The sequence below is a fragment of the Microtus oregoni genome, unplaced genomic scaffold, assembly GCF_018167655.1.
Source record: "Microtus oregoni isolate MIOR12 unplaced genomic scaffold, Mior012 000042F_ref0000377, whole genome shotgun sequence".
NCBI lineage: Eukaryota > Metazoa > Chordata > Mammalia > Rodentia > Cricetidae > Microtus > Microtus oregoni.
Window position 1 is genome coordinate 13651157 of NW_024543209.1, and position 288358 is coordinate 13939514.

General features: G+C 42.5%; 4 protein-coding genes, 1 non-coding gene and 1 pseudogene across 7 annotated transcripts; 4 read left to right on the forward strand and 2 right to left on the reverse strand.

The window, feature by feature from the left end:
- The first annotated feature begins 16603 nt into the window (after positions 1–16603).
- On the forward strand, positions 16604–28103 carry LOC121434043 (serpin B9-like). Its single transcript, XM_041632805.1, has 7 exons — positions 16604–16797; positions 19242–19419; positions 20557–20694; positions 21155–21272; positions 23261–23403; positions 24318–24473; positions 25910–28103. The coding sequence occupies exons 2-7, from the start codon at positions 19252–19254 to the stop codon at positions 26312–26314; spliced, it is 1128 nt and encodes a 375-aa protein (XP_041488739.1). The 5' UTR covers positions 16604–16797; positions 19242–19251; the 3' UTR covers positions 26315–28103.
- Positions 28104–59868: 31765 nt separating this feature from the next.
- Serpinb1 (serpin family B member 1) lies at positions 59869–68090 on the forward strand. Its single transcript, XM_041632804.1, has 7 exons — positions 59869–60002; positions 60958–61133; positions 62711–62848; positions 63739–63856; positions 65445–65587; positions 65773–65940; positions 67578–68090. The coding sequence occupies exons 2-7, from the start codon at positions 60966–60968 to the stop codon at positions 67980–67982; spliced, it is 1140 nt and encodes a 379-aa protein (XP_041488738.1). The 5' UTR covers positions 59869–60002; positions 60958–60965; the 3' UTR covers positions 67983–68090.
- A 20741-nt stretch (positions 68091–88831) lies between these two features.
- Positions 88832–108573, reverse strand: Wrnip1 (WRN helicase interacting protein 1). The gene is made up of 7 exons (XM_041632688.1): positions 107551–108573; positions 105411–105602; positions 103914–104155; positions 94767–94996; positions 91044–91199; positions 90326–90405; positions 88832–89566 (listed from the first exon to the last, which is right to left on the reverse strand). The coding sequence occupies exons 1-7, from the start codon at positions 108355–108357 to the stop codon at positions 89291–89293; spliced, it is 1983 nt and encodes a 660-aa protein (XP_041488622.1). The 5' UTR covers positions 108358–108573; the 3' UTR covers positions 88832–89290.
- On the forward strand, positions 104133–211576 carry Mylk4 (myosin light chain kinase family member 4). 3 transcript variants are annotated; one of them, XM_041632684.1, is made up of 15 exons: positions 104133–104217; positions 133101–133371; positions 186447–186525; positions 186863–187301; positions 188487–188779; positions 190594–190699; positions 192232–192325; positions 192405–192514; positions 193508–193649; positions 196485–196555; positions 197344–197472; positions 198155–198307; positions 200537–200612; positions 204142–204205; positions 207459–211576. In XM_041632684.1, exons 1-14 carry the CDS (start codon positions 104162–104164, stop codon positions 204178–204180), a joined length of 2058 nt encoding a protein of 685 aa, XP_041488618.1. In that variant the 5' UTR covers positions 104133–104161; the 3' UTR covers positions 204181–204205; positions 207459–211576. The 3 variants fall into 3 exon arrangements, with proteins under 3 accessions (XP_041488618.1, XP_041488617.1, XP_041488619.1); XM_041632683.1 differs by having other exon boundaries at positions 104134–104217; positions 204139–204205; XM_041632685.1 differs by lacking the exons at positions 104133–104217; positions 133101–133371 and adding an exon at positions 138804–139198 and having other exon boundaries at positions 204139–204205.
- LOC121433940 lies at positions 108414–121153 on the forward strand (annotated as a pseudogene).
- LOC121434187 lies at positions 157660–157765 on the reverse strand. The gene has a single exon (XR_005972402.1). It is a non-coding gene; the product is annotated as a U6 spliceosomal RNA (small nuclear RNA).
- Positions 211577–288358: the final 76782 nt, after the last annotated feature.

Genomic DNA, 288358 nt, shown 5'->3' on the forward strand with positions numbered 1-288358 from the left:
AATACTGAATTCGCCACCAAGAATGAGCTCGTGCTCCTTTAGAATTGGAGACGTAAATAGTAATGGCAAAGTCCAAGGGCGTGCTTCTCAATGATGCTATACAAAATAGGGGAGGAGCCCAGAAGACAACTCCTAAGAGCAAGACTAGAACTCCAGGAACACTAACCTTGAAGTGTTTACCAACCTGTTTTCGTTCCCAGTCATGTTTGAACTGTTGGGGAAAACAGACAGATGGGATTCAGGTGATGGAGCTGCTGCATGCAGGTAGAGAGCTGACGACACTCACTTACCTGTTATGGACCCCAGGCAAAGGGACAGAAAGTCTGTGGGTCCCAGCTGGGGCGACTCAAGAGCACATCAAGAATCCCCAAACTTAGGGTGATCACCAGGAGAGACGGAAGATTTCTTAGCTGAAATTATTGATCCCAGAAGGGTTGTGTGTTGTTGGTTGTTTTTATCTTTGTTCTTTGGAGCGGGGGCCTTGCCACCCAGCCCTCAAATAAATTACACATAGAGGTTTATTCTTTCTTAGAAATGCCCAGTCTTAGCTTGACATCCTATCTACCTTTTGCTTCTGGGCTTTTACCTTTCTTTATTTCTGTATAGCTTTTCTTTCCTTCTTATTTATCATCTGGCTGGCTGGCTGTGTGGTAGGCCCCTGAAGTCTTCCTCTCCTCCATTTCTCGTTCCTTGATCTCTTTTCTCTCTTTTTCTCCTTCTGTTTTTCTCTCTGCCTGCCAGCCCCACCTATCCTTTTTCCTACCTTGCTATTGGCCATTCAACTCTCTTGTTAGACCAATCAAAGTAACACAGCTTCATAGAGTTAAACAAATGCAACATAAAAGAATGCGATATGGCCCCATGGTGGTGTGCATTCAGAAGGCAAAGGCAGGTAGTTCTTTGTGAGTTCAGGGCCAGCCTGGTCTACAAGACCTAGTTCCAGGACAGGCACCAAAGCAACACAGAGAAACCCTGCCTCAAACAACAACAATGACAAAAACAAAAAAGAATGCAATACATCTTTGCATCATTAAACAAATGTTTCACAGCATAAACAAATGTAACACATCTTCAAATACTATTCCACAAGATGCGGCTTCTAGTTTTTTTTTGAGATGTTGGAATATTTGCATATATCAAATGCAAATGAAACAAATCAAATGAAAATGAAATAAAATCAAATACAAATGAATATTTGCATATATCAAATGTTCAGACCTTGGGGTCTGAATATGAAATTAATTTATGTTTCACATACATCCTGTGCCCAGAGCTGGTGGCAATATTGTGTGGTGTTTTAAATGATTTTGTAAAACAAATATGAGTTGGACATGAGAGGTTTTGTCTTTCAGAGAAGGAATGCTTATCCTTTGGTGCTAGATGAACACTATCAAGTATCTCTGGTGAGCACGGGTAGGCATGGCCATTGATTACCTTAGTGTAGAACTGTCAGTGAGGACCAGTGTTGATGCTTACAAGAAAAGAGTTCCACAAATACACAAATACCATTCTACATTCTGAAGGGAGGGACAAGTTGGGTGCTCATAATTATTGGACATTATCATGTATTTGAATCACCATGAGCTCAGTTATGTCCCTTCATATTCATATTTCAAAGGCCAAATTCTTGGTAACTCAAGAAGAGAATGCTGCATTTGGAGATAGTCTTGGTGGAAGTGGTTAAGTTAAAAAAAAAAAAAAAAGAAGGCAGGATGGAGGAGTCTCACCCAGCATAAGTAGTGAATTTACAAGATCTTTGACTCCTATGGTACTCCAGAGTTTTAGAATCAGTAGCAATTCCTGGTAGGACCTGCCTCCAGCACATCACAGTGCAGGACACGGATTCCTGGTTTCTGTTGTTAGTTCACAGGCTTTTGCCGTTAAGCTAAGTTATGAGATCTGCCATGGTTACTTGAAAGAATTAGCAGAGGCCAGCAGAGCTGATGTGCAGGGGGGCTATGTGCTGGTGAGGCAGAAGTCAGGCTGAGTCTCACAACAGGGCCTTTAAAAGCACAATGGCTTGGCGGAAATGTTGCCACAGGAGTCAACCTAAAAGTTATGCCTTAAACCAAACTTCTCTATTTCCATGGTGGATAGGCGCTACAGTCCCTGGACTCTGCTATCTTGTGGATGATAGGCTGACTAGTTTTGTGTCAACCTGACACAATGCTCTCACTGGGTTTGTCTGGGAGCAAACTTGTAATGCATTTCCTAAGTTAGGGATGGATGGAGGAACACCTGGGCCGTTTGATTGAAGAAACACTTGCTCCTGTTTGTGTGTGTGCTTCTTTCCTCATGGTCATGGAACAAAAGGCCAGAGAAAAGAGAACTCCGTAATACTGGTGTGTGCAGACAGACCAGAGTCTGAGAAGGGAGAGAGATAGTTGAAATCCCTTCTCTGTCCTTTCTTTTCCCCTTAGAGCTATTAAATAGAAAGGAGGATGGTTCACAGAGGACTGAAGCTAACTCCAGGAAGTCAGGCAACATGGCTCTGGAGGATAGAGAAAGATCCTGGAGGCTGTCCCCACTCTGAATCCCTCAACTGTGATCTTCCCTCCATTCCTCTTCCAAAGATGTAGTAATAGGAGCGGCGGGGCTGTGTCCCGCCGCCCAGCTAGCTTTATACCCGAGATAATTACACAGAAATTGTATTCTTTTAAACACTGCCTGGCCCATTAGTTCCAGCCTCTTATTGGCTAGCTCTTACATATTGATCTAACCCATTTCTAATAATCTGTGTAGCCCACAAGGTGGCTTACCAGGGAAGATCTTAACCTGCGTCTGTCTAGAGTGGGAGAATCATGGCGACTGCTTGACTTGGCTTCTTTCTCCCAGCATTCTGTTCTGTCTACTCCGCCTACCTAATTTTCTGTCCTATCAGGCTAAGCAGTTTTCTTTATTAGTTAACCAAGGAAAGCAACAGATAAGATACAAGACCCACCTCCATCACAAAGATTTATGATGCTTTCATCCTACTTGTAGCACTTACAGTTCTGAGCCATGACTTTGCTTTTTTCATATCATATTATGTAGAGTGATGTACTGTTGCGGGAGGTCCTCCCTCCTCCAGCCTATAGCCACTGGGATACCAGTCCATTGGGGCGTGGTCTCTCTCTCTTTAAAAAAGCGGCCCTCTCCTCTCTCTCTTCACTTCCTGCTCCACTGGTGATTAGACTCCCTTCCTGGTTGCGCAGAGGGCTGACGGTGATCTGTAAGTTTTTTCCCCTTTAAATAAATACCACCCTATTAATCATAATTCCAAACTGGTGTGGCATTGTTTATGACTTATGCCTTCAATTGGTACCCAACATTTGGTTTTAGAACCTCTCCTTTCCCCGCTCGGCTGCTGGCCACGAGTTTGGCTTGGCGGGAGCCCTCCCTTCCTCAGCCGCCGCCTGTGCCTTGCAGCGGCAGCCTTGGCCTCCCCACGTGGATTTAAACTCCACAGACCCGCGTAGTCTCTGCCCGCGTGGTTTGCTCTTTTCTGAGTCATTTTTAAATCTCCCTTGCAAGCACAGCTCTTAAGTGGTGCGAACCAGAGCACGCGGTTGCTGAAAGCTGCAACCCCTCAGGGTGACTCTGTCACATGGAGGCATAAGCGGCTTCCAGGTTGCTCTTCTCTACCCCTGGATTCTGGGTTTCTGGTTCCGTCTCTGGAATTGATTTAATTACATTTACTTTGTTGAGCAACTTACATTTTCCAGTTTTTAACAAATACTAGGCAGACTCTGAAACAGGACCCTGTTTTCGTCACGACTTGGCAACAGCGCCACCTGCTGGATAATAGGTAATATGGCAGTTTTCGTTTCCAATACGAATTTTACTGTTCTGGTTACCAATACAATGGGTTATATCATGCAAGGTTTATATGACTATGGGGATAACTTAATTTACTGGTTACTAGGGTTCAGTATTCTTTTGCATATTCTATCATTTAGGAAGATCATGGCACTCCTAAGAACCATACAATCTTTACTAGAAACTCATGCAGGTCAGGAGATTCAGGATTCAAAAGAGACAATAATAAAGAAAATAATAAAAAGACTTGAAATGATTGAAGAAATGATTGGAGCTGGTGAACAGAGTAATAAGGCACAAGGACAGGATACAATGCCAGCACCAGCTATTAGAACTGGCTTACCCAAGGTTTTAGCGGCATACCCTATACTTAATTCTGACAAAGTGTCAACTTCTAAAGGCTCAAAGGGAGTCAGAGAAGCTAGATGGACGCCAATAGCAATGAATGATCTAAAAGAAATTAAGCAAGCTATTGTTAATTTTGGCTTGCACTCTGCATACGTAAAGGAAATGATAAGGACTTGGGCTTCCAATGCTAGAGCTACCCCCCATGATTTCCATCAGTTAGTGTCTGCAGTTTTAGATAATGGACCTTCCTTGATGTTTGGAATTTATTTCAGAGAAGAATCCAAACATATGGAACAGCAAGGAAGAGCAAAAGGTATTGAGGTTTCCCAAGATCAAATTCTTGGTGCAGGAGAATATGCTGATCCACAGGTCCAAGCTCTTTATAACGACGAAGTACTGTGTCTATGTCACCAAGCAGCTTTAAATGCTTGGAATAGGATACAAGATCCAGCAAAAAGGGTTGAATCATATGCCAGAATTAGGCAGGGACCGAGAGAACCCTTTATTGACTTTTTGCAAAGATTAATTAAGGCTCTGGACATAGGGGTAACAGACCCAGAAGCTAGACGAATACTTCTTGAATCTCTAGCTTTTGAGAATGCAAACATAGAATGCAAAAAGGTAATTGGGCCTTTAAAGTCTAGATCAGCACCTATGGATGAATGGATTCAGCATACGATGAATGTTGAGACGTTTAGCTATAATGATGGAATCTTTGGTAGGAGAAGCAATTTCCACAGCAATGAGGAGACATCAAACTGCCAGGTGTTTTAATTGTGGTAAATTAGGACATCTGAAAAGGGATTGCAGGCACAGAATTTCTAGGAATAATATCTCCTCTGGGAATGACAAAAATAGGAGACCTAGGCCTTCAGGTATATGTAGGAGATGCGGCAAAGGCTGACATTGGTCCAACGAATGCAGGTCAACAACAGACAAACAAGGCAACCCGATACCGTCAGGGGCCTCTCGCAGGCCCCCAAGCCAACAGTGGCCCAGTCATTCCCAGTCACAGTGGAGAACATGCCTCACCAAGAAAATTAAAAGCTCCAATTTCTGCTGTAAAAAGTAATACTGGTCTAAATGATGAAATACGTGTGGAGGATGAGTCAAAAAACCCAGTAGGACAGAGTAAACGTATATTTTGGCAGACTTCTATTAATGATCAAAGACCAAAGCTAAGAGTCTGTATAAATGGCACTTTTTTTGAAGGCTTATTAGACACAGGTGCGGATGTAAGTATCATTACCCCAGAATCTTGGCATCCGAATTGGCCTCTTCAAGAGGTAGATGTTCAGTTCCTGGGAATTGGAACCCTATCTCGTGTAAAACAAAGCACAAGATGGGTTGAATGCATAGGGCCCGGAGGGCAAATAGGAAGACTAAGGCCATATATAGCCAATATTGCCATAAATTTATGGGGCCATGACCTGCTACAGCAATGGAATACCCAGATTAACATTCCTGTAGTTCCAGGAACTCATAATTCTTGGCAGGATATGATGAGGTATTATGGAAAAAGGTCACCAGCCGTTCAGGCTGTACAAGAACATACAGCAAATACCAAACCTTTAGAGGTACCAACAGCCCTACCTTTAAAATGGCTGAGAAGCCAATATGGACCAAACAGTGGCCTCTAGCTGAAGATAAACTACAGGCATTGGAACAGCTGGTGCAAGAGCAACTAGATGCTCACCACATTGAAGAATCAACCAGCCCTTGGAATTCTCCTGTGTTTGTTGTAAAAAAGAAATCTGGCAAATGGAGAATGGTGACAGATCTAAGAGCTGTCAACAAAGTAATTCAACCTATGGGCCCACTACAATCTGGAATTCCTTTGCCTTCTCTGTTACCAAAAGGATGGCCTCTTATAGTTATTGATTTGAAAGATTGTTTTTTCACTATACCATTACAAGAAAAGGATAGAGAAAAATTTGCCTTCACAGTGCCTACTTATAATAATTCTCAGCCTAATAGGAGATATCAATGGACTATCCTCCCACAGGGTATGCTCAATAGTCCTACATTGTGCCAATATTTTGTAAGTAAGCCATTGGAAATAATTCGTAAACAATTCCCCAAGTCCATAATTTATCATTACATGGATGACATCTTGTTATCTGATTCAAATAAAGATACTTTAGAAAGGATGTTTGAAGAAGTAAAGAAAGTCTTGCCTAGGTGGGGATTACAAATTGCCACTGAAAAGATTCAAAGAGGAAATCCTATTAATTACCTAGGTTACAGAATAGGGTTAGAGAAAATTAAAACGCAAAAGGCACAAATTAGGAGAGACCGGTTAAAGACTCTTAATGACTTCCAAAGATTGTTAGGAGACATTTCCAGTCTACGACCAGCTGTTGGGATAACACCTGATCTAATAGTTCATTTAAACAAAACCTTAGATGGTGATAAAGATTTGAATAGTCCAAGAAAACTGACAGCTGAAGCAGAAAAGGAACTGACAATGATTGAGGAAAAATTACAGGAGGCACATGTGGATAGGGTGAACCCAAATCTTAGCTGCATCCTAGTCATATTGCCTTCCAGAATTTCTCCTACAGGGATTCTAATGCAGAGGGAAGATATTATTTTAGAGTGGATATTTATACCTAATAAACCAAGTAAAAAATTAAAAACTTATGTGGAAAAAGTCTCTGAATTAATTATAAAAGGTAAGCTGAGACTTCGTCAACTAGCAGGTATAGACCCAGCAGAAATTACAGTGCCTTTTACTACTGAAGAAATAAAAAAGTTATGAGAAGACAATGAACCGTGGCAAAGAGCTTGTGCTAATTTTTTGGGAGAAATTAATAGCAACTATCCCAAAAGTGGTAGACTTAACCTCATAAAAAGAACTTCTTGGATTCTTCCTAGAATTGTACGTGATGCTCCAATTACTGGAGCCCATACGTTCTATACTGATGCAAATAAATCAGGGAAAGCAGGTTACAAGTCAGATGAATTGAGTAAGGTGGAACAAAGCCCTTATAATTCTGTCCAGAAGGCAGAATTATATGCCATTCTTATGGTACCAAGGGATTTTAAAGAACCTCTTAATATAGTTACAGATTCACAATATGCAGAAATAGATATCTTGCATATTGAAACCGCTGAATTTATACCAGATGACACAGAGTTGACTTCATTGTTTATCCAGGTACAGGACATAATCAGGAACAGGCTTTGTCCGATATACATAACACACATCCGGTCCCATACAGGTCTGCCTGGTCCTCTAGCCCAAGGCAACGCAGAGATTGATCGATTATTGATTGGAAGTGTGTTGCAGGCCTCAGAATTTCATAAGAAGCATCATGTCAATAGTAAAGGCCTAAAGAAAGAATTTTTCATTACTTGGCAACAAGCTAAGGACATTATAAAGAGATGTCCTACTTGTTCTTTCTATAATCAAACACCGTTGCCTGCAGGGAGTAACCCAAAGGGCACTAAGAGAAATGAAATCTGGCAGATGGATGTGTTCCACTTAATGGAATTTGGTAAATTAAAATATGTACACCACACCATAGACACGTATTCAGGTTTTCAATTAGCTGTTGCCCTGAGCTCAGAAAAGGCTGATTCAGTAATCACACATTTATTGGAAGTTATGGCCATCATGGGTATACCTGCACAAATAAAGACAGATAATGGTCCAGCATATGTATCTAAGAAAATGAAATGCTATTTTCATTATTATAATATAAAACACATTACAGGTATACCAAACAATCCTACAGGTCAGGAAGTTATAGAAAGATCAAATCGTACTATAAAGGATATGCTGAACAAACAGAAAGGGACCGAAAATATCCCCAGAAATAGATTACATAATGCTTTATTAACCTTGAATTTTCTTAACGCTAATGAGAAAGGAACGACAGCAGCAGAAAGACATTGGATAATGGAAAAGTCTGCTGAACTAAATCAACCGATTTATTTCAAAGATGTGCTGACCTCTCAGTGGAAGCCAGGAGATGTGCTACGTTGGGGAAGGGGTTTTGCTCTTGTTTCCACAGGAGAAGAAAAATTATGGATACCATCAAAATTAATAAAGTTTCGATTTGAAGAGGAGAAACCTCTTGGAAAGGAGAAATGACAACTCATCCACAATGATGATATTCATACAGGTGGTAAGAAAAACATATAGAATGGGGGCAGGGTTCTGTTCTTATCTCCACAGGAAAACACTCATCTTTGAGAAATTAAAGGGACCCTGGATGTTTGGATACTGACAGATGGAAAAATACCTGCCCAATAGGAAATATCAAGAAAACTGAATGGGTTGTGTAAGTAATATTAAACCATATTTCTAAATTTATATAGCTGGTTTTGAAGTTGGACTCTGGCTCAGTCCCTCTCCAATTCCAAGCCTGTTAGTAAGAGAAAAACCCAGAGTTTCTGGAGTTTCTGTCTCATATCAAGAGCCATAATATGGGACAGAAAGAAATATGAGTTTAGAAAACATCTTTGCTTTTCTTCATATCTATCATACTTTTCATTGAATATATCTATCATGCCTTTCAGTGAATATATATATATATATATATTTCCATATATGTCTATATGATTAATGTTTAAGTTTTTCACAATGAACAATGAGTTTTTCCTGAAGTGACATTTGAAGGTTCCAGGAAGAAGATGGGGCCCCATAACAACAACTCCACCTGGTTGATATGACGTCATGATACTGATAGCGCTAATATAAGACCTGCTTTGAGTACCAGCTGCACAAGACAGTTCCAACTTGGTTAGCTGAAATGGTGCACATCTTATACAACATTTTGGCCAGACCTGCACAAAATATTCAGAGACTATTGGCAATTTTAAAAGACATTGATCTTGAAATTTAACCATCATTTTACTTTCACAGGATCCCCCAGAAAGAACGTCGCCCCCATGACAGCTGGAAGTAATTCTAGAGGACGATGTCCCCTCTCCCAGTAAAGTTTGCCCTTGGGTTTAGGGACATCATTTAGGTGTTGATTATAATTAGTATACGACTGAGGGTTGGGGGAGGAATTTTATAAGCTCAGGGATCATTTTGAAAAAAAAAAGGAGGGATGATGGGATAATAGATTTGTAGTTGTGAGTTACTGTTTTTAGACAAATATATTGGTATAGATTCTTGTATATTGATACAAAGTTAAATTATATCGACTATTGTATGCGTGCATGTTTCTACCTCTGTTTAAAATATTTTTTTATGTATTGACATATATTGTATTGATACATATATTGTATATATTTACCATATTGCAGTGTACATTTCTACTTCTGATTAAGATACTTATATAATGTTTGTGTATTGATATATATTTACCTACTGCAATGTATATTTGTACATTGTTTATATTTGGAGGTCATTGTCCTCATTTGTTTCACAGTCGTTTATTTTCTTAGTCTTTAAGTTAGATAGATATTGAGAATTATATAGATTAATAGTCATCTAAGTTTGTCATTTATAATTAGACTAATCAGGTTCTTTAGATATATAGAGATTATACTCAGTATAGATAGATAATCTTCAACTTCTTCAAAGAGCTGTAGAAAATGGCCTTTAATCTAACTCAGAGTTTTGTGGTAGTGAGACACAATTGCTTCTGGCAACACAGCTCTATTCCCGAGAGAATGTTGAGCACCAAAGACACTCCACCTGGAGCCTTTCTTTTTGGCAGAACTGGCCTTTGGGCAAAGAAATGCCCATACCTCAACCACTGACAGAGATACAGAGCATGCATCAATGGATAAAACAGGACTGTCATATCCTGCCAAGACAGAGTAAGATAGTTTTGAAAAGTTGCTTGCCTTTGAAAATGGTATGTCAGTTATGTTAGGCCTTAGCCAAAGTTGGTTGCTTCAACGCTGCTTACGTGACTTTGGATGATTGCCCAGGTAACTAGTTGTCTCTGTGATTTGTTACATGTTTTGGAAGTTGTTTTACTGAACTTCCTAATTACCCAGGTAACATTATTTCCCTTCTCAGATCTTCGATGGGGTTGAAGACTATATAGATGTAGTTACTTTTCTCTCATGACTTGGCCAAGTTATTTATTATACAATACCTAAGCTAGTCAGAATGGGATATTTGTACTTATTGTATATAATTTCATAGTAGGTTTAGAACTCTCTTATTTAAACAAAAGGGGGAGGTGTTGCGGAAGATCCTCCCTCCTCCAGCCTATAGCCACTGAGATACCAGCCCATTGGGGCGTGGTCTCTCTCCCTTTAAAAAAGCGGCCACTTCCCTCTCCTCTCTCTCTTCACTTCCTGCTCAGCTGGCGACTAGACTCCTTCCTGGTTGCGCAGAGGGCTGACGGTGATCTGTAAGTTTTTTCCCCTTTAAATAAATACCACCCTATTAAACATAATTCCAAACTGGTGTGACATTGTTTATGACTTACGCCTTCAATGTACAATGCATAAATATAAATTTGACCAGTTAGTCATATGAAAACAATAATTAGGTACCCGATTTGGTGACCCAGGTCTTTGATCCCAGTACTGAGGAGGCATAATGTTTCACTATGTAGCCCTGGCAAAGTGAATTCCAGGCTGCCAGGGCTACATAGTGAAACATTATTTCCAAACAAACAAGCAATATACATACAAATATATATCTGCATTTAAAAAAGAAAAGTAGGGCAGAAAATACTTTTTAACCATATCTGTATTAGCTATTTTCCAGCTCCTTTACTATGGTGCCAATAAAACAGAAGAGAAAATGAAACTTAAGGTACATTTATACCAAAAACATCTACAGACTGCCTTGAGCCAGAATTCACTATCTATTACATGGGCATCTGATTCAGCAAGGGAGGGGTGTTGCGGACACATGATGTCATCTGGATTTTAAGATTTGACTCTGCTTTTACATAAAGAAAAATTACTAACAAATGAGAAGCTTAGACCCTGGTAAATATAGGAGAGATAACAAAATGAAGTTTCCTTTCCATTTAGAGGTTAAACTTGAGAAAAACTAATATGGATGATCTTGTAACTCTGATCTTTCCAGCCTCTTCTTTCCTAGTGCTGGGATTGTAGGCCTGTACCACCATACAGCTTAGGGAGCTCTGGGGGTAGAATTCCGAGACTCTGCATATGCTAGGTTACTGTTTGACCAACTCAACAGCATCTCCAGCTTGGAGGGTTTTTTTTTTTTTTTTGTTCATTAATATTGAATGCCGGTCATTCTGAGGAACCTAGACAGCATTTCTGGAATGCAGACTGGGACCCATGTTCATCACCATGATTATGCAGAGGTGCTTTTCAAAGCCTGTGAGAACAGAGAGCTATGGAAATGGACAGAATGCCCAGAGGCAGGAGAATAGAGTAGGGTTTGGTAAGATCACCTTTCCTCCACTTGGAAACTAACTTCTGAGCAAACCGGCAGCATCTTCTCCTGTGGTAGGTTCTCTTTTCCATCAAAAGGTGAGGGCATTCATGGGTGTCCTGCTCCCTCACTTCCTGTCAGAGCCCATGGATGTGGATCTGTTTCACCTTGACCAAAGGTCAGAGAGTTCAGGCCTATTATTGCTTCTTCAAGGTTATGACAGGAGGTTTGACCCAGGCAGTAGCTGCCTCTAGGATGCTTAGCCTAAGGTGTGGCCACTGAATGTCCTGCCGAAACAACAGGATACTTAACTCAAGAAACAGCCACTCAATGTTTCAAGTATTGAAGAGGTAATTACTTTGCTTGTCCGTTGTTTGTATCATGGTAAATAAGTCTTGCCTCTCCCCCCCCCCCGCCCGCTTTGTGATTGGGGTATATAAAACATATGGAAAATAAACACGGGTGAATTCAGTATTCACTGGGTTGCCCTCCTGACTCTATTCTGTGTTTCTGTCCTTTTCTTTTGTATCTCTGTTAGTTCTGCCTAACATTTCTAATCCATACGCCCCTATCCTGGAACGTAGGAGCCCAACAACTTCCTTTGTTTCAACCTTGTACAACCAACTTTTTGTAGTTTGAATGGTCTAATGAGTGTGTCCATTGTGTGGTTTGTTAGTAGCTGTACCAGCATCAGAGCCTTGGAGAATAATAGAGGCTCATATGGCTGAAGTTTCAGAGTAAGGACATTTGCAGCAGCCTTGAAGGGCTCTGCCTTTATCTGTACACCCTGACTGTAGACACATTTGTATGCATTCTTGCAAGCTTTCTAGACTGCTGCTCTATATGCTACTAGGCACAGCAAAAATCTCTTGATTTTGCTCTCAGGGTGTCTGGGGTCGCCACTAGAGTCGTCTGTCTACCTCCTCTTGCTTACTGTGGAGTACCTGTTTTCTCTGAATTAAAATACCTTCCTTTGGGAAGGTTCATAAGGATTAAAAATTATAAATAAAAGTTAAATATTAAAATTGTTAATTGTTCTTCTTTTCATTATCCAATGTTCTTTATTTTGATTTAATAATTTACAGTTTGTTGGTTGTTTTGAGCAAAGCAGAAGACAGTCTTAAAACATGGAAATGGCTGTGATCCCATCTTCTCTTTAGCCCCAGTCCTTTTAGGGAAATGTTTTCTAGTAACTGGAAATGGGATCAGTTACAGTGCATAGTGTGATGTGTTCTAGGAAAAGAAAAGCAAAAGCTTTCTATACACCCCAGCTCCCTGTGGCTTTCTCTGTGCTCCATGCTCTTCACGTTGACCATTCTTCCCTAAGGCTGGGTGACGTTTTCAGGACTTTGGCCTTTCAATGGTTTGGAAATTTTGCTGAATTTGTGCGGTAACCTATGTTCTCATCATTGTGTGTGTGCGTGCTTTAGGAGAATTCAGTCGCGGTTATAATAATGATCCTTTGTGTTTTCAATTTGTCGTTATTTAAAAAACAATTTCTAAAATTGTGATAAAAGAAAACAATAGATTTTTCTTTAAAGTTATTTTAAAATAATTATAGGATAAAAATGTAGGAGCCAGCGAGAGAACTAACAGAGTTTGGTCTCTGACCACGGTAGAACTCCAGCCCTTAGGAAACTGAAGCAGGTGACTCATAAGTTTGAGGCTAGTCTAAGCTTCAGGGTGATACCTGCCTCAAACCAACAGGAAAGTGTTGTTTAGGCAAGCTCTTGCCCAAAGTGACTAAAATCAAGAGGCTTCCTGACACTAACTGGATGTGTTCTAGTCTTGGTCTCTACTTTTATTCTTTTTTATGACTTTTGTTTCAGACAGAGACCTATTTTTTTTTCTAAGGTTGGGGTGTTAGAACCAAGAGGAAAATTATAACTGGCCCGCCTGCCGAAGTTCATAAATAAAGTTTAGATTATTCTAAAGAGACCTTTGTGTTTCACTTCGGCTAACAACTATTTAAACATCGTTCCCCAAAGAACTTCCGTTTTTGCAGGAACATCCTGCTGGTGGAAGCAAAAATCCCAGAGCCTTCCAGAGGACAATTCAGCTCCAAAGTGAGAGCATTTTCAGCCTTTGGAACCAGTCAATCCTGAGAGAGATTTTTCAGAGTCCCAATCACGTCTCTGATAATTAAGTCTCGTTAAAGGAGCTCAAGTGGGAGGTATGATGGCATGGGAGGAAGTTTTCTCAACAGAGGCCATACGGGTTCTAGGCAGGGCAGACAAAGGTTCTCACTAGGGATAGGAAAATGTTTCCATTAATCACTTGTCACGGAGATGGCAGAGTCACCTGACATGTGCCATAGGGAGGATTTAGAATTTACCATAGAGATGAAGACAGAATTACATATTTGGTGTCGTGCTCTTTAGTGGCAATGATGATTATGGTAACCATCTAAATAAAAACAGGAAAAAGGAATTTACATAGACATTCTTGTAGAAGAAGCACATGAACTTATGACTGACATCAGGGAAATAAAACTCAACACCATGAGTAACCACTTCACACCCATTGGCTAAAATAAGAAGCGACAAACCACACAGTGAGAAACTAAAACTCATACCTTGGTGGTGGGAGTGTGAAATTGCGTAGAAGCTTTTAAACTCATTAGGTAGTTCTTCAAAATGTTAAATGTAGAATTGCCATATGACCCAGAAATTCCATTCCTTGGGCTATATTCGGGGTTATTCCAAGAAATCGTATGTCTATCCATAAATGTTCATTGTAAACTTAAGAGTAGATAAAAGGTAAAAACAATCTAATGCTGGCCAATGGAATAAAATTTATTATAGACAATATTGTTAATAATATCTTTAGCGAGGAAAAGAAATGAATGGCTGACAAGTGATGCATTGACATAGCACAGAAAACCCAAGAAAGTTAGGGAGACTCAGGAAAGAAAAGAAGTCCTTCACCCCAAGTCTGATTGAAGGTCTTATCAGCACAGATAACACTTCCTGTGAAGGTTGGCAGGATACACACAGTACTCCTTCTATACAGAGATAGTTCAAATGAGAATGTTAAAACAGCCATCATGTTTTAATCTAAGCATGCATGGTCTTCCTCCTCTTCTAGGTATAAACCTGCAGTATCCTAGGAATCTTTCAAGAAACCTTATTTGTCTAACAGCTTTGTAATCCATGCTTTTATCGTCCCATAATACGGTTCTCTTGTAAGGCATCCCTAAAGTCAGGCTCAGGTATGAAAACAAGGTAGGTAGATCTTTAGTGTGGGGGTAGAGGGAATTTGCTATAGTCTTGCGGGTTACAAGCCCCAAAGAGAAACAATATGGTAGATTTTGCCTTCAAATGATTCTCCAGGTGGGAGAAGAATGAGAACCATGTGCCACCAAGCAGAAAGCACAGTGAAAATGATGTCAATGATTTGCTTAAGAAAGACGAAGTAGATGGCAAAGATCTGTGGGGTCTGTGCTCATAAGAGTGAGCATTGTGTTATGGGCAAGCAAGCCCATCTTCTGACAGACTACACATGGAAAATGAAAGAAAATAAAAAGGCCAGAGCGTTCCAGCCAGGAAGAAAAAACAACATGGCTTCTTGTTAGAAGATGTAGAGAAAGATGGCAGGGAAGACTCTGGAGGGAGTAGGGGTGAGGAAGAAGAACAGAGCAGGAAGAAGACACTGTGTCAGGGGATACAAGGACAAAGAGGGACAATAGCTATGAGCCAGCTGCATCAGTGATATAGGACCAAAGTGAAAAGTGTCCCCAGGAACACAAGACAGGATGTGATCAGAAGTTGTGTCAGAGCAGAGGAACTAGAGAAACCCTAGGGACAAGGAAGGTTGAAAGCCCCTTTGGTTGGAGAACACAGGGTGACTGAGGAAGCAGATGCTGCACTGCACGTAAATGACCTAACCCTTCCCTCAAGCTAGATGAGAAAGAAAGCCTCAAGTTGACATACCTTCAGCTGCTGTCACTTCCTGCTGGGTCAGGGGTTAGAAGACAAGAGGTGCGAGCAGCCTCTGTGGAAACATGGAGCCAAGCCACAGAAAATGAGTGTCCTGGAGAAGCCAATGGCACCAGGAACCTTCTGAGAAGAAGAGATTGGTGGAAAGCTGGTCATCCATAAGCCAGGAAGGAGAGCATGTGGAGAGGAAGGCTTTCTAGGCCGAGTGTGCCACAGGGAGTGGGGAATTGAGTGAGCTCTTGGGCTCAGCAAATAAAACCTTGAATCTTAAGGAGAACTAGATTGTGCTCCTGTAGATGGTGTGAGCTAATCATGTTTGTGTCTGTCAAGTCTTTAGTGGTCCTGTTTCCCAGCAAGGCATCTTCCTATGGTGAAGTTCTCCTTATGTGTCTTGGTCTCAGCTTCATTCATTGTAGTACTAATATCTTCTCCTTAAATAAATAAATAAATAAATAATTGAACCTCTATTAAATAAAAATGGAAAAGTGGGGGGGGGGTCCTAGCAGTTTTGTAAGATCTAACTTTTGAGAGCCACCAAAGCCACGTGCTCTCCCTTGAGACACTTGCATGCTTAGGTGTGTCTCATCTTACTAGGCCTCCTTTTGCGTGTTACTTATGTTTAAATATATAGGTGGTTGCTTCTTAATAAATCCAGCTCTACTTCATACTAGCTCGTCCTGAAGTCCCTTTTTGCGGCAGAGTCAAAAATTGTAGGTTCACCTGAGTTGAGGTCTCTGAAAAGAACTCAGTCCCTGCAGGAGGCCTTGTGTAGCACGAATGTGGCCTGTGCCCCAGTCCTGGATGCCTTGAACCCTTATGCTAAGCCTTGGAAAAATCAGGCTCATAAGAGGACCTCACAGAACCTCACATTTCATTCACAAGAAATGCTTGTGCCTGGGAAATATAGGCAGAAAAAGGACAGCTGTTTTTCCTCCAGAAAAGAAGGGTGGGGGTGGGAAATGAATATCGATAATAGGCACCCCGCTCCCCGCTCCCTGCTCCTCGCCCCCCTCCCCTGCGCGTGCCCCCTGCCCCAGGGAGCTGTTAAAATCCTGGTAAACCTCCTCCCCTTCCTCCTCCCCCAATCCCTCCCCTATCCCCTCCCTCCTCCTCCCCCTCCCCTCTCCCTTCTTCTCCTCTCCCACAAATACTTTCATTTTCATTTGCCTATCCTCTTCCCTGCAGAGGCCAGAGAAAGCAGCTGTTAGTCTCCCAGCCCTCCCTCAGAGAGCTCGAACAAGAAATCCCAGGCAGTGTGGAGTCGGCCAGGCTGCTCATCTAAACCAGCAGGACATTCAGGCTGCAAAAGCTGCATTGAGAGGCCTCTAAGGTGCTAAGTGAAGGCTCCTGTCTCAGGCTGGGACCCTGGGAACCACAGAGGTGAGCGAGGTTTACAAGGTCCAGATTGAGTTCAGGAGGGAAGCCCAGGATTGCAGAGTTAGGAAAAGAGTAAGCAGGTGGTGTTTGTTACTCCCAAATCCGCTAAGTCCCCCCAAAAGCCAACAAGGAGACCGAGTCCCCATATGTAAAAACAAAGAGCCTTTATTTTATGCAAGTTTGCAAACTCGGTCTCTCTGCGTGTCCGACGTATTGGAATAAACAGAGAGCCCCGATCTCATTTAGAGTTGGGTTTTTTTTTTTTTGTTTTTTTTTTTTTTTTTTTTTTGTTTTTTTCGAGACAGGGTTTCTCTGTGGCTTTGGAGCCTGTCCTGGAACTAGCTCTGTAGACCAGGCTGGTCTCGAACTCACAGAGATCCGCCTACCTCTGCCTCCCGAGTGCTGGGATTAAAGGGTTTTTATAGTAGTAAAGGTGGGGAAGAGGGTTTCTGAGGTTCAGGACCCCTGATTGGCTGACATTTGTCTAGGGGTGTCCTGGTGAGTGTGTGCTGGCTGGTGATCCTATCTACAGCAGTTGGAACGTTAGGCATTTCCTTTGGATGGTCTGTTCTTGAGTGGTGCTCAGGTAATCTAGTTTATGGTCCTTCCTGAAACCATGTATTGCTTCAGGGTGAACTACTGAGACTCGGGCCTCTATTAAACTTATTGATGGCTGAGTCCTACACTGGCAGGTGATAATGATTGGAAGTAAAGAACTTCCTTTGGGTGATCTGTTCATATTTAGCTTATCATGGCTGGCTCCTACAGCATTGATGGACATTTAAAAGGTGATCTTTAGAAAACCCGAGCTGGCCAATGGCAGCGAGGCTGGTCCTAGGGCTGGTGTCCTAGAGCTGCCTTTGCCTCTCCTCAACCATGGCTTCAGGGGTCAGCAGCATCCTTCTTTACCTGCCTCTTTCCTGCTTCCTTTCAGGTTCTACTTCCCTAGACATTTGACTGCTGCTGCTCTCTCCTGGCGGATCTAAAACATGTGTCTGTCCTACTTCTGGGTCCTTTAAAATGAGCAGTCTCTAGAGGAAGTTGAGCACTCCTCATTTCCACTTATAAAATAATTTACTCCGTGTTGATAAAGCCCCCTTTATCCAGAGCCCCCAATATCCAGAGCCCCCGTTATCCAGAGCATGCTTCCAGGTGCTTAAAATCAGGGTGCCAAACATCTCTCCGGCCTTCAGAGAGCTCTGGGTGTGGTGGAGACCACAGTCAGGAAGAGACAGAGTGCACTTGAGAGGGGTGAAAGGACTGGGCGGGAGCAGCTGCCCTATCTTAGTAGAGCAGAGGTCCTGAGGTTGTCCTGTCCCAGTGAGGGAGGGAAGGGGTGAGTAGTTTGAACTCAGTGACAGTTGCCGGGAAGATGACCTTCTAGATGGAATAAACAGTTCTTCAAGACTAGAAACAACTTTAAAAGACATCAGGATGGGCAGGCGTCTAGTGGTCACAAGCAGATTTAGATGAGAGAACCCTCCAGAAGGGAAGTCATTGAAATAAAGCAGCCCCACCTTTCCTGAAGGGAGTTAAGGGGAGGAGTCACAGGATCTAGGCACAGTCCCAGGATGCTGTGTCCTTCTGTCTGGGGAGTAGGAAGAAGTATGGGTTGTGCTGTTCTGAGACTCCCTGTGCTATTTGATCTGCATTTAAGCACAATAGAAAAAAAATGCTGGAACTCACTAAGGTCATATGACAGCGAGAGCACAGCCATTGGATGTACAGGGACTCAGATTGGGGTTATTGTGCCTGGGGCAGTCAGATAGTTTGAGCCAAACTGTGTATTCACCTGGGAGAGAGGCAAGCTTTACAGAGAAACAGCCTAGGAGCCACCCCCTGATCTAAGGCCACCCGAGCAGGCACTGCAGGTGGACACCTCCTGCTGCACAGCAGAGCTAATGACACCAGCCTGTCTTAGTGTGTTGTTCAGCCTCTCGGTGTCTTTCCTGGAGCAACTGTAAATGCAGAGGCACTGTCTGGTGCACACCCGGACATCTCAGAGTCTTCGCAGGCAGACACAGAACGCAGCTTTGCTGAAGTCAGGCTAGAAGACCTGGATGCTCATGGCTGTCTTCTTCTTCCCTTCCACTACTCTTCCTCCTCCTCTTTAGCCTCAACTCCACCATCTTCAGAGAGAGGATCTGGACTGTATGGAAGGAGACTAGAGTCCCTCTCTCTCAGCTGTGTCCTGTGTGTGCCGTCCTGAAGATCTGACCTTCTACCTACACATATGGGACAGATGCTAGTTTGGTCTGCTGCTGTGACCACACCTAGATAATAACCTTAATATTGGAAGGACTGTGACTGAGAAAGAATTTGTAAAATCCAATTTTAAGTACTTAGGAGCTTTGAAATGAGAACCAAGAGTAGAGTCCCAGATTGCCCCTGGCCAGATCAGGGAACCTCCAGCGCTGCACTGAGTACCATTTCTCCTTTGCCTCCAGATTCTGCATCATGAACACTCTGTCTGAAGCAAACGGCACCTTTGCCATCCACGTTTTAAAGATCCTTTGTCAAAACAACCCTTCGAAAAATGTATGTTACTCTCCTGTGAGCATCTCCTCTGCTCTAGCTATGGTCCTCTTGGGGGCGAAGGGAGACACTGCAGTCCAGATATCTCAGGTAAGTTCCCTGTCACCTGACACCTGTTTCACTTGCCTAAGAGTTGCTGAGAAGGGAGGGTCAGCCTATGCACACCCTGTTTCATGGGGCAGGGGCTAAAGAGGATGGGACAATGAGTTTCCCTCAGTAATAACTTAAAGAAACTCTCAAAATTTTGTCCAGACTTCACTTAGAAAATGGGGTGTAAATAATTTCACGCTAGACCTGGTGGCCTTTAATTCTAACTACTAAGGAGACTGAAACAGGAGGATGCAAGTTCAAGACTAGCGTGGGCAACTTAGTTTCAAATAAGAAAGAGTTTTTTAAAAAGTGGGGGCAGCCCCAAGTACAGCGATGGGAAAAAAGGAGGAGATTATTTGAAACATAGGTTGCTAAGATCTATTTTTAGAGCAGCAGACTTTGTAATTATTCATTGGCCAATAAAGGTTAATTCCTCTCTTAACTGTGTCCAACCTGCCTTGCATCAGCTGAGATACTGACTGGGCAAATGTGTGTGGCTGGTCCTCATCCTGACCAGGCACTGCGTTGGTCGCTTTATGAAGCATCCTATAAGCATTGCAGGTGATGAAGGATGGGTCTCTGACCTCAGGGGTTCCAGGGCAGGCAGGAGGTATTGGCCTGAGGAAAAGCCCTCTGCTTGACTGTCACAGCGGGAAGCAGTCACTGTTGCTCTGAGGTTTGCCAGAATTTTCTTTCCCATGAAGAGCCTTTCAGGTATAACTGCTCATTTTTATCATTTCCAAATGTAGTGAGGGCATGAGAACATGAATACGATAATGTAGAGGGGTCTTCTTCATAATTATTCTCTCTAGTCTTTTAACAAACACAGAGAGATTGTGCATGCACATAGCAGGTATACGTGTGCAAGTGTGTGTACGCACGTGTGTGTATGTGTGTTTACATGCCCATGTGTGCTTCTTTAGGCAGAGGACAGGAGTAAATGCAGGTGTCTTCTTACCCCAGCGCTGGGATTACAGCCATACACTATGGAACCCATCTTTTTATGTGCATAGTGAGATCCAGCTCAGAGCCTCATGTACTTCGCCCCCTGAGCCATCCCTTCAGCTTGCAAGCTCCTCTTTGCTACCAAAACGTTTCACCACTGCGCTCATAATGTTTCATTCTTTTCCTTCGCAGGCACTTGGTTTAAACACAGAGAAAGACATTCATCAAGGCTTCCAGGAGCTTCTCAGTAATCTGAACGAGCCCAGCAGAAAGTACTTGCTTAGAACGGCCAATAGGCTCTTTGCAGAGAATACCTGTAAAATCCTCCCAGTAAGTTCTGTCAGTAGAAGGATATCAATTGTATTTAAAATACTTGTTGATGTAGATCCCAGGAGAAGGAACCTAGAGAACTTGAGAAAATTAAGGATCAAGTTCTAGTCAGTGTGATGACCCACATCTAAATACCTGAGACAGGAGGATCACAAGTTTTAGGCCAGCCTTGGCCAAATAGTGAAACTCAACTACTCGACTCCTTAAACTTCCCCCCAAAGACCACAGTTCTATAATGATACTTTGAAGTATTTCAAATTTGACTACTTGTTATTTTTATTCAATTATGTCTGGTTATTGCCATGTACGAAGACTTAGATATTTGCTGCTTAAAGTGACATCTATACTCACTTTAGTTTTTTCTTGTTTTGTTTTGTTTTTGACATATTATCAGAGGGTTTGGAAGCTTGCAGACACTTTATTTTCCAATGTTAATTTTCTGAACATTTTCTCTCCAAAGTCCTATAAGGAGTCCTGTCTCCAGTTCTATCACTCGGAGCTGGAGCAGCTGTCCTTTGCCAAAGATCCAGAGGAGTCCAGGAAGCACATAAACACATGGGTCTCCAAACAGACTGAAGGTCAGAATTTCAAGTTATTTCACACCCCACAATTTTCTCCTTTCCATCCACCCCTTCCTCTTCTTCCTTCCCTGTTCTTTCTCTTAACTTCCCTTCTCCCCCATGGACTAATTGCATGTTATTTCACGGAGTCAAAGGGATGCAGACTAACATCTTTATATGTGGTATAATTCATGGAGGTTTTATTCAGAAACTTAGATTTGAACAATAGAGTTATTTGTATATTTCTTCAAGACAGGGCAATGATACAAATGTCACGAGAACTCATGGGCCTGATTTCCAGTCTAACAGCTTAGATTAGAAGACGGGGTGGTCTGCAGTGTTGGCAGGTCAGATGACTCCACCGTGGAGATTCATGTGGAGGCCATCCTCATAATTCTTCCATGGGCTCCTTCTTCCTACGGTCTGTGTTGCCCTGGCCCCCACTATCATTATGTAGAAGAGGATTTCTGTTTCTGATTCCACCCTTCCTGCCTCAGATCCCTCGCTTACATTTGGTAAAACTAAACTTGATTTCCTCTCAGGGCCGCTCCGTTCCATTGATTGGCCTACAAGAACCTCCCATTTGAGGTTGAACCCTATTTGTTTTTTTTTTTCAGAGATGATATGTTCCAGCATTAGTCTTTGAAATCATTGAAATCACTGTCTGATAGTTGAACCCATCAGATGCCTATGTACCACTGGATACATTCCTATTTCTACTAACAGAAAGTATAAAATGAGATTTTTTTTTCTTTGATTTTCAAGACAGGGTTTCTCAGTAGCTTTTTGGTTCCTGTCCTGGAACTAGCTCTACTAGACCAGGCTGGCTTCAAACTCACAGAGAACCACCTGCCTCTTCCGCCCGAGTGCTGGGATTAAAGGCATGCGCCACCACCGCCCAGCTAGATTTTTTTAAAATAAAAACTCAGCAATTATTTGACAATTCTTGTTGTAGTCTTTACCTCTTGTGCACTCTTGACAATGTAAGTTAGCGAGGATTTTCTTCTCTACTGAAAGGATGCTCCTTAAGACAGAAGAAGGGAATCTGTCCTCTGACCTGCATCATCTCCCCTAGGATGGAGGGCACTCCAAAGTATATGAACAATACCTCCTCCACAAACTACCTTTTGTCCTTGAGTCTCTGACGTGTCGTGCTATGGCATGACCATGGAGCATTCGATGAGATACTGTATCTAACATTAGTCAGATTATTCTAGGGGAATAGAATGAATACATATTACTAAGGGGATTTAGTAGATTGGCATATACAATACAGACTGTATAGTCTAACAATGGCCATCTGCATGTAGAGGCCGAGAATCTGGTAGCTGCTCAGTCTATGGGATTGGAGACCTCAGCAGCCTCAGTTTGGAATGGAAAGCCTAGAGGATTCCAGAGAGGCACTAGTCTTGGTCCACATGAAGACCAAAGCTACTATTAGCTGAAAATGGCAGGTGCAGAGGTGTGAACAGTGCAGACGCACTCACCAGCGAGGGCTGAAGGCAGGCAGGCAAAAGCAGTGCTGCTTCTCCCTCAGTTCTTTAGTCGGGGCAGCACAGGAAGGCATTGCCCACTCCATTACTTACTCTTTCTGGGAGATGTCCTTGTCGACCTGCCCAGAGACATGTCTCTTAGTTGACTCCAGACCCAATCAAGTCGTCAGCTGACATTGGCACCCAGGGGGAGCCCTGGTCCCCTGCAATCCCTTCCACATCTCCTGCTTCTTTGTTCTCCACCCTGAAGTGCCTTTCTCTGCTTTTCCCAAACCTGCTTTCCTTGAGGGACTTGGAAGTCCTTCAGCACCCTCACCTGGGTCATGTGACTCCCATGGCCATGACGTCAAGTCAAACATGGGTGTTGATATGTTGTTTTGGCTTTTTTTTTCATGCTCATCCACATTCAGCAAATTTGAAAGCATGATGCTCGAATCTGCCCAGATGTCACATCAGCTTATTTCTCACACGTATATAAAATGAACCTGAATGAAGTCTCTGCTTTCTCAAAAGGGAAAATTCCAGAGTTGCTGTCAGGAGGCTCAGTTGATTCAATGACCAGGCTGGTTCTTGTCAACGCATTATACTTCAAAGGAAAGTGGGATCAAAAGTTTAACAAAGAAGACACAATAGAAGTGCCCTTTAAAATTAACAAGGTAAGGAGCAGGATAAAAATTCATGCCACTGTGACGAAGAACCTGCATGGTAATGTGTAACTGTGAATGTGTAGCTCTGGGACTCAGTGGCAGAGACTGCATGTCCTGTGGGCTGCTGGGCTCGATCCTCAGTCCAGAAAGAAAGAGCATAGGAAAGCACAGAAAATGTTTGAAACTGAAAGAAATGCTAGCTCCATTGAAAAATGATAAGAATAAAGAATATTTAATACTTGTGTTATTTTACATTGTTTCTGGCTCTTACGTATTCTGATAAATCCTCATAAAATCATTGCTTCTAACTCACTCTAGAAACTAAATTTTCCTGTAAGTTCAAGAAAACAGAAACTTATGTGTTAAGGTACAATAATGCATGTATGGATCGTGAGGTAGAGTAGAAAGGAATATACAAACATTTATGTAATAGAGTAATTTTTAATTAAAATAATCGTTTTAAATTATTGGTCAATTTATCATTATTTAACACTATAGCATTTTAATATTGAAATTGAGTGATTAAGATCTCCATTTTAATTAGAGTATAATTTGAATTAAAGTAGATATTAGAATACTTTTCCCAATCCCTATAAAATATAATTTAATGCCGTTTGAAGTGTTATGAATGTTAACCTGAGAGCTGTAAGAGCAAAATGAACCCTTTCTTCCTTGTGTTGTTTTGGTCAAGGTGTTTTATCACCACTGTAGAATCCTATCTACAATAGTCCCCTATCTGCTTACACTCGATTTCTTAAATGAAACCAGGAAGAGGCTGGCAGACATTGACTAAGTGTTCACTGGACTATGAATAGTGTTTTCATTGTGGTGCTGAGAACACTGCTGACATTAACTTCAGCTCATCTGGAAACCTTCTGACCTCTCTCAACAACATCTTTTATGCTTTGGATTCTTCTGTACAGAATGAGGAAAGACCAGTGCAGATGATGTATCAGGAAGACACATTTAACCACGCCTACGTGAAGGAAGTACAGGCACAGGTGCTGGAGATACCCTATGAGGGCCTGGAGCTGAGCTTGTTGGTCCTGCTCCCGGATGATGGTGTGGACCTCAGCCAGGTGAGGCAGGAGAGTCCTTAGCAGTCACCACTCTAAATGTCTCCTAGAAGAATCCAGGACCGCCATTATCCTTCCTTATTAGAACAGAACTCATTGTTTTTACCTTTCCAACTGCCATTTGAGCAAGTGGTATTCCCAGACTGAGCCTCAAGCTCTGTGCAGTTTCTATGTTTGGGGACCGCCCCCCATTGTGGGCAGTGTGACCTTGTCATATGACATAACTTCATCACTAGAACAGAAGATGGTACCTGATAGGATGAAATGGGGGCAACTCGAGCAAGAAACTTAACACAGTGCTTAGAAAATAGTCCCTCTCTGTAAATAGAATGGCATGGTGGTCTTTGCCAGTGTTTTAATGTCTGAGAACATAAAACAGACAGAAAAAGTATTGCAGTTCACCTGAAGATAGAGGACGAGGAGAGGTGCCAGCTGGGCAGGACAGAGTCAGGCACACCATAATGGCGCATCTTGGTCTTCCTTGCAGCAGGGTACCCCACAGTCTGTCATCCATCCTCTGAAAGGAGGGCAGGGCAGTGTGCATGACCCAAGGAGTCTATGTAAGCAGAACAGCTCCCTTGGCTCTTCTCATCCAGCTCCCTAGCTGTGGCATCGCTTCTCTGGTGTTAGTTTTTCATCACTGACAAAAATGCCTGACATGAATAACCTAGGAGAGGAAGCATTTATTCAGGCTCACGGATTCAGAGGACCATTTTAAGTTACCTGGCACATTCTTGGTTTCCACGGTAACAGGTGCATGTGGCAGAGATTTCAGACCTTTTAGTGAACAGGAAGTGGAGAAAGGAGAAGAGATATGGACTGAGGACCAAGGATGACCTTCATGGGCACACTTCCAGTAACTACTTCCTTCAGTCAGCTAGAGCCCTCATGCATACATTATAGAATCCTCCGAAAATGTTGTTACCAGCTTCAGAATAAGAATTCACTATGTGAGCCTTTAGATGGAATATCTCATTAAAGCCGTAACAGTTCACAAAATACATAGCATCTCAACCTGGATAGACCTTCCTTCTGGTGTGGCTCACACCAAAAGTCTTTTTCAAGTTTTATTTTATTATTTTTGTTTTAGCATCTGTGGTTTATTGCCTTCACAACTAGGTCTAGATCAAGAGAACAAAAGCAAATACAACTTAAACCATAAACACCTGGACACAGACGCCTGTCAGAATAAAAGATATCTTGGAAGGGATTTAGGAGAGGATAGCCAAGTCTACCTACCTCTGGGCTGTTGGCCTCCATGCCCACCAGGGAAGTCACATGCAAGCTAGCTAGATAGTTGGACACTCACACTGTCTGGCCCTGTGAATAGGCAGTGCCCCAAGTAGGATGACAGAGGGTTCTGTGAGCAAGAAGTTATTATGAACCTCTGGGTAAGACCTCAACTGTGAATCTGACAGTCTCTAATTCTATTTTATCAGGTGGAAAACGGTCTCACTTTTGAGAAGTTAATGGCCTGGACCAAACCAGGCTTTATGAAAAGCACTGATATTGAGGTTTTCCTTCCAAAATTTAAACTGCAAGAGGATTATGACATGGAGTCTGTGTGTCAGCACCTGGGAATGGTGGATGTCTTCCAAGGCAGCAAGGCTGATTTATCAGGAATGTCTCCAGAGAGAGACCTGTGTGTGTCCAAGTGTGTTCACAAGTGTGTTATGGAGGTCAATGAAGAAGGCACCGAGGCTGCAGCAGCTTCTTCAATGATAGTTCAAGCTTGCTGCGCCGCCATTGTTCCAACGTTCCGTGCAGACCACCCCTTCCTTTTCTTCATCAGGCACAACAAAACCAATAGCCTCCTGTTCTGCGGCAGGTTCTCCTCTCCATAGAGGCCCAGGTACCATGTGGGGAACAATTATCTCTTCAGTATCTCCGCCGCTCGTACAGCTCTGTGAGGATGATGTCTGAGGGACACCAAGTCCCAAGCTGAGGGCACTTTCCTCCCCTGCCCGTCTCATCTTACAATGACAGCTTTAGTCCCCCCTCTCCCGACTTTCATCTGTGCCCTTTGGTTTTTGTTATGGGAACAACAAAGAAGGCAAACTAATCCCACAAGATAGCCTATCAAGTTCTCTAAGGTGACCCTAAACAAACACCGCCACTTTCTGCAAGACAAGCCATGCCAACTATATAAGCTGTGCTTTCCTGGCTCCTCACCTCTTGCCATCGCTTGCCTTAACCTGCTTGCATCCTAGTAAATGCTTCTGTGGATGATGACGGCTACTGCAGTTTTCCTAGTGAGTGGTCCTTAATGCACATTGTAACTTTAGTTGCTTTGCTGTTTGCTGCTCACCAGGTCTATGCCCACCACTGTGTTAGGCTTGGGGGTGTGTGCGGACAGTGTGGTCCTCAATTGATAACCTTGAATATCTGCTTTCAACTTATCTATCTAGCTGTCATGACAGCTAGCTTGAACTACTACATGTTCCCTTGCAGAAGTCATGCTTCTGTAGACTATTGTCTTTCTCCCTCACTATCTATTATAGTTAAATTCTATGAAATCCTTAAATGCTATTTCAAAATAAATTTATTTTTCTCACCAACCATGTATGCATTTTGAACATTAATTGGACCACTTAGAGTTTTTGCTTTATCTGTTAGCTTTCTGCATCTTAGAAAACCTCCCAGCTAGAAGCTATGGTCACCAAGGGCCAGGATTATCTCTTACTCTGCTGTATAGCCACTTACAGGCAGTTATAAGTGATTTCACTGTGTGTAATAATGCCATGTGGGACTGGAGAGCTGACTCAGATGTTTTGGCTTCTACTGGCTCCTGTATGCATATAGTGTATGTATCCTTACTCAGACTCCTGGATCCTATATACATATAGTACAGATTCCTGGATCCTGTATACATGTAGTACATGATCTTCAGTCAGACTCCTGGAACCTCTATGCATATAGTGCATGTATCTTCACTCAGACTCTTGAATCCTGTATACATATAGTGCATGTATCCTTACTCAGACTCCTGGATCCTGTATATATATATAGTGCAGACCCCTGGATCCTGTATACATATAGTGTATATAACTTCACTCAGACTCCTGGGTCCTGTATGCATATAGTGCATTTATCCTCACTCAGACTCATACACAGGCAAGTAAATTTAAAAATAAAGAAAATTTTTAAACAAGAGTACCATAAGTTTTATTAATGGTTGGATAATATCTACTAATATGACTCTTTATGTTTATTGCAGTTATTCTTGTAACAAAATCAGCACTTTATGGGTAAGCATCCATGTCTGTCAGTGACATTCTATTATCATATTGTCATCCCCTTTCAAACACACTGTGTCACCATCAAGAAATTCCTTTCCATTCTTCCTTCTTCTGTCTGTGTAACCATCAAAGTCCCCGAGTCTGTAGGTTTACTGACTCTGAAATTTTATATAGATTGTGTCTTTGTTTTCTTCATAGTGCTCTGGATGCCCACAGATTTCTTTTTTCAGTGAAGTTCCACTCATTTCCTATTGTTTTTATCACTCAGTCTCTCTGTGCCTCAGCTAAGAATCCCACAGCCAAACTCAAGGTTTCAAAGACCTGCCCCTGTTTCCCTCCAAGGCTTTCATGGCTTGTGCTTTTATATTTAGATCACTGATCCAGTTTGAATTAAATTTTATAAAGGTTGTGAAGTAAGAGCCCAATGTGATTCTTTTGTATATGAACATCCAGTTGTCCCAGGACTTGTGATTGTTTTTGAGTTGAAGAAAAAGTATTGATGACCAAGGAAAAGAAAAAGTAATGCTTCAACTCATGGGGTAGGGTAGAAGTTACTCATTTACTTATATTGAACAACACTGTAAGACTGAAAAAAATAACGGAAATCAGTAGGACATGAACAGGGACAGATAAAAATTTCTGCAAGTTGACTCAGTAGCTGAAGGTGCTTGCTGCCATGCCTGACTGTTGAGTGATTGCTGGAATGCTCATGGAGACATAAGAGAACTGATTCCAGCAGGCTGACCTCTAACCTCACTGTGAGCACCACAGCTTGCACACACACACACACACACACACACACACACACACACACACAAATAATTACGGTAAGTCAGATAAAATGAATCAGTAAGATCATAATCAGAAAAATACACATAAAGCACCATCAGTTTCCTGTCATGAAGTTAATCTTACCAGAAGCCGGAAAGTAGGGTTCTAGAGGCCCATGGGATCATGAAAGTGGTAAGGCTAACCCACGACATACTCTGGCACTATCCTCAGTCAGCAAGTGTCATGGGTTCCAGAAGATTCACTCTAGGACGTATCCCAGTGATGTCTCACACAAGTCCATGAAAGGACAGTGAGTTGGATGCTCTCTGTTACCACATTTGTAGCAGCAAAGAATGGACCCATGTGTGCAACAAACACAGTCAATACAGAAAGATGTATACTAAATACTGAATAGGTGCCGGAAAATTGTTCCGATTGAATCACTGCTGAGTTCTTCCGGACCCTCAAAGAACTGGAACACCAATGTTCCTCAAACTATTATGTAAATAAAAAAAAGGAAGGAACTCTACCAAGCTTTTACTCAGCGCTAGCATTATCTTGATACCAAAATGAGATCAAGAGAGAAAACAGATATAAAAAAGAAAATTATGGACAAATCTCCCTTTACATAGGTGAACGCAGATGCAAAGAAAAACAAAACAAAAAACAAACAAAACAACAAAAACCTGAACAAAATCCTTGCAATCAGGAAATATCAAGAAGACCATTTATAGGGATTAGCAGGTTTGTTCCAGAGATTGGTGATGGTATTCTGCTTAGTTTGCTTCAACTTGACAGAAACCAGAATCACCCAGGAAGAGGGACCCTCAGTTGAAGAATTACCCCCATCAGATAGGCCTGTGAGCTTCTCTGTTGGACATTTCCCCTTTTTAAAATCGTTTCTATTGAGTTATTGAGCTGTATATATTTCTGTCCACTCCCCTCAGTGTCTACCCTCTCCCATGATCCCCACAATCCCAATTCACTCAGGAGATCTTGTCTTTTTCTACCCTCACGTATATTAGATCCATGTATGTCTCTCTTAGGGTCCTCTTTGTTGTCTAGGTTCTCTGGGATTGTGAATTGTGGGATGGTTTTTCTTTGCTTTCTGTCTGAAAGTCACTTATGAGTGAGTACATATGTTATTTGTCTTTCTGGGTCTGGGTTACCTCACTCAATATGATGCTTTCTAGATATATCCATTTGCCCGCAAATTTCAAGATGTCATTTTTTTTCTACTATGTAGTACTCCAATGTGTAAATGTACCACATTTTCCTTATCCATTCTTCAGTTGAGGGGCACTTAAGTTGTTTCCAGGCTCTGGCTATGACAAATAATGCTGCTATGAATATAGTTGAGCACATGTCCTTGTGGTATGATTGAGCATCCTTTGGGTATATACCCAAAAGTGGTATTGCTGGGTTTTGAGGTGGGTTGTTTCCCGATTTTCTGAGAAATTGCCATAGTTATATCTGAAGTGGTTGTACCAGTTTTCACTCCCACCAGCAATGGAGGAGTGTTCCTTTTACCTCTACGGGACATTTTCTTAATTAAAAATTGATGTGGGAAAGCCCAGAGCACTAGGGGACATGCTACCCCTGACAATGTGGTCCTGGATTGTATAAGAAAGCAGGCTTAGTCAGCTATGGGTAGCAAGCCAGTGAGAAGCTTGGCCAGTCATGGGGAACCAGCCAGTGAACAGTGTCCCCCATTGTTTCTGCTTCAGTTCCTGTCAGAAGAAACTGCTTTGAGCTTCAGTCCTGGCTTCTCTTATGATGTAACCATGTAACCTATGAACTTAAATAAGTTCTTTCCCCCAAATTGCTTGTGGTCAGTGCTTTATCAAAGCGACAGAGAGCAAGCTAGAGCAGGTAGTTCAATACATTCAAATCAACAGCTATAATCCATGACATAAATGGACTCAGGGACACAATCATGTGATCATCCGGATAAATACAGAAAAGGCTCTTGACAAAAACCTATATCCCTTCATGATAAAAGTCCTGAAGAAGCACGAAATAAAGGAAACATATCAGAATATAATAAAGCCTATATCTGCTGGACATGTAGCTAGTATTATGCTTGAGAATCTTAATAATAGTATAGGAAAAAGTATTTATACTCAAATCAGGAAAATGATGAAGGTGTCCACTTGCTGCATCATGCCAATGCAGTGTTGACAATACTAATAAAGCAATAAAAGACAATCAAATAGAAAGGCCATAAATATGAAAGAAAGAAGTCAAAGTATTATTATTTGCAGATGAAATGATTCTGTGTGAAAGAGATCCTATAGAATCCACTAGAATGTTCTTTTTTAAACTTGTTCATTGTTTGTAGGTGCATGAGTGTTTTACCTGCATGTATGTCTTTGCACCAAGTATATGCCTGGTAGATTCCCTGGGACTGCAGTTACAGACAGTTATGAGCTACCATGTGGGTGATAGAAATCAAACCTGGGTCCTCTAGAAGAGTATCCGGCATTCTTAATCATTGAGCAATCTCTTCGGCCCCCAAATAATTCCTAGAGCCTGTGCATACTTTCAACAAAGTGGCAGATTAAGAAATTCGCATAGAAAATCAGCATCGTAACAAACATGCTGAGGGAAAAACCAAGCCAAGGATCCCATTCAAAACTGCCTAAGAAAATGACTCTGAATAAGCCCAACGGAAGACGTCAACAACCTCTCTAACGAAACCTTTAAAATACTCCAACGGGAAACTGAAGGAGACACTAAAGATGTCTAGTACTCTTTCAGGCTCTTTGGGAGCGTCTACAGTGTGGAATGTTCATCTCCTCTAGGATTTATTATGTCCAGATAGGTTTCTTTTATTTTGTGTTTCTTCGGGACTTCTTCATGTAGAAAGGAGACAGCGGATCCTTTTCTTTGACCTTACACAAAAATTAACTTCAAATAGGCCTTAGTGTAAGACCTAATTCTCTGAAACTTATGAAAAAGAAAGTGAAGAATGCCTTAAGAATGGGAGGCAGAGCATTAATACCCAGAATAAAGAACTCAAAAGCTAAACAAGAAAAGAATTCTTTAAAAAATGAACTAAAGGGCTGAACATGAGTTTTCAAGAAAGTGAGATGAGCAGTCAGTGAATACATCTAGAGGTTTTAAACATACTTGGATAGCAGGGAAATGCAGCTAAAACTACTTTGAAATTTCTTATCAGTATGATCGCCATGAATAAAACCAATGCCAACAAGTACTGGTGAGGATGGGGAAAGAAGAGCCCATATGCTCTCACTGTTTGTGTGATTAGAGCAGCCACTAAAAAAATCAGCACAGAGCTTCCTCAAAGAGCTAAACAGAGCGACCATGCAACTCCTGGGCCTATTCCTACAGGACTCTACGTATTCATAATATCAAGGAAATGGAATCGGCCTGGATGACCATTGAGAGATAGGTTGCCAGAACTATGAAATTCCCAGTTCCTCTTGTGTCACTTTCGACGGCAGTGCTCTGGTACAGAGGCCACACTACCACTGACATAGAAGTTGAGAGTCACAATCATTCCCCTAGGGTTTTCGGTGTAAACAAATAGCCAAACACCAGAGCCTGGCTTCCCTTTGGTGGTGTGTGAAAATCCTGAATCAAGTTCATGTTTCAGTGAGTTGAACTTTCTACCTCCTCCTTCTTGTTTTCAGTGACACCTGCTTCCTTTTTATTTTTTTCATGGTATGTCTTCTTTTAACATGCAGTTTTTCTTTCATCTTTAATAAATGGTAAATTTTTAGTCTTTCTTTTCATTTTTAATTGTTTTCTTTTTTTATTGTGCTATATATTTTTCTCTGCTCCCCTCCCTTCCTCCCTGTCCCCCTCTACCCTGTCCTATTCTTCCTTTTAAATGAGCACTCCAACCCAGATCACTTGTCAAGGGGCTCAGGTTTCAGGTCCCGACACAGGAGACTTCCTTGGCACTGGGCCCATGTATCCCCCTGGAAAACGCTGCCTTCTCGCCACTTGCTCATGAAGATTAGGAGTAATTTGCTTTAAAACGGAAACAATAAACCACAAAGCACATTAAAATTTTAGGGAGCATATTTGAACCTTCATGAACTGGGTTCACTTGGAGAGACTGATGGGAAATATAGAAAGTGTCTGCAGAATCCAAATTTTTTTTAAAAAAAATTAGTTTCCCGGGGTTAGAGTGGAAAGTTCTACTTAGAGGTTAATTAACAACTAATAAAATTCCAGGTTGTTGCTTATTGGGGAGGAGTGAGTTCTCGGTCTAGGCCCTAACTACCTTCACCTGAATGGCCTGGGTCCTGGAACCGAGATTGGGGACTGCAAGGGAATGAAGAAAGGACAGAAATACAGACACATGTTCATAAAAGCTGGTGTCCAGTAGGGTATGGGTACTCTGATGGAACCATACCAGCTACCATGGCAACCCAGAACCTCAGCATCTTTATCATGTACAGCACAGGGAGAGGGTTGGCTAGTGTAGGTATGAGATCTCTGCAGGCAAGCAGTCTCAGGCTGCAATTCCCTGGCAGGAAGAAGCTGCCATTGTTTGTTTTTGTACACAGTGGTCTTATGTCACACACAAGCCCAGGAGGAAAGCTTTGCCGTTCCTCTAAGCCTCATCCAGGTAAAGCTTTTCCCCTATCATGGGACTGAGACATTGGGATCCTTGACACCTAGCCATGCCTATGTCAACAATACTCATTCATTCGGGGCTCTACTAACACAAGACTTCCTCTAGTCCCCATCCTAACAGAGCAGATGAAAAATCTAGATGGAGTCTGTCACAGTAATCAAAGCTACCAAGCCAAATCTAAGTTGCCTTGTGACCTTCAGACAAGGCAGGAGAGAAAGATAACAGCCAAGTTTCCCAAATCTGCACAGCCATGAAGTCCCTCTGCTTTGACTCTTACAAAAGAAAGTCAACTTTCTCTGCTGTGACAGAATCAACGATTAAAACAAAAACAATCAACAAAACTACCACTGTACTTGAAGGCCAGGCTCACTGTGAATCGCAATTTCAGAGGTCCGGATCTGTGATTTCAGTAGTTTGGAGGCCCGCAGTACAGGAGAGCATCATGGCAGAGGTGCAGGGTGTAGGAAGCTGTGCCTTCACAGTGGCTATGAAACATGAGAGGAAGAAGCCCCAGATCTAACAGTTCTTCCAGCATACCCCCAATGACCTTCAGATTTTTTCCTCTAAAGGTTCTGTCACCACTCCGTTGTGCCACAAGCCGGCGACTAAGCCTTTGGGGTAGAATTCAGGCCCAAACCCTAGCACTGGGGTCAGTTAGTTTTCTACTTTTCTGTCTCCTTGTCCCTGGCTTATCAGGAAAATAATCTGCTTTTAGTTCTATGTTTATTCATTTTTTATCTTGTTCTTTGCCCAGGAACCCAGCCTCCTCTGCTCAGCTTTCCAAAATTCACGTGACTCCTAGGAATGAGGAATGCTGGACAACGTGGAGATAATTAGAACATGTGTCACTCTTCAAAGGAGTATGTTGTGTATTTCAAAAGGAAAACATACCTGGCTATAATACGAGCTGTGGCACAGTAAGGCTGTGTGTAGAGCATGTCTACAGCCGGAAGTGAAGATCTCTGAGGACAATAGTCGGGCTCAGCTCAGATGTTCTTCACCCCAGGACTCAGGTACTGGACAAGCAACTGTCACCAAGTCAGCCTGGACAGTTGATGTGAGTGTGTTATCTGCTGCTTGTGATGACTAAGAATGAACACACACACACACACACACACACACACACACACACACACACCCTGGCAAACTTACTTGTACAAGTAACTAAAGGAAAATAGAGGAACTCTCTGCAGTGGGAGGGCTTCCAAACTGAGGGAAGCACTGAATTACCTGTGTGGGAAAATCTTTAAAGGGCTTACGGCAGGAACCAGTCACAGACTGGGATAATTCCTATTGAGGTTAGTTAGTTCACTAATCAACTAGCTCATGGGTGGAGCTAATGGGGGCCAACAGACTCTGTGCATATTCCTCTGGCCCAGGCAGGGAGATGAACAAGTGTTGTTTATACACTGCTCATTCAACAGTGATCACACAGTTAAGCCCCAGTCTGACTGTCTCTGGATTGCTCTGCCAGCTGCTATTTTGGCTCTCTGTTGGCTCCTATCCTTGGCCAACATTGCCAGTCACTGCCTTGCAGTTCTGGCTGGTCTTTGACATTGGCTGCTGTCTTGCTGATCTTTAATTGAACTAGGCTTTCTTTGCACCCACTTGTGCTCTTACTGTGGGCCTTTTCTTTACTCCCATGGGGACAGTGATTCCTGCCCCAATGGACACCAAAGTGCATGCCTGTCTGTTGTAATGATCTCTTCTGTCTCTTTAAGAAACAAGCCATGCCCACTCCCTCCCCCATCTGCTGAGACAGGCTGATCTTCAGCTTCCAGTCTGAGTTCCCTCTTTTTTCCATATCTCCCTCTCGAAGAGGCAGCTTCTGCCTCTCCCCACTTCTCCTCTTCCCCTTCTGTCTCTCCCTTCTCTCTCTCCCCTCTTCTCCCCTTCTCCCTTCCCCCCCATAACCCACTGAATAAATATCCAACCTCACTCTGCATGGCGTGCCTATCCATGTCTCTGTCTCTTGCCCGCTGCCACGTGTCTCCCTGCCCTGGACCAGCCACCACTCGGGGACCTGCAGCTGTCCCTACCTGGGACTGGCTGCTCTCAGGGCCCACTGCCTGCCACCACATGACCCACTCCCTGCTGATGCCAGGGATCCTGCAGCATTTTTAATTTTTCCATTACACCTATCACCACAAACTCCAGAAGACAGAGAGCAGAGAATGCTTATTCTGCATTATGGATTGAAATGTTGCCTGATTCTAGCTTAAAAATAAAATGAGTCAAGATTTTTTGAAGTAAATTTGCTGAAAGTTTGCTTTTGAGATCAGCTTTTGTTTGGTGAGGTTTCCAATTTCCACTTGTTGCTGTTGGGCTTTGGTTTGCTCACATAGAGACATAAAGTGTCTATTGGACTCTAATAGCTACTCAATTAGATTCTTTTCAACAGTTTCAAACTTCTATATAACTTTTAATTCACAGTGTTTGATTTTCTGATTCAACTTAGCATACTACCTTCTGGATCCCATCCATGGTGTTAAAACATGCAGGATTTCTTTCTCTTTAAGGCTGAGCAAGGTTAGATTGTTCCTCGGCATACACATTATGCTCTATTTTCCTGCATGCCACCATGCTCTTCATCATGATGATAATGGACTGATCCTCTGACACTAACTATAAGCAAGCCACCCCAATTTAATATTTTCTTTATAAGAGTTTCTATGGTCATGGCATCTCTTCACCAAAATAAAAACCTTAAGAAAATATGGTAGCTCTACTTTCAATTTTTGGAGCCTACTCCATATTGTTTTCTGTAATATCTGTACAGATATATGTTCACACATGTAAAGGTTTTATATGTAGTAAAGGTTTTCTTTTCTTCTCATCCCTATAAAAACATATTATCTCTATCATTTGGGTTTTATTTTTCATTTATGTATAAATTTTAAAATTTTTATTGTACATAGTACTGTACCAGACAAGGACACTTTCGCACAGTATATATTGTATATTGTGCACATTCTCCCTTCTCCTTGTCTTTATACCAACTTGAAACCACAAAGGCAGGATTCATAACTTCTTTTTTTGTATGTGAGGAACTGAGCAGGGAAAGGAGTAACTTGTCTAGAATCATATGGATTGTAGGCAAAGGTTGGGATGTAAGTTTAGGCATTTGATACAAAAGATACGGCGAGAAGACAGAAGAAGGAAGTCAAACTCCAAACTCATGGAAAGGACTAATTGTTCCAGAGAGGAGCCGGCTGCACCCAGGGTCAGCAGGAAGACTCAGGGGGAGTTGGCAGGCGCCACACAGGCTGTGCTTACACCGAATTTCCTGTGCCATCAGGGTCACCACACAGCCTCTCTGAAAACTGGAACAGTACTCCCCAATTCCAGGACCCAGCTGGTTTCCTGGCATGTCCACTGAAGTATTTAATAAGTAAACAATCCACATGCTGACTCACAGAGGGAAGAGACTGGAGGGCAACTGGGAAGCAGAGGTGAGGGTGTAGGAAAGGGAAACCGATAGAAAATGAGGTGTCCCACCTACTCAGCGGGATCACAGTGGATTGACAGAGAAGTCACATGCAGTCAGTTAGTGAAACAGAAGTCACAAGCAGTCAATTAGTGAAACAGAAGTCACATGAGTCAATTAGTGAAACTAAGTGAGCTTTTGTAGGCCTTGAAGTGGAACTGATTCTTTTTCTAGTTGTCTGATAAAGGAAGAAAATAGAGAAAGCAGAAAGGAGCGAAGAACAACAAGGGGGGGGTGGACAGAAACTTTTTCCAATTTCCCTTTAGTCTTGCCTTTTTGGTCATAAACACACCTGAATCTTCAGGAACATTGCCCCCTCCCCCATACTTCTTCAGGGGTAGTCTCTCCTGATTATGAAACTGAAGTTTGTTCTGTTTCAGTTTCTCTTGCCCAGAGAAAATGGGAAAATCCTTCACAAACCCTTGGCTATGTCTGCTGTCTGATATCTTGAGTTTCCTTTCCTGAGGAAGGCTACAACACTCTGCCTGTCCTAGGCTCTTGACCATGTATCTTCTTAGCCCTGAGTCCCCATTCATACACATTGCACTCTTTCTGTTCTCTTTCTGATGTGTGAAGCCCTACTAACTGAAAGCATATTCCATGGCAGCAAACCTAGGGCCCACTCCTGATGATGCTGCAGAGGCCATCTTCTTGACATACTGGCTTCACTGACTTTGGCTGTGTACCTAAGGGTGGGACTGCTTGATCACATCATAGCGCTATTTTTAGTTTTTGAAGAATCCTCTGTATTGTTTTCGGTAATGTCTCCATTGATTATATTATCTGCCCAAATACACAGGAGATTCTTTATGTTGTGTCTTTCCTATTTTTTTTAGCCAAATCATCCAATATTTCAAAAACTGCAGACCATCACCTTGTCTTCTTATGTAGAAAAATGTCTTCCCATCCGTAAGTACCTACCCCGGCAGCAGACCTCAAAATTCCCTGTGGCAAGAGGTACAGAAGGCTGTCCTTAGTGAGAGGGTGTGGTGGTTTAAAAGAGAAATGTCCCAGAGCTCATGTATTTAACATTTGGTTCTCAGTTCTAAGTTGGTGGCTCTGTTTGGGGATGGAATGGAATCTTTAGGAGGTGGAGCCTTGCTAGAGGAAGTGCTTCACTGAGGGCAGACTTCTAAGGTTTATAGCCTTACTTCTCTTCCTATTTCTCTCTACTTCCTGGGTTTGGGTCATGTGGTCTGTCACCTTCCTGTTGCTGCCACCATGCTGCAATCTATGTCCTCCCCATCATTCTAGACACTATACATTCCTCTAGAACAATGGTTCTCAACCTGTATGTTGTGACTCACAGTGCTTATGTCAGTTGGCACCTACTTGTGGTTATAAAGTTAAAAAGCAATAGACAGGCAGCGAACTCAGCAGGAACAGGACTGACCCAGCGACCTGGGCCCGAGCGGGCATGGGACAGTGAACTCCATGGGAGCAGGAGTGAATCCAGACCAGGGACACTTGTGGGAGCAAGACTGGGCCAGAGACATCTGCCGGAGCAGGCCTGAGACCACAAGCTCCACAGGAGTGGGAGCAGATTCAGACCAGGGACATTTGCAGAGGCAGGACTGAGCCAGTGACCTGGGCTGGAGCAGACCTGAGACAGCAAACTCCACAGGAGCAAGTACAGGGAAGCAACCTCTGAGGGAGTGGACCAGAGCCAGAGACCTCTGTGGATTCAGGCATGAGTCTGGGACCTCCAAGAAACTAGACCTAAGCCAGGACCTTTGTGGGTCATGGCATGAGTCTGGAACCTCTGAGGGAGTAGGCAGGAACCAGAGACTTCTACAGATCCAGGCATGAGTCAGGAACCTCTGAGGAAACAGGCCTGAGCCAGGTCCTCTGTGGGTCTGGGTGCACCTGAGTCTGGGACCTCAAAGGGAGAAGATCAGAGCCAGAGACCTTTACAGGAACAACCCAAGCCAGGGACCTCTGCAGGAGCAGATCCAGACCAGCGACATTTATAGAAATAGGTCTGAACAGGCAACCTAGGCCAGAACAGGCCTGAGACAGTGAACTCCACAGGAGTGGAGGAAAACCCAGGGGCATTGAGTGACCTCCAAGAACACAGAGTGACCAACAGATAATTCTTTCATGTCTGCAAAATATATTTTTATATAGTTCCCTTTTCTACAAGAGGGTCCCATGTCTAATCTCTCTGTAAAAGGCAGGCCTTGATAAAACACTCCCTTCCCATCTCACTATATCACACTATTTCTACCAATATAAGTTCCTGTGTATGGTAAAAATGGATCTCTCCATCCTTTATTTCACATTCTAGTTTTTCCTCTTGGAATATACTAGATCCTACCAATGATTCAATGCTTGGAATTCAGAGAATTTGCTCTCAACAGTTGGCACTATGTGTATTCTTGAGACTTTCCTATTCCTTGTATGTATGCCCTGCTCTCCTTTCCAGAGCTGTGAGTCATGGTTAATCTTTCAAGTCTTGTTCTATATACCTAACTATCTCTGTTGAGTCAGAAAAGTTTCCAGGGTTGAGAGCTGTAGTTAGTAATTCGAGATAAGAGATTTAAGAAACATTATTACCCCCCTGATGAATCTTAGGGGAATATATTTGAAAAGGAACAGAATTTCCAGGGAAAATTACAGTTGTCGCATGTGTGACTGACAAAGTAAAAGTAAAAACTGCCCAAAGAATCACCAATAAAATGAGAGAGAAAAGAGACTGCAAGTGGCATGGATTTTGCAAATTCCCATACTGTCCCGTGGACTACTCGTTCTTGCCAAGTGAGAGTCCTTTCCCGAGTGTCTTGCCCTGAGGAAACCTGTTGGACAGGTAGTCATATGCTGATCCTAGACTAGGTTGCACAGCTCCCAACACAGACCTGAAGCAGCAGAATTTCCACAACACAGGGAAACAGCAGGATACCCAAGAGGAGTTCCCGTGGGAGCCAGCATTGAGAGTACAACAGAAACCAGAGGCCTCAAACCAGAACATTGACTCTTTGCAATGAGCACTTGCAAGTAAAAATATATGGAGATATATGGATAAAAGTGTTTATTAAATGACTCACTGTGTCCTACTACAGCTTCCATAATGAGACTGATTTTTATTTCCCTTTTTTCCCTATTTTTTTCCTTCTTTTTTTTCCCTTAAATTTTATTTTATTGCGGGGGAGGTTGCAGTGGCAGAGGGCGGGTACAGAGGGATGGGGAAATGAATAGGATGGAGATGCATGATATGATAAACACAAAGAAGAAATAAAAAAAGTAAAAAATAGAGAATTCCCCTTAAAAAAAAACACTTCATAGCAATGTTTTCTAAATCTTATCTTTGGAGATAGCACAATGTTAAGTAATGAATATAAAATTTTAAAATTATGCCACATGGTTGGCATTTCTTATTAAGTCAGCTGTTTTTAAAATAATGGCCTTGGGAGCTGGAGAGATGGCTCAGTGGGTAAGAGTACTTGCTTCACAAACATGTGTAAGAAGTCTCTGGCTCTCCATGGGATGCACGTTCAGAAGATGGCATATAGTTCAACCTGAGATTGGTGTTTCTAACCCTCTGAGAATCTACATGGGCCCAAGTGAGAAGCTGATGGGTTTGTCAGAAGTAGCCCTGTGTTCATGAAAAGTATCCTAGGTGTTATCCTTGTGAGTCACAGACCACCCGTGCTATCTACAGTGAAGGTAACGGGAGGCTAATGGCATATAACTCAGCTGTACACATTTTAAAGCCAACTAAAAGGTGCAATGAATTAAGCCTTGAAGGCTCTCTACAGGCTTTCTCTGGATTTTCCTTAGGTCTCTGGATAAAGATCTTCAACTGAGATGTCCAACCCCTCTAACTATGTCTCAATCATATTGCCAACAGAAAGAAAACAGGTGAAAGAGAAGACAAACAAAAGAAAAATGGAAGAAATTAATAAATCCCCCAAAGAAACCCAAGAAAACCAAGAAAAAAAAATCGAACAGATGAAGCAAACAGTTTAAGACTTAAAGACTGAAATAGAGGTAATAAAAATAAAAAACAAAAACCAAGGGATTTCTGGATATGGAAAATCTGGGTAAACAAATAGGAACTACAGAGACAAGTATAACCAACAGAATACAAGAGACAGAAGAAAGAATCTCAGGTGCTGAAGATACTATAGAGGAAATAGACCCATTGGTCAATGCTGAGGGACCTAAGAGGTAAGTGACACCCTACTTGCTAGGACCTCCCCAGTAGGACAAAACCCTAGGCCCCTTCCCAAACTCCCTTGGCTTTTCTAGCGAATTTTTTTCTTTAAGGTTCATTTCCTCGTGTTTTAGCCATCCCATCACTCAGAGAACACCACAGCCACGGTGCGCATTGGCCTTACTCCCACTACTGCTGGCTGGCTTCATACATGTGAGCTGTCTCTGTACAGCTGCTCTCTTGGTCTTCTCTCCTGGTTTGCTCTCTTGGTCCTCTCTCTTAATCCCCTCAGTGTAGAAGCATGCTCTTGGTCCCTTCAGTATTATAGCCAGCTCTCAGTTCTTAGGTGGGATGTGGTTAGTAGTTTTGGGGGTTCAGTGGATGGGTTTGGGTTTGTGGGAGCCTAGATGCTGGAAACTTCCTGCTGGCTGGCTAGAAAAGCTGTGAGAGTTGGGTAAGAGCCCCTGAGTTTTGTCCCACTGGGGAGGTCCTAGAGGGTGATGGGGTTGTGTAGGCTTCTACTGAGATTTCAAAAGAAATTTTTGGAGGCCAGTGTGTGGAAGGATCAGTGCCCCTTCAAGAAACCAGTGAAACATGGAAGAGTGACGCTGGCGTTCCATACTCCTCCAACTCCCTGGTGCCTCCGCCGCCTAGCAAAGCTGTAGACAAAGAGTAGATTCAGCCTCAGAGAGCAAGAACAGGTGGACTGAGGCCAGCCAGGCCGCAGGAATGTGGCTGCCCAGGCCTTTCAGCGCTTGTGTTGTCCAGCACATACTCTGGATGCCAGACAGAGCTAAAGGATTTAACCTTTACCATACTGGGTTTTGTGCTCATTCTAGTCTGAGTCCTCCTTACTGTTTCTCATCCCTTCTTTTTTTGGAAAGGAGTGTGCACTTGCCACTGTACATTGGACGCATGTGCAATGTTCTTCGTGCTTTTCCACAGCTTCACCACTAAGTGTGCCTTGGGTCTCAAAGGAGACTATGTACTTAGACATTTCCACTGTGTTGGAACTGTGGGGGATTCTTAGCGATAGATTGAACAGCACTCAGGGACCAGGGATAGATTACCATTTAGTATTTTAAATGTTGCCCCCAATTTTCTAGGCTGAAGTTTGCCTTTCAGCAGACAGCGATGTTTTGGAAGGCAGCGGGACCTTTAGGAGGCAGGGCCTTGCAGGAAGGAGTAAATGAGGTATATCTGCCACCCAGACTTTGCCATTCTGCATCTTCTCCTCTGGTCTCCACAGCATGAGAAGTGTTCCCACTAAGCACCCACAGTCATGACGTTCTGTCTCGTGACAGCACCCAAGGGAAATGAAAGAGTAGCCACAGACTGAACTTCCGAGGTCACAAGCCCAAATGAGCCTTCCTCTTTCAAGTTGCTATTGCAACCACTTTGTCCTGGTGCTAGAAGTGTGACAGATACAGAAACAGCCCTCCCCGCCCCCCAGAGTATGCATGCTGTATGTAGTTCACTGCTGAAGCGGGGGCAGGGGGAAGCAGGCAGTGTTCTGCTTGAATTGGTAGCGATTTCCGGTTCCTTGAAAGGCAGAGGATGTTCACACAGAACTTGCTTGAGAATAAAGAACAGAAGAAGTCAGGCCTTTGGTCCACCTTCACAAAGTACAACAGACTGTTTCTTATAAGAAGAAATCGCAGGGCTGGAGAGATGGCTCTGAGGTTAAACACACTGGCTGCTGCCCCAGGCTTTCTTTTGGGCCACCAAACTAGCTCCCAAATCAAGACACAGAGACTTCGTATTAGTTAGGAATGCCCAACCTTATCTTAGCTCTTATTTTAATATGTTTCTCTCTATCTATGTTTTGTCTTAGGACTTTTTACCTTTCTTTATTTCTGTATGTCTGACTTCCCTGCTTCTTGTATCTGTCTGTCTGGCAGAAACTTGGCTTATGACCACGGTGGCTCCCTCTTTATTCCTCCGTCTCCTTCTTCCTCTTTCTCTACCCTAGATTTCGCCTTCGATTTATTCTCTTTGCCCATCAGCCCAGCCTATTCCTTTCCAACCTAGCCACTGGCCATTTAACTTTTTATTAGACCAATCAGGTGCCTTAGGCAGGCAAGATAAAACAAATGCAACACATCTTTGCATAATTAAGCAAATACAGCACAAACAATATAACACACCTTCACATAGTTAAAGTAATATCCTTCAGCATAAACAAATGTAGCACATGTTTGCCTGGTTAAATAATATTCCACAACAGGCTGCTCTTCTAGAGGACCCAAGTTCAATTTCCAGGATCTACATTTTGCCTCATAACCGTGTGTAACTCTGATACCAGGGAATCAGATGCATTCTTCTGGCCTTCTTAGACCAGGCATACATATGGGACACATACCACATGTCAACAATATACACCAAAGCAAAAAATAATTAAGTTTCTTAAAAGAAGACATTGCAACAGTAAAGGTTATTTTATGTAGAGCTGATATCTCTTTATGGTTTTGGTTTGCATTCCCAAATGGTTATTTGAAAATTTTATATTTTTTGTCTATTGTAATTTCTTATTTTTCATTTTTATTTTATTGAAGGTAATTCTTTTTCATAAAATATATTCTTATTATGGTTTCTCCTCCTCCAACTTCTCCCAGAGCTTCCCCACATCCCCACCTATCTAAATCCATACCCTTTGTTTCTCTTTCTCATTAGAAAAGAAATAAGCACTTAAAAGGCAATAATAAAATAACAAATAAGATAAAACAAAAAACTGGAATAGGACAAAACAAACTGACCAAAGAAAAAGCCAAGAAACACAGACTCAGAGACACACACAGAAAACCTATAAAAGCACAAAATTGGAAATCATAATATATGTACTTACAATGAGGTTTAAAAACTAAAACTAAAAACGCCCAGACAAATCACTATGAAACAAAGAACCTCCAAAAATGCCATTGAGCTTCTTTGGTGTTTCCCCTTCTACTGCTTGACATGGGTCCTGCCCTTAAAAGTAGTCATATCCCCACTGAGACTCTGCTGAAGAAAAATCATTTTTCCTTTTCAAGCAGGTACCAGTTGGAGATGGTTCCTAGCACATGAATGCTGTGGGATATGTTGTGTGATGGTTCCTAGCACATGAATGCTGTGGGATGTTTTGATTGCATTCTGACGCTCCTGAGACTGCCAATAAAATTCGTTTTGAGTCAGACGGCGGAGCTAGCTATTAGCTGACCAAAATTGACCATAGACGTTTTGGAGAACTGAGGACAGAGAGACACAGGAAGTAGTAGGGCAGAACTTAGTGTCTTAGCCGTTTTGGGTCAAAAAATTGAGAGAAAGAGAGAGAGAAATCAAATGCATTTTGTCTGTTTGTTTTGTCCTTTTCTCCTTTGAGAGAGAGAGAGAGAGAGAGAGAGAGAGAGAGAGAGAGAGAGGAGGTCGTCACTGGTTGTTTTTCTGCCACTTCTCTGATCGTTCAGGTTCTTACCCCAATGTTTGACTCATGAGTTTTTATTGATAAAGAATATTAGATAAATACTTCGTATGGACAGGTGCTTGTGTCCACATTCCCTCCCAGCACTGGGACCCCATCTGGTCCAGACCCACTCAGGCCCTGTGCTTGCCTCCACAGACTCTGTTAGTTTATATGTGCATCAGTCCTGCTGTGTTTACAAGGCCTTGTTTCCTCAGTGTCCTTCATCCTTTCCAACTCATACAATCTCCCTCCTCTTCTGCAGAGTTCCCTGAACCCTGAGGGGAAGAATTTGATGGAGACATCCAGTTAGGACTGAGTGTTCCATGGTCTCTTACTTTCTGCATATTGTCCCTTACTTGGAAATTACACCTAGCTCTCCTTCATATATGTGTATATATTTTGGGACACTATATTAGGTTTCCATACAACTCCTCAAATTTTCCTTAGTTTTATCTGACCCTCTCCATACTCCCTACCTCAACCCCATGCCCATTGGGTCCTCTTGTTTCAACCACCATCCCTGCCCCCCCATCCATAATTATCTATCCTATTTCCCTTCCCTAGGGAGTTCCAGCCTCAAGTGCTTAAGTGCTTCTTAACTGTTCATGTTTCCTCTTTTGAGAAAGATCTGTTCTCGGTTTTTAATTGAGTCATTTGTTTTCTCAATGTCCAAGTGTTTTTAGTTCTACTATATTTTCAATGTTATCCCTCTACTAAATATATACTTGATAAAAAAAAAATTCCCATTCTGTAGCCTGCCGCTTTGTCTGGATGACAGGGTCCTTTGTCACATAGAAGCTTTTCAGTTTTATGAGGTTCATTTACTAATTGTTGAACTTGGTGCCTGTGCCAATGGTGTTTTGTTCAGCAAGTCTTTTCCTGTGCCTATGAATTCAAGGCTATTCCCCATCTTCTATTCTATCAGACTCATTGTATCTGGCCTTCTACTGAGGTCTTTGATCTACTTGGAGTTGAGTTTTACACAGGATAAGTTTGGATCTATTTGCTTTCTTTATCTTTAGCTATCCAGTTTGACCAGCACCATTGTTGAAGATGCTGGTTTTTTCCATTGTGTATTCTGACTTCTTTGTCAAAAAGTAGATGTCCATAGATGTGTGGATTTATGTCTGGGTCTTCAATTTGATTCAGTTTGTCAATGTGTCTGTTTTTATGCCGACATCATACTGTTTTTATTATTATAGCTCTGTAGTGCCATTTAAGATTGGGGAAAATGCGACCTTCAGTAATTCTTCTATTATTCAGGATTGATTTAGTTATGCTGGGTTTTCTGTGCTTCCATGTGAAACTGAAATTTGTCCTTTCCATTTCTGTGAAGAATTGTGTTGGAGTTTTGAATGGGATTACATTGAATACGTAGATTGCTTTGGTATGATAGCTGTTTTTAATACTAATCCTACAGACCCATGAACATGGGAGAACTTTCCATCTTTAGATATTTTTTTTCAGTTTCTTTCTTCAGTGTCTTAAAGTTTTTATTATACAAGTCTTTCACTTGCTTGGTTAGTTTTCCCAAGATATTTTTTGAGGCTATTGTGAAAGATATTGTTTCCTTGATTTCTTTCTCAGTACATTCTTCATTTGTATATAAGAAAACTATTGGTTTTTGTGAGTTACTGAGTTTTGTATCCTGTACTTTGTTGAAAGTGTTTATCAGATGTAAGGGTTTTCTGGTGGAAATTTAAAGGTCACTTTAGTATGCTATCATATCACCTGTAAATAAACATACTTTGACTTCTTTCCTTCCAACTTGTATCCACTTAGTCCTCTTCAGTTATCTTATTGCTCTAGCTAAGAATGCAAGTATTATATTGGATAAGTATGGAGAAGTATATAGCCTGCCTTGCTCCTGATTTTAGTGGATTGCTTTGAGTTTCTCTCCCATTTAGGTTAATATTAGCTATTGCCTGGTTGTAAAGTGTCATTATCATTTTTTTTTTCCGGTACTTTTATCATGGCAGGGTTTGGATTTTTGTCAAAGGCCTTTTCTGTATCTAATGAGATGAACATATGTTTTTTTGTCTTTCAGTCTGTTTATATGGTGTATTACATTTATTGATTTATATATGTTGAACCATCTCTGCATCTTGGGATGAAGCCTACTTGATCATGGTAGATGATCTCTTTGATGTGTTCTAGGATTCAGTTTACAAGTATTTTATGGAGAATTTTGGTCTATAATTCTCTTTCTTTGTTGCATCTTTATATGATTTAGGTATTGGGACAATTGTGGGTTCATAAAAGGAATTGGGCAGTATTCCTTCTGCTTCTATTTTATAGAATAATTTATGGAGTATTGATATTAATTCTTCTTTGAAATTCTGGCAGAATTCTGCCCTAAAACCATATGGCTCTGGTTTTGTTTTTGATGCTTTTTTTGAGTGGGAGAATTTTATTTACTCCTATGTAATTTATTTTATTTCACTATGGGTTAGATTTCTGTTTAAATTGCTTATCTAAACTTGATTTGACTTAGGTAAGTGGTATATATTGAGAAAGTTATCGATTTGTTTCAGATTTCCCAATTTGGTGGAGTACAAGTTTTCAAAATACGTTCTTATGATTCTCTGGATTTCCTTGATGGCTGTTATATCCCTCCCTTTCTTCTCTAATGTTGTTAATTTGGATCTTCTCTCTCCATCTTTATTTTGGTTAAGGGTTTGTCAAGCTTATTAATTTTCTTAAAGAACCAATTCTTTGTTTCATTGATTTTTTGTACTTTTTTGTTTGTTTGTCTCTATTTTACTAATCTCCACTACAAGTTTTATTACTTCTTGCAAACAGCTTCTTTTGGGTGTAATCTCTTCTTTTTATACAAGAGCTTTCAGATTTACCATTAAGTTATTAGTATAAGATTTTGTTGTTGTTGTTTTGCTTTGTTTTTCTGTTTGTTTGGTTTTTGAGATAGGGTTTCTCTGTGTAACAGCCCTGGAAGTCCTGAAACTTGCTTTGTAGAGCAGGCTGGCCTCGAAATCATAGAGATCTGCCTACCTCTGCTTCCTGGGTGCTAGGATTAAAAGCACATACCACCATGCCTGGCTCATTTTTTTCTTTTTCCTTTCCTTTCCTTTTCTTTTCTCTCTCTTTTTTTATTGCAAGCACTTAGTACTGTAAATTTTGCTTCTTAGAATTGTTTTCATTATGTTCCATAAATTTGAGTATGTTGTGTTTTTATTTTAATTCAATTCTAAAAAGTTCTTAATTTCTTTCCCAATTTCTATCTTAATTCATTTTTCATTCAGTAGTGAGTTGTTGAGCTTCCATGAATTTATAAACTTTCTATTATTTCTGTTGTTGTTGACATCCAGCCTTTTTCCGTAGTGGTCTGGAAGGATGCAGAGTGTTATTTCAATTTTCTTGTATCTGTTGAGACTTTCCTTGTGTCCACATATGTGGCTAATTTTGAAGAAAGTTCTGTGAGGCACTGAGAAGGTATATTCTTTTGTGTTTGGGTAAAATGTTTTACAAATATCTGCTAGGTCCATTTGATTTACAATGTCACTTAGCACTAGCATTTCTCTGTTTAGTTTTTGTCTGGATGTTTTGTTTATAGGCAATAGTGGGGTACTAAAGTTATTCACTATCACCCTGTGAGGGTCAATATGTGATTTTAATTGTAGTAGTACTTCTTTTACGAATTCGGGTGCCTTTGTGTTTGGTGCATAAATGTTTAGAATTGCAATATCCTCTTGGTGGATTTTTTCTTTGATGAGTATGTAGTACCCTCTATCACCATGGACTCTGGTTATAAGTTTATTTTACCTGATGTTAAAATGGCTACACCTGCTTGCTCCTTGTGTCCATTTGCTTGAAGTTTTTTTTCCCTTCCTTTTACTCTAAGATGATAATTCTCCTTTGCTGCTCACTGCATGCCCCCGTCTGAGCTCTATGTGCTAGAATTCAGTTTGCGAGCTTTGGGCAAAGGGCTGGAGGTTGAAATACACAAACACATACAGAGACAGACAGAGCCACAAACCTCTAATCACTGGTAAGGAGCCCTTTTTTCAATAGCACCATGGAGGCTTATATACCCAACAGTCAAGTGGGCCAACAGGTGAAAACCTTATCCTCTGATCCTCAAGGCACAGCTTTTAGTAACTCAAATCAGAAGGCTCTAGCAGGGAAGAGCAGATGAAGGCCAGGACTCCCAATGGTCCCAACACTCCTTGATGTTAAAATATGTTTCTTGGATGCAGCAAAAGGATGAATCCTGTTTTCATGTCCATCTACTTGTCTGTGTCTTTATGTGGGGGAATTGAGACCCCAATATTGGGATATTGGGAGCTATCAATTAGCAGTGTTTATTGATCCCTGTTAATTTTTGTTGTTGTTGTTGTTGTTGCTATTATGGTGGTGGTGGTATGGGTTTCCCTCTCTTTTAATTTTCTGATCTGGAATTATTTATTGTGTTTCTTGAGTATGGTTCTCAATAAAATACTGGCAAACCGAATCCAAGAACACATAAGAAAAATTATCCATTATGATCAAGTAGGCTTCATCCCAGAGATGCAGGGCTGGTTCAACATACGCAAATCTATCAATGTAATCCACCATATAAATAAACTGAAAGAAAAAAACCATATGATCATTTCATTAGATGCTGAAAAAGCATTCGACAAAATTCAACACCCCTTTATGATAAAGGTCTTGGAGAGAATAGGGATACAAGGGTCCTACCTAAATATAATAAAAGCTATTTACAGCAAGCCAACAGCTAACATTAAATTAAACGGAGAAAAACTCAAAGCCATCCCACTAAAATCAGGAACACGACAACGATGTCCACTCTCTCCATACCTCTTCAATATAGTGCTTGAAATTCTAGCAATAGCAATAAGACAACATAAGGAGATCAAGGGGATTCGTATTGGAAAGGAAGAAGTTAAGCTTTCGTTATTTGCAGATGATATGATAGTGTACATAAGCGACCCCAAAAATTCTACCAAAGAACTCCTACAGCTGATAAACACCTTTAGTAATGTGGCAGGATACAAGATCAACTCCAAAAAATCAGTTGCCTTCCTATACACTAAGGATAAGGAAGCAGAGAGGGAAATCAGAGAAGCATCACCTTTCACAATAGCCACAAATAGCATAAAATATCTTGGGGTAACCCTGACCAAAGAAGTGAAAGATCTACTTGACAAGAACTATAAGTCTTTGAAGAAAGAAATTGAAGAAGACACCAGAAAATGGAAAGACCTCCCTTGCTCTTGGATTGGGAGGATCAACATAGTAAAAATGGCAATTCTACCAAAAGCAATCTATAGATTCAATGCAATCCCCATCAAAATCCCATCAAAATTCTTCACAGATCTGGAGAAGACAATAATCAACTTTATATGGAAAAACAAAAAACCCAGGATAGCCAAAACAATCTTATACAATAAAGGATTGTCTGGAGGCATTACCATCCCTGACTTCAAACTCTATTACAGAGCTACAGTATTGAAAACAGCTTGGTATTGGCATAAAAACAGAGAAGTCGACCAATGGAATCGAATAGAAGACCCTGACATTAACCCACAAACCTATGAACACCTGATTTTCGATAAAGGAGCTAAAAGTATACAATGGAAAAAAGAGAGCATCTTCAACAAATTGTGCTGGCAAAACTGGATGTCAATCTGTAGAAGAATGAAAATAGATCCATATCTATCACCATGCACAAAACTCAAGTCCAAATGGATTAAAGACCTCAATATCAGTCCGAACACACTGAACCTGATAGAAGAGAAAGTGGGAAGTACTCTACAGCACATGGGCACAGGAGACCACTTCCTACGTATAACCCCAGCAGCACAGACACTAAGGGCATCATGGAATAAATGGGACTTCCTGAGGCTGAGAAGCTTCTGTAAAGCAAAGGACACTGTCACTAAGACAAAAAGACAACCCACTGACTGGGAGAAGATCTTCACCAACCCTGCAACTGACAAAGGTTTGATCTCCAAAATATATAAAGAACTCAAGAAACTAGACCGCAAAAGGCTAATCAACCCAATTATAAAATGGGGCACTGATCTGAACAGAGAATTCTCAACAGAAGAACTTCAAATGGCCAAAAGACACTTAAGGTCATGCTCAACTTCCTTAGCGATCAGGGGAATGCAAATCAAGACAACTTTAAGATACCACCTTACACCTGTCAGAATGGCTAAAATAAAAAACACCAATGATAGCCTTTGCTGGAGAGGTTGTGGAGAAAGGGGTACACTCACCCATTGCTGGTGGGAATGCAAACTTGTGCAACCACTCTGGAAAGCAGTGTTTCGGTTTCTCAGGAAATTCGGGATCAACCTACCCCTGGATCCAGCAATACCACTCTTGGGAATATACCCAAGAGAGGCCCTATCATACAACAAAAGTATATGCTCAACTATGTTCATGGCAGCATTGTTTGTAATAGCCAGAACCTGGAAACAACCTAGATGCCCTTCAATGGAAGAATGGATGAAGAAAGTATGGAATATATACATATTAGAGTATTACTCAGCAGTAAAAAACAAGGACTTCTTGAATTTTGCATACAAATGGATGGAAATAGAAAACACTATCCTGAGTGAGGTAAGCCAGACCCAAAAAGATGAACATGGGATGTACTCACTCATATTTGGTTTCTAGCCATAAATAAAGGACATTGAGCTTATAATTCATGTTCCTAGAGAAGCTAAATAAGAAGGTGAATCCAAACACAAACACATAGGCATCCTCATGAATATTAACCTTCATCAGGCGATGAAAGGAGACAGAGACAGAGACCCACATGGGAGCACCGGACAGAAATCTCAAGGTCCAAATCAGGAGCAGAAGGAGACGGAGCACGAGCAAGGAACTCAGGACCACGAGGGGTGCTCCCACACACTAAGACAATGGGGATGATCTATTGGGATCTCACCAAGGCCAGCTGGCCTAGGTCTGAAAAAGCATGGGATAAATCCGGACTAGCTGAACATAGCGGACAATGAGGAATACTGAGAATTCAAGAACAATTGCAGTGGGTTTTTGATCCTACTGCACGTACTGGCTTTGTGGGAGCCTAGGCAGTTTGGATGCTCACCTTACGAGACCTGGATAGAGGTGGGCAGTCCTTGGGCTTCCCACAGGTCAGGGAACCCTGATTGCTCTTCGAGCAGATGAGGGAGGGGGACTTGATCGGGGGAGGGGGAGGGAAATGGGAAGCGGTTGTGGGGACGAGGCAGAAATCCTTAATAAATAAATAAATTTAAATAAAAAAAAATGAAGTAAGACCCAAAAGCCATTTCTCTGTTAGGCCATTTTAGGCTTCGATAACAGAGTAACATTGAAAAATTATCCTAATGAACAAAAATATTGAAAGATTATCCTAATGAACAGAAACATTGAAAGATTATCCTAATGAACAAAAACCCGTTTGGTACATGCTTCTGAAGGCTGTGAAGTATGGATCTAGAAGCTGTGTCAGGTCATAGCCTTCTAGAATCATTTCATGGTGGAAGATGGGAGGGTAGAAGATGGCTACAGAAAGCAAGAGGTCATATTTAATCCATTTGTGAGGGCAGAGTCCTCATGACCTGCCAGCTCTCTTCAGGACCCAATACTGTTGGATTGGGGGCCAACTTCCCATCCCATGCCATCAGGGTGTCTACCCAAACCATAGCAACTTCACTATTGAAGATTTCACAATACTGTGTGCTATAATGAGTATACTGGGCAAGGCTGTGGAACCATGACCCACCTCAGAGAGAGTTGACGTGCTGGCTTGGTATCCTAGCCCAGGGCTTTTGAAATTCCCTGTTCAAAGTGTATCTGTCAGGTATAGTAGCTAACCCAGAGGATGGGTAGGAACTCTGACATCCCCAAATGTCAATCTGTCTCTTGAGTGATTCATTTCTCTGAGCAAGTGACCAGTCTGCCCCTGCTGATATGGGGCCATGGCTTACTATCTTCATACAGAAACTTTAAGTACTGCTGGGGTTTCCAGCATGATGGGATTCTCTCTAGTTTTTCATTATCAAGGCCTCTGGCCATATCTGTGTGTTTGTTAATGGAGGTGAATCACGACAGACAAACAGGGAGTTTCTAGGCCTGAGGTTGACTGTCCCAAGTAGACTAAGTTCAAAACTTGAGAAAAATGATTGAGGTTCCTTTTTGTAAGGATCAAAGCAGAAGAACTTTGTCTTATGCTGATTAAAAGAGGACATCCTAGGATGTCTACTTGTGATCTTTCTCTTTCACTTCTTTTTTAAAATGGAAAGTCAGAAAACACCTTAGGTTCAGTTTGGTAATGTGAATTTTAACATGAAGGACTCCATTTTGAATTTTAGCCTGGTATATCGGGCCTAGTTAAGGAACTTAGTCCAAACCAATGGCCACTTGAAATGCATGCTTGACAAGAACTAATGGTTTAGCGAACCATCACAGAGCCCAGAGAGTCCACAGAATCTCTGCATTCCCCTCCCAGATATTTGCCCAGTGCATCCCCCTCCACCGATAATAAAATTGACTCTAACTATACAGCATTTCTAAGTTCTCTTGGTCAAACAAGAAGCAATTTTGGCCTAAAGTAGAAACCCAGAGGCCAGACAAGAAGCACTGAGCAGAGACCAGGAATAAAAGGAGTTAGTTGTGCAAGCAGAGGCAGAAGCAGGCAAAACAAAAAATCCCACTGCTCTTAACTTGAGACAGTTGAAAGAAAGTTCAGGGACAAGAAAGGAGGATAATCTCAACTGGCTTTTCCATGTTTATTTTCCAGGCATTATTTAGTTGTGAATTTCTAGCTGCCTGGGTGAGCAGAAACAGCTGGCTGGAAAGGGAAAAGCCATGTGACTGTCAGGCATCTGGCTTCCCAGAAGTCAGCCATGTTTGTTGGGTCGTGGTGCATGGCTGCCACCTGGAGGCAGAAGTTGTGCAGTGCAGCCACAGGAGTAATGTGTGTTCTGGTCTGTAGAAGAAACCCTGAGAGGTTGGTGTTCCTGTTCTTGTGGCTTTGGTTACTCGGGCCACCTGATTTACTCACAGAGACTTTTCTAGGATTGCCTTGTTACCTACAACTGAAGTCCAGGGCCCACAATTACTCAGTGTCACCCAGCATCCTCATACCACTATAGAAAAACTTGATCAGTCTGGTGATTTTGAGTTATTGTAACCAGTTAAAAATAAGTTATTAGAAACAACCCTGACCTGTAGCTCAGTGGCAGTTCATGGATGAGATCCTGGCTACCAGGTACAGTACCACAAAACAAACAAGGAAAAGAAAAAAAAGAGAATTCAATACTTATTTGAACAAATATTAAGGTGATGTTCATATTTCTCTTTAACATATAAATATAGACTATGACATACAAAATTCGCTTTTAAGTTTAAATGTTTCACATTACTCGAAGTGCTTATGGATTATTGTGAACTGTGTTTAGTCTTTGAGGTATTTTGTCTAAAATAAAATATATTAGGGGGCAGCGAGATGGCTCAGTGGGTAAAAGTGCCTGTCACCAAGGTTGGCGACCTGGGTTCGATCCCCTGGACCCATATGGCATATGGTGGAAGGAGAGATTCTATTTCTGCGAGGTCTATGGCCTCCCTTTGTTCACTGCACGTGGTGAACACGCTGGGGCTGCCCACTTACCTGCACACCCACATACAATTTGTTAAAACATAATAAAATTAAAAATTGTTATCCAGAGAGTAAAGTCATGGAAATAATTTGCCTTTGCAGTCACTTTCCTATGGTATGTATGTGCAATGCTGTTTACTTAGCTGTAAAGAAGAATAAAATTCTGTCTTTTGCAGGACAAGTGAATGGAACTGGAGATCAATGTGTTATGTGAAACAAACTAGTCTCTGAAAGACAAATACGGCATCTTCCTTCAGTGTGGAACCAAGATTATTTTTAAGACATAAAAGTAGAGTGGTTATTGGGATGGAGGATCCATGTTCCCACCAAGGGGGTCAAGGAAAGCAGGAATCAATCTGAGCAAAGTATGGTGATATATACGTATGAAAATGTAATAATGAAAACCATTATTTTGCATACTATAGGCTAAGTTGAAGAGCTAGTTCCAGGACAGGAACCAAAAAGCTACGGAGAAACCCTGTCTCGAAAAAATCCAAAAAAAAAAAACTTTTAAAAAGGGGAATCATGTTTCACTATTTAGTAAAACTCTATTGCAAGACTCATAATTCCTCATCAATGTAAAGTGTCCCGAGTCTCCTTAGGATAGTTTCTCAACTGAATAAGAGGAGACCAAACTAACTCAAAATGCTTTCAAAGAGCAAAAGAACGGCTTTCAAGGTGTCTGTGAGAACCCAGAGTAACGGTGGTCTGCCCATAGGAAGAGCAGGGTGGGGCTAAGGGCAAATCACCTCTCCTCAGAGCTGGGAGGCAACAACTGAGCACAGCAGTCTGCTTCCCATGTCAGTCCCATGGCAAACCATGCTCCAAAAACACAAAACGGCCAAGTCCAGACCCCATAGGGAATACGCTCTGTGCTGCTTTGAGTATCGGGATGGAAGTTTACACCATCTCATTACCTTCCCCAGGGTGCATTTGTTTCCTGGTCAAGGGTCACCATGCTGTGGACATTACTCATATCTCGGCTGTTTGCTCACCATCTTGGTTACCAGGTCCACTACCGTAATCTTTTGGTGTTTGTAGTTTGAGACATCCTCTGGGAGGGAGGGGATGTCAGAATTTATCCCTCAAGTAAGAGGAAATCACTGCAGTTGAAGGCAGGGGATACTCCCAGAGAGCTGGGATTTTTCTGTGCTACTGGAGAACAGGATAGGCCAGGAAGACTGGCAGGGTGGGGCACATGGCAACGCCCACAAGTTTCTCCCAGATAGCAGGGCTATAGATGAAGTTGTCTTGTCGGGAAGACCTCCAGCAGGCTCAATGTCAAGGAAGCTTCTCATAGTCGCTTTACATGGGAGAAAAGGCAGAATAGGATGGAAGCTGTGTTCCCACATGGCATAGAAAATGTACTTTGTTCAGAAATCATCCCCTCAAAATTCCTATGCTGATATTTTGCCGCCAATGTGATACTACTAAGAGTTGGGGTTCTTAGGGACCCGTGCAATGGAGGAGGGAGTTCTCACATGTGGAACCAGGGCCCTTTTAGAGGGTGTTTCTCGGTTTATGTTTTGTCAGTGTGATATAAGAGGAGTCAGTTGGGGAAAGGGAATGTTGATTGAGAAAATACCCCACCCCATCAGATTGGCCTGTGGGCAATCCTGTGAGGTTGTTTTCTTGATTAGTAATTGATATGGGTGAATCCCCCTCAGGAACACTCAGCAAGCAGGCACTCTCTCAGAAGTACAGAAAACTTCACCAAACAGAGCATCCCAGCACCTCAAGCTTTCAGCCTCTAGAAGTGAGGGAAACAATTTCTAATTGGTTTATCTTTTAATTTATTTTTACATTTGTTTAAAAAATAAATTTATTATTAATTTATTTTTTTCACATCATGTATGTATCTTGATCTCATTCATTTCCATCCCTTTGTACCCTCCCAAGAAAAAAAATATTTAAGAGCAAAAAAAAAGAAGAAAATAAATTGAGAAAATAAAAAAAAAGGAACGAATTATAAATCTTGTCATGGAAGCTGCAGTGCAACCCAACAAGTAACACTTTATTCCTCTTTGTCCTTACATCTCTACTTGCAAGTGTTCATTACAAAGAGGCATTGGTCTGGTTCGAGACCCCTGGTCTCCACCACAAGATGGTCACTAGGACCCTTCCTGGACATCCCCATGCTGCCCTGTGCTGTGGAGATCCTGCAGCTTTTGATCTGTGGGTCACTTCGTTTCATGCAGATCATAGGTGGGATGGATGTTGGGTAGGCCAAGTCATAACCCTGGGTCCAGATGGGAAATGGGGACAGTTCTCCCTTGGTCAGTTTTGGGGCTGGCTCTCTCACACCTGTGCTGCCCTAAAGAGGGGCAGGGCCTTAGAGGAACATTTAAAAAAAAAAAACTACTCCATTTCACTATTTAGTTATAATACCACAAACTAAGATATTAGTATTATGTTTGTGCTTTGGCTACAGTAACCACTCCCAAACATGGCAACGGCTTTGGCTGTGAGTGGTGACAGACTGGAAGAGTTTGAGGTACACAACAGAAGGCCTCTAGATTTCTACTGATGGAACATTAAGGATGACAATGGCGGCAGCTCAGAAGTGGGGAGCTGCAGGGAGGACCCAGCCCTTCTGAGAGATGTCTTCAATGGCTCTGATGCAAATGTTGGCAAAAGCATGGACGGTAATGACAATCCTGAGTGCATCTGAGATGGAAATGAGGAACAAGGTGTGGGGAACCCAAGGAAAGACTGGCCTCTCAAGGTGACAGTGAACTTGGCAGTATTATTCTCGTGACCCGATATGCTGTGGGCGAAAGACTGCAAAAGCGATGAGCTAGGATATTTGGTGGAAATGTAAACAACACAAAACGTCTGAGGAAATTGTTAAGAGTATTTGATTGCTTAATGTACAATAAAAGAAGGCAATAAGTTAAAGACAGAATTTACAATCAAAAGAGAAGCCAGGTGGGTTGGCACATAAGCAAGACTGTCACCCCAGCTACTTGAGAGGCTGAGACAGGAGGATGACCACTTAGAGGTCAGTTTGAGCAACTTAGCACTTTCCTCAGGGTAAAACCAGGTGCGCTATGGAACTTGGGATACCTCAGCTGCACCTACATTCCTATGTGGCCCTCCTTGGTTCTACTGTCCTTCAAGGTGTCCGGTCAGCCAATTGTGAAGTGGGGCAGTGTGACACGTTCTTCTGGATTTCAAGGGATGCCTTCAAGAGGCGGGTCCTGGGCAGAGAGTGGCGGCAGAAGAGGAGCCACAACAGAGTAATGTCTATTGGAGCCAGGAGTTGTGCCACTGTAGAGTCCCCACAAGGAAAAGGTTTCGCAGAGCTAGAGGCGGGGCCTCTTCCAGGTTTCGGGAGGAGCTCGCTTTGTAACATACAACTGCAACCTCAGAAAGCCAGAAAACGCTTGACTCGGTCTGTAAAAGCTGCTGCGTGAGCGCCACCTAGTGGTCAAGGGAGTGGGCTCCTCCAGAGCCCTAGACTCCTAAGTACCCTGCCCTGAGTGCCTGGACGAGGGAACCAGGGAGCTCTGATGTGGTTATTCTAAAGTCTCATAGCACTTGTAACTCTGGGCTTTGGACGTTTGTGTTGACTTCAACTTCTTTCTCACTGTCACTGATATTATAAGAAAAGGAATGTCTGTCCTAAGCTGGTCTTACCTTAGTTCGAAAGAAATTAGCTTGTTTGATTTCAAAGTCTCATTAAAAGTAATATTTGAATTTCATATCTTATTTTGGTAATACTAGAATTAAATTGGGGGACTTGGAATGAATGTATTTTGTATGTGAAAAGGACGGGGTCCATTTATGTTGCTATAATAAAACATCTGAGGCTGGATAGCTCTGAATTCTCAAGGTTCAAGACTGGGCATCTGACAGTAGCCTTCCTCTGGGCAAAATCCCACATCACAGGATAAGAGTCCAAGATTTCAGAGCTGTGGAACTAATTGCTAAGGAAAGTCACAAGCACTGGACTCATATAGCGCGTAAGAGCTGAGGCGTGGGCGCCACCTAATGGTCATGAGAGTAGTAGCTAGTATTTAATGAGGGAATCACCCTGACAACCTTGATGTAATTTTTTAAATTAGATTTTTAAAATATATCAATCCAAGTTCCCACACCCTCCCCTCCTCCTATTCCCTCCCCACACCCTCCTTCCCCACCCCCATCCAATCCTCAGAGAGGGTAAGGCACATTGCTTTGGGGAAGATCCAAGGCCCTCCCTACTATATCTAGGCTGAGCAAGGAGGTATCTATCCAAAGAGAATAGGTTCCCAAAAAGCCAGTCCATGGAGTAGGGATAAATCCTGGTGTCATTGACAGTGGCCCCTCAATCTGTCCCAGCCATGCTAACCACATTCAGAGGAACTAGTTTGGTCCTATGCTTGATCCTTCCCAGTCCAGCTGGAGTTGGTGAGCTCCCATTAGCTCAGGTAAACTGTTTCAGTGGGTGTCCCCATCATGGTCTTGACCTCTTTGCTCATATTCTCACTCCTCCCACTCTTCAAATGGAGTTTGGGAGCTCAGTTCAGTGCTCTGATGCGGGTCTCTGCCTCTGTTTCTATCAGTTGCTGGATAAAGGTTCTATGGTGATATTTAAGATATTCATCAGTCTGACTACAGGGCAAATCAAGATTGGGCCCCCTCTCCTCTATTGCTTAGGGTCTTAGCTGGGATCATCCTTGTGGATTCCTGGGAATTTCTCTAGAGCCAGGTTTCTGCTAACCCTCCAGTGGCTCCCTCAATCAAGATATCTCTTTCCTTGCTCTCATCTCTGTCCTTCCTCTATCTTGACTATCCCATTCCCTCAAGTTCTCCTCAACCCTCCTGCCTACTCTCCTGTAACCTCTATGGATCTCTGAAACACAGCTTGCTCTAATACTGAGGGGACTTAAGAGCTACTAACCACACCCTGCCTAAGAGCTAAGAGCTTGGTACAATACTGAGGGGACCAAGAACATGCTACAACAGACGGGCATGGTTGAGCATGCTTTAGAGGTCAGAGGACAACTTTCTGGAATCAGTTCTTTTTCTACACTGTGGGTTCCAAGCTTCAAACTCGGGTCATCGGGCTTAGTGGCAAACACCTTGACCCACTGAACCATCTCACCATCTTCAGGAGATACCACATTGAAAGCAGACAGCAAACCTGCTGGCAACCTGACCAACTTGGACTCCCTAGCTTGCAGAGCTATCAGACAAATTTTTGTGGTTTTATAATCTTCCAGTCTTGGGTATTTCGATCTGCAACACAATTGGGTTAAAAAAAGACAGGCACAACAGAATTTTATGGTTTATTGGAAATGGTATATTAAAGGTTGGGTCCAGATGAAATACCAAGGGATCAGCTGACTCTACAAGCTAACTTATTAGCAGGGACCGAGTGGCCTATACTGTCTGGCTCCTTCTGTGGCTTAAGGTCCAGGTCTCAGGGGTGTGCCCACTGATGACTCTGTAAAACTGCAATCGCATGGGTATACTGGGCGTGGCTGCCATCCGGTCACTCTGTGGCACTCTTCTGACCTAGATTGGGCATAGTTAGGACCATGCGGACCACCCCTGCCACCACGTCAGGCTACGTCTTTACTGTCTCCTCTGCCATTGCCGACAGCCTAGTCAGTGTGGCGACTGAATGAATGGACAATCCAAGGATCCCTGTGTGCAGACAAGGACCCACTGAACAACTGAAACCAACAGCTGAACCAACAACAACTGAAAGGTTCTGTTGACATTACAGGTCCAGACACTAGCCGTGGGACCCGAAAGGCAGAGCAGTCAAGGATGTTGCTCAGAACTAGCTGCGTTATCCAAGAGGATCTTTCCCCACAAGCGGCCATGATGTGTTTCTCCACCCCATCCCTCTACAAACACACAAACGATCCTGATCCCTAGAGTTTTCCCACTGTTTCAGTGGAACTCAACAGGGAATCCTTTCGCCTGTGAGAGGTCACATTTATCCTTTCGGCTGTTCACAGCTCAGGAAGAAATAGTTTATTAGGTCTCTTCTTAGAGAAACAGAGAAAGACCTAGAACTGAGAAAAGTACGAGTCCCTGCTGGTCGCTCAAACTTCCGCTTTCCTTTTGCTGTCCAGCAAACTCAGTTGTAAGCAGTCACCAAGGAAGGAACCTCCCTACCCAGGCTGGGCCTGCCAGGACGACACTCCCCTTCCGCATACTATAAGGGCTGCAGCTGGCCCTGGGCGCTTCCTAGAACTGCAGCAGCTGGTACTGCTACGCTACAGGTAAGGCCGGCGGGTGGCATCGTAGGAAGGTGATTGGCAGGAGGACACAAGACTTCGTGCTCCCTGCGCAGAACGCTCACCCAAGCTGATTCGGGAATGCTTCCTGGATCCCCAGCGCCACCTCACGCCCGCCCGGACTAGAGGGAGGACGATCCCAGTCAGAATTTTCTTTTCCCCCCAGCTCCCTTTTTTAGATCTTAAGCTAAGGGACAGTGGCCAGCAGCCGCGCCGGGTCAATCCGGTCTGCAGGGAGGCTCGGAGGGGAATCCTAGATCCTCAATAATAAGAACTGGATTTGGCCCTGGTTGCTAAGTAGCCACGGCGCCTGTGATTGGCCCGAACTTGAACAAACAAGCTTTGAGTGGAGAGACCCAGGTTAGCAGCAGATGGCCCCCCACGCAGCGCTTACCCACTGTAGGCATCAAAAGGTGACTCCAGAGAGTCCTCTTCCCTGTCGCCCACGGTGTGACTCTGGGAGAGAGGGTTTCTCAGACCTGCATATTTCACTCGAACCGAGATTGCAGACTGGAACTCAGGCATGGAGCCTTGAATCCCTAAAATGACAACATTGTCATCTTTACCAGAATCTGCTTCTGTGCAGAGTAAGTCGATGTGGTTTTCTGGATTCATTGTCCAGATGAACAAGGCCTTGACTAACACAGGGAGAGAGAGCTCCAGACAGAAGGCTGTGTAATGGGGGGTGTTAGAGTCATAAGACACCCTAGGCTCCGGGTCTATGTCACAGTTGAAGTCTAGCCCCCATTTTGTGTGCCTGGGAGAGTATTCTTGTCCTCTTGAGAAAGATAAGACTGGACAGGTTCGGACTGGGTGGGATGGGGAGCCTGGGAGGTCCTAAATTGCAGGGTCTTAGGGGTGGTTGGCAAAGTTAAGGGAGCTGGTCTTGCTGGCGCAGTAGCTGGGGAATGCTGATCTCGGCTCCGGCTCCGTGTTGCAGCCCTCACCATGGAGCAGTTGAGCACAGCCAACACCCTCTTTGCCTTGGAGCTGTTTCGCACCCTGACGGAAAACAACTCCACGGGGAACATCTTCATCTCACCCTTCAGCATTTCCTCTGCCTTGGCCATGGTCTTTCTGGGGACCAAAGGTGACACTGCAGCCCAGCTCTCTAAGGTGAGCAGAAGCAACACTGACCAGCTCTCTCTCTCTCACTCCCTGCGAACAGCCGTGCCTCTGAGCTCTCCTGGTGTTTTCTAAACCATGTCGAACTGGGTTCAGTAGCTGCTCGGGGTGCAGTCAGAGTTTCTGAAAAGCCCCTCCGAGAACAAGATCAGTTGTTCATTCTCTATCAGCCTTAACTACGCGTAGAGCGCTGTTTCTGCTCAGTTGGTGAGATAGCATGAACAAAGACAATACCTGCAGGCTTGGTGCTCCTATTCCCAGGAGTGAGTCTGACAGCTTTCCCGTAAGCCCCTCACCTCCTCAGAGCAGGCTTCGTCCCATCTTCATTTTGCATGGAACACCAATGCTCATTTATCGTGCCTGTAATACAGTATAACCTGCAGCGTGAGAGATATAAGAACATGCTCCAGAAGGCAGGATGGTGGTGGTGCCTGTTTGCAGAGACAAGGTAAAAAATAGCCAGCCACCTGTCGGTGTTCCCAGGGTTTACCCTGTGCCTCTCTTCAGCTTCCTTTGACTGACTGGTTCTGTGGAAGGAGGGATTGGAGAGTCCTTGTGGCCTGGCGAAAGGGATCAACACTCTCCCACCATGCAGACGTACACACACACACACACAGGAGACAGCAGGTCACCTTTGTCTCCCTTTCCGGAGCTTCCTAGTCTTCCTTAATGTGTGTTGAGGGGACTTCTGCTCTTGTTGTTAACTCTGAGAGGGAATTCTGCCACCTTTGGAAGCCTAGACAGGGATGGGGAAGGAGTTTCCTAACTAAACCTGCCTGGTTACTCCGCACTTGCGGCCAGGTGCCTCTCACAGGATGCATCCACTTCAATGTTGCGGGCTTCACAGGGCTGACAACTTCAGGAACAAATAGTCTCCAGGCTTCTTCGTCCACATTTCATTCCAGTAGGTGCATCCTCGTAGCAAGCACTGCATACCTCAGTGAGTAGCATGAACTGTGGACCCTGTGTGTCTTTTGTCCTTTGTGCCATAGAGGGAGTAACCAGCCCAGGCCTCATAAAACCATAAAGGGCCCATTGATTGGCCCCTAATAGATGAAGAATTACACTCTCGCCAGAATAAACTTAAGGAAGTTGTTTTTCAAGGGAGTGAGTTGTGGACTCTAATAAGATAACAAAAGAAAAAGGCCCCAGCCAGCCTTACCTTTGCATCTCACTTATTTTCACTATTTCTGAGATTTTTTTTAAAGCAGAATTATATATGCCCCATAATATATAAATGATCATACCATTTAATCTTTTTGGGGAAAAATCAGATATAAATATTTAGTGTGTTAAGCATTCACATGTGTGAAACTATTAAAAATTATTTAGAAGCCAAGTTTAATGTAACTATTAGGCCTCACTGGGCCGTATATTTCTGGTTCAGTTTTGTTTGCTCTCCAGATGACATATTAATAAAACACTAGGTTGGAGCTAAACAGCATTAAGAAAAAATAATAATTTGATGGAAGCAGGCATTAAGGAATCATTTTATAACTTCAAAATCAGTGGTTGTATAAAGAAGTTTGTTTGTTTGTGTTTTTGTTTTTTTTTTTTTTTTACTTTAGGCCTTTCATTTTGATGCTGTTGAGGATGTTCATTCAGGATTTCAAAGCCTGAATGCTGAAGTGAGCAAGCGTGGGGCTTCCCACACTCTGAAACTTGCTAACAGACTGTATGGAGAGAAAACCTACGATTTCCTTCCCGTAAGTACAGAGAACTTCACGTTCTGAAACTGCCTAAAGGGATACGGACTTTTCCCATCACAGCCATGTTGCAGGTCATTCATAAAAACAACCGAGAATACAGGTGGAGCTTGCATCTCACAGTCTTTCTAACAAAAAGTTCCTCCTTGATGCTTTATTAAAACAAGGGCAGTACTGAAGTGACTCAGTGGGTAAGAGAGCTTCCCGTGCAAGCTTGCGAACCTGAGTTTTGATCCCGGTACCCATAAAAGATGCCAGACATAGCCTCATACTCTCCTGCCATCCCAGAACTGTGGGAAATGAAACTAGGTGGATCATGGGCTTGGGACCACCACCCCAGCCAGGCTCAGGAAGAGACCTTGTTTCAAAGGAATAAGGCAGAGCGTAAGACCAGGACACCTGATAACTTCTCTTGCCTCCACAAATGCACAGGAAATCACGCCCATATACACTCATATACACACACATACACTCCACAGATGCACAGGTATGCACACCACACACACACATGTACACACACACACACACACACACACACACCACATGCATACACACACAAAACAAAAGCAGATCTGAAAAGCCACTAGAAGTATAATCAACACTTGCTGGCTTATGAAGCATTGATATAAGATTCAAAAAGAATTAGTAACCTTTGTATTAACATCAAAAACGTTAAATAAAGAGCTATATTTACCACTACTCCACCATAACCTTAAAAAATTGGTTAGGACAGTAAATTTAGTGTTATGCATTTTTGAACACAACAAAAAAGTACAAAGTTTAGATTTTAATGAAACTTTTTAATTTTTGTGACTTTTTTCTTTTCACAATTTTAGAAAACTTCTTTAGGGAAGAGAAGTTATTCATAGCCCTTTCTTTTTAAAAAATAGGAGTTCTTGGCTTCAACTCAGAAAATGTATGGTGCTGACCTGGCCCCGGTGGATTTTCAGCATGCCTCTGACGATGCAAGGAAGGCCATAAACAAGTGGGTCAAAGATCAAACTGAAGGTAAGAGACTGAACTGCGCTGGCTGTTAGTCAGCTTCCTCTTGCTGTTGCTCATACCTGTCACAATCAGCTACAGAGAAAAAAAGACTGATTTGGACTCACAGTTTGGGTGGTTTCCGTCTATAACCAATTGACCCTATTGATTTGGTCCTATGAAAATACAGTGCCTTGGGGAACTGTGCAACATGACAGAGGAGGCCCGTTCACCTCACTGGTGACTAAAAAGGAAGAGGGAGAGACCAGTGTCTTACCATTATTTTCAATAGCAGCATCCCTCCCCTAGAATGGGTTTGATGATGAAGACCTACAATCCCAGCACTTAGAAGGCTGAGGCAAGAGGATTGCTTTGAGTATATATGGCAAGACCCTCTCTCAAAATAAAAAAAAAAAACAAAAAGAAAATGCATTCCCCGGTGACATAAAGACCCTTGACTAGGTCCCACATCTTAAAGGTTCTGCTGCCTTTCAATGCTGTATGGATCAGGGACCAAACCTTTAAGACAAGGGCATTTGGGGAGCTCTTCTGAACCATAGCAGAGCCATTGTGCACAGATTCTTACTCCCCCTTCCACTCTCTCACTTGCATCTCCTTCTTTCTCCATTCTTCAACTTCCCAACTCCTGACTTATGGGCACTGGCATGCTCCCTAGTATAAGGGAGAACTTCAGATGTTAGAAATTTATCAGTGAAGAGGTTTAATGGAAGCAGTTGAGTACCTATGGGTTCCCCCAAGCTACAATGTAAAGTTAAAATCAACATTGAAATGCAGAATAAAATTAATAAAAAATGCCTCTCCCAAAGTGTTTCATGCAGGTATTGAAAGAAATGGGTTGTGAAACCTCACGGAACATATGAAATCAGTATTTAGAAACCGTTGAATTCGTAATAGTTTCAGGCAGCATCTTGTCCTACAGTAACTCCAGGTAGTGAGTCGGGAGTGACTCACTCTCTGGGCCCAATTCAGCTTGGTAATGGATCTCTCTTCAGTCTTGCTACTGTGAGTCAGCACCCAGGGGAGGGAGCCCGTCCCTTCCCACCCAGCAGCGTGCCAGGCTGTGGGGAGAATGGCTTCTGTTTCAATAGACTTACTCACTGGCTGAGTCTCATCTCTTAGAGATTTGTTAAAAAAAATCCTTTTCATGAGAACAGGCTTCTACTTAGCAGATTTGAAGACATCATTTGTCAGTGACTACAAACATTTTCACTCCTTAGTGGAATTCCTTGTTTGTTTTCTGTAAAGAAGCAATCATTCACAAAATAAGGGTTATTGTCTCCACCCAGGAAAGAAGAATGTTCTGATTGTAAACCTTTGAAGACATTTGACTTATTTTAGTGATTTTATTTTTCTGGTTCAAGGGATGGAACCTTAGGACATGCTAGACACAAGCTCTTTCAGTGAGACTTGTGGGTCTTACAAATTGGCTTATTTCAAATAAAAATGGGACAAAATTCCTAACTTAACACTGAGTTAAAGCAAAAATAAAGTTCAAATTCTAGGTCTGAATCACATTTTCAAGCCAATAGATTATCGGTTCCAGTTTGGAATTCCAATGTGGAGCTTTAAAAAAAGGCTGACTTTATCTTTTCAGGGAAAATTCCAGAACTGTTAGCTGCGGGTGTGGTTGACAGTATGACCAAACTTGTGCTGGTGAATGCCATCTACTTCAAGGGAATGTGGAAGGATAAATTCAGGAAGCAGGACACAGCCGATGCTCCATTCCGACTGAATAAGGTCAGGTGACATTATCATCTTGGACGGTTCTTGTTTGTACATGTGTGAGTGCCAGGGATATACCACAGGGCCTCCCCACTAAGCCAGGCTGTTACCACTGAGAACTCCTCCCCAAGGCCCCAAACCCCTCTCTTTGAAAGACAAGAGGGAATAATTGGGGTGATTTTCTTTTTATAACCATCCAGAAAGACACAAAAACAGTGAAGATGATGTATCAAAAGAAAAAACTTCCACTCGGGTACATTCAGGATCTGAACTGCAAGGTGCTGGAGCTGCCATACCAGGGGGAAGAACTTAGCATGGTCATTCTGTTGCCTGAAGACATCGAGGATGAGTTCACTGGTCTTAAGAAGGTACCTGGTGTTGGCATCACGATTCATGGCTCCTTTCACTGTGCTGCGCTTATACATTCCCTACGCTTGCTGTTCATCCATAGACTTTACAGGAAATCCCTTCCAGTTCACCACCGTTTTTGTTAATATAGTCCATCGGAGCTTGCTCCTCTGAGGCCTCATGTTTATACTGTTATCATCATCATCATTATTATTACTACTTATTATTTGAAGTACACCAAGTACCTTGTGCTAAGTAAGCGGTCTGTTGCTGAGCCACATTCTCAACCGAGAAGCCTGCAGTTTAAATGTTCAGAATATCTGCGGCTTCCCATGAGCCATTGTGACAGAGGAACATCTAAGGATTTAAAGGAAAATGGAACAGTGATGAGTGGTCCCTCACAGAAAGCCTCTTGAAGTAACTTGAAAGCAACTATAGTAAGAAGTGATTTCCATCCTTGGGGATTGGCTGTCTCCTGACAGGGTTAGAGGTAGACACAATTGTGAAGATTACAGTTTTCCCTCAGAAATCCTAGGCCACTGTGTGTCTTAGCTCTTGTTCCTTTCCAGCCTACTCTGGCAATCAGGAAGGACCTGGGGTCATTTCTCAAGTACAGAGTAGGTACTGACTACTGACACTATGAATGGGGTCCTTTTGTCAGTTGCATTTTCTTTCTGATATTTTATTTTATTATAAAATAAGGCTTTAATCTCAATAAAAAAATCTTCACTATCCATAAGGTAAGTGGTTCTGTTCTAGTCCAACAGAGGCACAACAATACATGATATTTATATGGTACTTACTCTGTGTCAAACCCTTTAAATACATCAATTTATTCAATAGTCACAACAATGCTACAAAGTTGGTGCCATTAGTATCCTTATTCTTTTCTATCTATCTATTCTTTCCACTCCACTCTCCTCTATTCTGTTCTGCTCTACTTGACTCGACTCTACTCCCCTCCATGGACAAGGTCTTGCTGTGCAGTCTAGGGTGGCCTTCACCTCACAACCTTTCGTCAGTGGCTCACAGATGCTGGGATTGCATCTGTGTGCCCTATGCAAGCTTCTTTCCTTGTTTGAAATGAACCAAGTCCCATCCATTGTGTTCCTTTTTTAATTTTTATCTGAAAGTTATTAGAGACTACTTCAGCTACAGTGGAGTTTACAGATCACTGCAACTTTAGGGTGGTTCAGAATAAATAGAAGAAACTTTTAAATTTTCCCTTGTACCATTCAAGCAAGTACAATAATAAAAAGCTGTGGTGGCTTATAAAAGAGATTCATTGTGATAGAGGTTTAGAAATCCTGAATGGATGGAGAAATGGATAGATGATGGACTGAATGAAGAATCCAATGGGTGGAAGGAGAGAGATGGGTAGATGATGGATAGAGAGAAGGATGGATGGGCAGATGAGCAGGAGGGTGGGAGAATGGCTAACAGACTTAGTGTTGAATGTGTTTGTACTTGGACCCTCAAGAACCTAGAAAACAGTTCTGCTATATTCCATCAACTGACAGACAAAAATGAAATCTTTTAAATAGAATCTGTTGGGGCAGAAAGCATGAAGAAAACCGTATGAGCAGTGCCAATTGTGAATCCATTCATTTGAATAGTACCTTATCACAGTAATAATTCTGCCTTACATTAATTCTAGATTGAGGAGCAATTGACTTTGGAAAAGCTTCATGAGTGGACCAAGCGTGAGAACTTGGAAAACATTGATGTCCATGTCAAATTGCCCAGATTCAAGCTGGAAGAGAGCTACACACTCAACTCCAACCTCAGCAGCCTGGGAGTGCAGGATCTCTTTAGCCGTGGCAAGGCTGATCTGTCTGGCATGTCAGGATCCAAAGATCTTTTCATATCAAAAATCATCCATAAGTCCTTCGTGGAAGTGAATGAGGAGGGAACAGAGGCAGCAGCCGCCACAGCAGGCATCGCTACGTTCGCCATGCTGTTGCCTGAGGAAGAATTCACAGTGGATCACCCATTCCTCTTCTTCATTCGGCACAATCCCACAGCTAACGTGCTCTTCCTCGGCAGAGTTTGTTCCCCATAGAAGAGACTTTAGAGGTACAAGGCAGAGCTTAGAGTTTTATTCCCTGAGATTTCAATGAAGATAATTTCCATTTGCCCTTGCCAATTAAATGTCTACCCAGAAACTAATCTTTAGTTTCCTTTGTATGTTTAATCCTGTTGGCTTTTTATATGCATGACTTTAGGCATGGGTGTCTATTTTGTTTTTTAACATCAAAAATAATCCAATGGTTGCTGTTGAGTGCAACAAATTCAGTTATTCTTTTCAATAAATCAGGTGCATAATTCTTGACCATAAGGTAACCTGTGGCATTGACATGTGCTCCTGACAGGCATGAGAAGGTATGGCTCTTTTCAAAGACAGTTGCTTCTCGTTTTAGAATTAGAGTAAGGCAAAAAAGAAAGAGAGATAAAACCAACGCAATAATGCATTAATTAAATTAATGAATCCCAAATAACAATTACTATCTAATTTCTCTTATACTTTGTGAAATGAAACCATGTTGTTTCTTTTATAGCTAGAGTTTTGGAAGCCACCATCAAAGGCATTCTTGGTTGTTGAAGGGAGGGTTAAAGACAGACACACTATGGGAACAAAGACCACCAAAGGACCCCCTCCTTATGAAAACACATTTGCCTCCTATGATTCCATGCTGTAGGAATTGATAATGACCTTATCAATCAACTTTTCTGTGTTTTGACAGGCTGCTATAGTGATAGGATGGCTTTGTATAGTGGTGAAGGAAGCTGAACTGGGGACTCTTGGATTGGTATGACCCTTCGTCAGATGCACTCCTTTGGATGGAGCTTGAGATTCTACATTTTGTTCTTCCATAAGACTGTTGATTCATTAGCCTCAGTAAGACAGGTGGTGCCCATCCTCTTTTCTCTCCCTGGTCTCAGGCAAGCTAAGGCTACATTCACAAGTGCAATTGATGGATGAGGACAATTAGTAGTGATGGCTCCATAAGTTAGAATCCAAACTGTAGCAAATCACCAGGAAGCTTTTTTCTTCTCCTGCTGTTGGATAATGCTTTTGTACACTGTAATGATTTGTCATTTGTATTGGTTTAATAAAATGCTGATTGGCTAGTAGCCAGGCAGGAAATACAGGCGGGGCAACAGACTAAGAGAATTCTGAGGAAAGGGAGAGAGAGTCAGTCACCAGCGAGATGCAGAGGAAGCAAGATGAGAATACCTCATTGAGAAAAGGTACCAGGCCATGTGTGGCTACACATATACAAGAATTATGGGTGAATTTAAGTGGAAGAGCTAGTTAGTAATAATTCTGAGCATTAGACCAAACATTTTATAATTAATATAAGCCTCTATGTATTTATTTGGGACCAAATGGTTGCAGGACTGGGTGGGACAGAAACTTTCATCTACATTTTCCCCACTCCCCCAGTCAGATACTACCACCTACATATCCAGGCTCTCCTAGATATAGGAGAAAAGCAGTGGACACTGCCTCTGGCTCTTCCTTTGGGCTCTTCCTTTAGTTTGGGATCTGGAATGTTTCCCCAAAGACCATGTATTAATAGCTTTCTCCTCAATGTAGTGTTCCTGGGAGATGGTGAAACCTTAAGAGGTGGGATGCTTAGGGAAAGTCTTCAGATCATTGTGGGCTGTGTATCTGGAGGGGATTATAGCTCCAGTCTCCTCTTTCATCTACTCTGTCTCCATGTGAGCATTTTGGGCGTACTTCCTGCTCCAAGTCATTGTCATGTGGCTTTCCACCAAGACCATGTGATCATGGACAAGAGTTTGAGACTGAGACCAAATCACCCTTTGCTCTTTATAGACTGATTAACTAAGGTACTTTTTATGGTAATGGGAAGCTAAAACATTCCTCCAGCAAAACCCAATGTTTTCATTCTAAGTAGTGTTGATTATACAAAAACAAAATTCCAAGAGTCTAAGAGACTCTGCTCAAATCCTTTTTACCTATGGGGTAACCACAAGGAAGCTGTCAAAAGCCAAACATACTTTTAAGTCCCAGATCACAGAATAGACTCTGATTCACAATTTGCGTGAGAGACACATTTCATTCATGTCATAATAAACCAGTTAGTGCAGCCCTTAACTAAAACTTCAACCAAATAATATAGTCATCAACATGTTGCTAACAGAATGGAAGGAATTACTGCAAGAGCCAAGAGAAAACTGCAAACCCAGGGGCAAATTTGGCCACCTGTGCCTCAGCAGCACTAATCAGTGTGGAAGAGGTAATGAGAACCTAATGGTAGATTGTGTCGCTGTTAAGGCGAAGGAAAACAGAGTTTGGCCTTCCAAGTGTGGGGCCCTGTTTTCCTCCTCTGCTGTTGCATGACCCTCAGAGTGTGCATGAGAAGCTCACAGTGCAGCTGTGCTGCAGCTACCAGACAACCCCAATTTCCATCCGAGATCTGGAACTGCTGCCTGTGGTACATGCAGATGCAAACTACAGTCACCTCTGTGGGGGCAGCAGAGCTAGCCCTAAGCCTCAAATCATCATTACAATCTACTTGCCAAATACCGTATCCATAGTATAATCAAAGATAACCATTTGGGTGGGGAGCCATGGTAACATAGACCAAAGCAGCCTAAAAAGAGAGAGAGAGAGAGAGAGAGAGAGAGAGAGAGAGAGAATGGAAATAGTGGAAGACTCCAAACGTTGCAACCTCCCCAACAAGCTAGAGAACGACAGTTTTCAAAGATTAAAGTCTATGAAAGCCAAGGTCAAACATTTTAGCAGGCAATTGCCAGTTTGCAAAAGACAAGCAAGTCTGATTGAAAAGGGACTGGAAACCACAGAGCTTAAAATATAATAATAAATTACATCCATAGAAAAAATTAGGTAACAAGAGAAAGAATTTGTAGATTTTAAAATCTGATGAAGCAATCCGTTAAAGTTTTTAAGGGATTAACTGATTTTAGTTTCTTCTAGAAAGTCAAATATAGTCAAAAAACCCCCCAAATCAAAAGCAAGTATGGGAAAGACAGAAGGAATCATAAGCATCTCCAAGAGTTAGGATGAAGATGCTTGGAGAGGGGGAGGGGCACAGAGCAGACTAGTACATACAAAAGCAACATTTGGGCCAGGGAGATGGCTCAGTTGGTAAAAGCTCACCCACACCCACATAAAAACCCTGCATGGAGGGATGTGTCTGTAACTTCAGCACTCTGCCGAGGGAGGAGAGACAGTAGATCCCTGAAGACAATTGGCTAACCAACCTAGCCAGTCAGTAGGGCCCAAGTGCAGTGAGAGATAATGTTCAAAACACAAGTCAGAGAGTGATGAGCTGTGGTCCCCAGTGTGTGTACACTGTAGATGTATTGTACCTTGCTTCACCAACTCACAGATAATGACACAGAGACTTCTTATTAATTGTGAAAACCTGGCCTTAGCTTAGGCTTGTTTTGGACTAGCTCTTATAACTTAAATTAGCCCATATCTATAAGTTAATTATAACTTAAATTAACTTAGTCCATATCTGATAAAAATATCCTTCGAGATACATCCAGTTCTACCATGTTCTGCTCTTCCTGTTTCTTCTGTGTCTCTGTCATGTGCTAGATTCCTCCCTCTACTTCCTCTCTCTGCCTGGAAATCTCGTTTATACCTCCTGCCTAGCTATTGACTGTTTAGCTTTTTCTTACACTGATCACAGCATTAGACCTTCACACAGTGTACAAATATCCCACGACAATACACAAGCACATGCACATACGCACACATGTGTAGACAATCCACACCCACACAGGTGTACACCCACACCAACACATACATATGTTCCCCGTACATATACACAAAAGAGCAAAAGCTAACATTCAAAGTGCTTGTTCCAAACTAGATGAAAGGCATCAGTGCATACTCTGAGCCCTACCAGGGGAAACAAAACAAGTCTGTATCCAATGCTAGGAAAACTGCAGGAGTCCTAAGACAAAGGTCATAAAAAACGATCCAAAAGGAGGGTCTAGAGACAGGGAAGCCACACTGACAACACACAGCCACAGGAACTGGGAAAGCCAGGCCAAAGAGAGTTCTTCTAATTTGCTAGGGAAACCAAACTCAAAATCGTACCAGTTTTGACTTAGTCAATATTTGAGAAAAATATCCTTCAAGACACACACAGATAAACAAAAACTAACAGCATTGATTAAGCAGATTTTGCCTTTAAACCACTCTGAGGAACATTATTTAAGCACAAGGAATGTTGGAGTTGAAAGAAGAAAAGAAAGAACAAGGAAACTGTATATATGGTAAATTTAAACAAACATGAACGACATAGAACAATAGCAATAGTGTCTAAAGAGTTTTCAATGTATGTAGAATTAAAATAAATGATAATCCAGGTTTGGAGGCTTATAACTTTAGTTCTAGGTACCCAGGATGCTGGTATAAGAGGATTATTTGAACTCGTGTTTGAGGCTAGCTGATAGAACATCACAACATTATTTAAACTATAATTCTAAATAAATAAAAGTAAATAACAATGTAGAAGTCATAGGGTGGGGGATGGCGTTTAATGCTCCATGATCCTTCAGCTAGAGGTATAGTTCAGTCTCTAGCATCTCCTTCCCTTAGAGAGAAGTTTCCAAGGTCGTTGCATTGTCTGGGAAGATAAGCCAGGGATGCATGCTGAAATGCCCAAAGTCTGGAAGAACATTAAGATGATTTGACAGCTTCTAAATTAAACCAAAGAGAAATAAAGAATGCACAATCAATCCAAAGAAGGCAAGAAAGAGGGAAGAAATTAAGATACAACAGACATGAGAAATAACAAGATGGGGTGTAAAACTAGGTATTTAAGTAATTACTCAATGCACTGTAAATGACTTAATGTTTTAGTTAAGAGACAAAGGTGGTCAGTCTGGCTTGAAAACATATAATGTTTAAAGGAAACATGATCTGGAAGAACAAAGAATTTTTTTTATATAGGTTTGAGTGGGAAAGGTCCTTTGCAGGCTCATGCATTAAACATGTCTGTTGGCTCTATTTAGGGAAGTTTTGGAAACTTTAGAAGTGAGGACGAGCAGGAGTAAATAGATCACTGGGCGCAGTTGTGAAGGGACCTTATCTAGGTCCCTCTCTGTCTCTCTCTGCTTTCTCGTTTGTTCAGAAGTAAAGCGAAGTCTCAACCATGTTCCATCCACCCCACAGCCATGATGTAGTACCAGGCTCCTGGGCTAAGCAACCAGGAAGTGAAACCTCTGAAGTCATCAGCTCACCCATCTTTCTGCCATTAAGTTGCCTCTTAGGTTTAGCTGTGACAATGAGAAAACTAACTTCTGACGGGAACTGGGCCGTCTTGTAAAGCTCCCCCACTTTGGTTGAACTGTGGCAGTTCCAGTAACTGCAATTATTTGGTTTCTGGAGTCCCTTTTTCTGTAGGTTCTTGCCTTCCTGCCCCATGGGCCCCAAGTTATGATCAACCAGAAAAAAATGTTTACCAATTACGGCATACTCTCTATATATATCCCTAAGAGGGCCAACCTTGGGTCAAAAGCAGAAACACTTCAATCTCCCCCCTTTAGTTAAGGACCCTTACTCCTTTACTCAGAGGAATCTGTGCTCAGTGCCCAGCTATGCTGCTGTCTGTCTTGTCCATCTAAGATGATAATAACTCTTCCAATGTCAATGCAAAGAGCAATCTTCCTCTGCCCTGCCCCTTAAACTCCAAACTGGAAACATTTCACTGATGAACACGCCATGCAAACACTAACCATAGAGACAGATGTAGCTATATTAGTACTAAGCAAAAAATAACTTTTTCCTATCCTAGAAATAGATATTTTATAAGAAAAAGATTCAGTGCCCTAGAAAAATATAAAGCTTTTAAATTTGGATTCACTCAGTAACATTCCCTCAAAATGAAAGAGCAAAAGTAGAAAGAAATTAAAGGAGAAACGTGTATGCAAAATGGGAAAAGGATGCACTTTTAGTAATTAATAATTAATAAAGATAATTATAATTGATAATCTAGTAAATTAATATGCTCCAGCTAATACAGTAACCAAAATTATAGAATTCTTTTAGAAAAGAAGAAGAAACTTCGTAATTTGGCTGCTATAGTGCTCATTCCAGGGAGGAGTTTGGAAGAGAATGGGAGCAAGTGTTTCCAAGCTCTGAGGTGCAGAAACCAACCTGACTCCACATCTGGAACCCCTGAACTTGCATATAGAACTGAGTTCATGAAGAGGAGTAGGTTCTGCGCTATCCTAGGAGGTTTTCACACTGCACCATCAATGCCCTTTCACTTGCTGCCAATTGAAACATTGGTAATTTTACAATCTCCAATAACTTGCACTCAACAAGGCAGCTGAGGTTGATGGAAAGGCAGAAGGTAGGTGGCATTCCAGTAGAACCTGTGGAATTGCCATCTTTCCGTGATACAATTCAGCAGTCTGCCTCCTTCCAATATCTCTAGCAAAGCCCCAAATCTCTACAAAGAGTCAACAAAAACAACAGCAACAACAAACGACTGTTCATCTGGCATTAGGTATAAAGCTCGGCGCTGGAGTCTGAACTTAGCATGCCCAGGCCCTGGATTAACCCTCCAGCACGAACACAGAGGCATGTGGAGAGAGGGAGTGTCATGCAGGGAATGGTCCCAACAGTCACCTTCAGTGTGCGATCTTACACACTTGAGTAGATGAACTGCAGGAGAGGGTGCAGGAGAGCACGAGCTGCAAGAGCAATCGGATGTTACTGAACGAGGTTTTCAAAGTATGCTTGCGCCAGCCCTTCCTTCATTTTGTAGACTGTTACGCCGGATCCTATTGAGACTTCCTTGCAACAGGAAAGATGACTTCCCTGTATTATTTCAAAATTGTAAATATTTTAACATTGCACAATATTTTTAAGAGTCAGATTTAAAGGAATGAAGATGTGCCACAAATTTCAGTTTTCTGTGTAGAATATCATGTTAGTTTCAAATATTTAAGAAATTAAGTAAGATTCCCCTCCCCCACTTTCAATAAACCTGTCTCTTTCTTTGTCCTTCTCTTGGTGTTTGAGACAGAGTCTTGCTATACATCCCAGACTAACCTTAAACTTAACAGTTCTCCTCCTCCAACCTTCCATGTGTTTATATTTCATGCTTATGCCACTAGGTCAGCTATCTACATGTTTTCTATTAAGATAATACAGGAAATACTAGTAATAGTTACCCTATCATTCTAATATACAAAATATTACAAAATTTTGCAATTCATTAAGTGTGTGTGTGTACTTTTGATAGGTGTACAGGGGCTCATGTGTGTTTGGATGTGTATGTATACAGTATACATATGTGGGTGGAGGCAGGGGACAAACTTGGGTATCATTCTCCAGGAACCAGCCTCCTTTTTAAAGATAGTGTCTTTCACTGGCCTGGAACTTGCCAAGTAAGTTAAGCTAATAGGGTCAGCAAGCCCCAAGGATCCGCCAGTCTCCACCTCCTAAGAGGTGATTACAGGTGCCAACCACCATGCCTGGGATTTTTAATTCCATTTAATTTTTAATGGGTTCTGGGCATCAAACTCAGGTCCTTGTGGGGCAAGGAAATTCTTTACCAACTAAACCGTGTTCCCAGGCACCACCAATTGCCTCTGTGTTTAGATACTAAAACAGCTCTCTGGTAACTAATTTGGCTATCCGGTTGTATTAGCTCACAGCAACTCTAATGTGGGGAACAGTGCTTTTAAATCTTCTGCATTGAGTGCCAACATTCTAGGAAGCTTAACCCCCTACATAATCTAGCAAACGTGCAGTCTAAATGTCATCGTGTATTTCCTTCTGCTATCGCAAAATACTTGCGTCTAGGTACTGGCTCACTGTTCTGGAGGCTGGATTCAAAAGCCATTCTGTCAATCTCTGTTCTAGGTGAGGTCCCTAACACGCGGCGCAGCCTGCAGCAGAGACACCATTCTCCCCAGATTAACCCATAATTCTATTGTTATCTCCGATCAGAATCCCAATTCACCAAGCCAACGCTTTGGTTTCTCTGAAGGGCAAACAAGTAATCGAGGAAAGGGGAGTGGCTCGCCCTACAGACCTCAAACAGTCAGAAATGAGAAAAATGACAAGCCGATAGAGGAGGCCTGCCTCCAGCGGCAAGTCCAGGAGAGAACGTGGGAGTTTGGTGTATGACTGAGGTGGTACCTAGAATCTGGGAAAACAGCAAGACCTAGTAGATGTTTGTAAATTATCTGTTCTCTGGGGGATAAACTGGTCTCACTTCACAGCCTGAAAAAATTTAAACTGATTAGGAGTTAAATCTAAAAACCAAACTTCTACGTGCAAAAGTACTAGAATAAATATCAATGTGCTGGCCTCCTGGTAGAGGGAACCTCAACTGAGCAAATGTTCCCATGAGATTGGCCTAGAAGCAAGTCTGTGGGGCATTTTCTTGATTACTGATTGATGTGGGAGAACCCATCCCACTCTGGCCGGTGCCATCCTGAGCAGGCGGTCTTTGGTAGTATAAGAAAACAGACTGAGCAAGCCAAGGATAAGAAGCTGGTTATCAGAGTTCCTCTGTGGTCTCTGCTTCAGTTCTTGCTCAAGGTCCCTGCCTTGACTTCCCCCAGTGAAGGACTGTGATCAGGACCTGTAAGCCAAGATTCTATTGGTCATGGTCTTTATCAGAGCAAATAGGAAGTAACTGAGACAATTAGAGAATGTATTTAATACCCTGGAAGACTCTGAAACATTACAAAAGATGCAGGAAGTCAAATTTTAAGACATAGGTAGAAGTTTACTTGCCTGATTCTTTAAAAATTTCTGCCAACATAACAAAACTTGTATACGCATGAGTAGAATCCGTAAGACATGTGACCGGGAGAGATGCTCACCATGGCCATCCATCAGGGGTAAAAAGTTGATTAGATTGCCTCTCAGCCACAGCACTCTGGAAAGTCCTCTGTCCAGCTACCATTCAACAGACGGAAGAGAACCTAATACAAATCCCTTCTTGCCATGTGTAGCTCCTAAGGATTAAACTATCAATTAGACACAGTGAATTCTTGGCAAGAAGGCGATTTGGGAAGACAGACCCTACCATCAATTATTGTGCTAAGAACACAGTGCAGAACAGGGTCCCAAGAGATCAGTCTTGGAACTGACCTCCACCTGTTACGCTATAGTTCTCTTTGATAATGCTTCTTTTGATCAATCATTTCAAGCAGCTATTTTATGCAATCAAATATCCACTAATTTAGACAAGAATTTTGATCTTGTTTTGTTTTTCCAGCCCTAGTCTTCCCTTTTCTCTTGGATGTTAAGAAACACTTGCCCTGGCTACTGGCAATCTTGTTTCCAGTTACACAGGAAACCATTGTCTTCCTGAGCAGTTCAACCACAGCTCTGTTGTGATGGCAAGTCAAACCCTTGGAAGCCCTCTTTGTTAGCCAAATTTTCAGAAGAAAAAAAAAAAACCTGAAATCAGCATCGTGTGACAAGTCCTGAGGAAACAAAAGCAAAAAACAACAACAACAAAAAAACTGTTTAGTTTATACTGCTAAAAATCCCACCAGTCCAGAAATCAACTTGTTTGTATGAGAAAAGCAGACACCTGTCTCGAACCCCCATCCCCCACCACTCCTGTCCTTGCACTTGACCTTCGGTTTTGAGAACAGAACTTCCTAGTCCTCTGGTGGAGATTCTTTATCTTGATTAAAAATATTGCCAAAGATTCTAAAAGGAAGTAATATCTCATATGACATAGTACCTATGTACCAGATTTTTTCAAAGCTTCATAGAAGTTTGTTTAATCCTCTCATCCAGCTAATGAGTTGGATAGAACGTGTCCTCATTGTGTAGATGGTGAAATCAGTGAGCAGATGTTACACAAGTTGTCAACGGTCCCATAAACCAGCATTCATCCTAGAGAGCCTGCTCCGACATCTGTGAGCTGACCCTGCCTCGTGCGCAGCCTCGCACAGCAAAGGGAGGGTGGGACCTTTCCAGAGGTGTCAGGGAGACTCTAGGTGACTAAGATTGGCTGCAGGTCTTGGAGGTCATTGTTCAGATTCATCTGCCAATGCTTCTGTATCTTGGAAACTGCTGGCAGTTGGAGATAGAGATGGGTGGAGTATTTTAACAAGGAAAAGACAGGATGCGGGCTCGAAGCATCAAAACCAGGCTCTGTGAAACACGGATTCAAAGGGACAAAGGAGATGGTGGGTCATAGAGAAAATCCCACAGCCGTGGACATAAAGACCGTGGCCCAATATATTGCAATGTTTCTTCAAATAAAACAGCCTACAGACTGGGCCTGTGAACACATGGGACTCACTGGTCAAATGTTGGTGATCTAACTAGTGCCAGGATGATAAAATAATTTCGCATAATTTGGTGTAGGGAAGAAGGGAGGCTTGAGTGAGTGAATGCATATCGTGACAAGGACCAGGCTTTGTTGAGGACACCCAAGGCCTCTCAGACACATGGGAAATCAGAAAAGCTGTTACTTATACGGTCCAGGCTCAAGAGAAAGTGCAAGGCATTTCCCCGGGAGTTCTGGAATGAGTGTTTACGAAGACTGATCAGTGTGTACAAAGACTAGCAACTGTATCTTCCTCCTCCCCAGATGTTTATGGCCTGACACTGCTCACTCACAGAGACCTCCTACTCTGGAATTAGCTATGCCCTCCCCCTGTATGGACCTAATCAACATGCTGTGGTTTCCAGCTGCCACCGCAGAGGCTAGAGGAACCCCTCCCCACCAGATCCTAGTTTTGCTGACCATGTCTCTGTGTATCTGTCTTCATTCCTATGTGACTGTTAGCTGGGGTTCTGGGACCCAAGTCAGTAGGGTGGCTGCCATCTGGGTTCATTGTCCTAAGAAAACATACTACAGTCACAATACAATTCTAACAGCACAAGAGGCACAACATTCGGGCTAGTGAAAATGGATGCGCAGTCCTCAGAGAAGCAGAGGTTATGTTTACAGATGGGGAGGGTGAGCTAGAGGCTTTGGTTCTTTGGAAAAGTGTCCACCCTGATCAGTCATCGCACAGTCATTTCTAGCTCAAAGATTTATGGGCTAATATAGAAGTTTGCCAAGGGCTTATTACTGAAGGCTATCTCTTTAACAACCTACCATGTTGCCTGGCAACAATTTCCTTGTTGATTTCATATCTCTTCTTATCATGGTTTCTGTAACGTCTGCAAATCTATCCCTATTTTGTTCCGTCCCACATGAAATAAAGTTCTTTTATATTCTGGGATTGCCAGGCAGCAGGAGAAAATGATGGATTTATCCAACTCCATTGTGACCTGAAAAGCTGCATCCTTGGCTATTATTGCAGCCTCAACTTCAGTTTGAGCTTAAAGCATTTCCCCAAATGCCCATGGACGATTAAAGCACCACCTGCGAAGCCCGTAACAGCAATTGCAGTCGGGATGGAAGAAAGCAGGATGTGAAATTTCAGGGCTCAGGTTCATACGCTGGGTGGATTTGGCCAGAACTAGAACTACAGAGCAGGGGAGGTCTGATCTCCGAATAACACAAAGCAGAAAGGCACAGCAGTCGAAATGCTGGAAGAGTCTTACATAGATCAGAGAAATCTGAGATGTGTATTGTGACAAAGGTTAGGTTCATTTAAGAGAAATGTATGTTCGTGGTCTGAGTGCATGTATGTATATATGGGTACATATGAGGTGTGTGTGCAGGTACATGTATGTGGAGGCCCAAGGCATCTTTCTTGATGGCTCTACCTTATATATCAAGGCAGAGTCTCTCACTGAACCAGCAGCATGCCACTTCAGCTGGTCTAGCTAGCCAGTTTGCTCCCAGAATCACCAGCTAGGATTACCAGTAGTTGCCATGCCTACCCAGCTTCTCCATGGGTTCTTGAGCTCTGGAACACCAGCCTCACACTTGTGTGGCAAGGACATTACCCTCTGGGCTTTTCCCTATGCCTCCAAAAGAAGTCTGGACAATTATTCCTGGTGGGTCTCAGCTCCTATGCTCAGAGGTCTCCGACTAATGCCTGAAATTCTGTAGCTAAGCTGTATCTGTTACCTTGAAATTTCATATACTTGTAATTTGAAGATGAAACGTTTTGAACATTTGTCCCCAGTTAAGGGTGCCATGTTGGCATGTTGTAGAGTCTTTACAAAATATGTCCTAGCGGTAGAAGTCAGTCACTAGGGGTGAGCAAATGAATGCTAAATTCTGTGGAACTCTCTGTTTCATGGTCTTCTGTGGCAAGAACAATCTCCATCACATGTCCTTGCTATGCTGTAAGCTGCTCCGCCATGCCTTCCCTATCATGATGACCCCAAACTATTTTCTCCCTTAAAATAATTTGGCCATAGCAAAACAAAAGTAACCAAATACAGACCTCTTTAGGATAAAAATGCTTGCATGAAAATAATCTTTAGTTGTCATTTACATCTTAGTGACAATCAGTCACTTCTATTTTTGTGGGGAAGAAGAACGCAAGGCCAATATTTGACAAAAGAGAAATGCTGAGGGCTCTGGGCTCAGGAGAAAATGACAAAACAATGCCCGACTTGACATCCTTGCCGTATGACTTTTATAACACCAAACCCACGGATAATAATTACAGACATATCTTGGTTTCTCCTTCCGCATCAGCATTACTACCTTCATCAACAAAAGATCTGTAATTATAGATCCTCATCAGGGACTTATTAAAATCTATGCACATAACAAAGATTCAAAATACACTGAGACAAGACTAACAAAAATGAAAGAAGTTGGCAAGTCCACGATTATAGTTAGAGATCATGGCACATGTGGCTAGGGAGACAGGACTTTTGAAATGGACTAGCTTTGCAGGGAGGATGCCTGAGTTGGGTAGTGAACTACAGGACAGTTCTGCAGGGGACCGTGGACCAATCTAGTCCCTTATCTACCTCTCACTCTCAAAAACATGCATTCCCAAGGATGTCAGGAATACAATAGCATGAGAAAGAGGATTCTTTTCTAGAAGTCAGCTGTCTTTCTGTGCTTCAGTTCAGTTTGTCCATTGGCCCTGGGAAAACAAAGCCCAGGAGATCAAAGCCCAGGATAGCTGGCCTCTCTCAGTGGCGGTAAAACGAAGGCTTTTATGGTAGAAAATCCAGCTGCTCAAGCATTCTTGAGCCTCAATTCCAAGGGCACCCTAGGTTTCCACTGTCTCATGCTGCCGGCCTGCAACTCACTGCCTGTGAATGTGTTTATCTTACCAGACACAGGGAAGATAACCAGTGCACAGTAAGATGCACTTACCTCATCAAACCTTCTGGACTTGTTTCCAGCAAAGATGCAGAAACTGAGGGAACTAGACTGAAGGTCATAGGAGTTGGATCTAGTATATAGAGTTAAGGAGCCATCTTGGCAACTCCGATGCTTATGAAAATGTTCTGTCTCATTACAGTCTCTGTATCCAACAATTCACTGTTTAAAAATGTGCTAATTTTGTGCTTGCAGACAGTATCAAGTAGTTAATCAGTGAAGATCTGGTGTTCCTAAGCCTGCATAATTGGAAGAAGTTATGATCAAATGCATCATCTGTCAAACTGCAATTCTGATCTTATCTCCACCACAGTAAAGTTGCTGTCACACTACAGGAATTCGATTAAGTGACTCAGATGTTCCTTTCCTGTCCTATGACGATATATCCTGCGCCTGAACCAGAGATTGTCATCAGCTTTAAAACACACACAAAGAGCAATCCTCAGAAGGACATCACAAAATGAACGTTTAACACGCCTGGCTCTGCAGATGCCAGAACACCTGCACAGGTCCTGGCACCGCAGGGCAAGGCCAGTCACTTCTATAAGTACTCAGAACCAAAGAAAGTAGGACACAGGGGACAGTGCATGTCACATATGATGGTGGTGGCAGGGATTGTAATGGAGGTCCCACATTCCCACGGCTTGGCTCCATCCTGCACCCCGCCTCACTTCTGTCTGTGGTGTGGGTACAGGCAAGAAGCACACTGCACAGCCTGGAATACAGAATACACAGCTTGCTTAGTGACGGGACACGTTTGTTTGGAGACAGGGTCTCACATATTAAAGGAGTCGATTCCCAGATTCTCAGACAACAGCAAAGAGTATATAGTATCAGCAACGTGGTAGGTTTTTAAAGTCATTACCAGATATAATACGGACAGATATGATGACACACACCGCTAATTAAACGTCTCAAAATGTTGAAGGAAAATGCTCAGCACCCCAACCAGGTGAGACCCTGTAAATTTCATTCTTCAGTGATGAGGTCCCACTGCAATTAAGTTCTGCAGATAAAGAAAGTGAAAAATAAGAATGATAATCTTGACCATGAAATGGCTCAGCTAGGATTTGAATTCCAGCAGACTCACACCTGGCCCATGGTTCGTCACTGTTCACAGATGGCTGGGCTGCAGACAGAACCCTGGGTGTGGGGGCAGAGGGCAAGGCTGGGCACAGGGAGTATGCAAAGGTCTCTGTTCCTCTTACAAAGTCCAGTTTGTAGGCTGTCTGTCTTGTCAAGACTATGTGAGTGACACAGCTGGAAGTGTGCAGAACATGATCCGTGTGCCCCCTGGTGGCTCTGACTGCAGCCATCAAAAGCCGTGTGAAGACTGCTATAGGTTGTGGAAAGTCATGAGATGAAATAAGAAAAATCAAGCCATGAAACAGGTGATGTAGGTCCTCAACTTCCACATGCACACATACATTTGGAAAGTACCCAAAGGACATATACTGGACCATTCATAATAGTTACCACTGAGGCATATTGTTTTGCCCCCCTTTTTTGTATAATTTTTGCAGTGATTAAATATTGCTTTTGTAATGAGAGAAATAGGCTCTATCGAAAGATGTTACTTTATCTATCATGTTGATCACAAACACTGAAACAATCCTGGCCTCCACTGGTCACTGGCAGGTGGACTAGGCTGAGGTGCAGCTTCAGGAAGAGTTTGCTCCAGTCTCAGCCTCACTCCTGCTGGAGAGCAGCTTTGAGGACTGCATTCACATAGACCCCAGGGAAACATTATCCATTCGTTTTTATTATTTAGCAATTGTGTACCTTCATATTCTATACACCAAACATGATAGAAATGCAAAAGTCAATTAAAGGCAGGACCCGTTCAGGAACCACACAAGTTTTCTCTTTCCTCCTATCTTCCTTAGCTACAAATTCAGTTTTGGCTGCCGTTGAGGGTGTGACGTCTCTTTTGAGTGTATTTGTATCTTGTAACAACTAGCAGTCAAGAAGCTAACAGCTTGCATGTGTGGTTGACATCTGGCTATTTTACTGTTCAGGCATCTTCTCTAGTCCCTAAGGCGTGCAGGAAATCTTCCCTAAGAGAGTAGTTGTATTCCTCATGTCTCCCTTCAGCCCCCCTCCCGTGTAGGTGATGTGTATGAACGCATGCGGTGCGGCACGTATACACAAGCATGTAAGTGCATGGGGGGACCTAAAGTTGATATCAGATATCTTCCGTGGCTACTCTCTACTTTATGAGGCAGGGTCTCTCAACCGAACCCAGAAGTTGCCAGTTCTGGTCAAGATAGCCAGCTTGTCCATGGGGTCCCATCTCTGTTTCTTAAATGCTTGAATTGTAGGTGCCCATCACACCTGCCAGGTGTGGCTCTTGCACTGGCTTCTGGGGATCTGAAATGTAGTCATGTTTGTCAGAGAGCAACGTTGTGGAGTTGATTCTCTCCTTCCACCTTCACATGGTATGGGAATTTGAGTGAGAATGGTTCCCATGGGCCATTTGAACACCTGGTCCCCAGTGGGTGGCACTGTTTGGTATATTTAGGAGGCATGGCCTTCTTAAAGGAAGTATGTAGCTACAGAGGGGCTTTGAGAATTTATTATTTGAATTTCTTTTTCCTTTCTTCATGTGAATGAATGTTTTGCCTGCATGTATGTCTATGCATTGTGTGCATACAGGAACCACGGAGGCTAGAAGGCTTCAAATCTCCCTGGAACTGCAGTTACAGACCGTTGTGAACCACCATGTCGGTGCTAGAAATCAAACGTGAGGCTCCTGCAAGAGCAGCCAGTGCCTTTAACTCCTGGGGTCATGCCATTTCCAGTTGCTTTCTCTACTCCTGCTTGTGTTGGGAAGATGTGAACTTTCAGCTTCTTGCTCCAGAAGCCATGCTCTGCCTCTGCAATCATGGACTCTCATCGCTCCGTGAGCTAAAATAAACTCCTTCTTCCTTAAGTTGTCTTGGCCACAGTGTTATCATACCAGAAAAGGAACATAAATTCTGGGGATTGAATTCAGTTTTTCAGTAATATATTATTTGTGTTTTAATAAATAAAGCTTGCCTGAAGGTCAGAGGGCAAAGCAGTCATACTAGTCAGCCATACAGTCCAGGGGGTGGTGGCACACACTTTTAATTCCAGGAGACAGAGGCAGACAGATCTCCGTGGCTACCCTGGGCTACACAAGATCCAGAAACAGATCCAGGTGATGGTGGTGTACATCTTTAAGCCCAGTGTTTGGGAGTCACACATTTTTGTTTTGTTTTGTCTTTGAGACAGGGTTTCCCTGTAGCTTTGGAGCCTGTTCTGGAACTAGCTCTTACAGACCAGGCTGGCCTTGAACTCACAGAGATTGCCTGCTTCTACGTCCTGAGTGAGGGGATTAAAGGCGTGCACAGAAAGTGTGTGCTAGGAGTCACACACTTTAGATCCCAGCACTAGGGAGATAGAGACAGGAGCAATATGGCTGGGCAGAGAGAGGAGGATAAAAGGGAAGAGACAGGATCTTGCTCCTCCAGTAGGAAGATTTGGTAGAGGTAAAAGGTCTCTCTAATGGCTGGCTGCTTTGCTTTTCTGATCTGCAGGTTGAACCCCAATACCTGTCTCTGGGTTTTTACTATTTGTGCTACACAGGTTTGGATGGAGCCTTTTTCCGCTGAGCCATCCCACTCACTACCCCTACCCAGAACACTGTACTTTCTAATGCAGTATTAATAAAAGCTGGATTCTCATTTAGAATTGATAAAATGTCCTTGTTTAAAGATGTTTATCTTGAAAAGATGAGTGATTATTTTTCTTACAGCAACTGGAGAGAGTCTCTGCAAGTCATTTACATAACATCATTGAATTTTATTGTGCTATGCCAGGGTAAACAAAACCTAACACCTGGAAGGTAAGGAATGAACTGGTGCTTCGCACTGCAGTTTTAGAACCTCTCAGCATGACATTAATACATGGCAACACAGAATAGCTACCTCCAGTTGGCTAGTGTCCTGACTCCCTTGTCCACTGTGTCTCACTGATTTTCCCTTTGTATGGGCTACCCTCTCATATTCAAGTGTGCTGTAGTATATACTGTTTGAGATAGTGAAGAACTGCCTTTAAATAAACGTGCTTTAAAAAAAAAAAAGATTCGTTCAATCAACCAAAAAGTACTCCTGACTTCTACATTACTTCACAAATGAGGGCAGGCACCACACCTGTTTTACACACCATGATGTCCTAGGCTGGTATGTCTTAGATGATTCTATGGCCTCTTAACTAGAAGGGCAGTGTTCAAGGATCTCAGTGATACGTCCTCACTCCGTCCCCAAGAAAATATATCCAAGGGAATGGAAGACTCATTTTGAATGGGACCACTTCTAGGTTCCATGATGTGTTCTTAGCTCCGAGTGACTTCATTTCCATGTTTAGTGAATGCAAATCAATGAAAACCTGATTAGTGAATCCTAGTGAGATATCAGTAAAGCTGACGGATTAGTCTCACATGAATTTGTGTTTTCCTAAGCTTCTTAAAACTTATAGTGAAGCAATCTTTAAAATTTTGCATCCTTCTCTAGAAAAATGGGGTAAAGGCCAAGCGTGGAGGCACGTGCCTTTAAACCTAGCAGTTGGGAAGCAGAGGCAGGTGGATGTCTTGAGTTCAAGGCCAATCTGATAAACGGAGTGAGTTCCAGGATAGCGAGAATTACACAGCGAATCCTTGTCTTGAAAAACAAAAACAAACAAAAAAATTAGGGAAAGAAATATGAGATAAATAAGGGAGTTAGTGCTACATGATGTTAAGGTCAGAAAGATGATGAAAAAAATCCAATAAGGAAAGCCAGAAACCTGCTTTTTCTCTAAAGAAGTTGTCTCAAAGTCTTGAGGTTATTCACAAGGAGTTGGGCCAGGAGGCCACCGTAGGACATCTAAACTGGAAAACTCCAAACACAGCTGACAGTTTGGGTCCCATTTAGTCACCAGAGGACACACCCAACTGATACTGTCTCCCTGTTTGACACTCAGCATGCAGGGAGCTTGAAAGACCCCCGTCCAGCTTGCTAAGCAGCTTAGCACCAGATGAAAGACCCCCCGCCCGGCTTGTTAAACGACTTAGCACCTGTACCGCCATTTTACAAACCTTGTACTGAATATTCAGGGTTTGAACAAAGGGCAGTTTAAAAGCTGCCAAAACGAGCTAGAAACACCTGTGGCTGGAGGAGGAACGGGAATACCGAGACTGTGACTAGGCACTGTCTGTCCCAGGCGGGGAGGAACGGTAAAGTCTGCCCTAGATAAGAGCCAAGGCAGCCCATATCTGAACTCTCGGGAGCTAGAGACCTTGTCCTGACCTGAACTCGGCCACATTCAAACTGACCAATGAAAACCCTGTAACTATGCTTCTCGCTTCTGTACCATGCTTTTTGCTCCCCAAAAACATATATAAACCCATTACACCGACCTAAAGGTGCACAAGTCCTCCGAGAGACTTTGTCGCCCCAGGTACCTGTGTATCTAAATAAACCTCTTGCTGTTTGCATCCGTACAAGTGGTCTCGCTGTTCCTTGGGAAGGGTCTCCCCAGAGGAAAGACACTCTTGGAGGGTCTTTCAAGCTGAACCTTCACCCACAGGCAGATAACAGAGAGGGTCCCCACTATCCAACTGGAAAGCCCTAAGAACTGACTTCCAGGGTTTTCAACAGTCTGAAAAGGAACAAAACCAATACACTGCCCTTCCATCCAAGTTCAAAGCTTTCAATTTCATGAAACTGAAAGCCTGACATGAGGAGAGAATAAAGACCAAAACAAAGAAAAAAAAATAGAAAAACTAAAAAGTTAGCATGCTCAGGGAGTTAAGCTGCCATCAAACAAGTTCTACAATAAATACAGGCTTCTGGGGGAGGAATAGAGGACAGAAGGAAATTTAAGAAGGATGGCAGCAATGAAAAAGTAAAAAGTAAAGGTGAAGAAATTTCTCAGAAACTACAGTAAGAAAGAAAATTAAACAGGGGTAGGATTAGAGCAGAGAGAAGGCAGCAGGACATCCCCCCCCCCCAGTGAAGTCTCCACTAGTGCTCCAGGTAAATCTACTCACACCTCCTCACCCTGGTCATCTCACTCCTGATTCAGTTTCCTATGTAGTGCAATGCTAATGTTTCACTCAATAAATGCAAGAGAATCTCTTTCATTCGCTGGTGTTTCCATGATCAGTAAGATTTCTTAGTGTGAAAAAGGTTATATTTAATGAATTACATGGGGGGGGGGTCCCCTAAAAGTGAAGGCAGGAATTTCCATCTAGAAAGGTCCTACCAAATTCACACAAAAACGACTGAAAATTTTCTATACACCAGAAGCAGAAGATTCTAGAAGTTTGTAGTGTTTACAAACCAGAGATGCCAGACCAGAATGTCCTCAAACTTCTAAGTAACAAGATGGGAAAGTAGAAGACAATGGACAAATAATTCCTCACCTAGAATGTATTCCCAGTCAAACCCTCAGACAAGCCTAAATGTAGAGTGTGAGCATCACTTGCAGTCTTTAGGGGTCTACACTAGCTCTTTGCAGAACCCTTCAGTGATAAAGCTCAGGTAGTGATAAAGCTACCTGAGCAAGAATGAAGTCTCTGCCGAAGTTGCCTGTCTAGGCGGATAAAACCAGATATCCCAGCAGTGGGATATCATGTGCAGGAAACAGGTATTCTCACCAGGAAGGCAGAGGCACTCCCAGGATGACAGCTGACATCAACTCTTGATTGACTAAGGACTCTCTGAGAGGGGTAAGAAGGAACCCACTAACTCCTGTGGAAATGTGTACAAAGGGGCTCTCAAAATGAATTTGAGAATTAGCATCCAGTCCAAGCCTAGTGGTAGTGACATAACTCCAGGAAACACAAAAGGTAAACTGTCTTTACAAACAGCTACATGTAAATAAGTAGTAAACTTGGGGGAGGAATGTGCTAGGGAATCTTTGTGGCAGAATTTGTTTGAAAGATGTGTTGCATTTGTTTATGTTGCGGGACATTTGTTTAACTATGTGAAGATGTGCTGCATCTGTTTAATTATGTAAAGATGTGTTGTGTCGGTTTCCCTGCCTGCCTAAGGCACCTGATTGGTCTAGTAAAAAGTTGAACAGCCAATAGTGTGGGAGGAAATATGGGCAGGTCTTCCAGAGAGGGAGAGTAAGTAGAAAGAGGGATTTAGGGTCAGGAGAGAAAGAAAAGGAGACAACAGTGAGACGCCAGGGGCTAGACAGACAGAGAGCCCCAAGGCAAACGTAGATGAACAGAAACAGGTTAAATTAACTTAAAAAAGATAGTGGGACAAGCCTAAGCTGAGGCTGAGCATTCATAATTAGTAAGTTTTCGTGTCTTTATTTGGGAGCTGGCTGGCGACCCAAAGAAAAATTCCAACTGCAAGTACTGCAGTCTTTCACAGGCCACTTAGAATTATACAGGTACAGTCCTTAAAGAGAGAAAAGAAAAAAAAAAAACAATAAAACAAAACCCTGTATAATCCCAGCACCAGAGGCAGCCTGGGCAACACAGTGAAACCCTGAATAAAAAACAAACAAAAAACTAATTTTCAGAAAAATTCCCTGCCTTCCCAATCTTCTGTTGTTTTCTCATTCACAGTACCAGTTCTTGAAATGTGATGGGGGCAGACATTGGTGCCACGAACCAAGGAGGAGAAGGAACACTGAAGAATTGAAGAGTACTTTGAAATAGTTTTATTGGTTCATAAGACCTTTGCATATAAAAAAAATACCCAAATCACTATGCAGTATTAAATCACAATTACATTTTCTTTTACCAATTGGAACTACCCAGAATATACATTTTTTAAAAGAAAAAGAAAAAGCCTACTGAACAGAATTTTGAAATGACATTATGACTTAAATACTATGACAAAATAGATAATTCCTTATAACATTAAGTAATTGCACAAAGCTGCCAGGTATCTTCATAAGCATAATCATTGCACAGAGTGCAAATAACACAATTTCAATGGTACACATTTAGCTGAAGTAACCACCTCCACCTATGGAACTCTTAATATCTGGCACAAAATGTTGGTCTGTTTTAACTTTTCCCAGCCAATCATCTCCAGGACCCAGCGACTTCTGGCCTTCCTCAGGTACAAGCATCCTACTCATGGCCTAAAAGTCAACACCGCCTCTGCTTGAAGAAGTCAATTCCTCTTAGCTCCTCAGGCAAGTAGTCCTGGTCCACAGGCTCACTGTACATGGGGTTGTACTTGTAGCCTTTGCCATAGCCCAAATCCTTCATCAGCCTGGTGGGTGCATTCCTCAGGTGCAGGGGTACGGGAGGCAGGGGCCCCTGATGATTCCGCAGACAGGCTTTCACATTGTTGTAGGCACTGTACACCTCAATGGATTTGGGGGCTCTGGCAAAATACACCACACACTGGGCCAGAAGCACCTAGGACACAGAAGGGAATGTCACCAGGAAGATGCCACAAAGTTTGTTTGGCATAGTAGTTTATGATCTCTACTAGTTAATTCTTAGACGATTCCCATGTTTGTTTTTAAATTAATTTTTATACTTCCACATCTTTTCACTTATTCTGGACAATTAATTTACAAATGTAGAAAAAGTCCTACGAGGTGAGAGGAAAGCTAGACCAGTGGTTCTCATTTAACCTAAGAACTTCTTACTAAATCAAATATTTCTTAGGTACTAATCCATAAAACAATAGAGGTGAACCTGCAATTCCCTGTCCCCAGAAAGTCTGAACACTTCTGAGCCTCAGGACTCTTGAGGACAGTTTGAAAACATGACCTTGTTTCTGGTGATAGTCCTATAATCTCAGTCACTCAGGAGGCTAGAGGAAGGAAGGGCTCAGGTTCAAGGGCTAGAGAATGGGCTCAGAACAATTTTGAGCAACTCATAAGACCCTGTTTCAAAAAGTTAAAACAGATACAACACAGTGGTAGAGCATTCGACTGGTACATATGTTCTGTACAAACACAATGTTATAAAAACAAAGTCAAACCACAACCTCACTGATAGGGAAGTTCTCATTTCTCTAGGAAGTTAATATTCTATGAAGTCCAAAAGCTAAGGAGCTTGCTCAGTGGGCCTAACATACCAGTGATGAAGGCAGGAATTACATTCAGATCCACAAAGGACAGGACACAAAACAAAACAGATTTGCAAAGAACTCAGCTGGTATCTTACCTCACATTCGGGCATGCCTATAAAGTGACAGCCTTGGTAGGCAGCAACTGCTTGTGCTAATGCTGATGGATCTGCCAAGCCTGTCACACATAAAGAGACAAGGTAAAGAAGGTTAAGTCACAGCACTGTCAGTGTGCAACCAGCAACCGCTACTGCATGCAGACTTAGGAACAGAACACCCAACAATTACACCAATTTACCTCTGATATCCAACCACATTAAGCAAGAACTATTTAGAGTTACTGTTGTTGTCAAAAATGGTCTCTTGTGAAAAAACACATTCTAGTAAGAAAACAAAGATTACATATGACAAGCAGAAGGTGCAAAGTCATAAAGTCATCCACAGGATTTTATGTAAATATAAACTCTAGAAGATTAAGAAGAGGAAAATGTTTCTGATCTTTGTCTTGAATGGTATTTAGAATCTTCCATTTCTATCACAAGAACTATCCAACGAAAACCTTAACATTTGTCTGCAAAGCTAACCAGAAATTATCTTGCATTTGGATATTCTGAAAGATCTTGAAAGACCATTCCCAAATGAGAAACAGAAACGGTAACTCTCTGAACAGTCAAAGCACATGCTCATGAAGAAACAGACCACTGGGCTCATGACAAGTCTTTCCTTTTCTGCCTACTCTGCATGATTCCATGACATTCTTGGTCCAAGAGTAACATATACCAGTCTCACAACCCCCACAGACTCTCCTCCACTCACCAATGTCTTCGCTGGCAAACCTCACAAGTCTCCTGGCCACGTAGAGTGGGTCCTCTCCTCCCTCAAGCATCCGTGCCAGCCAGTACAGGGAGGCATTCTGGTCAGAGCCACGCATAGCCTTGTGTAGGGCAGAGATGCAGTTGTAATGTTCTTCTCCTGTACACCAGAGAGAACACTGTCACACGGCTGCCTTGTGTGCCCATCTGACATACAAAGCAGCACTGAACAGGCCCCACGTATGTTGGGGAAGGCAGGCATGACAGCTGCCCTAGAGGTGGATTAGCCCCAAAGAAGCTCCCTCAGGGCCCCATGACTGTTTCATAGCACAGTCTTGTTCAGAGGAGAAACACACTGACAGCACCGAAACATAGCTGGCATAGGGAAGGGAGAGACATAGAGGACTGTCAGAGACGAGAGAGGTGGGACAGTCTCATGTCCTGGTTCCATCTTCTGCCCCCACAGAATATTTGAGTAAAACTGACTGAGCCTGGTCAGAGGCATCAGAATGGAGGCAAAGTAGCAGGGACAGCTGTTAAAGCCCATTTGTTCCTCAGTGTCATTGCCGGCTGACATCCTGGTATCTGAAGCCCATGGTCATTAAACCGCGGCCTGTGAGGACACTTGTGAGGAGCCTGGCAGATGACCTAACGGTTCTTATCCTGAAAGTACTGTAGCTCCAGCCTCACCACTGGCCTCAGTCCATCCTTAATCCTCGATTCACAGATAAATCAGCAAAATGTACTTTAGAAAAACCATTTAAGCACAGGAAATTAAAGCTAACAGTAGTCAAAAATAAGCAGTGCTCTGTAGACATGTTCCATGTCTCCCTGACCATCCTTTCACGTACTTTAAGTACACGACACCTGAGAAGGCAGAGCACACTGGTCCTAAGTCCTTACAGAGAAGCACCTGCTTTGTGGTCATCATGAGCTACAATAATGTGAACAAATCCCAGCAGCTGCTAAGATGACATTTGGTCTTCAAATAGAATGACAAGAAACTGGTCTACCAAAGAGAAAATAGCTGCTAGGCTGATTGCAGGGCCCCAAAACTCCAATTCCTAAGGAAACCCACGCTAGATCAATGGCATGAGCCCGGTTACTAAATGTTTATGAGTAAGTAGTGCCCCTCACCGGGGGCTTTTCCAGTTAAGGGAGCCATGAACCTTGCCTGGATGGAAGTGTCCTGAATGGAAGTGATCTACATGGCTTTGGTCCCTTTTCGGCCTCTTTTCTACAGGGCAGGGCCTAACATTGGGAAGGGACAGGCAGTCACCTCTAGCCTACTACCTATCTTTCAATCCCATACTCTCTCAGGTGACTCATCTTTACTGGGTTAACACAGGATATACCAACTGGTACAGTGAACTAAAGAACAGCCTCTGGCCTAAGGTAATTTGGACTTGAACCTCAAACACACTATCAGTGCAGACTCTGGAAAATTTTCTATGCTTCAGGACTCTCACTGGGTAAAATGGGGCTCTTTTAAAGACACAGGCTGTGTACAGAGCAAGAAATACAGAAGAACTAACTATAACTGCTAGCATTAATCACTAGCTCACACTAAAAATAATTCCATTTTTGCTTTTATGATATACTGCCTGATAGTTGGAAATTTCATATTATTTTTATTTTTTATTTTTTTTGTTTTTCGAGACAGGGTTTCTCTGTGGTTTTGGAGCCTGTCCTGGAACTAGCTCTTGTAGACCAGGCTGGCCTGGAAATTTCATACTATTAATCTAAAAGCACAAGTTCAATACAGGGCAGACCATTTGTTATCACTCAGAAATGTTTTCACTCTGGTGTAGAAACATCTGAACTACTTACTAGATCCTACTAATGGACAACTGTTTTGTTTGTGACATTAAAAGAAATAATAATAATAAAAACCCTCTAATGGTAAGGTTTTGTTTTGTTTGTTTTGTCTCATCAGTTATAAAAAGCCCCAAGAGTCTAAGCTAACACATTTCCAGGGCAATGGTTCTACAGTTCTTATTTATAGAGCAATCAGTAAAAGCACATTTCTTGAGAACAGACACGCTGGCATGGGTGGGCAGTGTGAGCACACTGGTATGAGAAGGGCACGATGCATGGGGTCCTCAAGGCTGTGCTCTCACAGTTTCCACTGCCTTCAGCTCCTCCTGGGACAGGGAAGAGCTAGAAGGATGATCCCTTATATACAGCTCCCTAAGGCTGAACACCCCCAAGAGCAACTCTTCTCAGTAACATGGTCTAGGTACAGTGACCTCAGAGTCTCCACCGTGAGGTGGCAGACGCATATGCAGGCAGTGAGAAAGCACATTTTGGGAAGTAGATAGAACTGGATTTGAGGATCAGTTTTTAGCACATGCTTTTGAACTGAGAATTTTATGGGAAGTAGGGATAATATTAATAAAAACCTTCGAAGGTAGTTTTGGAAATCTAAAAAAGGAAAAAGCCATAAAGCACTCAATGATTATTCATAAACATTCTATGGATTTTAACCTGGTAAGTTAGGGGCCTGGTAAGTGTAAAAGATGGTCCAGTCACAGCAAAGGGTCTTCTGGGACACTCACAAGGGGGAGATGAAGGCCACTGCTACTGAGCCTCCAGAAGGCATGAGATCCGTTCACTTCTGAAAAACGTTTGGTTTCTTCTCATTCCATGCTAGTATTTGGCTGAAAGAAAAGTATGGAGCTATGCCTAGATGTTTTACTTCTCAGGCTTCTCAAGGACTGCCAAGACATCCAATGGAGAGCAAGTGAAAAGGCCCCTGGCTGAGGCCACACCCAGCACCACACAGGTGGGACCGGGGTGTTCAATGTGTTCTTAGCACTGTTTTCAGCACACAACACTATCAGGTAGGGCTGCTTTGGTCACTCAGGATGTGCAGCCAGCTCACTCATTCATGAGAAGCAGTGGCCAGGACCAGAATCATTACCCAGTCCCTCCCAATTCTCTAGTCAGTAAGAAGAACTCTCATCATCAGGAAATACCAGAATGGAGACATAGTCAACGAGACCTGGAAGGTTCAGTTACCAACCTCTGTTTCTGGCAGGACTTTTAAAGACATGGACATAGTTATACAACACGATACTACTCAGAGTCGACAAATGTTCTACGATAGAGTTCTGCCTGATCTACAGTAAGTCATCTTCACTTCTGTTTTATAAAAGCTGTAAATATGCTGTGCTTATGATATTTAATAAGTCCACAGATTTAGTAAGAATTGGGATATTTGCTATCTATAAGCATGTTTATATAAAAATACTTAGTGCAGACTGCAAAATTAACCATTTTGAGGCTACTAGTAAATTTACCTTTTAGACAAAAAAATGGAGGATTTCAACTCTCAAATAAACCAGTAAGTCTTGATTTACTTACTGTCTTTGTCTTTGTAAATGATCACAAGAATCACTGTCAACTGAATTCATATGCTTTCGAACTGCTATGTTCTACCAGGTGCTACCAGACAGCAAGGGGAAGTCTGTATCTAACAACCTTACAAGATGAAGCCTCCAATTTCAAACTCCCAAGCTCTTCTTGATTCTTAATCAAGGCATCTTGCTTTATGCTTATTTTCAGAAAGGTAAGCCCTGTGTGTGAGGCTTACTTCTATTACGATATACAGATCAAATTAAGAATCTGGGGTATGCTTTGGGCTGGCATAAGATTACAGGCTGCAAATGAGCCGCAGGCATACACTTGTTCCCGCAGTAATAGGTTCCCTATCTTAATTCCTCACCTGCGCGGTCATATAAAATGTGGGACCGCTGGAGGCCTTCCTTCACATCATTCTCAGTGATTAGAACCCGGCTCGGGGAATAGGTTTGACCACTCTTCTTACAGAACATCTTCCTAGAGCTCAATCTGGCCAGCACTGCCAGTTGTAGTCCATTCAAGCCAGTCCGTGCGTCACCATCACTGAGGTAAGCCAGAGTGTCCACTGCTTTATCTTCAATGAAGACAGAGGGCCTGCAACAGAAACCAGGGTTCATTACCAGCACATTCAAGTCACACCTCGTTTTACAGCACATGTTAATTAAACTTTAGCTTCAGTAAGCACTCTAGTTCAAAGGTTTTACTACTTACTCTGAATTCATATTAACCTAGATACCTAAGCATTTTTTAGACTAAGAACTGACCAGATTTCCTAAGTCCTGGGAGTATGCCGGTATACTTTACCAGTCAGGAGCTACAGGGTAGCTCACTCTATCTCACAGGTGGAGGCAATCACATTCTATCTTATGAGCCACAGAAGACCACACTGAACAAGTTCCTTTACACACACAAGCTTGTACAAGATAGGATAAAAATGTTATGCAAAGTCAATGTGACAAGTGGGCTATATGTTTTTAACCTACACAACAGTGAAAACTACTAGACATGCTAGTATGTCATTGTGGTGATATTTTGTTTGTGTCCTAACAAAGCTTGCCTGAAAATCAGAGGGTGGAGCTAGCCACTAGTTAACCATAGAGGCCAGGCAGTGATAGCACACACTTTTAATCCCAGCAGTTGGGAGGAAGCAGGAAGATCAGGAGTTCAAAGCCACACTGGGCTACACGAGACTTGACCAGTCAAAAAGAAACAGTGCTCACACCTTTGATCCCAGCACTAGGTAGGCAGAGACAGGAAGTAAAATGGCTGGGCAGAGAGGAATATAAAACAGGAGGAGACAGGAGTTCAGCCTCTTTCAGGGTAAGGATTTGGGGAGGTAAGGCTGTGGCTTGCTCCTTTGTCTCTCTGATCTTTCAGCATTTACCCCTATATTTGACTCTGGGTTTTTATTACTAAGACCAATTAGAATTTGTGCTACACCTCATGATAGTGTATGGAAAGCCTATTTCAAGGGTCATCCACATTTGATGACATAGGATACTCAGATCACCTTCAGACAGGGTAAAATCAGCATCACACTTTGGAAGTAGACACAGGTGGATCAAGTGAGTTTGAGGCCAGCCTGGTCTACAAAGCAAGTTCTAGGACAGCCAAGACTGTTACACAGAGAAACCCTGTCTCAGAAACAAAAACAAATCAAAGATATTCTTTTCTTCACCACAGGTATCCCAGATTTCTAGCTATTCATTATGTGTCTTAGGGTCTCTATTGCTGGGATTAAACACATGACCAAATATACCTTGAAGAAGAAAGGGTTTATTTCATCTTATACTTCTAAGTAATAGTCCATCACTAAGGAAGATAAGGACAGGAACTCAAGGCAGGAATTGAAACAGAGGTCATGGACGAATACTGCTTACTGGCTTGGTCCCCATGGTTTCCTCAGCCTGTTTTCTTATACAACTGCACTGTCTCCCATGGGCTGGGTCCTCTCATATCTATCATTAATCAAAAAAATCCATACAGTTGCCTAGAGGCAGGCAGTCTCTCCATCCCTTTCCCAAATGACTCTAGTGTGTTAAGCTGACCAAACAGCAAGGGCACTACAGTTCTCCTCATGCAGCTTCCTAGCACTGCATCCTTCTCATCCTCTTAAGGACCACCTGAGCCCCACAGCCCTAGTGACTGGCCTTCTCCCTCTCTAAAGGCAGCTCCAACCAGCAGACACATCGCTAGAAGTCAACACACATCTAGACTACACCATTAGATCATACCGTATAGTTTTATATTCTTCAAATAAATAGCTGTTCAGATGGCATTTCTAAAATAATACATATTACATTAAATCTACAAAAGTCAAAGGGATAGAAACCACATATTGCTGGACAACGTTAAAATTAGCACTGTGACACATAACCCTACCAAGAGTATGTCCTTTACTGTTTCAGAGATTTATTGTTTTTTTTTTTTGTTTTTTTGTTTTTTCGAGACAGGGTTTCTCTGTGGCTTTGGAGCCTGTCCTGGAACTAGCTCTCTAGACCAGGCTGGTCTCGAACTCACAGAGATCCGCCTACCTCTGCCTCCCGAGTGCTGGGATTAAAGGCGTGCGCCACCATCGCCCGGCTTGTTTCAGAGATTTATAAACAGCATGCTGACTAGGACTTCAAGAGTGGACATGGGAATTTTTCTCTTGGAAAAATCAGGACCCTACTTTAGACATTTAAACTCTCAACCAAAGTGTATGTGTGTGGACACATGTGCTGGTGCATATGGAAGCCTGAAGTCGATACCTAGTCTATTCTTCACCTTATATATTGAGCCCAGAGCTTGCCTGTGGGGCTAATCATTACAGGCAAGAGCACCACACCAGGTTCTAAAGCATAGGTCATTTTGCTCTTACAGTTTGGAGTCAAAAGAGTCACCACTCCTTCAACCCTTTAGATATGATTCATATTTGTAACGTCACTTTCTGTCCAGAGTGTTTTAAAAACAGAATAAATCTGTCAGCAACTCTGTGAAAATAATAAAAAGGAGGTTGTGCTGATAGCACTCAATGGTCATAAGCAAACGACAAAATGAAAATCTCTTCTGAAGAATACTGTGCAAGAAGTTCTCAAATTCTACCCACCACTCAGCTATGTCCTGAACTACTGCTTTTAAAACTTTAAAGAGTTTTATTATTCAAAACATAATCTTTATTATTCAAAACAAGAAAGATTATGTTTTGAATAATAACAAAGTATATTAAAATACCCTGGGAGCAGTGAGGTAGCTCAGCAGGTAAAGGTGGATAGTGTGTGCAAGCCTGGAGAACTGAGAACCTACATAAAGGAGCAGTTCTATGTACACATGCACTCGTACACACACCCACACTCCCTCCCTCCACTCCCACCCCTCTCACACAAATAATTAATAAAAAATTTAGGGGCTAGAGAGATAGTTCAGTGGCCAAGAACATATAATACTCTTGCAGAGTTCCTAGAACCAATATGGTGCAGCCTGAAGCTCCTTTAAGTCTTTAATTCCTGCTCTAAGGGGATCCGACGCCTGGTTCTGGCCTCTTACAGCACCTGCATACACACACTGCACAAGCCCACACAGCAACACATTAATAATAACAATAATAATAAAAACTTTTAAAAATTAAAAATAAAATACCCTGTGATTGAATGAGACAAGGAGACAATTTATACTAAGAATGATAAAACAGAAGCCAGGGAAATGCATTAGTGGGCAAACGGGCTTGCTGCCAAGCCACATGGTCTGAGAGTTCAATTCCTGGCACCCACATGGAGAGAACAAACTCTCAGAGCTGCACTTTGTTCTTCACTCACACACACAAACACACACGGGGGAGGGGTGGGGAGACTGCTTTCAGTGTAGAAAGAAATTTCAAAAGTTAGAGAATTGAGGGTAAAATCTACTTTGGGCAAACAAAGGCTGACCAAAATTTCACAGCCTCCTGGAATAAAATAATAAATAGTAAGTTACACCGTTATGAAGTAATAAACTGGAGCTAGTAGGATGCCTTAGTGTGTAAAGGTGTTTGCTGCTTCAGCCTAAGTTCAACTCCCAGAACCCACATGGTGAAAGGAGAGATGATGTAAGTTGTCCTTTGACCTACACATACACTTCATGGCATGCATGCACTAAACCCCACACACAAAATAAAAAAATGTAAGACAAAATAATTAAAAATAAATAATATGGCCAGGTGTGGTAGCCCATGACTAATTCCAGTACCCAGGAGGCAGGTAGCTCTGAGTCTGAGGTCAGCCTGGCCTACACAGCGACTTGTCTTAAAAAACAAAACAAAACAAAAAAACCCCAACACAACAACAAAAGATATTAAAAGCTTCTATAATAAGAAAAAATTGGCTGAAACAAATGCACTAGAAAATAATTCTTGGATAACAAAATGTAGTGGTAAAACAGAATTAGCCAAGCTCCTCCAACTGAAGAACAAGTTTCGATCTTAACAGAGAAACAGAAAAAACTCCCTCCTCTTTTCCAAAGGCCTGAACTCCTTTGCACATTAATTTTTTGCTCTTTGGGTTTTTATTTTATATTTTTTTTATTTTTCATGACAGATGATACTGGAAAGTGAAATTCCTTGTGACTTCATGGGAGAACCAAATGACAGCCTGGTTCATGTAATAAAAATAAGTCAGAGCTGAAATAGCTGCAAAGGTACAGGAAGTGGCACTCACATGCTGGTGTAACCAGCAGCTGTAGTTGGACTTAAAGCCCACTCAACAGGAGGGAAATCATTCCTGGCACTAGAAACCTAGCCACCATCCTGGGGCTAGTGATGCCATAGACCTTAGAGGATAATCTACTACTTCACTTTGCAAAAACAGCATATCTCACTACATTTAAATCCTATCCTTATACCTACAAACAAGGGAGCTCTCCCGCCTTGTCAAAGAAGCTTCTCTTTACAGCAGCAGATGAAAGCATCACAGAAAACCATACTGGACACAATGCAGAGATCAACAATCACTGGGAGCCCAGGCCCATTGGCTACATCTAAGCACAGTTCCTGCATCTAGGCTCAGGGAACAACATATTGGGCAGGGAGGTTTGTTGCAAGGACCAAAACACCAGTCAATCTGCTGTGAAACAATGTCTCCTAGAAATGGCTACATAAACAAGACCTGGACAAAGGTACTATCCATAGACATGCTAACCTGGAAGGGAGAAAATTCCACAGGGTCCCACCCCTAGACCAAAAACTATACACAACTAAATACTGCTAGAGAGGGGAGAGGGAGAATTAGCCTCTGGGAGGGAGGGGCTGCAGGGAGGAAAGAGAAGGGGGAAAGTAATGAAATTCTAATAATTAAAAATGTATTAAAAAGAGAAGATACAATGTTTTCTATACTCATAATTTACTCTAGTTGGTATCTTCTACTGCAGTGTTTGACTACCTTTTTTTTTTTTTTTTTTTTTTTTTGCTATTTGGTGGTAGAAAACATGCCAGAGAGAAAATAACAAAAAAAAAAAAAAAAAAAAAAAAGAAAAAAAAGAAAGAAAACTGCTGGGACAGAGTGGCAGAGCAGGAGGTCCTGTTAGCAGGCATGGACATTATGAGTTCAAGACCAGCCTGGTCTAAAAGAGCTAGTTCCAAAGCTACAGAAAAACCTTGCCTCAAAAAAAAAAAAAAAAGCAGGATGGAGGGTGACCAAAATGTCTTGTGTAGGCTGCTATGTCTAAATCATGGCTCTTCTCTATAATCCAGGAATTCCAAGCAAGATAGCCTCATGGCCCCCAAGCAAGAGTAAATGCTGTTTACTCTCCTCTCACGTAGAGATCCACCCGCCTCGCCTCCCGAGTGCTGGGAATGTGCCTCCACCACCCAGCATGATCTGCAGTTTTATCAGCAGCAGGTAATTTAGAGTAACAACAGTAGTTTATACTCTGATTCTCAACAGTACAAGATCACTGACCACAGCCATTCAGTCCTTGCCTCCTTCCAAAATTAACCAAGCACACAGACAGCACACTTTATTTTCTGTGTCATGTAACCAAGATGTATTTGCTATCTAACACACTGTATCCAGAATGTGTTTGTAATTGCAGCATTGGGAAGTAGAAATCACACAGATCAAGTTCAAGGCTAACCTGGCCACAGGGTCCTGTCTCGTAAAACCAAAATTTAGATAGATGGATGGATGGATGAGACAAACAGACAGACAGACAAACAAAACTTCCCTTTTTGAGATGAGGTCAAATGTAACACAAGCTAGACTTGAATTAGACAGGCTAAGATGACTTTGAACCTCACACTGTCCTGCCTCCATCCCAAGTGCTGGATTATAGATTTAAATCATTATGCCATTTTTGCAGTGTTAGGGACCAAACCTAGGACCTCAAGCATGCAAGGAAAGCACTCTACCAATTAAGCTATATCTCCAGTCTCAAGACAGTGACTTAATATTTTTCTATGGACATTACTCAGCATGTAAGTTTCAATTATTGTATCCTTTGCATTGCTTTAGACAAACAAGTACATTCATCTCATTATTAGCAATCAAGTTTTCATCTTTAGTGAAAAAAATTATATATACACTAAACAACTGTTTGAAAATAATTTTAGCTGGGTGTAGTGCACTGCAGAGGTGGGTGAATCTCTAATTTCAAGGCTAGCCTAGTCTACAGAGTGAGTTCCAGGACAACCAGGGATATACAGAAAAACCCTGTTGAGAAAAACAAAAACAATAAAATGAAAAAAAAGTTTAAAAATTTAACGAATTACCACCAAAGTTTGATTTGCATACCTGTCTTATATACTCGGGATCATATAAGCTGGATGAAAAGGAAACTAGTATACAAAGTTTAAGGTACTCTCTTGTGCACATGACCACAGCAGAGCACCAACAGCCCTTTGCTCCTTTGGCTCTTGTCACCCTACATGCTCTCTACAGGCACAGGAATGTACTTTTCAGCACTCAGCAATATCTAGCATATGCAGGACTTTCAATGCCTCAGGAATGCTGGGATTAACGGCCTAAGAATATTTTTTAAAGAGCACTCAGGCTGGGGTGGAGATGGGTGGAGCTTAGTAACTAAGCTTGTAAAGACTTGGGTGTGAACCCCAGCAGGAAAGCCAAGCAAGAAACTGAATACTTCTGTCCTACTGTAATGTCAGCAATAAAATACTCTCTGGCAAAGTAGGGGAAAAATTTTTCTTGGCAATTGAGGAGTCAGCTACTTCTTTGAGGAAGTCATCTAAAATGTGTTTCTTCTGTGGCCTTTGACACCTCCTAACATCTTGTCAGAAATGCTAGCAAATTGACCAATTAATGAAGCTAAGACTAATACTTATTTTACTGTGCTTGCAACAGATAAGAAGGAATATTTCTATTAAAGAAAAAGGTCTCACACCTGGACAATTATGTCCCATGAAGGACGATACTAAGGAATAAACTATGTCTCTCATATTAAAAGCTAGAATTGATTTATGCCCTAAGCAATCACCAAGGATGCAAAACACACTTAACAGGTGCCGGGGATATAAACAAGGACAGCCTCCTGTTTTCTTAGCATTCCCAAGAAGGTGGAAGACAGAAACAAGCAAGAATGAAAGAAGCCATCACCGGATCAATGACAGAGAAAAACTTAAGACATGTTGGATACTGGAGGTTTGCATTGACTGCAATACAATTTTAGCAGGTTAACGGTGACTGATTTATTCAGTATGTGACTACTAGTTTAGTAACATATAATATCTGAATTCTTCCGCTGGATCTGCTCACACTTCCTTCATGTGCCTGCAGGTCACCTAGAACTCTCTTAAAGCACAGAAGCCTCCTCATGAGGACGGGCTCCACAGTTCTATGACCGCATTTCAGTCATGGCTAAGCAGTGAGTGGGAGACCTGGGGAACTTGGATAATCCAGTCCCATGAAATGACATGAAATAAAAAGGACCCTGAATCAACAGGACATAAAATTGCATACACATTACAACATCCAGAACATGGGATAATAATAGTTCCCTACAGCTTGGGAATTTTCTTTCCTTTTTCCTTTTCAGTTTGTCTTTAGTACATGGTGGAATGAGTTTACAGTTGGTCCACGGATTCTCTGCATCTTCAAATTCAATCAATCTTTGACTGAAAAGTTTTATTTAATGCATGTTTACAAACGTGTAAATCTTTTCCTCTTTGTCACTAGTCCCTACACAATAGCGAACAAGAGCTAGTCATATAGCATTATAATCTAGGGAGGGTGGAAGCGTAGCAGTTGTATAGCATTTGTCTGTCATGAGCAGGATATTGAGTTGACTGCAATTTTTTTTAAACTACAAACAATCTAATCAGAATTTAAAGTATGTGGGAGTGGGAGAATGTGTGTAGATTTAATGCCAACACTGTATCTGCATGTTTATTTGTGAAGGGTCAGGGACTGAGAGAAGATTATACTAGATACAATGACCTGAGACCTACACAAGCCCAGCCCACAGGGCTCCTGCTATGAGCACAATGGACAGATAACAGCAGGCCACATTTTTTTTCTGGCCACAGTCCTAATGGCCATTCAATCACAAATGTACTCTATAATAAAGCAACCTCGTTCTGCCCTGGGGTCCTTAGCCAAATACTTCAAGGTTTTCAATGTGGCATTCTTCCACATTGTAAGACAAGAGCAAATGGGAGAATCCAGACACAGGGAGAACTGTTGAAACCCAAAACCTGAGTGCTTTAATCCTCACTGAAAAGAGACCCCAGAACTTGGCCTTGGAGCAGCACATGCAGCTGTCTGGTCCATGGCCTGAGGAGGAGGGCAACAGCCCCTCTGCAGACCACACTATGTTCACTGTGTTATTTCAGCCACCACATGAACAAACGACTTCAGAAGAACATTTCCAACAATAAAGGAGAACCTCTGACCCAAGAAATCAAATGGATTCACCATCCAAACACTACAGGGTAGTCATGATGCAGAGCTGAGGAGCAAAAGGAATGAGACAGCCTCTTATTTGTCACTTTCAACTAACTTCTTTACTTCCAGGGGAATGAGTTTTGGAGTATGCAAAATGTTTTAAGTCACTGTATGATTAGAGTTACAGCAATGTCTCCCCAACACTTTGAAAAAACACACTGTGGGACAAAAGAAATCACAATCTAATACAAATCTCCAAAGATGTGTAAATTAATTCTAGAAATATATATCTATTTCCTCTTTTTAAAAAGCAGCTTGAAGCCTTTCAAATAAGGCTTCCTATAGTCTTTCTAAACCTTTAAAACAAGTGATTGAGGGAAAAGCATGAAGCATAACTGCAAATGCCCAGTAACTACAGTAACAGCAACATTAAAGCTCAAAAAGACATAGACACACCTATGAGGAGCCACAGAATGCACTTAAGGGACCCCGAAGGAGGTCTTGAGGGCAGGATTAAACACTTCTTGTTTATTATCCTTACAGCCAGATGGACAATTCTTCTCTGCCACCAACCATCCACTGGCTGAGGCCCAGCCCTCTTTGGTCCTCTGCCAAGAGATTCTCAGGGAGGTGTGGGCGTCCAGGAGTGCGCACAATCTACTTACTCAGAGCTGCAGTTGCTGCTGTGGCTCAGAGGGTCAGTAGGACGGCTAGAGTCTAGGACATGGATTCCCAGTGAGTTGATAGCTCTCATTAAAATAGTCACCATTGCCTCTACTGGAAGCTTCTCAAGAACAATCACCCGACATCGGCTCAGAAGAGCGGCATTGACCTGGAAGGAAGGGTTCTCCGTGGTTGCACCAATCAGTGTGATCGTCCCACATTCCACGTGAGGAAGGAAAGTGTCCTAATCATGGGAGGAAAAGAGAAGACAGTGATTCTACTCAACAGTCATGGGCAGAACCCTATGTAAGTTGTCTATCTACTCTTTCATTTTCCTAATTTTACCTTTTCAGAACACTCATCAGATAGAGCAGATCAACTTCAGGAGTATCCCTCTTGATTAACATGTATAAAGCTCAACTTTTGGGTACAGTGTCTAAGCCTGGTCTCTTATTGAAAAAGTATGGTAAATTACCACCTACCTATAACAGTAATTCCAACAACTTCAACATAAACTACTTCTTTGCTTAGAAAAGTACCTTCTCCCTATTGCTGAACTAGTACACAGTGTGTATAACTGCATGCCAGCTTTTTATAGAAGAACACAGTGTTAGAATTTCTAAAATATTCTTCCCCTACAAGTACTCAAACAACTTGTTACTGTTCTTAACACTGGTGAATATACAACCTCCAGATACTGTCTAAAGGGGAAAGGAAATGTCAGGTCAACGGTCCCATGTGAAACCATGAAGCCAGTGTCAGGCAGAATTCTAAAATGTTGTTTTACTCAAAAAGATTCACCTTAGGAGAAAAAAGGTTTATTAGTTTTGTGAAATATTTCTACCTGCAGTTAAAAAGCTGCAACAATGTAAATCAAAGAGAAAAGAATGCCTGAAAAACAGCTATTTTTCTATTTAGGTAATTCAAAATGAAGCTTTATATAAAATCAAATTGTATCATTTTATGTCTAAAGGCCTTAAAATAAACATTTAGAACATTATCTTTTAATATTTTTCTTGACAAGAGCTAAAAGGCACAAAAAACAGAAAATAATTTGGAACATACATATACTGGGCAGAAATAAAACCACGAATTTGGGGGAGAGGGATAAGAGCTAGAATCCAGGGTTTTAATAAGCTAGATAAGTGCTTTATACCCTAACCTTAAAAAGATCTTTAGATCAAGTGCAACTGGTCACAATGTCTTTTTAGATTAAAAGGCTCTAAAAGTTGGAAACTGGATCAAAAGATCCTTTTCTTACATGGAAAGCCAGAGATAGAGCAATCATTCCATTTATCAGAGGGAGAAAGCATTCTCGTTTCATCGAAAAATACAAAAAAGAAAAAAAAATGGAGAAATAAGTTTGAAGATGGGTGGCAACCTAAGTGTCTTGAGGACAGTTAACATCTGTTGCATTTGTATACTGCTTTGTGATCTTACATTCTGTGTGTCCTAGTTTATGCACATAATATCTGAAAAATAGTAAAAAATTAATATACCTGCTGAGATTTATTGAACCGATGAATCTCATCAATAAAGAGGATGGTTTTCCTTTTGAAGAAGCTCTTTTCATTCTGGGCCTGCTTTATGACATCTCGCACATCATTTGTCTTGGCGTTTGTTGCAGACAGCGTCACAAACCTTATGCTGTGCTTCTTGCTGTTGTTGGCTATGATGTGAGCTAAGGTGGTCTAGAAAAAGATGATAAACAGAGTTAGAAAAACTCACCAGACAGACTGGGCAGCATACATGGGTACCATAAATAGCACCGTAACTATTTAACCAAGTACACTGAACATGATGGAATGCTGAAGCAGAGAGACTATGGAGTTGTAAAAAAACAACAACAAAATAATTACAATTAAGATGGGAAGATAGTTAATTCTGACCACTCCCCTCCTCTTAACTCCTTTTGATTCTTTTTTGGTGGACTCTTTAAGATCTTATGAATCCTAATAAAGAATAGCAGTCCTGATTTAGCAAAGCTGGGGTAACAGCTGTGACCTCTCACCAAAGAGAAATTCTTTCTCCTTTGGCCAAGAGTATAATGTTGAAGGCCCCTGGATAAGAGTTGATCCCAGAACCAAGCTCAAATGGGAAGCCAGCAGATTAGCTGAGAAAAGCAAAATGAATGGCTTCTGAGGGCAGTGACAGCAGCTAGCATGTGAAGTGGCTACATGCCACTTCTGAATGTCCACTCTAGAAGAAAATTAAAAGCAAGAATTTGATCTTATTAGTACTTACCAGAAAACAAAGGAAAGACTGAAAATAACTCTTAATTCAGTACCTGGCATTTAATGGGTGCTCAATAAATATGTATTTGCCATTACTGATAGTACTGTTAGCAATTCAGTATTAAAAATGGAAATAAAGAAAAAGTGAAGGTTGCTTACTGAATGGCAAACTGTTGAGCACTTTATTTTCTGGGAGTTGTACAGTTGAGTGTCATCAGACACTGGCTGCTTGGTAACGAATCCCAGCTTACCTGTGCCTTTTGGAATTAGGCTCCCGTGTCATATGGGCTTGTGACTACCACCAACTGTCTCACTGAGCAGACTTGGCCCAAAAATCTCTCACATTCAACCCTCCGTGACTCACCACTCAGCTCCCTGCAGACCTTCGCAGAGCCTACAAGCATCAATGTGCACTCTAATGGTGTTACACAGATGTCAGGAATACTGCCAAGGCTACTGAGCAAACCCCTAAAGAGAGGAACCACCAAATCCGGGAGGGGCGCGAAAGATGTCAACAACTAAACAATTAGCATGTTATTTTGGAGGCTGGACTGTTATCTGGGGTACATTTGATTTATGCTTGATCAGAGAGAACATGAATACAAGAAGGCACAAAAGGAATGATGCAGTCCAAAAAATAAAGAGGTGTAGCTGAGATGAGCTGCAAAGAAAAACAGGATTAACATCACAAATGTGTTTGAAGCAGCCTGAACCTCAATCAAGAAGCGTTCTTTACATTCCAATCCCGGGCTCATTCTTTATTGTCCTCTGGACGGGCAGGAACAGGATTGTCAATTTATCACATTCTCTCAAGTACTCTTCCAGTGGCCTGTTCTCTAAACCCATGATATTCTAGCCAATCTACTCTGGCTGTGGTAAGGTGACACACAGAACAGGACACTAAAGCATGAATGCTTTTCTTAAGCGGAAGGCAATATGAGAAAGTTATGGGAATGCCTGTTGAAACGCTGCACAGAAGGGAGATTTCAATTAGTTCCAAAAACCAGTTAGAATAAACCAACTAGTGGGAAGGAAAAGAAGTAGAACAGAAAAAAATTTAATTACTTTTCCACAACAAATGGAGCTTACAAAATGTTTCTTCCCAGATTTTTGCAGCATGCTCTTTGCTTGGAATTAGGTCACTAAAAATCAAGAATGTGGGGGTACGTAGGAACACAAAGATGGCTCGAATCAGTACACACCTTCGCATAACCAAGAAATTCAGGCATTTTTCTTTGGAAAACGCCCAACAAGGATGTCTTGGGAAACTGGGGAAATGACATACTTGCTTCCTCATTGCAAACTCGGCTCACGCACGGGGACCGCGCCCCCAGGCCTCCCTCTCCCGGGAAGGGGTCGGAAATTTTGAGGACCGCACCTGACCCTCGGCAAGAGTGACACTCACCTTGCCGCAGCCTGGCGGGCCCCACAGGATGAGCGAGGGGATCTCGTTGGTCTCCAGCAACGAGCGGAGCAGAGTCTCCTGCCCCACGGCCCTACTCTGCCCGACGTAGTCCTGCAGCGTATCGGGACGCATCTTGTCTGCCAGCGGCTTGCCCTCCAGCATCTGTCGGATCTCCTCGGCTGCCAGCGCCCGGGGATGAGAGCGGCCCGCGCTGACTCCGAACGATGCATCGGCGGCGTCCGCGTCCCAGTGCCCGGGGTCTTCCTCGCCGTCCACGTCCGCGTCGCCATCGCCGTCCACCCCTGCCTCCTCCTCCTCCTGAGCCTCCGCCTCGTCCCAGCTGCGCGGAGATGCATTGCCCGCCGCGGCGGCGGCCGCCGGCCTCTTGCCCAAGCCCTTCCTAGCGGGGCTGCTAGACCGGGCTACCGGGAAGTCAGGGATGAGGCGCGCGCCGCTGGGCGTGGGCGGTGCGTCGTAGCTCTCACGGCTCTCGGTCTCGCCGCCGTCGTCACCCTCCTCGCCCTCGCCCTCGCTGCTCTCGGCCGCCGTCGGGGTGGCGGGCTGCTTCAGCGCCGAGCTCTCCGACAGCCGACGCCGCTTGGCGCCCGGTGGCGAGGGCCCCTTGGACCGTTCCCCCGCGCGATGCGACCCTGCCGCGGGCTCCGCGTGCCCCGCGGGGTGCAGCAGCAGGCAGCGGTCCAGATGCGAGTTGATGTGCGCGGCGGGCATCATCTGCTGGCACACGGGGCACTGCACCTGATGCAGCTGCGACAGGAAGGGGTCGTCTTCCGGCCCGCTCACCTCCATGGTGGCTGCTGCCCTCCCCGGCGCCCGCGCCGCTGCACCTGCCCCTAGGAACGCCGATGCCCGCCGCTAGGCCCCGTGCCGCGCGACCCTCGAGCTCCGGGGAGGTAGCAGGACGCACACAGGCCGAGGGAAGGCGCCGATCATGCCTCACGTCCCCAGCTCCCGCGTCAACCCGCCCTCGGCCCGCAGCTGGCAACGCCTCGCACGTCGTGTCGGGAAGTGTAGTCCAAAGCGGGTAGACTAGCGCGCAACCATTTGCCCCAATCGCCGCCGGCAATTTCTGGCATTGCACTTTGGGAAATGTAGTTCGCTGTCTCTAACCGGGTCTCTCGTCTGGTTCCGTCCCGGGGAACCGAGGCGTTTCTGAGGTGTTGCTTGGGTAGGCTGGTGCGCGTGCGCACGGCCGCTCAATGCCAGAAAGGGCAGCCTTACGCCCTTCGAGTGGTGCGAAAGCGGAAAGGAACTTGGGAACTTGGCTTTCTAGGATTTTGGCCTTCTGGGTTCGGAGAGAGATGGTGTGGACAGGGAGAAATATTTGTAATAAAACAGAACGAAGCGGAAATACACAAGACGTGCCTAGAAAACTGGAGAAAGGACCCCCACTGGAAAAACACAAGCAGCTACACAATTCAACTCAGAAGGCAGCTCAAGGAAATTCAAATGAAAGCGTTTCTCTCCCTTGCCCCCTTTATTTTTACCTAAGCCGTGTCACCCAAAGTACTTGCTTAAGAGTTATCTCATAGCTGAAGTAAAAGCTGTAAACTGGACAGCAAGCATTTTATTCTCATAAAATTATAGGAATCCCTTAAAGGTGAGTTGCAGCGGACAGAAACAGGAAAGGAGTACCACAGACATTTTAAAAGTACTCGCTGAGTGTGGTGGGGATACCTTTAATACCAGTACAAAGGAGGCACAGACGGGTGAGTCTCCGCTTCTGAAGCTAGCCTGGTCTGCATATGGAGTTCCAAGCCAGCGAGGGCTATATAATGAGGCCCTATCTCAAAATATTTTTACTTTTGTTTAAAAGAAATTGTAAATGTGATAGTCTATATCTTTGTATTACTACTTATGATTTTATTATGCTTTTCTATAAGTCACCTCTTTAAAAAATGCAAAAGGAGCTGGAGAAGTGTTTTAGTAGTGAAGAGCCCCTGCTGCTCTTGCTGAGTACCCTTTTTAAGTTTGCAGTACTCACGTGGTGGCTCACAGAGGATCTGATTCCTTGTGGTCTCTAGGGGCACAGCACCTGGGTGGTGCACAACCATATGTGCAGGTGAAACACTCATACATACAAAAGTATTAAACCTTTAAAAGATATAAATACAGGTTGTGAGGAGTGAGTTTTGATTAGTCGCTGAAGCTGGAGTTCTCAACCTCTCAAATACCCGGGGCACTGAAGTATCAAACTTTCATTATTTTATTGTTGATAATCAGACATTAAATGTATTAAAGGAAATTGGACACTTTTATGAACTTTGACAAAAATTTTTATTTGATCTACTACCCAACAATATACCATTGATAGGTCTATAGAATCTGTTTACTGTTTTTCCACTGAAGGTTTGATTATCATAGTCCATGAAATAGACTGGCAATAGCTAATGTGAAATGAAATGACAATTGCTATTACATATCAAAAATGTAATAATATTAAACTCAAAGAGGAACAAAATGGCTGGGTCCTATTGGAAGAAGTATGCTGTGGAATAATCCTCTGTATCCCATAAAGATTTATCATTCAAACTGATTTAATAAAATGCTGATTGGCCAGTAGCCAGGCAGGAAGTATAGGTGGGGCAACCAACCTAAGGATGATTGGAAGAAGGGCAGAGTCAGGAGACACTGGCCAGACATGGAGAGAACAAGATGGGAAAGCTGTACTGAGAAAAGGTACTGCCATGTGACAGAGCACAAATAAGGAATATTGGTTAACTTTAAATGTAAAAGCTAGTTAATAATAAGCCTGAGCTATTGATTGAGTGTTTATAAGTAATGGTAAGCCTCTATATGGTAATTTGGGAAGTGGCTGCTAGCTGTTTGGGTCTGAACCCAAAACATTCAGCAAGAATTTCCACATAAAGCCTGAAAAAACTTTAAAAAGAATTATAAACACACAAAACTGGAGTCAAACTCGGCTTCTCGGTAACCATTTTTTCTTGGAGAGTCTCTGTTTGCTGGTGTCAAGCTACTTTAAAAGAGGGTTTCCTGACTCAGCATTAGCAGCAAAAACCCTGTGGCTCCTATAAGAGATCCTACCACCAAATACTTGAATGGGATTTATGAACAGTGGGTGGCACACTACTCAGTGACAGGACTTAGAAAATTCCTAGAGTTGGGATGGTAAATATGGTCCCAACTGGTACTGCCACCATGAAGCTAGGCACTCAGGAAACTAAGGAGTGGATTGAAACCAGCTGCCAAAGCTGCCTTTTTTGGTCCTAGTCAAACCAGTTAGCAGTTTAAAGACTCATGTTGGGGAAGGGGCTGGAGAGGTAGCTCAGTGGTTAAGAGTACTGCCTGCTCTTCCAAAGGTCCTGAGTTCAATTCCCAGCAACCACATCGTGGCTTACAGCCATCTGTAATGAGATCTGGTGCCCTCTTCTGGCCTGCAGGCATGCATACAGGCAGAACACTATATACTTAATAAATAAATAAATAAATCTTTAAAAAAAGACTCATGTGGTCAGAAAAAGATAGAGATATGCAGTAAAGATAGATCCAGAACAAAGAAAGAAAGAAAGAAACTTATAAATAGATTACAATGTGTTTAAAAATATATATGTAGGCTTGGGAGAGAAAAGAAGGGTAAAATAAAGTCTTTAAGAAAGAAATAAGAGTAATAAAAATATGATAAGCCACATAAAGATGGAAAATACACAGAGAATCTGGATTATATATATTATTGTGTTGTCTTTAGATTTTTGATGGTTAATGAGTGAATAACTGCTGAGAAACATTTGATTATGAAAGCTGTTAGATTAAACCTTCCTACATATTTTAAAAATATCTTGACTTCAAAATTTAAGTCAAAAGGTATGTTACTTTGGGAAAGAGATTCTGCTTTTGTTTCTACTGGAAATGAGAGGCTGTGGATTCATTATGGGTTAAGAAAAATCAGGTTTGATCAAGGAAGACCCCCTGGAAAATCTCTGATAGGAGCTGATATCTCCAACGATTCAGTGTCTCAGAGGAGCAGTTTTTTTCTGAGTTCTACATCCAGAACAGCTTCAAGATGACTGGCTGAGGTGATTCAACCATACAGAATACTCCAGTCAGGACTTGACCATAATCCTAAATTTTCTCAGAGTCCCCCAAAGATTACCAGTGCCCCCAATCAGCAGGAAGTAACCTATAAAACTACACCCACGTCCCCCCCAAAAAATATATTATGAATATTTGTCATTGTTTAGTAGTCTTGGCTACAAACTGTTATTGGTCATAGTAAAAAAAAAAAGCTAAACAAAAGAGTTAAATTCAAAGATTTCTTTCTAAAATAAAAGGAATAGGATATAGAAATGATAGGATAAAAAGATAGATTATTAAATCTACTTTAATTCAAATATTTTACATTGGTATGGATTTTAGTTTATAAATACAAATTTAAGGTTAATTTTGTTATACTGTATGAATATTTCTACTCTTATTTAGGGTATGATGCTTATGCAACTCATTTAAAATGTAATATATAATTAAGAAATACAAATTAACAGACATCTATAATAGCAAACTTAGGTATATTTTCAATATACATACAGAGATCTATTTCATACAAAGATCTATTTCAGATAGGTAAGAAATCTTCAAACACTTCAGAGACTTACACAATATGGCATTTAAAATGTTTTAATAACTTAGACTTTTCTTGGCAGTGAGACATGTGTACTTCTGGCAGCACTAATTACTTCAAAGAGGATGATGGGCATTGAAGAAACTCCATATGGAGTTTGTTTCCTTTATGGCAAAAGCTAGCCATGCGGGCAAAGAAACTACCCTTGCCTCAATTGCTGACAGTTACTTCCCAAACTAGACCAGCAGGACATAAGAAAAGCAACTGTTGAACTTTGCCAATACAAAGTAACACAGTCCTTTAAGATACCCTGCTTCAGAGGAAAGTCTGTCAGATATACTAGGCCTGTAGGCCAGAGCTTGATGTCCCAATGTTACAGAGGAACTTTCGGTGACTGTCCAGGTAACTTGTGGTTCTTGTCATTATGTAACAGTTCACCCTTCTGAATTTTTTGATGGAGTTGAAGACTAGGTAGTTACAGTTTTCCTTATTTATGATAAAAGGTAAATTAGATAAGAAACTTTGGACTCACAAAGGTAAGATAGATGATAAAATATTTTCTTTTATTTTGCCAAATACAAACAGACTGGATATTGTAACTGTAAGTGTTTCTTGGTAACTGTTTTTGTTGTATATAATCTTAATGTGAAAGTTAAAACCTTCCTTTCTAGTTAGACAAATGGGGAAATGCTGTGGAAAAATCCTCTTGTACACTATAAAGATTTGTCTCTCGGGTTGGTTTAATAAAATGATCATTGCCCAGTAGTCAGGCAGGAAGTATAGGCAGGATGACCAAACTAAGAATGACGGGAAGGAGACGAGTGGAGTCAGAGGAGAAACTGACCAAGAGAGAGCAGGAAGTAACCTATAAAACTACACCCACGTTCTCCCAAAAAAACTGTACTGAGAAAAGGTACCTCCATGTGGCAGAGCATAAGTAAATAAGGGATATGGGTTAGCTTTTAATGTAAAAACTAGTTAATGATAAGCCTGAGCTATTGCTCGAGCATTTCTAAGTAATATGAAGCCTTTGTGTGGTGATTTGGGAAGCAGCTCCCGGGTATTTGGGACCGAGCAGCTCTGAAACAGGAAACTTCCGCCAACAGAAATATCATTTCTGTGAGGAAGGAAGGTGGCTCAGTCTCTGAGAGGCCCCATTTTCTAATTTCATTGTTGTTCTTTTGTGGTGGAGATTGAAGCCAAGGCCTTGTGCATACTAGCCATGTGTTCTACCCTATCTTCATGCTATTCCTTTTGCACATGCCATTTGCTCACATATAGAAATAAGGAAATTCTCCACATCATTTATCTATCTATCTATCTATCTATCTATCTATCTATCTATCTAATTTACTCCCGAAGACAAGAATAAAATTGAGCCATATGAATGTAGCATGAGGTAACAGTGTACTAGATTTAATTTCAAGTTATCTGGAACTGAATGAGTCATAGTTTGGCCCTGGGCAAAGCTACTTGACTTCTGGTCTGTTTCCAAATATTAAGGAAGGATAAGAACCTCACCCTCAATTGTGAGACCTGAATGAAAGTAAAATAGTATAATGGCCCTACATTTCTTCTCAAACCTTAGCTCTTTGAAGTTCAAGGTTTTCTCCACTAGTTGGTGATGGTAGGAAAAATAACCATACCAGCAAGCACTTTTTAAAAAAAAATCACTATTTAGTATTGCTTAGTCAAACTTAGTTTGTTTTTGAATCAGCTTAAACTCAAATACATGTAAACTCTGTTGTAAAATTACAAGAAATGAAATCTTTTCGAACCAAAAACCTAGAATTAGATGTTCTTCTCTAGGATATCCCTGATGGCTTTCATCTGTCCTTGAGTGCTTACTTTGAGCTGTGTAAACTGCCTTCTCTCTCCTGTCTCAGAGTTGAGTGAGAGCTATGCAGTCCTCAGAGGCTGGAATAAGACCTTCTAACCCAGAAGTTCAGTGAACACAACCATAGTGTTACCCAGACTCAGTGTTTGAACACGGGTGTACTGAGAGCCTCTTCGGGCTGCTGGACCTCTGAGCATTGTCTCTCATCCTCATGTCCATATTCGAATCTAGTTCATTCCATGCAGCAAGATTCTCAGCCATCTTATGCCACCTTCATCAAAGCTAGCCCTGTGACCATTTGCTGCTATTACTCCATGGTTCTCCTACCCTCCTCAAAGCTTATGTTTCTCTTTTCTACAATCTCTTGCTAATTAGTTTATTCTATTACATGATGGATTTTTTGGTACTACAAAGAGGACTTTTAAATTCTCTTTCCTTACCTTTATTGATAAAAAAGTATATGTATTTTTAAAAATTAATTTCTTCCATACTTGTGACGTCCTGGTAGTTGTAAGGGCTCTTGGTTGACATGGGTACTACCAGCTCACTGTCTCACGCACATATAAGCCAGGGTTCTGGCATCAGATTTTCTTAAACAGAAAGGGCTTCTGTTGACACTGACACAGGAAATGTGTTCAGATTTATCGTGTCATCTGTGGGCATTGATCTGGTTTATAGGAAAAGGGGAGGAACTACTTACCAGTAGGATGGTAAGAAGTATACTGTCCTGTGCCTTATACTCAGGAAAAGACAGTCATGTCTTGGCCCAGGTCACATGTTTTACATGCTCCTTTCAGTGAGAAATATCTTGTTTTGTATGAATGGTGAATTTGTAACAGCAGAGGACATCAGCTGAGTGAGCAGGCTTCTTCTGTACACGTTCAACTAGAGGTGGCTAGCTCATGTTTTGCTGGTTTCTGGCAGGTTCTAGAAGTCCCTACAAAACAACTTCAAAGGGCTTTGTGTTTGCATACTTTATACCCAGTCTCTAGCCAGTTTCATTTGTAGCACAGAAAAAAAAATGTATCTGATCGTTTTCCAGCTGGCACAGATCTTCCCTAACTGGGGTTTTCCTGAGTGAAAAGGTGCCTGTGTTATGCAAATAGGGCAATGCCCAGGGTTACCTGGGTTTGGAACTTGAACAGTGATTTAATCAATTTTGTCTGTAGGATGATCCTCCGATTAAAAAAAATAGCAGTAGATTCCTGGTGGTGAATACACTGAAGTGAGAGAGGGTAGCATGCCTTTATAAGCAGAAACAAGAGCATGGAACACTCTGCCTGAACCCCTGGCCATACTGCTGTAGTTTGGAACTGAGGAGTCTCCCAAAGGCTCATGCACTGAAGCCGTATTTGCCAACCTGTGGCGCTATTGGGAGATGGCAGACCTTTCTGAAAGGAGTAATAGGTCATTGGAAAGGTGTCTGGAGTCCTAGCCCCTTCCTCTTTCCTTTCTTGCTTTCTGGCTGTCACGAGGCAACTTTCTTCCCTTCGTTTTTCTACCCTGATGTTCTATTGCCTCACCACAGGCCCAAAGACAATGGAATCAACTTATTCTGATCGAACTTCCAAAATTGTGATTCCAGATAGCCTTTTCTTCTTTAAAGTTGTTTCAAGCCTTTAGTTAGAGCAATAGAAAGCTGACTACACACCCTGAGTAGCTGTGGGGATGGAATGAAGAAATGACAGACACACATCCAGTATGGCCGGGATAAGGTGGGAGTTTCTTTTAACTCTATATCCTGCCACTGACATCTCAGTATGTTTATTATGTACATCCCAGAATCGGGTGGTAAGGCAGGAGGTATTAGTTAGCCTGGGTAGGAGGTCTCTGAAGGCCAGCAGTCTCAGGCCATAAATACCGGGGAAGAGGAAGATGAGGTTGCTAGTCCTTGCACATGCTGACCAATTATTATTAAACACTGGTACTTAGACTTCTGAGGAAAGCTTTGCCATCCATGTTGAGCCTGGCCCACATGGGGAATCACCTTTGTCAGCATCCCATGGGTCCAAGACTTTGGAGGGCTTCATAGGGTTGTGCCAACTGTCAACAATACGCAAGATTTCATTCAATCAGGGCTTGCCCCCCTCCCTACACACACTTTCCATTTGAGTCTCCTTTATAATGAAACTTTCATCACTTAAGTATAGTTTTTCTTTTCATTTTGAGTTCTGCTAAGCTTTTCTACTTAACTTGTTGGCATACAAAAGAGTTCTACAATAGCCCAGAGTGGAGTATAACAAAAATTTATTTATTTGGGGATAAACTCACAGAAAGAGTAGCAATCCACAGTCCTCTGTGTGCACTGGGAACTGGAACTGAATTCAGCAGCCAAGAGACCCATGCACACTTTTTGTCTGCATTTAGAGTACATGAGACCATGCCCAAAGTGGGCTGATATCTTAAAAACTATTGGCTGAAGGAGTTCCCACATCACAAACCGCTTTTGTCTAAATAGGAGAGTTCTAAATCTAACACAAACTATATACAACAAGAACAAGTATCAAGTATTGTCCAGGAAAAAGTAGAGGCAAAACTGTGCATAAAAATTAGAATTACAACCAGTATGAACATCAAACTAGAATCATATGCTAAATGTTTCAATAGTTATCCTATTTAAAAATAACTTGACTAAGTCATGAGAGGAAAGTAACTATGACTATCTTCAACCCTATCAAAGACCTGAGAAGGGTATAATATTGTCTGAGTAAACAGGAAGTTCATTGTAAGAAACTTCCAAACCTCTAGAATTGACAGAGACATCTTGCTGCCTGGACAGTCACCCAAAATTCTTCTGTAATGTTGGGGCATCCATCTTCAGCCTATAGACTCTTAGTATCTAGCAGACTTGTAGATGAAACAGAAAATTTGTTTCACCTATATTGGCAGTTTGTCAGTTACTTTCTTCTGTGCCCTGAAGAATTCCTGGTAGTTTCTTCTGTGAAGTAGAAACTCTGAAGGAATATTACATCTTTTGGAAAGTTCAGCAGTCACTTTTCTGTGAGTCCTGCATACCCAGTTCATACAGCATGCCATCAAGCAATCCAGGCAAGAGCAGTTTCTTGCCCAAATGGCTAGCCTTGTCACACTAAATACAAATTTCATAATAAGTTTCTTCAGTGCCCATCAACCTCTGTAAAGTAATTGGTGCTGCCAGAAGCAGACATGTCTCACTGTTGAGAAAAGTCCAAGTTCTTAAAACATTTTAAATGCCATATTCTGTAGGACTTTGAAAGATTTAAAGAATAGCTATTCATCTGAAATATGTCTCTGTACATCTAGAAAACTTAACTAACATGACTATAGTTTGACTATTATAGATGATTATCTATTAAGCCATATGTAATTATATATTACATTTTTTAAATGAGTTGCATAAACATAATACCTTAAACAAAAGTAGAAATATACAGATAATAAAATTGACCTTATGTGTATCAATAAACCAAACCCCATGCCTATGTAAAGTATTCATTTCTATATCATATCCCTCTTTAAATGAAAACAAACATTCATAAACAGTCATTTAGGGAATTTGGGCATTGCTTTCCTCAAAATGCTTCCTGTTGTTTGATGGGTAAAGTATTTTCAGAGTTCACGGAGATCTTTCAGAGAGTCTTATTTCATCAAACTCCATAAACCTGGAAGGAATCCACAGTTTCCAATCCTCTGTAGAAACAAAAGCAGAGCCTCTTTTCCAAAGTAACATGTCCTTAGACTCCAAATTTAAAGTTAAGACACCTTTAAAATATATATGTTGGTTTAGTTTAACAGCTCATACGATGAAATGCTTCTCTGTACTTAGCTCATTCACAGTCAAAATATTAAAAGAATGCACAATAATATATATAATCCAGACTCTCTGTATATTTTTCATCTTTATGTGGCTTCTTTTTTTACTTTTCAATATTTATTTTTACTGTCTTTACTCCTTTAATCTATGACTGCCAGTCTTTTTATAACTGTCTATACTTTTGTTCCTTTCTCTCCCAAGCTTATGTACATTTTTTAAATCACACTGTGACCTGTTCAGAGGTTTATTTTTGTCTGAATCTGTCTTTATTGCATATCTGCAATCATTTTCTTACCAGGAGCACCATTTTATTTAAATGTTAAGCAGGTGTGGCTAGGACCAACTCTACAGCCCTGCTTGTTAGCTCTGCCCAGTCCAACATGGTGGAGATATGTTCACTGCCTCTGCCAACCATGCTAACCACCCCAGCTCTAGATGCAGCGGGTCTTTGCTGCCATTAAACAACTAGTAGCACATTGCTCACAAACCCCATTTAAACGCAGAACCTCACAAAAGAGCCAGCATGGACCAGGAAGCCACCATTTCTTAACAAAGACATGTAGTTTTTGCTGCTAATGCTGAGTCAGGAAGCCTTTTCTTAAAGGAATCATGCCTCTGCTTGCCACCAGCACAAAGAGTCTATCTGAAAAAATGCTGCTGTCAAGAAGCTCCAATTGACTCCCATTTTTGTGAGTGTAAAAGCCCATTTTTAAATCTTTCTTAGGCTTTTTGTACATTGCCAAATGCTGGGCATCATTTTGTAAAGTGGAGACTGCTCATTCGTTCCCAACCACCCAGATTCGAATAATCACACAAAAACTATATTAATTACAACACTGTCTGGCAAATGGCTTAAGCATATTCATAGCTAGCTCTTATATCTTAAATTAACCCATTTCTATTCATCTGTGTATCACCACAAGGCTATGGCTTACTGAATAAGATTCTGGTATTTGTCTCCTTCAGCAGCTACATGGCCTCTCTTTGACTCCACCTACTGTTTCTATATATCTTTTTTTCAGATTTCCTGCCTAGCTGTACTCTGTTAAGCCATTGGCCAAAACAGGTTCATTCATCAACCAAGAAAAGCAACATATATACAGAAGGACATCCACATCTTAACTACACTACATTTGTACCTTACAGTTAGAAGTGAAGGTAGTATTTAGGATTTCAGTTTAGTGGGAGGCATTATGTAGATAACATTGCTCTTAACCAGTGAAGGGTATACCAACGAGCAATTTAGGCTCAGTACTGAATTGCAGAATACACAACTGGTATCAGGATAATACTTTTTGATTTTTCCATTCCAATACTGAATATTCTCATGTTATTAGAGAAAGCATGTCTCTTTATCTTATGAACATTTGACAACATTCTGTATTAAACCTGACTTACAAGCAGCAAAGCTTTATTCAAGACACTTTTTTAACTTTATGACTTTTCTGCTTCAACAAGCACTGTTGTGATGTTTAATGATCAGGAACACTCAAGGTGGCTTTTATGTTCACATCCAGCTCCCCACCCTTGCACGCCATGCCTCCTTTCACAGAGTACTTTCCTAGCCTTCCACTAGGCTTGGACCCCTGTTACCTCCCTGATAGAGGTGCTATTGTTAGCATCTCCCTGGCCCCAGGCCGTTTTGCTGCTCTTTGCCATATGCTTATTTGACCCTGGCTGTCCCTCATAGCAATTACCTGGCAGTATCCCAACTGCAAGTTTCTATGTCTGTTTCCACTTCTCCTGCCAACCTCCACCAGAGGGTAAAGTTCTTCCCCTTGCCAGCTCAGGGCCTCACATGCTGTGGGCTGTGCTGGAACAGAATTAGTGGGTGAAAGCAATTGGGCAGGCCTAATGTGTAAGCTTAACTCATTTTGCTCAAGGCTAATGTTTGGAACATTCTGTTTCTTCTGGGAAAACCACCTGACTGGGGCTTTTAAACATGTAAAAGTCGGATGAAGACTTATTGCTGGTTTAGATATTTAGAGAACCCTTACAAAGAAAAGAGAAAGCATTTTTAGATGGGAGAGTGAAATAGTCATCTAGGAAGAAAAAAAGAAGCAAATCTAGAAAGGAAAAACTGGTTTTTCTCTAGCACTAGGATTGACAAAAGAGATGTGATGGATATGTCACACATTCTTTTTCCTCCTCCTGTACTGAACTGGATTAGAAGTCCAATTGCAAGAGAGCTGAAAGTCAGAGATGAGAAAAACTTTCAGATAAACAGGTTTTCTCCAAGATCGGGGAGGCCCAAAGCTCCCATGTTCTCAGCTTTCCTCTGGCCTTCAAGGAAGGCTCAAGGAACACCTGCTCAAAGCACCTTTGTAGGTGGGCATCCTCGGCAAAGCCACTAGTAAGGCCTTCAGCAGTGGCCTCACTGATTGACAGCTGTGAACACAGTTGAGTCTTTGGGGAACTTCTGGAAATATGTAAGGGATCCATGGGGCTTTGCTGAGTGCCATCTGGGTAGAATGGTAAGAAAAAGGGGGAAATTTAAGACATACTCCTTTAAAAAGTATTTAGAATTTTTTGGAGATTGGTAATTGGTGCCACCAATATTTAATTATCCAAAAGAGAGAAAAAGGGAGAGAGAAAAGAAAAGAAATGAACGTTGGCTTTTACCTTATTCCATATGAAAAGCGATGAATTCAAAATAGATCACTGATGTCAATAGTGAATTAATTCTGTAACGCATACACAGCTCTTTATGACTTTGTGTAGATGGTTTTTTAGGGAGGACACAAGTAGTGTTGATCATGAAAAAAAGTGAAATTTGACTTTATCAAAATTTAAATGCATTTGTTGAAAAGACATTTTTGGATGCTAGGCATAGTGACTTGTTCCTGTAACCCATGCAATTGAGAGGCAGAGACCAAACAATCTCTATAAATAACTGTAAGGTCAGCTTGAGGTACAATTTTTTTTTTTAATTAAAAAAGAAAACTTTAGACCAAGGGCTAAAGCTGAGAGATTGAAAAATGTAGACCACCAAGGCACTCCAGTTCTGATCCGCTTCTGTACCAGGGGTTGAATCAGGCCTGTGTCTGTTTCCCTCTTGAGTAGACTGGAGGCCCCATCTACACAGCCTTGCTGCAGCAGCTCCCCTCTCCAGGTAGCCAGATGGGAATTCCAGACCAGTGTTGTTTCCCTGGACATTGACACAGCTGCCAAGTTTATTGGTGCTGGGGCTGCCACTGTTGGTGTGGCTGGCTCCAGGGCTGGCATTGGAACAGTGTTTGGTAGCTTGATTATTGGCAATGCCAGAAACTTGTCTCTCAAGCAACAGCTCTTCTCCTATCCCATTCTGGGCTTTGCCCTGTCTGAGGCCATGGGGCTCTTCTGTTTGATGGTTGCCTTCCTAGTCCTCTTCGCCTTGTGAGGCTCCATGGGGTCACCCAGCCGTCCCTGCTGCTTCGACTCCATGCCGGTCCTGGTGCTGGAGGGCACTAAGCTTCACCATTAAACAACAACATTTGAGAGAGAGAGAGAGAGAGAGAGAGAGAGAGAGAGAGAGAGGAGAGAACTTTAGGAAAATGAAACTACACTCTTTTTGGGAAGAAATAGAGGAAATAGATTTGTGTTCTGAATAAGGAAAGAGACCTCACTACAATAGTAAAACAAAATAACTCCATTGTAAATGAGTAAAAGTTCCACAATAGGGTATTTGAATAACCAAACAGAGATATAAAATTAAACTCAAATTAAAACCACAACAGATGTCACGCCATCCCAAACGGAATGGCAGAAACAAAAAACGCTGATGATATTACATTTCACCTAAGACGATTTAAATAATAAATGTCAAACTATTTCTTTTTTTTTTTTTTTTTTTTTTTTTTTGGTTTTTCGAGACAGGGTTTCCCTGTGGTTTTGGAGCCTGTCCTGGAACTAGCTCTTGTAGACCAGGCTGGTCTCGAACTCACAGAGATCCGCCTGCCTCTGCCTCCCGAGTGCTGGGATTAAAGGCGTGCGCCACCACCGCCCGGCTATGTCAAACTATTTCTACTCCATGTTTTACTAGAAGTGCCATGATGTAAGAAAAAGACTATGGAATAAGAGGATAGGGAACTGTAACAAAAGAGAGACATCTTTATTTGTGGGTTGTATACATCAAAAGAATTATGTATAGAAAAATTATTTTGAGTGATAGCAGTTTAATAAGTTATCTGCTTAAAGTAGTCAATATTGTAAATAGGCACAGGTAGAAAGAAGCCTGAAAACAAAGCATGTAGCATCACAAATATGAATTACCTAAGAATAAATCTGTTGGAAGATATGTAGAGGGGTTTTATTTTTCCTTCAGAGGAGGTAAGTTGTAGAATATCCTTGAAAGAAAGTATAAAGGAGTATGACAAATTAAGTAATATTCCATATTTGCAGTTCCTAACACCCTTTAGTATAAGATGTAAATTATTGCCAAACTCATTTATAGATTCAATTCCATCCCAGTCTATACGCCACAGGTGTGTGTAAACTAACAAGCAGATGCTAAAATACTTTAAATGTGCTTACAGTAGCTAGGACATCCTCAGTGGGTGGGGGAGCCTGTCAAAAGACAGCCCCCAAACATTCGGCTATTACCACAGGAAGGAGATGGTCTTAAATCTTAGTAAAAAAAATAGGCTTTTCCATAAGAGATGATGAACGAACATATGAAAATAGTGAGCCTACTCTAATTCATAAAAAAGTTCTATTTGGGAAGTTTAAATTATGAAGTACCTAGAAAATAAAATACAATAATATCAAGCACAATACAAATTTAGTTATAAATGTTATAAACAAAATGTAATATATCAAACATAATATTTAAGACATATTTGAAAATTTCTAAATAGTGATACGAGATTAAAATCCTTACATGTGCATTTAATTGACGTAAAACATTGCATATATATATATGTATATATAATATAGGTACAACCTTAGTAATTAGAGACACAATTTAAATGTCTAATTATTACATGGTCACTTAATTTGCAAAAAGTGTTAAAAGCATCACTTGGGCACTAGTGTCAATATATTGGTACTTATATTTATATGCACTGTAGTGTTTGTAGAAGCCTTAAACTAAAAACATCTACAAATCAATCAATAGTATAAAACATAAAGCATAAATTATATAGTTTTACAATGGAATGTTACATAAGTAAAACTAGCAACATAACAATATAATAAACCAGAGAAAGATGATTTGATTGAAAAAAGATACAAAAGAATTCAAACAATATGGGTCCATTTACACACAAATCCTAACCTGTCATAAAGTTACATGTTTACAATACACAGGGAAGTAACTATAATGAAAACACAACAATCATCTAAAAACATGGAAGTTAGTTGGAGAGGAAGTAAAACAATGGGGTTTAGGGCTGTGTGGCCTGGTGGTGGCTTGAGGAACGGTCATTCTCCTTAAGCTATGCATACAGTTCTTTTGTATTGTGTAACAGTCCAGTGAAAGGAAAAAAAATATTTTATGGGTGCACTGTGGAATAATGAATTAAAATACTCAGAAATATTTTGCCTTCTAAAATCTAGATTAAATTTTTAGCTGGTATCTTTTGTTTGGGGGATTTAGTAATATTAATAGCAATAATAGTACCAATAATAATCGCAAAAGTTACCATCTGTCAAGTCCCTCTGAAACATTAACCACTTTCACCTCATTTCTTACCCCTCATCTCTGTGAGGTACATGGTACTACTCTCATTTAATAGATGAGAAGAACCAAAGCTTAGGATGGCCACGTAGCCACTCTGAATTTACACAGTAAGTGAATCTCAACTTCAAACCTCAGCTCACTCCCTGTAATGCCATGGGTTCCCACTAGGCTAATCTCTTTATTGTGGCAAGTTTGTTTTATTTTAATGGAATTTCATTTATGTTAAAAAGAAAACAAATGCTTGCAGACCAGTGAGTAACTTTAGAAAAGCAGATAGGTCATATTTGTTGCGACAATCTTGTCTGACATTTTTTTATTATTTTTCTCTATATATTATTCTTTACTTAATATTTATTGACAGTGTATCTTTTTATCCATAAAAATTCAAAATGTATTTGGTCACAATTGTCCCAGCACTAGGGAGGCAGAGGCAGGTGGGATCTTTATGAGTTTGAGGCCAGCCTGGTCAACATAGAGAGTTCCAGGACAGCCAGAGCTACATAATGAGACCTGTCTCAAACAAAACAAAACAAACAAAAAAATCGGAACCTACCACAAATACTGTTCTAGATTCTTTCATTTTTCTCCCAACTTGACCACTACATTTATTCTTGTATTGTTAAATATGGCTAATGAAATGGTGGTACTTTTTCTCTTGAAGATACTATCCTATTTAAACAACTCTCATATTCACATTTGATTTTAATGTTTTATTGCAATGTATTATTATTATCATTATTATTGGTAGTGCTGGAGATTGAATACCAGAGGCAGATACTCTTTCCCATGAGCTACATCTTTACTCCATAATTAATTTTTAAATATAAAAAAGACGCTATGATACTATCAAGAATATTATCTGCTCCTTTGAAATAAAACTCTGACATGTTCCAAGGCTGTACTCAAAGTGCCTTTAATAATGTTTAGCTGAGTTTTCATTTCCTACCAAGTGAGTGAGAGTAGCAGCACCCACCACTGGTCCAGCTCCTTCACAGTGAGCATTTGTTCTGGGTGAGAACTGGCTTGGCAGTGCCTTTCAGTCTCCTACTGGCTACAATGTATCCTTTCAGACCACCAAAAAATGTGTACTCAAATTCTTCAATACTTTTGAACATAAACCATAAACACTAGCAACTTAATCGGAACTATTCTGTAGTTGCCCCGTTTTCTTTTACCTTTCAGAGAAACAACATACCCCAGTGGTAGGTGAGGTTTTCACAGGTCTCCCGATCAGCCGTTACTGTGCCCCCTACTTCAGGGTTTTTCCTTGTGGAAAATTTCTCCCCTGAGCCTTGCCCACTGGGAGAAGCCCGCCAGCTTTGGTGAGGGAGCATGACTTGAGGCTTGCGCTTCTGTAATTTCATGCCTCGTTGCTATCATAAGCTGCTTCTAGCTCCTGAAATCCTCTTCCAATTTAGAAGGTAGAAAAGCATTTCTAAGCCTGCTAATATAAATATGCTCTTCTCCCAATTCCTAAAGCTAGCAAGCGATGATTCATGCCACAGAATGGGGGTTTCATAAGTGGGCAGCAGCCTCCTAGATGCCCTCCGCTTGTTTAGAATGGATAGTCTCGCAGTGGTGTGAATTTTACCTTGTAGCAAGTATCTTGCTTTCTTCTTTCCTTTTTAGACTTAAAGAACCAACAGAAGGGAAATACATATGAGGGATGTGGAATGAGGCAGAAGGAAACCTACGGCATTGGAATGGAATTATAAATACGTGTGAATTAGCACATAACATAGAACACAATCATTTTCATTGTCATGACCAGAAGCAATGACACCACAGTAGCAAAGAGCATCCCTATGCCCAGCGCTTCGTGGTTTTTTTAGAACATCTTCATGCACTGGTTTTGATTTTTGAAAGGTCGTTCTTCTTTAAAAAGAACCACCATTCCTTGAAGGAGTGGAAAATTCCAGAAATAGAATAAAAATGTAGAGGAAGTAGAGAGTAATCAAGACATTATTGGTGTGTCAAAAGTACAGCTTTTGCAACAGCTTGAGCATCAAAATGAAGAATGTAAGGTGTTTCTTTTTTTTTTCTTTTTCCTTTTCTCTCCTTGTGTGTGTGTGTTTGGTTTGGTTTGGGCTGACTTTATACTGACACTTAAAAGGGAAAGATGTGGTTTGGGATGGAAGCATTGTGATGTAAGAGAACATCAGTTAGTGAGTGTGGAAGAAATGGTAGGCTCAGAAACCCACTGTTCCCTAAGCACCATTGTAATCCATCCAATCAAGAATAGATACTAAAGACCTGGGCATGAACTGGTAGAACACGGGATACCCACGGAGTTCCTTAATTTACATATCATTTAGACATTGAAAATATATTTATAGTAGAGAAATCTGGTGGATACTGCCATAATCAGACCATCAATTTACCTTTGCTAACTAATGATAGCATAGGTTAACACTGTGTGCCACCTGTTGGGATATCCTGAGAAAATTATAATATTTCTTTGACTTTCTTGCCATGTGTCTAACTTGGTTCCATGAGGCACAGTCAGGTAATATAAGCTGTGATCATTTATGAAGCTGTATTTGTCAGGAGTTTTCAAAAATAATAATTTCATGTGGAATAAAAGGAAAAAGAATGGAGCGACTGCTTCCTAAATAGAGAAAAGAGGATTTTTAAAAAGACTGCAGAAAATGCACTATGGGATCATTGATGGGCCCTGTTATGTGAGAAAGGTCTTCTTTCTGAGGAGACATGCTTCTGCAGGTAGGAACGAAGTCCCATAAAAACCGCAGCTGCAGAAATGGAGACAGAAACAGCAGACGTAGAAAACACTGACACTCGGTGACAATAAGAAAATCGTATACAGCTATGTACTGTACTCTTCTTGTATTGCCTCTTCAGGTTTGAACTTTAAAATATTTTAAACTCATTCATTTTTTTTTACTGCAGTGGGAACCAAACCCAGGACCTCATGCATCCTAGAGCATTTTCCTACTGAGCTGCATCCTTAGCATCCAGGCTTTTCTTTGTTTGTTTTTGTTTTTAGGTTAGGAAGCAAAGATATATAACAAAATGGTGTAAAAGTCATATAAACTTTGGGAACTTATTCGCCAATTTATTTATGAATAGTGTTGCATGATGTACTTTGTTTCTAAGGAAATATCATGTGCTGTTTTCTAAACAACGTATCCAGTCAGTGCTAGGTATTTGAATTCCGCAATAAATAAATAAAATGGCACATAATTAAAAGAACAACTAACCCAACCTCTATAGGAACAATTCACTAAAACAGTTTTAATCTGTTTAAAATAAATTAACTTTATATGATCCCATTTATATTTTATGTAGTTCTGCTCTTTTGCTTTCACATTTTAAAAAGAAAAAGGAGCACACACAGATAATTTATTACATACCTAAGAAACATGAGTTTGTTTCTTTGTTTCCGTGGCAGGGTGTTATATATGCTGGCAAGAACTCTACTAGTGAACCATGCCCACAGCCTGCCTGGGAGTTTCAGACTCCTTGGTTTTTGTTACAAAATATTTAGCTACTTACTCACTGTCACTTGGAAAATTTAAAGGTCTAATATCAAATGGACTGTAAACAAGTCTGGACATTTGGTAACATCATTACCCTCTTGGCTGAAAGTATCCTATCTCCGGGGAGATAATAAGTGGCAGAAGCTAACTTCATATAGCACTCATTTTTTATTAATCACAAAATCTCATGTCACATGGCATTTTGTACTAGAGGAAAACTACCAGACTCTAACTCTCTCCCACGCATCCTTTTCCTTTCTTCAGCCCCAGGTGACCCAGTACTGAGGGTTTAATTTATGCCTTCCTGGATCTCAGCCTTGGTTACTTGGAACCATCAGCTCCAAGCTGCCCAGTAGCACTTCTCCCCACCCCATCCCCACTTCTTTTCACAAGATTACTTTATGAATCATATTAAAACTGAGTTTTCTTTGCAAAATTAGAGTTTGCAGATCATAGAATTCACATAAACAGTTCAACAGTGTTTTAAAACATTGGGTAAGTTGTGTAATCATTACTATCAAGCACCATCCAGTGAAATCCTATTTACAGCTAAATCCTGCAGACTGGTTTTGTGTGTGTGTGTGTGTGTGTGTGACCATATATATAAACATGAACCCTTAGTATGTGGCCTTTGTCTCTGACTTTTTTCATTTAGCACCATGTTTTAGTACATTCGTGTTGTAGCAAGCATGCATGTTTTGCTTCCGACTAGTATTCCATTTGCATGGACATACCACTTTGTAGTCTCCCCTCACCAAAACTTTGGTTTGTTTCTAATTGTGGCTATTGTGTGCACTGCACCTGACAGTGTTTATGTGCAAGAGTTGCATGTTCTTGTGTTTTCATTGCTCTTCCCTATGTAACCAGTAGTACTAGACTTAGGGGAAGCAGCTTAAACTGATATTCCACTTTCAAAAGCATCTGGGCCATTTTCCATTCCTATCTTCTGTCTGATGAGAGCTTCTCTTTCTCCCCATCCTAGCTATGTTTGTTTCTCCATCTCTTTAAAATTAACACTTTCCTAGTGGATGCAATGTTATTTTTTTGTAATTTGAATTTTCATTTTCCTGATAACTGATTCTTGATGTTCGCATATTTATTTTCTGCCTGTCTTTTCAAATCCTTTGTCCACTTTTAAAATTGGGATGTATTCTATTAGTGAGTTGTAACAATCTGTTGTATGTTCTGGATGAAAGCCCTTTAGCAAATCTTCTGTCCTTTTTTTTTTTTTTTTTTTTTTTTTTTTTTTTTTTTTTTTTTGGAGAGAGGGTTTCTCTGTAAGTTTGGAGCTAGCTTTTGTAGACCAGGTTGGTCTCAAACTCACAGAGATCGGCCTTCCTCTGTCTCCTGAGTGCTCGGATTAAAGGCGTGTGCCACCACCTCCCGGCTTCAATTTCTGTTTTTATGGTCATATTCTCTAGTGCTTTATGATAGGTGTAAAAGTAATTGCTAGGCAGGCAATTAGAACGAAGCAGCTTTTGTCATCTGCATCTTAATGTCCACGACAATTGCTCCACTTTTGTGTGTAGAAGCCTTGCTGTTCTGGAGACATTCAGCTGTGTATAAACAGAAACAATCGGCATTTCCTGGTCTGCTTTAAATGCCAAGCAGAAGGAGAGCTGCCAGTGATGCCAGTTCATGTGGCTCTTCAGATTTCAATCTCTTCCTTGGGTAGTGCAAATGTTGCCTTAAAAGAAAAAAAACCAAGAAATTCTGTCCTTCTTCATTCTGGAGAATTTCATATATTTCCATATTCTTCCCTGTCCTCCTCCCAACTTCCTTTCCCCCTAAAAAGAATGGTTTTCCCTCCCCCAGCAGCCATCACCTCCTAGCAAGGCGTGAGGCACAGGGAACCCTTTTGCCTGGTTCGTTCATGTGTCTGTCTTGTGCGGGTAACGGCAGCTGCAATGAATTCATAAGTGTGAAGCCGTGTGATGTCCAGAAGACAGCAGATCACAGCACTCCCCTGGGTCCTCCAGCTCTTACGATGCCTCCTCTTTAGTGATGTTCCCTGGTACTTGGCAGTGACATAGAGGGGGAAGTGGTGGTGTGAATAAAGACATTCTATTTAGTGCTGAGTTCTCAGTTATTATAACCAAGGGTTTCTTGGCTCTGTGAAAGGCTATTTTGCTTCTGTTTTTATTTTTTAAAAGTCATGTAAGTCCAAAATGTCAAGGAAATACTGAAGTCTTTTTAGGCATAACGAGCATCTTTAAGCTTTCAGAGTATGTAGTGGTTATGGACTTCAGGTCCTGAGGCCGGATAAAGGACTATGAGGATGCACATAACACCTAGACTTTTGTGGTCAACTATTGTACCATGTGGCTTGTCTTCCAAGTCATCAAGCTCGAACAGCATGACTTATCCGAACTTACGGTGAACATTGTCACCAAGTTTATAAGACAGACAACATGAATTCTTTCATTTAACTAAAAAAGTATTTAGAGTATGTAGATACAATCAAAATCATTCTCTCTAGTGATTAAGTAGTCAATACTGCTGCAGAAATTACTTTACCTATGTAAATATGTATCAAATGTGTTTCACCTTGCCTGCCTAAGGCACCGAATTGTTCTAATAAAAAGCTGAACAGCCAATAGCTAGGCAGGAGAGGGATAGGCAGGGCTGGCAGGTAGGAGAAGGAGGGAGGAAAAGAGAGACATGCCTGTGGCCAGAAGCCAGACAGCTGACAATCAACCAGACACAAGAAGCAGGAAAGTAGGGCATAACATAGATAAAGAGAAACAGATTAAAATCAGAGATAAAACCAAGCATTCAAAACTAATAATAAGTCTCTGTGTCATGATTTGGGAGCCAGCTGGTGTCCCAAAAGAAAGCTTGCTATAAAATACTGAGCTCCAGATTCCCCCTCACATTTGCACCTCCCAGGGCCATCTCATTTCACATCACCTTTGTCCTTCGAGTGTACAGAAGAAATCATCCCATCTACTGTCTTTCCTTATACCCTGTGTCTAATCCATCATAAATCCTGTTGACTTCAAATGAAATACGGAAGTATGTGTGAGATTCTAGACCCTCTCAAAAAACATTTTAGGGAACAAAGGAAGAAAATTAACTTTTGGATTTTGATAATAGTAGTGTATCTGCTGGCCCTGGTTCTCTAATGCTTATGGCTAGAAGCCAAGGACATAGATATTCTGACTTCATTTTTATGGCTTAACTGGAGGATGTGGCTACATACATCTTCCTTATCTGAGAAGGATTTGCCTTTGTCAGCAGTTCAATCACACCTACGAAAGTTGGTAACCTGAAATCGGTTCAGCATTTTGAGAAGACTTTATTGAATAATGTATCTTTTCCCTAAAGAACTACGTTTTTGGGATCCTAGAAAAACAGCAAAGTTCTGCTTCTCAAATAAAATTCTGTTAGAATCCTTCAAATGCCTCTTATAATGGGAAACACCCACTTTTGTCTTGACTGGAAAACATTGATCTAAATTTTAAAAGAGGAAAAAAAAAGAAAAAGAAAAAGAAGCAAGGGTGCAGGAGGCTGCAGTGGCAACGGAGCACAGAGGGCATAGCAAAGGCTGGACAAGGGGTGACAACTGTCTGGGTCGTGAAGAATTAGAGAGCGGTCTATAATGTCAGTTTTAGTCTGTTGGCAATGTAACTTTTTTTTTTATCAAGTAAATAAATCCAGGAACAGTAGACCATTCTCTTCTTTGTTCCTACCTGGATATGTGTGCCTTTGACCTTCCCCCTAAACTAGGGAGAGTTGGAGACCCTTGAAATACAAAGGATTGAGTAAATTAAGCAATGCATGCTAAATGCATTCAGAAGGCATCATGCTACATCTGCATCTCTGCATAATCATCACCACAAATGTGCATGTCACTGGGGGCTCCCACTGGCATCCTGGTAGCTGAAATCAGGTTGGAGAGGAGTATGAGACCACCAAGCACAAATCCAGCCCTGTAATTACGAGGGCACTAAGGTGATATTTCATCCAGCGTTCTCAGTTCATCCTCTCCCTACCTGACCTTTGAAATGGAGCCATCGGCTTTGAAAGGCCTGGCATCTAAAATTAATATTCTTCCCCGTCTGACTGAGGAAGCAACAGCTGAGCAACATGAGATCAAGAGCCTATTAGTTTAAACAGGGGCTCGCGGTGGCATTTGAGACAAGCCACTTCCTCTGGTGGTAGACACTTGTCTTTCCAGGCGACTTCTGCCCACTGAGAGTGAAGTCTTTTACCAGAGAGTTCTGCAGTCGATTTGAATTCTGCAGAGTTCCTGTGATCTGCCAGAAAGAATATTCTACTGGCAAAGTGGTTCAAACTCCAGGATGTCCTCCTACAGATGGTAATCACTTTTGTTTATTGTTACAACCTCTCCAATCTCCCTTTTCTCTCTCTGTTTCTCTAGATAATAAGTTGTTCCAAATTTCAGGCGCGTCAATGCTTAGTAATTCTTTATGGAATGATTATGTGTTAAACCCCGACTTGTCTTAATATGTTAATTATTATGGCTTTCAGTAACTCCTGCAGCTCAACATTATACCTTATCAATAGTTCACCATTAAATAGACAAGCATCTATCTTCTTATTTTAGTATTTTTTTCAGAGAAGTTTACAACTAGTAATAATGGTCTATAATGTATGTGTAGAGTTCTAGTTGATGTTATTTGCATTTGAATCTTCTTGAAATCTAAGTTCTTTAGGCAATATGTAGGATTTTACAGAGCATTGAATTGAAAGCACCTTGTAACTCTAGTAGATTGTTTTACTCTATGAGTTGTAGAAAGGAAAGGTGACGTTTCATTGGCAGAATTGTGAAGTAGAGACAATGAAGCAAATTTCAGAGCATTTCCAGCAGGGGGCCTCGGGGACTAGACACAGAAAGCACAAATTCACATCTTCCTTCATCATTCTTTCCCTGAGTGGCCAAGTAATGTGCGAGTATACAGATGCATTTGTGTGTCTAGAATTAAATGCTGTTTTGTAGTGTGTGCATTACCTAATTTGCATGGAGAGCATTTCCAAGAGATCATGCAAAGCTTAGCTCGGCGTTCAGCTGTCAGTAAAGGTGCAATGAAAGTGATAGGCTATGTTCTTCATATGAAATGGATTTTTTTTTTTGCACAATCAATACGAAATGCCTTACGATGTAGGCAGAAGGACTTGGGGTGTGGCTCAGAGGTAGGGATGCTTGCCTAACATGTGTGGGGTATTGAGTTTAATCCCCAGTACTGAATCATTTAAAGAGAGGGGTGCAGGCAGATAATTGCTGTGGTGGAGACACCACCCCAAAAGGAGGCCCAATTGCAGAGGAAGAGAAAAAAGGCCCTCTTCCTGGACCAGCCTGTCCTACAGGACTGTGAGGAGCAAGACTTGCATACCAGTCAAATACCCCAGCTGTCAAATGTGTTTTAACCAGTCATTTGATATGGCAGAGGAGTTTTAAGTTTGCCCCTCATCTCCCACAGCCTGGTTAATTTTAGTCTGTGAAGAAAAAAACCTGACAATGAATAGACACCTAGAAGAAACACATGCTCACAGTATGGGAGTGTGAAACTCAAAGCAGGCCAACATAGTAGGCTGTGCTGAGAGCCTGGAGGGGCCCGAGTTTGGACTTCTGGGGTGAAAGGGAGAGAGAAGCCCCTGAAAGGTCGAAGGAGGGGTGACCAGACATCAAGGATGCAAATGCAATCATCTCTACAGGGCAGGTGTCATCTCTGCAGGGCAGGTGTCAGGTCCTCTGTCTCATCTTCCTGTGGGTAATTGAACCTTTCCTGGATTCTAGAAAGGGGTGATATGTCAGAAATACCGCTATGTTCATTTGTTACTTTTTAATATAAATGGATATAAACTTTCCTTTACAAAAGGATTTTCCCAACAATCCTGTGTGTACAAAGGTCTGTGGTTTCTTTGAATAACCCACTTGAAGCATGCCGCATAAGCATAAGTGGGATGAACGTCTTACTTCCTCTCCCTGTATGTCTTGTTTAATGCAATGAGTGCTGTACATAGTCACCTGGGAAGGTGCTTCTTACTATTTGATTTTATGGGAAAATGTAAAAGTAAAAAAAAAAATTTCCTTTAAAAGTTCCAGCAACGGACAAAGTTCCACCGTGAACACCAACGTTGTTCTTGATTTGGGAAGTTGGTAGTGGACAAGTGACCTGAGCTTTCCGTGTTTCCTTCCTTTATAGCCAAGAGAAAAGAGTACTGAAAAGTCATGACTGTGTGCTGCTCTACAAATCGGAGACAGGCGGAGATGAAAGCCCCACTCCAGACAGCAGCCTACTCAGACTCACCACCAGCATGCTGAAGGTGAAGAGGCTAGAGGAGATCAGCTCCTGCCACAGCAGTCACCCCCTGGAGAAAGTGGCCTTTTTCCAGTGCATGGAGGAGGTGGAGAAGGTGAAATGTTTTCTGGAAGAGAATTCTAGTGAGCTGGATCTGCAGGCTGGAGACCATGAGGTAATCATTTCTCCCTGAACTCATGGGGAGTGCTCTTTATGTGACCCCCTTCAAGTTCAGTGTTGTCATTTATGTGTAGAACTAAGGGAGGCTTGAGGGCAGATAAATCTCCCTCCCACTTCTCCGAGGATTGTGTGTAAACTCTGCTCTTGAGTTGGGTTGACAGCTCAGAAGCCTTCGAGTGTTCATTTTACCGGCAGTGACTGAAGAATTTTGAAGTGAGTTTCTGGGAACTGGGACTACAGTTCCCACAACTGGTAGAGGGTGGGCATAGCATTCCAAAGACCCTGGGTTTGGTATCATTACCCCTCTCAATCAAATATACATGTACACATGCATGCATATTTATGAATATGCTGTGGAAACACATCTTACAGAAGGATCATTTAAAATATGTGTTTGGACTGAAAACTCAGGCAAGTACTATAGGGGATAACTGTGCAGCTTTCAATTTTCCAAAGATGCAGTGCTCTGTGAGAGGTAGAGCTATTAATAGCAAATTCCAGAGAAGGGACAGCAGTCCTTCCTGATGGCATGATGGTGGAACTCCATGCCCATTGCACAGAACGAGTGCTCTGAGCTGCACCAAATTCATACATGGAGTTGCCTAATCTGATAAAAAAAGATGATAGGTGTTATTAAATATAGTGGTATATTATTTGTATTTTGGTAAATATATCTTGCCTGAAGACCAGAGGCAAAGCTAAAGTCACAAGAGGTCAGGCAATGGTGACACACACCTTTAATCTCAGGATTTGGCAGGCAGAATCAGATGGATCTCTGTGAGTTCAAGGTTACCCTGGATTACACAAGATCAATGCAGAAACAAATCCAGGTGGTGGTGGCTCACATCTTTATTCTCAGTACTAGGGAGTCACATACCTTTAATCTCAGCACTAAAGGGAATATAAAATTAGAAGAGAGAAAGGCTGTCAGTTTAGTTTACAGTAGCCCAGCCTTGGTAGAGGTAAGACTTCTCTAGTGGCTTGACTGCTTTGCTTTTCTGGTTTTCGGGTTGAACCCCAATTTCTGTCTCTGGGTTTTTATCATTCATGCTACAATGAGAGTAAGTTGGTTAATATATCCAAAGCATGGTAAGCATGTGTGGTATGTGGCTGTGTGTGTGGGTGGGGGTGTCAGCAGTGGAAGGGAGAGTAGACTCGCACTGCCACCACAATACTGAGGGGACATAAGGGGACACCTCCACCCCCATGCTCCACCACACCTTGTCAGGGACCCCCACCAAAGTAAAGGCATATCATTGACTATACTGTAGAAAAGAATTTCAAGATAGAGAGACACAATAGTTGGTAAGTTTGTTAAGTAGTGAAAATCGAAAGTGTGTGTGTGTGTGTGTGTGTGTGTGTGTGTGTGTATGAGGGGTTGGGAAAAACATTAAGACGGGACATGGGTGTCTAGGTGTCCTCACAATGTCATATATGATTCTGTGGATTTCTAAGTTCAAAAGATGTGGGCGAGAGGTAGCTGAATGGGTAAAGGTGCTGACCACACAAGCCTGGTAGCCTGAATCAGAATCCAGGAACCCATATGAAGGTGAACAGAAGAACTGATCCCACAGAACTGTCTTCAAATCTCCACACACATGCAGTGGCTCATGCATTATACCCCATCGCTCTCACACACATAATAAATAGGAAAAAACTTTAAAATATTGATTTACAACAGGTTTAAAGGTTAAACAAAATGTAAAAATCAAGTAAAAGTTCTAGGGGCTAGAGAGATGGTGAAGAGCACGCAGCAACTGTGAGAAGGACACGAGGCTGGTTCTCAGCCCCCACAAGAGAGCCCACACAACAGTCTGTGACCCCAGCCACCAGAGCCCTCGGACCTCAGTACACACAGCACTCCAGCGGACACATAAAAATGAGCTGGTATTCTTATTTTTTCTTATCTTAAAGAATTTCCTTTTGCAAATGAAATTGTAAGGTTGTTTCGCAATGTGTATGGCATAGATTTGGGATGAGAGGAGCACTAATATAGTAGACCTCATGGCCCTAAACTCCCGGACTGAAGCCATCCTCGGGCCACAGCCTCACAGGTAGCTGGAACTATCTAGGTGTCTGCGACCACCCAGCTACTTAGATACAGAAGAAGAAATCGTCATAGGCAGAATATGAGCTATGAAAGGCACCCTTGTAAGGACTATGAATAACACACACGAACAGAATTTATTTTCTCCTCAGGAATTTCTGAAGGAAGCAAGAAAACATCTTTCACCGCTTTGCACAACAGAAATCAACAAACAGTTTATGTGGCTTTGATTATTTCTCAAGTACACTCATTCTCATAATTCTGTGAAGTCATTTTGTTGCTATTGTTGTTTGGAAATTTTTTAAGAGAGAGGGCTTTGTGTAGACCAGCAAGTGCTTGGACTTGTGTATAGCTTAGGATGATCTTGAATTTCTGATCCTCCTGACTCTACCTTCTAAGTGTTAAGGTTACAGGGTGTGCCACTGTGCCAAGGTTGTGTGATAAAAAATTTGGAATTAATTGCCTTGAAGTGGAGGTAATGGTGAGCTGGACTATAAACTTCCTTAGGAAGAATTACTTTTGTGATTACCAACTGTTCTAGAAAGCTAGAAACCTAACTTGGAGATTATATATTTTGAGGTTTTGGGGGAAAGATCGAATCTGCAGAGACCCTAAAGGAACTAAGCAAACATTTTGTAGCAGGGCCTTTCCTGCCTCCATGCTACAGTTGACACCGTAAGATAGGAACCAGTGACAAGGAGTGCCATATGTCCCATTCGGTTTTTTATTTATAAATGGAGAAGTGTTCAGGGATCTCAGCAGCCCTGCCCTCCTCTGGCCATGTGTAGAATGGACAGGTGCAGGCATCAAAGGCTCAGAGCTCTTTCTATGGTGGTTGAAGCCCAACCTGAGGGCGCAGCATAGCCAGCAGGCCTTACAGCTGACAGGTAGAGAAACCGCCTCAGATGCTGGGCTGTGTGGACACAGCTGGGCTACCGGGGCTGTCTCTGTCTTCCGCAGGGCTACAGCAGATCTTCCCTACACCCCTCTCTTCTCTCCCAGGACTATTAAAAAGACTTGTCAACCTTCTCACTGTACTCTCTCTTCTCCCCTTCCCGTTCTCTTTCCGAGAAGATTAGGGCTTTTAATGGTAGAAACATTTGCTGGCTGCACTGAAAGGCAATTTTCACTGGATTTCAGACACTCTGGGGACACGGCTTTGCTCTGGAAGCTTGGAATATACGGTTTCCAAAAGCAACTTTATCTGCTCTCAGTCCCAAGAGCGGGAAAGCTGTATATAAATTTAACAACCTGTATTTGTTAAAATAGTTCAGTGAAACTCAGGTTCTTTTTTCCTTTCCGGTTCTTAACCAGAATTTTCTGTTTCATTTATTTTTCCCTTCACTGAGTTTATTTTAAACTACCTTTCTCTTCCTCTAGATTTTTTTTTGTGAGTGAATTATTAAATACTTCATAGTCTACTACTCTGCACTTGAAACATTTAATTATTTTATAATTGTAACTTTGTTTCTTTAATTTTTTTTCATTTTCCATTTGGTTGTGTTTTTAATGTCCTTTTCCCGCTTGTTACAATATCTTGAATATGAAAAGGTTTATGACTTAAGGGACAATTCATGGGCTTTCTTCTACTTTCTCCCGCTTTTCCATTCCATATCTCAAAATTAAACTTTGGAGGGTAGTATAGGCCTCTCCCCAAGCAAGGAGCTGGCAATAGATCAGAAGTGACAGTCACCTACCCTAAGATTGAGGCCACAACTCAACTTCCCATCCCCCAGACATTTTTCTTTTTCTTCCTTTATACCACACTTAAGGAGCTCTCGCATTCTTCAGCTCAGTCTCAACCTCCACTGGGCACTGAAGCTGTGCCATTACCAACACCCTGTATTCCTCACTTCTGGAGTCATCTCCAACCTGACTCCCCACCAGCATGATTGTCCTCCCTACAAGATTTTGCACAGGTCAAGACTATGCTGTCCTCTATGAAACGCCCAGTGTGAAGCCTAGATTATATATTTTCTCCTTATCCATGCCCTTGCCCCAGCCTTCCCTTGAGGACATACATAACACTCCTTTGAAAGATCATGCATGTACGAAAATCAAATAAATGGATGAATAAAATATCTTTAGCAGAAAACCACATACCAAAATACACTAGATCTAAACTTGTTCAACGTATGCATTGAGATCAAGTAGAACATACAAACAGTTAATCTGAGTGATGAGTTTTATAGCCACTGTGCACATACCACAAAGTTATATATGCTAAATAGTTCTCACAACTATAATTATAATTACTTTGATATAATCAAATGCTGACTTTCAATTAAATGATTATAGTCATACTTTTGGTGCCAAGGACCCAACCTAAGGTCTCAAGGATATGCTATACCCCAAGCCATATTTCTATATTTTATACTCAAGATGATTTATGCTTACCTCTCTTGGGTTTCTCAACCTTCCCGTGTGATCTCCTTTCCTGTCATTTCTCCTGAAGGTTTGGTTTCAAGTATATAAACTGGGGGGGATTAGAGTATGGATGATCCTTTTATAAAAATGTCTTTCTGGGCCACTCCTCCAGAATTTTACTTATAGCACTTATTCCAGGCATTGGATTGCTTCTGAACCGATACTAACCATGATTTTCTTGGAAACGTTTCCTTTAGTAAGCTCCGTTTTAGAGCTGGGAATGTACTATAGTCAGTGGCTTGCTTTCTTAGCATGCATGAAACTTGAGTTCGAGCAGTAACACCACACAAACTGGACATGATTGCCCACTCTGTGCCTGCAACCCTAGCATTTAGGAGGTAGAGGCAGGAGGATCAGAAGTTGACGATCATTCTGAGCTGTACAGAAAGTCTGGGGCCAGCCTGGGATGCATGAGACCTTGAGCAAAAACTCAAAATACAATACTACCATCAACAAAAACAGCTTCAATTCTTCCATAGTCCCATCTAGAGGAGAGATTAGGGTGGCTAAATAGTCACAGGCTCTCACAGTCCCCAGGATTTTACATGCCTCTCACAGCTATTCAAAGACTGAACTAAGCAAAAATATTTCTTAGCCAACTGGGCATAAGACTAGAAGGTTGGATAAAGCATGGGTGTCTCTATTTTGATTGAGTTGGTTGTTTTAATAGCTGCTGACATTTCCTAACAGCTGAGAGGAAATTTTACCACCAGTCGTTTTCATAATGACTATTCTTAGTTCGCAAAATAGCATAGTGAAGGATGAAAGTTTTTAATTTTTGAAGTTACATTCTTCCGCTCCCCACCTCCCTTTTTGCTCCTTGTCCTGAAATGGCAAGAGAAAGCTTCCTAGCTGGCGTCGGCCCAGTTGGTGTCAGTTACAACGCCGCTACTAGTCCTTGACCAGGGGACAAACACACGTGTGTCAGTATAAATTATTGCCAGCGATCTCCCTCAGTCCCTGCACCTGTCTCTGGTCTGTCACACAAAGCTGTCGTGTGTTTCCTTTTAAAGAAGCAGAGTATTAGTCGGCCGTGTAACCAGAGACGTCCAGTGTGGGACTGCACACAAAAAAAATCCCACTGCCGTTCCCAATGCCCACTCCTCAGAGTAGAGCAGGGAGCACAGGGAACTTAGAAAGTGGTCCTGCTAGACCAGGGCCGGGAAGGCACCTACAAGGCCAGGGACGTTCCAGCTGCTCCCAGAGAATGGACGCCGCACGTCAAAGAAACGACTTCTGGATTGTAGGTAGTGTGTGCCTTCTGTCGTCTTCAGTCTTCTGGCGCCTGTTTCGGTCAGTGGTGACATGGGGAAGCCCCAAGCAGGCTCCTGCGCTCGAGGATGCACAGGTAGTGAAATTCTCTTTACTGAGGGCAGGTTCACTTTGCAATTCTCTTTGACTATTGCCAGCTCAGAAGTGGTGCTCACCAAAGGCAATTGGTCCATGCCTTGCTGGATCTTTGCCCAGGACGACTGTCTTAGGACGGGCTGGGATAATAATAGTGACATGGAGCTCCTTCCATCGTTTCTAGCAATTGGACCAACCTTCGGGGAATCTTGAAGCCACTGTACCAGGGATTAGGTTAAGCTGATGATCTTCTTGGGGTATGAAAGCTGAAAAGAATGTTGGCATCACTTCATTTTTGTCCTTTTTGTATGTTCTAGTTATAAAAGAAAAAAAAACATGTAAGATTTGTCCCGTTCACAGGAAATCTTTTGTAGGCACAGCACTGAGAGGTGTTGAGTTCTTGGAACGTTGCCTCCCATGTTCTGGGTTGCTGCTGATACAATTTTTCATGTGACGCAGAAGCTATTCCTGTGATGGAATTCAGTGGACAAAATACAATTCTAGAAGAGAAAGTTTCCAACTAAGACTGCAGTACTTTCCAAGAGGAGTTCATTCCCAGGAAAATGGCTTTCTCTATGAACTTAATTGTTTTATCCATTATCGTCTGCTACGTCGTTTTCAAACATTTTAGACAAGTTTAGCAAACACAGCAGAAGACCATGTGGGGCAGCACTCCTGTTGGAGGCAGGCTTGTAGCAGTGTTTCTCAGCACCCTTTCCTTTATCTTCCCCCTCCCCGTCTTGATCTCCCCATGGAATTGTATTTCCTTTTTTTTAAGTTTTCTTTTTTCTGAAGGGCTAGAGAGGGGGTGTCATTTGGTGAAGTACTTGCGGGGCAACCACGAGGGCATGAGTTTAACCCTAGAACCCATGTAAGAATGACAGGCCTGGTGACCCATCTTGTCACCTCAATGCTGGATCTCAGTACTCGCCGGCCAGCCAGGCTAGCCTAATTAGTGAGCTCCAGGGCAATGAGAGACCTTGTTTCAAAAGGAGTAGGTGATGTTCCTGAGGACAATATCTGAGCCCCCCAACACACACACACACACACACACACACACACACACACACACACAATTGTGTGCCTACAGTGCTAGGTGTCAATCTCAGAGTCAAAGTCCAGCCCTTCCCATGAAATTTATTTCTACAGATACTCTGTTTGATACACACACACACACACACACACACACACACACAATTGTGTGCCTACAGTGCTAGGTGTCAATCTCAGAGTCAAAGTCCAGCCCTTCCCATGAAATTTATTTCTACAGATACTCTGTTTGATACACACACACACACACACACACACACACACACACACACACATATATCTCCCATTGAGTACCTTGATGCATTATATGTATGTGCATACTTTGCACATGCAAAGAGTAATATTTTCTTCATCTCTTCTCCCTTCTCCCCTAAAAGCCAATGTTCCACTGGGGTTTATCGCTGCACAGGTAATCTGTAATTTACGTGGTGGCTTGATAATTGTGTATCCATGCATTACTTACATCGTATCCTATGAGAAGCATCAGTTCTGCCTCTTGGTGGTGTTCAGATGACACAGCTCTGTGCTTCTCTGATGCCTGGGCCTTTCCTGGGGACCCTGCTACATGGACACTTCTTTGATTATCAAGTTCCTGTTCAAAACGACAGCCAAATCTTGGAATAATTGCTAAATGACTTTCTCTTAGTTGAGGACAAGGTAAAATCAGTGGAATAAAAACAGCAACCAAAAAACAAAAAGAAATAAACAAAACCCTGAAGGGTATATAAACATGTCTCTTGGCCAGTCCTGACATCATTGTTGTCGGTCTCTTCAGACCCAGTCACTGGTACCCAGGCATCAATCATGTCCGGCTGTTTAATGTATCTTTTATGGGAGATATCAGGAGGGCTACATTTCTTCTGTGAGAAATTCTGTGAGGGCTTTCAGCTTGTGTGTGGAAAAGAACGGCATTCACTAAAGCCCTGAGATGAGGACCCTGCTGTTTCTACCTCTGCTGTCTGACAATGAAAAGGTTAACAAGCACTTAGAAGCACCACATATATGTGTGAAAGGTTCTTGTAGTTTTTTAACTGTAAAGAAAAGCTCATTTATGTACTATTTACAGCATAACTCTCATCTTTTTCATCACTAATGATTATTTATAACATTGGCAACTGTTTATCTTTGAAGTTTGCCCGAGCACACGGTTTAGGGGTTTTCTTTCACAGAGATGTCAGAGAATCCATTTGTAATGTTAACATGTTCTCTCCAGTCAAGAGGTAAAAGTTTTTCAATGCACTGTATAGCTGACTGCTCATGTAAGGTTCTATATGCCCTTAGTACGTATACAGATGAGTAACCTTACTGTGGATGTTGGCTCGGTATTTCTGAATAGTCAAAATTATGATAATTTTTAGTTGTTACAATATGAAGAAAATATCTTTTTTTTATGAAGAAGAATTTAGTATTTATTTTTATTAGAAAAAAGAAAGTAAGTAAGAAACAAACAAACAAGCAAGCAGAGAAACCCCCTATTTGAATATTAGATAAATGTAAGTTTCCAAAGCACTCTGCTATCCTATGGTATGGGTTGTTGAGCTGCCCTTCTGCACATTGTTCTGTGAGTCTATGTCGAGAGACATGATCCTTCTTCCAGTTCACTGACATAGACTCAAAGAAAATATCTTTATTTTCACTATATCTCTACCAAAGGTAAAACAACATAATTAAATATATAATTGTTGATAGCTATGTCTATGTTTCTAGGTAAGAGAATGCTTAACACACATCTTAATGAGATTCCTAAACATAATTTACCAAACTGTGTTCCTATCCATTTCCCCAAATCATTATGGTTGTAAAATGTACATTTATCTGTTAGCATTACTCAGTCCTTCGTTTTTCACAGACTATCTTCATAGCTCTTACTATACAATTGACCCTCTGTATCCATGAATTGCACATCTGTGGATCCAATTAGGCATGGAGGAAACATTATGTCTGTACGGAACATCTGCAGACATTTTTCCTTGTAATTATTCCCTAAATAATAACGAATAACAGCTATCAGCAATCACACTGTGTTAAGTGTTATAAGTAAGCCAGAGATGATTTAAAGCATAGGAGAAGAGGTACACAGTCATATGTAAACTTCATCCCATTTTGTAGAAAAGACCTTTAAAAGACTTGGGAGCGATTCAGGGAACAGATCTCCCAAGCGTACATGCCAAAGGATGCTCTTTTATTTTACTTTTATTCTTAATTAATATTTTAATGTGTCAACCCATCTAAAACATTTTTTAGCAAAAGCAAAAGTGCAGCAGTGTGCTAAATGCAGATCTTTCAAATGGCACAGCAACGCATGCACAACGTAAATTTTAACATGATTTGTTATTGCGTGACCTCAGAGAACCTAAAAATCTCTCACAACTAAGGTTGTCCCTGGAGCACTTGCAACAGAAACTCTTTCCTGATCTTTGCCCGAGGAATTTATTTCTCATTTTCTGTCTAACATGGTGGCAAAGTCCAAGGAAGCCAACGTAAGCAGGCAACTGCAGTCTTCTTTCTAGAGAGAGGGGGAAATTGTTAACAAGAGGTGTTTATAGAGCACTGATATCGGGAAAGTTTGCCTAGGGTTTTTAATGTGGCCAGAACTTTATGTCTAATGTCTCCAAATTGTCATTCCTAATTTCCCACAAGAAACCAGGGCTTGAGTTTGGATCTTTAATTTGGGAATTGACTCCTAGGAATAGTTATGGAGGCTCCATGTGTGAGATAGAGAAAGAAGGAAGCCCCAGCGTGATCCTAGTTAAACTCACCACTATGGACAGGAGGTCTCATAGCTGCACTCCCGTTGTAGGAGCGAAGTCCGTCTGGCTATTGCTTTTGCTAAGCTTAACAGGGTTGTCTCTGTGTAAACACGATTCACCTGATGTGCTCTCAGAAATGCCAGAGAACTCTAGGGAGGTAAGAAGTTGTAGAACCTCTGAGGGGGACAGGGAGAGTCCCCATTTAGTTGCTGGAGCAAAGGTAGACCAGACTGTGTGAAGAAGATCGAGCACAACATATAAACATGGAAGTTTCAAGGTCTTTGAGGTGCTGCAATCAAGATAGTTTTCTTTTACCCAATTGCAGATTGAATTTCTGTTGTTGATGTTGCTGTTATTACTAGCTTATTTTTGTTTTATCAGTTTCCAGATGTAGTGTTGTTGGTATTATTGGCTTATCTCAGGGAAAATTGCTTAATTTAAGATGGAAGTCATGAGGAGGCAAGAACTAACACCAAAACAAGACTTCCCTGGGGACTGGGATTGCTTTTTGTGGAGATAGAGGCATATTAGATACATGCAGCCTAGTGGTGCGTGCCTTCAATCCCATCGCACAGGAAATTGGCAGGCAGATCTGTGAGTTGGAGGCCTACCCAAGTTACATGGTTAGACCTTGTCTCAAAATAAAAGGTCCATACAGAAAAAAAGGTGGGCTTACCAGGTACCCTGCATGCTATTGCACAGAATCCTAGTATATCTGCATACCTTGTCAGTTCTCTCTGTCTGGTTCTGCACTGGATGTAGACATAAGGCTCATGAACACTGGGTCACCAACAATGGTGGAGGTGCTTACTATTTCTCCCCACTCCTATATAGGGTACTTGTTATGTGGAGGGAGTCAGCTTCCTGAGCCTGGTCATTGGTGGGAACTGCTTTCTGGAAGCAGCCAGGTTTCAGCAGGAGTCTTCTGTGGGCATCGGGGCCTCCCCTGCTCTTTCTCAGAGGCACACACATTGACACAAGCTAGAGTACTCAGAGATGAAGGAGCTTCAATGAAGAAATGCCTCCATGAGATCCAGCTGTTACGCTTTTTCTCAATTAGTGATCAATGCGGGAGGAGGTGGGTGGTGCTATCCCTGGGCTGCTGATCCTAGGTTCTATAAAAATGCAGGTTGACCTGGTGGTGGCGCACGCCTTTAGTCCCAACACTTGGGAGGCACAGGCAGGTGGATCTCTGTGAGGTCGAGGCCAACCTGGTATACAAAACTAGTTCCAGGACAGGCTCCAAAGTTACAGAAAAACCCTGTTTTAAAAATAAAAACAATAAAAAAACAAAACAAAACAACAAAAGCAGGTTGAGTAAGCCAGGGAAAGCAAACCACCTCCATGGCCTCTGCGTCAGCTCCTGCCTCCAGGCTCCTGCTCTGTTTGAGTTCCTGTCCTGACTTTCTTCAGTGATGTACAGGAATGTGGAAGTGTAGGCCAAATGAATCCTTTCCTCCCCAACTTGCTTTTTGGTTATCGTGTTTTGTCGCAGCAAAAGAAACTCTAACTAAGACAGTCTTCTTACACATGGAGATGGCCTTAAGCATGGAGATACTCTCTATGTATATTGCCACCTAGTATTTAAATTTCTTTCTTTCAACATCGTCTCCTGTTTTTCAGAGAGAAAAAGCACTTGATTTATGAGTTCATTTTATGGGATTAAGATGATATATGCTTTTTAAAATATGTCCATAAATCTTAAGTATTAGTCCACGAGGCTCATGGCCTCAGCCAGTTGGAGGTTTTGCTGCTTGAAGATTATGGTGAGGCTTTTTGGTAATATTTTTTTTGTGTGTGTTGTTGCAGACACCCTAAAGTACTGTACTGTGGTTGTGATTCAAAGATTGGAACTTGAGCTACAGTTCTATGGTCAAACATGCTTACTATGCATAAGGCTTTAGATTTGATTTCAGACAGACAGACAGACACACAGACACACACACACACACACACACACACACACACACACACACGGCCTTAAAGCATAGATGTTGAGGGACCTTGGAGGACAGCTTGTCCAAATCTTTGAATGAAGGACTCAAAAGTCAAGGGAGGTGAAATGGACTTGCCCAAGATTCCTGACAATGAGGGAGGACTGCGTTCTGAACATCAGGATTCTCTTCCAACTAATCTTCTGTGTAGCAGAGCCAGCATTTTTTTTTTCAGAGTTCTTGTCTTTATTAGGGTGCCCTCTCCACACACTCCCCACTGCTTCCCACTTTGGATCTACAGATCAATATCAGGCTCAGTTCATTGAGTCCTGCAGAACCTCCTCCAGGCTGGTAACCAGTTCTGCACCAGCGTCACTGGTACTTAATTTCCAGGGTCCCCTGCACCACACTCAGCAGCTCTCTGAATGCCTCATCTGGGAGCTGGACACCTGCACGGCAGGGGTTAGGTTCAGAGACTCAGGATGTACCAGGTGGGGTTAATGATCTTGTCAGTAGCCCGAGCATCAGGAAATTCTAAAAAAAGGAAATAACTAGGCTAGAGGTCAACAGTGTGTGCACTCACATTCTGACTTGTCTAACTCACTGTTGCCTCCCGGCATTGGTATTCCTCACACAAACAAGCTAGGCCTGTTCCTACCGTTCCTATCTAGCTTAACGCTCATATTGATGAAGTTAGGAGAACAGGTAAGCATAAAAACGAAATATGTATGCAAACTTTTCATTCAGAAATGCATGTAATCCACCCACCCACACCAGAGTCTAAGAATTCATTTAAACCATTACATATAGATGCTATATTAATTTAATTAAAAACAACTATTACCAAGCTAGAAAATGACTGTGTTGTTGACTAGGCTTAGATGCCAATAAAAGTTGTCAACTGATAACTCTAGTTTGAAGGGAAAATACATGGAACCCACTGGCAAAAGCAATTTCATGTGCTCACGGTCACTGGTAGTCTCAAAAAGAGGCAGAACCTGGCTGAACAAGACTATTCCTTTAGGGGTTAAGCAGGATTAGACTCTGTTTGTGCATTCGTTTCCTTTTAGTTGAGATGCTTGAATGTTTGCCATTCAGATGGTTTGGCAGGCCTGAGTTATTTAGAAGCTTAAGAACCGATGGCATTAGGTCTCATTTAGTTCTGAACCTTCTAGAACAAGCACAGTACACTATGATCCCTCCCCAGGGCTGGGGAATGCAGCCCATGGTGGCTTACGTTTTGCCGCACCCCACTCCGATTTGTATGTTCTTAGGGTCATGTTTGTTGATTCCCTGTTTAGGATCGATGCCTTTGACCTGGTTGTAGTTCTTTACTTACCCGGTTATTTTACTGACAGATATGTAAGCAGTCCTCACTGGGTGTCAGCACTTGTTCTAAGAACTTCATAAACAGGGATGGCGCTCAGGGCCTCGCTGAGCCCTCTAAAGCCCTGGGCTCAGTCTCCAGTCACGCCACAGCAAAACTCTGTGACAGTCTCAGGAGCTAGATCCGTCCCTGACTGGTCACCATGTTCCAGGCACTGTGCTAAGAACTTGCCCCACAGCGTGTGGTCACCTTCACGGTAACCCCATGAAGCTCTTTGTCTACGGGTGAGTAAGCTAAGTCGGATGGGACTTGGAACTTGACCAAGTGACACGGCTGTATGCACACTGTGGAGTTCCTTTCCGAATGGACTAGTTTGCTCCTCATTTAACAGTACGTAGGCTTAACTGCAGACAAATTTACTAGGGTTTCTTTTTTTTTTTTTATTTTTATTTTTCGAGACAGGGTTTCTCTGTAGCTTTTGGTTCCTGTCCTGGAACTAGCTCTTGTAGACCAGGCTGGCCTCGAACTCACAGAGATCCCCCTGCCTCTGCCTCCCGAGTGCTGGGATTAAAGGTGTGAGCCACCACTGCCTGGCTTAGGGTTTCTTTAAAAAAGTAATTTGTTTCTTAGAGAAGTTTTGGGTTCATAGCAAACGCAAGAGAAAGTTACAGAGTTATATGTACACAATGTATCTCTCATAGTTCAGAGCTTTGCATACATAGTCCATCTCCCACAGCACAGACCTTTGAGCAACTCCCCTAGCAGAACAGTGCTTTTGCTCTAACAAACAAACCTTCACTGATACTCTACACTTTATACCGAGCTTGGCTTACCCCTGGGGTTGTACAGTCTGTGGGTTTGAACAAATGTAAAATTTCATGTGTATACCATTATAGCAATTCAATTAAAAAAACATTATTTATAAACAAACAGAATTTTCTAAGGGCAATTTGTTTTACTCTCATATGATTAGAAGTATTTTCCCAATTTAATTATTTGCTTTTCAAATACAAATACAGGGACTAGGTGGGATTTAAATGTCTACCTTGCCAAAAATTAAATCAAGGTCTTGTCAGCAAATGTAAGGTAACAGCGCCCTCCAGTGGAGAGAATTGGGAAAGGCTAGTGTGGGTATAAGGACCTTTCAGGGTTTGGGGATTTTCCTTGTGCTGAGGCTGGAACCCAGGGCCTTTTGCATGCTTGGCAAGTGCTTTGCTTTACCACTGTGCTACACCCCAGCCCAGGGATCGTTGCAGTTGTTCAAACCAATGTTAGCACTTTCTCAGCTCTGCTTGAGAAAGGACACAGTATCCTGATCTGATTTGTTGCAGTATACATAGTAAGGTTAGAATGTAAACTAATATCAAGAACTCTTAAATACTCATCTGTTTTGTAAATAGCTCCTATGAATTCAGTAGTTTGCGAACCCAATATAAGTCTTGACTATCAGATGCAACTGACATTTCTCCAAAGCTCGCTTTAGGAAGGCAGGTAGTCCCCAAATATCCTACTTCTCTTTTTATAGCATGACTTGATATTTTTTCCTCACAGGCTTGCCTATCTGTATTTCACTTTACCATAGCTGCTCTGTGAGACATTTTCACATTGCAATACAGATTGTCGTATGTATGACCATGGATTTGAATTTCATTTGGCCTCTTGCTACCTCTGTGACTCTAAGCCTTTCTGTAGACCCTTTCAGAGCACTCACTACCTGAGATTAGGAATACTGACCTCACAGGCTATTGTCTAATCAGTGTACACAGTGCTTGGCACAGAGAAGACAATAAGCTCAGGAAAGGAAACAATACCCTTCACTTGTGGGTACACCGGACATAGGACCTCACACAAGCCTTCTTCACCGCTTAGGTCTGCCCCGGGCCCAGCATCCATTATCAGGACCCACCGGGCCCCAACTGTGAGCTTCTTCTCTGGTCCTGATCTCTTTCCTGCTCAGAGTTCCATATTTTCTTTCCTGGAAGACATTTCTCCATTCGTGTATTTTCACATCTTACTGTTTTCTACTGGTGGAAGTTTCCACGTTCCTGAAGCACCTAGGCTATGATCTTTAGACATCTTGATACCACACTGTCATGCTCGGCTTCTCTCATCCCCACCATTACACCCTATCAGACTTCTATATGGGATGTGATTTATTGAAATATGTCTTACATTTTTCTTCACCCATACTGGAGTGATGGCAAAATGAGTTAGGTTTCTCCACCATTATGTAAAGATGGATACAGAATGGTCACCATAAGATACCATGAAGAGGGGACAAGGAGTTCCAATATGAATGAATGAACTGTCTTTCTGCAGGGCCAAGAACATAGACATGAATACTGAATAAGCAAATACCGTGTGGTGGGATCCTGCTTCTGATTACATAAGAATCGAGCAGCATGGGCTTCACAGACCTGAAGCAAGACAGAGACCATTGTGTTACTGGCTGCACACTGCTAAATATCCCTTAGTAGCAGGTACTGCACACTCAGGTCAAACCTGATACCGATTGTTTATAGAAATCATCACTTCTGAAATAATGACAGTTACTATTGTCAGCCTAACAAAAGGAGCAGAAGAGATTATTTTGCTGTCTAGAATCTTGTCTTTGCAAAGGATGCAGGGCTGTACCTGACTTAGCTAGTTGGCAGATACAAAAAAAAAAAAAGCCCCATTCTTCACATTCTGCCCTCTTTGTTCCCTGAGAACTGTCATGAGTCCTGAGTTCAGGAGGCCGGTTACTGAAATGGCATTGTGTTCTAATGAAATTTGCTGGGAATGAATGGAAGACTGGAGGTCAATGGCCACAGCCCTTCATCAGGCCAAGCATGCCCAATAAAATAGCAACTCTAGCCTTGTCTTGTGTTCTGTGGAGCCTGCACTGCCGGGTTCTTAAAGATTAAATGATAGGATGATAGGACCCTACCACACAGCATTCGCTTCCTGGTTTTGGTTTTATAAAGATATATTCACAGGGATGAAATCAGTTACAGTTTCCCATTCCTGCTGATTCATAGTCGAGTCCATAAAATAAGGAATTATAGACGAAACTCATTCAAGTTCGTTTTCAAGTGTCCTCCTTCAGTATTGTTTCCGAATAATTAAGAGCTGGATGTGGGAGCTAATGTCTTGATCTGGCACCCTGGGGAACCACTCAATAGCTGTATGACTTTAGTCATTCGGCTTTTCTTTGTCTCAGTTCTTGTGCCGTCACGTTGGCATAATAACGCAACTTTGTCAAATTATTTAGGGGAGAGATGGCACGAGTTGCTGCGCCTAGGAGCAAGTGGCTCGGTGCCGGGCACAGCGATGCAAATTCCACACTGACTTCTGTTCCCACTTCTTGGTTGATTTCCACACCTTTGACCATTTTCTCCCCTTGAGATGGCTTTTGAAATCTTCGAAGACCAGATTCAGATCTCATGGCAGTTAGTTCTAATCAACTGGGATTCCATCACCTTTCATATGCACTGCTTAAGTACCCTGTGCCAGTATGTGGCCACTTTTGGGTGTCCTTTATGATCATTGCTATGTTGCAGGTGAACTCTTCCATGTCTAGAAAGGTAGAGCTCTCTCTCTCTCTCTCTCTCTCTCTCTCTGTCTCTCTCTGTCTCTCTCTGTCTCTCTCTCTCTCCATGGGGATTATTCCCTGTTTATTTATTTTATATCATATCCTTCAGTGAGCTAAGTTCATTTACATTTGTGTACTGTTTGTCTATAGCTTTTAGGTATAATTTCTTATTTCAACTTTTTGACATGAAGGTGGTTAATATACTTATTCAAATATTTACACAACGTAATGAGTATGACTAGTCAGGATATTCGTATAATTTTGGGTTTGCCTATTTTTTTCCTGAGCTCTTTTAAGAAGATACACTGGAGTGAATTTTAAATGTGGTCAGTGTGGCTTGATACACCCTGACAGTCTTCACTCAATATTAGCAACAGGAAAGACATCTGTTGTTTCGGGGGCCTTCTGTCCCCTCTGAAAAAGAGGCAATCTGCTTATCCTCAGTCAAAATCTGCCAGTCTCTACTCGCGCCTTGGAAATTGTTTTCAATGACAGCAGTGAGGCATTGCCCAGGTTCTTGGGTCCCTTTTTAGGCTCAATCTAGAAAGACTGAGCCTATTTCAATTGTTTTACTCTGTTATAACTAACAGAGTATTTTATGGTAATGCAAAAATAGCTGTTCACAGTACACTGGGATCTCATTCCTCAGACAAGCAGCCCATGCCTGCCAGGCAGCATTAGTGTGACCAGAGCACTTGCTCCAGATAAGAAGCTCTCAGGCCCACCCCATGTGTTCCTCCGTAGGTGAATGTTAGCGTTTGAAAAGCACCGGAATATTAATTGCCTCCTGTAGCTGAAAAATGGGGGCTTAAACTTTTGTTCCCACGAAAGCTGCTGAGATGCAATACTGGCAAAGTTGTGTTTGTCTAGGTAATAGATGCTTGCATGGTCACATTTATATATTCCACATACATATATACTGAGTATATGTATGTTTATAGTGGTGAGTGTGTGTGTGCGTGTGAGTATGCGTGTGTGTGTGTTGCACTCCCAAGCCTCCCTCAGGCTAGTCCTTGAGAACTAGGCAATATCCTTTCTTGAACATTTTAAGAGCATATTTTCCTTGATAAAATAAATATGTCTATTAATAGTTGTTTCCATTAGATTTCCCAGGCAGACAAAACACAGAACTTGTCCCTCAGCCAGTCAGATAAGCTGGGGTGAGGGGACATGTGAACGGCAGCACACCCTGCCTTCCCTAGAAGGGTCACATTCATCCCCAGGGAGGTGGTCTGGACATCAAGTCCTTTCCCCATTTGAAAGGAGGCGATTGTGTGACGGGACACCAAGGGACCGTGCATCATGGAAATTCCTTGGTATGCCCTTGTCAACAAGGCAGCAGGTGTTTTAATTGAAAGCCATGCGTGTGCTGAGTAAAAGAACAGGCTGTGAGATTCTCTGCTGTCACCGAGTTACTCCTGCCAGGTGCTGGCTGGCAGGGTTTGTAAGCCTAAGTGGCCGTGGCAGGGAGCCGCTGGCTCTCACTGCATTCTGTCAGTGCTAAAGTTAGGGTCACAGTTCCCAGGGTCACATGGAAAGGTCAGTAGGGTCTGGAGCTGAAGGCTCCATCTGGGCTTTGCTACTTTGTTAGCTCAGCAAGCCTGACTCCTAGTGCATTATGAGACTCTGTGATGTTTGTTATGTGTTAGCGAGAGAATGTGCAGACTCCCCGGCCCGACAAGAATCCTTTAGCAGAACCTGCTAGAATGGGGCTCAGGAATTCATGTCTTTAATACCCTCAAGGTTCTCCCTGGGTAGATCCTGGAACAATACCCAGATTTTATACTTTTTCCCTTTATGCTTATGACTGGTGTATGAAAAGATTATTATGTAACTTCTGGTTACTCTTTAGACTATAAAAAATCATTGATTTTAAAATATTGACCTTTTTCTGCACTACTCATTAATACTGTCTCTTTTTATTGTTAATCTACTTGGGTATCTTTGTACGTGAAGCTGAGGACAAACACACAGCTTAGATTGCCTGAGTAAATGCAACAGGTCTATGAGCTGATTGAGCTTCCTTTTTCCTTCTCTTGCTTGCTTGGCTTCTGTGGTCTTGGTTTGCAGGGCTGTGACCTGGGCAACTGCACGGGCTGAAGTTTTCACACATGCTTTTCTATTACCTCTGTAACCTTGCCTTTTTCTGATTTGGTGCTGGGCATGGAATTCAGGACCTCACCAAACCATGCTGCAGCCCCATGTCTCCTACCCGTGTGTGAATTACATCAACATTGAGATAAGAGGTGTACACGGGAGTAAGAATTTAGTTAACTCATTGCCCATTGAATGAGAAAGCTTTCTTTAACAGAAAACTCTTTTGAGGTTGGTATAAGGGAATTAAGAGGTAGATGAGGAAGCAAAAGCCCTAAGTGCAATAAGTTAAAAATAATTCTGAAGAAGAATGTAGGTTGTGGTGGACTTGGAGGAAGACTAGAGAACCCCTTTGTTCTGAGCAAAAGCAGGTAGGGGCATCTTCCTGGGCAGTGCTAAAGCAGCACATCTCTCTGACATCTACCGAGGACTGGTTCAAATCCAACTAACTCCCCAGCATTAGCTTAAATCACATCTGAAAATAGATTCAGAGAGCAGACAGGGACAGAGGTCAAGGAAGGCTGGGAAGGCTTCATGTCTGGGAGGAAGAGCCAAGACTGGGTGGAGGGAAGCCCATATTTTATGCAACATGGGTCACTCCCAGGAGAACTGAGGCACCAGCCCAGCCCCTTTGGCCTTTCATGCAAGACACTCTAGACTTTCAGTTTTAGCTTTAGAAGAAGATTGCAGTCTCCTGAGATGTTGATCCGACACATTCCTGGACCCATCAGCTCTGCAGGCCTCAAGTCTCGCTTAGCTCACATAGCCTAGCATTGAATTCCCAGTGTCATTTCAGAGTTGGCTGGTGAATTCTATGAAGATCAGGCTCTTCTGAGGCAGACCCCATGTCTGTATGTGGGGCACAGATTTCAGCTTCTGTAAGCTAAACACAAAGATGTGTTATATTGTTCTCTGCACGAGGTGATGCAGAAGGCTTCATCAAGTCCTTCCTGTATATCCAGATAGCCACAATGATCTTACAAGAGGCCAAAATAACAGGGTTTCTGTGCCTACCATGACTCGCTATGGAACCTATATATACTTCTCCAGCTTTCTGTGTCGATACTGAACCACAAGTTAATGTTTTTACTCTCATCTAGACTTCTGTGGAAGATAAACAAAAACTATATGTAGAATTGTTAGCCCTGTGTCTCATATGAAGTCAGCACTCAGCAAATGCCAGCTAAACTAATTACTAATACTCTTGTTAATTTTACTCTAGAAAGTTGTTATTTTGTTGAGGTCGAAATGACTGATTTTATAAATCAGGACAAAAACAAGACAGAAAATTCGAGCATGGGTTTTAGATCCTATAACCCTCTGGATGTGTCTGGTAACCCTCCAGGTGTGTCTCCGGTACCCCTCTGGGAGAGTTCTATAACCTTCCAGATGTGTCCCATAGATACAGTCACGCTGGCTGGGCCAGGCTGACTCTGAGACTGTTATGGAATTTTTTGTGTTCACTTACGTTTCTGTAAAGCGAAATACCCTCACATCCCTTCAGCCTGACTGCCTGCTATATAACGGGACAACATTGTGACTATCTGTGTTTCATTGATTACCTTCCTCTTGCCACTTCATTTTCTTTACCAGTATTCTCAAAATGCAAACTTCAAAACCAACTCTCCAGGTCCTTTTGGAATAAAAGATAAATGAAGCATATACTTTATAGTTGGAATGTCCCCAACACACACACACACACACACACACACACACACACACACACACACACACAAGCTGAGGTGCTGGCCAGGCATAGTGGCACTATGGTAGGGGGTGGATCTTTAGGAAAGGGGACAATTAGATGGCATTCAGGACATTGGGAGTATGTACTTTGAGGGGATAGAGTGGCCCCAGTTTCTTCCTACTTCTATTTTTCACTTTGACGGCCGTTTTGCTCGCCCACACATTTCTACCGTGGTGTACTATCTCACCACAGACCCCAAGATAACAGGACCAATCCAATCAATCAAGACTTGGAACCTTAAAAGCCATGAGTTCAACTCAAATGTTTCTCCTTATACAAGCTGATTGTCTCATGTGTGTATAGCAATGAAGAGCTAACACAGCACAGAAAGCTGGAGTCATAGGGAAGAAAGAACGTTTGCTTCGTGCAGATTTACTGTGAATGTTGGGTGAATAAGTGAGAGGAAGTTGGACTTAGTGGTCAAACCAAGAACCAGTCTAACCAACCACACCACACGCTGGTCAGGTGATGGAGACGGTCGCTAAGGGTTAAGGCAAGAGCAGGCACAGGAGAAATCTATAGCAGGGGGATTTAACCTAACCTATAGTATTAGAATGGCTTCTTGAGCAAGTGTAGTTTCAACTGGCTCTGAAGGATGGCCAGGTTAACCCAGAGTGGTTAGAGGAGGTATGCCATGAAGGCTTAGTAAAGATTGCAGAAGGTAGGTCAGAGAATAGAGTGGCTGGGGACAGTCACAGCTCAGCCAGTGGTTGGGAGCCTTTTCAAACCTACCTTACTGGAGTCTCCAGAGAGGGGGACACCAAGGTGACACAGTTTCCATTCTTCAGGCAGGGCCTGTAGCCTGTAATATTCTCCCCATATTTTGGTTACCATTAAAAGTTAATTCTGGCAATCCCATAGCTCATTCCTGGGACCTCTTTGAAATAAAATAATACGTGGTGCCATTTCCCTTCCTTCTGAAATTCCTATTGCTGTATTTTTAGTACATTTGGGGGGAGTAAAAAGCATCACTTACTCCTAGTTTTCCATACAGCTTCTCCTGATGACTACCTCCTTTTAAAGAGGTTTTCAAAGGCTATGCAGCCTGAATTAACTTCTCTGTGAGAAAAGGTCTTTTGTGGTTTATAAATTTTAATGCAGGATACTAACTGCCAGGATATTCTTGGACCACAACCAGGGCTTTAAGCAGCCTTCTGTAGCAGCTGAAACGAGGCCAGCCTGACCTGCACCTGGACATAGGGTCCTTTCATCCTTCACGTTCAAAGTCAGGAGACCTCCTGGTCTCGACCTTAGGACATCAAGACTTTCCCTTTTAAAATCCAGTTCCTGGAAATAGGTCTTTGCTGTGCTGATGGATAATTTTTCACTTCATATTTTCTTAAGGCACATAAATTCTTCTTTTTCTTCTTGCAAATAAGGGAAAATAAGGTCTGGGGTCTACGGTCTTCTCTGTATGAAGCAGCACAAACCATTGCTGTCCTGATTTTTAAATTCTTCATTAGCAACGGGATTCCTACACTGCCCTATTCATTCTCTGTTCCTCTTCAGACACTGAGGTTACTATTTTGATTAAAAGTGATGAGTAAGAGAAAGTTGCTGAAAATTACCCTCTTAAGTGAATGCCTGAGCCTCTAACCACACAGGGACCCGCTCTGCTCTTATGACTATTTGGAGGCCCTTAATCAATGTGGCAATGAAGAAAAACTGTTTTTTTTTTTTTTTTTTTTTTGAGACTTGGTCTTTTGTCTTGTGCTTTCTGCATCGTTTTTTCTTCCCCAATACCGGGAAATTCTCTTGGAATAGAGAGCCACTCCAAGCCAGCCAAGTGCAGTTTGCAAAATTTAAAAAGATGCTCCCTCTGGGACTGTAGATTGATAAGGACATCCTTCTACGTGCATTGCAGACTCACATCTTGGTCAGCTGGCCTTCTCTTCTTTGGGCTTAGCCAAGGGAGCACAAGCTGGCTCCCAGCAAATCTGCCTCTCTGAAGAGCAGCTGTGTGCTGTGTGGGAACCATGCATGATGGGTGGCCCTCTCTCTAGACACATCCCCCTTGCTTGGCCTTAGCCAGCTGCCCATTGATTGTGGCTGAGCTGCTGACACCAGTCAGCAGGATGGATAGTGGGGTTTGGGTCAGGCCCTGCTTTAGGGAGAAAACCCAGCATTTAAAGAGCAGCTGCTGCTTTCCGGGTGTAGGTGTGATGATCTCTTGAGCTCAGTGGTTCTGTTGGGGAAAAAAAAAACAGGCTAAGTGACCTTTTGTGGTTATTTAAATGAAAAAGGTCACAGAAGCCATTGCTTCTGGGATATTTCTTAACAGTGTCCTTTGTGTTTGTCAAAAACTCCCCTCCCAATGATTTCAGTGTGCAAATGCTAAAGAAAGCCCCTGAGAAGGAGCCTCCTAGAAAAAAATAAAATGTGACCACTACCTCCTCCAAAATGAGGGTCAGGCTTCCATACGCACATTTGAAGAACAGATGGTAGACATTAACAGGAAGTGGGGCATCCTGGGGACCATTGCATCGCAAGTAGGAATAGCAGCCACCAGAGACTTCATTTTGATACTGCGTACTGGAAATGCAAATACAACTCAAATACCCAACCCCCAATACTGATGGGCACGGTTAATATTCGCCAATTTTTTTCCTCCAGCTTCTTGGGGCTGGACCTGGGTAGATTCAATCCAAGTAAGACTATGGTCCCAGGGAGTCTTCTCACTGGGAGTAGAGTTAACGAGGGCTTAGAAAACCAAGAGAAAGCACATGTGAAGTTATGTGATTTCCATGTCAGGGAGAAGCCTACCAGGTGCCAAGGAATTTTTGGTTGCTGTGGCAACCAGAACAGAAGTTCATTCTGTGGGCCCCCAGCTGGTTCTTAGCCTGGGCCTCCCCTGGAGTGCTCATGCCCAGGACCGCCAGTGGAGCAAGCAGGAAGAGAGGGGTCTCAGATGGGAAAGAATGCAGAGTCCGCATGCACATGGCCTAAAACAGGACTTTGCTGAAGGCCAGCGTGAGAAGGCAAATGGGCTTGGGCCACAGGGATCTGATTCCGGAACTTTCAACCTTACCAGGCATTACCAACGTGTTTTATTTTGTTTCCAAGCTCTTCCTTTGGATAATACATAAAGGGCGAGTTAAATAAAAGATGCAAAGTTGGCTCTCTGGAGGGGAACTAACTCCTCCCGTTCTGCAGAAAATAACCAGGTTTCATTGCACTGCTATGTCGGCCATGAAAAATACTCAAAAGCAAAGTGTACTGCAGAAAGGGATTTGCACCCAACTGTTCACATTTCTTTCCTGCTAGAGAAGGAACGCAGGGCTTTTAAGTGTTAGGCAAATGTTTTACCATCAAGCTACACTCCCCAGTTCTTGGAACTGTTGTTAAAAAATAGATATAAGCTCTGCTACTTAGCACTGTATGGCCTTGGATACATCATTTAGCCTTTCGAGTGTATAATGGGGGGAGGGGTGCTTAGCACATATGAGGTAGAGGCAGACCTTTAATAAGGCCTGTTAGGACCAGAGTAAGCCCATTATAAACGATAACTATTAATAGTGATCATGATGAGATAAGAACTAACTGTGCCCTTTTAAAAACACCTCAAGCATTCCTGACCTAGGCAATAAAAGTCTGTGATCTTGTCGGGCGGTGGTGGCACACGCCTTTAATCCCAGCACTTGGGAGGCAGAGGCAGGCGGATCTCTGTGAGTTCGAGACCAGCCTGGTCTACAAGAGCTAGTTCCAGGACAGGCTCCAAAACCACAGAGAAACCCTGTCTCAAAAAACCAAAAAAAAAAAAAAAAAAAAAAAAGTCTGTGATCTTCCCGTTCAGATACAACAACTCTGAGTTAGTTGTTCTGAAAGTTTAAATCACTGATGTGAGAGCAGAATGTTTTATTTATTCCTTCAGAATTTCATGCCATATATTTTTTTTAAATCATATTCATTTTCCTTCCTCATTCTTCCTGGATTTACTCCTACCTTTCCACCCACCAAACTTCAGATCCTCTCTCCCTCTCTCTCTCTAAAATATGGCGTGCTTCAGAAATTTGGGTGTCATCCTTGCACGTGGGCCATGTTAATCTTTCTGTATGGTTTCAGTTTTTGTTTATGTGCTGCTGAAGGGAGCAGAGTATCACTAGCTTCTTTTCTGGGAAAGAACTCTGTCACTGGGAATCAGCTTTGGAAATGAGGCTCCCTGCTGTCTCCTGGTCTGCAGCTGGCATCAGCCCCTCCCGCCCACCATCTTCCTACTCTTCTCAACTTCCATTTAATTTTAGAAACTTGTGAGACTTCCCAGGGTCTTGTGCTTCTCTGGAAGGTAGGATCTTAGAGCGGTGGCTATTTCTCACACTTGAAGCCCAGTCGTAGCTTGCTTCTGTTTTGGAGGGCAACTGCCTTGGAGTTTTACTTAAGGGAGCCTGTTCTTAAAAACTCAGGAAGACGGACGAAGAGCAGAAAGCAAGTCCCAGGTGCCTTTGGGGTTCCATTCTTGCTGCCAACACCTCTGCTGTTTGTATGCACAGAGGCCTCTGCAAGGACCACCCTTTAGATCACACTCTGAGATGTCCACAGCGTGAGTGCATTAGCTACCACCAAATGGGTCTTTGCTGCTGTGAAGTAGTAATACCACGTGGAGGTATTTACTTGGTAATTTATTGAACCAGAGTTGTCTTCGGTTAAGTTTAGACAGAGCTGACAACTGCTACTTTGGTTTGCAGTTCCTTTGAGTCATTTCAAGTTTTCTCTGTGCTTCCTCATCTTTGGTAAAAACCCAACAACTCTGGGCATGGCTTTTGTCTCCTCTGCATTTGAGTGGTTTTCTCATGGGAAGAAAGGAGAGCACACCTCGGCTAAGCAAACACCTAACCCTGGGGATCCGGTTTCATGCTAACTGCTTGCCTGCCTTCTAAAAACTCTTAAAACCATTTCTTGGAAAAAATGGATATGGCTTTGTGTGCCCAGGTCCCTTCTCTATTCTCACCCACTCCATCTTTTCTGGTTTTTATTACATCTGTTTAACCCGAAATGTTTTACTTTTACAAACTCTGTCAGCAGAGAGTCTCAGTTCTATTACTGGACTTTCCTATGCAGTGCGTTAGTTCCTAAACATATCCAATGTGTACAAGCGTTTTTACAAGGGTTCTGATGATCCTGTCCGTATGAGGTGTTTGGCAGCATGAGTAGCTGATGAAGCACTAAGGAAGCCAAGAGAAAGAGGTGCACCCTGCGATATCCTGCCTCTTGGAAGACCCCTCATATCAGTATTTTATAGATAAGAGACCAGAAATATATATATATATATATATATATATATATATATATACATAAACAGACCTTCCAAATACTGAGATAATTCTATTCCAGAATAGGTGTCTGAAGTGAGAAGTTTGTGGCTAGATACCCACCTGCTAGGTCCATCATAAAAGATCAAATGCTCTATGTACACATGGAACTTCTGAACTATAGAATTATTCAAAACAGCAAATCCAGCCAAATTTTGATTTCTAGTGATATGCTCTGCCAAACATAAATTCATTTAAAAAATGCTCTACCTATCAAGATTTAACTTAAAAGAGAAGCTCAACATCTTACTTGCCTACAATGTACTTTCTAAATAGAGTTTCTATACATTTGAACTTCGTGTTTCCTGGGTTTTTAGAATGTGAGGCTCTCCCCATGTCCTTCATAGCCAGTGAGACATCTGATAATTTTCTCTTCATGTGGTGTGAGATTTGTATCCTGTTAAAACGTTAGACTCCGTAGGCTGCCACTCTTAAACCCATGGTTACAGAACAGATTCCTCCAGATACCCAATAAATGATAAGCTTTGGAGTAGGTTCAAGTGTCTTGGGCTTTCTGGCAACAGATTAAAAAAAAAAAAAACAAGAAAGAATGCCAAAGGATGCATTTCTTGGAGTGTACCGGGGAGAGTATATATCATGGGAGGAGTGTACAGCAACCAGACCGCTCACTCTGTGGTCAATAAATAAAAGAAAGTGAGAGGGGTTGAGAGTCCCACAGTTTCCTTCGCGGACACACCTTCCCACTCACCGCCACCTGTCCACCTGTGTCTTCCTACTAGCCCTCCCGCTTAAAGGCTCTACTGCCTCCCAGTAGTACCATCTGGAAGCCAAGCCTTCCCCACTACAGCACATTTTATATTCTAAACAATGTCCCCTGGCTTTCATTTATCCTTCATAGATCATATCTTAAACATGGGCTGACGAAAGATTTATAACTACTTTTCTATATGAGCTAGGTCTTGATTTCTCCTTAGGGAGATCAAAACCAGAGGTGCTGTTTTATAGCTCCTGCATATTGGACCCTCTGGGATTCCTGTCCCTGACCAGATCAAGCTGCTATGGCTCCTTAGATTGGGGCTGGTTGAGCAGTTACTGGAATGTCCAGGATGTAGATTGTTCATCTGAGGTAGACACTGGACAAAGAGAAATATCACTTTAAATTACAGAAAGAGGACAACGTCATCTTTGAAGTGCTTAGTCAGCAAAGCCAGTGTGAAGGGTGGCAGCAACTGACCACAGGTGAGACTTCTGTGAGCGGTAGAAGCCTAATGAAGGGCATCCCTCTGAGCTCTCAGTGAGGGGAAAAAGCCCAATTCTGAGTTTCTGAGGATCTCTAACTAGCACATGAATGAAGAAGAAACACAGAAAGACAAATACAGACCCAGCACTGCCATTGAGGGTAGGCGAACCTTATGTGACTCAAGGCAAAAGGAGGTCACCTAGTGATTGTAAGAAACCTCTGCGTCTTCTATATTTCCACATATTTGATTACTGGATTTCTTGAGCAGATTTGTTTCAAATTAGAGCTGTAAAGTGGACTTTCCTCCATGTTCTGGGAAGATGGGAAATCAAAGAAATATGTTTCAAATCTTACTTAACCACTTTAATAATTGTTGGTATTCACTTTTTAAAAATTAAGGAAAGGCCCTGGAGAGATGGCTCAGTGGTTAGGAGCATTTGTTGTTGCTCTTACAGAGGACCCAGGTTCAGTTCCCAGAACCCAAATGGTAGCTCACAAACACTTGCAACTCTAGTTCCAAGAGGACCAATATTCTCTTCTGACCTCTGTGGACACCAGGCACACACGTGGTATGCATTTATATATGCAGACAGGACACTCACATATATAAAGTCTAAAATAAAATGAAATTAAAGAAGTATAAAAATGAGTTGTTTCTATTTTATTGAAGAAATGCTAATTATTGAGATGATGTAGCAGTGAATGTCATGCTAAATTTAGGAAAATCCATTTATAACTATATTAAGTGTTTAATATTGTTATACATACATATCTTTGATAGTTATATACTTATGTGATATGAAAACTCATAAGCTTCTAAAAAGTTTTCATGAAAACAGCAATCCATACTCCTCTTCCCATTTTCACTTTATTTACCAATTTAATGTATCAATTCTTTTGGTACTTGCTTTGCATACTTAAATAGTATGTGCCTGTTCTTTTTGATTTTTCATACTTAAGCTTTTTTTAAAATGACTTCTTTAAAAAAGGAGATATAAATTAGATCTCTTCCACCTTCCACCTACAAAACACTCCTCCTACACACAGCTTCTATCTCCAACACAGGTACACACACACACACACACACACACACACACACACACACACATTCATGCTGTCCTTCTTGGTCCTCTTCTTCCAAGATGGTATTGTTACAATTTTTTGCTAAATAGGAGTTAATCTGGAAAATCCCACTCATGGATGATGGCAAAGTGGAACATTATCATAACTTTAATCCTTCCTAACCTGTTCCCCCTACCCTGGAGTTATTGGTTGAAATTTTTTTGATTAGTAAAAACATATCATTAGCTCAAAACTGATCATGCAAATAATTTCTACACACATTCAGATGTATTATACAGTCTACAAACGTTATGTTCTTGGAGAAAAGTCTCCAAATCAGTCCTGGTCAGTCTTGACTTTATCCCACAGTACCCAAAACAGCTGATACAGGTTGGTCCCAGATGGTAGGAAGTCGTCTTCTGCAATGGATAGCCTCCGTTTTAATTTTTTTTCCAAGACAGGGTTTCTCTCTCAGGACAGCCCTGGCTGTCCTGAACTCACTTTGTAGACCAGGCTGGCCTCAAACTCAGAGACCCACCTGCCTCTATCTCCTTAGTGCTGGGATTAAAGGTGTGTGCCACCACACCCAGCTGTAATTTCTTTTTAACGTCTCATTCAAGTGGACTATAACCTTCAGTTGCTTCCTAAGACATGATGGAGAATTATAAACTATTTTGAGACCTTATATTTTTGAGTGTCTTTGTTTTGCTTTTTACTTGGGTAACAGATTAATGAAGGTTCAATATAGAATGCAAACTGCTTCTCCACCTTTTCTGTTCTACTTAAGATTTAGCTTTCTTGGCAATGCTTAGTTCCACAACTCTACTAGTGTTCCCTCCTCTCCCGTCTTTTGATTGAGTGGTTGTTTGCTGTTATGCCCAAATCCGCAAAGTCCCCCACCCCAAATCCGCAAAGTCCCCCACCCCAAATCCGCAAAGTCCCCCACCCCAAATCCGCAAAGTCCCCCAAAAGCCAACAAGGAGACCGAGTTCTGTATGTGAAAGCAAAGAGCCTTTATTTTAAGCAAGTTTGCAAACTCTGTCTCTCCGCATGTCCAACATGTTGGAATAAACGAAGAGCCCCAAGCTCAGTTAGAGTTGGGTTTTTATAGTAGTAAAGGTGGGGATGAGCGGTTTCTGAGGTTCAGGACATTTGTTTTCTGAGGCTGACATTTGTCTAGGGTGTCCTGGTGAGTGTGTGCTGGCAGGTGATCCTATCTACAGCAGTTGGAACGTTAGGCATTTCCTTTGGATGGTCTGTTCTTGGGTGGTGCTCAGGTTATCTAGTTTCTGGTCCTTCCTACAACCAGGTATTGCTTCTGGGTAAACTACTGAGACTCAGGCCTGTATTAAACTTATCAAGGGCTGAGTCCTATACTGGCAGGTGATAATGGTTGGAAGTAAAGAACTTCCTTTGGGTGATCTGTTCATATTTAGCTTATCATGGCTGGCTCCTACATTTGCCATTCCCAAATCTCTGGACTGTTGCAGCAGAGCATAGTCTTCTCCTTCCCTGGACTCCACCTCTACTTCCCTTCTCTCCCTCCCTTCTTTCTCCCTGGTCCCTGATATGCATTGTGTGAAGCTGGCTGGAGTAGCTTCCCCATGCATGAGTGGACATAACTCAAGAGTGCTTGATAGAAAAGGCGAACAGGTGTGTTTCAAATGGGAGTTCTGATATGCCTGTAACATGGGAGTTCTCCTGATACGCCTGTAGACATGCCAGCAGCATTGAGACCCTACTATCATTGAAAAGGAGCGAATACCTTTTAAACAGCCCACATCTCTACTGAGAGGACATGGCATCATTGCTGGATATCCAGGACAACTTCCTACAGACACTGCTCATTTACAGCTAGAGATAAGGAACTCGGTGAAAGTTTATCTTTGTCTTATTTGACAAGAAGAAACTTCGATTTTAAAAGAGCCTTATAGGTGGAGGTGTGGGTGTGGATGTGGCTCAGTGATTAGACGTGTTGTCTAATACACGAAAAACCTTGGCTTCTATTCCCAGCATCGAAAACAAAATGGGCAAATCAGTTGCCAACACAGGTGAGGAAAAAAACCTAGTAGTTATTACTGGAACCTGTGTAGGTAGAAAAAACAAGTTCCTCACACTCCAAATGCTGCCTGATGGTGTGAACCTGATGTTCCACACGCTTGACCCACGGTTTGGGAATTTTCTAACAGACTTCTCATCTGCTTGAACTTGGAATTGTTTTGGCTCATCCTCATGAAAACAGTAGCAAGAGCAACTGCGAAAGGCCGGGTATCAGTTATAACTAATGAACGACTAAGCATAGGCAGGCAGTATAAGGCTAGATGCCTCTGCGCCTTCTCGCAGCCAGTTAATGCTGATCTATTAGCACTTCCCATTCGGTATTTGGACAGAATGTCATTGTATATTTTATTGCTTTAAACTGACCATTTTCCTGGGGTGTTGTCACCCTCTCTTGAGTTCTTCAGGACTGTCAGGGAACATGGAAGCAAACTGTGTCTCTGCTGTCTCTGCCTTCCAGGTCAAGGTGTTGGCATTTGGTTTCCCCACATGCTGCCCATGGCTCTTCCTCCCTCCCTTTCTTTCCACTTCCCTTCTCTCCCTCCTTTCTCCTCTATTCCAGATTTAAAAAAAAAAATCAGTGTGCTTTTTGTACGTGTGAAGCTGGCAAGAAAGTTTTTCCCCATGTGTGGGTGGATGTAACTCCAGGATGGAGCCTGAGATTTAGTTGCACATCCTGCTCTTTGAAGAGTCGTTTTATGAAGAATGCTGGGAATGTTTCCTGGGAAGCCAGGCGACTCAAAAGCCAGCCCCATTTCCATTCAGTCTACCACAGAAGGGAGAGGGTGTCAGTAGGATGAAAGAGCACCCCATTGTGATTCTGGAGACTGCCCTAGAAAGCCACCCCAGAGACCTGAGGAGACTGGCTTTTCAGCTCATCAAAAGTTAAAATGACCAGCCATCTCCCCTCTTCTTAATGTAAGACAGAGAGACATTCACAGACTCCTCTTAACAGCATCGGTGCTTCTGCTATTTGCTGTTGAAGAAAACAAAAACAAGACAAATAGCTATTTTTATCCATTATTCTTTCAAGTAAATGTGACTCTTACTAACCACAAGGGTATAAAAACAATGGTATGACCCAGTAACCAGACATTCCATGTATTAGCTGGGGATTGCATGCATCTTCTAGCAGAGCCCTACCTAACTATGGCAGACTAGATATGTAAAAATCAAAGCCCCGGAACACAGGATTCTAGAGGCAAGTTAGAATGTTTAGAGCCCAAATCTTTGACCCCCACCCCACCCTCATGGGTTCAAAGTAGCTGCTGAGCTCCTGTTATAGTTACCACACTGCTCTTCCTGCAGCTCAAGAAAGGCAAGGCCATAGAAGAGCAGACAGTTCTCTATGGAAGACTTTTATTCTGTTATGCTTATTTTATTGGCCACCCTATCTGCAACAGAACCTGAAGGACATAGCTTCACAGATACCTATGTGGACAGAAGATGGCAGGGAGGGAATTTGAATAGATTAGCAGCCTTTGGCTGTTTGACAGGCTATGCTGGATGCCTCTAGGCTTGTGTGCAGAGCCATCTTGGTGTGTGGGACAGAGGCCACAAGACTCCTCACGTCTACAATGCTCCATGGCTCCAGGAGAAATCTTAAGGCACTGGATTCACAGTACTTCTCAAAGCAGGCAGTCAAAGATAGCAGTGAGGGGCACTCAGTGTGAAGTCAGATGTGGATCCGAGTCCCAGCTGTTCATCAAGCAAGTTGCTTGACTCCTCAGTAGCTATTTCCCCAGGAGAAGGGAAATACTCATTGAGTGTTCCTTCTCTGAAAAGCCTGGCATTGGACGTGTTTTGCATTTGGAAATACCTGCATTTAATAGTGACATATCTTGGAGATGGGGCTGAGGTCTAATGAGATACATGTACGTTATAGATATACCTTGTACACATACACTGACTGTCATCTTCCACAGTGGTTTTAGTATGTCATATGAGGTTGCATGTGGTGTTTTGACTTGTAGTATTCTATGACATTCCAGGAATTTCAAGTTTTGGATAACTTTGGATTTCAGATGTAGGCTTACAATAATAAGGTCTGCCTACTGTTTTGTTTGTTTGTTTGTTTTTTTAAATGGGAGTGTCTCAAACGCATCCATCCAATAAGACCGCCAAGTTGAGTAGCCCTAGCTTGCAGTCTAACTTTCAATTTATGTGTGAGGGACATAGGACCTGCAAGATCCATACCTCTGAATCCCACTTAGTAGCTACTTGGGGTGGTTCAGGGTCACAGCCCCTCTGTCAGCCACAAGCAACCACAGCAGGTGTCAATTAGATTTCAGCAGTGAGAGGCAATCTGTGCCCCGGAGGTCTGCTTGGGGATTGGCCTTATAGTTAAGGGGTTTCACTTTTTATACCAGCTCATTTACAGATGTTTGATCAGGTGTGAATTTCTACCAAGAAGACGGTACAGAAGAAATTTAACATGTGAGCCTGAAATGCCTTACGAAGGGTCAGACTTTACGGGAATTACCACTGGACTTTTAAAATATTGAACAAAGTTGTTTTTTATTTCCTTGTGCCGCTCTTGGAAGGAAGGTTCAGAAGTTCATATTGGCCACACTGGCTGCTGTCACAGAGCTGCCTTTGTTCCTGTCTCTCCTCCTTCCTCACCTTGCAATCGCCCAATGGTTTTGACCATCTATCTGACGCCTCTTTCAGTTCCCATTCTCAGAAGTTAAGGACCCTGCAGAAGAGAGTCCCTGCTTTTCTGGAGTGACACCAGTCTCTTTCCATTGTTCACGTCAGAGGTTATTAGAGTTTATCATGTGCTGACTCAGGTCTGAGTGCTTCCCATTAAGCAATTGTGAAACCACCAGGCATAGAAAGTTGAGGCAAAACGGGGGGTAGGGGTGCTTAATAGCCAAAGATTGTGTGCTAAGAAATTATCAGGCCAGGATTTTACCCAATTATAGAGCACACATGGCAACCATTTTAATAAATGTGTCAGTTTCCCCCACAAAAGGTTCCATTCTGTAGCCCAGGCTGACCTTGAGCTCATGGTAATCCTGCTACCTCAGCCCTTCAAATACTGGAATTACAGGTGTGACCTACCACATACACCTGTTTTCAGCATCTTTCAGGACACAGCTCAGGCTTTCAATGCATTTGTATGCTTTCTCTCACTGACCTCAGCTATTTCTTGATACCCACTGACCTCAGCTATCTCTAATACCCACTGACATCAGCATCCCGATCTCTTTATCTTCACAGATGAAGAGTACACCCATTAAACACCTGTTACCTTCCTTGTTGTGTTCTTGCTATATTTTCCACCTTATGAATATGTCTATCGCAAGTTCTCCTGTAAGTGCAACCATATACTATTTATTCTTTTTTGGTTGACAGATTTCGCTGAGAATAATGTTCTTCTAGTTTGTCTGTGTAGAAGCATGTTAGAATGTCCTTCTTCCTCCTCCTGCTCCTCCTCCTCCTGCTCCTCCTCCTCCTGCTCCTCCTCCTCCTCTTCCTCTTCCTCTTCTTCTTCTTCTTCCTCTTCCTCTCCTCCTTCTTTCTTTCTTTCTTTCTTTCTTTTTTTTTTTTTTGAGGCCAGGTTTCCCTATAGCTTTGGAGCCTGTCTTGGAACTAGCTCTTATAGATCAGGCTGGCCTGGAACTCAAATCTGCCTGCCTCTGCCTCCCGAGCGCTGGGATTAAAGGCGTGTGTCACCACCACCTGTCCTGTGCTTCCTTCTTAATGCTGCTAAATATTACATTATAAGCACTCATCACATGGTGTTTACTAGTTCTTCTGTTGCTAGATTGGGTTCCACCTTTTGGCTGTTGTGAGTAGTGTTGCCGTGGACACCAGCGTGCACCTAGCCCTAGGTGATGACCAGTTTTATGTCAACTTGACTTGAGCTAGAGTCATTTTAGAAGAGAGAACCTCAGTTGAGAAATGCCCCCACCAGATTGGCGTCTGGGAAAGTGTGTGGTATATATTGTGATTGATAATTGATGTGGGAGGCGACAACTGACTGTGGGCAGTGCCACCGTGCCACCCCTGGGTTGGTGCTATAAGAAGTCAGGCAGAGAAAGCCATAAGGAGGAAGCCAGCAAGCAGAATTCCTCATGGCTCCTTCAGTCCATGCCTCCAGGTTCCTGCCCTGACTTCCTTTGATGAAGGACTGTGATGCACAAGTGTAAGCAGAATAAGCCTTTTCCTTCCCAGTTTGCTTCCGGTCATGGTGTTTATCACCACAATAGAAACTCTGAGACACCCTGCTTTCCATTCTTGTGTGTAAAGACCTAGAAGTGCGATTGCTAGATCACAGAGAGGTGTCATGTTTCCTCTTTTGAGGGACTTCCACATGCCTTATCATAGCATGGTACCTAATTTTACATTTTTGTCAATACCACACAAAACTTCCAGTTTTTCTACTTCCTTACCAATGCCCCATTTTTGACAATAGCCATTGTTGTAGAGTGCACCTCATTATGGTTGGGTACATATTATTTTTCACACAAGGAAAAAGTTGCTCTTCACCCTGACTTTGAATGGGAGTGACCACAACTTATTATTTGAAGAGGAAAAATTTAAAAGCCAGATCCCTCCACCAAAGGCAACCCAGGACACATTTGACAGCCTATGCTTAGGCTAAAAGAGAGACGTGACCTTTAACAGGAACTGGCTGCACCACCAGCCTTTGCTGTTCCTTGCTGACCTCCCGGGAGAGTCTGGGCTGTGAAACCCTGTCCTGACTCCGTGGGTGGGGAATGTGCTGCCTCACACATTACTAGGGGCAGCTTTCTGTGGTTGTTATGTAAAAAGGAAAGTGTCTTTCCTCGTGTAAGGGTCAAGCATAGACGCCACTCCAATTTCTGCAGAGGTGACAAAGACTCAAGGCTGAGATCCACACATGGAGAACCTTCTGTTTTAGCAGTAGACAGAGCATCAGTGCACTGCTGTTTGTGAAGACCTTGAACATGCTAGTCAGGGGGAAGACTAAATTGAATTAAAACACTTCCTTATTTCTCTTTTTCTAAACTTTCACTTATTCCACTGTGCATTGCTCTCACAGTTTTATGTAATATATGTGATGGACAGAGGCAGATGTTGTTTGTGCCTTCCTCCAGGACACATGGTTGGTCAGAAGACATGGGATCACAGCCTATGTGTTATTCAGCTTTCGAATACTGTCACGAAGTACTTGAGATATTAGTGTATTAGGAGGAAAAGTTTATTTTGGTTCATGACTTAAGAAGTTTCAGTCCATGGTTGCTTGACTCCATTGCTTTTAGGCCTATGGCAAGGCAGGCCATCATGGTGGGAAGGAAGTGGTAAAGACGTTTGTTCATCTAGTGGTGACCAGAAAGGAAAAAGAGAAAGGATGCTGAGGTCCTATTATCTGTTTCAAGGGCACAGCCACAATGACCTAACTTCCTCCCACTAGGCTCTACCTGGTAAAGGTTTTCCCACCTCCCAGCACCATCCACTGATGCCCAAACTTCTTATACACAGATCTTTGGACAATGTTTTTTCAGACCACAGTTTTTGGCATCCAGCTCTAAGTCAGTAATTCGTTTTGACAGAGATGATCCCATAGATTGAACACTATGATGGCTTTGGGTAGCTTCCCTTCTTCAGGACTTTTCTGGGCTTGAAGCAAGTTACTCTGTTGAGTGGTTCAGAGAGTGTTCACCTATACCTTAGTATTTTGAAGTTCAGTGCAGTGCAGTTTGGTGAGGACAGGCATATCTCAAGGGGTTTTCTTAGCTACCAAATCCCCCTGCAAATTATTAATGTTTAAATTGGTCAGGTCTCTTCTGTTTATCTTAAATTTATTATTTTGATATGTGTGTGTATGTGTGTGTGTGAATTTGTATGTGCTAATGTGTGTAAACATGTATGAAGATGACAGAGGTCAATCCTGAGTACTGTTTCTCAGAAGCCATCCCTCATGCTTTCTGAGACAGTATCTCTCATTGATCTGGGGCCTGCTGATGAAGCTAGGCTGGCTGACCAGTAGGCCCCAAGGACCTTCTTCTTTCTCTGCTTCTCCAGCACTGGGATTTCAATTGCACACCACTATACTCAACTTTCTAAAAGAATTTTAATTCTTTATTTTAATGAAGGGGAGATTTCATGTCAAGAGTGTAGAGGTCAGAGAACAGCTTGTAGGAGTTTGTTTGTAGTGGTATATTATTTGTATTTTGATAAATAAATCTTGCCTGAAACCTAGAAAAGCAAAGCAGTCAAGCCACTAGAGAAACTTTACCTCTATCAAGGCTGGGCAACCTCAGACTAAGCAGAGAGCCTCTCTCCTCTCATTTTATATTTCCTCTAGTGCTGGGATTAAAGATGAGGCACCACTACCTCAATTTGTTTCTGCATTGATCTCATATAGCCCAGGGTGGCCTTGAACTCACAGAGATCCATCTGTCTCCCAAATCCTGAGATTAAAGGTATATGTCACCATTGCCTGACCTCTAGTGACTTCAGCTTTGCCTCTGGTCTTCAGGCTAGATTTATTTGTCAAAATACAAATAATATACCACTACATTTGTTTTCTCATTTTCTGTGAGGATTTCAGACATCAAACTCAGGTTGTCAAGCGCTGCAGTGAACATTTTTACCTGCTGAGCAAGTTTGTCACCAGCACTCCCACCCTGTCTCTCAATGCTAGGTCCAAAAGATGTAACTCAGGGTCTCATTGTCTAACAAGCATTTTATCAAATGAGCTCTCTTTAAGATCCCTGTCCTAAGTTTAGAAACCATTGCACACATCTGTGATGATATACAAATCACTTTCTTGAACCACGATGGCATAGACTAATGAATTCGCCATTACTGTTGTCGTCAGAGAACACACTGACTACACACTGATTGTATGACTGGCAATGTCCTTTGAATTACTATTGTCTTTCAGCTTGGATTGGAGTGGTCTGAGGTTGGCACACAGGCCTGGGCTGGATTTTCCATAGACAATCTAGCTTCTAGAATCTGCTAACTAGCTGTTTATCACAGAGGATACACAGATGTCTGTGCATGCAGTTTGTGAAGCTGTTGAAAGACTACAGGGAACTGGCTTAGATTTCCAGCTACTCTCCATAGAGTTCACCCATCAACTCGGGTGGCCTCTGCTGAACATGAGCCCCAAAGCATGATGAAGCTGCTGTTATGGGGCACCAAAGAGCAAGGCTTGAAGGTGTTGGCTTACTAGAACACTGGTGGAGACATTATGATGATTCCTTTAAATAAATCAGCTAACAATAGTCTCTTTCTTCTACATTTAAAAGATAAGATAAAGCTTCTTCACATGACCCACTCTAGTTTGTCTTCTGATATATATCTGCTTGCACAAAGCATAGCTTGTGTTTCATGTTACAGATCTTAGCCTAAGTGCCACAGTGCCATACTAGACACCACGACTAGAAGAAAGAGTTTTAGTTATTCTGGAAACATCCATCGTTGTATGTTGCTGTTGGAATGAAATTCTCAGAACCTACTTTAAAGTTATATACCTTAAATTTTGCCTTAAAAAAGGATACCCAACTTCACCTTTCTTAAAAGTTCTTTTCAGTTCATAGATAATTGAATGTGTGTTTCAAATGACCTTCCATAGCATACTTACACCTCCTAGCTTCTCAGCTAGTACTGCCTAGTAAAGGTTGTTTATGTGCAGCTATTCCACAGGGCTAGCTCTCTACAGTAAAGCTCAGGTCAGCTACCCAGACAACTGTTCTTCTGTGTCAAAGTAACGTACAGGTACTTTGGAAAATTAAAATACTCTTGTCCCCCATTTCATTTCATCCTTACTGAGCCAAAGCAAGAGAATTGAATAATACATTGTAATAGGAAATGACAGCAGGGAATGGAAGCAACTGGTCATTAAGTTTGGGGTTAATAACACATCCAAAACATTAATACAAAGAAAGGAAGATGGGAAAGGGGAGAGTTTTAAGGTCTTGGACATAATAAAATATTGTCTATGATAAAATAGTATTTTTTAATTATTACTTTTATTGTATGTATGCTTTGCCTGTATATATGTTTATCCACCAAATGTGGGCCTGGTGCCCTTGGAAGAGGGCATCAGATCTCCTGAAACTGGAGTACAGATATTTGCGAACTGCCGTGTGGTTGCTGGGAATCAAACCTGGCCCTTTGCAGGAACAGCAAGTGCTCTTAACCATTGAACCAGCACTCCAGACCCTTATGATACACTAACATCAGTCTGCTTCCTTAACCCTTGCCAAGCTTTTCAACACCAGGTTTAAAGAGTGTTAGCAAGACTTCTAATCTAAGGAGCCGCACAACATGAGAGCTCCCGACAGCAGAGTCGCAAGCACCTGCTAGACTGGTGTCTCACTTCAAACTGAAAGTGTGCCCAGTGCCTGAAAAGTTGTAGACGAGGAAAGTGTGGTGTAGATAAAGTGTAGCTGAGGAAATGTGTGCTTGAAAAGTTTGTCAATTTTAAAGACTCTACTTTTAATGTATCCAGCCAATGAGACTTCATCTTGGTTATCAGAAATGGGAGTACCTTAGGGCAGATTTAGCTAAATATTTTAGTGAAATTATCTCCTGCTTTACATTTATTTGTTTATTCATTTATTGTGTGTATGTGTTGGGGGCAGGAGGGATTGTGCTACCATATGCCCGTGGAAGTAAAATGATATCTTACAGGAGTTGGTTCTCATCTTCAATCATGTAGGTCTCTAGGAATAAACCTAGGTTATCAGGCTTATTGACAAGAGCCTTTACTAGCTGAGCCAACTTGCCAGCACTTATTTCTTCTTGAAATTATATATATATATATATATATTCATATATGTATATATTCATATATGGAAGATTTTATTTTGGCTTTGCACTATAGTTGCCAGAGAATGAGGACAGTACTTTGTTCCTTTGTTGGCCAGTGCTAGTGTCTCTCAACGTACACTGTTATTATTTGGTGAATCAGTTCCTCATTACCCAAATTCAGAGAGGCCTCTAGGGCTACAAAAGTCACTGTCTACTGAAGACAAGACAAGGTTGCGAATTAAAAGTGATGGCATTTATCCAGGCAACCCTAGGACAATTGTTCTCAACCTTGACTCGACATTAAAAACACATCACTTGCTGAAGAAAAATGAACAATACTTAAAGTGGGTGTTGGGAGCAGTTTTTACCAGATTGTTAGCTGTGTGCTCTGCTTATTTCTTCATGCCTGATGCCATTTTTGTTGTCTCTGTTCCCACCAGTGCTGATGTCACAGATATATGTTACTATGTTGAGCGTTGACATGGATACTGGAAATCTGATCTCAGATCCTAATGTTTGCATATCAGGCATTTTACAAGCTGACATTTCTGCAGTCCTGATCTTGGAATCTTAGGTGAAACTTCTTCACAGATCAGTTTCTGTCTAGCTCCAAACTCCATAGTTCCCCAAATAAGTCACAGATGAAAGAGGATTGATTTCAGCTCATAGTTTTGGTTTTTTTAATCTATGGTCAGGAAGCTCCATTGCTAACTGTATGTGTAGAGGGAGAATGTGCAATATATCATAGGAAGAGGCCTGTGTTAGAATGAAATTCATCTTATGCAGTCTGGAAACAGAGAGATAGAGGAAAAGGCTGACATCCACAATCCCTTGAGGATGTACCCCCCCAGTGACTTTAGACCTTTTGCTAAACCTCAGCTCTTAAAGGTTCCACTACCTACCAACAGTGCCAAGTTGAAGTCTGTGAAGACATGACCTATGAAGAACGTTCCATATCCAAACTACAACAACAAGCTAATTTAGATAGAGTATGAGATGTTAATGTAAGATGATGTTTCCTTTTTCTGATACATAGACTTCAAAATCCTTGGTTCTGGGAATATGACTCAGTAGGGAAGAACACTTTCTGGGCTAATGTGAACCTCTGAGTTCAAGTCCCCAGCACTCATGCGAAAAACTGAGTGTGGCCACACATGAGCTTTTAACCCCAGCATTGTCCAAGGTGGATAACAGAACATTACTGAATCTGCTGGCTGCCAGCTTAGCTTCAAGTTCATTGAAAGACCCTGTCTCAAAGGAATAAGGTGACAAAAACAGGACATCCAACATCCCCTGGCCTCCATGTACATACAGATGCAAACACCCACATGTACATTTATCTCTCTCTCTCTCTCTCTCTCTCTCTCTCTCTCTCTCTCTCTCTCACACACACACACACACACAAACACACACACACACACACATGCAAACACACACACACACACACTTCACAGTATAATCAGATGTTAAGATTCAGTAATTATTGTTGTTTGTTTGTTTGTTTGTTTTGGTTTTTCTAGACATGTTTTCTCTGTAGCTTTGGTGCCCATCCCGGAACTAGCTCTTGTAGACCAGGCTGGCCTCGAACTCCCAGAGATCCGCCTGCCTCTGCCTCCCGAGTGCTGGGATTAAAGGTGTGCGCCACCACCGCCCAGCTTATTGTTGTTTTATAGGAATAAAGATGCATTTTGAAGTGATTGGTGTAGAGTTGAAGGCTGCATGAGCTTACCAAGAGGAGTGAGAATAATTCTGCTCCAAGTTCATAGATGCCAAGAAGACTAGCAGACAACTCTCAGGGCGTTATGATGGCCAGTATAGAGAGGTGTCACAAAAGACAGTGATGGGCATCTCAAGCAAGAGACAAGCCACAGCAGTCATGGTGAACAAGTTCAAGCATCTCCTAAGAGAACGGATACAACCTCAACTTCAATAGCTGCGCAGCTTGTAAATGGAGGCTAAACTTAATTTAAGGTTTCATGTCTGAGTGGCTCATTCAAAAAAGAAACCCTGTGTTTTCCAAGGATTCAAGCCATGCAGGGTAATGTATATGTCCCATATACACAAAATAAGGACAGAGAATCAGAATAGCTGGGGAACGTTACTTGTATGGTTTAAAGAAGGTTCTCATTTCACAATTTAGATTTCCTTTCTGCAATTTGCCAAACTATCTCAGGCAGTGATTGTGACGCATAAAAGACCTTAGTAATTGGAAGAGAGCACACGTATGCGGTCCCGTGTTGTCTTATGCAGGACATGTGCTGCTTTAGGTGGCTGTGTTTGCATGCTTCTGTAGGGTAGTGTTCACAGGGAAGGGAAGTTCACCGAGCAGTTGGGAAGGCACAGCTGCCTGTAGTAAACCCAGATGGAGCAGGGCTTTATACGAGATTTCTAACTGGAAGCAGACTTCACTTCTGCTCTTGGAATACCCGTAATTGAACTTTCCATCTGTGATTGTGGCATGCTGCAGAGGCCGGCTGTCACCTCGTTGTAAGCTTTTATTTACTGCTGTGAAGGGGAAGAAGGAGCAAATCTGCAGCCATTTGCTGCCTCTGAGCACATACCCTGCCCGGTACATCCTTTCTGCTCTGGAGAACTCCGTGTGGAGACTTCCACTGCCAAGGAGGGAAGGTAGCCCTCAGAGTTTTCAAGCACTGCCCAGGCTAAGGCTGAGTCCAAGAGTTTTCTTAGACACCACAGGAGTCGCTAAATTAGATCTCAAGTACACCCCTCCGCCCGTGTGTAAACACTAGGATTTACAGCAAACAGAACGTTGAGTTCGTGGACTCCATTCACCCTTAGAGCCTCAGATAGAGACACCTGGGGAACTGTGTTGGCTGAGTCCAGCAGAATTCTGGTTGAGTCCCGGATGCAGTGAAAGCCTGATCTTAGGAGAGACATTCCTGACTGGGAGCCCCACCACTGGGAAGCCATCTTCACAATGGAGGGCAGGTTCCAGGAGTCAGGATACTTGGCAAAGGCCCTGAGAAGTGGTTTCTTGCCTCAGAAGCTTCACGGGGTGGCCATTGATGGCGTCAGGCTTTCCTCTAGTTTCCCTGCCATTCTGTAGTTTGTATAAAGCTGAGGGACAGTAGAAACACATGTGATATGTAATCATACTACCTACTTAACTGACATCAAAAATATTGCAACGAACACCCCTCTAGGTAGGTCTTATTATGTTGTCTAGGCTAGGCTAGTCCTGAACTGCTGGGAAGAAGTAGCCCTGCCTCATCCTCATATACACCTGGAACAATAGGCTTAGTGCTCCCTTGCCTGGATGTGAAGGACTTGAATAGTAACATAATAAAGAAAGACATTTATTTCACACCTGATTTAGTGTTAGGCATTGACGTTTTATCAAATATGTCAAAGGAAATAGCTTCTGCCTGCTCTTGCCTTTTGGTAAAATTAGATTCCATAATTGTTATCAAGTGAACAGTGGCAGGGATAGTGCCTAACTCAAACCTCTTCTCCTTTCTCATCAGAATATTCACGAAGCGTCCCTCTGTGCTAATGTGTTAAAGAAGTTACATGCGGAATAAGTTACAGCCAGTGCAGAAATGTGGAGAACAGATCTTAACCGTGCACATTAAACAAAAGAACATTTGTAGTGCACGTTCTGATTCTCATTAGGAATAAGGCATTTGTTGAGAAGGTGATCAAATAGTGTATTACTTTACAAAACCACACTAGAAATAGAGTTCCAGATGTTAGTGGTGACACAAACATTTGCAGTCCTATAAAGGTCCAATATGACTCTAGTCTCTACATGAAAGTACTTTTGAGCACTAGAGGATTCTGGGAGCTGGATATCAGGGTCTGCTGCTGAAAGAGAATAGTAACATGTATCCTATTGCATGGTCTCAAGGAACATTTTATACAGGTATTCAATATGCTCAGCCACTGCCTGGGGTTTGCCTCCTAGCTTACTAATGAATGAAGCAGTCTATTAGTGCTTGTCTGTCACCTGCTGGACAGGAAGTTAGATGTTAGAGATCCTGAGATGCCCAGGCAGGGTCAAACATGTAACCAAGTACTTCCAACATGGTCTGATGTTACCCATGTGTGAGATTCAGGGCCAACCAAGGTAGAGAACCAGGATGTAAGACAAGCATTTCTGAGAAAGAATCCATAAAGGAACACTTTGCCAAGTCAGGTCTTGAACAATGTATAGGAGCTCTGCGTGCTTTTTTCAAAGTATGGTTTCTGCACCGTTTGCATCAGAATCACTGGCAAACTTATGAGAGATGTCCTTGGGCTCTAAGCCAGATGAAGAATATCAGAAGGAAGGGGAGTTATAAATTTTAGGACCATTGCCCCAAGCTCTAAGATTGTAACATGCATTGGTGGTACCCTCTATTTCACTTACTATCCTTTACACTTTTGATGTTCACCCTTTCATTTTCCCCTTGCCAGTCAGCTTACAGAAATAGCACAGAGGTAGTAAGAATTACCTGCTTTTCATTGAAAAATCACATGGCCAGCAGCCTACTTTTATGACCAGGTTATTTCAACTTCTATTTCTCTGTCCTGGTCAGAACTCGCCTGTCAGAACACATCACATTACAGCACAGTTCTGGAGCCCTGGTCATAACTGACACTGACCCTCTGGCTATTGGTAATATGATGGTCCTCACAGGAAGAGAGTCTTAGAAAATCCCCTATTTAGCAATTATGGTAGAGGTATTTCTATGCTTAGAACCAGTAAAATACCAGGGCACCAGCTGAATATTTCTCTGACGTCCACAACAAAACAAAAGTCAATGAGATGAAAAGAAGCATGCAGTAAGCTATTTATGCTCATCAAGAACTGAGGATTTAAACATACCCAGGACAGCTAGGCATGGTAGTGTGTAATTTCAGCACTTGGGAAGCAGAGTTAGGATAATCCTGAGTTTAAGGTCAAACTGGGTTGTACAAGAAGACTTTGCCTCAAAACTAAAACAAATGTAACAACTGAAAAATAAATAAAAAGCTTACAAATAAAAATAGAGAAGTATAGAATAAAGAAGTATATGTTGTATATAATTTGAAATTTTTATTGATTTTGATAAAGTCAATTGACATAATAATTATGTATTTTCATGAGACACAAATTGATATTTGATCTATGCATCTATACCATAGGAAGATTCAATTAAATCTAATTAGCATATCCATTAGTGTTTCACCAACTTACCTTTTCGTGTGTGTGTGTGTGTGTGTGTGTGTGTGTGTGTGTGTGTAGGGGATATTAAAAACCTATTCTTTCCAGTTTTGAAATATGCAATACAAAGTTAATTCTTGTCACCATCCAATGAAATGGTTCATCAACACCAACTTGTCTGGCAGAATTGAAATAAACCTTTGATCATTGTCTCCCCATAGGCATTGGGTGAATAAAATTACTTTTTATTCCTTTATGTTAATAGACACCCCTTAAAAGAGAAACCAAGTTAAAGCACTTGTCTTCTTCATAACTGTATTCTTTGCACTGGGTATGCCAACCAGGATACACAGACTTGATTTCTACATACAACGGTTCCTGCACTTGTAATTTCAACCCACTGAATATTTTGAGGAAAAACCGGTCAGCTTTGAACATGTACAGACATCAGTATTTTCTGAGTGGTGGAGTCTAGCAACCATTCACATAGTATTACACTGCACTAAGTAAGCGTCATTAGGAAGCTATGGAGAATTGGAAGCATATGTAACATGTGCCATTTCCATGTAAGTGCTACAGCATGTTATTGGAAGCATGTGGAATATGTACCAGTTCTATGTAAGTGCTATACTCTTCTAGGCAAGAAGCTTGAGCATCTGTGGGTTTTAATGTCAGCAGAGATCCTGGGGTCAGTCTCCTTCAGATTCCCTGCTGCTGTATTTATAGTTCTTTGGAACTTACTCTTACATGGTCTGGCCATTCTGGAGACCCCAGAAATTAGTAGAAAGTTCTAGGCATGATACATCCATCATGCATTGTCTTTCCCCAGCTCCTTCTGGAAGTCCTGGTCGTTGTCAGTGTCTGGACACTCTGAGAACCTTATTGAAGTTATTCCCAGTGTTGGGTTCTCAAAAGTGACTCCCTTTGAGGCCAGTAAACAGGAAGACCAGCTCAGTGTCGTCCCTGTCCCTTCCCCAGTCTTTGTTCACATAGGTAAGAGATTAGCTGGTGAGGGAGCTAGTGGATGCAGCCTTAAATATATCCATGAAGCGATCACAAATATTTGTGCAATTTTCAAACCAGTCCATTGTATGGATTTTCTGGTTCTATATTCTCAAATTTTAGTATGCATAGAAATTGTCTGATTACTGGTTTAAATGCAGATTCTAGATAGAGAGGGAGGGACTGAGATTCTGCCTGCCTTCCTTCCTTCCTTTCTTCCTTCCTTCCCTCCCTCCCTCCCTCCCTCCCTCCTTCCCTCCCTCCCTCCTTCCTTCCTTCCTTCCTTCCTGGGGCAGGAGACAGGAGAGGAAGGAATAAAAATGAGTCTAAAATAAAATGCATACCAAGGAACACTAAGTGAAATGAATACTCTTAAAACTGTCCACAGTAGAAGAATCAAAAGGTTTATTGGGTGATGAAAAAACACCGTAAACTTCATGTACAGATCTTCCAAGACTTAATCATGTGTAGTATAAGAAGAATTTTATATGTAAGAATCAATTTAACCAGATGACTGTACAGGAACAATGATTCCATGTGAATTTGGTTTATCATTTGCTGACTCGTGTTCACAAGTCTTTAGAAGTGACACTGCTGTTTATAGCATGCTCAAGTATTATCCTGCCACAGAATCCTGAGGATTCCACGGCTTATGGTTTTCAGATTTGCTTCTATATAAAGATCTACAATTCTGTGCCTTGTCAAATGCTGTTCCTCCTCCTCATCTTGTCTTTCCCTGGCTTTAAAACGTTGTGACCAAGAAGCAAGCAGAGGAACTTCAGGCAAAGGACCAGAGGTGTGGTTAGGGGTATTGACTTTTTTATTTTACAGTTCTCCTTGGGTACTCCATAGGTCACTTTCGCAAGAGGATTTGGGATTCTCTCCACCTAATATTGTGTACCTAGTCAAGGTTGAGAAAGAGGCAGAACTGGTGTGGGATTGTTTTGTGACTTACGACATGAGTGGTTTGTAGGTACTTTGCCCTGAATGAGACCAAAGAGGTATGCAGCTTTTGTGGGATCGAGGAATCAGCACTTGGCAAGTGAAAATGGAAAACAAGGGCTAGACTGGCCCAAATCAGCACAGGTGGCGGCTTGCAAGGGTTGCAGTATGCTGCAGTCACACAGCTGTGAGCAGGGCTAGGAGGACCTCATGGTCCAGGACCCACCTACTTTACTACGGCTTTTATCCACATCTTCAGGAGCCGGGGACCTGACATATAGAGTCAAGAATATTTGGAGAAAAAAAAGGCAGATGTGGAGGTGGGGTGGGTCAACAGGTTTGGAAAAGCCATCCTTTGAGGAAAAGAGCAAAGTCAAAGGGTTCAGCATTCAATCTGGGGGAGGGGGAAGTAGAGAGAAATGTGAGGAGCTGAGAAATGGCTCAGTGGTTAAGAGCAGTGACTGCTCTTCCAGAGGACCTGGGTTTGACTTCCAGGACACACATGCGACTTAAAACATAACTCCATTTCCAAAGGATCCAATACTCTCTTCTGGCTTTCTCAGGTTCTAGGCACACATGTAGTACACACACACACACACACACACACACACACACACACAGGCAAAACACTCATGCAATTAAGTAAAAATACGTAAAATTTTAAAAAGGAGTATCAATCTTTTACAAGGTATCTTAGCCTAGCTCAGGCCAGTCATCTGGTGTAAGATGAAGCAAAGCCAAGATAATGCATAACAGGATTCATGGTAGGACTAAACATTAGGAAATATGTATAATTTGCTATTTTAATTGTTTTTTTCCCACTAAAATGGACAGAGATAGGCTGTATAACAGCATGGAAGGGAGCATTCACAGCTGTGACCCATAGCCTGTACTCTAATAATGGTGGATAGACCCTGGGGGTCCACACTCTGTCTTCTTTGGCCAGCCTCAATCTGTCTTCTGTGGCCAGCATGTGTGAGGTCCTAGATTCAACACTCAATTAAAAAAGGAAAGAACAAATTAAAGGAAGGAAAGAAGAAAGGAGAGAAGGAAGGGAAGAAGGAAGGAAGGAAGGGAAGAAGGAAGGAAGGAAGGAAGGAAGGAAGGAAGGAAGGAAAAGGCCTTTGTCATGCGGGGATAGCCAAAGAGGATGATTGGAACAACATTGTTCTTTACTGGCTTTTTTTGTTGGAGAGGGCTGAGAAACACAACAGTTTGCTTTTAAAAATTAGAAGAAGCCAGCAGTTCACCTTCTACGTTCATGTATCTCCGTTTGACAGATGGTCTGGTTAGACTTCCCTGAACTGTCAGCTTTCACATCAGACCCTGAAGTCCGGTTTTCATGGGTCTGAATGAAGCACTGTTCCCAGGGTTGTGAACATATCCGAAGGCTTTCATTTGCTGGGCTGGGTTGTTTACTCAGGTGACTGATTCTGCTTGACGTCACCCACAGCTCAGGGAGGAGTTGCTCCTGCTCCCACCATTCCGAGGTCAAGGCCAACCCTTTCCTTCCTGGATTCCGTCGGAGGGACCCTGCCCTACCTTACCCCATGCCAGTGCCCACAGCCCACATTACAGGCTGTGCTGTGTGAGAATTACTCCTGTCTGACTAGCGACACGGGGTGTTTTCTCTGTGTTTAGAGCACAGGGAATTAGAGAGCATCTGCCGTTGAAGAGAAATAGATCTATTTGCAAACGATCTCTAAAATTGATCCTTCATCAGGCTGGTGAGATGGCACAGCAGATCAAGGTACTTGCTTACCAAGACTTACCAGTCTGGTGATCTGTACTCAGTTTTCAGCACCCACATGGAGGAAGGAAAGAATCAGCTCCACACTCTGCTGTGCCACACTCACACTAAACAAACAAATAGACATAAGATGTTATAATTAATCTTTTACGCTCAAATAGGGAGATGTAAATACTTTTACCATTTCTTCTAAAAATCTTTCTCTTTGTATTCTGTCAGGAATTTTTATTCTCATCTCTCCCATTAAGAACCTAGTTAAAATTTAACAACCTCATTTTAAATTATTATAATTTTGTTTTTATACTATTAGACATTAGGTTAAAGTGACCAGAAAGTCACTTTGGCATTGCCATAGCAACGAGATACAAAGCCACTATTCAGTGTGTAGTTTTGGTTATGTTCCCTGTGTGATGTTATGAATTTACTGTTCTGAAGCAGTCATAACCCCCAAATGCAGGGATGTGATTATAGTGTAACATTTTGTTCTAATGTGAAGCAAAGGATTGTGACTTTATAGCAGGGATGCATCAGAGATGGTCCTCAGGGAAACCTTGCTTCCCTGCAATGAAGCCGAATGGCAGAACACTCCCACAATGGCAGAATCACAGAATCATTTCTTCTGGCACTTCCTCCCTTAAGTGCACATTGCTTTCCTGAGTGGGTTTTTTTTTTTTTTATTGAGCCCTAAATTCTTCTGTTCTCGAGCTAGAGAACCAAAAATAGAGGGAAGGCTCCACATACCAGTTGGAGGACAGAAGTGTCAGTCGGTGGCCAATGACACAAACACTGGCTACAGTATTGTTGAAGTCAAGGGAGGTGTCACTTTTACTGTCACTGTTAAGGTTAAATCCATTTCTTAATTGATTTTTGAAGGATAGTTTTTATTGAATGGGTACGAAGGAGGGAGAAGGCAAAATTGTACTTATGGATTAATTTCCCATTCTGTCATCTCACTGCTTCCAGGAGAGTTGGGATGTGGCCCTGAAGTGGGTTTGAAATACAGGACAGAAAGGAACTCATGCCCCAGCGGTGGGTGCTCACCAATATGCGTGGTTGGATCCTTTGGCAAGTCAAACTCTAGAGGAGACAAGAGTATGAAGTATATGATGAGCAATGAAAACAGGCATCCAAGCAATGAATCTTGACCTCATGTAGAGAGTAGACTGTAGAAAGAGAAACACACTTGGTAAGAAATGAGCCGAGAGTTCTCGATATGTACTTGTCCTTGAACCAGCTAATTAGAATGGTTTTTCCCTCCAAAACTGAAAATTAAGAAAAATCAAAACAGTACTGAAATAGTGTTGCCTAGTGTCCTAACTTGCTTTCTGTTACTGTAGCAAACAACACAACCAAAATGTGAGTTGGGGAAGAAAGGGTTTTTGTTTGTTTGTTTGTTTGTTTTTGCCTTACTCTTCCTGATTGCACTGGCTCCTCAAGGGAAGCCAGGGCAGGAACTGTGGAAAAACACTGCATAATGTCTTGCTCTCAATGGCTCGCTCTGCCTCCTTTCTTACACAACCCAGGACCGTCTGCCTAGGGGTGGTATTGCCCACAATAGGCTGGACACTCCCACCTCAATCATTAATCAAGAAAATGCCCTCAGCGCATTTGTGGGAGGCAGTTCCTCAGTAGAGGTTCCTTCTTCCAGGTGATTAGTTTGAGTCAGCTGAAAAACTCTAACCAGCAGGCCTAGAAAACTAGGTCTCTGAGAACTATTTGACTTTACATGGTTAACAGCAAAAGGTTAGCTCACTCTAAAATACTATCAATTATATACATTGATGATGTGTATGCATATTTATTTTTAGAAATGACATTTATTATAGTTACAGATAAATTATGCTTGCTCAATTTTGTTAATATATATTTTTAAATACATAAAATACAAATTTATAAAGAATTGTTATAAAAGGAACGGGTAGGCAGTGGCAAATACATGCATATTTTTAAATGAATGAATAGACAGTTCTGAATGAAATGAATTCTTTTGTTCATCTCAGTCAGAACTGTGAATGCGGCAGAGGAGTATAAAATCCTGATTCATCCCTTTGCAGGATGATGGGAATGGTTTTAAGAATTCCTTCTTTAGCAGCTTTGAACCTGACTTCTGTATTCACAGGAAACAAATGTCATTTTTGGACGACAGGTAAAATGCATCCATAGACCAGTGTCCTGTTTTAGGAACTCCTCCAGAGGACCTAAAAGACAAAGTGAAAAGGCTTCTGAATAAAGGCCCATAAGGTTGCTAGGCAGGGAGAGGAAAGGAGAAACACTACTTCTGTTTATCAGAGACACTTCAGCTCCTCTAGATGTCAGTATTACACAGGGAAAAGAAACTATAAGTAGCCTGTGGTGAGGAATGGAGGCCTTGCATTATTTAAGCGGTGAAACATGAGTGGCATAATTTCAGGAAGGAAGAGCAGCCCTGCGTAGTGACTGGCTCCTGTATCTTTAGCACTGACAGTTTCTGTGCTAGGCCAGGCCAGACTCAGCCTGAAGAGTGTGGGCATCTCACGCTCACACTTGCCACCAGATACTCGTGGCCTGACTGGTTCCACAGAGTTTTATAGCTAAACCTTTACATATTTTGATGGGCTGAAATAAATGAACACACATCAGGCTTCATCATTCTCGGGTCACTTTCAGTCTACTGTAGTGTCTATGCCACACAGGACAAATCCCAAAGCCTGGTGCCTACCAACACACCAGACGTTCTCATTTCAGAAGAGAAATTACCAAGAGACATATAAAATGCCATCAACACAATTTGCTCAACTGTCTTATTTGACTAGCTTGATATAGACTTCTCAGAATTAAAATGAAATGATCTCCTTCTCCCCTCTTCAATGTTAATTCCAGTCTTTTAGCTAACGGACCCATATCTCCCTTGCGGTGTTAATGTTTTTATTGTATGCTCCCTGCTCTTGCTCTTTTTATTTTATGGTGCCTACTCTGCAGTAGATCCCAGTCAGAGTTACTCTCCAGGTTGGCTAAAATCCTTTTCTACACCAGGAAAACAGTACAGATTATGCTGCTGCTTAGAGAGCAAACCAAATAGAGAAATGAATTAGAATCCCAACTTAATTATAAAAATGAGGTTGGTAGTCAGCCCCTCTCTTTACAAGGGAGTTGACCATGCACAAAGTGCACTGAAGAGTTTCTAGTAGACTTGGCTGTGCTCAGTACATGTTAGCCATCATTGTCTTTCTCGCATCTCCATCATCATGACCACACTATCATCATCTTCTTCTTCATTGTTATCACCATCATCATTATCACTATGTGATGTCTCTAGTCTAAGCACCATGACCACCATAAATCCAACACCTAGAAGAAACAAACTGGCAATAAGAGTTCAGTGAAGTGTTACAAGGGACACTGGTACTGGCGTAAGTGCCAAGTTCTGGGCCCACAGACAGAAGTAGCAACTGTGTAGCATGAATAATAAAAACCCATAGATAGAAGTTAGGGTTCAACCCAAAAACCAAACAAAGCAGCCAAGCAACTAGAGAAATCTTACCTCTATCAAGGCTGGGTAACCGCAAAACTAAGCAGTTTAAGCCTCTCATTTTTTTTCTCTTTTAAACACTGCTTGGCCCATTTCTATCTAGCCTCTTCTAGGCTAATTCTCACATATTAATTTAGCCCATTTCTAATCATCTGTGTAGCATCAGTCTTACCAGGAAAGATTCAGCATGTCTGACCTGGCGGCTTGCTTCATCGCATGCGTCTGCCTGGGAGGGGGAGCATGGTGTCTCTGAGCTCACTTCCTCTTCCTCCCAGCTTTCTGTTCTGTTTACTCCTCCCACCTATGTTTTAACCTATGAGGCCAAGCAGTTTCTTTATTACTTAACCAATGAAATCAACAGATTGATATATGACACTCCCACATCACTTCCCGTTTTTCTGTTTAAACAAAAAAGGAAGGCTTTAACTTTAACATAGCAAAATTACATATAACAAAACAGTTATCAAGTAAAAATAAGCCTCTCATTTTATATTCCCTCTAGTTCTGGGATTAAAGGTGTGAGCCACCACCGCCTGGATTTGTTTCTGCTTTGATCTTGTGTAGCCCAGGGTGGCCTCCAACTCACAAAGATCCATCTGCCTCTGTCTCCCAAATTCTTGGATTAAAGATGTGTGCCACTACTGCCTGACCTCTAGTGGCTTAGCTTTGCCTCTGGTCTTCAGGCAAGATTTATTTATCAAAATATGAATAATATACCACTACACAACTGGACTTGCGTAAGGAAATTAAAAGGCATTTTTTTAATTACCATCTCTGTACTTGTGTGAAAAAGTGAGAGGCTTTCTATAGCTTCAATCTCCATCCTTGGCTTTCTACAGATGTACTAAATGTGCCTCTGTGTGGTGAGGCGTCCACCTGGGAAAAGGAAGAATTCTGAATTATAAGTGTATTTGCAATGTATCTTCATCCCTACAGTCTGCACTATGGGATATTTCATATTTACAAATCCCCTTGGGCAAACTGTGTTCTGCTCCAAAGAGTGGAGGGACTCATTTTCTGTGACTTCCTATGAGTCTATCGATTTACAATGTATAACTCACAATTTGTGTGGATTAGGTTAATCTTCACCTCTTGCAGTGTGTGGAAGTGTTTGTTATGCTAGTCTGGGGAAGCTAGGACTGAGAGAACAGATAACTGCTTGGGAGAAAGGCATCTTCTAAGGAAAGAAAAAGCCAGTTGTTAAGAAGCTCATTGCCTTCGTCTCCAGGTAGTTTAGGAAACTCATTCACACGTATTCTCAATTTGAGTTCAATTGATAGGTGAGCCAAATCCGAACAGCTGAAATGGAGATCAAGGGCAGCTTACACATCACCATAGCCTTTAATGAGATCATGAAGATGGGCTACCTTCTACACAGGACAGAATTTGTTTAAAAATAGGGAGCTCGTTTTCTTTGATACTGCTTTGTATATAGAGTTTCGTTGATTCAGACTGTTTTTCACTTTACATGACTACCAATTTTAGTGTATTTCCCCATGTTTGAATTGTATAATATAGTAGTGTCAACTTGGAAGAATGTTTCCCCTTACTTCTGAGAAAATTTAGTAATTGTTGGAGACATTTTGCTTTATTAATATTATTTTTAATTAGTAACATTCCAGATAGACAAGAATGGGGTTGAGATTTTTATTTTGCTTGTTTGTTTGTTTGTTTTTTGTTTTTCGAGACAGGGTTTCTCTGTAGCTTTGGAGCCTATCCTGGCACTAGCTCTTGTAGACCAGGCTGGCCTCGAACTCACAGGAGATTTTTATTTTGCATAGCAGGGTAAATATAGTCAGTAGTAATGTCTTATGCACTGTAAAACTAATTAAGAAATTAAAATTTGAATGTCTGGAGTCATTTTTGTGGTCGTCACAGCTGGAAGACAGGGTTCTCCTGGGAGAGGCCAGGTGTGTGACACTAGACATCCTATCATTCAGTGATGCACTTTACAAGAAGAACTGCACAGCCTGCATCACTAGTGCCGAGGCTAAGCAGTGTGTGCACTGTAGGTAATCGTAATGGCTTGATTTTACACCCACAGGCTGAGGAAAACGTGTGGTCCAACCCTACATTGAATGAAAGGACAATTGTTGCCGGTGGAAAGTCATCAGCCCTCACAGGTAACAGACATCCTTAGGAGACTCAGTGGGTATGGAGAGAGTTCTGCTGTTACTCTTACTCGGAGGAAATCACACATTCCTAAATCCTATGGGGAGGAATGCTGTTTTTATTAACTTTTTTTTTATCTGATTGGCTTTGGATTTACCAATGACAAATAAGAAAAATGCTTGACACACAATTTTCAGTCAGCGGGGCGTATTTCATTCTGCTTTGTTTTTCAAAACTTAAATCTGCTGTTGAAAAGAAGCCAGACTAGAGATGCCATTAAGTGAAACCAAAATTAAAATGATCCTGTGAATTTTTCATTAACGTGTTTTGTGTTCTGTGGCTTCTTAGAGAAACCTGACCAGAAAAACCTAGTCTCCTCCGAGAAGGAAAAGGTTACCAAACTCAACAAGAAAAATGCTGAGAAGAACAACTCCTCTGAGGTTCAGAGGAGCTATGTCATATGTCATCAGGAAAGACAAGACAAGGCAGATTTTGTTCCAAGGGATCCCCTGGAACTAAGAGAGAATGCAGATGGAAAAGATGGTCCATGCATAGAAAGTCTGGAGAGACAAGAAAGCAGCACCTTGGGGGATAACCAAGACACTGAGGATAAAAATGGATGTCCGTTTCTCAAAGGAGGGAAACGTGGGCTTCCTTCTAAGGAAGAGAGCAGAGGAACAGAAGCTGAGAACGCAGTTTCAACAGCGGCAAGTGAAACGGTGCTGGACAAACGTTCACCTGGAAATCAGCACGTAGACAGGATGAACGGTGACCCATCCAATGAAAGGTACTGTCACAGCATCACACATCCACAGCTGGGCTCTCTCATAGGCCTTTGTGCTGTGGTATTTGATGCCATTTTGAAGGAAAAATGAAGGTGGTTTTAAAGGCAATGTTTAGGATGAGCTCCTCTCTTATATTGATTTTTCACGGCTATATTTTCCTATTATTCTGTTATTCCTCTTTCTTTGTACCATTATTTTTAGTTATTTCAACTCTTTCTCCCTCCCTCCCTATTTCCACTCTCCCTCTGCCCCACCCTCCTGCTCTTAATTCCTTCTTCCCTTCCTCCTTTCCTTACTTCCCTCCACTGGGAATGGAACTCAGGGCCTTTTTCATGCTAAGCCTGTGCTTCCTCCCTGAGCCCCATTTGATCATTTCTAAGTCTTACACTAACACTAAGATCACAAATTTTGATATCATCAGTAATCAATACTCTATAAAGAACAAGTAAAAAGTTTTGCTGCTTAGCAGTAAAAACTATATCCTTTCTAAGACTAAGAATTACATAATGATTATGTTGAGTTGTAAATCAAAAACCCAAATCTGAAAGAGTTGACCTAACCCATTATAGAAACATTATAGAAACAATCCATTGGTTGTTTCTTCCCTAGCATTGTAGGAAGTAGATAATTGATTAAGCTTCTTCCTTAAAATTAAGAAGCGTCTTATACAAATTCAGGAATTTTTGTATCCAATTAAAATTAGCTGCTCTAAGTATTGTATTTGTTTAAGGCATAATTGTTACTTAGCTTTAATATAATCTTGAATAAATATAATTTCTATATATTAAACACTGGTCATTATTGAAGTCCATCATGACGGGATTTGCTCAGGAAGACCAGCAGCTGCCAGAACATGCCAATTAAGCCACCAATAATGGTTCTTCTGTGGCTGTCAATCTTTAGAGAGATCACCGCTCCTTTTCTATAATTTCTCTCTTCTGTTGTTAGGTTTCATAAATGACCACTTTTGGACTCACAGTGAGGTCCCTGGAAGACTCTCTGTGTCTGGTTATCTATTTAGATTTGACGTCCTCAACTGCTGAACTGGTCACCTCTGTCTGTGTGGCAAGGCACATCGTCTTCCCCAAATACCATCCTAATTAAGTTTCGGTTCTAAGAGTTTTGACAATCTGGGAATTTTTTTTTCCTTGAAACACTGAGAGCTGCAAATGAGTTTTATTTTCCAGGTGCATCAATAATATAAAGGCCATTTCTACACCAGGAATCCTGGGAAATTCGGCATCAGGATCCACTTTCCAGAATGCTGAACAGGCAGAGTCTGCTGGCAGCAGTAAGCGCAGAGTGGCAGAGGAGTGTTTCCTAAGTGAGGACAACAAAAAGAGCAGAATAGATGACGTGAGAGTGGGGGAAGAGCCCACGGTCAGGACAGAGGAAGCCAGACAAACCTGGAGCCCGGATGACAGACCCCAGGAGGGAATGAGCATCCATCCAAGAGAGCAAGCCCCAGCGGTCCCACTAGGTAGGAAATGCTTTTTGTTCTGGACTTTTAAAGTTTCCTAACTGTCCACAGCAAGCATTCCAACTGAATTTCCTTTATCGTAACAGTTCTAAAGAAACATATGCTCTGTGATTATGTATTAGTGTGGTTAACTTGAACACTCTTTGTGCAGGCAAAAGAAACCGTCCTGTCTGCTGTCTCTCTGTCCGTATCTATCTATCTATCTATCTATCTATCTATCTATCTATCTATCTATCTATCTATCTATGGTGTGTGTGAATGCATATTTATATATATGTGATGACTATAAACATGTGTGTTCAGGGTGTGCACCTGTACATTTACGGAGGCCGAGGAGGACACCAAGTGTCCACCATATTCCTTTGAGACTGGAACTAGGCTGATGACCATCAACTTAGGGTTACAGGCACAATGGCAGGCTTTTTACATGCCACTTCGGGATCCTAACACATGTCTTTAGGCTTTGAGACATGTACACAAAGCCCATTTACCCATAGAGCTGTCTTCCCAGCCTGAACAGAATCTGAAGCAGTGAATGACTCCTGAGGAATTCTCTCCTGATTTTATTTCAGAGTATATTCATGGCATGAGAAGTGAATGTTTACATCAAATTAGATTCCAAGAGAGTTGTGCTATCTGAATATAAAAATGTTAAATTAATCAAACAAAATTAACATTACTATTTGATAGTATACCTAGAACAAGCCAAGTGATTAGGAAATATATATTGGATAAATACCAAGTTTAAAGAATACAGCTGTTTAGGAACAGGGTAGTGGTGGTTCACATCTTTAATCCCAGCACTCAAGAGGCAGAGGCAGTCAGATTTGAGTTTGAGCCAGACTCGTCTACAGAGTAAGTTCCAGGATAGTCAGAGTTACACTGTCTCAAAAAACCAATAAATGAATAAATATACAGAATAAAGAATGTAATTGCCCCCCCCCCCCTTGTACCCTTGCTGTATGTGTGCAGTAGCTGTTTTTAATAAGGAAATGGAGAAGAGCAAAGTCATGGACAGCAACAGTCATGGGAATAGGAAGACCATCAGAAATATTACTAAATAGCTATGCGTGCTAGTCTTCATGCTGATGTGGACGATCACTTAAATACATCAGATGGAAGATGGAAAGTGGGAGAAGCAGGATAGCTGTAGCATATAGCTTATGTGGTTTCATTGGGGGTTTTATTTCCATTCATCCAGGAAAAATTCATCTCTGTGCTTTAAATGCCTGTGAAATAAAGCCCAAAACATTTTAAAAAGTAACGTACAATATCAAATAGTTCAATGACACAAGGAAATAATTCATCTTTCTCCGTTTCTCCCTCTCTGCTTTAATTAAAATATGAATTATACAGGAGCATTTTCCAAAAAGATGAATCCATTAATTTCTCATGATCAAATGAAAAATGGTTTCAGGCTTGAAAGCATTAAAAAAAAAAAAAAGTCACGCTGGAGATCAAACCAAGGATCTCGTCCTTGCTAAGAAAGGGCTTTTCTGCTGAGCTTCAGCTCCAGTCCCAGAAGTGTTTGTCTGTCCTGGGACTGCAGATTTGTTTACCGTCCTGCATTTTCTAAAAATCACCCCAAAGAGTTTGTGAATGACTTTATTTCCCAAAGATACTTTATAAGATATTCATGAGTTACAGATCACTCATATGTGAAATGGAAATGTGTATTCCAGGGTCATTAGGGATAAGACAGGTGGCTGATTGCGTTTTAGTTTTACACGGGCCGATTTTCACTAGGAGACGTGCTGCTCGCTGCTGAAAGGCCAGCCTCCTTGACGGACAGCCCTTTCCTTCTCCCCTTACAGATGATGTCCCCGCTCCTGCAGCCCCATTTGATCACCGGATCGTAATGGCCAAACACGCTGCCGTGGACAATCTGTATGCCGTGAGCAAGTCTGAGATCCTAGGAGGGTGAGTGAGGCCCAGTTTGAACAATGCCTCAGTAAAAGCAGACAGTCTCCCCAAGGCAGAGCCCTAGATGGCGGAAATGTTGCTAATCTCGACTTGAGAACTGCAAACACTAAAAGCAAAGAGTTTAAGAGATTTTATGCATTTTTGAAAATTGTCACTTGTCCTGGACAGTTGACGTGGCAGCTATACTTCCTATTTAGCAACTGTTATAGTTGCCCTGTCGTGATGTCTGAGAGTAGGAAAAAACCCAACATGAGTCACCAGAAGAAGGTCCAGGAACTGTCCAAATCCAGGTTTAGCCCTTAAGAGAAGAAATAGGAATGTATCCAACCTATGTATTTCCAGTAGCCTGGAGTTCATCTTTCTCTCAATCTAGCCGGTTTTCCTTTTCTGTGGTTATAGCTTCCATGCTTTTACCATGTTAGTTGATTGCTTTCCTCACGGAAGAACTCAACTGAATGTCATTGAAGTGCACACTGTCTCTTAAAGAAGGAACAGTAGAGGTCAAAGGGGTCAGGGTTACACTGGGGGACCTTTTCCCCTCCTACTTCGTCCACAGTCTCCCAATGACTTCCTGTAACTTAAAGCCTACACAAAAAAAATTTACTACCATTGCACGTTTTGTAAAATAGAAGGAAAGCAGCAAATTGCACCCTATACACAATTAGCACATGGAGGATAGGCATGATACCTCAGTGTGGTTTCCTCGGGATGTTAAGGGGTGACCAGCTAATTCTGTAAGGTTGTGTCTTCTCCTTACCATTCCACAGTCCTTTGCCCTTTGCCATGTAGAAACACCTGAACTTTGAAATAATTCCAAGGGTTTGTGATGCTTTGGGTTTGTCAGTGGCTCCTTTTAAAGTTCTCATCTGCCTCTTTGGGCACAGTAGGATTTGAGGTCGGTCATTGGTTGTTGTGGGCTCACCTCAACGTTGGTGGCCATGCTGTACTGGAAAAAAATTAGGTTAGCAGAGCGAATGAGGTGTGCACCACGTCCATGCTGCCTGCTAGTGGTAAGGGTTTATTATACAGTAGCTTATCTTTTACTTGGAGGAGATATTGAAACAGGTCAATACCACAGGATTCTTGGCCATTTTAACCACTGTCCTTAATTCAAAATTCAAGTGAAATTTTGTATACTGACCAAATTTCTCTGCCCCAAACAGGAATAAGGATCAGCATACTGCTGAGGCAAATTAACTTCTAAGATTTAGGTCAAGACGACAGACAGAAATATAATTCAAGACATAAGATTTTTCAGGGCTTGCCCATTCCCTTTATGTAGCAGAGATTTGTGACAGGCAATGCTTCTGACGTGGAAGACTGACTAAAGACAAGCACAACTTCCTGGGGGGGATATAGGTGACCCCTAGATCTCACCTTGGCCAGTGCTGCTCCAGATACAGAGACATATTTGCAAGTGTGCTCACTCAAGAGACAAATGACTGGGAAGGCATACTGTCCACCTGGTAGGGACCGATATGGGGCCCTGTAGACTACAGTGCCTCACTGAACCGTCTGTTGTTTGGCAGGGGGCGCTTTGGCCAGGTTCACAAGTGTGAAGAGAAAGCAACGGGCCTGAAGCTGGCTGCTAAAATCATTAAGATCAGAAGTGCAAAGGAGAAGGTAAAGGCGCCGGGAGGTGTGTCTCTTCTCCCTCTGGGCCAGTCTCCACCACACTAATCCACTCTTTCCTTCTCCTCAGGAGGATGTGAAGAATGAGATTAGCATCATGAACCAGCTGGACCACGTGAACCTCATTCAGCTCTATGATGCCTTTGAGTCCAAGCAGGACATCATCCTCGTCATGGAGTAGTAGGTGTCCTCTCCCCTCCACCTGCTGCCACACACCTTCTGCCCAGTGCTCATGACTTACACGGAGTCATGGGCAGTGCACTGTTGGATCTGAGATGCAGGAGACATGAGATCTTGCCAGAGTCAGAAGGGAAACTGTTTCCAAGTGCAGTCTCCCAGTGTGACTCACTGATCAGATGCAGCAGGACAAAATAGATGCAGCCTGTATCTAGGCTCTGTTGTCCCAAACCAAGGTTGGGTGTCTTGTGCTATACTGATCACAGGTGACCATGAGTTGCCAAAACCTAACAGAATGAAGCTGGGGAGAGGGGGTGGTTAAGCATTCAAAGAACACAAAGCACACGCCAAGCCCCTGATACTAAACAGCTCCATTTCAGAATTCCCTGTGCAAAGACTTGATCAGCTCAGGTGATAGAGTGCCTGCCGAGCATGTGTGATGCCCTGTTTTATATCCAAAGTCCTACAAAGTGCTACACCAGCACACCCACCACCAAATTCAAGTAGTTTTAATACTGAACAGACACTGAAAGTTGGTTTGTTTTGTTTGCATGGTATATAAGGCTTTTTGGAAAACAACTGTATCCAGTATCAGCCACATAGAAATACTTTGCTATTACTCTTAATCTAAGAACTCAAAAAGTGAAGACCTTGACTCACTTCCTGTTAACACTGGAATCCCATCTCAGTGTGTCCTTGAGTTCTCTTCATCCCCAGTATCTGTTATGTGGCATACATGAATTCAGCTATAGTGCAGCCACCGATGACAGGGACTTTGAGATTTTAGTTGTGTGACATTGAAGGTATAGACATAAGGTATACTGAAGGTATCCACATAAGCATCATGTAACCCATACAGTAAAGAAGGCAAGGAAATAACTGCGCACACACATACCTGTTGCAAGAGCTACAGGCACTTGGGCAGCGACTTCGCACAAGATATACATGCGGTGTTCATGGAGTCAGGACTCAAAGTTCCACCTCTTCCCTCTGCAGTGTGGAGGGTGGGGAGCTGTTTGATCGCATCATTGATGAAAACTGCAACTTGACAGAGCTGGACACCATCCTGTTCATGAAGCAGATCTGTGAGGGGATAAGGTACATGCACCAGATGTACATCCTCCACTTGGATCTCAAGGTACGGCATGTTTCTCATCCTGTGAAATGTAAGGCCTCCTTAGCTCTTCCCCCATTATGTACCAGCCTTGGGAAGGTGTGTTGTCTCTGGTCATGTTTTTAGGAATTAACAAAAATCTGAATTTTTTTCCTTTCTCTTTTTGTTTGTGTGTTTTTTGAGCAGTGTCTTGCTTCTTCACCCAGCCTAGGCATGAACTTCTAAGTTCAAGCTATCCTGTCAAATCCAGCCTCCCTAGCTGGTGGGACAAACTCACATCACACCACCTAGCAAAATCAGGATTTTTATCTTATTTATAACTGTCACCACTTTTGGGGGCTAATATTCGCATGCCCATCTTTAGAGTCCCTTGTTGAGATTATTATAAATTAACTTTATTAAATCAACACAGGAGATCATTTCCCTAAAAGTGTAGAATTAAAACAAGTGTCACAATATTTCTGCCATCTTCTTACTATCAGGGTATACGGTGGGAGTATTTTAGTCTTCAGTTCCCAAGTTGTAGCTACCGTTTCAGATTTGAGAATCCCCAGTAGCCTCTTGAATTCTTCTAGGAAACTCTGGTTTGGGATTTACTGTCCTATGGGTTTGCTAAAACACCGAGTAGAGGCTGTGGAGAACAGAATGCAGGGCAGCTAGAGGGTGGGGCTGCACTGCCAAAGAGAAGCAAGGGCAGTTGTTGACAAATCAGAAACCAAGAGGGAAGCCAGTCCATTTCCTTCCTCCTCTTTATCTCTCTCTCATTATGAAGTCTCCAGAACTGGATTGCACATCACTTTAGATAAAACCAGCAAAAGGCTGAGCCCTAACAAGCCTGGTCCAGTCTATGTTAGAGTTAATATCACAGAGTGCATCTTCTTGTGTGGTTTGATCATTTTCTCATTTCTCTGTTTTCACAGCATGACAGTGAGATAAATTGTGTATTCTATGTAACATACCATATATTGTAAGTCTCCAGGGAAGGTACAGCTGAATAAATCTGGCCTCCTTAAATAGGTTTCCATGGGCCTCTCTTCCTACAACTTGGCTTCCCTCACGGTCTTGATTTATGCGCCTTGCCTTTCCCACTCACAGTTGTGCAGGAGGAAGAAGGAGGGGAAGTGGTACATAAAACGACAAAGTCAGAGGTTAAAAATCATTAGCAAAGTCCTTGGCCACAAGCTGAGTATGATAACGTGCGCGTCCAAGGAGTACTTTTGTTCACTGTGGATATTCCACAAACAACCCTAAAGGGATTTGATTGGCAACTGGAGCCAGGAGCTGACCTATCATAAGTCAAATGACTCCATCTGTGGCTTTGTAACATTGATTGAAGACTTACAATGGGCAGTTTTAGTTAGGGCTTATATAGAAAGATAACAACAAAGGTGACAACGGGATGAGTCACGAAGGAGCAGGTTTCCTTAGAGAGTTCCTTGGAAGGAAAAGGCTGAGGGTATTGAGCGTGTATCACTTCAGGGAGTCAAGGGATGACTTACAATGATTCTCCTTTATAATTTTATTTCCTGAAAATTTTATCTGAGATGATGGATGTTGTAAGTTTTAGTATCATAGAAATTATTTTTTTTGAAGTGCCCTCATTCATATTCTGCAAAAGAATATTCAGGATACTGTGGTATTCTTTGATAATAGGACAGCTTTTACTTGTTCAAGCCATAATTTAAGCATGACTCCAAACTACCCTAGTGAGCACCCACCTCTGTGTAAAATGGCTTTTACTCTCAGACATCTGTTTTAGAGACATTTTAGGGAAGAGCTTCCAAAGATATTACACACAGTGAACTGGGCGGTTAGACGTTGATATGGAGACACTACATCATTTCATAAGGTGTGTCTGGGTTTCTGCCTCACTTGGACCTCCTTTCCTCCAGACAGGATGTGGAAGGGGGTGTGGCCCATGTAAAGGACAAAGATGGAATCCTGGGTACCTGGCAATTTTGCTATGCCCAGCTCTTAGCGGAGTTGAAATTAGAATTTAAGAGTTCTTGGCTCTTCTTTGAAAATAGTATTTCTTTTTTTTTTTTAATGGACGACCTTGGCTTTAAATGAGATTACTTATTTTTCCCAGACTTAAGGTTTTCTATCCCAATAAGTATAGCTACATCAGCAGGACATTCCAGGGACACCGGGTAGTAGTGCTGTAGCTTGATTTTGTCCCCTCCCCCAAGCCTGTCAGATTAGCAGGGCCAAGTTTTACTAGCATCTAACTCCAAGGGAACACTTAGTCAAGGACTTTAAGCACTGAGACCGAGCTCAGCAAAACCTTGGAATTTTGGAGATGAAGAATGAGCAGGAGACAAAAGCTTTCCTTTAGCATGCGACTTTCCCATAGACAAAGCACAAGGGAAAAATCTAGAGGTCAAAAATGTTCGCATTATATTGCATATTCAACGTGGTTCTTTAAGTGAATCAGGCCATTTCTCTTGGAACTCGTAAATCTTGGGGGAAATATTCCTCCAAGAAGGAAATATACTTAATACTTTAACAGGAGAAGGGCTCTGTCAGTTCTGAACTGGCCTCCACCAGCCCACTTGGAAAATGCTGGAACAGCCTCTCCTCTCTTTCTCTCCTCTAGAAGGCCCCTGCCTGAACTCATGCATTATGGCAATCTGTAAAACCATGAAGAGGGACAGGCAGGGTAATGCAAGGTTGGCAGGCTACCCACAACCTCAGCCACCACATAATTAAAGGAGAAAATACCCACACAGACAAACCAGCCCCCGAGTAAAAGGCTTGATATGTTTTTCCTGAGCATCTTGTATTTTTAGTTGTGGTTCAAGGACAATTTGAGTGAAAGATGGTTGTTTTCATTGCTAATGTGTCTCTTTCTCCTGGCAGCCTGAGAACATCCTGTGTGTGAACCGGGATGCTAAGCAAATAAAAATTATTGATTTTGGATTGGCCAGAAGGTATGTCTGTTTGGATGTAAGTTCAGGGATAGAGGTAGGGGGTGGGAGGCAAATTCATTCTTTGCAAAGACAATCTGCTATGGCCCGGATCTCATGCCTTCGTTTAGAATTAACTTAATAAAAATTAGTTTTACCCTAACCCTGTTAGATTTGAGATCTAAGCACTGAGAAGTTTCTGTAAGGCATATAATAAAAATGAGAAGTGAAAACCTAGTCCATTAAAGCTTGTTAACTTATAATGCATTAATTTGGAATCTATGTTTATCCTGATTTTGTATTTGTTTCATTTATAAAGGGGGAATTTACTTTAAAAATGTTAGTAGTTTAAACAAGACATAGTGGGTTCTGATGTCTTAGGGAAACAAATGATTTACATGGGCACATGAACAGCTCGGCACACTAATGCACAGGCAATGGAAGCCATGGATTGCTCCAGCATTCCGCAGTTTGGAAGGGTTTGTGCTGGCCATGTGCATGGGAAGAACCGTATCAGGTCCTGTCACAACCTTGTTCAAATGTTCCAGTTATCTAGAATGGCTTTCTTACAACTGTTTCAGAATATTAAGGTTGTATAGGATTTGTTTTTACTTTTGAACCCCTGGAATGTTAATCAGCTTTTGACACTAGCATGGCTGTTCGATTTCTGGCAAAAGTGTATTTATTTTTTTTTTGTCTGCTGCATAATTGAAGTTAGTTTTGCCTTAGAGATGGTGCCTGTTTTCGATGTTCAGTAGTTTTGATTGTCGATTGACCTGTCCAACCCTCCCACCTTGTTCCCTCAATTTCAGATACAAACCCAGAGAGAAACTGAAGGTGAACTTTGGAACCCCAGAATTCCTTGCCCCTGAAGTTGTGAACTATGATTTTGTTTCCTTTCCTACGGATATGTGGAGTGTGGGTGTTATCACGTACATGCTGTAAGCAGCTCTCCCGTTGTTCATACACTCATCCTTAGCCTGTGAACATTCGAGGAGGTTCCACTGGGATGAAAAAGCCTTGACTTCTAGAATAACAATAATAATGTTCTTCTAGAATAACCCAGTGCCATCTCCCATTGCTTAGGTTATGTTAATCTTCTAAATGGAAGGAGTCAATCCTTTCCCTACTATATCTTAAAAAAAAAAAAAAAGGATATGCATGTCTTCTCCACAGGTCATGTTGAGTCCCAGGATAGCAGCTAAGAGTCCTAAACATAGTTTTTGTTTTGTTTTGTCTTGTTTTAGATCTTAGATATTGATCTCTTTGGATCAGTGGGCACTGATCTGCTTGGATTGCACCTCAGCAATGACCTCTGGGGTTTGCTTTCTGAGTATGTGGCAGTACCTTGTCTTGCCAGCTGTAAAATACTTGAAAGGAAAATTTATTTTATTATTTGAGCTTTATTCAGGTACAGCTACAACCTTCAGTGCTGCAATTGCTTAATTGGGAGTTGGGATGGGAGACACAGGCATGTTCCTGGCTGCACTGATGTATTATATACTTATGGTTTATCAATATTTTCCTGTTTTCATTTTTAAATGGCCAAACTAAAAAGTATTTTGTCTATAAAACATACCAAACTGTTTAAACCATCCTGACCCTCAATTCTGTGTCTTGTAGACTCAGTGGCTTGTCCCCGTTTTTGGGAGATAATGATGCAGAGACGCTGACCAACATCCTGGCATGCAGGTGGGATTTAGAGGATGAAGAATTTCAGGACATCTCAGAGGAGGCCAAGGAGTTCATCTCTAAGCTCCTCATTAAGGAGAAGAGGTAAACCAAGTTCATCTTGGGTTATAGGAGGACTAGGGATGATTAGGTGCAGTGTGCACCACGGAGTTAGTAGATCCCATCCCCTCCGTAATATCCGTGACGCCTGTGCAGGCTCTGAATGCAATGAGGTTTGAATCCTTTACCCAATCTGCTAGTGCCTAGGACTGTTTCAGTCATGAGGTTGGATGGGACTGAAAAATTTGTTTTTTTTTTTTTTGTGTGTGTGTGTGTGTGACTTTTGTAATAAAGTTCCAGCAGACTGGTTGACCTCAGGTGACCTGCCCTCAATCCCTTTTACATTGATCAACATTTATGAGCCAGACAGTGTCATCTGTTTTTTGAACATCATTTCTTTTCATCAAAGCTCTTAATTCCCAGAGGGAGAAGTTTCTATTATGACCACTTTATGATGCGACTGTATATTGTTAGCCTATTGCTAACAACATTGCTAGGAAGAGACCGAAATGACACTAAACAGAAGTTGTTCTTCCTCCAAGCTTACGCTCTAGACTCTCAGATAGCCTTATATTTTCCTCTCATGCTAAAAACACATCAATTTAAATTTTAGTGAATGAACATGCATGATATTAAAATATAGAGGCTTGATTTTAGATTCATGGAGTAAGAAGGGCACTGTGAGCAGCCTCTTTAGATGGCTTTATATCCGAACTGTGTGATGGTATGTCACATTTAAGATCTTCAGAGCCGATAACAGCTGCTTTATTGTCCCACTAATAAACAAGACTGTGAAGGAATAAGAAAGAGGATGTTATGGAGAGCAGGAGAAATACCGTAGGTAACGGGTAATGGTGGTAGGTGGGGGAGTCTTTCACTTTCACCGACCATCTATCCCTAGGAAACAGGTCACAACTTGCCTGGAGCTCAGTTTGTGTACCAGGCTGGCCTCAAACCCATGAAGATCTATCTGTCTGTATCTATCTCTCAGGTGCTGAGATCTAAAGGCGATACACCACCATGTCTGGCAAGATAGGTCTTTTTAGAAAGAAATGATACAAACTAGTTCCTAAGACAAAGGGGCCAGATCCGAGTCTCTAAAGCAGTGGTTCTCAACCTTCCTCATGCTGTGACCCTTTAATACAGTTGCAGTGACCCTCAATCATAAAATTATTTTCATTGCTACTTCATAACTGTAACGTTGCTACTGTTACAAATTGAAATGTGAATAATTTAGGAGATATGATTTGTTGAAGGGGTTGCATTTGAGAGCTGCTGCTTTGAAGGGTGAGGAGACCGGGCCGAATAACAGCATCAGTCTGAGAGAAAGGACAATCTATGGAGTTAATTTGTTTGTACTTGACTTCTTAGGCAAAATAACAGCCAGTACTGATATTATTTTACATTTATGGATCCTCGACAATGTAGAGATGGAAAAATGACAACTTTTTCAAACTTTGGAGGATGAACAACTCTGTGTTTACTTTAAACTGTGTGCATGTGTTGCATGTGTTTTTAACTCCTGGATACTCCTGTATAAACTCACCAAAACTCCTTCATTCGAAAGTTAGCAGACATAGTCAAAAGACTTCCCATGCATACTGCTTCTCTATTCATTGAGAATTGCTGGAGCATTTTATTCCTATAATTAAGAAATGTGCATTTATTTCTCTGTTAAGAGTTCAACTTATGAAGCTCAGATGTCATATCACAGAATAATTATTTATATTTGAAGAAACATTCAATAATTCATAAGAATTTGATTATTGTCCTGTTTGTGTTACCAATGTTGTTACCGTGGTTAGAGGTGATAGTCCCCTCTGGACATTTCTTTTTTTTTAAATTTATTTATTTATTAGGGATTTCTGCCTCCTCCCCGCAACCGCTTCCCATTTCCCTCCCCCTCCCCCGATCAAGTCCCCCTCCCTCATCTGCTCGAAGAGCAATCAGGGTTCCCTGACCTGTGGGAAGCCCAAGGACCGCCCACCTCTATCCAGGTCTAGTAAGGTGATCATCCAAACTGCCTAGGCTCCCCCAAAGCCAGTATGTCCGCAGTTTCTCTTTGGCCCTCTGCAGTTTCACAGCTTTTGATAGAGTGGCTAACTCACGTTCAAGCCTGCCTTCTGGAATTGCATGATAGAAATGTCCAGAGGGGCTTGAACGTGAGTTAGCCACTCTATCAAAAGCTGTGAAACTGCAGACGGCCAAAGAGAAACTGTGGACGCAGGCGTCATTTAGTGGGCTCCTCTAACATGCTTCTGAATTTCCTTCCAGCTGGAGAATAAGTGCCAGCGAAGCTCTCAAACATCCTTGGCTGTCCGACCACAGACTCCACTCCAGACTGGCCCAGGTGACCATGCTTCCTGTTTTCTCTTGGCTTTCCATTTGCCTATCTCATCCGTTTCTGTAGTCAGCTCAGCCTTAAGTGAGATTTCCCATGTGTTTGCTCACAATTTCAAATCTGTGCTAGAAATAAGTTGCTTAGTGTGTTTTAATTGAGATAATAGTATCATCTTTTATATAAGTTTCTTAGACTGCTTCTAGCACTAGGGAATCATTGTATCTGTTGTAAAGTGTGTTGACCACAAACTCTCCCACTTACACTGATACATGGCCTGGGATATAAAAACAGTTTGGAGGAGATATGCTAATGTATATTTAGGAAAATTCTCTCCCTAAAACAAAAGTCACAATTCTAAATTCTCTGTTTACCTTGTGCACTTTTTTCTCCTCTGGGCACCAACTCATCTAATGCTCAACCTGGGATAAGCCTACCTGTCTTCTATTTCCTTCTTCTCAAAGTTCTGTACCTTGTGTATTTTAATTGCATGAGGAATCTCTCCAGCTATCTTCATCCCACATTGCCCTGGCCCGGGAGACCTGCTCCTGGAATTGCTACAGTAAACTCCTAACTGCTTCTCCGGTATTTGCTTTTTCCTGCCAAATAACAATGAATTTTTGAGATAACACAAAGGCAGACGCACCACATTAAGTAGCCTTACTTAACATTTAGGCTTAACTGGAATAGGTGGGCATGGAGATGATAGGCAGCCCACCTCCCGGCCCCTAGCTTGTAAGGATGCCTCTAATGGGTACCCTGGCTGGGTGGCTGATTCCCGGCCTGGGACTGCAATCCTCTCCACACTCCCATTTGCTCCTGCTCTTCTCTTCACCGTCCGCACTCCTGGGGTTTGGAAAAGGACTCCTCTCTGACCAGCAAACCTTGGAATGACTGCTTCAGATTCTCACTTTTTCCACAGCCAGTTTTTATTGAAATTAAATCTACATCTAAATTCAGCATCAGTACTGAGTTTTATTTGTGTCTGAATATACCTTTCCTTGATAATTGGTACTGATGGCAAATAAAAATAGACTTATTACCTAGCCAGTACCTCACCCAGACTGCATAAACTGCTTATTAGGGTGACCAACCTATTCTGAGCCCATTTTCCACCAATGTATTTTTAACCAGGAGTCTAAATACACTTTGACATGTCAGGACAATATAGAAGTGACAGCAAGGAATTAATGACATTATACAGGCTAGAAAGTGTTTAAAAATATTTTAAATCATGTGACCACAACTACAAAAAATCACCTTTTTGTTATCCCACCCAACTGGTGACACCTGAAGCAAATAGATATCACAAGAAAATAGTTTTTAAACTCGCTGTGCATACAGCTAGTTATTATTAAAGTCATACATGGAGCTGACTCTAACTGCATTACAAGGATTAACACATGGAACCCTCATGCTGACCTCATTAACCTGGCATTATTAATTACTATTGCCACTGTGTAGATGAGGACACTGTGGTGGGGTCAGGAAGTGCTGGAGCATGGACAAAGCTTTACCACGCTCCTGATGGCTGGGAAGAGGCTTGGAGCTTGTTTCCAGACCCACTACAGTACTATATGTGTTTGGTGTTCCTGGGTGCCTAAATGCAATCAGTACTTTTTATTTTTCAATAAAATACAGGTTGATCATCCCTAATCCACAATGCTTGGGACCTTAAGTATGTCGGATGTTAGATCTCTTCAGATTTTGAAATATTTGCATGTGTACGATGAGATACCTTAAGCATGGGACCCAGTCTTGGTATGGAATCCCCTTGTTTCATGTACACCCTATGTGTACCGTCTTCAGAAGGTTGTGTGCAGTGTGTTTAGTGCACCTGCATTTGGACTATTAGCACATGAAGTCAGCTGTGCACTTTTCTACTTTAGAATCATGTCGTTGGAACTCAAACGGTTTTAGATTTTGAAGCCTTTCAAATTTCAGATATTTGGATTAGGGATATTAAACCTGTTGAGACTTAAATTTTTGTATATTTCCTTTGGAAATAATCTGGTTCCTGTATGTTCTCTAAAATAAGAATTTACATTGTGTCTAAATGTTAATTCTCATTGAAAACTACCAGTTGGCCTAACATTTATTTCAAAGTACTTTGTATTTTCTTATTTATCTCTTTTGATTGTTTTATGCTTGAAAGCTATTAATTAGCTTCTGATCAGTTGAACTGCCCATTTTCTTTTAAGAAGCATGTTTTTCCTCTCCTAGAAGTTAAGGCCTGGAAGTTCTCTGCCTTCTGTGTAGGCTTAAAGTGCCACACAGTGATTCTATTCTGTCTTCCGTCCCCAACCACACACAACACATCCACATCAGAAGCCCCACCCCCCACCCCCCCACCCCCCCCACCCCCCGCCACTAGCAGAACTTGGTAGGCATCTTCTGAAATTCCTCAGTGCTCTGCAGCCAGAGGAAAGAAATGTGAGCAAGGATGGTGTGGCTTCTCTCCGGGAACAAAACTTCCTTCTCCCCTTCTTCCTTTTGTCAGATCTACTCACTTTGTGCCTGTTCTTCCCCCAGTGAACAAAAACAGACCACAGGCTAACACCCACTGCTGTTCATACTAGCAAAGGATTTCCTTATTCACAACATCTCTAATAGTCATCTTTCCATCCACAATAACAAACATACAACATGATGAAGTTCTTGGTGCTAAGTTTTCTTATTTTACGTCACAATTATAATCTCATTAGTATTGCTCCTGTGGAGATGTAGTCCAATAGGTTCACTTTGTGGCCAGGAAAAGACAAAAAGAGCAGGTTAGGGTCCTATCACTTCCGTCAAAGTCATGACCCCAGTGACCTTTAAGATATATTAACACTCCCAAGTAGCACCACGGGCTGGAGACTAAGCTTTTATTTAGCACATGGGCCTGGGGGAAGGGCAGTTAAAATCCAAGCTATGTCATGACCATCCCCAATCACAAAGTCTTCATACTCCTCCCGCTGTTCACACCAAGGCAACACACCAGCAGACACAGCTATTCTAATACACCCTAAACTCCAGTCTTGTCTCTGTCACTATTTGTCACATAGAATCCTGTTAACTAAGGCGGATGCCCAATGCCACCTCCTTTACAATGGCTGTAGAACCCCATCCGAGACCTTGGCTCTCTTCTTAAACCTTCCCACGCCCCTTAACATCCCTTCCTCTACTCCACTGATCTTACACAGAAGCAGCCATCCCTTTAGTTGTCCTAGCCCCAATGTCATGAGTACTAGCTCTTTTGCTTTGCCAAAGTGGGCTTTGAACAAACATACATCTGTAAATTAAATACAGTGAGGGAGTAAGTGGATTGACCCTGGCTTCAGTGGAAGAAAGAGAACCGATCACAGGATGTCGTTGTAGAGTGAGGAACAGCTGTGTCTATCAGAAGGTTGCTGACAATTTTAGCCTCTTGGATGTCTCTGGAAGATCACCACGAAGCCAATAGCAAATTATCAGTTCCTCACATGCTCTGCTATTGTAAGTCCGAAACTGATAAAAAGCTGTTCTAATCCTTCCTCCAACGTTTTTGTTTCCCTAGAAGAACTCTAACTCTGGTGCACAGAACCTCACGACCAAGTAACTTGAGGAGTGAGCCTATTCTGAAGGTTGGTCTCAAGTTTCCCCCACCTCCTTCCATGGGAACAAATAAAATTACATTTGTTTGGGGATAATTGGGATTGTACCCCAGGAAAACTAGATTCCAGTCATCGTGAAAATGTACTCCTCTGGTCTTGGGACTGTTTGCTGAGTGGTGTCTGTGTATTGCTTACGTGAATGGCGTAGGAGAGAGAAGCTGGGCGTTTCTTGCACAGATATTGAGAGACACAGGCAGTGTTTGGGCTGGTGGGTAGGGGAAGGCTCCAATCAGATTACTGTGTTTTCTTCTTTCCAGCTTTACCAGGTCCTGGGAGAGGAAGTGGATTGTAGGTATTGTGTGGATTGTAGGTAGTCCACTGCCCCAGCTTGCTGAGTAGCCCTACTGAGATAAATACAGGCAGAGACCTGAGACATCTTTGCACAGTGGGCTCCAGAACTTGTACAGAAATTGTCTCAGGTTACCCTTATAGTTGTGATACCTGGGAGAATGAAGTAGTACACCCAAGACTATTCAGACTTTACCTAAAAAACAGTGGGGTGAGATACTCTGCTATTCTAGAAGCTAAAGTCTACATTCCCCCACACAGCAGCTACCTCTGACCAGGGTTGTGCTTTCTGACCTCAAAAAACACAAAGTCAGGTCTGGCTTCTTTGCCCCATGCTTAGTTTTGTTGGATTATTAAGGGACAGTTTGGGGGCATGCCTTCTTTTATATCAATAATAAAGAGTAGGCATATTCTAGAGAAGACAGAACAGCAGGGCAACAACCAAGAGATACTTAGAAATTGCAATATATAACCTTTAAGAAGGGCTACCTCCCTAAACTTAGAAAGTCCACGGTCATTCTTGCAGCGAAAATTTAACAACTGCACAAGGCTTACATTTTTGCGATGGGCAACTGGTCTTTCTCCCCACCCCATCCCCAGCCCCCTTTTCATCTTGTGGTGCCTGGGATGAATCCAGAGCCTTATGCATGCTAAGCAAGAGCTCTAACCTTGAGCTGTAAACTCCCGCTCTAACTGGTTTTAATCTTTCATTCTGATCTATATTTTTCTGGGCCAGGGTTTCTGCTTGTCTGTCTGCCAGGATATAGTCTTTTAAGTGGCCTTGAGTCTTTTAGAGAATAAGATGGAGAGAGACTAAGTCAGTATATCACAGTCAAAGGCTCAAGCTAGGGTTTAGAAAGCACGTAGCCTTTGTCGGGGTCGTTTAAAAGTCTGTCATTTATTTAGAAACCTATGAACAGTCAAGGAGAAGATTTGGACTTTGTGTTTACAAGATCATCCTTGTTTGTCAAGGGCAATAAAGTGAGAGGAGTTGGAGGAAGGTATTGCTTTAAGACCCACAGGAGCCCCAGGCCTAAATGAAGCACTCAGTCATAGCCTGCCCTTGGAGCTGTGAACACCCAGGGCCCCAGAGCAAGCAGGCAATGCCAATCCCCACCTCTCCTCTCCCCCACCCTTTTCTTCAGAAGCAGCTTTGTCCCCAGCCACCACAAACCCCTAGGGTTTGCCACAAACCACCTTCCCACAGAGAGCTCTGGAGTCACTTTGGAGGCCTGGTGGGAATGAGTGCACTGGGTGACAGGAGGTTGCATTCCAAGGAGGGCCTGTCACCAGGGTCTGTGGGGAAAGAATGAAGAGGAAATGGTGGTGGGAGGAGGTAACGTCCTTCCATGCCAAAGCTGTCACTTTGAACCCAGTGTGATGGAAGACAGTGCAGCCCCATGTAGGAACAGAAACGGAAGCACTGAGCTGGTCACACCATACAGCTGGGCACACTCTGCTGGAATTACTGAGCTCAGACAGGTTTGTTTCCTGATGGTCTAGGGCTGCCTGCCTGCCTTCCTTCCCTGGGCTCCCCTAGCCCCTTTGACCTTAGAGGCTCCTTGCAGGTCAGGAAGAATGTTTTCAGATCTACATAATCTGCCTGCTTCCTTAGTTGCTCCCTTTCTCCTTAGTCTCAATTGTAGGGATGGAACCCAGCCTCATGCTTAATGCTCATGGGACCTACTATGGTGCCACGATTTAAATTAAAAATTAAATTTCAAGTATTAACTCAGGATGGCAAACTCCAGACCTGCCTGGCCTACAGAATGAGTTTAAGGTCAGACCAGACAACTTACTAAAGCCTGTCTCAGATTTTAAAATTACAAAAGAGAGCTGGGGCTACAGCTTGTTGATATAGTGCTCACCCAGTGTGTGCAAAGCCTAGGTTCAGTTCTCTTCAACACACAAAAAGGAAAAGGAATGTGGTGTGTGTGTGTGTGTGTGTGTGTGTGTGTGTGCAGTCATGTGTGTGTATGTATGTATGCAAGTATCAACACTGAGCAAAACCACTTGAGAAGATGAATGAGGCTTGTGGTAAGATCTTATAAGTGAAACTAAGTTTGAGATGAATATTTTAAGAGATCTGGTGGTTAAAGATTATTCTTATGGAAAAGAAAGAGATGTAGGTTCCAATAAAACACAAAAGTAGCCTGGTGGCTCTCTGTCAATCATTCCCAACCTGAGTCTTCTCCCACCTATAAGGCTTAAAAATTCTAAGATGTTGCTTAGAAATGAGTCTGAGCAGCAACCATGTGCAAACCTCTATCAAAGGTGGGAATGTGATCTGCTCTTATCTTTGTGTGGCTTTTATCTTTGGATCCATTCAACTGTAGGTAGAAAATATTTGGAGAAAAACATTGTAGGGAAAAAGTGGGAACTTGTCACTGTTTCCTAAACAATGGGACACAATTGTTCACCAAACCCTCCATCACTAGCGTTATTAGTCACCTAGACATGATTTTGGACATACAAGAAGCTGTATGTGGGTTTTGCCAAATTTTATGCTACTTCATATAAGGGATTTTGCAATCTGTGGATCCTGGCATTTGTGGGAGGGTCGGTGGAACCACCCTCCAACCAATACTGGGTGACCATATGGCCCTTCCTAGCCCAAATTCTCATTTTGATGCCGAAATCAGGTTGACCGTGGACTGATGACAACAGCATAGGAGTGGCTGTGCTTCAGAGGAAACAAAGAGGGCCTTGTCCTTCAGTACTGCAGATAGTGCTAAAATACTCACAGGGGCTTTTTAAAAAAACCAAGCAGCCCTGGTGAGCAGTGGAATCTGTCAGGCGTTTTCCTTCTGTCTCACACACATACACACATACATTATGAAAAATCATCTGTGGTTTTCCTAAGGGGCACAACCAGCTAATTACAATTTTAAAGTCCTGCTGAATTAACAAGATTGGTATTTTGTTTGCTTTGCAGGAAAACTGCTGTGGTTGCTGCTGCTTTGAGAAGGCTTCTGGAAAAATCAGCAGTTCTGGTGCCTTGACCCCTGTGATGACTGGCAGCCATAGCACGGGCAGCCTTGAACTTGAACTTGGAGAGGCTTTGCTGTGCTCAGTGGGTGACCCAGGTGGCTCCTAGGGGCTCAGGCAGATGCCCACACCCCACTTAGTGCGCAGAGGGGAAGATGTTGCTCTGCCTCCTTGACTTTTTGTGTTTCGATGTTTGTTTGTAGTTTTGGATGCTAGTGCCGCAGCAGGCACGCTATGCCGTTTCTCGGGCTACCAGAGCAGAGCCTGAAATGCATATCTGTAGGATACATTTGGAGAGAGAAAATGGCTTCCGGTTGTTGCACTGTGCTTCTCAAGGGGGCAGTATCACCAGAAAACATCTAAGGTTTGGGCACTTTGATTTGCATTTCTTTGTGATCTGAAATGGGATGAATTCAATGGAGAATTTACTTGCTGGAACATAAGACCTCTAAGGCAAGAGACTTCACACAGGGCACCTTCTGTGTATTTTGAACTCTCTCCCAAGTGCAACAGTTTCTACCCAGTGGCTGGTTCCATATTCAGATTCATACCATACTTTTCCACAGAGTGCCCTTTGCTCTGGTCTAACGGGCAAGTTCATTCCCATTAAACATGGTGGTTTGGGGACATGATGCAAAGGGTCTATTTGTGGTTAGTCCTTAAAATGATGACCTTCAAAAGACAGTCACGAGAACTTCCTTCAAGCCCTAGATGTCACCAGTAGGAGATGGATCTGTGCACCCTGGGGAAGGACAATGCTCAGATTGCAGTGTTGGTGGCTAGAAAGTGGCTCTCCAGCTTCTGGGTAAACTGAATTTAGAAGACCAATAATCATAGTTATGCAAATTCACAGCTTTGAAATTCTCACAAGAGTCAACAGTTGTAGGGTGATAAATAAGGAAAACTGATTTCTGGTTGCAAACTGTTGTTGTTGCTCTTTATTTTGAAACAGGGTCTCATTTTGTAGCCTTGGCTGGTTTGCAACTTGCTATGTGGACCAGGCTGGCTTCAAACTCATAGATACCTACTTGTACCTGCTGCAGAGTTGTGGGATGCAAGCTTCTTATTTCCTAGCACATGGGCTATTTTCTGTCAGATGTTTAATAAGGAACATGAGCACTACTGCAGGTGACATTTAAGGGACAGAAAGCTTTAGGGCTACAGAAAGCAAAATGTGCAACATTTCTGTACGAAGACAGAACTTTACAAAGCTATCTGAAAATCCACTGCAAATTTAGACAAATGGCTGTTGTGTTTAGCTCAGCAAAATAATGCCCCCATTTTTAGTTATAAAGCGATGTCACAATCACTATTGGCAAGAATATCCTAGTGGCCCTGTCATTGAGGGCCAACTTAAAGCCCACGGCTAATCATCAACCCTTGCAGTCATAAGCATGCACACCAATAACTAATGCTTCCTCGTAGTAATTTCTTTCCCAACTCTGAAGGGAAAGTAGGTGTCAATTAGTGAAGTCCAGTGCCCATTTTGTTGTTGTGGCAGTTGTAAAAATTTCCTTCTTTTGGCCAGTGTTCTCATGCTGTGACACACGTCTTTCTTCCTTTGAACCATGCATTCATGGTTTCTCATATCCCTATTAAACATAAAATCAATCAATCTTTCTTTCTTTTTCCTTCCTTCCTTCCTTCCTTCCTTCCTTCCCTTCTCCCTTCCTTCCCTCCTCCTCCTTCTTCTTCTTTTTCCTCCTTCTCCTCCTCCTCTTTCTCTTCTTCTTCAAAAAGAACACACACCCCCACCACCCCCACCACACAAACACAGGAGCAGGAACAAATAAGTAGAGTTCTGACTTCAATATTCTATTACTGTGCTATGCTTAGCTGATACTATTCACTGAGTATGGAAAAAAACACAAGCCAGTGCATGCATTAATGTTCCTTGACCACAGCAGGTTGGCATTCACTCAAATGCTAAATGGGGCGCAAGGGTCTAGTTGGAAACCCTGCATGGAAGGGCATTTTCAGCTGTAAGCATGGACTCTCCCTCAGCTCGGGGCATAGATCTTCTGAGAGACATCAGCTTTCGTTCTAACACATGTTGGCAGACACTTGGGCCTGCCACATGTGGAAGGGACAGCTTAGGTCACCTACAGGCATGATTTGTTGACCACCTGAATCTACATGATGACCCCACAATTAGTGGGTATGATTTCTTTAGTTTTTGTTTTCCAAGGCTTAGAAAGGAGGCTGCTGGGAGTGGCTCTTCCAACGTGCAGTTAAGCTTGCGCATTTCGGTAAGAAGGTGGGTAGCCCCATGCCAGCGGCAGCATTTTATAGCCCAGACTGAGTTACAGAGGTGCAGGAGCTGACCAGTCTGTCTTCGCCTGTCCCCTCCATCCACACCCACGCGGCTGCTTCAGTATAACTTGCTAGATGTCAGCCGTGGTGGGAAAGGGGCTTCGCAAAGCCAGGGAATCAAGCCAGACACCAGTGTGGACTTGGAAGTGGAGCCTGTCTGTTCTGGGGCTCTTGTCATCAACTTTTCCAAGGGGTCATAGGATTTTGAGGGACTGCCTGCACTCCACCCTCTTCACGAACAGGAGGGCTCCGCTCACCTCCCTCTGATGCCTGGAGAAATTGTTTTCTTGAGCATCACAAGGCAGCAATGGGCACTTCCTGCTGCTCAGAGAGAAATAGCCTGCAAATAACTTTGACATGTTCAGATTTCGGGAGACACTAACCCTTACCCAGATATTTAAGAACAAGAAAGAAGGGGCATATGTTTTCATTCGCTTCACAAAAATACTTTGGAAGAAATTTCTCTGACATAGCTTAGGGCAAAGCTTTATAGGTTAAATTAGGTAACATGTATGTATTAAGACCCATTAGCTTACTTTTGCTGGCTTTTTGTCCAACTGATATTAATTTATTTTGTTTCTTTGAGAATGTAAATAGGCATGTCTAGTTTGATGTCTTGAAGAACATGTGTGTGCTTATGGAAATTAACATAGTCAATTTTCTTCTTGTTTTGGAACAGAAATATGGATTTTATACTAAGGAAATGAAAACTACACTCTTAATTCATTCCTTCTCCTCCCCCTGCATCCCTACTGCTCCCCTTTACTCCCTTGCCTGGGCAGTGGGGTGCCAATGTACATACATGTGCTTGTTTAGCTTGGGCTGTGGGCCAGCTCATTTGGAAAATTTATTTATGAAAGTATAAGCGGGGGGGGGGGGGGCAGCGGGGGCCTGTGGGCTGCAGTGGTTAGGCTCGGCTCTGCCATCCCTGTGGGCCTCACTGGCTGGAGCTCATTGTCCAGTGTCTCCAGAACTCAGACACTGTGCTTGCTTTTTAAATTTTTTCTTCGCTTGTTTCTTTTTCTTGAGTTAGAATGAAGTCTGTCTTCTTCATTATGATATTCCTCTAAGAGCCAGCCAGGCTATCTGCAGGCCTGACTCCTCCCTCCTTCTTTCCTTCCCTCCCTCCCATCCTTCTGTCCTTCCTTCTTTCTTTCATGATAGAAATGGACCCCAGGACCTTGTGCCTGCTACACACATTCTGTACCACTAAACTGCACTTCAACTCCCCCGTGACTTTTTGAGATGAAAATTTATTTTCCAAATGGCAAAGTGCCTTCAGTGCCACAGGAAAGTAGATAGTGACACATTCGATGCTGGCTTTCGGGTTCGGAGTGTGTCCTTGTGCGGCTTCTCTCCAATCAGAAGTCCCCCACATGTCATCTCACCCCATTTTGGTGAGGTTTTTATAAGTGATCTTTCTATATGGATAGTCTCACCTTCCATGAAGACATATAAAGAATGTGACCACCCATTCAAAAGAGCAGCAGACATCTAACCCTGAGTGGAGAAGCTGGACATATGTGCATTTTGCTGTCGCCTTAGCTCGCAGATGTCCGTGTGTCCTGAAGAGGTTCATTCATGCAGATCAGAACTGGAGTGGATTGTGTGATGACTTCGTATGTCATGTATATTTTTTAATTCTGAATGTAGTGTGAACATTTGGCTGTATTTCTTTGCCTTATGACGGTGTATTGTTAGTCATGTATATGTATTATTTTGAAGAACAACATGGATCTTATTTATCTTTGTTAACGCTCTAAATTATTCAATAAAGAAGCTTCGGTAAATGCGACACAAATCCCTTCCTTTTTGATGGTGACAACATCCTCAGTGAATGGCTGAACAAAGGGGCAGGCAATGGAACTAGAAAGCCTGAGAGCCACTCTTAAGAGCATAGGCTCTGGTCTTTCAAGTTCTTTATTATTTAGCCTGAGATGGCTGTGAAGCAGCATGGCACAGGCCTGTGGTCCCAGCTGCGTACGAGGCTGAGGAAGATGATCGATCACATGAACCTAGGAGATGACGAGTAAGACCATGATATCCTATTATATTAAAGTCTCATTCCTAATGTAAACGTGCAAATATATGGGAAGCATTTGTCGCCAGTCCACATATTGATTAGATCTTACTCATTTCACCAATTAAAAATAATTGCAATGCCTATTATGCTAATTAAAAAGCTTCTGTTATTGGACAAATAAATATAGGAAACGAAGACAGGAATTCTAATTTTAAACGTTCCCTCCCAGCCTCTGGGGTCCAGTCTTGATTAAGTCAATATATTCTGGATCTTACCTCACTTCCATAAGAGTGTTTTATAAGAAATCACAGACAAATTCACCCTGCTTGGCCACAAAATCTCACATAATCCTTTCTAGAAAAAAAAATTCTATTTCGTTTCTTCCCTTAGTTTCTCATTGAGTTGCCTGAGGGATACACAAGTCCCCAGGAGTGGACTCCTCCTCCCTGCGTTCCCCTGATGGCAGTCTCTGCTCCAAAATGCACAGTTCCCAAAGTGCCCCACCACCACCCCAGCACAGCATATCATCCCAGAACCCTTGCTGGAGACTGGACAGTTAAACTAGAGCGTTTGTCCTCTTAGGTCCTATGAGGAATGTTCCAGCATAGACAGGAAGCAGCAAAGACAGCTCCCAAGGACGCTGGGGCTACTCCACACTCCTGGCAGAATAGCTCTTCTGAGCCTCACTCTCTTTTAAAGGAAATCCTACAATTTCTGTGGTGAGTGGAAGTAACAATGGCAAAGCTACCTTTGTAAGTCTTCATCTGCCTGCCTCCACTGCATCAGTTTCTCATCTTTCCACCCCAATTTTGGGGAGCACTTGATGGAGCACCCTGTAGAGATCTCAGGTTGCATTGATGGTCTCATGGGCTTCACTCTTTTTCTCCTTGAATCCTCCACATTGAGGATCATTTTATTTTATTTTATTTTTTGCAGTGTTGGGGATCCAGTCCAATGTCTTGAATGTGCTAAGCATATGTTCTACCCTGATCCAAACCTCCATCCCTTGTTTATGTTTTTAAGTCTAATCAGGTCATGTTAAAAGTTAGAAGCTTTACATGTATTAGTGTCATTTTAAGATCTTCATGTGTCCATGCGATAGCTCTCCCACCCCATCTGTAACACGTCCTTCACTCCCTCAACCTTAAGCTGTACTACAGCTTCCTAGGCCTCTGAGGGGCCACATTAAGGCAACTTTTCATGGTTGGCCTTCAAGGGTGGAATGTTTTAGACATTATGTAGATTTATCTGCCTTTAGAACACAGAGCACTGAAGGGTTAGGTCAATGGTGGTGGTGTTTTTCTTTATTATAACCATGGCTAGAAAAGCCATGACTGGGACTGGAAGATCCATTTCTCAGTGTTTCAGTGCAGAACTGACAAACCAATGCCAACCATGGCAGAAGCCTCCGTCTCTTGCCATGCAGACTTTCCCACAGGTCTCATTCTGTGACCACATGCCTCTCAGAGCAATAAGCTAAGGGGGAGAGAGTTATAAAAGTATCCTAGCAGCAACACTCCAGAATTCCCACAATGCTTTTCGTGTGGAAGGAGACACAATAAGAAATGAAAATCATAGGAAGCATTGTGAGGCTGGTCATCACTGTCCACTGTAAATGGTGGTTTATCTGTCCTTCCCTGTCCTGCAGTTGTTTCTAAATAACCACTCAGAGGCTTAATACTAACTACAGACTGACCTATAGTTCAGGCTTATTATTAATTAGCTCTTACATTTAAATCAACCCATTTTTATTCGTCTATGTATTGCCACATGGCTGTGGCTTTTACTGGTCTGCTGGTATATTATTTTTCTTTTGTTCTGCCCTTTCTTATTCAAGTCCTCAGTTTGATTGTTCCACCTAACCCTATCCTGCCTGGCTACTGGTCAAACAATTTTTATTATTAACCAATGGGAACAATATATGTTCACATTATGCAGAAGCATCCCATAGCAGTCCACCCTTTAGATCTCCAATGAGACTTGATTCTACCACTCAATACATTCTCTCACTTCAGAGCCTTCTCAAAGTCAAGTTCCTCATGGTATCAGCTCAAAGTCAAGAATATCATCTGCCATCTAGTCTCACTGATGATACATCTTCTTGAGGGGAGTTCTTTAGATTTAATTCCCAGAGTACAGTTCCTCTGAGTTCAAAGACAAGAAAACTAAAGAGGGGAGCTATTCTTCCCCTCCACAGACCCCTGATAGACAGTGATGGACAGGTTAAGACAGTAAGAGGAGGAGAGGAATCAGAGCAGCTGTGCAGTTGAGCATATATATTGGGAGGCTCTTGTTTTGGATTCCAGTTTACTCCAGTCCCAGGCCTGAGTCCATAGAACTTGACTCCACCTTCCTGGCTTTGGCTTCATTCTCCAAGTCATTCTCACCTGCTTCTAGGAAGGTGAGTATGTGTATGCAATCATGCATGTCTCTCAGCCTAGTTCTGTTCTGCAGAACTTTGACAATGCAGAGGCCATGTTGTTCTTGAGTTCTATCCCACTACTTCAGTCTAAGCTGATGATACTTCCGATGATAAGAATTTCCTAAAAGTCTATAATTTCCTAAGAATCTTGAGACTGACTCCATTAGATAAAGACTGTACTTGCAAGTCCTTTCAGATAGGCCCCTCTTTATTTTGATTTTTGGTAAACCTCTTTGCTTGTACATGTTACTTATATTACTGCATTGGTATTTACACATCTGCTATTATTTCTTTGCTTGGTTCATTTTTAAAATCATCCATATTCTTTCTATTGAAGTATTTGCAATGTTCAACTGGGACTTGGATGTGGTAGCATTTATTATCGTTTACAAAACTGTTGCTCAGATTAGGAGACCAGGGTGCCTGGTGTAAGCTGTATTCCCTGAGTAGGATATTAATTGGGAGGTCATCCACATCTGCTTGATGATACCACCATGTAATTTAGCCAATTGACAACAATGGACCATTTGACTTCAGTAACCATTGCAGTGTAAACAACCAAGGGTGTTTGGGGTATATCTTGGTCTTAGTTAATATCATTAGGACTGATAAAGATTAGTTATTTGATTGGCTTTTAAAAAAGAAAAGTACTTCCATGGCAGATAATGTAGCTAGGAGGGGAAGGGTGACATACTGTTAGGATCTACAGATTTTAGAAAATGTTAAAGCCATGGAAGGTTGTAATTAAGATGTAAAAGGAGGGGGCAGATAGAGATGAGCAAGAGAAAAATGGAAATCGGGATAAAAGGGGAGAAGATGTGTGTCTGAAGTGTAGTAAAAACACCTTATGGTAAAGCAGGCAGAGATGCAAACAACAGTCCTAAAGCCTACATGAGCAATGTCCAAAAAGAAGCAAAATCACAAGACATATATGCAAGAATAGAATCAAACAGTAGAAAAAGTTAGAAATATAGAGCACTTATAGAAGGAATTGCTGGCACAGCTGCACTGAATCAGAAGTGGAAGTTCTTTGATCGTTCCGCTTCTAGTAGCTTCTTCAGGGTGCAGTGGGAACCACTGTTCTCTGCCGCTTGGTGTTCTCAGGGCTCCAGTGTTTGCAGTGAGGGAGGTTCCAGTTCCTTTTCTGGCAGTTCAGTGTTCCTAGTCCTGCAGATCTGGTGTTGATGAAAAGCAACACTCCGCCTGTAGTTTCTTCCTCTGTTTCCTGGGCAGCTTTATTCTGCATGCCAGAGCGGGCAGATGTGGAGAGGGCACCCGCCTGGGCTCCAGTCTCATCATTACCACTCGCTTCCGGGCAGAGAGACCCACTCAGGCTTAATAAATTGGTTCACAGACCCTGTCTCTTGCATAAAACCCTAAGATTGACCTTACCGTCTTTCTCGTTCACTGAGTTTCAGTGATGAGGCTTCTAGTCTGCTGTCTTGCCCTGAAGTCGTCTGTGTCAGTATTTTAAATATCAAGGAGGTCCCTCTTCCTAGGTGTTAGCATCATTTGATATCTGCAGTTAGAATTTCTGAAATTTTCTCTCTTGTGTTGTTTATTGTAAGAGGCAAGAAGAAATCGGGAGTACTGTCTGTGCTCCCTGGAAATCGCAGCCAGATCTTGGAGTCCAGAAGTCCCCCATTATTGCAGAGACAGTTTGTTCCTGAACTTCAACCAGCATGCAGCAGATTGTCTGTCTCCAGTTTCGAAGGGAATTTCCTTCATTTGTCCTTAACATGCTCATGGCCTTCTCAAACATTGTTAGGATTTCATGAAATACTCTTGTAGGTTCTCCCAGCTCTGAATATCCTCCTCAAAGTCTTTCCAGCTTTGTTACATGGCTCTAGTACCAAGGCCTCTTTGGGGTTTGTCATGATGTACTCAGCTTCCACAGTACTCACCTGAGCACAGTACTGACTACTGGGTTCATCGCTCTACTGAGCACAATTCCATGGGTGCAGTACTCTGCCTCCTACTGTCAACCCTAGCACAGTAGGCTTCAGTGTAATTCTAAAGTTTATGCATCTTCTCTTTCTTCAAATAATTATTTACGAACTTTAAAAAAGAAAACAAAGCTAGTCTTGTCTACTTGATGAACATCTAAATCACCGTTTTCCCACTCTTGGTACAGTCCTGCTATCACCATGACAACTTCTCTGTGCAGTGGGTACCATTTTGTTTTTTAACTGGTTTCATTTTTTTTTCTTCTACCTCTCCTCAACACTTGCAATCTTTGCATACAGGAATCGAGGTCTTACTTTTGGCATACTGATTCTTTCCTCCAGTTCTAAGCAGAGATAATTCCTGAGCACATATGTCCTTATTTGGGTGGATTTTGATGAAGAACAATTCAACACTACTGTAAGACTTGCTGAACAAAGTCTCAAAATTATTTAAAATCACATTTTTTTGTACTTTAGAATCCTACTTTGTTTCATCCAGTGACTGATGGCAAAAATAGAAACCATTATATAGTTAACTTTTCTGAAGTAAGAATTATGGTCTGTATCCATAATTTTAAATATTTTCTTTATACATATGCTTAAATATATCAATTTGAGAGAAAATAACCCAACAAGGATATTCATAATTCTTGCTAATTAATGCCTGAACTTTTCCCCTTCAATTATTTCCCACACCTGTTCACTGTAAATTTCCTCACCCATTTTAATATCATATTAGAGTTGCTCAGAACTTGGATGCACACCTGAAGCTTTTCTGAGTTTTAATTATTTTCAAATTAATTTTACTATTCTGGATAATTTCAAAATTACCCATATGTTTAATAAAATTGAACTTTATATTTCAAAATTAATATTTCTCGAAGTTCTCAAAAGATAGCATATGGTCTGTTTTTATGAATGTGTTCCAAAAACTTGTTTAAGACGCCTTTCACTCAGAGCCGCCTTATTTGTCCCGAATCTTATCATCCAGTAACGAACTCAGCAGCCAGTCTCTCGTGCAATAGCTCATAGATTTCCATGGTGAAATGCACATTCATATTCACGCCAACCCTACCTCTGCCAAGTTCACACCAGCGGGTTCCAGCGTGGGTCGCCGCTTTCTTGTGCTGGTTTTCAGTTTCCTTCTGCCTCACTCACTGGTCTCAGGCTACAGTGAATGCTGTTTTGCAGACTTGACTAACATCCACCTGGATCTCAGAGCATTGCCTGCCGCTTGGTTGAAGCCCTTGACACCACTGAGACCTTGGTCATGTCATGAGGAGGAGGAGCAGAATAGATAATGACCAGATTCCTCCCTCCCCAGGCTTTGCTCCTGTTGGTCCAATTAAGAGGGCACCGGGGTCATATTGGCAGACTGAGGTTTCCACCCACTCACAGTAAACAGTGTTTATTCTGTATGTAGTAATTTGTAAGACATAATAACCAGCTATTTTCCTCTGTTACTGGTACTTATTCAGTATGATAGTACAGTCAGCTAGGAGGATATAAGTTAAACAGGTGCATGTGGCGTATAAACTGCTTCACTTGAAAAGTAATCACTTCAGTTGACATATTCACCTACACACATGTACACACATTCCCGGAGTTTGACTAGATTGTCCGTTGTAACAGCCCATGGTAGGAAAATGACATTAGCATAAAATGGGACTTCACTTGACCCATATAAACCTGACCTAAAGAACCAAACTCCTAAGCCAGTTCTCCACCATTCTAACTTCCTTTTACTGTGAAGCAGATGGAATAATTACATTGGATACCATGGGCCGTATGAAGTAGTTGGGGAGTTACTGAAGACACACTCACTTTGAAACGTGCCTCAAGCGTATACGTTTGAGGGACTGTGGTCCTCCAATGCCATCCTCTGTATCCAAGGTACTTTCGGAACTGTTTTCTTTGCCTAGATTATGTTTGAAATGGCTCCAGGAATTTCCCTCCATCTCACATTGTCAGGGGATGTGAAATCAGGTGGGCCTTGCATGCTTTAAGGCCAGTGTGGGCCACGTCCTGCTGGGAGTCTTTTCATAAAATTTGATGACTTTCAGCCACTCCTTAGTTATTTTTGCTCCTCTCTCTCATCCATCTGAAGATCCCACTGGACAAGTTGATGCCGTCCTTTTTCTCCTCTCTGTCATCCATCTGAAGATCCCATTGGGCAGGTTTATACCCTGCTATCCCATGTTTAAGTGAAGCCTCAATGTATCCACTCAGAGTAGCAGGCTGGCCCAATGAGAAACGAGTCAAGGAACATGTTTACTTGTGTGGAAAGTCTTCTGGTATCCAAATTTATAGTTGTCACAACTACCTGAGCTTATACCTTGTGCCTGGCACTGCACCGAGATCATTTCCTCATTCCGTCTTCACAGTGATTATATCACAGACACTGTTAGGTTTCTGCTATAAACCTGTGAATTGTGACCCCTTTGACAAAGTTTTATCTCCAAAAATATTTACATTGCAATTCATGACAGTAGCAAAATTACAGTTATGAAGTAGCAACAAAAATAATTTTATGGCTGGGAGTCGCCAAACCATGAGGAACTGTATTAAAGGGTTGCAGCACTAGGAAGGTTGAGAACTGCTAAAAACCGCTTTTGTTTTTTTAGTTAGGGGAGCTAAGTCTTTTATAGCTAGAAAACATGAAAGTCATTTGGTAGGAAGTGGTCAAATTGAAGTTCACCTTCCGGACTTTCCAAACTATGTTCCACCACACAGTCGCCAGAGCCTATCCACAGGCATATGATAAACCTTAGCATGTGGGTGCTGACCTGGAGAGGAGAGACTCAGGAAAGCATCCATCTGATCGAGTTTGAACAACTTTCTAGGGGCTCCTGAGACCATGGTCCTCTGACATGTGATGCAGCAGCCAGCCACCATGGCCATCAAAACAGCCAGCACCAGTGTGGTTCTTCCTGATGTGCTACCTGGTAGCAGGCTTCTGTTCTCTCCAGACGCATATGCACCCCTCCCACACAGTGTGTCACCCCTGGAAGGTGAGGTTCACAGGCATTCATGTATGAAACATCAGAGACCAGCAATTCAGGATAAGAACAGATATTGCTCTCTTCTCTCTCTCTCTCTCTCTCTCTCTCTCTCTCTCTCTCTCTCCTCTCTCTCTCACACACACACATACACACACACACACACACACACACACACACACACACACACACAAGGTTTCCTGCATTCTGTAGGCTTGCCATTGTTATAGAAGGCCATGATTCTAACTAGAAAGACAAGGATATATATTTGGAAGAGTAAATCAACACCTTTCTCAGGTCCGGCCCATATTTACCTGGTGGTTACTGGTTGGGAACACTTTTGTGAGCTTACTGTGGAAGATGCTTTGTGTCCATTTGTCTGGTGTAAAGTCTATCTGTCCCATTACTTCTATTCTTTGACTCCTAGTCCCAGTTTCTGTTTGTCAGCCAGTCTGGAGCTATGTAGATTAGTGCAGGCTTTTTGTTGAATATCAGGTCCTCCTGAGAGCAGGCTGGCCTGGCACTTAGTCACAGTGCTCGGTCAAGTTCTGAGAGCTTTGAGACAGATAAACACCACCACTGAGAAAGGGTTTTGTCATGAAGAGCCTGTTTGTTATCTCCCGCTTCTCACCAACTGACCCTCCAGAACCTGCCTGGGGTTTTGAGTCCCGTCTGCTGGGAAGAGTTGGCAAGAGTGTGCTCCCAGCTGTAAGCTTCTTAAAGAATGAGACCTTGACTCCCAACTCCAGCTGGAGTGACCTCCCCTGAACAGGCAGGGCACATTCAACTGATATTTTGAAACATGGCAGAAATAGGATGGGCCCTGCCAAAAATTGAAAGAACATGGACTTCCCCTCTGGCCTTTCGGCAAGTGTCTGGTCACCTTGGAAGCTCTGGTTGCACTCCAGTGTCTTATAAACAACTCCAAGATAAGACCGGAGTGTCAGACTGTTCCAAATGCAGCTCGCCTTCCATGGAGCTTTCACTATAGGCACAAGGCACAGGGACAGGAAGTATGCTCTGGAGGACCTGGCCCAGGTTAAAGTTATGCCTCGGGACGGTCTACACATGCTCGTTTGGGACATGGCTTGGTCTAAGCCTCAGGCTAAGAGGCACATGGCTATGATCTGTAGATGCACACGCTGGATCAGCGTCATAAAGCTCAAGGGCCATTGGCAGCCCGCGGAAGTCTTCATGCTCACCATACTGCCTCCCAGCAGCACTCACGGGGCTTGAAAAGCAGATCAGAACAAACCGTCCTGCCCTGTAGTTTCTCCAGGGCTGATTTCTTAGTCAGAAAGCTTGCTGCTGATGGCTTTCTTCCCCTGGGCCCTGATGCCGAGGAATGGCCCACTCTCCCACCCACCTGGTTTCTGTGTGACTGAAGTGAGATCTAAACATGCGTGGGTGGTTGCCCTGGCTATCTCCCTTCAGTCCCAGGATCTTTCAGAAATCCCAGGCGCCACCTTTGCTCATGTGCACACAGACCTGCAGAAGAGACCATCCACCAATGGGAGTTAGAAGCCGGTGGGAAATGCCAAGTGTTACCATAGTTTGGATCTGGAATGACTCCCAAAGACCTGTGTTAGAGGCTGGACTCCCAATTCAGTGTCATTGTGAGGGGTTGGAAGCTTAAAGGATGGGTCTAGTGGGATCATTGAAAGTGTGCCCTTGAAGGGACTACTGAGCCCAACCCCTTCTCTTTTTCATTTTTCTTCCCATCTTCCATGAGGTGAGAATCATTGTTCTGCCATGTGCTCCCTCTGAGATATGCCAATTCCCCACAGCCCAAGAGCAACTGGGTCAACTGGCCATAGACTGGCATCCCAAAACTGTGAGCCACACTCTGTTTTCTTCACAAGGTCGTTATTTCAGGTATCCATCCCACGATTGGGCAGCGTTTCTGTGGCATGTTCTTCACCACTCCTCAGCAGGTTACTTGTGGGCCAGCCCAGTTGCCCACTGCAGCCCAGCCACAGTCCCTGCTGACTTTTCTTACCATTGTCTCGGGTCCTCGCCTTGCTTTCTGGAATTGCTTTCCCAGCAAATCACCTGCATCGGATGCACATTCCAGACTCTACTCTTAAAAGAGCTCAAACTCAAACCAACACCGGCTCGATGCCCTTGATGCCCGGCTACCATACAAACTGCCAGCTCGCCCTCTACCCTGCACACAGAAGAAAAGATACACGGTTCTTTGGACATCATTTAACCCAGTTATTTAGTTTTACTGTGATCGTAAGTTGAATGCTGCTTCTCCATTGTTCCCTGACATGGAAGTCCTAGGATCTAAGACCTCCTTGGGAATTTCTGTACGCAGGATTCATTCTCTCTTATGCAAGGTTGCAGTCAACCAAATTGATGGCTAGGGCTCCCTGAGAAAAATATTTATAAACTTGTCATCAGCCTCTGCTCCCCAAGCTGTGTCCCGAAGGGTGACTTCACTGCTGCAGTTTGGTTCTTTGGGAAACAGAAACTGTGACTCACTGTTACTCCTCTAACCTGGGACACTTTCTCTAAAGGCCCCACTGAGCCCCACTGGTAACCTCCATCATGTGCCACAGGAGTGAGTGACACTGGTCACAAGTAGCTGAGGAGCAACAAGCGTTGGCTGCCCTAGGACAAATGCCACAGTGATAGTATTAAAAAGAGGTTGGATGGGGAGGAATGATTTGCTCTAGCTTTACCGAGTCATTATCTTCAAGTACAGCTATTTGAAGCACACACAGCCTCCACTGGTCACATGCCATGGGGACAGTGTGATGAGGATATGGGATGTTTCCGTGACTCTAGAATTTCCCAGCATCCCTTTGAAGGCGGTCCTCCCTCCTGATCACCAGTCACCAGCCCCTGGAAACCGCTGACTACCTTGAGCCACTACTTTTGCCTTTCCTAGATTTTCCACAAAGGCATCAAGCAAGGTGTGTTCATTTACCTGTCTTCCTTCACTTCGTCAGCATGGTGCTGGGCTCTCCACGCCCTGTGCCTTCCCATTGCACAGCAGCGCTCAGTGCTCAGGCTGCTCAGACTGCTCGTTTATCAGTCAATGACTCAACTGACCCACTTCCAGTTGAATCTGTCTGATAGGGCCAGGAACAGTGGCATTTGAGTCTGTGTGGAGCTGTGATTCATTTCTTCTAAGAAATCACCTATGTGTGGACTACTATGTAGCATGAATATTAAAAAAATCCACAGACAAATATTGGGGTTTAACCTGAAGATCAGAGGGGCAAAGCAGCCAAGCCACTAGAGAGCGCTTACCTCTAAGAAATCTTCAGACTGAAAGAGAGCAAGTTCCTGTCTCATCCCGCCTTATATTCCTCTCTAGTGCTGGGATTAAAGGTGTATGCCGCCACTGCCTGGCCTGTACAGCTGACTAGTGTGGCCGCTTTGCACTGACCTTATACAGGCAAGCTCTATTTATTAGAATGCAAATGAAATATTACCACACTACTGGGTCGTATTTCAGTGTATTTGCCCTATTACCATGAGGTTTTCCAAAGTGTTAGAACCATTTCACTTTCCTGTCAGTAGACTGTAGAAGTTCCCATCACCCCTCTCGTGACAAGAGGCTGTCTTTGTGTGCTTTACAGTTATATATCTCTGATGCGTGGTACATTGAACAGCTTTTCAAGTGATTATTGTTCCACTTAAACGACTGCTAAGCAATATCCTAAAATACTCTTAAGGGATGCATCTACCCCTAGGGTGGATCTAATTATCCCTAACTCGTAGATAAAGATCTGAGCTCCTTTGGAGTGGTTAAATGACTGGACTGCATTGCGTTTTGCAGAACCGGGGTTAAGACAGTACATTGTCCCCTCGTCCCTAAAGGGTATCTCAGATAGGGAATACCAGTGGCCCCAGACAGGCTAATGGCAGAGTCTGACTTGTCTATTCTGTCATCATTTGACGTTAACTGCCTGACATGGCCCTCTAATCAGCCATGTCCTTGGCGTTGCTACCAGCTGTAACAGATGGTGTTGTCGCATGCTTTGCTGGGAAGCATTCCCTTCCACCGATGTGGTCCACTTGGGGTTTGTAGGAAGGAAGCCTCTCATTTGTGGCCTGAACCTGGGAGCACATGCAAAGGGCCCCATGTAGCTCTGCTCTCTGTCTCCAATCTGTTGATGCCACAGATGCTTTCTGCCCAATTGAGACGTTCTTTTAACTAAAGGACCAGTGGGTGTAAATGTCTGCTTGAATTGTTAGCAGAGATGGAAGAGGGGACCTTAGGGGAACCAGAATCCCGCGGGAGGTAGTGAGAAGGCAGAAAGGCACATGAGAGGCAAATGAGGTGATATGAAATCAAATACAGACGCTATTGGGCTTCCCAGGAAACAGTTCTCAGGAGGCAGAGGGCAGTGCAATCCCTTGTTGGGGAACTAGAGTAGAGAAGGGAAGATCTGTGGACTGGCTAGTCTTTCAAATAGCAAAGGGAAACCTCACCATCTGGGACCTTAATGGAGACGGAGACTCAGAAACAATGGTCTGATAGAAGAGAGAGGCTGCTACCCTAGTTGTGTGTGTATGACTATGGGCGCACACGTATGAATGAGAACATCCATGTGTGTACATACACAGGGTATACCTGCATATGTACATGCATGTGTATATACTCACGTCATGAGCATGTAGAACATGCTGTGTGCAAAGGCACCGTGTGTGTGTGTGTGTGTGTGTGTGTGTGTGTGTGTGTGTTGAGATGTGAGTGTACGGTGGATATAGAAATGATGTTTGGAGCTCATGTGTTGAGTGTAAGGAGGAGATATCAGTGGGAAGATTCCCACAAAGGCATCTCTCTTGTTCTTATTGGTCCTTTACTCTTTGGGACAAGTTAACTGTCTTCAAGCCCGGAGTGTTTTGAATGAGGACAGCAAAAGGGCACGCTAAGGCACCATGTCTGAGAAATAAGCCTTTGTGTGATGAAGGGTGCACAGGGCTCCCCTCTGTTTGGGACGTCACACCTAGATTAATGGGTTTTGTGCTTCTCTGTAGGACTCCCATCTCACTCAGAGACCAGCACCCACTGCCACAGCCACACACATTGGCTCTTTCTCCTCCTTTTGAAAGGTTTTCATTTTTAGAATGGTTCGTTGGCCTTTTATTTTTATATGTATATGGCTATGTGAGCTTATGTGCTCCATAAGCTTGCAGGATCCCATGGGGTATAGGAGGGCATTGGATCTCCTGGAATTGGAGTTAGACAGTTGTAAGTTGTCATGTGGGTTCTGGGAATTGAACCTCAGTCCTCTGGAAGAACAGCCAGTGGTCTTAAGCCCCAAGTCATCTCTCCAGTCTCTCCATCATCTTTGAAGTACCTGTTGCTGTACAAAATGGTCAGAGTCTGAGGTGCCCGGATTGCCATCAGCTCAATATGATCCTGACTCCTTGTATGCTATATGGACATGCACTGAGACATCACATTGGCTGGACCCAGTGGTTCAGACTTGAAATCACAGCTACATGGGAGACTGATGAGGTAGGAGGATGACAGGTTCAAGGTCTGCCTGAGCTTTATATGAATTCAAGAAACTGAATGAGATCCTGTCTAGCAACAACAAAAATACCAAAAGGGTCTGGGGATATAGCTCAGAGGGAGGGCAGAAGTTTTGAGACAAACTGAGTACTGGAAAAAAGGAAAGAACTAGAAAGACCACATCATATCCGACACTGTATTAGTGTAGCGATGTGCCAGTTAAACATAAAAGTAACTAAAACTAAGATGCGCTTTTGCTCACAGTATGCCTGATTAGAGCAGCCCCGAGTCCTGGGTGCCACTACCTGGAGAGCAGCCCTCTCCACAACCCACGGCACGACCCACGGCTGGGCCAGCCAGTTTTAGCACAGCACCCTCGCTGCGTGGAACTGAGCCATGTAGGGTGCAACCTGGTACGCAGTTTTAAGAATCTGTCTGGGCCATTTTCCCATGTAGCCAAGGCTGAAGACAATTGGTAGAGACAGAAGTTCCTGGCCCACAGAATCTGGGGAAATGCCACCAACCATAAGACAACAAGGTGGGCTTCTGCCAGGAACTCTCACTCTTCCTCAGGTGTTTGGATAGCTTCATTGTCCCAAGTAAAATGATAAGCATGGCTGGGCCTCCCCGGTCCCCCAGCCTGTGAAACGCTCACACACATCTTTGATACTTACAACCCTTTGGGTAAGTGGAGAGTGGACGTGAAGGTTTTCATTAGGAAACGGGAAGGAAGATGAATATTAGGATGTGAAGAAGTAGTCACTTCAGACCTGTATTAAACATTCCAGCGCCCAACAGGCAGGGATGGCACGTTTCCATGGGAAAGTCTGCCGGCCTTCCAGCCGCAGCAGTAGTCTGGGGTTTGCGTTCTCTGGTACATGCAATAAAAGCACTTGAGATGCAAGGAGAATCCAGTGATAAAGTGCTGGTTTGGTCATTTAGTGGTATCGCAGTCACCCACTCGCACACACACAGTGCCTGTGAGAGCCCATGAGAGCCCATCACCAGCCGTAAACAGGCTATATTTAGACAACTTCCCCTCTGTCTCCTTCCCAGACCTGGCCAGGGCTATGGTGGCTTCCCACTCAGCCATTTTTGTCCTTTGGGTCTTGTTCCCTCATAATCCAGGGTTTCTCACTTTTCCCAGGCTCCGTGGAAACCACTGTGTGGTTGAACATCAGCATAGCGTCCCACCCAATCAGTACGGCTACCCAGACAATGGCAGTTCTGGCCACAAGGAGGGTGAATTTATGATGTTGGGGCTGTGTGGTCCAGCCTGGCTGCAGCTCACCCTCCAGATGCCACCCAGACACTAGGTCACAAGGACTCTGAGGTTCCCCAAAGTCTGACTGTCCTGCTTCCAACTCCCAGCCTACTTTTAGGTGGTGGTGTCTGGGGTGCCGCAGTAGACAGGAACAGGGGCAATGAGGACTTCGGGACGAGGCTGAGACTCATACCGAGCTGACTTTCAGTAGGTGGCTAACTATACTCACCTGCTTTCTGTTCTGAGGCATCACAATGAGAATTTGCCTTTTTTGTAAAGCTCCCAGGTGTGTGTGTGACTGTCTCATCAGTCAGGAGCAGGCAGCTAAATCACATCAAGATAGCTGTGATCAGAAAACCAGAAAATCCCATTCGGCCAAGGGCAGGAGTCAGCTGTGAGAAACAGTATGACAATTCTACTTTGGGGAAATATATACAGAATCAAATGTAGGGGCTTGAACAGAAGTCTGCGTTGATTTTCATGATTTTATTTGCAGTAGCTCAAAGGAGAGAACAATCAATGTCCACCGACAGGCAGATTTCCACAACAGTGTTATTTACGGTAGCTCAAAGGAAGAAAGCAACCAGTGCCCTCTGACGGGCGGATGGAGGAGCAAATGCGAGGCATCTGTGAAGCGGGCACCACTCAGCCTCCAATAGGAAAGAAACTGTGACACGTGCTATTTACATGGGGTTGATCACTTCATGCTACACAGAAGCACACCAGTTGAGAAAGGGCAAGTACCATGATTCCACTTCAGTGGGGGAACTCAGGGTGTTAAATTCATGAGGACCGAACAGAGCATGCTGGATGCCGAGGGCTGGGAGTTAGTGTTTAGCAGCTGCGGTTTTGGTCAGAGAAGATAAACCCAGGGGCTAAATGGTGGTGTTGGCTGCACACGTGTGAATGTTCTTTTGGGCAGTGACTGCCTCTATAAGTGGTTAGATGGGCAACTTTATATTTGATACATTTTCCTACCGTTACAAAAAGATGACGTCTTAAAACCAGTGGATGCTAGCTTCCATGGTAGAGGAACCACCCTTCCCCCGCCATTTCACCTTGCCAGGCCAACAGAGGGGAAGGGCTGAAGTTTCTGAGCCTGGTGTGGCATGCACACACATTCCCCATTTTGTTCATTTAGGTTTTCCTTTCCTGGGTTGTGTCATTTATTGCTTCATCCCAAAACATCTCTGTCTGGAGAGATTTCAGGGGTTGAGAGCACTTGCTGCTCTTTCAGAGGACCCTTGTTCAGCCCCCAGTATCCACACTGTAGCTCAACTGTTTGTAACTCCAGCTCCAGGGGATCTGATACCTTCTTCTGGCCCCCCTTAAGTGACAGGCACACACGTGGTATACAGCCATGCATGTAGACAAAACCCATGTACACACAAAACAAATAAATAAATCTTAAAAACATTAATCAGCAACGAAACATCACTTGTTTTCAAGACTAACACTTCTATTTATCCGGCAATTATATCCCACACACACACACACAAATGCACAGCTATAATGAAGCTTTTCTTTCTTTGTTTTGCTTTGAGCCAGGCTTCCTGCAGCCCACCCAGACTGGCTCAAACTCTCCACCTTGAACTCTGGGTCCTCAGGGTTCCCTCTCAGGTTGCTGGTGTGACCGGCCTTTGCCGCTGCCCCCAGCTTTGGAGTTCTGTCACGTCTATACAGTGTTTTTTTACTTCACATGAGTTGGCCTTCACAAAGCATTTCCTTCAGAGGGAACTGCAAGGGCTCTTTAAAGAAGCCATCTTTCCCACACAAGAGTGTGGCAGGATGGCAATCAGGAACCTTTTAGTTCCCGAAAGAACAGAGAGCTAAGTATCCAAGATTGTACTGCTTGGAGTGAAAAATGACAAAAGGAATTTGCTGTTCTGGACTCTAGTCCTCCACCCAATTCCCAAGCACGCTGCAGGTTTCTTCCCACCCTAGGCTGGAGGAGTTTATGCTGAGCCACTGGAACTTTAAAGGGAAAGAGGCTTCACCACACGGACACATTCGGCTACCAATGACTGTTCTTACTAGACCTGAGGGAAGTACTGAAGCCAGGGTTTTGGTTCATGGAGAACCTAGATTATAAGTTTATAGAGTACACAATGTGAAAACTAAACATAAAAGACGTACAATAATGGAATGTGGTATTTTTGCCCAATGCAAAAAAAAAAAAAGTAACAAACTGTTACACTCTAAAACAGTGTAATCTTTACGTGGGTTTTTCTCCTTTGTGTCTTCATGACCTCAGAGCTTCATGGGAGAATTCTTCACATTACTTAATTATGATTTCTTTGGGATTAGGGGGTAAATTTAGTAGAGATCCCGAGGTGCAGCCTGCACGCTATGGGCGTCTTCCTCAAATGAACCACCAGAGGGCAGTGTTGTCATTCACTAGCACTCTGCCCCAACCCCCGTGGGGGCTCGCGAACTCTTTCCAGCTTCTAGCGCTTACAGTATTTTGTGTTATTATTTTTTGATTTATAAAGCACTGTTCCTCAGCAGATACATCCTCCGTTCCCTGTGCCCAGTTTCAGATTGCAGAAGCAATCAGGAATAAAAAGGACAAGCCCCTCAAAGCACAAGGGTAGTGGACAGATAGGAGTGTTCAAGTGGAGGTATGCAAAACAAACAGGTATATAGGATAATAAAAGTGAACAACCTGATCAAAACTGCACAGTGGTAAGAGTCCAGAGATAACAGGAGACGGTGGAGTTGGCAGGTTGCTGTGCCCAGCCAGGAAGATCAGGGCCCCTCTAAAGCTGTTTGCCCCAAGCCTCCTAGCTCCACAACCAGGAGCTACAATTCATTTTCAGCAGTTCTCACAACCCTCTACCAAAGTGGGTGTTTGTTAGCATCATTGTTTTCCAGATGAAAAAACAAAACCATAGGTCAGATATTCAAGGCTACACAGCCAAACAAGACAAACGCAGGAGCCGGGACGCACACTCCCACTGTCTCCAAAACACCACTTTCTGGCAAGTGTTTTGGTGACTTCCTGAGCAAGGCTGGGTGACTAAGCACCCAAGGGTGAGCCACATGAAGGATGTCCACCTTTCTCTTGTGTTCTTGCCAGCTGAGAGAAGGAGGGAGGTCTAGCTTCTAGCGCTGGCCTTGTCTGTACTTCTTGCTATCTCAGCCCAAGGGGGACAGGAGACCTGGTTGGCACTGGTCTAAAGTGGTCCGAGTTCCATCATGCTCTTGTTCTTCCTTCTCTGCACAAGAAGCAGGGGGAGGTAAGAGAAGTCACAGCCCCGAGGGGCAAGGAGAAGACCACATCTGAGAACACGTCCACAGACCAGTCAGAACAGGCCTCAGAGGATGACATAGGCCATTGTCAGGCAGGACTAGCAGGTGGCATCTAAACTGGGCTAGCGAAAGGGGCAAATTCATGCTGTGGGAGAGGAAACCCTCCATGTGAGCCATGTAAAATAGCTTCTTTTATTATTTAAATAAAACCAGTGTTTTGCAGTGGGTTGAGAAATCTCTATTACGAAATCCTAAGACTTGGTGGGAAAAGTCACCAGGAAAGGTTGATGGCACAGTAAGACATGACTGGGTCCCTGTGGTGGGATGATCCAAAGGACAGCTGAGGAAATTGGGTGTCAGTGTACCCCTCCACTCCACTGGGGGCTCCCCAGTCCTCTCGGGAATTTAATCTAAAGACAGGAAAGCTCGCCGAGGGGATTTGTCACCAGCTCACCTGTCAGCTTTCGAAAAATTGGATCACAAAGAATGGAAGGTGGGGGCGTGGCCGGGAAAATAAAGAACAAAGGAAGGCACCGTGGGTAGAGAGCTCAGCCTTGTGTGTGGCTGAGCTGGCGTTTCCATGGTGGGCCCAGGTTTCGGTTGTGTAACCACCAGTCACCTGTCATCCCTCAACAATGAGGGCTCGCTAGCCTATTTTTGTCCAACACATTTGTGGACTCCATTCAAAAGCTCTCCGGTGCCAAGTTAGAACGAAGACAGGTTTGAGTCACAGGCAGCTGGCTCTGCCCTTGGTGGGTGGCATGGGCAAGGCAAGCAAGGTAGCCTGGCGTGGCATGTGGGGGTATGTGCCTGTGACTTGGGCTGGCTTCCATACTAAAAGCTGGGTGTGTGGGAAGAACATTCTCTGTCAGTGCCCCTAGGCCCCCTGCCTCCCTTGCAACCCACGTCAGAGCGTTAGGAGGTGGCACCAAACTCGTCAGCTCCGATTCTCCTGGGGTTGTCTACCCCGAGAGAAGCACTTCTGAGCCTCTCTGAGCACTTGGAGGGCTTAAAACAATTTGTTTAAAGCCTTCACCACTTTCCTTTCTGAGTCTGCTTCTAGATGTCTGGCATAAAAATTACTGACTTTCTGTTTCAGATAACCCAAGGAGATAAAAGCTATTATATCCATTCTGCAGATGTAGAAACTGAGGTCCTTGGTAGCTGAATGGTTCTTGCAGGTCATGGTTGTGGGGGTTAGGTTTGGAAGTCAAATTTCTGATTCAGAACCCTTTGTTCCTTCCCTCTTTCCTATGCTTTCTTCTCATTAAAAACACTTCGTCGGTTTGGTAAAATAAAGTGAAAATTCAACCCAAACGCCACCCTCTGTGGATAATCAGGAATGAAGAATGAGTTCATACATGCAGGTAATCCCAGGAAAGCTGAGGCAGAAGACTGTGAGCTCAAAGACAGTGTTGGCTTCAAAATAAACAAAGAGATGATAGATAGATAGATAGATAGATAGATAGATGAGAAAGAAAAACATAAGAGAAGAAAAGAAAGATTAGGGCAAGGCTTCATCACTTATAGCTAACAAGGGCGCACTGCCCTGCTGAAATGTCCCTTCCTCTTTCTGAAGTGTCAGTAAACAAACAAGCCCGCAGGCATCTGAGGGCAGTCAGTGGCTTTACAATACTTGGCATCCAGAGCCTCAGTGAAAGTGACTTTGTTTTTATTATTGAACAAAAATGTGTGGTGTTATGTTTCTGAGTCAGAGGAGAGACATAAACTTGTACTTGGCCCCAGAGTATTTGTGAGGTCCCTTGGAGGAGGCTAGGATTGGATGTTAATACACATTGACTAACGGCTTCATAATCCAGGAGAACTGACAGAGCCCTGATAATAGAAGAAGAATTTGGGTTGCAAGATCTGAAAATTCTGATGTCCAGGGAGGTCAGTAGATTAAGATGAGGTTGTTGCTTCCAGGCAATGCGTGCATCAGGAAAGAGGGTTTGCTGCAGAGCAAACACACCCCAGCATCTCAGTTACACAACAACAGGGTCCTGGCTGTGTGTGGTGATACACAGCTACACTTCCTGCAGCTGGGAAGGTGAGGGAGATAGAAGAAGGATTAGGAGTTCAGCTTCAACTGGGTAGCAAGTTCAAAGCCAGTCTAGGCTGCACCAGACTCTGTCTCCAAAAGCCAAAATAAATAAATAAAAATGTAAAACAATACTTTTTGCTCAATAAAGGCAAGGTCAGGCTGCTCTCTGGGACAGCTCTATCTACCCGTAGCCTTGACATTTGGAACACACGGCTCCCAAGCTCACCAAGGCTGTAGAGACTCGGGTGGTACCTTTGGCAATCACAGTCTAAGGGTAAGATTGAGTCTGTGAATTGCCACAGAAGGACAGGGGTCAGCGGGGGTTGCTGAGCTGACCAGGCTTCAGCATGTACTTTAAGGGGGGGTCTTCATTTTCTCGTGAGTATATTGGTATGACTTGTGGGTAACGGTTCTGGAATTTTAGAATCAGAACTGAATTCAGTGCTGGAAAAGCTCATCAGTGAACTTGGGGTGCAGCTGAGACAGACTGATGTCACAGAGAGATCCCTACATCTTCTTTCCTCAAACAATGCCGCACTCACAGGTTAAGGTGGATGCATGTTTTGGGTGGAGAAAGGCATTATTCAACCCAACACAAACACCATTTTGGCAGGATAAATGTTACCATCATATAGCATTGCATATACAGCCCAGGCCCTTTACACAGCAGAACTAAGCTTTTCGGATAAAACTGGAACCTTCTTTGGGTCCCTTTTTAGCCCCACTTAGTTATATGTTTTCTAGTGATCACAACCCCTGCTTAGTTAGATATGCATCTTTCCAGTTTACATTTTTTTTTGTATTTTCTTCTCAACTTATACTTTCCATAAATGAAGATTAGGAATGTTTTGCCTTTTTAAAAAATTGCATGATTGGCATCTTGTTAAAGTATTATTTGAGACTATTTTGCATAGTCAGCATTTCATTGGCAAGAACTGTTCAAATGGAAAGTCACAAAATTAATTTATTCATTCTGACGAATATTCTGTATTATATCATATCAGTATGCTAAGTGTTATTTATCAAATCTGTTGATGTTAGCAATTTAGATTGTCTGCATTTGTTTTCTTTACAGACTCTATTAGGGCTCTTCAGAGAAACAGAAACAATAGGCTATAGAGAGAGCTTAAGCTATCTGTGTCTTCTCTGTCTAACACGGACAGAAATAGAGGGAAGAAGAAAGAACCAAAGAGAAGGGGGAGGGAAGAAAAGAGGAAGGAGAGGAACTGAGGGAGGAAAAATAAGAGACAAATGAGACCTATTGTCACACGCTGCAGTTTTCATCTCAATCTCCCATGGACCCTATGCTGAAGGCTTAGTACTGACCCATAGTGCCCCCAAGGGGTGGTGGAGCCCTTAAAAGTCAACCTAGGTTATTGGGAGTGCGCCCTTGAAGGGGATAGCAGGATCTGCTACCTCCCCGTCTGTCTTTTGATTCTTTAGCCACCCCCACCCTGGTGTTCTGTCTTCCTTAGTTCCAAAAGCAGCAGGAGCAGCATCAATAGACCTTACCCTGCAGCTTCTTTCAAAGCTGTGAGCCAAAGCAGGACGTTCCTTCAAAGATCTACAACTATCTCATTGTGCATGGAGCTCTCTGCTGGAAGAAGCTGCTGACACCTTTAGAGCAGACACAACATACCCCCAAGTGTTCCAGCCAGCTCACCATCGCAGCCGCACTTCTTACAGGCTCACTCACTCACATTTTGTAGGCTCTAGCTCAAATAAACAGGAGCGCTCTGGTCCCCCAATCCATTTTCAGGAACTCTTGCCACCCATGGACTTTTCACTCAGAGATCGATGCCTCACTTTCTTCCCAGTGCCCGTCTGTGCTTCCATTTCTCCTTCCCAAGGCTCTCTGCAGTCCCAGCACTGGAGTTTCTCAGCCTTGATATTCTTGGCAACTGGGGACAGGGAAGCTTTGTGGAAGGGTTCACTACAGGATGATTGGAGTGCCCGTGGCTCTACCCACTGGATGCAGGAGTACTCACCCCTTTTTTTGTGACAACCAAAAATGTCTACAGACATTGTCAAATATATCTAGGCTGGCCAAGTCACCCACAGTGAGAACCAGAGACAATGGAAGCTCCGAAATACAGTAATGGTGGCAGACAATCCCAGGAAATCTACCTCTGTCTGGAGCATGTGGGGAGCGGGTTCCCACCACCTGGTGTCTTCTCCAGCAGTGCCTGCATTCCGGTTGATCTAAAGCTTAGGTTCTGACCAGAGTTCTCTGCCTGATACGTAGAGGGAAACAATAACTTCATGAGGAAGACAAATCAAGGGTAAATTCAGAAAGAATCTGTCTTTTATTTTGATGGCAGGAAATGATAGTAACCTAACGGGGAGTTTTGCTTGAATTCTCTGTCTCCTTAATTGAATTTTCTCCTTTGCTTTTACAGTGGGGACTAAGCCAGCAGATGTTATTATTGCACTCTGCCTTTTGATGTTAAGGGAAGTTTAAGGCAACCAAGATAAATAGGAATAGGAGTCACCCTGTATTTATAGGTCAGGTGTCTGTCAGTCACTGCAGTGTAAGGCAAAGATCGCAGCAAAGATGTTTTCCAGTTACCAAGAGCCACACCATGGGGCACATTCTCTGAGAATCTGTGACTGTTCACAGAGGGCTTTAGTCAGACGTGGAGCTCAGCTATTGGCTGTCTGGGTAGCAATTCAGGAAATAGTGGATGCCACGCAAGTAGAGAAAGATCACCGCTTACACCCTGCTGAGAGAGGTGAGCAACAGCAACAAAACAAGAGCAGGAAGACAAAAATATCTTACAAGACTTAGAAACTTGAGGTTCCTTAGTACACAGGATAAAGAGCCATAGGCTCTCTACTCCTCCCTTGAAAACTATTACAGTAGAACAGAGCACTGGACACATGTAACGATGGTTCCGAGTTCTCAAGACAGAGTTCATTTACACTAAAGTTAATTCGCTCTTACAGCAAGGCAGCGTTAAGGCATCTTAACTATAGTTGACTCAAGAACAGTGTACTGGTTGGACAACAGTACAAATACACTTCATGAGGCTCTATGGGTAATGTGTTTGCTACATAAGCATGAAGACTGGAGTTTGGATTCCCAGGAGCCATGTAAAAGGGCAGGTTTAGTGGTATGCAATTATAATTCCAGTCTTGGAAGGATCACAGGGTCACAGGGGACTGCTGGGCAGTCAGTCTGACCAAGTCATTACGCTTCAGTTCAGTGAGAGACTGGTTTTCAAAAAGCAAGGTGGAGGGAGCTAGAGAAAGACATACAACATTGACCCCTAGTCTCTCAACACGTATATGCACAGGTATTCACACATTCAAACATACACACACTCACACACACTCTTCATTCCACTGGTCTCCCTACACATATGTACACAGGTATTCACACACCACACACACAAACACACACACACACACACACACACACACACACACACACACTTCATGCTACTGGTCTGTAGAATTAAAACTGAGCAGGAATTTTCTTCTTTCATTACTAGGAATCGACTCCAGGGCCCTGAGTGATAGGCAAGAACTCTACCACTGAGCTCCATTTTCCAGCTTGTTTTAATTTTTATTTTGAGGCAGAGTTTCACGAAGTTGCCTTAAACTTCCTGTGTATCTGAGTACCATAGCCTGACTCCTGAGTTTGTTTCTTTTTTCTTTGCAATTTATGATTTTATAATTCTTTAAAAACAGTTTAATTAATCCTTTGACAATTTCATAAATACATTTTACTCATAGTCACCCCATTACCATCTCCTCCCAGATCCACACCAACCCAATTTTGTGTTCTTTTATTTTTTTTTAAGCACATGGAGACCAATTTGGGCTGCCCAAATCTCTTGGGTGTGATATCCACCCTGGAGCTTGGTTGACCCACGAGGAGTCACTCCCTTAAAGAAAACTGACTCACCTTCTCTCAACAGATACCAACTGCTGATAGCTCCTGAGATAGGGGTGTGACTTCGGGTTAACCTCTCCTCCATGCTGAGATGTTGCCTGATTTGAACTTGTGTAGGTTTTGAACACGCTGTCAAAACTGCTCTGAGTTCACGTGGGCAACTGCAGATGGGGTCCAGAAAACACTGTCTTGTAGTCAACTGCTGCCCCCGTCTCTTTCAGTTTTCCCACCCCCTCATCGGTGATGATCTCTGAGCCTTTGGGAAAGGGGTTTGATACAGATGTTCCACTTAGGGCTGAGCACTCTGCAGTCTCGTATTCTCTATCTGCTAGTTAAGTAGATATCTCTATATTAAGTGCCACCTAACCTAGTATAGGAAGAAGCTTCCCTAACAAAGGCTGTGAGATATACTACTCAATGGATATAGCAATAAGGCATTAGCAGTCAGGTTATGTAACCATTTAGCAGAATAACAGTGGTTAATTTTCCCTTATTACTGGCTAACCATAGGTTCTCGACCCCAATGACAGTGCCAGGTATGAGCTCCATCTTGTGAAGCCAGCCTTCAACCCAATCAGAGAGTGTTCAGTTGCTCTAACAACATTTGTGCCACTCTTGCCCCGGTGGGTATATCTTGCCAGGCCAATCACTATTGTAGTTCACAATGTTTGTAGCTGGGTCAGACTGATGATCCCTTTTCTCCTCTGATAATGTTGATAGTACTTTACAGAACTATGACAGCTAGCCAGTAGAAACGAAACTTCTATGGCCTGGAATTACTTTATCTCCCTGCTTTAGCCTCCCAAAGGTCCGGGATTTATAATTCTGCCCAGCTGTTTTCAATTTATCATCGTTTTAAAACTTTAGTTTCTAAGACAGTTGAGGGTTTCGCAATGTATTTCAGGGAGAAAATATAACCCAAATGGTTAAAGTGAAAATCAATGTAGGGTGTAGGTCAATGGTAGAGCATAAGATTGAGTTTAACCCCCAGCACCAAAAACAAACAAATAATCTATGCCCTCATGTAAATGGATGAAACTAGGAAAAAGGCATCCTGATTGAGGTATCTCAGACCCAGAAAGACAAATATGGTATGCAGTCACTTATATGGATATTAGCTGTTAAGTCAATGATAACCAAGCTACAATTCATAGAACCACAGAAGATAGGTATAAAGAAAGGGACTAGAAGGTACAGATAGATCTTATTTAGAAAGGGAGATAGAATATATAGCTATGAATAGATGGAGGGGGCCTGGTATGGGAAGATCAAGGGCAAGGGGTGAGAGCGGAAATATGGGGAGAGACAGCTAAAATTAAGGGCTATCTGAAGCATGGAAACCTAATACAATAGAAGTTTCCTAAACTATACACATATATGAAGGGAATCTAGATGAAACTGTCAAATAGAGAGATTTCCAAATGCCCATTTCTTGCCATCAAATGAAGCAGCCAGTACCAGAAATGGACTACATCTTGTTGGTCAAAGGGGTTCCATGAGAATTCCCAAACAATACAAGCTGTTGCCAAGGCTATAGGTTGTCTTCCACAAATGGACAGCTAAGCCCTATGACTGAAAACACCTATACACCTCACTGAACATGAAGAAACTGAGCTGGAGCCTTCACCCATACATTTTAGTGTCTTTGGTATAGGAAGGTACTCTGCATGTTACCAAAAGAAAAACATAAACACCAACCTAGCCACAACCCTCAGAATGACGATGGTGTCCTGCTTGCAGGATATACAGGGCAATGGTCTCATAAAGCTTGTGGGAGTAAGCAAACGATATTTGATTTGATGTAAGGCCCACTCCACAAGATGGAACCCACACCCACACTGCTTGGGTGACCAATAGCCAGAGACTTGATAGACTTAGGGTAAAGCCAAATACTACTTTTCTGAAAACACAAAAAGGTAGCCATTTTATTAAAAAGTGATTCCTAATGGCACTCTGGTATACTCACAGATCTGTGCCTTGCTCAGCTATCATCAGAGAAGCTTCCTTCTGCAGCAGATGGGAACAAATACAGAGACCCATACTGGACAATGTACACAGTGAGAGACCTTGGGACACTCCATCCTAAATGGGATGTCTCCATCAACTCCCTTCCCCCAGGGTGCAGGGAACCCTGCAGAAGAGGCACGAAGCGTGTAAGAGCCAGAGGGGATGGAGGACACCAAGAAAAAAAGGCCTTCTAAATCAACAGAACAAAGCTCATATGAACTCAGAGACTGAGGCGCATGCGCAGGTCTGCACGGGTCTGTGCCAGGACTTCTGGGTATATATATTTTGGCTCCCAGTTTAGTGTTTTTATGGGACTCTCGAGTGTACAAACAATCTGATTCTTGTGTCTTCTCTTGTGTTCTTTTCCTTTTCTTTGTTTGTCTTGTTCAACCCCAATGTGTGGCTCTTGTTTTATCTTATTGTATTTTATTATTATCCTCAGAAGCCTGTTTTTTTCTAATGAGAGACAGAAAGGGAGTGGATCTGGATGGGAGGGTAGGTGGGGTGGAACTGGGAGGAGTAGAGAGAAGGGAAACTGTAATTAGAATATATGATGTCAGAAAAAAAACTATTTTCAATAAAAAGCAAAAAAAAATTAAAACACCATGACTAAGGTAAAAATAAGTAAAAAAAAAAAAGGGGCAGCTGAAAGGGTTAAAAAGTATTGCCTTGATGGCTCGCTCATTAAGTATTTATTTAAAAAAGAAACCCCAGTAAGTGAAATGCCACTGGAATTTATTCAAAAATAGTAAATAATTATATTCTAATGAAAAGAATGAGATGTCGTGATTTTGGGTGGCTGGGTTTTATTTTTAACTCTGACAATGAAATATGACTACAAATCCAGTGGTTTGATAATGGAACTTTCCCATACTCCAGGGCTGGCTCCTCTGATGAGTGTTGGCTAAGGGTTTCCACATGAGCAGTGAGAGCTGATGGATGAATGCACCCACTGTCTCAGCTGATAACAATGAACAGATTCCTGGTGGCACGAACTGGGCAGAGCATCCACCGCGAGTCTCTGGATCAGAGGCATGGCCCGGGAGACTCACTAGCAGTCGGAATGGCCAGGCTTTAGAAGCTGACTCACATAAACCCACACTACTGTCACGTTCCCAAGACCACACTGTCTTGGTCCATTGTCAAGTGTGCAGGTCTATCTATCTCAGTGTCGCGTCAAGGGAGGAAGTTGCTTGTGCCCTGGGTGAGCCCTGACAGTGTACGTCCCTCAACAGTTTTGTGGTCTCCAGTAAAAGCTGGAAGAAAGCCGCAGAAGGGGCAGAGATCATTGCTCAAGACATACACTGTGTTTAGAAATGGACTTGATTTGTACTGGCGGCCTATCTGAGTGCTAACTTTTTATATTATTGTTGTTCATTTTGTTTTTGTTTTTTTTTTTTAAGACAGAAAGGCTTGTATTAGAATTCTTACTTTTTCCCCCCTTAAATATTCAAGACCCTAATGTTCTTTTAATGATTTTAAAATGCATTTGAGATGATTGAAGACAAGTAGATTCAGTCAAAACCTTTCATTTCCATCACACACAAATCCCAAAGCACATTTCTCAGCGAGGACAAGGGAGCTGTGAGAATAAGCAGATGTCCCCCACTCGGTGGACACACGGTCTTTGGGGCAGAGTTTGAACATATCAACTGTCAGACCACTGGGGAGCTCTGGGCAGCCAACTGGGGTGCCATTCTCTGAAGAAAGGAAGTTTCTTCTAAATTGTTTCCATAGGAGAGAACTAACCACACCAATCTTTGCTTCGGATTTTCTAGGCTATTTCTCAAAGTCTGTAAGTGGCTTTTAAAACCAGTTCCAAATATTTTTGTCAAGTTGAAATGGCTTGGACTCTCACGTCCAAGGGCAGAGACACATTTGAATGAATAGGGTGTGAGGTAGTTTTCTGAGACTTGTTTGGATTTCAGGAAGCGAGCGAGATAAGCTGAATGGCCCTTTCCTGCTCTAACTCTAAAGAGAAAGAGAAAAAAAAGTCTTGTCCGTGCCCAACGATGCTTGAGACAAACCACTGACATTTCCTAAGTTCAAAAGAACAGAAAATCTAAGGAAAAGGGAAAATTGCAACTAGAGGCTTGGGATGCAGCAGAGACATAGCAAAAGGGCCACACAGACTGTGACAAATGGGGACAGACACGCAGCTCCTGAGGGTCTGTGTTTGGTGCTGTTTGTTTTTATGTGGAGCCTGTGCAGTAAGCGGAAACGGAGGACACCTGCCGGTCTGCCCTGCTTCCCTTCCCTTCCCTTGCCGTTCAGTCAGGAAGCGAAGCCATTTGGTGATACTGATATGCTGTTCCATGGATGGTTTCAGGAACGTTCTCAGCGGTAAAATAGAGGGTGTAGAACAGCATGTGTGTTTGCTTTCATATAGTTATTTAAAACAAGCAAAGAGGCAGCCTGCTGTCACCTCCACTGTAGAGACCAACATGAACAGGAGGCTTTCTAGACAAATCTCTTTGGATGCCCTAGCTCCAGTCCAAGCTGTTGGGCAAGAAGAGGGGGCTGCACTCTGATCTCTCAGGAGTTAGGCTTTGCATACAAAAACTCAGGAATCCCAAGTTCCAGCAAATACCCACCCCTTAACCTCCAGAGGAACACTGTGGCCTGCAGCAATATCTGGGGTGGGATCATGCTGTCAGGAAACCTGGTTTGAAGTTTGGGTATAGGAGCGGGAAGTGGGGTTCCCGATGACTCCCACAAACAACATTTCCATGTGCTTCAAAGGAGATACAGTTTCAGTTTCACGCCTCATGACCTTGGGCACACACAGGACACAGCCACGGAACACCATGGGGTATGAAACGGCACTGTTTCTCACTGTCCTTGAAGGAGGGGCTAACTAGAGTTGGACTCCAAGAGTCTTCTAATAACCATTTATAGAAAAAAAAAATCAAACCCCAGCTTTTCCTTTTCATTGTATCCCACACATGCTACAAAATCCATAACGGAAAACATGCCAAAGCTGAAAATATTGCTCAGTTGTAGAGTACTTAATGTTTATGAGGCCGTGGGTAGGAACAACCAACCAGTCAACCAACCCAAAGTGTCCCGTTTCTAACAAGGAAATGACCAAACACTGATGCTTGTGCTGTGGGACTGGACTTGATTCACGAAGCACATAGGGTCTGGGAAGCCCACCTGGTCTGTTCTGGGAAATCCACCATTTCTGGGTCAGCCAGTGAAGGGCATTGACTAGGGCAAGCGCCCCATTATACATACAGCTCTCTCTCTAGCTGCGACTGTTGACTATACAGGGGACTCAGATCACTGAGCCTAGTTTTCTCATCAGTAAACTCAAATCCAATCTCCACAGCAGACATGAAACCAATGTAGAGAGTCCAGGGAAATGTCAGAGCACTGAGTTTCCTTCCAGCCAGACACTCCATATACAATCTTTTCGTCCCTTTTCTGCGGAGAGGTGGCTCTGCAGAATGGCTGGCAAGTGCAGTTACACTGCCCTCTCTTGCTACAGGTTCATAGACAATTGGGGGTGACACAATTGTCGGCCATTACCTTGCTAAGACCCCTACAGAGCAGTCCTTGCTCTATTAGCTGAGCAGTTTCCAGGCGATAATGAAGATCAACACAGTTCTCTTTTAACCTGGCCCATCCAGGATGGGCATGGGAGGACCAACACCGTAGTTGGACAAACACAGGAGTGTTTGCCTCTTACCAGTGTTCATGGGTCGATGCTCGGTCTATTTTGGGACATTTCATTCTCTCCCCGAAAGAATGGAATCATGCTTCCTTACCTCTTAAGATCCAAGAGCTTGTGGTGGCAACTGAACATACTGTTGGGCCACATCCAAATGCCTGCTACTTTGGTGCCTACAAGTGACTTTCAAGCCCCTCTGTCCTTTCTCTGGTCCTGCCTCATCTCTACTCCTTAGCTTTCTATCTATCTCCCCACAGCAACTTCTGTGAGACCTGAAACATTATTCCCTTCAAATCCCAAGAGAGCAACCTGATTACTGTCTGATGTTAGCAAAGCCTGCAGAGACCATCTTCCACACAAGAGAGATTTGAGCGACATTTGCTGAGGTCTCTCCTTGCATCGGTTTCTAATGTCTCTGTCTTCCCATGGACCGGTTACTTTGAGATGTGAGACCCCCTGCTGTCCACCTAGCACCCAGAGTAGAGGCTCTCTGGCTGCCTTCCAAGAGGGGTCACCTATCTGAGTCCTTCCTTGTTATGGGAGGGAATAAGCACCTGCCAGTGCCTGCAGCCACCGGGCCTCACAGCACCCTGTGGGTGGAGAGAAGGCCAGAAAGAAGAGCCAGCTGGTGAAGGCGCCAGGCCTTGCCTTTTTCCCTAGTCACTAAGCAGTTCTCTCCTCCCTGCAGGCGCTTTACCGCTGAGATTCAGGGCGAAGGTATTTGAAGTCATGCCAGTAAAAGCTCTGGAAACAGGGATGGGAACTTGTGCTGGAAGCCAGGACAGAGCCCCATGCTGATTCCCTATTCCTCTTATTTATTTGCATGATCTGAACTAATTTCTCAGCTGTAATCGACACCACCCACCACCTAGGAACTTCCCAGAAGTGTCCAGCAGGGGAGGGGTGGGAATGAGAAAGAATGTACCCCCACTCTTAGGCAGTGTCCATGGAACCTAAAGACTATTCCCAGACTGTCACAGCTGATTTTAAGTAAGGAAATTATGTTGGCAACAAATAATCAATGGAGGATGCCCAGTTTTATAAGAGGACAGAGACGTGACTTTATCAGAGAGTGAGTGGCCACACACAGAGACTTACATTCTGGTCGTCTTCCTTTGGATTTGTTTGCATTCATTCTGATCCTTAAAAGTTATTGGAGCTGGAGGTGTCGCTTGATGATAGGCTACTTGCCCTGCTGGAGCAATGCTCTGTGCTCCATTTCCAATTCTGAAAACAAAACAAAACAAAGAAGTCTGCATGAGAAAATTTAAATGCATGTTGCTAAGTGAAAAAAGCCAGTCTGACATGACCATACCATGTAATTCCAACAAAATGCCACCCTGGGAAGGACAAAATATAGGAAATAGTTAAAAAGAAAAGTAAAAAGACGAGAGAGAGAGAGAGAGAGAGAGAGAGAGAGAGAGGGAGGGAGAGAGAGAAGCGTAAGCAATTCCTCAGTGTGATACTATTGTGATCGACATACGCCACTATGCACTTGTTCAAATCGGAGCACCTATAACACCCAGAATGAACTCTTAGGGAAACTTTGGTGAGCTTGGTGATGATGATAAATCTATGTAGACTCATCAGTTTTAACAGATGCACCCTAGGGTGGGTGCTGATGAGGTGATGACTGTAAACGTGGGGGATAGGAATGTATAATAAATCTTCATACCTTCTGTGCACTAATGCTTTGATCCAAAGATTGCTCTAAAAATAAAGTCTGACTACAATGAAATGGAACCATTGTCTGTATTGGGTATGGTGCTGTTTAACTGTAATTCCGGCACTCTTGATGCCAAAGAGGTGGGCCCATGCTAGCTTGGGGCTAGCCTGAGCTATGGAACAAGTTCAGCATAAACTACATGGAGAACCCCTCTCTAAAAACAATCAGATCAACAAATAAATGCTGATTATCTAGGGAGGTAGTGCCTCGTGGACACAGAGCTTGAGGAGATGTTGGGAGTGGTGTCCACACAGCACTGCAGACATACTTCCTACCACTGCACTGCACACTTGGCCTATTTTATAGTGTGCGTTTCCCTGTAACTAACGATTATCATTTATTTTGGCGACTGACTTTTGGATGTTCCTTTCAACTCTATGAATGCCTCACCAGCCTCTCTGCCCTGGCCCTGCTCTCCCGTCTCAGAAGAGAATCTGCTGGGTGCTATGGTGGAGAGTTACTGACATCTCTGAGAGTCGCTATCTGTATTGCATGCAGACACCAAGTTGTTTGGCTATTAAAGACTTGATCACCAAAAGCTTGTTAAGTAAATGTTATTTTACCTTTAAACATGCAAAGGATTCTCTTTTTTTAGACTTAGAGAAATAAAATTATTCTTACGTTTCTCATTATTTTTCATCATATGCACATCAAAGGTAGAGAGAATCAGAATAAGTGAGAGACAGGGAGAAAGACAAACACAACACAACGGCCCGTGCTCTCAATGGGGCACCGGTTCCAGGATCCTAAAAGGACACCAAAGTCCACACATGCCCAAGTCCCATATGTGAAATAAATAAATGTTTGCATAGAACGCACCCAAAGCTTCCTCTGCACTTTAAATCATGTCTTGCTGACTTAAAATACGTAATACCAGAACATCAATCTTGTTATACTGGATTATTTAAGGACTAATGAAGATAACTTTTCACATGTTCAGTAAAAGCTAAATATTTATTTTCAAATATTTTACATCACTGGTTGGTCTAAGTGGAGGATTTAGAACCAGAAGGTTAGGAGGGCTAACAGTACGAAGACAACAGGGCTAATGGGCATTTTCTGTGGAGTGATGGATGGCTCAGCCTTCCTAGCTCAAAGCAACATTTGTGCAGGACTGGGTTTCTGCAGCTCCCAGGGTCCACAGCATGGCAGGACTGGGCTTTTGTTCTCAGTGAAAGCTAATGTCATGGGCTGAGCAGAGTCTTCCTTTCTATCTCCTTTACAGCAGGGACAGAACCCGGTGCCTGTCATTGTGGAACTGAAGCCCCCTTTTCCTGACTAGATGTCGTGTTGCTCCTCCGTGACTCGCGTTAGTTCCTTTGTGGCACTGTGGTGAGTTCCTGATACCTTCCAAGAGAGAAAGCTTACCTGGGCTCAGGTTCGGTCCATCATGTTGGGAAGGCATGTTCATGGCTGTGGGAGCACACAGCAGAGGCCCCACACATCAAGCTAGGCTAGGAAGCAGGGAGTGGCCGTGACTAGGGGCTGGATACTATCTTCAGAGGATCACTCCTATGACTTACTAGTACCCTCCAGGCCCCTCCTCCTAAAGGTTTCCCAGTCTGCTCAAATAGCATGACCAGCTGGGAACAAGCATCCAAAACTTCAACCTCTGGAAAATATTGCAGATTCAAACCATGGCTTCTCTCTCTCCCTTACTCCCTTTCCCCTTCCCCGTGTGTGTGTGTGTGTGTGTGTGTGTGTGTGTGTGTGTGATGTGAATGAATTTGTGTGTTTGTATTGTGTAATTGCACAAACGTGATTTGCATGCACACACAAGTGTGGGGACCCGAGGCTGATGTCACATCCTTTCCATATCACTCTCTGCCTTAAGTGATGAGGCAGGGTTTCTCCCTGAACCTGGAACCCACCCTACTTTGGCTGCCCAGCTGGGTTTGACCACCATCCCATCCAGCTTTTTACGTGTGCTCTGGGCACTTGAACTCTAGTCCTCATGTCTTTCTGACAACTGCTTAACCCCCTAAGACATCTCCCTCCATCTTCTAAGGATGAGTTGGGTTTTCCTCTGCTTCTTTCGTCTTTGAGCCCTTCCAGCTAGGGTCTCTCACCCAGATTCAGAGGATGCAGGTAATCCAGTTAGCTCCACAGGAAACTTTTCTGTTTTAAGGTGAAGTGGTTTGGGGCCAGAGCGGCATCTGTAAAAATCCTTCACAGCGTTACTTAGTGTTGGAGCTGAGGGAAGGGAGGCGGATGTAGAGCATGGCCAGACCTGCGCCTGCCCTAGTGGCCTTTGGAATGCGTGAGGCTATTGGGTCAGCAGCTTTGGGGTTCTCCCAGCCTATGCTTGCTCTTCCCACATGGATGGCAGGCTTGACCTCCGTGCTTTGCTACTGCAGACAGCCCTGAAGCTACCCCTCCAGGGCCTAGACGAAGAGCTGTGGAGGCCTGTCTCTCTTCCCAGGCAGTGTGAACTTGGGCCAAGACCACCAGCGCAGGTGGTAATTGTGACAATTTTCTTTGAGATCAGATTACTCGCTGACCCCATCCCCTCCTGTCACACTCAACCCCCACCCCTCCTCAGATGGAAATGATTTGTGGACCTTAAGTAAGTGTGCTCCAGAGGCAGAGCCCTTCCTAGGTCCTTTCAAATGCCATTTGGCTCAGTGCAACCCCCGCCCCCCCCCCCATTCTCCAGACATGTAGCACACTTTGGCGATGCTGGTGATGATTGCTCTGAGATAATAGTTCAGAGGTGTGCATCTTTCTAATGGACAGTACAAAGAGAAAGGGAAGTGTGTAGATTACCAGAATTGTGATTTGGGTGAGGGGCATTAACTAAAGTTTGCTTTTGTTCTCTGAGGAGAAAGACTATGCTAATTGTAAAAACATGGCAGATTGTTCTGCCTGAAATGCTGTAAAGGATTAAAAACCATTTCTAGGTAATCTATGTACTAAGTATCAAGGTTTTACGTACTGGATGAAATGCTTTCTGCTTGCTCCTCATCACTCCCACACCAAGAGGGTTGTTTTTTTTTCCCCGCTTGACTCCAAAGTAGCTTTTGTAAATGAAAATTCACAAAAATCAGTGAACTCTCCAGAAATGGGGCCCATGGTGGGATCCATGCCCTTCCTCTTCTCCCCACTTCAGCAGTGAGCATCTGTTGTTTGGGGTGGGGTACAAATCTTACCACTAGAGATCTGCAAAGCCCTTGTTAAACTGCCATTTGAGAGACTGGCATAGCATAAAGTGGACAAGGCATGGGCTCCTGCCCTGTTGCCCTGGGAATCCAGGACCTCTGGAAATGAACCCTTGTGTCAAAGCCACTGTATCATGCCACATACTTGCTAGAATCCCTCTAAACATCATCCACATAGCCTGTCTGAGCAATTCACCAGTCCTCTGGGTATGTTGTGTCGCTATGGTTATAGTTAGAGTTTTTGAAGTGTTCCTTTAGACTTCTTATGAAGTATCTTGGGAAATCTTCCTTCTTTAGACTTAAGAATAACAGTTCTCTCTCTCTCTTCTCTCTCTCTCTCTCTCTCTCTCTCTCTCTCTCTCTCTCTCTCTCTAGTTCTAAGGACTCAACTCAAGGCTTTCCATGTGCTAGGCAAATCTTTACTTCATGCCTGCGTTTTTGCTCTTTTTAGTTATTTTGACAGTTTTCCCTGCCAATAGGCTGCAGACCCCACTGCCCTTTACCCCACAAAGAGCAATCTATTTGCTCCTCTGTAGAATCTGAGATCCTACTAGATTTGGGCAAGTTTGAAATAAATAATATGCTACCTTTAGAGCAATTTTAAGACTGACAGAAGGGTTGACCGAGAAGTCCTAGGAGTTCTCACACACCAGTTTTCTCCACTATTACAATTCCGTTAGTGTATTCTGTTTGTTACAGCTGAGCAGTCCTATGGTTTGAATTTTAAGGGCTCCCCAAAGGCCCATGTGTTAGAGGCTTGGTCCCCAGCTTGGCAGTACTGGCTGCTATGGAACCATAAAGGGATGAGGTCTACTGGGAGCTTTTAAGTAATGGAAGTTTGAGGCCTTAAATGGATTCCGGTGCCCTGGTCTCTTCCTTCTCTCTTTTCTTCTCAGCTGCTGTGAGGGAAGCAGGCCGTTCTGCTGTATATTCCCAACCATGGTATTGTGCCCTGCCAAAGTCACAGAGACAATGAGATGTGGCCTAGAACCTTGAAAACTATGAGCCCCCAACAAGCCCTTTCTGGTATTAGTTGGCACAGAAATGCAAAATCGACCAATGCAAGGATCAGGTCTTGACGCATCATTGTTACCTGAGCTCTGGAGTTGGTGCTTTGGTTCATTCTCTATGTTGTAACTGCTTAGGGTTTGTTGCCTAAACAAACAAATTTAGCAAAACTTGTTAACTGTGTGGTGTCTTGTAGGTTTCCTGCCCTGGAAATCTATCCTGTTCACAGACTCATTCCTCCCTCTCTCGTAACCCTTGGCATCACTGACAATTTTACCTCTTTTATACTTTTATATTTTCCAGAATGTTTCACAGTTGGGGTAACTTCCTATGCAGCATTTTCAGATTCGCACCTTTCACCTAAAAACATACAGCAAATGCTTGATATAAGAAAACTGTCGTCTGTCACCTAGGTAACTGTATTAGTCTCCATTCTGCTGCTGTGATAAAATGCATGATGAAAGCAACTGAAGGAAGGATCTGTTCTTGCTCACAGGTCCCCAACAGTCACCGTCCATCATGATGGGGAAGATATGGCAGCAGGGATGTTAGGCAGGATGAGCTGTCAGGATGCTGGCTGCGGCTCACATTTCATCTGTACACAGGAAGCAGAGAAAGAATCGGAAGTGGGGACAGGGCATCTAATCTCAAAACCTGCCTCCGATGATGTAGTTTCTCCACCAAAGCTCCTAAAGGTTCCATAACTGTCCTAAATGGCCTCACCAGGTAGGGACCAAGTATTCAAACATACGAGCCTATGGGGGATGTTTTCTATTCAAGGCACAACAGCAACCAAGTGGATTCTACACCTGTGCTTTCATTAATGGAGACAAACGCCACCATTTGTAGGAAAAGGGCGGTTGTCTTCATGCTTCAGTAATTTGGGCTATACGTGTGTCACAAGCACGCTGCATTTGTCTGCGACTGATCAAACCAGCGACTTTCTCAGAACGAGGAAAAGTCAGCTTGATGACCATGCCGAGAGCACTCTCACCAGCTGTCAACATTTTGGATCTTTCTGTACAGCAGGCAGAGCATTTAACAACTCACACGTGCGTTCCCCTTCTCCCACAGAGGGGAAGAACTGGAGGCTTACCATTGTCACCTATCAGCAGGTGGCAGTGTTGGGCTTGGGACCCAAGTGAGGCTTTGATCAGTCTTCAGCTCACTCTGGGATTACAGCAAACTCCACTATGGGTATCATGCATAGACTCCCTACACCTCGACGGACCGTTTTCTCCCAGCCTCTGTGTCTGGCATACTTTTGCTGCGTGAAGTATACAGTGATATTAAATAACCAGAAAGATCAAAGCATAGAAAGTCCCCAGGCTCACCTCCTCTGGATTTCAACTCCAGCTAAGTGCCCTTGGTTACCTTTAGACTCCCCAAATGCCCACATTCTCCAGGGCCACACAGATCACAATACTCTTAAAACGTCAAGTGTCCTTAAACTGAACTTTGTCCTGTACAAGTGCTACTTGCTTAATGCCCCCCCCCTTCCCCAATCCATGGCTTCTGCTCCAAGCTAAAGCGAGAGACCTTTATGCAGTCATTCTTCATCAGACATGCCTCAAACTCAACCTTATATCAGAGAGGGAATGGTGAACATTAGTAATCAAATAACTGTAATCAAAGACTCCAAGTGCTATAGTGGAAGTCACCATGGGTACAACAAGGAAACACAGCAGGAGTTAATAAATTCTGTCTGTGCGTCATGGCAGGATGCACCTGGATGATGCTTAGACTGATATTTAACAAGTGTTATTGAGATGCATCAATGAGGAGTGGTGGAGAATGGCTGGTTCTTCATATCGCTGGGTCTGCACAAATGAGGCAGAGAAAATATTGCCCAGCCAGACATTGCCTCTCTGATGATCATGTACAAACCTTTCCTGGCTAGAATTCCCTACACACTGCAGCAGAATAAATTACATAGTATTCACAATGTATTAGTTATTACAAGTCATGCAGAGATGATTTTAAAGATATGGGAATATATGATGGGTTATATAAAACACAATTGCATTTATGTAGGGGATAGGCATATCTTGATATTCTGAATCCTGAAGCAATTCTGATCCTCTGAGGATCTAAAGGAAAAGCTGTTTGTGTGATGTGTGTATTGGGGCAGGGGTAATGGCACATTTGTATGTCACCGTTGGCATGCCTGAAGCCTATGATTTGAAAGGGGAATGGGGGTGAGGGATTGGAGACTAAGGCGTGGGACAAGGATGGAGAGGGTGTAGCTATGAGGCATGTAAGACATGAACTTGAGAAAGCACAGAATTTGTAGAAAACATTAACTTCCATCTGGGATGTTTTCTGCATCTTAAAAATACCCCTTCTCAATTCCTCTCATTGTCCTGATGCCATCATCAAATTCTTCAGTGATGTGATGTTTAGACCAACACGTTTTGTTGTTGTTGTTTTGACCGCATTCTCTAAAAAGTGTTATTTTCTCTAATAGGTGCAGGAAGTTCAGTTTTGAAAGACAAAAAAAAAAATACCTTTGAAAACAAAGCATTTCCTCTGCTGAATTCAGAGCCCAGGAAAGTCTGACTTGAGTCATCGGTCCCAGGCACATCCTGGCTCTGCCACTAACTACAGTACGGCCCCAGGCCGTCACCTGAGCCTTCGGGAACCCAGATATTCCCATGGGAAAACAAGGTGGGACAGATAGCCATGCAGATCTCTTTCAGATTCTTCAAGGAAGGGCGGCTTTACCACACTGGCTGAGCTCCTTTACCACACACAAACCTAAACACTAACGACCGTTGAGGACAGACTGCCGTTTGGACTGTGGGTAGGGTCTCTGTTGTGTGCCAATCTTCTACCTAATTCAGCTGGAGTCCATTAGTGTAGAGCTCACTCCCAGAGCCCAGGCATCATAGCTACCAAAGAGAAACCACGGGTGTGGTTAAATCCCAGTGGCTTCCAATGGCAAGTCTGGTGGAGGGCAGGCAGCACAAAGGTGATGTGATCCTATTTTTATCTTAAGTAAAAATGCTCTATTTGGTGTGCCTGTCAAGATAGGGTCTCAACAGATACACAGATACATGAAGTATACTCAAGTAGCATTGGTACCTCTAGATTTTCCCTGAGGGCTTTAAAAACAGCAGAGGGGTTGTCTCAGACTTAGAAGCTAACAGGTGCTCTCTCTCTCTCTCTCTCTCTCTCTCTCTCTCTCTCTCCTCTCTCTGGAACACATTTATTTTTCTCAGTCCCTTTAGTTTCTGAATGTCAGCAATAAGCCTTCTATGAAATAGTTTTTTTTATAGTTATCACGAAATCTCAAGAGTCTGGTGTCCAAGTTCATTTGCGACACAGACTGGATGGAGCCAAGCTTCAGCCACAGGGAAGAGCTTTCCATAGTTCTGAGGAACACAGATACTCAGAGATGGCAAGGATGGAATAGGGATGCTTCGCCTATTACAATATTGTGTGTGTGTGTGTGTGTGTGTGTGTGTAGGCACACTTGTCTGCTCACACATGTGTCGGAGTCAGAGGACATGTTGGAGTCAGTTGTCTCCTTCCACCACGTGGACTCTGGGGATGGAACTCAGGTCATCAGGCTTGGTAGGAGCCTTCTCAGTCTGCTAAACCACCCGACTACCTACTCCTTACCCCTGTTCTATAAAGGCAAAACCAAGGGATCCACATAGATTTTGCCTATTCCCAAGCAGAATATTTATCTTGTCAGAAAAGGAAAATTTGATATTTCTGTGGATGTTGAATACTATTGGCCTCCATAGCCTTATATAGACCTGATTCCCAGCTGGGAACAATTAAATTTTGGTTTACATACTACAGGATACAGGACATCTTCAACCTTTTTAAGTTGATCAATATTTTGATTTTATGACTCAAGGCTGAGAAAACCTTTTGCATAAATGCATAGTATGAAATGGCAGAAGCAAATTTAGCACCATTTTTTAAAATTGCTGAAAATTTGGTCTTAATACCATGCCAAACTCAATTTTTTATATGGAAAGTTGGCAATTGAAACAACAACTTTTAAAACTATCCTAACACAATAATACTATTATAAAAGATAATAAACAACCAAGAAAGCAAACCCTTGCCAACTAAATGTGGATCCCACCCACGCCATCTCTGCCACAGCCCAGTGTTATCTTCCACAGCATTGTGGGAAGCTCTTTACATGGCAGAGTTCTCCTTCCTACACATATGGTGTGAAGGAACTTGCATATCTGAGCCTCAACACTGCAGAGTATAAGAAACAATATTTCAGGGGCTGGGGTGATATCTCAGTGTGGTTAGTGCTTACCAAAAGACATGAAGACCTGAATTCAAACCCTAACACCTACATGAACAAGGCTGAACACAGTGCTGCACACCTGTAATCCTAGGGCTGGGGATGGGAACTACATTGATGGGGTTCACTGGCCAACTTCCCTAGCTTAATCAGTGAGCTTCAGGTACTAACAGGAACCCTGACTCAAAAACTCCAAGTGGATAGTTTCTGAAGAACAATATCCAAAGTTGACTTCTGGTCTACATGCTTATACCCAGTCACATCTACACATATATACACACACTCACATATGCACATCCACACACAGGAATGTATATGAACATGTACACATATCAGCACCTAGGCACATACAAATACAAAAGAAATAATATTCTTATAGTAACACAACACAATAGTGAGTCTTTTTCCAGAACTTTAAAAAAATTATTTTATGTGCATTTGTGTTTTGCCATGTGTGTTGGGTCCCCTGGAACATGAGTTACAGACAGTTTTGAGCTGCCATGTGGGTGCTGGGAATTGAACCCAGGTCCTCTAGAATAGCAGTCAGTGCTCTTAGCCTCTGGGTCATCTCTCCAGTCCCCATAGTTTTGAGGTTTTCACATCTTGAAACATTGCAAAATGACCCAATCCAAGGTCACATTAATTTGATACTTCCAAGCTGAAGAATGGTGTTGGAACCTATTCAGTATCTGTTCTACCTAATTAAAACACCGTGTTTCTATAAGAGTAGAACTCTGCATGTATAGTAAGAGCATCACAATTCATAATCTCCAGAAGTCTTGAAGCTGAGCCAAAATATTGCAAAAAGCTTTACTGGCAATAGTGGTGTGCTGGCTTGAGCAGTGCCGTGTGCGCATGCTGCGTGTCAGGATCAAGCTGCAGAGAAGCGCATGATGCAGCACATGCAAGTGGCGCAGAAATGGTTTGGATTCGTTATGCTTTTGAGTTTTGAATTAATTTTTGGTCCTGGTTCAGAAACCTTTTACTGTTGCTAAGCTTTTGTCCCCCAAATCCAGTTATGTGACCCCCACAGGGGATTGTGACCCACAGTTTAAGAAGCGTGGAACTACACTCACAATAGATGCCTTTGGGGGTTGGAACAGTTTGAACCTACAGGCTCAGGCTTTGAATATTTGGTTCCTTAAGGTGTTGTTTTGAAGGCTGTGGAGCCTTTAGAAGATGGCCCTGGTGGGCATAAGCTCACTATGGGTAGGTCCTTCCTGGTTAGCCAAGCTTCTGGTTCTGCCCTGGACTCTCTGTCTCTTGTTCATGCCATTCCTTCCCTGATAAAATGGATGGAAACAAAAGTGTCGAATCACAGACCAGAGGAAATTCTCCCCTCCTCAGGTTGCTGTTGTTGCGCATTTTGTTGCAGAGATGGGAAACACAAAGGAGAAACAGTGGTGTCTGGCTTTTTCTGAACTTTCATTCTTTTGAGTCTATGTTACTGTATTTTTTAATAGAAAAACCATAAGTGTTTCGATAAAATGTTCATTTCCTCAAATCTTAAATCAATAGTTATGACATTGTTAAACATCGCAGCCCTCCCTGTGGCCTCTAGGGCCATTTCATCTTTTGTTTCTAACCTTTCATAGTTGGAAAGGGGATCACAGATATATCTTACCGTGTGATGAAGGCAGCATAAATGACCCGGAGATGTCCATGTATTTCTCAGTCCCTGAGGACTTTGAAGCTGTAAAGTTAGGACACTAGGGCTGTGGTGCTGAACCTGGATTCTGCATTCCAGGATCCTCACGGGGGTCTCAGGAGAGAGGAACAGAACAGGACATGATATAGGGAGTAGAGGAGGAATTAGGAGACGCAAGAACTCAGGCTGCTGATTTTGGCTTTGCATTTTGATGAAGTAAATCATAAGCAAATGACACTTGTATATTTAGGAAATGTTGAAAGAGTGGAGTGAACTATTTCCAAAACAACACAATTCTACACACACCTTTGTTGTGGCCCAATGACACTTGCTGGCGACTACTGACCTCCAAAATGGTACCACAGAAGCCTTGCACTGCTGTAAGTCCTCATGCTAGTGAGAGTTTGTTACAACAAGAAGAAAACCTACACGCCACTGCTCTCTCACTGCAGGTCCAGCACTAATCATAAAGTATGGCTTTCTGTCAGTATCTGAGGCATGGAGTCCAGGACCCTTTACAGGTACCAAAATCCATGGATCCTTGATTCTCTTCTGAAACCGTGTTTGCACATGACCTACACACATCTTCCTGTATATTATTTATGTGCCATTTGGTTTATAGGAAAAGGGATATATATATATATATATATATATATATATATATATCGTTCCTTTGCATGGGAGCCTAACATTCCTTTTTAAGCAGACTGTGACTTATGCTTCTCCACATGAATCATCTCTAGCATCTACCTCTCCTGTCTGTCTGTGCTGGGTATCATCCTTTGTATGGGCTACATCTGTAGCCATCCATCTTGCCATATGCTCTTCCTCAATTTTTATTTTTCTTATTAATGTTGCTATTGTTACTATATGTGCATTGGTTTTGTGTGTGTGTGTGTGTGTGTGTGTGTGTGTGTGTGTGTGCATGTATGTGTACTGGAAAGCCACACATGTCGCAGAACTTTTGTAGAGTTAGACAACAACTTTGTAAAGTCAGTAGGTCAGTTCTCTCCTTCCATCTTGTTTTTGATTCCTGGGTTCAAACTCAGACCACAAGGCTTGGGTAGCAGATGCCTTTATCTGTTGAGCCATCTTGTTGGCCCTTCCTTCATTTTATGTATGATTTGTCTATTCCATCTTCAAAAATATGACCAAAGATAAACCTATATTTGACTAGGCTCTATCTCCCCAAATTTTCTCATATTCTAGTTCCATGTTAGTTCAAGCAAAACTTTTCTAAGATAGTTCATTCCTGTGCTATCTCAAAGAAATTGTTTTTAATGTTGCTGCATACATATCAGCCAGGTGTCAGCATTTTGGTCTATTCATTTCTCAGTAGCCTTATTCATTTCATTTCCCATGATTTAGTCACCTATAGCTGATATTATATGGAAAATTTCAGAAATAAGCAATTCAAATGTCTGAATTTTTATGTGACCTGTTGGTCACTTAGTGGCCAGCTCAGTTATCAGATCTTCTACCATGTTGTAGAGCTATGTTAAAGTAACCATTATTTTATTTATGAGTATCCTTAAAGTGTAAGAGGGACAGAGTTTAGCAGCCTGCATACAACAAAGAGTAGGTATGATGTGGGTTTTTTTTTTTTTTGAGTAAAAAAGTGATAATTTACTCTAGGTTTCTGCAAAAAGGAGCAAACATTGCTCATAGAGCTTAGGCATCACTGAGGACCTCGAACCAAGCCCCCAAGAGTAAGCTGGATGCCCACACTTTTTTTCCCCTTTAGTCACTCAGGAGTCTGGTTACCACATGCCCTTTCCCCCCATCTGACCATTAGATTCACTGAGGTTGGGGGTGGTAATGCCTCTTATTGCCCCAGATTTCCCATACCACACCATGTCCATCATATTTGTCAAACGGTAGATTGACAACTCCCAAGGAAAGAGGCATCCTATGTTCATTCACCATGGTACGCTGCAACCAGAACCCATCACAGTGAAGGCTCATGACACAGTGCCTGAATCAATGAAAGACTAGAAACAATGGTTGTCATGCAAGCGTACACGAAAGAGAGAGTAATCAGGGCACATAACTGGGTTCTAAGTTAATACACGCAAGATGCCAAAGCAATCCTATTTCATCAAAACACAGCTAAATCAACAAAGCATCACTGGGTTATAACCCAAAGGATTAAATATCTTTGGACCCATACTGATAATAAACAAATGACTGAACAAATAAATGGTAAAGAATACAAACATTTTGTACAGAAAATTCCAAATAATGTGTATATGTCCTCTGCCCTAAAGAAGGGAGATCCTGACTTCCCACAATAAATTTGGGCTTAGATAGCACACACACTTACTCCTAAAGTTACAGAAACTGGGGTGGGCATGGGAAGAGCAATAATTTTCCTCAAGGAAGATACATTTGCAGAATAAATTATTAGGAAAATACTGTGGGATTAAGGGGGTATATATACCTATAATTTTAGTAGATATTTATAAATTGCCTGTAAAAGTTGAACTCAACACATTTCCCATCAGGTTTTAGAAATGACTGTCTGTTTTACTCCCTTGTAAGAATAAGTTGGAGCTGGAAAATGAAATTTAAGAATAGTTTTACTTACATTTTAATCATTGTGACTGAAGTTGATCATACCATGTGCTTGCTTAATTTTCTTGTCTGTACAGTTTGTATCTATAGTGTCCTCAAGACCCACCTGTTAAAGGCTTGACCCCCAGCTCATGGTGAGGTGGTGGGACTTTTAGAGCTCAGTGGAAGGAAGCCAGGTCACTGGGGGTGTGTGAATGAAGAAATCCTGGCATTCCAACCCTTCCTATTTCCTCCTCCTCTTCTTTGGCACCATGGGGTAAGCATCATGCTCTATCATGTGCTCCTGCCTCGATGACCCACCTCCCCAAAGACCCAAAGGCATTATTAAAGTCAAGTGGGAGAACGGCCTGGTACCACTGTAGTCATGAGCTAAAGACAAACCTTTCTTCTTTTCAAGCTGATTGATCTCAGGTGTTTGTCGGTGATGAAAAACTGCTTAACACGTGCCATTCTCCCAGTAATCTACTGAGAATTTGTCTTTTTCTTGCTGACTTGGGGACCTATTGGGAATTAGGCAAATCACCCCTTCAGCTCTGTATGAATTGCAAGTACTGTTCCCATTTGACTTAAGGAGATGGCTATAACCTGGGTTTGAAATGACCCATAACTGACCCTATTTTGAATCTCCTTGAGGATTCTGCTCTGTAGATTAGAAGTTGGTGGTTTATACTCTTTCATCCTCTGGGATGATGTATTTATTGATATATAAAAATAAATGTGAAGCTCAGCGATATCACACAAGGCTCTGGGACTGCTAGGACTGGTCCACAAGATCAAATCTATGCTGCTACTGGTGTGTGTGTGTGTGTGTGTGTGTGTGTGTGTGCGCGCATGCGCGTGTGTGCACGTGTGTGTGTGTGCATGTGTGTGTGCATGTGGTCATTTGATTCTTTCTTTGGGTAGCAAATGAGTAGGATTCCCCCTAATTTGGAATAATCTCTAAGTAACACTTGTAACATTTTCCACCAGTCGTTCAAATAAAATGATACTCAACACTTTCTCTGCATAAACCAACCTTTATCACCCTGGCAAAATCTAACATTTGCTAATTAAGGAATACTGACATGCAAAAAAAATGATTCATAACTCATGAATATAAGTTTAATATATTTTGGTCCAAAGAAGAAAACAAAGACATTAGAATTCATTAAAGCTTTACTGGAAATATATAGGGATGACCACTGACTTGGAATCGTTCAACTTACATTTTCTGATTTTATGGTAGTGCCAAGGTAATAAACAGCGCTGTGAATTTTGAATCTGAGCCTTTACAAACCAGGTTAATGATGAGCAATCCAATCCTCCCTTCCAGTGAACCATAACACCCAGTCAGTCCCACAATCCCTAGCGGAAGCCAGTAATACACTCCCTGTTGCATCACTAGGCCAGGATGCTCAGTGAGCTAGGGAGAGTAAATGCATTTCAGTTTAGGATATTTCAGTGGAAGACAAGTTCCTTGCTGTCTAACCCCCACCACAAGTCAAGGGGCATCTGTTGCCCTACTGGCTGCCAGTTCCTAGGCCATCGATAGCAATGCTGCACTGAGTTGTACTGTAAGTCAGTTTCAGGCAGAGCCCCCATCCCAGAATACGGCAAGCACATCTCTCGATAGCAGGGGTCACGACGCTGGAAGAGGGAAGTCAGGGAGGGACTCTATGCCACATCCTACCACACCCGCTGTATTCACACTTTCCGCTTGCATCTAGGAGCCTTGGAGAAGCCCATGTGACCTTAACCACAGAGGCTTAGTGGAGCAGCATTCTGCTCCCTGAGGGGAGAGGTTGTAAGGCTAACATTTTGAATGATTTTCTGTTGTTAAAAATGTGTGGTTTATCACAACCCTAAAACACGCCAATGGCCGGGATTATCCCATTTCTCCTTTCCTGTGTGCCTTCAATTAGCTGAATGAAAAGCAAAGCCTCGGCTTTGGAACATGAACGAGCTGCAGCGAAGTGACGCACACTCCAGCGAGATGAAAGAGTGGAACCCAGAAGCCTAATTAAAAGCAACTGAGAGACTAGTATTCGATCCAGAGTTTACTCACCTGAAAAAATAAACGGAGAGCCCTGGCGAGGTTGGACTGGGGGATTGTGGGAGAAAGGCTGAGAGGTTCATGAGGTCAGAGAAAGGCCTGGCTTGGAGGACACAGACCCTTACTATTTCTTCACTCAGAGTCAGAGGAAGGTTAGCCAGAGTCTTAGTCAAGACTGCACTGGGACTTCGAGACAGTTGCTGCGAAGGAGAGAAGAGGTCTTTGTCCCACATGACAAAGATGCTATCTATCCATCTTCTAAAGATTTGCCTTCTATAATATATGGTAAAGCATACAGTTAGTTAAACAGCATGCCCATCCCCTTTTCCAAGCTTCCTTTTCATTTCATGGCCCCTCCATTTCCTCTTTGCTCCCCACAACACATTACCTGTCTTAAGTTAGCCTCAGAGTGGTTTTGTATGTTCAGCGTATGGACTGTTTGTGATGGCATGCGCTATCAAGGACTAACTGAAAGAATTAGCCTCCTTTACCAAAAGGAAAATTCTCTTGGTTTTGAGATAAATCAAGGTCCAAGGTCAGCGAAGAGAGGGAAGAAATAAATGACTCCCTCTTTCGTCCGCTGCATATTTTTAACCTACAAATCAGCCCTGCAAGTGAAATGCTGGCAAATAAGAACAGCTTCGTGATCCTTCTCAACGTAACTGCCATCTTGTCCAAGATTTTATTTGGAGTCAAGAAAAACGATTTCACCGAATTTTTTTGGCCCTTAACTGACAGGGTGTGGGGGGTGTGGGGCTTCATTCTTTTCCTTTCCAAGTTCGACATTCATTACCTCGGGTAGGGTGGGAGGTAGGGAATGTGGAAAGATGTATGTGGTGTCTCTGAACAAATGCACTGATTTCATTACTACAAATAATTGAAACGACATTCCCTTGCTTGGAACAGTCTGCTCAGGAAGCAGACATGGGATGCTTCCAGCTCTTCAGGGTCACAGTTGGCTCTTCGCGGCTTCAGGCTTGGTCAGACAGACTTCTGTCTTACCCAGGCTACTGACATGGGAGTGGAGTAACCACGGCATGTCACAGAGTGGACTTACGAAGTGACAGTCCACTAAGAAGCGCTCACACTGGCATTACTGCTGTCTCTGAAGAAATCTGAGAGCACCGGGTACTTCACACTTGGCTGATGTCTGCAGAGAGGTTTATTTGGGAGGCCATGACCCTTACCTGAAAGTAGTTAGCCTTACAGTGACATGTTTATGGAATCCCAAGAGCATTCACTCTTGTTCCCAGAGTACTGTTCCCTCGGCTTTCTTACTGATAAATAAAATCTGTGGTAGGCCATGGATTTGGATGGCACTCTTGTACTGGACCCAACACACCAAACCAAAATGGAGATGTTTGTCCTGACGTCAACTAATTCCTGTAGGAGGGTTCCTGGCAGTTTCAGCAAAGGAGATTTAGTCAGTTATAAGGGTTGGCTGATTTGAATGAGATTGTGGCATTGTGACCAATTAAACTGTGTTTTTTGCCTGATTCCATTTTTATGTCCATAAATGCTGCCTGACCACAAAGCAAGCCAGAACGTTTCAGTTCTGACAGCTGCCCAATTCACAATGTCTGCTCAATGCAAGCATCTTTTGCAGGTATGGGATAAGGGAAGGGAGGGGCTTGCTTTGCTTTTGTTTTATTTTTCTCAAACTCAGTTAAATTTAAATCTCTCTGAGGTCTTTCCTTTGACCCTATACTGCCATGTCTCCCACCTCTTTCCTTTTATTTACATTTCTGTCTTTCCTGGTCTCTTACTACGACCGGACAGGTACCCGGTAAGGTAAGATGCTAAAGGCTCGGCTGCTAGGGTGCTGAAACTGGGAGACTGTGAAACCTTCAGATGGCCCATTGCGAGGTCCTTGAGTCACTGGAGGGTGCCCTGGGAGGATGATGTGGCTCCTCTCTTTCTCCTTTGCTTTCTGGTCACGAGGTGAGCAGTTTTGCTCTGACATATACTCCCTCCATAATGTGTGCTACCACAGATCCAAAGCAGTGGGGTGACAGATCACAGACGGGGGCCCCAAATTAACCTTTTCTCTCTGCATGCTGATTATCTCAGGTACATCGTCACAGGGATGGAAACTGAGTAACACACGAGTTAGTTCCCACCAAGAAACTTACCTCATATGACACTCGCTTCCCACTGCTCAGAAAACCTGCTTTGTAAGATCGTTGTTTGTTCTTGTTCATTTTGGACTGCTCATAGGCAGAGATTTAATCCATCATATTTCTCACTCCAGCCAGCACTAGCATCTTTATTTGACTCATTTTTACCCCTTTTATCCCCTATTTTCCAGATATTTTCCCACTGGGCACAATGGAAGACTTTTATGAAGTTTATAAGAATTAAATAATAATACCTTCCTTTCACATGTGTATAAATTATTTTGAATGCATATGCATCAACTTTTAACTAATTAATTAATTTTTACATCCAGCTGCAGTTTCCCCTTCTTCCTCTCCTCCCAATCCCCACTCCCCCATTGTCCCCACTCCCCAATCCACTCCTCCTCTATTTCTGTTCAAGAAAGAACAGACCTCCTGTGGATATCAACAAAATACAACACATCAAGTTATAGTAAGACTAAGTACCTTCTCATGTATTCAGGCTGGGCAAGGCAACAGAGTATGAGAATAAGGTCTCGAAAGCCAGAAAATAAATGTCAGAGGCAGCCCCTGCTCCCACTGTTAGTAGCCCTACAAGAAGACCAAGCTACACAGCTGTAATATATGTGCCTAGGTCAGTCCCAAGAAGCAGCAACTTCTGCAGGTGGCACTGAAGTATCAATCATTTCCTTTTCTATTATTTTTTTTCATTCAAGTCTATGCTTTTAGGGATTGTCTAGGTTGCTGTGCACACAGCTCATACTAGCAGTTGCTACACAGATGGACACCATTCACAGGCTATGGTGCCACCGCTTCTTCACACACGAAGACAGAAGCACAGATCTTCTAGAGTGAGTGCTAGAAGAGACCCCCCACGAGAGCAGGTAATACAAGAGGAGTCTCTGGCCTTAAATAAATGAATAACCCTGAGCCCCTCTGATTGCCCATGTAGCCCCATGGGCTTCCCTTTTGAACCACATATCACACAGTTATTCAGGGATGACTGGTAAGCACAAAGGAGTGCCTGAGGTCAGGACTGTATTTGCTTACAGACTGCTACATCCACAGGAGCCATCACCTAGCTAGGAAACAGAATTCCCATAGACACTTACTGGATGACAGTGATGATTAGCAGTTGAGTCAACAATAATGATAAAAGCCAGGTGATGGTGGTGCACATCTTTAATTACAGCAGTAGAGAGGTAGAGGCGGCTCTCTGTGAGTTCGAGGCCAGCCTGGTCTACAGAGTGAGTTCCACGATAGCCAGGACTGTTTCACAGAGAAATCTTATCTCAGAAAAATCAACAACAATAATCATGATGCTCATGATGATGATAAAAACATGGTACTTGGAGTCAGACACATGCAGAGGTCAGATATGGCTATACCACGGAACAATGTTCTCAACTGTCCAGAGTCTAGTAGCTCCCCTGGAAAAGAGCCAGGATAGCACAGCAGAGGTGGTTATCTGATATGAAAATGGCAGAGTGGCTCAAAAATACCTTTGCACTTGGATCTAACTCTCAAAAAAGGAGTTATCTTCAGTCAGGTGGTGGTGGTGCATGCCTTTAATCCCAGCACTCAGGAGGCAGAGGCAGGTGGACCTCTGTGAGTTCAAGACCAGCCTAGTCTACAAGAGCTAGTTCTAGGACAGGCTCCAAAGCTACAGAGGAACCCTGTCTTGAAAAACAAAAAACCAACAACAACAAAAGGCGTTATCTTCAGTTCAGTCTTATAAGGGTTAGTGCTCCACGAGGGCCATCAGAGAATGGAGATATATATATATATATATCTTCAGCTTCAGGATACTAGGATTTGCCAGAGAGAATCATGGGTGACCAAGCCCTGACTCAGCAGAACCAATGAGTCCATACTAGTCTAGGGAATACAATGAGGCCTTAAAGTTATGGTCATAATGCTACTGTAGAGTGAAGGGTATTCTTAGCTATAGGCAGCACAAAAATGTTTCAAGCCCAACTTTGTTATTGTTTCGTTACAGGGCACTTTTGGAAGAAGCAACTGGTGAAGATGGACTAAGTGGTGAACAGGACACAACACCCAGGAGTTTTGTTACAAAAGGAATCAGCAAACTCTGGCCTGTGCCAACTCCACCCACAAATCCATTGCTAGTGGGACTGTCTGTGGCTCCTTTCAAATGGAAGATTTGACTAATGCAGCAGAGATGATCTGGTCCTGCCCGAGCCCAAGATGTTTATTCTTTGCTCCCCATACAGGAAGTTTGCTGACTCTTAGCTTAGAAGGGGACACAGAACAACTATGCTTAATTTAATAATCAGATGACATAGTTTAGCAGAAACGTAATGATGTTGAAGCAACATTGCAAGAGTGAAGTGTGTGTGTGTGTGTGTGTGTGTGTGTGTGTGAGAGAGAGAGAGAGAGAGAGAGAGAGAAATCTTTTAATAACTCAGTACCTGAGCAGCTCAGACCATACAATTCTTTCTTGACAAATTTTCTTTTTACACACAATTTTGTAGAAGCAGCCAGGGTTCTTAAAGCCTGCCTTTTCACCATTCAGAAAAACTAACAACAAATGGAAAGAAATGGAGCTTATGTGAATCTGAGAGTCCTCCGTGCACTCTCCGCCAGTGATCTGCGGTCTCCACCACAGAGTGACAGAATACGTGATTTAGTCGTGAACCTGGGAGGTGGAATCCAAGCTCCAGCACCCAGAGCTCTGTTTTCATATCCTCCACATGCTCAGCTCTGCTTCCTTCATGAGTACAGTCTAATGACCTATGAATCCAGGAGATGCATCCCTAAGCCAACTCTACACACTTGGCTTTCAGTCCCCACCAAAACTCCCCACTAAAATTCCTTTTCTCACCAAGGTCCACTTAAAAAAAATAAAAAGAGCCAGAAACATTTATTAAGCCACCCAAGGAAAAAAGAGCCAAGAATTCAATAACAGAAGATGCAGAGTTAAAACCTTCCCCCTTTTAACAATAAGACAAGTAACTAAATCTTTCTCGACCTTATTTCCCCAAACTTTTCAAGAACTGTTGATATAACATAGGACCGTGGAGTCGTTTAATCTGCAGATGTGTGTGTTTCATCTGGAGTAGCTATAGATAGTTGAGGTTTTTTGTTGTTGTTGTTGTTTGTTTGTTTGGCTCTGTAAGAGATGTACACAATTGACTGACAACATTCCTATTTAGTTAAAGAGAAAAGACACATCAGGATCAACTCTTCAGAGTGTATCAGCTATTGAGACTATGAACACACACACACACACACACACACACACACACACACACATGCCCTTTTCCTAAACACTTGGTTGGAGCACAGACCCTGCCAAGATGGGGTCCTAGGCACTTATGAAGTTTTGGTGAGCCTTCGTCAATCTTGGTGAGGCCTTGCGTAGAGTCAGCATCTACCACAGTGTGTGGGCCGGGTGGTGTCCACTAACCTTAGGGCATCTCCCATTGGGTGGAGGAGTGTTTGTGTTTCCAAAACAGCTAGCTCAGAGGATACTGAAAGGATCTCTGTACAAACTGACAAGCCCAGTTTCTTCATTATTCTGACAGAAACCAGAAGGCCAATGTGAGTTTCTCGGAGTCAGAGCATGCTGGGAATATCACTGAGACTCTTGCTGGTGGAGAATGAAATCAGTTTCCGAGTCTGACACATAACTGGCCCCTTTGTGGACTTTTTGATCCACTCTAATTCTCTAATGTGTGTCTTAGAATATTTTGGATTTTGCTTTATTTTCTTAAGATTGTAAAGGACCTCCTTATGTTTCCATCCACTTTATTTTAACAGCATTTTTTTCCCTCCTAATGATTTTTTTTTTCTGGAGCTATTTCTCTGTGAAGGAAGTGTGGTTTTGTATTTGGAGGAAGCCATGTGTCTGTGGCCTGTTTTCTTTGACTGGTAGCAGAGTTTCAAATAGAAAACGGCTTCACACACTAAGGAGTCTGGGTGGGGGCTATGGTTTTAGTGGTTCCCTGTTCCTCCCCAAGGCCAGCCCTCACCAGGAAAGGCTTAGCTCTATGAGAAGCATACAGGAGATTGCATGTGTCCAACATAACACTTCTCACAACCACAATAAATGAATTGTTGTGTAATTCAACTTTAACAGCATATCCACGGCCAAGCAGTTATCTAATAAAGCTGGGCTGGGGGGTCTCAATCTGTTTTCTGTTGCTGTAACAGAAAACCGAAGACTTGCTAATTCATGATGAATACTTTCCCTCCTCATGCGTCTATAGGCTGAGAAATCTAAGATCCAGTCATTATCATTTGGCAAGGACCTTTTTGCTATATCTTCCCATGGTGTAAGACAGAAAGCAAAGAAGCAAAAGGAACCAAACCACCTTTTAAAACAGCAGAATCCCACCTGTGAGGGTGGTGCCTTTAAGATCTAACCACACCTTGAAAGTCTCACCTCCTAATACTGTTACCATGGCAACTGAATTTCAACATGAGTTTGGAGCAGACAAAATTACAAATCATGGCAGCCAGCTTCCCTGGTGAATGATCTTGGCAGCTACTTGATGAAGGCCCCAGCTCAGAAGGGAATGTATGATGGTTCATCTACTCAACTTGACCGAATATGGAATCATTTAGGAAAGAAGCCTTTGTGAAAAATATTCAGATCGAGTTTATAGAGATGGGAAGATACATCTCAACTGTGGGCAGGCCACCCAATAAGCTAGGATCCTGAACAGAGAGAAGGGGAGAAAGGGAACTGAGCGCCCAAGCATTTGCCTCCTGGAATTCACCATTAAAACCTTTATACCAACTATGAGAAAATAAACCTTTCTTCTCTTTAGTTTTCTTCACCTTAGGTATTTTGTTACATGTCATGAACAAGGCTATTAAAGAGTCATTCTGGGTTAAATTTTATTGTCATTGTCTTGAAATCATTAACATGTTTGAACAAGGGGCCCTGTAAATTACGTATCAAGCACTGGCCTGAGTCTCAACTGAGCTCTTTGCTATGTTCCAAGCCCCATCCCTTGGAGACAGTTGCTGTTGACTGTGGTGGTTGATGAGGTTCCTGAGGATGTTGTCATCTAGACACGGTTCAGCAAACCCATAGGTAGGGCTAATAGTGTTATCTCAACAAAGTGAATTCTGGGAATGGAAATGAGTGCCATTTCAGGTTGGGTTCTCAGGAGGCTCTGAGGCAGAACTGTTGGACTATGCACCTGTCACCAAGAAAGTGGTTAGGTTAACCCACATTGCATTCCAAGCTGACACATCCCTCAGTTACCACAGACCATCTATCTGATGGAGAATACACCTGAAGGCACCTAGTGTAGGGAAGTGGTTTCCAGACGGGATGATATTTGACCCTAGAGGATGTTTGGAAATGACTGTGCTTGTCATAACCAAGAAGAGCATCCAATAGATAGAGCCTAAGAATATTAAAAACTACAATAAAAACAGTCTCCCAAAATGCAGAAGGAACAGCCCCAAATGCTAGTACTTTATGATGAGAAATCCCTACCCAAGGCAAATACCAGGGTAGTCAAAAGCTTTGCTATCTGCAGACAGGAGTTAAATTCTGTACTCTTGATACCTACCCCAATAGTCTGCTCCTCATGGGCCCAAAGAAGAAGGGCTGACAGATCATGGATTGAAGACTTAGATCTCACATATTAAAAATAAGCTAACTCTATCAGTATTTGGTTATAAAGACATAAAGCTAGCATATACACCTCCCAGACTCTAAGTGGCCTTGGGACAGTAACTCAGATCAGCAGCACAGCCTATGTGGCCAGGTATCATGTCCTCTGCGATGATCAGAGAACAACTTTTGCTTGGGCCTGGGGGGCCTCCTCCTAAAACTTATGAGAGGAAGCTGGTAGGGAGAAAATGACAGCCAAGACTGACATCAAAGGACAGGAGACAGAAATTTCTGTTGATTCTAGATTCCCATGTTGGTCTTAATGTTATTAGTTATTAGCGCTGTCTCTCAATGCCAGGCCTGGGGCTATAGTATCTTTGTGATCCATTTTTGACTGCCACCCACATACTGACTTTACCCTGCTTGAACAAATCTCAGCAGCAAAGGAACTTCAGCAGACGCTGGGAGGGTGCTGTGCACCACGGGGTTCCTGCAGTGACGGAGGGAAAATTCCTGCTGTAGCCCTGAGGTTGGCATGGCGCTGGCATCTACTTATGGGACTCCCTGTGCCCTCTAGCCTTGCTCACATCTTACCCCTAAGATACCACTCTCATGTTACAACGGATAGCTTAGCTGGGCTCATCCAGCTTCACACATCAGAGGATCCAATAGAATTTAGCTGGGCTCATCCAGCTTCACACATCGGAGGATCCGATAGAATTTAGCTGGGCTCATCCAGCTTCACACATCGGAGGATCCGATAGAATTTAGCTGGGCTCATCCGCCTGCACAACTAGGAGGATCTGATAGAACTCAGACATGAGGGGCAGTTTAGGCTTCGAGGTGACTTAGTGACATGACAGAGGCACTTTCTCTCTACCAAGTTCTAGAAGCCAACAAGAAGCAATTTTCTATAATGTGTATAACTCTCTTCAGATGCCCCTAATCCAAAGACCTGGTGGGAGTACAGGGAAATTTTCCTACTAGGGCTTGTCATACGATCTATAGACCATGGATCCCACCATGGTGTCCTTGTGGACCGTGAAAGCTGAGAGTTAATTTATAGCTGATGTCCTCCGCAGCAAGGCCACTCCCTTGCACCACAGTCTACTCTGTACAGCACTGCAGGCTGGCAGCCTTTTTGTTGCACTCGATGTAGTGAATTATATTCCTCTAAAACAGTGTTCTCAAACTTCCCAATGCTGTGACCCTTTAATACAGTGAGCCCTAACAATAAAATTATTCCGCCTCTACTTCATAACTGTAATTTTGTTACTGTTGTAAGCTGTAATGTAAATAACCAATATGCAGGCTATCTGATATGTGATCCCCAAAGGGTCATGACCCACAGGTTGAGAACTACTGCTCTAAAAAATGTGTCTCGGTCCTAACCTCTGGCATCTATGAATGCAACTTTACTTTGATATAAAAGAGGATCTGAAATGTGTTTGTTTTGTATTTGGGCTGCTGTATTAGTTACTTGCTGTGATAAAACAGCGTGACCAAGTAACTTATAGAAGAAAGGGCTTATTTTGGCCTTATGGCTTCAAAGGGTCAGAGTCCACGATGGCAGAGCAGAGGTAGCAGGTTGGCCAGGCAGCTGAAGCAGCAGCTGAGAGCTCACATCTTGAACAGCATGTTCATGTGTGCATGTTCACGTGTGTGTGTTCACTTGTACATGTTCATGTGTGCATGTTCACATGTGTGTGTTCACGTGTGCATGTTCATGTGTGCAAGTTCGTGTGTACATGTTCATGTGTGCATGTTTATGTGAATTTGTAAAGCCAGAAGACAAACTCTAGGGCCAGTCCTCAGGCACTATCCACCTTTTTATTCCAGACAGGGTTTCTCACTGGGCTGGAAACCACCACATGGTTTAGGCTGGCCAGTCATGAAGCCCCAAGTGGGCACCAGCATGCCTGGCTTTAAAGTTAGGCGCTCCTCCTTGAGAAGCAAGCACTTCACCAACTAAACTAACTTTCCAGCCTTCTTTAGTTGTGGGTTTCTTTCTCTCTTTTTCTTTCTTTCTTCCTTCCTTCCTTCCTTCCTTCCTTTCTTTTTTATTGACCTACTTTAGACCTAATCCAATGACCCACATCTAGTAGCTGGAGAAGGAAACTGCTGGTCTCAGGCTTGTTCATTGTCATTACATTGGAGACTAGAAGGAGACAGAACAGGGATTTGGTGTAGATAATTGCTGAATTGTGGGGTAATCTTTGTAGCTGTGCCCAGATTCTGTACAATGGTTCGCTTTAGAGATAGGAAAATAAAGAAGAAATGAATAAGTCAGGAGAGATAGCATCGGTGCCTGGGGGCTTGACTAAGACAACACTAGGGCAAGCAGGAACTCTCTGCGAAGTCCCAGACTGGGAAAGCACTGAGGGATTTGAGGGCTGTGTTTGCATGTCTTTCAATTTTGTTTCAAGGCACAACACGATAAAGGAGCCTTTCAGTGTTTTGGTTCACTTTTCCTGTCCTTAATTCCTTTTTATTGGTTTCTCCTTCAACTTTATACCTTGAGTTTAGTTTTGTTTGATGAAAAGTGGTTTTGGAATTATAGATCAGAAATGGAGAGATTCTTTATGTGTTTTTTTCCTGGACCCAATAAAACTGTGAGATAGCTGTTGCCAAGTGCTGTGGTTTGGGGTCTCTCCTGCCATCTTTCATTCTTTCTCGTGTGGGGCCTGAAATCGCGAGTCTAGGAGCTGTTGTTACTCTTTTGGTTTTTCTGTCACCTATTTTATAAGTTCCATGAAATAAAATCACATTTTCCTATCCTTCATTGGCATATTTGATTAGATAACTGTGACCCCTCACTACCTCTCTTGGTAGGTTACCTTCACTCTATTTCACAGGGCTCATGTTCATTATTATAGATATTAATATTAATATAAGATATTAATATAGATAATGAAGTACCCCTTCCTCCCTCCTTCATGTATATGGGTGATCAGAAGTTTATACTTTTAACTACTTATTCAGCTTCCAATATTTCCCAGCAGTATCCTGTTTCCCCCTCTTTGTGTGTGTGTGTGTGTGTGTGTGTGTGTGTGTGTGTGTGTGTGTTGGGAAGTACCATCCAGAACAAGACACAATAGAAAGATATCATTATCTTTATCCTTCGAGAACATATGATTTAGTGGGGTAGACAAGGTGGCCACATTCCATAAAGCAAACAAAGAAGGAAAAGCTGAGAGAATAAGAAAAACTACCACAGTAACAATGAAGATCTGTTGAGCAATTAACAGCTAGTTGCCAGGCGTTGTCTAAGGCACATTGTGTGTAACAGCCTATAAAATATTTCTTTTATTTCTTCAGTTAGGAACTGTGATTGGCCCCACTTCCCAGGTTAGATGATGAAGGCTCTGAAATTTCAAATGACTTGGCCCCAATTGCACAGCCCCTGTAAACTGGTGTCGTCCTGTTCTGGAGTTTGGAGCTTGTAAACACAACCAGGTTGTTGCTGGGCAGGTGGAAGACTATCAGACAGGTACAGGGGAGGAGGACTCATAATGGCCAAGCCAGGCGTAGGAAAATACTCAGAAATCAAAGGGACAAAGTCAGGGCATCTCAGCAGACAGGAGGAAGATAGGGGTGCATGATGAAGAACATGATGAAGAGGAGCTCATGCCCGGAACAACTTCATAGAGCCTGGGCACAGGAGCCGGCAAGGCCTATCGCAGGTCACAAGAAATGGTCTTTGGTTTATCAAAGTCTAGAGGGCCACAGGCCTGAGCCAGTACTGTCCTCGGTGAGACTGGGGCCCACCGCGTGAACACGAGAAACCTCTCAGTTTATTCCAATTGCTCCTTTCTGGAATTCCTTTTCTTTTACAGTAACTTTAATTTTAGGCATGTTTCTGAGCAATGGCTTTGAGGTCATGACTCAGAAGTCAGAAAAAGAGACATCAGGAGATTGATGATCACCAAGAGGGCTAGACACAGATTCAACAGAAAGAAAGGGGAAAATCAAAGGCTCTAATCAAAGGCTCTAATCAAAGGCTCTGCCTGAGTGTCTGGAAGTATGGTCCTGCTGGCAGAAGTAGGAAAAAGAGACAATTTGGGGAAAGATGATCTCATTCTTGGATAGTTTAGGTCTATGTGACACCAAAAAAAGCCAAAGGAGCCATCCAGACAACAGCTGGTGATACAGTGGGAGGTCATTCCTGATGATACAGATGTGTATTTTCTCCCTGTTTCCAGGAAGATATATACCACCACTCCTACATTCTCTCATTAAAAAAAAATCCTTTCTCTATATAACAGTTTTTCTAGAAACTTCCAGATACTTGTAGTCCTGCCTCTCTATCTTTGTCTCTGTCACAAGCTTGGTAAATCTGGCCCCTTGAGAAAGCAGTCCTGATTCCTGGCCAGGCCATCTCTTCAGCAGCCACAGACTCCTCGGTGCTCTGGGAGTATGGCCCATTATCAGTGGTCTGCTGAACTCCTGATATCTTCACAGAGGGGGCTCTGACTTCAGTTAGGCTGTGATGCTGCATTATCCCAGCAGGGGTGGCTGCCAAAATCAGAGCAGAAACACACAGTGACAGTTTCCTTTCACAGATGATATCGTGTGTGTGGCTGCTGACTGGAAATGTGGATCCTGTCAGGACCAGCAAATTCACTCTGAAAAAACAGCCACAATGTGTGACTGCACAGGCCTGTGCTAGCCAGAGGTCAGGACCCAGGCCCTGTGGCAAAGGGAGCGTGAATGCACTGACTGAAATATGGACCCTGTCAGCAACACTTCATCCCCTCAGCCTCCATCCCCACGAGCCTGGAAGACTCCATGAAAGTCTTTTCCTGCTGAGAATACACTTCCTGTGTTCCAGAATCTGCTACCAACCTCCCCAGCCCTAGAAAGACTTGGATTATGGCTCTGAAAGTGTTTTAGGAATATATAGTGTTTAATAAAAATTATGAAAGCCAATTGTTTCTACTAGGTTCCTCCACTAGACCCAGCAGACCAGTCCTAACCAAAATGAAGTCTTCCTTGTTAAATGCCATGTAAGTGAATTGAAACAGATGGATTTGCTTTAATTCAATGGAAAATGTAACCCCGAGTAACCTGGTCTTATATACCACCAGACTGTGTGTTTCTAGAGCTCTGTTTTCATAATTCCCCATCACAAAAGCTACTATTCTGCCACTACACATGGAAGTTTGCATTCTATTTTTTTTTAGAATAGAAGTTTCCATGATTCATAAATATCAGATTAAACAACAACTAGATTTACAAAATAGATTTTCTTGACTTTTGACAATTTGTACTCAAAAGCTTTGTGTACTGTATTAAGAGGCCCAGAAGAGAGAACTTTGGAACATCTCCGGAGTCCCTTTTCTACCATGTTTATACATTCCTTTAAAAGACTCTAGAATTGGGGCTAATTATTTCCTACAGGCTATAGTCTGTTGGGGGCAGTGGCCATGCCTGTCTCTTCCCTTCACACTGCTGTGCTTCTCCCTGACAGGTTATTAATAAATGGCAAATATTATTCATCATAAACTCTTCTGACACATGACTTTAGAAAGTGCTCCAAGAACAACTGTTGTCTTCCCTTCAAGAGGTAGCTCTGGATTTCAGCGAGAAGAAATGGGCTCTTCACATGGACCTCCCTGGTCACTTTTCTTATCACCTATCATAATATTAGACAAGGTGACAAAGTTCTCTCAAAATCTCAAATTACATTATTTCTGTAAAAACTGGATTTTAGTGAGCCTTAATCAAAGCATGTTTGATGCTTCCTAATGCTCAGAGCTACCAATGGTAGCAGAGGTCCCTGAACTTTAATAGACTGCACAGTCATTGGAATTTTCTAGAAATTTGCCTGACAATGTGAATTTTAAGTAACATAAAGTGGTATATACATTCTTACCTTGTAAAAATCTATCCTAAATTCCTTCCTCCTGATCACTGGTTGTCCCATCCTCACTGAGGCACTGTATTCTATGAGGTCATGATGCCCTTTGTCTTGTGCACCCTGTCTGTGGCTTCCCCAATCTGTATATGGTGTGTACTACTGATCTGTTAGAGTCTACTAGCGAATACCTACCAGAATCAACTTGTTATCTTCTAAATCTATCCAGTTATAACCCATTAAACTCAACCAATGACTTTCCAGAATCAAACAGTTGATGACCTACTGGACTCAAACAGTGATGATCTTTTGGAGTCAACCATTGACCTGTTAGACTCAACCAGTGTCCAACCAGAAGCAAATTGTGACACAGTAGAATTGGCTGCTGATCAGAAGACTTTTGATGAAGTCTTAACTGATGGTCTAGAGCAGTGGTTCTCAATCTTCCTAATGCTGTGACCCTTTAATATGTTCCTCATGTTGTGGTGACCCCAACCATAGAATTATTGTGTTGCTATTTCATAACTGTAATTTTACTACTGTTGTGAATTGCAGTGCAAATATCTGATAAGCAGAATGTCTAATATGTGGCCCCGGTGAGAACCACGGGTCTAGAGGTTAACATGGATAGAAATTTAAGTATTGATCTTGACCAGATCACAGAACTCATGTCAATCAGAGATGTGAATCAGGAAATCACACAGACTTCTGTGTCCTCTGCTGACATTGAGACAGTCATCTCCAGCTTTCTGGAAGAGCTGGTGAGACCAGAGATGGTTACACTACAGACAGAGAGCTTCATGAGCAAAGATTTTAACCAGACTGGTACTTGAATGGAAAGAAGTGAGCATAGCTCAGTGTAGCTTTAAAACTAAACAAAGCTCCCACTATAGCTGAGCTCTCATCCACTCTCTGAGAACACTCCAGTTCTTGAACAAACCTACCACTACCCTCCTGGATGTTGTGTGATTATAGAGGATGATGTAAGTCTGAGGATTAGAAATGATTTAACATCAAAAATGGGGTAGTGGTAAAATCCAGATACATGAACACAATACAAAATCTATGCTGGATTTTTGTAAGAAACAGATTTATGTTATATGTTAAATACAATATATAAAAGTAAATTTATAGTTGTCCTTATGTTTAGAAAAAAAGATGAATAATATAAATGTGAACCTCAAAAAGTTGAAAATGAAATAAATGCTGAAGTCATTATATCAGAAAACTGACTTGAGTTTAAAAAATTCTTCATAAGGGCTAGAGAGATGGCTTCCAGGCTATGAGCAGTGGCTGCCCTTCCAAAGGATCTTGGCTGCTTCCCAGCACCAACATGGTGGCTCATAACTATCTGTAACCCCAGTTCCAGGGGATCCATCACCCTCTTTTGGTATCATGCATGGGCAATGCACACATGTGGCACACAAATGTACATGCAGACAAAAATACAAATAAAAACATAAAACATGAGAGAGCATTGGCTCCACCCACACCACAGCCAAACACCACAGGAGAGAGAATTGGCTCCATCCATACAACAATAACCAAACAAGAAGCCCAGACTTGCTCCTTCTGGTGAAGTTCACTCCTCTGGAGTGCTGTCAGGAAAGTATGAGTGAGCGGGAGCTGTTTCTCTGTCCATGCCAGACAGGGTAATCCTTCCCACACTCCTCTTTCCCAGGGTCAGTGGACTTCCTACAGGGATCTGCACTTTTAGCCTGCTTTGCCCCAAGTGAAGCACTGTAGCAGAAGCCAGCTACAGCAGAAGGCTTAAGTAAGAGACAAGATCCCATAGTCCACTGCTCAAAGTGTTCAGTCTTGAATTAAAAAAAATCCACTCATCATACTAAAATCCGGGAAACCCACAATTTGAATGGGGGAAAAAAACCCATAGATGATCACATTGAGATTATGAAGATGCCAGGATTATCTGATAAAACTTTTAAAGTCAGTAACAAATACTTTAAGAGCAGTTTAGTTCTAAGCACCCTTGAAACATTTTTTTTTAAAGTCTTGGAAAAGAAATAGAAAGTGATTGTTTTGCTTGTTTGGTTTGGTACAAAGCAGAATCAAACAGAAATGCTAGTACTAAAAATCCACCAATAACCTCAAATTTAAAACTTAGTGGGCAGTCTCAGCAGTAGAGTGAAGCTGAGGATTTAATAGTAGACGTTTACCAAATTGAACATCAGAAAGAAAATAAACTGGAAAGGAAAATTACTGTCTTGGTTGTTACCTTGACTGGACTGGGAACGACCTTGGGCTGGTGAAAGACACCAGTGTGCTTCAGAGAAGATGACTCGTGGTACAGTTACTGAGAGGTACAGACCACCCTTGGTGTGGATAGTTCCTTCTGATGGGTGGTCTTGATAAGGAGAGGCCAGAGGAAAAAGCAGTGTCTGCTCCTCTCTTCTCTTCTCCAAGTGGATGTGTCTATTGCTGCTACTGCAACCCTCCACTACAGCAGACTCCAACTTCCTTTTCAGTCATTACAGAGACTCACAGCTAGTCCACGTGCAGAGAACAAGAGACTGCGAAGTGCTCACAGCTCTAATTTGGACACCTCTAGCCCATCCAGTCCCTGCCAAGGATGTGAGAAAGGTGGTCAGAAGATCACAAAAGCCAAAGGTAATGGATGTCTGCAGAGAAGCTGTATTTGCTGGACATGATAGACCTAGTGGACATATAAACTCCCAGCAGCTATGACTGCATGCGTAAGCCAGTAAAAATAAAGGATGGATAGGGGAGGGGCTAATGAGTCCCCACCCACATCCAAGGAACTATTGCAACTGATGGCTCCTGGGAGACGAAGAGTCAGTTTGTGTGGGGATGCACAGTCGTGAGCCTGTTCCACCTTGACTGCAGGTCAGAGAGTTTGAGCTTATTTTTGCTCTTTTAAAATTGTTGACAATAGGTGTGGCTATACACCCTGACCTAGGGTGTGGCTATTTGGTGTTTTGGACATTAAGATGGCCCATAGAGGTAGATCCACTCCATCCTGACCAAGCCTGTGTTTGCTCCTTCATTTAAAAGAAGAGGCTTGACACAGAGAGTGGCTGCCTACTGGATACTTGGTCTAGGGTGTGTTCACTGCATATCCTGCCCAGAACATCAAAATGCTTTACTCAGGAAAGAGTGACTTGATGTCTCAAGTATTGAAGCATGTAACTGCTCTGGTTGTCCTTTGTGTCATGTTAAAGCAGTCTTTTGCCTTCTTCCCCTGCTTTTGTATTGGGGTATAAAAAGCTTATTAAAAATAAACGGGGTGAATTCTGTATTCAGTATTCACGGAGTTGCCCTCCCGGTACTAACCTGGGTCTCTGTATTTCTTTCATATTTCTCTTCCTCCTACCTAACATTTCTACCCTACCTTGGAACATAGGAACCCACCATGGCTGGACCACAACAGAAGTCACCCCAAAATGTGGTTTATGACAAGTTTGCTTCAGGGGTGCAGTTCCATGCTCTAGTAGGTAGTCCTACATCCGTGTATTTACAGGTGGTACTGAGCAGACTCAGTGGATATTTTTAAAGAACCTTATGAAGTTGGGAGGAAAAAATGGGGAGGGGGAGGAGGAATGAGGGAGGAGAGAATGGGGACTGGAGTTGATAAAAACATAGATGTGTATAATGAATTCTCAAACATAGAAAAAATATTTTTATTTCCTTTAAATTTTACATCTGGAAATTGAAAACTGAGACCTTTGAAAACTACTTGGGAAGCAAAGTTTTGTTATAAAATGAAAAGAACGAAAATAAACAACAACAAAGACTGAGAATATAGCTCTGCTGTAGACTGGTTGTTTAGTGTATGTAAGATCTTAGATTGAATCTTCAACACTGAAAAAGAAAAGTAAACCCAGACAACAACAGCAAATCCCCAACAATCATCTGGCTCTTGGAGGGAGCGTTGTCAGCTCAGATGAAACTGTCATTTAAGACACTTATTTGTTTCATGGGCATTTGGGGGCGGATGAATAGTATGGCTCCTTATCACCTTTTCAGACAGCGTATTGCGATTTTACCCTCCTCTCTTTCCTTCTGTATTATTTCCTTTTCTATTTAGAGCTCCCATCTCCCCATTTTCCCAACCATATCACTTACACCTTGCTATTCTCCTTTCTATTGCTCCTCCAACCCATGGCTACCAAAATGGTCCATTTTTACTTTTGCAATATCTCCAGGATGTGTACTTAAATCTGCAGTTTGAGGCTAGGAGCATCATATGAGAGAATATGGGACGTTTGTCTTTCTGGGTTTGGGTTATCTCCCTGAATACGTTCCTTTCTAGTTCCATCTACTTACCTGAAGATTTCTCTTTACAGCTGGATGATGTTCCACAGTGTATATTATCACATTTTCATTATTTGTCCATCAGATGAAGGGCATTTAGGTTGTTTCCATTCCCTGCCTATTGTGAACAGGGAAGCAATGAACGCGGCTGAGCAAGTTAATATCTATAGAGTGGCTGTCAAGACCTTTGGGCCTTGCCAAGGAGTGGTATGGCTAAGTCACTGGTTAATTCTACTTTTATCTTTTTGAGAACTCTCCACACTGATTTCCAGTGTCACTACACCAGTTTTCAACCCCACTAACTGTGAAAGAAGTCTCCCCTTCCCCACGTCATTGCCATTAGACTTGAAGATGAAATCTCAAAGTTGTTTTGAGTCACATTTCCCTATTTTCTAGGGAAACAATCCTTTATTTTAGACACTTCTTAGATGTTTATTTTTCTTTTGAGAGTGTTCTGTTTAGGTTCCAAGTCCATATTTTGAATGTTTTGTTTTTTTTTACACCTTTATATTCTGGATATTAATCGTCTGTCAGACATACAGCTAGAAAAGATTCTCTCCCATTCTGTAGGCTTTCTCTTCACCAAACTGATGGTTTCTTTAGCTGTGCAGAAGCTTTTTAGTTTTATGAAGTCATATTTGTCAATGTTGGCTTTGATTCTTGGGCAGATGGAGTCCTATTCAAGCAGTCCACCGAGGGTAGTGCTTACGTTATTGCTTTCCTAGCAGTTTCAGGGTTAGGGTTCCTTTAGGTCCTTGATCCATTTGGAGTTGATGGTTGTGCTAGGTGAAAGACACAGGTCTAATTTAATTTTTATGCCTGTAGACATTCAGTTTTCCTGGAATCATTTGTTAGAGATGATTTATTTTTTCCCCCCAGCTTATTCTCTTTTTTGATGTCTTTGTCAAATATTGAATGGCTGGAATCATATGTACTTGTGTTTGGGTCTATGATTTTGTTCCACTGGTCTACATATCTCTTTTTGTGTCAGTAGTAAATTGTTTATATTCCTGTGAATCTTTGATATATCATAGGTTCTGGAATTATAATCCCTCTGGCATTAAAATTTTTGCTCAGGGTTATTTTGGCTTTTTCAGGGACTTTTGTGGTTTCATATAAATTTTAAGATACTTTTTCTATTTCTTAAAGAATGCAATGGGGATTTTGAAGGGAATTGCATTAAATCTGTAATAGCTTTTGGTAAAATGGCCATTTTCATGATATGAACTCGACTAATCCCTTAGCATGGGATGTCTTTCCATTTTCTAGTGTTTTTATCCTTTCCTTCGGAGGTTTAAAGTTTTCATTGTAGCAGTCCCTCATTTCTTTGGTTAGGGTTATTCCTAGATGTTTCATCTTCTTTGAAACCATTGTAAACAGGAGTATGCTTTTCCCTGTATGGCAGGTGTTGGGGTATAAACACCAACAACTTTGTGCAAGCAGATTCTGGATCCTGCCACACTGCTGCTAGGCGTGAGAAGCCCTCTTTTGAGTTGCTGCTCACGGTGGTCCAAAGGACTTGCAAAATATTATAGGCTATTCCTAGTGTCCTTGATGCCCCTACCCAGAGACAGAATATAAGTCTCCATTGCTGATGATACCATACATTTAAGACAGAGGCCCTGGGCTGGATCTGACCTTAAAGCCTCTTCCCTGAGGACTAGCTATCATGGTAGGAGAAGGTACCTCCATCCAAGTGAAGGAGGCAGCCAGCAGTCCTGCTCAGCTATAGTGCCTATGAACTACAGCAACTGCCAACATGACACACTTTCTCTAAAGGTGCAAGAGTGGCAGACATACCTTCACAGCTCTATAAGTGTTCAAAAAGAGCAGAATCATTCCTGTTACTGGAAATCTAGCCAACTACCCAGGGCTAGTAAAGGCATGGATCTTGAAGGCAAACCTACAGCTTCCATTCCACTAAACCATCATAGCCTCAAACTACATTCTAAATACTTGTCCTTATACTTACAGATGAGTGTAGTCCTCAGCCCTCATTGAGGAAACTTCTTTTTGCAGCAGATGGAGACTATGTATACAGAGAACCACCACCAATCCCAATGGATCTACCTAGTACACAACACCCTCACCTAGGGCTCAGGAGTTATAGAGGAAGAGGGGGCAGAAGCACTGTAAGAGACAGAAGACCAGGGAGTTTGCTGTGAGGCTCTGCCTCCTAGGAATGTCAGAAGCTATACTCATAAGGGCTCATCAACATGCCTGCCTAAACATGAACCGAAGGAGGACAACAACAATAATACTAAAGTGATTATGGGAAAGATATGTATGTGTGTGTGTATGTATGTATGTATGTGTGTGTGTGTGAGAGTGTGTGTGTGTGAGAGAGAGACAACAATTCGTTAAAAAAAGAGGCAATGGAATTGAAAGAAGGCAGGGAGGGTATACGGGAGGATTTGGAAGGAGGAAAGGGAAGGATAAAATGATATAGTTATACTATAATCTCAAAAAATAAAAGAAATAATTAAAATGAATAATTAAAACTTAAATTTTTTTTAAAATTAACAACAACAAAACATTATTGGAGACACTGTGGAAGAATATGAAACCAGTCTGCCAAGAGGATATAGCATCCCAACATATGCACCAAACAGAAGAACTATAAAATATGTAAAGGAAAAGTAAGTATATAAATAGAATTGGTAAATAGATAAAAAGAATAGATAAATAGAAAAGTCGACAGTTATATTTAGAAATTTAAATAATGTTTCTCTCAACAATTGGAGGAGCAACTAGATAAAATTTTATCAAGGATGCATCAGGCCTCCAAGCTAGTGCCAATCAAGAGAGTCCAATAAACACGAGCAGAACACGGCAGAGTATAGTGAGGCGTTACTGTCCCCTACCCCCCCCCCCCCAAAAAAAAACACCACAGAAATAGTGTTTTCAGTCACATAGGATACATTTCTGACTACACTGGAATCAAACTATAAATTTATGAGAGAAGACTAGCAAAAAAATAAAAAAACCCAAGCATTTAGAAACTAAAAAACATATATTTAAACAATATGTGAATTAAAGCGGAGATGTCAAGGAAACTGAAAGAACATATTGAACTGAATGAAAATGAAAATTTAACACATCAAAATCCATAGGGGAGTGCAAAATCAGTGTGATGCCAGGGAAATGTCTGCCCTTAAATGCTCAAATAGAAAAATAAGAGAATGCTTCAGGGCAGTAGCATAAGCTCCCACATAAAAGTGAACATAAAAATTAGGGAGAAGAGGTAAGAGTACTGAGCAATAAAATTGAAAAAAATTAAAAATCAGTTGATAAAACCGATTCAGTGGAAGAAAAGATCAACAGACTTGACAGCCTGCTTGAATGGTTCAGTGAGAGAAGAAAGGAGTGAGACGTTGTTGTGAGTACCAGAAAGGGTTGGGGGTATCCCGAGAGATCCTGGAGGTACCAGCAAGGCAAGGAAGCAAGACCACACAAAACAGGAGCTTGCCAACTTAAATAAATAGACCAAATGAAAACCACAAATTTTTACAACTTGTTCAGAACAAAATATGTTCTTTGAATAGGCAGATCACCAACAAATTTGAATTTAATTTTTGAAGACCCAAAAGTGAAATCTCAAGGCCTACCTGTTGTCTTAGGGAACCCTACCACATGTGCATAGAACTGACATTAATTTTGTGCAGTCCCCTTCAGAAAAGGCAAGAGAAAGAAACTTGTCCCACCAAGGAGTTGTATTCAGTTGATCTAGTGTGTTGCCCTTCTATGTGGTAGGCTTGGATTCTACCATTCAGCTATATCCCCATTCCATCACAAGTAGTTTCATGAAGGCAATATTACTCTGACTAAAAATTTAGAAAAAGATAGCATGCAAAAGAACCCGGAAAATAAAATAAAAGCTCAGTATAGACATAAAAATCTATTAATAAAATATTAGCAAATAAAGCTTGGTAACACATTAAAAATATATATCATGACCAAGTAAAGTTTATTTCAGTGGCATAACCTATTGAGTATTCAAAAAAATGAATCAATACAACATTCAATACTAACATACTTTAAAAATACATAGTTAGATAAATTAATACCAAATTAATTAGGAAAAAGATGTTTGAAAAGTTCTAAACCCATTCATAAAAAAGATTCATAAAAATATGAACATAGAACATCTTCAACTTCTGAAAAATTATTTCATTATTTTATTGTATGGGTATTTTGTCCACATGTATGTCTGTGCACCACGTGTGTGCCTGTTGTCCTCAGAGGCCGGAAGAGGATGTTGGATTCCCCTGGAACTTGCAGGTACAGCCAGTTGTGAGCCACGGTTGTGTGCTCTGGAACAGCAGCCAGTACTTTTAACTTCGGAGCCATCTCTGCATCCCAGAGGACTTCTTCAAGTCGATACAATCTACATAAAGTCTCCAGTTAACAGCGCATTTAATAGTAAACAGCTTTGTGTTTCCATCCAAACATCAGAAATCAGACAACTCTCCCTCAACATACTAGACGTTTTATCCAGTGAAATAAAGCAAGAAAGTAAGACAAAGGAATAGAGATCATGGCGGAAGGAGTAAAACTCTCGCTACTTGTAGATGATACAATGATCTATGTAAAAAAATTCCAAGGTATCTATAAAAACTCCTAAATTAATCATATTAACAGTAAGATAACAAATCCAGGGATGCTTTAGGACTTATAAAAAATCAACTAAATTTTTACTTACTAACGAAGAACACATAAAAACAAATGTAAAATACAGAACAATTATAATCATTAAAGATAAGAAATGCTTTGCAAATGTGACAAACTGTGTGGAGCTTGCATATAGAAAACTACAAGCTGATAATGAAAGAAATAAAAGGCAATCTAAATAAATGTGAAGACAGGCCCTATGTTAACAGGGTAGAAGAGCCAGCATAATCAAGATGTCAGTTCTCTTTAATTGATATACAGGTTTCGGTAGACTAAATAAAGTTATTTTAAAAATCTATCTCATAATTCCGGGAGCCTGTAAATATCATCCCCTACAGTAAAAGAAGCCTGTCATGTGTGATTAAAATAAATGTTTTAGATATAGAGACCCTGCATTAACTTTTCCTGAAGAGATGGGAACAAAATGTCTGTTTGCCACAGAAGAACACCAAATGACAAATCAAAACAAGTACAGTTTCACCAAAGGACAACTGGGTGAGACCAATGAATTTGTTGAGCTTTACAGACCATGCGCAAACAGTTCCAGGAGCAACCCCCCCCCCCCAAAAAAAAAAAAACCAACTCCATCATGCAAAGTCCCACCCCATCACGGATTACCTCATGGAAACAGCATCACGGAGGTCCTCAATTACCTCCTACTTCCTAAATATTCCAGCATCTCCCAAGATTCCTTGCATCTAAAGGAGGGAATAACAGTTGAAATCTAAGATGAGTCTCACAGCTCCTCTTAGTAAGTGTTCATAGCACATTCCCATTACTGTAGAGCTGGCTGGCATTGTATTTTCTTCTTTAGTTGCCATGGCTACCAGAGCAAAGTCCCAGATGAGAAAAAAAAAAAAAACCAAAAAAACAAGTGATAAGAACAACAACAAAACCAGCTGCCATACAACAGAATATCATTCATGATGTGTATGTGTGTGTGTGCGTGTGTGTGTGTGTGTGTGTTGACCCAAAATATATTCATTTGTGTCCTTATAAGATGTCAGAGGGATATTTGACACAGATCCTCAATACAGCCCTATTACTTAATTTAAAATGGATCATAGACCTAAATGAAAACAATTCAAAATTCTAAAACTTCTAGAAGAAAATTCGATTTTGGCTTAATGGCAAGCTTTCAGGTACCATATCAAAAGCATGATCTATGAAATAAAATCATGTTGAATTGATTCTGTTTAAATAAAAATCTCTCTTTAAAGGACGCTCTTGAAAGAATGGGAATATGCACTGGTAGAAACCATGTGTAAAATGTACATCTGACCCAGAACTTCTCTCAAAAATGCAAAGAATGCTAAAACTTAACAACATAAAGCAAAGATCCAGTTTCTGTTTAGTTGCTTCTCCTCTGCTCCGATAGAACACTTTGTCCATAAGCAGCCTGGGGTAGGAAGGGTTTGTGTGGCTTGTAGTTCCAGTGGGATAAAGTCTGCAATGACGGAGAAAGCAGGGCAGCAGGGATGTGAGACCTGTCCAGCAGTCAGAAAAAGATCACATTTTATTTGCACCCAGGAAGCAGAGCGAGAACAGGAAGTGAGGCCAAGTGGCTCCTCCCCCCTCTGATGTACTTCCTCCAGCAAGGCTTCGTCATCTGAAGGTTAAACAAACCTCCCAAACAGTATCACTAACTGGGGAACAAGTGTCCAAATACTTGAATCTGTAGGGGCCACTTCTCATTCAAACTACCATGGCAGTGGTAGGGGGAGTAGGCTCTTTGTTGAGGGGTATGCACATAATAGGGGCAGGAAAGAAAGAATGTTCTATGAGGAAATAATAAGACTTATGCAGTTCTGGGTAAAATTGTATACTTCATAGAACTCATCCAATGGTGGACCCGGTGAGGGACCTACATGGGGGTGGAAAAATTGTTTGCTGTGTCTGACTCATCATAAGTGTTTGCACACTCGAAATCCATTCTTATAAGACTACCATTAAAACTCTGCCTTCTGCTACACTCATTTCTCCATGTGCACGCATGTGTGTTTGTTCCTCGCAACCATTAGGCAAATTCTCCTGGACTATACAAATAAACATGTCATTTATACCAACCAATGTGCTAAGAATGTCATCAGAGAGCATCAGAGGGCAGTAGCTGCAATCTTTCTACTTTTCTGTGGTCTGACTACCTGCTATCTCTGCCAATGTATTTGAAAACTACTGTGTTGCTTCACACATTTTATAGTTCTATTTCTGTGAAAGCTTCTTAAATTCTCTCTCTGGAACATGGAATTTTGGATAATCTGAATCTGTGCAGCCTGGCTATTGGTCATTCATTTTGGCTTCAGAATAAACTACCTCTTATACCTTCTGAGGTGAGAGTTTTTATTTTACATTGAAAGCATTTAGCGGGCAACAACTCAGACCAGCTGCAGAGAAAAAGCTTTTGCATGGATCAGGCTGCAGGGTGGTCAGACCTGAGTGGTGGAGATGGAGTCAGTCATAGAGACTAGAGGGCAGAACTAAGTTAGAACAGGAAGCTCTAAATAGGCAGGAAGGTGGTCGATTGTGTAAAAGACTTCTATACCTGCTATGATCAGGCTACATACTATTATAAGAACCTTCATATTGTATAAAACAACGGGGTTTTTTTTATTTTGTTTTGTTGTGTGAGCTTTGCTCTATGTGACTCCATTTACAAAACTGACCACATTTTGAATGGTGGTATTGAGTAGGCAGCATAAAAAGTCAAACGGAAGCTCTAGGAGCAGTTACAAGTTCCCTGCCTGTTGGTCCTTGACACACATCAGCTTGGTGGGACCCAGTCATCACAGTGTTAAGTTTTTATCATTTGTTGGAGTCCATTAAGGAAGCTACAGCCTTTACTTGGCTTGGTATGTCTAATAAGTTCTTGAGTCTGGTTTCCTCGATGTGATTTTTAATATACCCACATGCCCTTCCAGATTCATTTCATCCCAAAAAGCTTCTAGAGCCCTTTCTCAGGATTAAGTCATTTATCAGTCTGTGCTACATGTGTGGTGCTGGACAATGGTTCTATTCAGGGATATGGTCATCCTCCACCTTCAAAAGGTGGTTAGTTTTGTGAAATGGAGTCACATAGAGCAAGACACACATTGAAAAAAAAAAACACCACATAGTTTTATACACTATGGAGTTGCTTATAGTAGTACGTAGCCTGATTGCAACAGTTGTAGAGGTCTTATTCCAAATTGCCAGAGGTTGAAGATGTCTAGTAAGCAGAGGAACGAGCAAACGAAGGGTGATGTTTTGTCCTAGCTTGCTTTGGTCACTGTGATAGAACACTGATGGGAATCAACCTCATGGAGGGAAACTGACTCGGAAACTGTGGAGGAATACTGATGACCTGCTTGTTTCTTCTGGGTTCCTCAGCTGCCATTCTCAGATAACCCAGGACCAACTTCCCAGGGAAAGCACTACCCATAGTAGGTTAAACCCCTCTGCATCCATTATCAGTCAAGAAACTGTCCCACAGACATGCCCACAGGTCAGTCTGATGGAGGCGATTCTTCAATTGTGATTCCTTCTTCCCTGATGTCTCTTGTTTCTGTCAAGCTGACAAAAGTTAACCAGCACACAGGTTCCTACAATGAGACACTATTCAGTGATTTAGAGAGGGTGGGGGTAGTGCTGGAGAGACACATTCTCAGCCAAAAGCACTTGCTGTCCTTCCAGAGGACCCAGAGTCAGTTCTAGCATCCATGTTGTGTGGCTACTGACTGCCTCTGGCTCCAGATCTAAGGGCATCAGACTCCTCTTGGCCTCCATGGGCATCCTCGCCTACATGAGAGGCATCCACACTGATAAACACAGATACACATGAAAGTAATGAAAGTGAATCTAAAGAGAATGAGGAACCTAAAATGCTGATTTCTGAGTAATAAAAGCCAATTTTAAAAGACTGCCTATTATGATTCCCATTATACGATATTTTAGAAAAGATAAAACCATAAAAATGATGAATAAATCAATGGCTTGGGGGTATAGAGAGACCTGAATAGACTAAAAAGAATTTTTTAGATTTATGACAATGATACTATGTCTTTGTCAAAACGTCCTAGACCAGTCAAAGATTTTCTTTGATCAATAAAATAATTCTGAAAGGTATACTTAACAGAAAGAATAAACCTTAATGCATAAGTTTTCTTTCATTCTTTCTTCCTTCTCTCTCTCTCTCTCTCTCTCTCTCTCTTTTTTTTTTTTTTGAGACAAGGTTTCTTTGTGTAACCGCCCTGACTGTCCTAGAACTTGCTCTGCAGACCAGACTGGTCTTGAACTCACAGACTTCCACCTGCCTCTGCCTCCTGAGTGCTGGGATTAAAGGCATGTGCCACCACCACCCGGCGATGCATAAGAATTTGAAAAAAAAATAGGTTGAAAGAGCCTTTGATGGAATATAGGCTACAACCAAACAATCTGAGAAAATGTATAAAACTTCACTGAGGAGTCTAATGGAAAAGGGTGCTGATCTAAACAACTCAAAACAAGTGGAAAACTAAAGGGAAATTAACCGTGCCTTGTGCCCTGCACTCTAGCTGATAGAGATGTTTCTGTGAAGATGTTAGCCAGCCTAAAACTGCATGCATTCCGGAAACTGAACAATTACAATAGATGATAAATGTTGGAAGTAGACACACTGAGGTTGTAGGCAATAATGGACAAGGTCAGATGATGTATATAACAACAGACGGGAGCTAGAGACACTGATACAAACCCATGGTTTGCTTATGTACAGATGATAGACTGGGAATTGTCTTTGGTTGTCTGCACACACACAGCCATTCCTGTTCTGTTAGCTAAGAATGCCCAGAAGCTGTGTTGCAAGATACAACTCTCGCACCCAGATCTATTCTCTAACTAATGCATTCTTGTGAGAGAGGAGTTGGGTAGCTTCCTCTTTTAGGAAGTTAGATAAAGGATAAGGGGTCTGGAGAGAAGAAAAGCCTGTAAGAACTGGCAGAGCTGGTTTCCCAGGGAGTTCTCCGCAGGCGGGAGCCTTAAACTAATCTCAGAAAGAGACCTCTGCAAACAGACTGAACTGGCGGAATTCTACACCAGTGCTGAACACTGAAGCTGGACCCAGAACCTGGACTAGCTGAACTTAGCTGAGATGTTCTAAGTTTAGCTCAGACACCCTGCTTCTGCATGTCAACACTGGACTGAGCCCTGAGAGCACAGCTTCTACAGAGTCAAATGCTCTCAGAAGCTACGAATTTTAAAGGCACTGGCTCACTTTGATAGGATGTCTGACCATGACCACAAACCCTTGTCCTCCTAGGCTTCAGAATTCTCCTTCTGCTTTGAAATTTGTTTGGCTCAGGGCTTCACCCCAGCTCCAGGCATAAGCTCCCTCCCCTGGGAGTTGCCTCAGTCCAAACTCCACCTTTGAGAAAGCCTACCAAATGGTGACCCCTCCCTAGGGAGGGGTCAAGACCACTCCCACAGTCTATTTAAACTGCCCCCCCCCCCGAGAATGAACTGTGGTCTTTGGGTTTCACGTGACCTCCCCTTTTCTCTCTTCCCCTCTCCATGTTTTTCCAGGGCCACCTGGGAGTAAGGTCATCTATTAAACATGGGCTTCTTTAAATTTGGTTTAATTTGGTCAGATTGGGATCATTTGCATCGGTGGAGAGGTTCATCTTAAAGAAAATACTTAACAAAATTCTTGGTGGGTTTTTTTCCCATCAGGTGGGCTCTTCCTGGTTCTGTGCTTGTTAACCAAGTTTGTTACACCCATTCAGGTCAGAAAAAAGAAGCCTCCTGTGGGGAGTGAGCACACCTTAAGAATAAGAGGACCTGGGTGTGGTCCTGTCAAGGATCCCAGTGCCTCAGCCTTTTCCTGGTCTGAGTATAGATAGTGGCCGTATGTGCAGAAAGTATCAATCACAGTGTCTTAGTCACTGTTCTGTTGCTGTGAAGAGACCTCATGAGCCCTGAAACTCTTGTAAAAGAAACAATTTAACTGAGACTTGCTTACAGTTTCAGAGGGTCAGTCCATTATCATCATGATGGGGAGCATGGCAGCAAGCACGGTACAGGAGCAGTAGCTGAGAGCTCTACCCTGATCTGCAAGCAGAGAGGCAGGCAGAGAGAGAGACAGAGACAGAGACAAACAGAGAGAGGAGACACACACACACCCGAGGTGGGGAAGGAGATATTGGACCTGGTATAGGCTTTTGAAACCTCAATCTACCCCCCCCCACACACACACACACTTTCTCCAACAAAGCCACACATCTCCTAATTACTTCTCAAATTGTACCACTCCCTGGTGATGACAGGGATAGAGGGGGCAGCGGGGAACATGACAACAATCTTTTTCAAACCCCCACACAGCTCCCTCCTCTGGGGATTACAGTGGAGAATTACTTCCTGACAGAGACCCCCTACCAAGATTAGCTCATCTCCACCACCCCTCCCCTGCACCCCCTCATTCAGCTGTTGGTACATCTTCATCACAGTTCAAGCCTCACCTGATCCCAGCTTTCTGGACCTGTGCCTGTTGCTTCTTCCTTCTCTGTTATCCCAATCAGGTCAATGCAAATTCATGCAGGTCGCGGCAGCTTTCCAGACAGAAGATCCGAGTTAATCGGAGTGTCTTAGTGAAGATGTCTATTGCTGTGCTAGAACATCATGTCCAGAAACAATTTGGAAAGGAAAGGATTTATTTCAGCTCCTTCCACATCATAGTTCATAACAGGAACTCAAGAAGTGCAGGACCTGAGGGCAGGACCTGAAGCAGAAGCCATAGAGGAATGCTGTTATGGCTTGTTCTTTCTTGGCTTGCTACCAGCTCAGAGTTGGACCCACCCACAATCATCTGGGACTTCCATCAGTCACTAATTAAGAAAATGCACTACAGACTTAACCTACAGGCAAATCTTATGGAAGCATTTTCTCAATTGAGGGTTTTCTCTCTTTACAAATGACTTTAGCCTGTGTCAAGTTGACATAAAACTAGCTAAGACACAGGTTCAGATACTGGGAATAAGGTTATTCCGTTAAGGACCCAGGCTGGAAGTTAAGTTTTGGCCACCTTCCTTACTGTAGAAAATTGTTTCTCTACCTCAACAAAACTGTACACACACCCCACCCATCCCTACCCCCTCTGTCACTGTCCTTGTTTGTGGTCGTAACACTGGGATCCATTGGCTCAGACTGGCGTGGGTGGCTGTTTCCTGCACTCTAGATATCTGGGTCAAGGCAACCTGAACCAAGAGATAAGATATTTCACTCTCAGAGAACCCTACAACACTTGGAGGCATCGCTAGTCCTAGGACTGCAACAGGAAATATTTAAGATGATCTGAGCTCTGCACTGTCTCAGAAACCTGTAGCTTAAAGTCTATTCTGTAATGAAAAGTTTATTTTTTAAAGCAATAAACTATTCTTTTTCTTAAGAGCTAGTATTTATATTAAAGATCTATAAGTAAGATTATTGTTATAAAGTCAATCAAAGACATATATCTTATATACAGTGATACAGTATCTATGTTTTTAGCTTCCATTTGTGCTAAGTAAGAAATAATCCCTGTCCTCCGTAAATTCACATATCATTGATATTGTGACCAGATGTCTGCATCTCTGAATGCTCAGAGTTAAAGAACTCATAACCCTCTTCATTGCAAGCCTTAGGCATGAGACCCAGACCTTAAGGACCTATCTTAGTCTGATATTTATGGAGGTTTTGTTCATTTCATTGGTTTTGCTTTTGAACTATTGGTTAGTAGTTCACATTTTTAAAAATCTATTGAGAAAACAGATAACCAAATCTTTAATAATGTAAGGCCATCTAGTGCTCTTACCATCCCTCCCGGTACCCAGAAAGCTGAGGAGAGTTCCTAAAGAGCTTCTATGAGTTGTCATTGCCTCTATTTCTGCCAGTGTGGTCTTTCTTCTCTGTTCTTGGTCTTCTCAAGATCGAGAGCAACAGTCCTGCTAGTGCCTGTTATACGATTGTCTCTCTCTGGCACTATACAATAAAGAGACCATGTCTACTTTATTCAGCATTGCATTGCAAATGCTTAGCCCAGAGCCCCAGGGTCAAAAGGTATTCAAGTGATTATTGAATAAATCAATGAGTAAAACCAGTCCCTGCCCAGTGATATTTCCACCATCTGATTACACCACTGTGGGTCAGAGCCCACAAAGCCTGGAGCGAGAAAGAAGAGAATATAAAAATGACTCTCATTGGGTGGGAAAGCAAAGAAACAGAGTTTGAAAACAAAACAAGCATGCAAGAGAATTGGGAATTGTTGAGGTTTGAATGAGAAATGTCCCTCTTAAGTTCTTGTATGTAAACATTTGAGCTTTAGTGGGCAATGCTGTTTGGGAAGCCTCTGGAACCTTTAGGAGGTGGAGCCTTCAGGGTAGAAGAACATCACTAGGGCACCTTTGAGCCTGGTCTCACTACATGTGCGTGCTCTTCCTCTGATTCATGTGCGCGGGTCAATTATTATCAGTCTGCCTCACATCTGCCAGGCTGGCCTTGGCTACCATGCTCTCCCTCTCCCTAACTTTCTATTGTCAGACAGTTTCATCACAACAACAGACAAGTAACTAATAGAAGAATATGTCA

Excerpts from the sequence above, each read along its gene's own strand:
- Serpinb1 (XM_041632804.1), top strand. The coding sequence starts at position 60,966 with ATGGAGCAGTTGAGCACAGCCAACACCCTCTTTGCCTTGGAGCTGTTT. Across the intron at positions 61,134-62,710 it reads CTGCAGCCCAGCTCTCTAAG|GCCTTTCATTTTGATGCTGT; the intron begins GTGAGCAGAAGC and ends TTTTTACTTTAG. Across the intron at positions 65,941-67,577 it reads AGTTCACTGGTCTTAAGAAG|ATTGAGGAGCAATTGACTTT; the intron begins GTACCTGGTGTT and ends CATTAATTCTAG.
- Mylk4 (XM_041632683.1), top strand. The coding sequence starts at position 104,162 with ATGGGAGGAAAAGAGAAGACAGTGATTCTACTCAACAGTCATGGGCAG. Across the intron at positions 192,326-192,404 it reads TCAGAAGTGCAAAGGAGAAG|GAGGATGTGAAGAATGAGAT; the intron begins GTAAAGGCGCCG and ends CCTTCTCCTCAG. Across the intron at positions 193,650-196,484 it reads TCCTCCACTTGGATCTCAAG|CCTGAGAACATCCTGTGTGT; the intron begins GTACGGCATGTT and ends TTCTCCTGGCAG.
- Wrnip1 (XM_041632688.1), bottom strand. The coding sequence starts at position 108,357 with ATGGAGGTGAGCGGGCCGGAAGACGACCCCTTCCTGTCGCAGCTGCAT. Across the intron at positions 104,156-105,410 it reads GGTTCAATAAATCTCAGCAG|GACACTTTCCTTCCTCACGT; the intron begins GTATATTAATTT and ends TCCCATGATTAG. Across the intron at positions 94,997-103,913 it reads AGCAGCAACTGCAGCTCTGA|GCCCTCTGTCTTCATTGAAG; the intron begins GTAAGTAGATTG and ends TTTCTGTTGCAG.
- LOC121434043 (XM_041632805.1), top strand. The coding sequence starts at position 19,252 with ATGAACACTCTGTCTGAAGCAAACGGCACCTTTGCCATCCACGTTTTA. Across the intron at positions 20,695-21,154 it reads ATACCTGTAAAATCCTCCCA|TCCTATAAGGAGTCCTGTCT; the intron begins GTAAGTTCTGTC and ends TTCTCTCCAAAG. Across the intron at positions 21,273-23,260 it reads GGTCTCCAAACAGACTGAAG|GGAAAATTCCAGAGTTGCTG; the intron begins GTCAGAATTTCA and ends CTTTCTCAAAAG.